The 288,358-nt window shown below is 37.2% G+C and overlaps 6 protein-coding genes and 1 pseudogene across 14 annotated transcripts; 5 read left to right on the top strand and 2 right to left on the bottom strand.

The window, feature by feature from the left end:
• Positions 1–415: 415 nt before the first annotated feature.
• Positions 416–8,815, top strand: chmp4c (charged multivesicular body protein 4C). The gene is made up of 5 exons (XM_084103358.1): positions 416–855; positions 3,559–3,736; positions 4,237–4,345; positions 8,009–8,135; positions 8,253–8,815. Exons 1-5 carry the CDS (start codon positions 612–614, stop codon positions 8,312–8,314), a joined length of 720 nt encoding a protein of 239 aa, XP_083959484.1. The 5' UTR covers positions 416–611; the 3' UTR covers positions 8,315–8,815.
• Positions 8,816–9,808: 993 nt separating this feature from the next.
• Positions 9,809–16,069, top strand: gimap4 (GTPase IMAP family member 4). The gene is made up of 3 exons (XM_084102755.1): positions 9,809–9,961; positions 13,468–14,241; positions 14,502–16,069. Exons 1-3 carry the CDS (start codon positions 9,934–9,936, stop codon positions 14,525–14,527), a joined length of 828 nt encoding a protein of 275 aa, XP_083958881.1. The 5' UTR covers positions 9,809–9,933; the 3' UTR covers positions 14,528–16,069.
• Positions 16,070–24,038: 7,969 nt separating this feature from the next.
• Positions 24,039–114,933, top strand: asap1b (ArfGAP with SH3 domain, ankyrin repeat and PH domain 1b). Of its 6 annotated transcripts, none has more exons than XM_084103391.1 (30): positions 24,039–24,178; positions 24,512–24,582; positions 26,083–26,209; positions 66,554–66,626; positions 67,600–67,745; positions 76,923–76,997; positions 77,620–77,669; positions 79,339–79,468; positions 81,284–81,369; positions 82,993–83,068; positions 83,530–83,616; positions 84,558–84,661; positions 84,746–84,815; positions 86,288–86,375; positions 86,612–86,660; positions 88,769–88,932; positions 93,001–93,134; positions 93,970–94,061; positions 94,265–94,451; positions 95,924–96,009; positions 98,022–98,137; positions 99,598–99,665; positions 99,831–99,938; positions 100,029–100,254; positions 103,435–103,503; positions 107,563–107,641; positions 107,951–108,009; positions 108,721–109,229; positions 109,320–109,442; positions 113,521–114,933. In XM_084103391.1, the coding sequence occupies exons 2-30, from the start codon at positions 24,527–24,529 to the stop codon at positions 113,593–113,595; spliced, it is 3,312 nt and encodes a 1,103-aa protein (XP_083959517.1). In that variant the 5' UTR covers positions 24,039–24,178; positions 24,512–24,526; the 3' UTR covers positions 113,596–114,933. The 6 variants fall into 6 exon arrangements, with proteins under 6 accessions (XP_083959517.1, XP_083959515.1, XP_083959518.1 ...); XM_084103389.1 differs by lacking the exon at positions 103,435–103,503 and adding an exon at positions 105,818–105,985; XM_084103392.1 differs by having other exon boundaries at positions 84,561–84,661.
• LOC311075791 (uncharacterized protein) lies at positions 50,463–55,011 on the bottom strand. Its single transcript, XM_084103395.1, has 2 exons — positions 54,045–55,011; positions 50,463–50,587 (listed from the first exon to the last, which is right to left on the bottom strand). Exon 1 carries the CDS (start codon positions 54,978–54,980, stop codon positions 54,048–54,050), a length of 933 nt encoding a protein of 310 aa, XP_083959521.1. The 5' UTR covers positions 54,981–55,011; the 3' UTR covers positions 50,463–50,587; positions 54,045–54,047.
• A 98-nt stretch (positions 114,934–115,031) lies between the features above and the next one.
• Positions 115,032–117,418, bottom strand: eef1a1l3 (eukaryotic translation elongation factor 1 alpha 1, like 3). The gene is made up of 7 exons (XM_084103010.1): positions 117,206–117,418; positions 116,954–117,133; positions 116,547–116,843; positions 116,126–116,276; positions 115,789–116,045; positions 115,480–115,714; positions 115,032–115,404 (listed from the first exon to the last, which is right to left on the bottom strand). The coding sequence occupies exons 1-7, from the start codon at positions 117,347–117,349 to the stop codon at positions 115,292–115,294; spliced, it is 1,377 nt and encodes a 458-aa protein (XP_083959136.1). The 5' UTR covers positions 117,350–117,418; the 3' UTR covers positions 115,032–115,291.
• Positions 117,419–118,095: 677 nt separating this feature from the next.
• fam49bb (family with sequence similarity 49 member Bb) lies at positions 118,096–171,501 on the top strand. 3 transcript variants are annotated; one of them, XM_084102758.1, is made up of 12 exons: positions 118,096–118,424; positions 138,293–138,375; positions 154,184–154,266; positions 158,702–158,823; positions 159,502–159,607; positions 164,641–164,780; positions 167,308–167,385; positions 169,027–169,143; positions 169,233–169,312; positions 169,435–169,561; positions 169,758–169,828; positions 170,663–171,501. In XM_084102758.1, the coding sequence occupies exons 3-12, from the start codon at positions 154,194–154,196 to the stop codon at positions 170,724–170,726; spliced, it is 978 nt and encodes a 325-aa protein (XP_083958884.1). In that variant the 5' UTR covers positions 118,096–118,424; positions 138,293–138,375; positions 154,184–154,193; the 3' UTR covers positions 170,727–171,501. The 3 variants fall into 3 exon arrangements, with proteins under 3 accessions (XP_083958884.1, XP_083958885.1, XP_083958886.1); XM_084102759.1 differs by lacking the exon at positions 118,096–118,424 and adding an exon at positions 119,440–119,605; XM_084102760.1 differs by lacking the exons at positions 118,096–118,424; positions 138,293–138,375 and adding an exon at positions 139,265–139,344.
• Positions 171,502–187,636: 16,135 nt separating this feature from the next.
• LOC311074998 lies at positions 187,637–189,616 on the top strand (annotated as a pseudogene). The gene has a single exon. The product of its transcript is annotated as an uncharacterized misc_RNA (transcript).
• Positions 189,617–288,358: the final 98,742 nt, after the last annotated feature.

A 288,358-nucleotide genomic window follows, 5' to 3' on the forward strand; every position in this document is an offset into this window, starting at 1 on the left:
ATGTGTTGGAAAATAACATTTCTGAAATAGCCTACTTTAATGTTCCTGTCCATTTAATGGTTAATGACTTAACAATGGAAGTTAAATATGAACATAATTAAAATGTTCCATAGAAATTGTTTTTTGTCTAAATAAATGTGACAACCTGAAACTGTTGTTTTCATTAAATGTTCATTCAATGGCTATGAATATCAGAAAACTGACTCCATCTGGTTTATTTTGACTAGAAAAGTCTACTGTGTCATTCGACTTGATTACACCAATTTTGAGTGCCGAATCGTCCAGTGAGGAAATCCTCAAAATAAAGGAATTATTATTTATACCTGACCAATGAAAGGCAATATTCGGGCTACCTTGCCCCGCCCATTGTGTGACTTCATTCTGTCAGCTAATTCTATTCAATGGGCGTGTCTTCAGAGACTATTGTGGAGCAATTTACGTGTGCACAGGTGTTGAATTTCAGGAAGGGTTACGTTGGTGTTTTGAATTGAATCTGAAAAGCAGACTGTCAAGAATTGTCACTTTCTCTCGCGATCCTTTTAAGAATTTTGATTTTAAGCTCGTTGGATCTTTAACTAGAATTACAAGCAATAGCCTACCTTCGGGAAAAAATGAGTAAAATTTCAAAGATTTTTAAAGTGAGCTCATCAAGCTCATCTAGCTCCAGGCCCAGTTCTAGTTCTGGATCCAGTTCTAGATCTAAGCACCGGTCCCGGTCGGGTGCATCACCACAGGAGGCCATCAACAAACTGAGAGAGACAGAGGCAATGTTAACGAAAAAACAGCAATACCTGGAGAGCAGAATCGAGCAGGAGCTCGCCATTGCCAAAAAGAATGGAACAAAAAACAAGAGAGGTAACGTTATGTAGAATGGGACTTTCTACTTCTGTAATCACTTTTTGCCATGTGGTCTTTACATCATAAGATATGTTTATTCTGTAATTGTTATATTTTTGTACCCTTGAAAGTTCATGGCAGCGATGGAAATTACATTTGGAACAAATTAGCCGCCTCGTTTGTCGTGATAACTGATATTTTGCGTAGCCTATCTTGATAAAATTAGGCATTGAACGATGAAAAATAAAATTATTGTAGTCACAAGTAATATTTTCCTTTGATCATGTGAAAGTCTATAAAAAATATTTTCACAAAAGTGTTGGTTTATTTTAAACATGTAATTCATATTATGAATAGTTTATTTTAAAAAGATTTATATACAGTAGGCCTACAGCACTTGAAAATTGCAATAGGCTAATAATAACAATTCTCCAAGACATTTTGTTTAGCTCTTTTTGTATTAAACTAAATGATTAAGAGAAAACGGTTGGTTACATAATTTGCCTTTGAAAGTGTAACACCCCACTGAAACATGTATATAAAACATGGCTTTTGTTTATGTGGAGTGACGCCCAGCTGTTGCTCCTAGAACAGGCATCTGGACACGCCTCATTTACAGTTGTCAACTTGTGCATTACCACGAGCATGGCGTTTACACCCAGGCATCACAGGTGGAGTCAGGTGTAAAGAGTACCTGAAAAGTAACTATACTTGAGTAAAAGTACAGATACCTTACAGCTAAAATGACTCCATTACAAGTTACATGTGACCAGTTTCAATACGACTTGAGTAAAAATCTTAGGCCTGGTTTCACAGACAGGGCTTAGATTAAGCCAGGATTAGGCATTAGTTCAATAAGGAAACTTAAGTAGCTTTTATAAACATGCCTTAAAAACATTACTGGTGTGCATCTTAAGTCAAAACAATGCCACTGACATATTTTAAGATATCAGTGCAAGTTGCTTTCAGGTAAAACAGCTCAAGCATGCATTTTAATCTGGGACTAGTTTAAGCTTTGTCTGTGAAACCGGGGGGTTAGAGTATCTGATTTTAATAGCAGTACTTAAGTATTTTACTTGTACTGAATGTATGCTCAAAGATGCACTAGTCCCAAAGACACATTATTCCAGTGAAAAACAAGAAACAGCTGATTTGTTAGGAGAGCAATCATGTGTTTATTTTCTTAAAAATAATACCGAACACCTCAAAACTGCAATAAATCAAGGTTGACAAAAAGCCTCTTAAACACTACAAACTATAACAAACACTCAAGTCTCAGTTGAGCTCAAGTGCTCAAAATAGGCATAGTAAACCAATATCCTTCAAAAAGGTTGCTTCAGTATAATGGATAAATAAAATAATGTCAAGTAAAATGAAATAGTCAAAGCCTACTTGCACTTGACGTGCTGGTTTCGGCCTCATCTTATATGAAATGCCTGTGATTCAGCAACTACCTGCTAATGCACTCACATTCATGTAAAGTAGCCTTGATGACAAGTTTTGGTAAGTAAGGGAAAAGCGCACAAGTTATAGTACCTTCAGTGCCTTATAGATGGTGATATTGCTACTTTATAGCAGAAATAAACTGCAAAATGTAATGAGTAATACAAATATACTGTAGTAAAGAGTACATATACTTATTCAAACCTGTAGTAAAAGTTGAGAATATCTTTGATACTCCGTAAAACTACAAAGTAGCCAAAAAGATACTTAAGTACAGTAACTAATTACATTTACTCAAATACTTTGAGCAATCATTTTAAAGATTAAAAAATGTCTATAATTCAAGTTCCTAGTCATGTGAAGTCAAACAATAATTTAATTTCTTCACTTGTCTTAGATCACCTTATATGAGCTCATCTGATCTTTAATTTACAAAATTTATAAAAGTAAACCTACAAGTATTTTGTGTGTAAAATATTATCCATTCTTTCTAAAAAAAATCCTTAAACAAATATGTCTTCCAATTTTTCTTCATGCAGGTATACAGCTTAAACAGAGGCACAATGTATTCAAAATGCTAGTATGCTACATAAAATGCAGTTGATCACGTTCAGTATGATTAAAGGGATACTTCACCGATTAGCATTAAGCTTTGTATCAGTAGAAACCCGGTAGAATTTTCGAATGACCGTGCCTCCCTCCCTCATGTCCCCCTGAGACGAGAGATTTCTGTATTGTGTGTCTGGAAAAAACCCTCCAATGACGCAAAAATCATCATTTAGCGTCATCAGAGGCTTTTTTGGCCAGAGGCGAGAGACTACAGCCAGTAGTGGGAGCTAGTTCCGAGTGTTTTCAACCCGCCCATAGGGGGTGGGATCTCATGATAAAAGGGTGTCTATTCAGTTTCGAGTCAGCTAGTAGCCTAGTTGTATCATTTCTTCCGATACTGCCCTCTGTAACCGGTAGGCGTGGCTTGGGAGTGGCCTTGTAGGGCAGCGAAACAAGTGCATTCTGGGAGTTGTTGTCTTTCATCCACATGAGCGAAAAATCTATTTTCTGGCTTTTCTCAGTCTAGAAGGCACCAACTTCTAAAATAATTTCACATTTCTACTACATAAATTACCCAATTTAAATACACATTCATCTTTCCAGCGGTGAAATATCCTTTAACAGCATTAATCCCTAAAAATGAGGGAAAATATCATTTGAATTAAGTATTTGACTTCTTCAGTGAAATATTTGATGATTTTGACCACCAAAAAAAATCTTTTTCCTCAGCTGCACTTCAGGCTCTTAAGAGGAAGAAACGTTTCGAGCAACAGCTGACTCAGATCGACGGGACCCTGTCCACTATTGAGTTCCAGCGAGAGGCCCTTGAGAATGCCACCACAAACACAGAGGTTCTGAAGAACATGGGTTACGCAGCTAAAGCCATCAAAGGGGTTCACCAGAACATGTGCGTTTCATCATTTGCATTCACACTATGTCATAATTTCAATGCCAACACGTGACGTTCTACTCAGAGATGTTCACTTCCTTGGACTGGGAATTATGCATTTCTATGGCAACACTATCAATGCCTAAATTAATCTGCTGTGGTCAGGTGGTACAGCAATCACGTGGTACAAGTAGGAGCAATCTGAAAATTTGTAATTACGAGCTCTTCAATGCTTTTTACAAGTTGAAATTTCATAATTATGGTAATTACGACAGTGTGAAGGCACCTATTGCTGTACTTTACACTCAGTTATTCACAAAAAACAAACAAATCATTGCTTATTATATGGTTCTCAGGAATACTTGATTTTGATTGATCAATACTACAAAACTACAGATATCGGTAGTAATATATTTTGTATAATGTTGATAAATGGCTGTTGCATACATCTTCATATGTACCAGTTGATTGAACAGTTGTTAGCAAATAATCAATCATTCTGTTTCTCTCTCTTTCAGAGATCTGGATAACATTGACTCCCTCATGCAGGACATTACAGAACAACAGGAAGTAGCTCAGGAGATCAGTGATGCCATTTCAAAACCTTTTGGTGATCAGTTTGATGAGGTACATATTACAAATAGGGATGTTTGACTCAAACTCCCAACCCGAACCATAGAAGTCGACAGAATCGATTCCTCTCCTCCATTTACTTCACATCAAATCAGGGTCAGGAATAATACAAGATTGCAATCCTTTTTTACACACTAAATCATAATTTTTTTCCCCAACACAAAGCCTTAAATTACCCTTATTAAAACAACACACTTTTAGCGTGACGATCCAAACTAATCCAATTTAGCGATGCCATTACCTTGAAATGATGAATAGCCTGTCAATATCATTACCCAGTTGTTGCCAATGCCTAATTTTACAGAGGTAAAAGGCACAAGAAACAGCCATGGTCAAATACTATGTCAGAATCATATGAATGAGTAAGGTATATTGTATTCTTTAATGAATTAATCTCATTATAATGGTGAAGTGATGGTGCTAAGCACCCATGATCATCTATTGTCTTAAAGGGGTCATTGGATGCCCATTTTCCACAAGTTGGTATGATTCTTTAGGGTGTTCATTTAAAGTTTGTAATATACTTTGGTTAAAATTCCTCAATGGTTGTGTAAAACAACACCCTTTTTACCTCCTCAAAAACAAAAACTGCTCACCCCACCCCTCTCTTCCATGGGGGGTGTCGAATGACTGAGGGCAAAAATATGCTAATACGGGACAGTCCGTCAGTGGTCGTGGGCGGAGCATGAGCATTATGACATCATAGTGCTCAGAAAATCCAAATGGCCTGATTGAGTGTTTAGACTTTTTGAGGATTAAAAAAAAAGGAGTGAATGGATTTTTTTCATTGTTTGGTTGTTGTGTCCACACACTGCAAAGACACATTTATATGCAAACACCATTTAAAAGTGAATAATGCATCCGCTGACCCCTTAAAAAAACTGGACATTTTCAGAGATAGAAGTATGGAAGCTTGTTTCCGCCACAAAATAAAAAAAATTAAATGATAATTGCGACTTTTTATCTCAAAATTGCGACTTTATATCACGCAATTCTGACTTTATAACACGCAATTGCGAGTTTATATCTCACAATTCTGACATATTTTCTCAGAATTGTGAGATATAAACTCACAATTGTGAGATATAAAGTCCAATTCTGAATTCTGAAAGTCAGAATTCTGACTTTATAAGACGCAATTGTGACTTTATTTCACGCAATTCTGACTTTATATCTCGCAATTCTGACTTTATAACACGCAATTGCGACTTTATTTCACGCAATTCTGACTTTATATCTCGCAATTCTGATGCTAAAAATGATTACTGTGTAATAGAGCCCGACCGATAAAGGATTTTTAAGGCCGATACCGATACAAATATTTGGTGATTTAAAAATCCGATATTCCGATATATTGGCCTATATATATATATATATATATATATATATATATATTTATTTTTTTTTTAAATCCAGAAACGTGTAACAAAACATGAACAGATTTTCCCTAACATTAGTTATTTGTAGTTATTTAAGAGTCCTCAGCCTTACTAAAATAATATAATGCAGTTTAAAAATAAATGTTTTTTTTTTTTAAATTAACTTTATTGTCACAACAGAATATATTAAAGTTCTGATAAATATAATGTATATTAAAAATACAAACTTAAGATACGAAACTTAAAGTCCTATTATTCAACTATTATTGAAAAACTATTATTATTAATATTGACAGTAATAATTTTAAAAAACTCAATGATGATGATATTATTATTATCATCATCATTTGTATTATTATTAAACAAGACAAAGGTCACTCCTAATTCTATCCATCTATTCCATCAAGCTACAACAAACCATTTTCAATCATCATTTGCTGCCTGCCTTCTAAAATCTACTACTTAGTGATGCACTAAATACATTATGTGAGGTAATTAACACATGGTTACCGAGTCGATCGTTCCCTGGGATGCGTTTTCATGAAAATCGAATGTAAAGAGTTTTGTCTCTAAAAACAGATTAACGTTAGCTTATAACGCTAGTATATAAGAGTAAGTAAAAGTAAATCGCTAGTTAATACCACTAACAAGGCTCAAAATAGCCTCACACTAACACGGTAGCATAATGAGGGTCCCTACATGCAAACCGAAGCTTTACTTTATAAAGACAGTACATTACGCGTCGCGTTTACAGGCATCATCTAGGAAAACAGTCTCGACTAGTCGAGTCACGAACGCCGTGCTACGTTAGATTTCACAAACGTAATTCCTATTGACCAGCTCACTTAGCACGGGGTTCGTGACTCGATTAGTCCAGTCTGTTTTCCTAGATGATGCCTATAAACGCGTAATGTACTGTCTTTATAAAGTATCTTCTTATTAAACTGTCTGTACACTTACAAAGTTCTCAATGCTTCGGTTTGCATGTAGGGACCCTCATTATGCTACCATGTTAGTGTGAGGCTATTTTGAGCCTTGTTAGTGGTATTAACTAGCGATTTACTTTTACTTACTCTGTGCCCCATATACTAGTGTTATAAGATCATCTGTTTTTAGAGATATAACTCTTTACATTTGATTTTCATGAAAACGCATCCCAGGGAACGATCGACTCGGTAACCATGTGTTAATTACCCCTACAGTAACGCACACTTGGATTTCACACACGTGTAAAAGAAAAGCTAACTTTTATGCACGGGCTAGCTGCTATGTTTGATACTTTTTCTCTCTGTCTAAATATTCACTCCTTGCGTGCCTAACTTACGTTTTACAATACAGGGACTGGAACTACAGATATGCTAGTTATAAATACAGTAATCATTACTTTATTTAGGCAGAATAAGTTCGTTGCGATTTCCAAGCTCATTGATGTTAGCAGTCTTCCTTGTAGAGTGCGCTCTGGTGGACAAACTATGCAGCGCCAACACTCATAACATGGTTGCAGGGTGTTTCGTCCGCTTTTATTTTATTTTTTAAATATTCATTTATCGGCCATTATAAATGCCGATACCGATAGTTTGGAAAATGCCTAATATCGGCCGATAATATCGGCCCGCCGATATATCGGTCGGGCTCTACTGTGTAAAGAATTTTCCTTACTCAACAGAACATGAAGTTTTAGTCCAACCCAAGCCAATCTGAGAAAGCAGAAGTTAAATATACGCGATTATTTCACCACAGGGTGTCAGTGCTCATTTAAACTAGTGGCCACGATGTTAAAGTGCCTGTGAGACCCGAGGAATAAGATCAGTATGGACATTTATGTATTTGAATTAAATATTTGAATCACTATTCTAATTTACATGTTTATGCCCAAAATGCTTAATATTCAAGGTAGTTGACTGTCATCCTCTATATTAGTTAAATATTTATCATTACATTTATTTAAGGCACATTCATTCTTTGAAATATTTAAAAAGGCTGAAATAAGAGCACCAGCGCACATAAGCTTTTTTTTTTTTTTTTATCAGTCAAATTCATTAAATATAACTCAACAAATATGATCAGTAAGATAAAAACACTGTTATGAGAAGACGAGCTTTAGACTGCTGGGGAAATATATTTATTTATAATTCAGAATGCACAGTTGGAAAGAAAATATATTTATAGGAACATTTCAGCAGTTTCAAGATAATTTGTTAAAACAGAACATGATTTATTGTTTTAATCAATCCTTCAGTTTATGATGTGTTCTGTACTCATTTTTATGTTTTTACAGGATGAATTGTTGGCAGAGCTGGCAGAGTTGGAACAGGAAGAACATGAAGAAAGTATGAAGAATATGGGCAGATTACCAAGTGCACCAACCACCAAACTGCCTAGCACAAGACCAAGCCGCCATGCAAGTGAGTATGCAGTGACACCCTCACATTCAGTATCTACACTTTTAAAATTTGGCAAAAGACCAGTCAGGCCCATACAGTCTGTGCTTCATTGAAATGTCTGTTATTTCACTCTTTCAGCCTCCAAGAAGAGAGTGGAGGATGATCATGATATGAAGAGGTTGGCTGCCTGGGCTTCATAAGCAGCAGTGCATAACAAATGCTCTTTCTTTCTACTTTACATTCACTTTCACTTTTAGCTCTACATCCTGCAAAGAATTGCAAGAGCTTTTTGTAAGGAAAAAAAACGAAAAAAGTAAAGAAATCAGGCTTAACATTTGTATATTGTATTAAAACGAATTATTCTGTTATGTGTTCATGTTTAAGATGAAGGATTACTTTGCTGGCAACCTGGTGTGTAAATAGTAGCAATTTATGATTAAAGGCTATTAAACTGTTAATTTTTAATTAAATATAAATGTAAAATACTGAGGGTTGGATGAAAATAAACTTTAAATATGACATGTATTGCTTATCAAATACATAATTTAAGAGTGATTTTATAATGTTTTATTCAATATTATCAAGTCTTGGTTTTGACACACATTTGCAATTACAGTTACTACAAGTAGGCCTACCTATATTCCAAAACAGTAGTTATGTCAAAAAATATCTGCTTGGCAGTTCAATTAAATATCTTGACGAAAGACGAAAATGTTTCTAGTAATTATAGTAACCATAGTAGTACGGTGTTTCTGAAAAAGAACAGCACTTGTTTGAACCATAGATCCCTCAGCGGCTGTTTATATGGGTGTATCTAAGCCATCCGCCATATTGGAACGGTCAAACCCGGTCCGTGAACAGCCGGTCCATTGGCTGAGCATCTGTAAATGTAGTTAGACACATGAATAGAATAGTTCAGCTGATGATTTTGCTAAACTAACACAATAAAGTAAGACGAAGGCGTCGTGTAAAAGTACCATAGTAAAAGTAGTTACCACAGTAGTTAAAAACGTCAAAAACTAAAATCTGTATTGAGTCAATACATATAAAATCACAAACCAACAAATTCCCACCTGTGAAAGGTTACCCAATTTCTTTGGCAATTTATAATCGTCGGTTTTACAACCAGAAGCTGAGCAATGTTGTGGCATGATTCTTGTGAGTGACGACACGTAGACCGTTCCAAGATGGCGGGCGCGCCGACGTGTCTGGAGCGGTCAAATATGTATCCTACGTATTACATTTCTATGGTCTGAACCTCTCTATGGCTCTGGTCTGAACCCTTGCGCTCTCTAAATGCTAGACGCCTCCCACTAGTGATGGGAAGTCTGGCTCGTTCTGAATCGGTTCTTTTGAATCATCTTTTAATTACGCGATTAAATTAACAGTAAAACCATTTTAGCCACATTGTTTATTACGTTTGAATTAACAAGAGTGTTTATTGTAATACCATGTGTGCCAGTTCAGTTCGGCCATGATTAAGCTCATACAACTAAAGTAATTTTATTTTAAACAAATTGAAAGAAATATTGCCATTTCCATCTCTGTGTTGAAAAGATGTGTGTTGATAACAGTTACACATTCAAGGCACACGTATATTTACATATTTTGTTCGCAACATCTCGAGAAAACAACTGATGAACGGGTTGACCAAGAACCGCGAACTATGGTTCAACCGATTCATTGAAAAGATCCGAATCAAAAGACTTGTTCACGAATATTAGATATCTCCCTCCCGCGCCCTTCAAGAAGCAAGCAGGAAATCGCTCTTTTTCTCCCGGATTACTGACACGAGTAAAGTTACAAACACGACATCGTCATGAGCTCAAACAGACCAAATTCAACTGGTAAGTTGTTTTAAAATATAGGGCCTACTGTTGAACAATGCTTATAACGCAACACTCATACTTTAATTTGGCTTTGTGCGCACTAATGTAGCCGGTGTGTGTGTTTCGGGTGAATGTGACACGTCTCACTGTTTCCGCTGCCCAGTCAGACAGGTATGACGCTCACAGGTGAACTAAAGTCACAACAGACCCCCTCACATGACGAAAAACATGTGAAAAGTAGTTACATGTGAAAGGAGTTATTCTTTATCAACGAATATGCTATATTAAAGAGTAATTTATAGTGACTTATACACATAACGTTAAACACCATTTAGTCCGTTTAGTTCTTTCGGTGAAATACTGTATACAAGTTACATACAGTATCTAATTAGCGAGTTATTATAGGAATAAGTGTTTTGCTTTAATATTAATTATGTTTAAGTGAATATTAAGGTCTTGGTCATCTATTTCCTCCTTGCTCACGCCTGAAGGAGAAACTAGATGTCATATCACATTTCAGATAAAAACACCCAGTTTACATCACTGGGAAAATCCGTTCTGCGCAATGCTTTTTTGACGTATGTGTTATTGTGTTTTCCCAGTTATCACCAAATCCAAAAGTTTTTCAATATATTATACATAATGACTAAAATATTAAGCAAACCTACATTGGCGTTCAGAAGATGGGGTCAGTAAAAAATAAATAAATAATATATATATATATATATATATATATATATATATATATATATATATATATATATACAGTGAGGAAAATAAGTATTTGAACACCCTGCTATTTTGCAAGTTCTCCCACTTAGAAATCATGGAGGGGTCTGAAATTGTCATCGTAGGTGCATGTCCACTGTGAGAGACGTAATCTAAAAAAAAAAAAATCCAGAAATCACAATGTATGATTTTTTAACTATTTATTTGTATGATACAGCTGTATTTGAACACCTGAGAAAATCAATGTTAATATTTGGTACAGTAGCCTTTGTTTGCAATTACAGAGGTCAAACGTTTCCTGTAGTTTTTCACCAGGTTTGCACACACTGCAGGAGGGATTTTGGCCCACTCCTCCACACAGATCTTCTCTAGATCAGTCAGGTTTCTGGGCTGTCGCTGAGAAACACGGAGTTTGAGCTCCCTCCAAAGATTCTCTATTGGGTTTAGGTCTGGAGACTGGCTAGGCCACGCCAGAACCTTGATATGCTTCTTACAGAGCCACTCCTTGGTTATCCTGGCTGTGTGCTTCGGGTCATTGTCATGTTGGAAGACCCAGCCTCGACCCATCTTCAATGCTCTAACTGAGGGAAGGAGGTTGTTCCCCAAAATCTCGCAATACATGGCCCCGGTCATCCTCTCCTTAATACAGTGCAGTCGCCCTGTCCCATGTGCAGAAAAACACCTCCAAAGCATGATGCTACCACCCCCATGCTTCACAGTAGGGATGGTGTTCTTGGGATGGTACTCATCATTCTTCTTCCTCCAAACACGTTTAGTGGAATTATGACCAAAAAGTTCTATTTTGGTCTCATCTGACCACATGACTTTCTCCCATGACTCCTCTGGATCATCCAAATGGTCATTGGCAAACTTAAGACGGGCCTTGACATGTGCTGGTTTAAGCAGGGGAACCTTCCGTGCCATGCATGATTTCAAACCATGACGTCTTAGTGTATTACCAACAGTAACCTTGGAAACGGTGGTCCCAGCTCTTTTCAGGTCATTGACCAGCTCCTCCCGTGTAGTTCTGGGCTGATTTCTCACCTTTCTTAGGATCATTGAGACCCCACGAGGTGAGATCTTGCATGGAGCCCCAGTCCGAGGGAGATTGACAGTCATGTTTAGCTTCTTCCATTTTCTAATGATTGCTCCAACAGTGGACCTTTTTTCACCAAGCTGCTTGGCAATTTCCCCGTAGCCCTTTCCAGCCTTGTGGAGGTGTACAATTTTGTCTCTAGTGTCTTTGGACAGCTCTTTGGTCTTGGCCATGTTAGTAGTTGGATTCTTACTGATTGTATGGGGTGGACAGGTGTCTTTATGCAGCTAACGACCTCAAACAGGTGCATCTAATTTAGGATAATAAATGGAGTGGAGGTGGACATTTTAAAGGCAGACTAACAGGTCTTTGAGGGTCAGAATTCTAGCTGATAGACAGGTGTTCAAATACTTATTTGCAGCTGTATCATACAAATAAATAGTTAAAAAATCATACATTGTGATTTCTGGATTTTTTTTTATTTTTATTACGTCTCTCACAGTGGACATGCACCTACGATGACAATTTCAGACCCTCCATGATTTCTAAGTGGGAGAACTTGCAAAATAGCAGGGTGTTCAAATACTTATTTTCCTCACTGTATATACATATATAGGCTATATATTTATTATTAGTTCATTAAAGAATCCTGAAAAATATTATTAAGCAACTTTTATAATGGAAATAAATGATTATTGAGCACCAAATCATCATTAGATTAGAAGGATTTTTGAAGGATCATGTCACACTGAAGACTGGAGTAATTGCTGCTGACAAATTCAGCTTTGTCATCACAGTTATTTTAAATTGCAATAATATTTCACAATATAGCCTAATTGTCTTTACTGTATTTTTGAAGTAAATGCAGCCTTGGTGAGTTTGAGACTTCTTACAAAAACATTAAAACATCTTACCCACTACAAACTCATAAAATTATGAAAGCTTGTCTCCGCCACTGAATAAAAAATAAAAATGTAATTTCTTTTTATCACCCAATTATGACTTTTTTTCTCAAAATTATGACATTTCTCGCAATTGCGAGTTTAGTAAATACCTTTTAATTGATAGTTCATCTGAATTTAAAAAAAGTTCATACAGGTAAAAAAAATTCATCATTTTACTCACCCTCATGCCTTTGTTAACCTGTATGACATTTTTTCTTCTTCTGTAGAACACGAAAGGAGAAATTCTGAAGAATGTACAGGCAGCTATTCATGGAAACTTGTTTCCTCCACAGAATAAAACATTTTAAAAGATAATTGCAACTTCATCTCGCAATTATGACTTTTTCTCAGAATTGCAAGATATAATCTCGCAATTGCGAGTTATAAAGTCAGAAATGCAAGTTTATATCTCATAATTCTGACTTTATAACTTGGAATTGGGAGTTTATATCTCGCAATTCTGAGAAAAAGTTATAATTGCGAGATGTAAACTCGCAAATGCGAGAAAAAAAGTCAGAATTGTGAGATAAAAAGTCGCAATTACCTTTTTCATTTTTCATTCTGTGGCAGAAACAAGCTTCCATATAAAATAAAGAAATTTGTAAAAAAATCAATATGCATAAAACCACTTTAAATATGCTGGATGCTGATTTGTCAAAACAGTGTTTAAGCCATGGTAAAATGCACAATATAGCAATAGCAGCTAAACATTTTTATTGTTTATGTCTTGTCTTAAAATAGTCTTACCGAGCCCTAATTTTCCAGGGTGCCATTTTTGACCCTCGTAATGATAATAATGTATTGGTACCCTACAGCTGATGACCAACTGGACCCTGAGAAAGAGAAGCGGTTGGTGGCAGCCGCCCGTGAGGCTAACCGTCTCCCTGAGCTCCGTCTGGTCCTGCTGGGCTGGAGATGGCCGGGGAAAAGCCTAACCGGCAACACCATCCTGGGGCGTGAAGAGTTTCGTCTGGAGCGTGCCGCCGAATTCAGCGTGAAACGCGAAACCGAGGTGGATCGGCGCAAAGTAACAGTAATAGACACTCCTGGCTGGTTTTCATCCCAGACCACACCGGCAGACTATCAGCAGGAGATGGTCCGAAGTGTAAGTATGTGCACACCTGGACCCCACGCATTCCTGCTGGTCATACCGGTGGGCATGTTCACCGAAACGGACCGGGCTCGTATAGAGGAGAATTTGGCGCTGTTCGGAGAGGACGTGTGGAAGCACACCTTGGTGGTCTTCACCTGGGCAGAGATTTTGAAGGACAAGTCCATAGAAAGGCATATACGAAGGGAAGGTCGTGACCTTCAGTGGGTGGTGGACAAGTGTAAGAAGAGGTACCACGTCATCAATAACTATATTTTTGGCGAGCACCCGCAGCTGCCTCAGCTGATGGAGAAGGTTGAGAAGATTGTAGCTGAAGAAGGTGGTTACTTCATCCTGAAGGCAGATGCAACTAAAACACAAAGTCAAACTCAGAGTCTGAACACCAGTCCAGTGAAAGAGAACAGGGAGCTTGGCGCTAGACCCAAACAGAACGGCTCCTGCAACTCGCTGCGGGCCATGGACGTGGATCCTCCACAGAGTGAGTGCATGTCATAGCATATAATACACAATAGCATTCACAGTGCTGTTCTGTCTATTATTGCATACACTGTTTACTTCTCCTGAACCTTTGTTCTAATTAAAGCTTGAATTTATCAAGCTTACATCATGTCATAGTGTCACGCTGTTGTTTGTTACAATGTCGAAAATTGGTAGCATGGTGTCATAATGAAAACTTTGTTTGCATGATACAGCATAGCATTTGAATGATGTAATTTCTTTGTTTTTCTATCTCTGCAGGTTTGGTTGAAGGAGTGAGTGACTGATGCTGTGTGAACAGTTCCAGTACTTCTGTATTCATTACCTCAATTCCACTGCACTTAATAGTGCCTAACTTATTAGTCAAATACCCACACATCAGTCCACCAGTCCAAGCAGCTTCAGGTAGTAGGGTTTATAGTAAGCAGTTGTCCCTGTAGCTTGTTCTTCTCAACCTAGATATATAACGGATAAGACGCAGCGCAAATAACTATCATTAAAAGACAAATTTATGTTAGTAAATCAGTAGTACAGTACTGATTAAAAGTATATCACTACTATAGTTACACACTGACTCAATCACCCATGTCCTTTTAAACTATTATATGTGATGCAGAGAAAACTGAGGTACAGTAATGGTGTCTAGTAGAACAGAAACACTCCACACATAAATTATTTGCACTTAATTGCTTGTAAAGTGCCTCAACGAATGCACTAATATAGTTATCAGAGATTGGAGTCTAGTCATTATAATATAGCATGGGTTAGTTACGTTGGTGACAGTTATTATGGATTTATTAATGGTCAAAAACCAATGTTACGTTTTCCATTTTATTTCTCATAGCTGCTGTTTTAGGTGTTTTAGATACAGTATGTCCCCAATCCTTATCAAAAGTATATTTATGGATGTTTTATAATGATATTATTTTCTAATAATATCATTATTGCTGTTTTATTATTTGAGTGTATATGAAATATTTATCACCCTGAAGTTACTGATTGTTTTAGGATTGCTGTGATACTTTCTAAAAAAAAAATTCTTTCTAAATTCTTTTTTTTTTTCTATTACATTCTGTCGATTAAATGTCTTTACAAATGGTTTCCTCCTGAAACTGTTGCTGCTTAACTGTTTTATTATAAGCACTATGAATGAATTTCATCACTGTTTTTATTTTGGAATATGATTTCTTATGGTAATTGATTTACATGAATGCATTCCTTTTTTTTTAGATCTGTTGTCATTTCTGACAACCATAAAAATTTCCTTCCCAGACGTCTGTGCGACCTTTTCTTATCATGAGGATTTAATGCTTCCCTGCAATCAAATACTTTATGGTTCACTTTTGACTTCAACAGATGTTACCAAATTATTCCTTTTTTATATATTTTGAATTCATATTGTTATTACTATTGTGGTGGTTGTTTTAATGATAATAAAAATATATCCTCCTATTTCAATTGGGTCCATTTTGACCCGGAAGAGGTACATACAAATCTTTTAAAAATCCATAGTTTTTAGTATGAATATTAAACGTTGTAAGTTTGTTAAGACCGTCAAAATACACATTTATGTTTGCAGATTTTATTTTAGTTTCTTCAGGTTTAACAATTCAAACTAAATTTTGGGTCCGAAAATGAACTATGGCTTTACACATGAAAGTTTGCTGCTGCTGCTTTTTTTTTTTTGTATATTAGTTAGATTTGTCTCAAATTACTTACATATAATACATTTACCCTCTTTCCTTCACTCGCGCACACACACACATTTTTCCCCACTGGGGCTGCATTTTGTTTATAAACATGCTCATCCATGCACATGCAATAATTCTAAAAAAAAAGAAAAGAAAAAAAAGACACAAATTAATGTCTTAATGTGTCTGTAGAACAAAAGTCCACATTTTACTTTGCTACCACCTATTAATAACCCATTGGTAAAAAGGAGATTCAAGTTGGTTTAACCATTTTTCTTTTGTATGTTATTTATTTATTTATTTTAAGTAAAATTAATATATTTTCTTTGAAATCATTTTGAAAATATAGATGTTTTGTTAGAAAATAATATGTAGGTTTCATAAATTTAGGCTGTTTTGAGCATTTATGAGTTATAAATAAGTTCTAAAAGAATTTAATTACATTCATACTGGTAATTCTAATTTTATATGTTCTTATAAATTTCATCTAATGATATATTCACATACAATTTCGATAGCCTAACACTTTAGTTAACATGAACTAATAATGAACTGCACTTCTACAGCATTTATTCATTTTTGTTAATGTTAATTTCAAGATTTACTTATACATTATTAAAATCAAAAGTTGTATTTGTTAACATTAGTTAATGCACTGAGAACTAACATGAACAAACAGTGAACAGCTGTATATTTTATTAAAGCTGCAGTCGGCAAGTCTGGCAGATTGGATCGACTTTGCCAAAATGTTGAATGTTTACAACTCTAAATGCCCCTCCCCCACTACCAGCGAGCACCCTCCCATCGAGGTCGTGCTCGTCAGTGCGTCATGCGTGTGCACCAGATTTTTTTTTTTTTTTGTATAGCGCTTTTCACAATACAGATTGTATCAAAGCAGCTTCACAGTATTAAATTAAAATAAAATAATACAACAAGGTTTGTTTCTAGTGGAATTTTTTGATTGATAAAATAAAATTAAATATCCCCATTATTTTCTGTGAACACGTCCGTCTCTTCAGCATCGATCAACACCATGGACTCGGAGGTAGCCTGCCCTGAGGGTTGTTCCATAAAACAAGATTAGAATACAAGCCAGGCTTATTTTGGTTAGTCAGACTTATTGTTGATGGATTTTGTTTCATAAAGCAAACTTAAAATAGTTCAAACTCAGTTACCCTGGCAACTTATGCTGGGAAACTAGCCTGGTCCAGAGGGTTGTTCCATAAAAGCCACTTAGAAAAGCGGGGATTAAACTCCAAAACCGGACTTGAATGAGCCTAACAAATAAGTTGGGGCTAAAGTGGTTCCATAAAAGGTAATTGAAGTTCACGCAATCTCACTAATTTGATCCAGGTTTATCTAGTCTAGATAATTGCGTGTGCACGTGTTTCTGAAGCAGCCCTAGAGGTTGATCGTGAATCAAATCGATCCACCATCAAACAGCGTATATTTTGTGCTGTTTTGTGCGTTTGTGACATGTTTTTTTTCCCCTCAGTGCAAAACTTACATTTTACAGTTATATTCTCCATCTGTAAATATTAGAAAGTCATGCAAATGTATCTATTTTGCTGCTAATCTTCATATTGAACGAGCGCTGCTGCGCGCATGCGCGCCAAATAGGAGCGCAATAATTCTGACTAAAATATACATTTTGCTTGGAAAATTAATATGCGATATTTTATAACACTAGAAATATCTTCTAATTATAATAATTTATCTTTAGGATGTTGGATAAGTTGCCGTAAACTTCTAGCGAACAGAAGTACTTCAGTGCACAGAAGTAGCCTAATTCAGGGAAGATTTTTTTAAAGAAACTAAATATTTAAAGATACAAAATATAGTTTTGGGTATATGACCTATGCTACTTAATAAAGATGATGTAAACTTATTTAGAATTCTGAGAATTACAGCTTTTAATGCAATATTTTTTTGGAGAAAGCCAGAATCCCCAGTTTTAAATGGGTAGATTTAGTTTCTAAAGTACATTATGGAGAGGATAACATGAAATTAAGAGCAAATGTATACATTTTGAAAAGATATGTGCAACTCTAAAATCAAAGAGTATTCCATAAAATAAAGGAATATATATTAGCCTACATTAACTACATTTTTATATAACCCTCCCTCCCTTTTATTTCTAGTTATTTGTTACTTTTTTATTTACTTATTTAATGTTGAATATTTGATATTCAAATAATAATACTTGAATAACTATTAGGAATTATGTGTCATTATAAGAGTTTGACATAAATATGTGAATGTTAAATTTTTATTAATATTTTTTTTTTTTTTTTTTTTTTGTCTTTTCCCCCTTAAATCATATGTAAAAGTGTCTAACTATAACGTTGTTGGTTATTGTTCTAATCATGTGTTTTTTAGGTGGGTATTATCACAAAAGAAAAAAAGTAGAAGGAAAAATAAGGAATATTTATTGGGGGGAAATGTCTTTAAAGGAACTGTCAATTTGTATAATTGTGTTAAATGTGTTTGAATTGAAAGACACAATAAAGTACATTATATATATATATATATATATATATATATATATATATATATATATGCTAAAATATTTGTTATTTGGACATTAGATGTGCCTTATTTAGAATTTTAAACCTACAAGTGTATTTTTATGATAGCAATAACTGTAAAGGGACTATTGTAATGGGGTAAATCAAATGTAGACTAATATACTGTCAATTACTAAGCTCAGATTCATCTTACCAGTTAAAATTTATACTGTGCTTTTGTAATTATTTATTTAAAATTTTGTGATTTTAACTTCTGCTTTACAAAGCTTTTTTTTAGATTGTGTTCTAATGTTCTTCTAATCATAAACATGTACTACAGCTGCCAAACAAAACCAGAGAGAAATGTATTCATAAATCTTTAAAACAATCTAATTAAATCTTGGACACAAAACATTTAGCCAGTAAAAAAAGAAAACCTGTATATATATATATATATATATATATATATATATATATATATATATATATATATTGTATTTAGGCCTATCTATCTATATATCTATATATATATATACAGTATATTTATATACTGTATTATTTATATATATATATATATATATATATATATATATATATATTTATATATATATATATATATATATATATATATATATATATATATATATATATATATAGGTCTATATTGTCTAATTTATCATTGTAGCCTTATTTAAGTTGATTTTCTGTATACTGTGTATTTATTTTTGGAGTAATAGTGGTTAATAAAGTCCAATAATGGTATGAGAGAGTATCAGTGGTAATATCATTGTGTTCTTGTCGGTCAGTGTTAGAGGATCTGTGTAACAACTGAGGCTTAGCCTGACAGTTAGCCTGCCCAGAGGGTTGTTCCATAAAACAAGATTAGAATACAAGCCAGGCTTATTTTGGTTAGTCAGACTTATTGTCGGTGGATTCTGTTTCATAAAGCAAACTTAAAATAGTTCAAACTCAGTTACTCTGGCAACTTATGCTGGGAAACTAGCCTGGTCCAGGGCAGGCTAACTGTCAGGCTAAGCCTCAGCTGTTACACAGATCCTCTAACACTGACCAACCACTGACACTCTCTCACACCATTATTGGACTGTATTAACCACTATTAGTCCAAAAATAAATACACAGTATACAAGAAAATCAACTTAAATAAGGCTACAATGATAAATTAGACAATATACAGTGAGGAAAATAAGTATTTGAACATGACTGATTATTGGCCATGTTAGTAGTTGGATTCTTACTGATTGTATGGGGTGGACAGGTGTCTTTATGCAGCTAACGACCTCAAACAGGTGCATCTAATTTAGGATAATAAATGGAGTGGAGGTGGACATTTTAAAGGCAGACTAACAGGTCTTTGAGGGTCAGAATTCTAGCTGATAGACAGGTGTTCAAATACTTATTTGCAGCTGTATCATACAAATAAATAGTTAAAAAAATCATATAATGTGATTTCTGGATTTTTTTTTTTAGATTATGTCTCTCACAGTGGACATACACCTACGATGACAATTTCAGACCCCTCCATGATTTCCAAGTGGGAGATATATATATAGATATATAGATAGATATATAGATATAGATATAGATAGATATAGATATAGATATACAGATATATAGATAGATATATAGATAGATAGATATAGATATAGATATAGATATATAGATAGATAAATACAATATATACTACAGGTTTTCTTTTTTTACTGGCTGAATGTTTTGTGTCCAAGATTTAATTAGATTGTTTTAAAGATTTATGAATACATTTCTCTCTGGTTTTGTTTGGCAGCTGTAGTACATGTTTATGATTAGAAGAACATTAGAACACAATCTAAAAAAAAGCTTTGTAAAGCAGAAGTTAAAATCACAAAATTAAAAATAAATAATTACATTTAACACAATTATACAAATTGACAGTTCCTTTAAAGACATCATATTTTCCCCCAATAAATATTCCTTATTTTTCCTTCTACTTTTTTTCTTTTGTGATAATACCCACCAACACATAGCCTAAGAAACACATGATTAGAACAATAACCAAAAAGTACATAGTTAGACACTTTTACATATGATTTAAGGGGGAAAAGACAAAAAACAATAAATAAATATTGATAAAAATGTAACATACACATATTTATATCAAACTCTTATAATGACACATAATTCCTATTAGTTATTCAAGTAATATTATTTGAATATCAAATATTCAGTATTAAATAAGTAAATAAATAAAATAACAAATAACTAGAAATAAAAGGGAGGGAGGGTTATATAAAAATGTAGTTAATGTAGGCTAATATATATTCCTTTATTTTATGGAATATTCTTTGATTTTAGAGTTCAAAATGTATACATTTGCTCTAAATTTCATGTTATCCTCTCCATAGTGTACTTTAGAAACTAACCACTCATTTAAAACTGGGGATTCTTGCTTTCTCCAAAAAATTATTGCATTAAAAGCTGTAATTCTCAGCATTCTAAATAAGTATACATCATCTTTATTAAGTAGCATAGGTCCTATACCCAAAACTATATTTTGTATCTTTATATGTTTAGTTTCTTAAAAAATTAGGCTAGCCTACTTCTGTTCACTGAAGTACTTCTGTTCACTTGAAGTTTACGGCAACTTATCCAACATCCTAAAGATAAATTATTATAATTAGAAGATATTTCTAGTGTTATAAAATATCGCATATTAATTTTCCAAGCAAAATGTATATTTTAGTCAGAATTATTGCGGTCCTATTTGGCGCGCATGCGCGCAGCAGCGCTCGTTCAATATGAAGATTAGCAGCAAAATGGATACATTTGCATGACTTTCTAACATTTACAGATGGAGAATATAACTGTAAAATGTAAGTTCTGCACTGAGGGAAAAAAAAAAACATGTCACAAACGCATAAAACAGCACAAAATATACGCTGTTTGATGGTGGATCGATTTGATCCACGATCGACCTCTAGGGCTGCTTAAGAAACGCGTGCACACGCAATTATCTAGACTAGATAAACCTGGCTAAAATTAGTGAGATTGCGTGAACTTCAATTACCTTTTATGGAACCACTTTAGCCCCAACTTTTTTGTTAGGCTCATTCAAGTCCGGTTTTGGAGTTTAATCCCCGCTTTTCTAAGCGTCTTTTATGGAACAACCCTCCGGTGGAGTTAGAAGCTCGGTTTTTTTTTCTAAAATCACCTTATTTATGTTGTTCTGTCGGATTATAGTGTCGATTTCACTGAATATAATAAAAAAAAAATGTTGGCGACGGCAGCTTTAACTAACGTTAACAAAGATTAAAAATACTGTTACAAATGTATTAGTTCATGTTAGTAAATTCATTAACTAATGTTAACAGATGAAACCTTATTGTAAAGTGTTACCAAAATTTCTCATAAATATTGATAATATGTCTTTTCTTGCATCACACTGTTTATGCTATATTTCTTGCAAAAAAAAAAATACATTTCAAAGAATTTAAAAAAAAGAATTAATTAATAAAAATTTGGTAAATTAAGTAATTAGCAGGTAAGACATGGTAACATTCAAAACGTTAAAACTTTAGTGCATTCACTCATTAATGAGAAGTTACTGATTAAAATACAATTAAAAAAAAAAAATGTTATGACTGTTTGAACAGCTTTTAAACTGTTTTACAGGTTGAATGGGCTCTTTTATTATTTTCAAAATGACTTATTTTGTATAACTGTTTCCATCATCTTACATCACAGAAATTGAGTCAGTTAAGAACGTAAATGTGTTTTTTATCTTTACCGCTTATAACCACAAGGTGGTGATATTAATTATCAAAATGTTGTCAGGGATTTTTACTGTCATAATCTATAATCTCAGACAGGACTTCTGAATATCAATAGTATTTTATTCTACATTTATCTGAATATAATTTGCAACATTAAAATCGTTAAGAGCAAAGTTAATAAATACAGAACATAAAATAATATGTCAGTAAAAACAAAGAGGACAAAATACTCAGTCTTCCCTTCAGATTTTGTGTGTATTGTGACAGTTGCCATATGCTGTAAACAAAGATCAATAAACTAGACCTGTAGAACAGCAAGACAAATCTATAGTCCATTAGGACCTCTAAAATTACAGAAACATTTTCCAGTCCACGATCGAAATCAATGCATAAGCACTCTACCCATAACTCTCTGCAGTGTATTGATTAGCCACAATCTCAGCATTGTTTGATGGGGATAACAGTGTTTTGTAATTATTGTGGACATCATGGATAAGTGGATAGGAAGATGAAAACAACGGAAGTTGTTTAGCTATGGACTTGGGCTACCTAAAAGTTAAAAGGAAGTGAAAGCAAATGCAAACAGAACTGTGCCATGTTTTTCTACTATGTTTTTCTCAGGAGTGTATTTTCTGTATTGTACATGTTATATTTGTTTAAAATCCTTATTTCCAAAGTCTAAGAGCAAGTGAATGCCCTGTTGCATGTTAAATGTCAATTAGCAGTCTGTTGTCTTTCCATAAGATCAAATAAATGTGCTTCTCTAGCATAAGGATTCCACAAGACCTTCAACATTCCAGCATTTTTTTTTTTTTTTTTTTGTAGCCCAGAGATTTGAGGAGACATTCTATATCTGGAAAACATGAGGGAAGCCGTTTAGTAGTTGGCAAGAGGAATTCAAGTATTCCCATTAGACTGGGATTGTCGGAAGGGCCATGCACAACTGTGTTTGATTAGAAGATTTTGATTTTTAACTACTATAGAGGTCAAATTATTATTATTTTTTATTTAGACTCAAATCAATATTTTAATGACCAAGTATTTACTTATTTGATGAATAGTAGTCTTGTTACATAACTGCCAAGCTCAGAGAAAATATCCAGAGACAACCTCCTCTGACCCCCAGTTCCCCACCTCGTCCCCTATCCCGTTTGAGTCAGCACAGACAAAACATTTACTTTTAACTATAGTACTTCCCAATAAAACTGTCGGAAAATTACAGGTTCCAGGAACCCCTTAGCCTCAGCATTTCCTCTTTAGATGACCATGTGTTATCATCTTGGCTTTATAAATAATTCTTTCTGACTGGAATCACAATTTCCCTTTTAAAGAAATAGTAACCCTCTGGAAAAAAACAAACAAACAGGAAAATGACACAGACAGAATGGAAAATAGACAAAATACCAGTGTAGCTGTGTGACTTCTTTTGAGAAAAGAATAAATTAGGTAATAAATGTGATGTGCAATGAATCACAATGGGATTTTCTTCATGATTTTAATGAAAGAACCAGATCCTCAAGGCCTATGCAACTGTTCATAGTATATTTTAAAACTATTGGTACAAACGCACGAGTCAGTTCAGTTTTAAGTGCATAATCTAACCTGAAATACTTAAAAAAATACTGAATCTAATATTATTATTCTACATAGAGTCAAGCGTGACCCTGTGCTCCCCATCCAACACAGCCATGTGTGGTATATCACTCTGTGTGAGCGTGAGGGTACCTCACTTGAGAAGGCACATGTTTACACAGATCTCACATTTCCTGTCCCAGGTCTCCTGGATTTCCGTAGTTCCTGAGTCATTAGGTTCTGGATCCTGTAGCCATTGTAACAGGCTATTTTTCAGCACACATGGTCGCTTCTCCCTTCCTCTCCGAGCAGGGAAGGGACCCATGGGCAGATAATATCCCAACACCCACTAAACTCACCAAAGAGAGGATGGCAGCACAACTCAGGGATTAATCTTGGTGAGTAGGCTACTATAGCATATTTAATATTTCTGTTAAGGTTACTGTACTTTACATGTAGGCTACTTTACATGCAAATCTCTTCGAGCTATCGCTTGAATGAAAGGGTCTCATATATGAAGTTTATTGATATATTAAGAATATATTAAGTGCAAAAATCTAGAGCATAATGCAAATTATGAAAAATATAACTAATGTTCTTGAGTGGATTAAGTCGGATTTATTTGTTTTAGAATTAAATTAATATAGGCCTATAAGGTTAGGAATGTAAGTAAAGATAGATCTGTAAAGAAAGAGCTCATCCATTATGATCTGTATTTTTCCTCATTAAAGCTACAAGCTGAAGTCATGAGATCATCATCCTCTCGTCTCAGTTTTTCCTCGAAGGAACCAATATGGAACCGGTAAGGAGTTCTGCTTTTAGATATATTAGCAATCAAATGTCTTAAAACTAAATTGATATATAGCTCTAAATGTGTGATAACTGTCCATTTTTTTCACAGGAATGTGCCAAAAATACAATGCATCGAGTAAACTTTACATGCATTTCACTATTTGACCTGTAGAAGTCGCACTTGTTACATTAACAATACTGGATATATGTAAACATACATAAACTAAAGCTCAAACTGATGATTTATTTTAAAACTACGAGTAAGTAAGACACTGTAGGCCTAAATCAAAGTCATTTTCTGTCATAAAACAAAGAATAACACATTGCATGGCGGTTTAGTGTAAATGTGAATGTGTGTGCGTGTGTGTGTGGGGGGGGGGGGGGGGCTCTTTTTAAGAATGTTACTTTTGACGGTATAAAATATAAACGTATACAAATGTCTTAAAGGGATAGTTCACCCCAAAATAAATATTCTGTCATAATTTTACTCACCCTTAAGTTGTTCCAAACCTGTATACATTTCTTTCTTCTGCTGAACACAAAAGAAGATATTTTGAAGAATGTTGGTAACCAAGCAGTTGACATATAGCAATTGACTTCCATAGGTTTTTTTTTCCTACTAGAAAGTAAATGGCTACTGTCAACTGTTTGGTTACCAACATTCTTCAAAATATCTTCTTTTGTTGTTCAGCAGAAGAAAGAAACTCATACAGGTTTGGAACAACCAGAGAGTCAGTAAATGTTTTTTAAAGCATCCCTTTAACTTCTAGTGACGTTGATCAAGAGTTTTCCCGCAAAAGTCTAGCTATGTCAGAAACATACACTTTTATAACATTTTACAGATAGTCTACACGATGCCAAACACCGAACTGCTGCCCACGGAGCCTGGCTGTGTGAGTGGGTTTAGTGAGAGTCGAAGCATGCGCAGAGGGGTGGGTGGGCGAATGTAGAGCAGAGCGCGCGAGTGTGAGTGTGTGTGTGCGCGCGCGGATGTCATACACTCCGCATTTCACACGATCTGAGTGCAGTGAGCGATCAGGCAGGCGTTTGACAAACAGCGGAGTATGAATGCATTCACTGACACCTATGCACTGCAACATAATTCGACGCTATAACAGCAGTGTTTGTCGTAAACATCACACGGGGGAACGTTATGTGGGCATCATTTTACGGCGCGTGCTGTTGGAATCGCAACTAACGTTAAACAACTCAGTACAACTCCGAGCTTCATGTTCGAGGGGTAAGGGGTGAGACAGCGTGCTATCCCAGTCCCAGGGGGAGCGACTGAACCCAAATATAACAGGTCGTTGTGTTTTCCGGAGGGAGAACCGCTTAGCGCGTGCTAGTAACGTTAGTTTGTTTTGTGCGCGTGCTGCTGCAGTAGACATCTCGCGCACCGTTAGCTCAACATCTCTACGGCCTCGGAAGTTCGTTTGTTTTTCTCCTTTTAATGCTTTCGGGCGTCTGAACACTCATTTCTATCTATTCTCTGGACGAACCCACGCTTTAGGATGCCGGATCAAATATCGGTGTCGGAGTTTCTGTCGGAAACAACAGAGGATTACAACTCTCCCACTACATCAAGCTTCACCACCCGCTTGCAGAGCTGCAGAAATACAGTCGGCGTGTTGGAGGAGGTACGAAACTGCTTTTCTCGTGCTGCAATGCATTAGTGGATTGCATCTGTTTACACTGGTACTTTGCACTTGTAATTGCGTCTGTTTACCTCTTTACGTTTATACATTGCAGTATTTTTGGTGCATCTGATTATGTTCGTGCTTTGCATTTATTTACTTTGTACTGCTCCTCTTTACAGTGGTGCATAAGTACATAATATCTGTTTTTATTAGTGCACTACTGTTTACATGTCTTTTACATCTGTTCATTGCATCTAGCATTTGTCAGCTGCATCTTTTTACAGTGACGGCGCATTACTGTATTGGATCTGTCTTTAGTAGCATTTGTTTACATTAGTTCATTGCATTTAATAACTTTGCTCTTTTGAATTGGTCCATTGCGTGTGTTTACTGTGTTTCTTTGAGTTTGCATCAATGTATTGTAGCTCTTTACTTTGGCGCTTTGCATTAGTATTGCATCTGTTTATGTTAGTTTATTACATCTGTTTACATTGTACATTGTATCAGTAGTAGCCTATATTGCGTACATTTCGTTTTTTGTACTTTGAGTTAGTGCATTTATATATTATTGCATTGCCATTACTGCATCTTTTTATTTTAGTACTTTTTGCATCTGTTTATATTGGAGCATTGTGTCAGTTAATATTAGTATTTTTTTTAAATGTTTGCAATGGTGCTTTGCATTTGTACACACATGCATCACTTTACATTGGTACATCATATTTGTTTTCATTGCTATTTTGCTTTAGTACATTTAATCTCTTTTTTACAGTTCATTAATATGTTGCATATTTTCAGTGCATATGAAATCTGAGAGGCAGTGAGCAACAGTCTGCAGTGTGGGCTGCAGTTTTGTTCAGCCAGCTGGTCTGGCTTCTGATTCCACTGATGATTCATTGGGTGTACAACAGTTAAAAGTCTATGCCAGCTTTGAGTGTCATATCTTGGAAGTGATATGGATGTTTTTGTGATTCATAACAAGCAACTGATGTATAGAATGGTTGAGTTTAATTTATGGTAAAAGGCCCCTGAGAGCATGTATTTGTGCATGAATCACTTTAAAATGCATATTAAGGTTTTGTTGGGATTCAGGAGCTACTCTCTTTTCATAGGATGATCTCATTTTGTGACATTCTTTCATTTAAAAGCAGGAAAAGTTTACTTGGGTGGATTCTCACGTATCTTTAGTTTACTTTAACTTGTTTCTCTGTAGTTGTGTGTTTGTTTGGCATAGTCCCTTGTTATTTAAAATAATTCTTAAAATAGCCTATTGAGTGAGTCAGACATAGCTGTGCTAAGATTACTTTGAACACCTGCTCCGATCGCAAAAGGCATTCTGCCTGTTTAACTAGATATTCTAGACACGAATTGGGCGATGCAAACCATCTAAAATATTGACCATATACGTGGGTGGATAATGTATATCACACATGTCACACTAGAAGTATTATGGCATCTTTATAACATTTAGCAGCATGCAGTTGTACCACTTCTGCATGTACGTTGAAGACAGGAAGCTGTTCTTGAACATAGAGTGATGAAATGCCACTTTAATCACCACTTCCCTTTTAAAGTAAGTAGAGATGACCATCTTCAACAACACAAAGCCAGTACAGGTTTTTTTTTCTGCATTGAAAATATTTTTGCGGCTGCCAAAATGAATCTTTTTCCCAACAGGTTTATTTGATTTATTTGTTTATTTGAACCTGTGGTTCTGCAGTGCCAGTACCCGCTGATGGCCGGCTGCTTTAAAACGCAGCCCTTGTTTGTGTGAAAGATGAAGAGCGTCAAAGGTTTAAATTTACAACCTGTTTTTGTAGCATTGAGCTTTGAAGTCAATCACAGACATAGCTGTTGAACATGTAAACGCAATCAAATGTGTTTAAGTTATCACATTAAAAATAACATTTATATATAATAATATTTGAGTTTTGAAGTGCTGGGAAAAGATGTGTGACATACTTGAAAGCATTTTACTATTCCTACCAAACTTCCATGGTTACAGTTAGTGTTACTCCTGCTGATTTGTGGACTTAAAGCCTATAGTAGCCTGGCAAGCCAGACCCACATCAAGATGTTTGGTCTGGAAACACACCATTGGCAGGGCTCAATCCGAGGGGCGGGATAGACAGTTGTCTTTCAAATTTCCTCTGCACGCAATAGGATAGCGCTACAACCAACCAGAGCATTTTTCCACCTGCGGAGCTAGTTGATGGATTCAAATTTTGCCGTATCTGGTCGGCAAAACTACAAACACATGACGTCACGTCAGTGCCGTTCTTTGTTCTTTTCTCAAATAATAGCTTAACTCCAAGTCCTCCAGAGTCTGCCGCTGTTCACCAGCAGCAGCAGCCATTCTTTGTTTTCAAGTAGCAGGGAACCGTCGCAACTCTGTCGTCATTATGTTAAGCCCGCCCGCCGACTCTATACACGATGTGATTGGCCTGACTAGAGTTTGGTTTTTCCAGATCGAAAGCCAACGGACAGTTGCTAGACCACCCTGGCTGCAAAATAAAATTTGCTGCCGCTAGGGTGCGTCTAGATTTCTAGGCAATATACTAGGGCTGGGTAAAAAATATCGATTTCTCGATTTTAATCGATTCTCATTTTTACGAAACGATATCGATTCTTAAATCCCAAGAATCGATTAGTCATCCATCCTGTTTTCAGTTGATGAATGAATGGAACATTGTTGCGCGCATCCCATCCAATAAATCACAATAATCTTTGTGCTTTGTTATTATTGATATGAAACGAAGTCTCAGATTTCAAATTACGTCCATTTTCTTACGAAATTCAAAAACATAATTACCGTTTTGGCGCTGTGGCGTGAGATCGCTCTGGCGCAGCTCAGTTCAAGAGAAGCACATTCCTTCTCTTCCGCCTTAATAACACCAGTTACAGCGCGAAATAAACATGAATGAGCATCTGAAAGTGTGTTAAAAGATAGAGTTCAACTTATCGAAGTCCGTATCATGTCACATCAGTGTTTCAACTGTGGAAAGACGTTAGTAAACAATGTCATGTAACGTCACATTTACCTCAGAAAAAAATATCCAGTGACCATAAACTCGTTAGTCAGCTAGAAAAATTAACTCTAGAGAGGAGCATTTTGTTAAATATATGCACCATATTACATATTCATTATAATTTTTTATGTTCTTCCATATTTAATGCATGTTTGAATAAATCTGGAAAAAATTTTATGACAGCCACCATTTAAATTTTTATATAATTTCATATAACTTTATTATTATAAAAATAAATAAAAGTGTATTTTAAGTGTTTGTATACAAATCAGTTAATTTTTACCTTCAATATTATAGTAGGCTAATGAAGCCTATAGGCTACAACTGACTCCCATAGTTTACAATAATAGTTAAGAGATTTGTTTTCCTTGAGAAAATTTGCAATGTATTGTACCTGATATCCAAAATAATCGATATTGAATCGAATCGTAATCGAAATCGAAATCGAATCGAATTGTAAGCTTGTGAATCGAAATCGAATCGAATTGTGAAATTTGTGTCAATACCCAGCCCTACAATATACCTAGTTCATTCATAGCACAATGTTTCTCCTGGTTTCCACGTCAACGCTGTTTGATCTAATAGAGATCTACGGTTAATAACAGAGAAATTTGAATGCTTCTCACTAGATCTCGCAGCGATGTTATTACTTCAGTGGTGAATTCAAATGCTTTCTTTACTGGATCTCTTAGCGCTGTGTAGTAACAGTGAGCTTGCGCTGCACTGACATTGGTCCAAACTCATGAACGGTCCGTGAAGCACAAAATAATGAGGAGTGTGGTTTCGTTCTGCTTTAGTTACTATTACAAACTGTTTCTTTGCATTTATTTTGGATTTATTGTCAGTAGGTTTCTAAGTTTACATGTGCTGGGTACTTTTGCACTATATGACTGTGTTTGTCCGCCACCACCGAAGACCATTTATGACCCAGACCCTGCAGTAGTCTCAAAATGCAACGCTTTCTTTAAAATCATACCTGTGGTGTCAAAAGCAGAAGGATCAAATTAAGTGAGGAACATGATTAGGTTCCAATGGATAAGATATTTTGATAGGATTCAGACGCTTTGCAGACACATCTGTCTTATCTTACATTTAAAATGCAATGCCTAGTTACCGGTATATTCATTGGATCAGTGTGTATCCCAAGCCCTTAATGTGGAGATTGGAGATGATGAAATTCCAGATGGATCCAAGCTGCAAGTTAGAGTTAGTCATGTTATTGAATAGCTTAATTTTGGAAGTTTTTTGTCAAATATCCCATGTGGTTTACAATTTGTATGTCTAATCAATCAATCTAATCAATGACATTGTGTGAACGTCAAACATTGTTTATCTTGCATACATTGTCATCTTATCATTAATTGAGGCAATTGTGTGTCAAGTGCTATGATGCATTTGGAATCTGCTGTTGTGCATATCGCATCTCTGGCAGTGTATTTATGTGCTGTGTGTCCATGAAGTGTGCTGATGTTACAGACGCAAGGAGGGGGGATGTGTGCTGAAAGCTTCCAGCTTGGCTGATGCTTTGCTCTATTACGCAACACACAGTCCTCACAGCAATGATCTATTCAGTGCCATCAAACTCAAAGCCTGAGCCAGAGCAAGAGAGAGAAAACAACAGAAACAGAAAAACAAATGCAGGACAGATTCAGAAGGACTGATAGATATTGGTGGACACAACTGAGTTAGCAGAATGTTATTAATGCACACTAGGAATGCACCAATGTATTGGCCGATAAAAGCAAATATCTGCAGTGCACTATTGGACAGACACTTGCCAATTGATTAAAAACAGCCGATGGTAAGGGCCGAATGTTATTAGAGATGCACAGATCGACCGGCCAGGTACTGAAATCGGATTTTCCACATGACTGGCCCTGACCGGTAACCGGCCGGTCAGTCTCACGTCTTTCTGATTCCGAGCTTGTCCATTTTGTTGCCAGCGGCACAGGCAATAACGTCAGCTGTGCATTCTTTCATTCTTCTCTTCAACTGTGAAGTGACACACACACTTGCCTCATTCAGTCCGGTTCAGTAGTGCTTGTGTTGCTCATAATTTTACTAATTCCCACAGGTTTGGCTCTCACAGCAAAAGTGCGTGCACTACTGATCTGTATAAGTGCAGAGCGCACAAAAGTACCAAATGAGTGGCTTACTGCGCTTAAACGGTCAAATACACACAAAATTATGTCAAAATGCCCGTCTTGGCAAGTATTCAGTTAAACACAGTCAGTTTTGGAACCTAATTATTTGAGAAAGATAACACAAATCGTGTAACAGTATTTTGGATATATACTCTTAAACGTGACAGCAGCCTAGTATTCCTGCTGATGTCTGTCATGCTAATAAAAGAACAAAAGACAAAGAAAATCACTCTCTGCTCTTACAATGAAGACTAACCAGTGTTATTTTACATTTGATTACTTTCCTTTCTATAGTATATCTTATCTGAATGAGTATACCCACCTGAAAAACTTGAAGCCATGTTCATATCTCTCTTTATCCTATTGGATTAATTTGTGCTCTTGTTTGAATCTTATTTTATTACTGTCTTTTAACTTGTTTTTTTAATGAAAATAAAATTTTGGTTTGAAGAAAAGTAGATGTTTGTTTGTATGCTGTCAATTAGCCTATAGTTATTAGAAAAAATCGGTATCTGCAAAAATCAGTGACGGCAGGTCACACTTAAAAAAAAAAACAGAAATCAGAACTGGCCAAGTAAATTGCAATCGGTGCATCTCTAATTGTTATGCCTGCCACAATAATTAATATATCGACTCGACTTATCGCGCAGTATATGGACAAATCGATCATTTTTGATGAGACGATACATTGCCCATTGTGTTTACATAAATTAATGAACGAACGTAAAACATAAAAACTAATATTTTGCCGATCATGCTGTCCCTTTCATCTTATATGCTCTCCGTGTCAGAGGCAAAAGCGGGGCTCAGGCAGCTCCTTCATAAACAGTGGTAGAGCTGCTCAATATTGATGAAAAATGCGATAAATAATGCAATATTTAATATGCAATACGATTATGTGTAAAATTATTTTAAATTATATTTAAAAACTGAAAATGATATAACTGCTACACAGTGCCCTTCATAAGTTTTGGGACAGTTAAGACAAAATTGCTCTCTTTGCTATGGAGTCAAGAAAGATGAAAGATTAATGAAAAGAAAGAATATGAGACACAAGAACAGAATGTCAAATTTTTTTATTGGCTGTTTCAACACATATGTTTTACCAACTAAGAAGAACAGCGCTTTTAGAGTTTCATCCTTCTATCTAATGTGAGCATAAACATTGGGACAATTTAACCTAAAGCAAATGTACAAGCTTAAAAGCAATAGTATTTAGTTGCAAATCCCCTGCATGCAATCACAGCAGTAGACTCTTGGTTTCAAAAATGCTTTTCCAAGCCTTTAATACAGCCATTTTCAACTGTTGCTTGTTTTTGGGAGTTTCTGCCTTTAGTCGTCACTTCATCTGTTGAAATACACGTTCAATAGGATTTAAATCTGGAAATTGATTTGGCCATTCTATGACCTTCCATTTCTTTCCCCCGATAAACTCTTTATTGAGTTATCACTAGCAGTGTGTTTTAGGTCACTGTCCTGTTGCAATATGCATCGCTTCCCAATGAGTCTGGCGGCATTTTCTTGAATATTAGTAGCCAATATGGTTTTGTAAACTTCTGAATTAATTCTGCTGCTGCCATCATTCATTAAGTCATCAATAAAGTTTAGTGAGCCTGTTCCAGAAGCAGCCATACATGCCCAATGCCATGAAACTACCTCCACCATGCTTTACAGATGAGGTTGTATGCTTAGTTAGGATCATTTGCAGTTCCTTTTTTTTCTCCACATTTTTGCTTTCCCATCACTTGATGGCACACGGCTCAAATGTACTCTGCAACCGGTTACAAAGCATTTAACGCTGTTGTTGGTTATTAAAAATATCTAATGGATGAACTCACGCCTCGATTGGGCAAATTTATTTAATTATGCGCTGTCAATCGTTCACAGGTTTATGGACACCGCCATGTTTGATGCTGTCGCTATGGTTACCCCTATGGTTAGTTAGAATGCGGTTGTGACTTCAGGTTTTTGATTACATCGATTACGTAAATTAGTCGCTTTGCACGGAATGCAACGATTTGTTGCGCTATTTATGTTCCCCAATGACGGTGCCTCCTGGGCATGCATCTGAAGTGTGGAAATTTTGGAAAACAGAGAGTCAGAGTGCTCTGCAAGCTCTGTATAACCGAAATGGCAAACCACATCAGCACAACTTCTGTGCAGGAGCATTTGAAAAGAAAGAAAACATCCCAGGGCTCTCCTACCTCAAAACATTGAGACGGCAGTGTAAGTATTTGGACCATTACAGTGAAATTTTACACAGCACTATACGGTTGTCATTATTGGTTATTATTTATTGGTAAATTAACCAAAGAATGAATCAACTATTCTGAAAAAAATCTGGAGGAAAAACCAGGAGGAAAAAACTTATTAGAGGTTGACCGATTCATCGGTTTTGCCGATATATCGGTACCGATAGTTGATTGGTGGAACTATCGTTATCAACAAAAATCCATACCGATAGTTTTTCTGGGTTGCGTCCATTGCTGGAGCTGCTGCGAAGACTGCGCAGTCATTACACAGTATAAGAGCACTGAAAAGAGACTGCTGGCATTATACAGAGCGAGAGCGGCCACTAGAGGCCAAATAACAAACGCTCAGCACGGAGATCACAAGCTGCACTGGGAGCGCTGACACTTCAGATGCGCATTTAAAACACAGACAGTGAAACGGTATGAATATGGAAAACTACAGTCCATGTTGCCAATGCCATATCATTATAAAGTAATTAATTTGTTGATTAGATGCTGCATTAGCAGAGAAAGAACAGAAGTATGTTTGCCGTCAAAGCTGTGAGCATAGCCTACTCTAACATTAGTACCTCAAGCGGTTAAAACAATGTGACAAAAAAACACACGCAAACCTGACCCAAATGCTTAATGTCGCAATTGTTACAATCTATTTGCATTAGTTTATATCCAGCTGGACACTTGTATGCATTCATTAGCCGGCGAAGTTGCATATTTAAAGCTAGTGACGTGATTGCTTTATCAACATTGATATGTTCATGCAGCCTTTTGAAACTTTAAAATGCTTTTCTTCTTTGTTAGTAAAACATGTATGTGTTGAAACAGCCAATAATAGAATGTGGAATTCTGGACTTTTATCTCATATTCATCTTTTAATTATATTTATAGATTTCTTGACTCCACAGCAGAGAAAGCACTTTTGTCTTTACTGTCCCAATACTTATGGAGGGCACTGTATATATTTCACATTCTTTCTTGGAAAAGCATAAAATAGATACATAAAAAGCAATGTCACAAAATAATTGCAAACAATAGGACACATACAATAAAACAAACATACAAATGAAATAAACAGTGCATCATGTTTTTCAGGTAAGGCCTAAATTAGATCTGTAGCATTCAAGTAAGAAAAAAATACAGAAACTGAATAAACAAATGTAAAAATAAAACACTGTAGCCTTCACATAAATTAAATATACATTGATTCATATTAAAGCTACAAAAGTTATTCAATCAAGAGCAGTGAGTGATTTTCTATTTATCTTTTGTTGTTTGATAGACAGCAGCAGGTAAACTGTATTAGGCTGCTGTCACTTTAAGACTTAAAGGGATAGTTCACCCAAAAATAAAAATTCTGTCAGTAATTACTCACCCTCATGTTGTTCCAACTCCGTAAGACTTTCGTTCATCTTCGGAACACAAATTAAGATATTTTTGATGAAATTGTCTCACTCCTTCATAGGCTTGATTGTAATTTCATTCTGCCGGCCCAGAAAAGTTAGTAAAGACATTGTTAAAATAGTCCAAGTGACTACAGTTGCTCAACCTGTGTTCCGAAGATGAACAAAAGTCTTACGGGGTTGGAACAACATGAGGGTGAGTAATTACTAGGTCTGTAATCTCCCAGTCGATTAGTTGATTATTTGGTCGATACGTTCTTGCTCGACCAAAATTCTGATTGGTCGATTTTTTGCCGCGTTCATTTCATTCGTTTTGCTGCGTTCATTTCATCAGTTTTTACCTATTTTTTTTTACAGTCTATGGTTTTGCCGCGTTCATTTCATCAGGTGGAAAGCACTAATTACTAATGGGGGTGTTTTCAGAGCACCCCTGTTTCAAAGGTAACAGTCTGTCTTCAGAACACCCTCCTTGTTTTCACTTCTTTTGGATTAGCCCAACCCACTGGAGAAGAGAGACAGATTGAAGAAAGTAGGCTAATAGAAGGTTTGCTGAATATTATTACTTGATCTGGTTTGTTTAATTAACATTCTTTTTTTATTATAGTGGACGTGCCTTTTGTGTTTAAGAGTAAAAGCTTTAAGTTAGTAGTCTATTCGTGTCTCATCCGCAAAGCTGAGCTCCTATGTTCAGTCTCGCTCTGTGCGAGCTGCAATGAAATGATAGTGTCTGTTAGTTATTATAATACATATGACAAAAACAATTGTCTAAATTATGTTGCATATTCCTCAAATGTTCTTGTGATGATATCACTAGTTGACAACATAGTACTATTTTCGGAAATCATAGGCTATGATATTGAGCGCAGATGCACGTGATGCAACGCTGCAGAGCCGACAGCCGACAGACTCGTGTGTCAGACTCATTTCAGTGCAAAATAATTAGGTCAAAAACGATTTAATATACTGCAAATAGCCTACTAGTTTTTTATGTTTATTTATAATTCATTTAGGCGGACAACAAGGCTACCAAGTACTGCGCACAGTGCGCAGCTAATTCATTTAAAGTTTTTTTTCCCTAACGTCATTTTTAGTCGATTTTTAGTCGAAAATTTCAGGACTTCAGTCGACCGAGATTTTCTTTGGTTGATTACAGCCCTAGTAATTACTGACAGAATTTTCATTTCTGGGTGAACTAACCCTTCAATGCAACCTATTGATACGCATCCAATTTCTTTCCCAACCGTTTATGTTCACTTAAGACATAACTGACTGTGTTAGCATGAATACTCGACATGACAGGCGTTTTGAGATAACTGTGTGTATTTGACCGTTTGAGTGCCATAAGCAGCAAAAGAGAAATTAATTCGGAAATTAATTCACCTTTCTGTGCGTGCACTTTGGGTGTGTGTCAGTGCGTAAGTTGTTTTCCACAGCTTATTGCGTTTAACTCTTTTGAACATCAAGCAAGTCACACGTAAGTAACAGTTGCGTGCCCATTCTATTCTCTGCTATATGCATTGACCTAAAACTTTGACTTTTTGAAGTAGCCTATTAAAATCATTCAGATATTGCAAGCCATTGCGATCTGCATATTTCGGTAATTTCAATATATTGTGTAGCCCTAATAGAACCCATTATAATCACTGATGCTATCTACACTGGATGTGGCGCGTCACAAAAAATTCCCGACAGTAAACTGATGCCCTGTTCTATCAAGCATTTGCGCACAAAGGACAAATAGAGTTGCTACGGTCGCTTTGTCATGTCCAGTGTGGGCAGCTTCTAGTTGTTGCACCGCAATGCGATGCAATACGACACAACAGTGGTTGCATCTGGTGTAAACAAGGTGTAAGGTCTATAGCATTCAAAAGAGGAGTGACATCTGGTTTTAGCTGCAGTGTGAATGTGGCAAACAGAATGTGGAATTTGAGAGAAAATGAGTGAGAGGAAGAGGAGAGAGTGGGAGTGTGGAGGAGTATATAGGCGATATCTGGCAGCCAAAGGTCTTCTCCTCATCCAGATTAAGCCTGCATGTCCTGCGACGCACTAGCCTAACCGCATCTTGGTGTAACGTTATACACAGTGTCCTAATGGTTTCAGTCAGAGCAGACAGACTTAGTCGAATGGCTCACGGCCTCTCTTTATGGGATATAAACACATACACACTCAGTCAGGTCACATGACATCCAGCTCACAATGTGGGGGTGCAAAGTGGCTGGACACTAATCAACACAGGCATTCATGCACTACGGGGAGGCCTCTCGGACTCACGCCATCTTTGTCCCTTCTCATCATGTGTCAAAAGGTTACAGCAAAAGACAACAGTTGGATTAGAGAGTTGTACAAGCTGCATTTCCTGTCTCCACTGCTAGTGAACATAAGACTCCTCAGTGAGAGTCTCTCATTGCGTGTCACTGAAGTTCACGCTGCTCTGTCTTTACTTTCTCACTCACTGGGATGTTTTGTCTCTGTTTCCTGAAATGTAAACATAGCCTGATTTCTTTGGTCAGTGCGAGTGGAAAAATATTCACGTGGGTTAATTTCGGTCCAAACTAATGGTTATCCCACTGACATCTGCTGCACACTCTGTACTGGCAGACATCAGCACAACACATCTGTAACTAATGTGAAATGTAGGTTTTTCAGAAAAGTATTGTAACTAATAGAGCATTTGTAAAACCCTTGGACACATTATAAACGTATTAGCCGGAATACAATACGATGATATTTACGTGATTCTTCATGTTGAGTTTATAGTTTGTAGTTAGTATTGTTGTAGTGTAGTTTTAGTTTATAGTTAGTATTTGAGTTGCCCTAAGACCAGGAACATACTTTACGCAAGTATGTACAGGGCCCAATGCTAAGGATTTTTTCTACTGGCAGATGTTACAATTTTTACTTGCCCTGATAAAATTTTCACTTCTCTTTTTTCTTAAATTGGTAATTTAAAAACTAAAATACTATCATCTCACTTCTCAGTTGGGCTTCACGATATATCGTTTTAGCATCGATATTGTGATATGCGCATCCGCGGTAGTCACATCGCAGGATGTGCGATTTCAAGGATAGGGATTGTAGTTGATCCGTGATCCGTGTGGGTCAGAGGGTTCAGAAAGCCTGTGATTCATGGATTCATTGCAAAGTTTAACCATAATAGAGTGAAAGTGTATTATTTGTATGTGTTTTAAGTCCTGTTAGTTTAACTATCAAGCACAAGAATACTGGAACTTGTCCGCGAACACAGAGCCGTGCAGACAGCACATGAACACCAAATTCAGTTCTCTTTTGCTTTTTTTTTTTTTTTTAGCTAGAACGTGCATGCAAAATGAAGTCAAAATTCCCATCTCGGTAAGTATCCTCGTCAGCACAGTCGGTTATGTGTTGTAATGAATTGAGAAAGAAAACGGATGCGTATCAATTATATTGGATCCGTGCATAAAGTTATCCTAATACACCCGCAGCTAATATACCTGCAGCTTCTCATTTATACAGTGAAGACTATACAGTGTGTGACGATGAGATGCAGTTATTATATCGTCAGTTGATCCGTGTGATAGAAGTACATGAGCGCAAGGCACAGTTTTCTTTTATGGTTATTATTTCTACACCCAGACGATAAAGCAGTGTATATTTCAGAAGGTTTAATTGTTTTTGTCATTTGTTATGTTGTTTTGGTAAGAGTGCATCAACGGGGAATGAAGACGTTGATGTGTATGTTCGGTGATAGGTGCACATATCAACGAATATCACAACACACTTCATTTGCCAATTAGTTTTTTTGGTTTCATGATATAACGACATTTCACATTTGTTTGTTTTTTACTGTTTTTTTACCGTTTATTGGAAAGTTTGATGAATGGAGACGATCTCCTTTGTCGGCTGCCATGGCTTTGAGTTAGATCGGGGATTTCTCAAAGGGGTGGGTGGGTGCTTCCAGGGTGCGTCTTTAAATATATGGAAAGTACCAAATGTTTTTTTTTTTTTTTTTTAGGTGTTATTTTCCTTTTACAAATGTATTGTTTAAGAAAATATTTCTAATGATTGCATATTCAGTATTTGTCATTTTCTGTTACCACAGATGTCCAGTTCTTCTGTAATCAAGAGATTTTTATTTTTTTCACACTATCTGGATACAGAGTTGGTTTAGTCCTGTTACTATTCTGGTGGGAATTTAAAATATTTAAGCCAGACCTTTTCAGCCTTTGGGGAGGAAGGGGGTCAGTGAGTTAAGCTGAGGTTGCGTTTGTGCTATTTAAAGCAAATTTACTTTGTTCTTTGTTAGAAATGGTGTGTGCTGAGTAAATCGTTTGTAAATATTATTTTTTTCCCTTCAATTTATTGTTTTTTTTCTTTATTCGTATTCACAGACTTGTAATTTGTACCCCAATTTTTGATATTTGATTAATACAATTAAAAAAATTAATAAAATCTTTGGATTATCCTACCCTACAAAATCACCCCAATCATTCTAGAATGATTAATTATTTATAAATAGAGCTATTCAAATCAAATAAAAAAATCACAGTGTCAGTTTTTTCAAATCAAATCAAGTCAAGTCACCTTCATTTATATAGCGCTTTTAACAATATTTATTGTTTCAAAGCAGGTTAACAGTGATAATGGGAAATTACAGTAACAGAGATTGTTTTGGCTTTACAGCAGTTTTAGAATAAAGTTATTGTCCAGCTAAAGTTAGTTTTGATTGATTCACTTCCGTCGTAACGATCATTAGCTGCTTACACGACACTGTTCTAACAGAAAACCCTTAACGCGCTCCGGCCTGCTCATTTGCCAAACAACAGTGCCCGGAGGCCCGAGAACGCAAACATTGAAATACATTCCAAGGTGCAAGCCTTGAACAATTTTGGAAAAAAAAAGTTATCTCTGCGCAAACTTCATATATCGTGCAGCCATACTTCTCAGTCAAATTCTACTCTACAGTTTAGCATTACTTTCCCAAAGTGTGGACTTAAAGAGGAGACCGCTAAGTGCCGAGGGTGTCTTTTGAGGGCTTGAATTGCAATACAGCACGACTGGCTGTATTGTTACCGTTTAGGCAAACTTTTTCAATGTGGTTCATGCCTGCTTTTAATGCTAGAGGTTTTAACATTCCTCATACCCAAGTGCCCCGTTTCATTTTGCTCTTACTGCCGACACCAAGTTCTCTCTTACAAGATGTGCTCTGCTTTTACAGTGATGTCATGCTCTCGTGTAACGGATCACATCTTCACATCAACACAGTTGCCCTATTGTCTCACAGCTCTGTGTGTGCATAAAACATTGACATTCTCAATTGGATTAAATGCCTAATTTTCCTCTACAGTATGTTGTTGCCCTCGTTTTTTATCGTAATGAGGAAAAGTCCACTTGATGAATCACCTCTCTGGCTGGTTGCCTGCTAGCTCTGCAGGCCACAGCCTAAACGAAAACCATCTGTTAGATTCAGGGGGCCGCCATGTGCACGGGGCGTTGGTGACTATAGCTGCCCCAGAATTTGAGCGTGGAAGGCCAAGAGATCACATGACATGCTCTTTTTGCTGTCTGTAAGAAAAGCTCCGGCAAGGCATAACATGTTTCTGTCTCAAACAATAAGCCAGTCCTCCGGGATTGAGCTCATTTGAAGAATTCATTCTCGACACAAAGTGAAATGAAACAAGTTCTTTTGGGGCCATTGTAGCTTTGTGTAGTGTAATGTTAGCTTTAGAGCAGATGTTAGTTCATTGTGGCTCTAATTTATAGCCTCTGACCCTGTAAAGACCATGCGGAATTCCAGCTTTCATCCGGTATTGTGGACTTGAACCTGTAAAAGCGATGATGAAAAATGTTGAGATTTAGAAGGCATTTACAGAAGGAACTCATCACTGAGGTTTGTGTTTTCCCGTAGGCATCTTTATACGTTAAAAAAGGCAGTGTGAGGCTGATGCTTGCTCTTTCTACTCGTACATAGACCTTTTTTGACAGTTAATAAAGAGTTTTTAACTTTTTAAAATGATGGTCCTTTAATCCTTGGTCATGATCAAAGTTCTGTTCTAAGGTTAGGTTTTTACAGATTTAACTTAACAATAAAAAAACACATTTCATTAACTGATAATGTTAATATACCAACCTACTGAAGTAGCCTACTAAAATCTGTTTAGTACCTTTATAATACATTGACAACAACCAAAAAACACAGATGAGATATGATAAATAAAAGCTTATCTCAAGCAGCTTTTCCACAAGTTATATATTGTGTGTTAGCCTATACACACAAACCCAAAACACCATCATGGTAACACACATTATGTTAAGGGTGTGTTCACACTTGGCAGATTGGTTTAATTAAAACAAACTCAGGTGCGATTGCTCTGTTAGTGCGGTTTATTTGAATAAGTGTGAACGCTGCCATACAAAGCCTGGTGCGCACCAAACAAGCTGGCCGAGACCTTAATAATTTAATAGCCTTTAATAATTACAAGCTTTTTATTGACGTCTTTCCACGGTTGAAACATTGATTGTGCGATCACAAGACAGGATTCATTTCGGTGAGTTGTACATTTCGTAAGTTGTAATGTATCTTTCATGCCTTCTGGTGTTCACCCATGTTTATTTCGTACTGTATCTAGTAGTAAAGAGGAGATGAGATGATCTGTTCACGAGCGCATGATCCATGCTGCCACTTGAAGTGAGGCGGCTATTTGCTGTCACACTGTATTAAAAAGCATCAAAGCGTAATTTATTGTTTGAATTTCGTAATAAAATTGACAGATTTTAAAGTTGAGACTTTGCTTCATATTAAAAGTAACAAAGGACAAAGCTTTTTGCAATTATTGGGTGGTGTTATATTTATTAAAGTTTTATAAATAAATACATATTTAAAAGTAAATAAAAAGGGACCTCACTGCAAGAATGCACATGGTTTCTTCTGCCAACCACATTTGTGTTTTCAGTGGCAAATAGGTTGTCAAAAGCATGAAACCATTGTTTTTGATTCTTTTGTGCTCTAAACATTCTTCACTTGGATGTCCAATGTGAAAATGGACCCTGAAGCAAAAGCAGTTGACAACCACTGGTCTAGAAAATGTAATTTATGTGGAAAATAAAATTTATGTGGGAGTATTTCTACCATTTCAGAACTTCACTTCAGCACTTTTACGATGGCATTTCCTCCTGACAGTATTCATAAATGCAGTTGCTCTCTCTCTTTTCCTAGGGACAGCTGTCTCTTTTTCAGCAGAGTCATTCTCTTGTGTGTTGACAGGGTAAATTATGCAGAGGTACAGAGTGAATATTTAATGGTGTAACCTGAGGTCTGGAACAGGCCCACATGGGAACCATTAGCACATCCACTACTTCAGCCAGGTCTCTTCCGTACTGTACTATATGATGACTTGGTAATAGGATCTTAGAGTAGATAACATCCTAGAACTTGGAGCCTATAAATTGGCAGTATTACACAAAAATGAATTTCCATGAGCTTGGAAGAGCCTGTGAATTCAGATGACAGATTAATTACAGGACACCCAATCCCTCACTCTAATGGAAGATGGATCATTTTTCTAATTCACTTTAAAGTGTCCATTTCCTAGAAGAGCTAAGCAATTACAAACTATTATAAAATATAATGTAATAAAGGTCTTCTGATGAGCTTGTAATGTCATATTAGGAGATCAGTTGAAATAGTTTAAAGGGATAGTTCACTGAAACATTTAAATCTGCTTTCCACATCTGACCTCTGAAGCGAAGGTGGGATCTTAGGATTTCAAAGCTAGCTTGCTATTGCTAGCCTTTCTGAAATTGCCTACCCTACCTTTAATGCACTGTCAGGTATTATTAGGTGACATCAGGTAGGCCTAAATATTTTTCATTGAATTTTTATCGGTAAATGAGCCATGACGAGATCTGATCGGATCACAATTACATGGCTTGTTAAACCTCTCTCTATTTCATTAAATCACATTTGCTGTCATATTGTTAGGGCTCGACACAGCCTGTTTATAACCGTCTATATCTCCGATCAGTCTGCTCTGCTGCCTGCTATTATTGTAGTTTTTCCAACAAATAGAGGGACTATACAAGATGTTGAGATAAAACACGCTTTAAATAATCCACTGGCAAACCTGCCTCTTTTCTTGGCAGGACATGATGTCATGAGTGTAAAAAGAGTCTGATTACTTGGCACACCCACTCTGAGTGTGTGTTTCCCCTCTTTGAGTTTCTCTATCTACTGCAGTACATAATGCACAATACACTTCCTGGATTAGCCTATATATGGTTTTTATGTTCATTATGGGGCATTGGACAGTAATACTGCTACTTTAGCCCTATTAGGTGGTAGTTGCATAATGATGTTTTGATTAGAATTATGCCATTATTTTAGCATGGAATCTGTGATTTTAATGTCCCAATATCATTGCCTTTTCCCTTCCTCCCACCATTCCTGTATTTAGGATTCTGCTGTTTTGTGTTAATGTTATATATAACCTTATTAATGTTGTCAAATCAGCATTACAGGGATTATTAAAGTATAACTTCGCAGATTTTCCACTTTCCAGTTTGCAGAAATTTTTTAGACAGACAGCATAGACCAGTGATCATGAACGTGCTGTAAAAAAGTTATGTAACATCATAATCAGTTCATTTTTATTTATTTTTAGTCAATCTTTTGTGCATGTAATCTAAATGATCAAATTAATCACATGAAAATGAAAACCCAGGCCTTTATACACACAATAATTTTCTTGTCCTTCAGTTTAATTGGAATTAATCTATTCAGTCATTTAGGCATGCTTTCATACCCTTTGACCTTTGCCTTGTGCTCAAATCATGGTTGTGTCCTGACAGGCCACGAGTAAATCAGACTGAATGAAATCCCCCAGCAGTGAATTATTGGTTTTGACCTCTGAGTTCACATTATAAAACCACAGAACTCAACGGGTCACGGAAATGTTGCCTATGTAGGCACTCGCTCATCCCACAATCTTGTAAAAGCCTGTGTGTCATCCAGGCCAGAACAGAAACATTGTTATGAGGGTGAAAAATAGCCGCCATATCCCAGCATGTGAAAGCTACAAATGTTCATGTGAACCGTAGCCTTCGGAAAACATCAGCAGGAAGGCAGTGCACCACGAAAAACCTGTGGATTCCTCGCACACCCCCTACAGATGCATAGGTCTGAAGGCCCGTCGGGGTGGCAGGCGGTCCGCCGGTGATGAGTGGTTCATGGCGGCTTTCCAGATTTCACTGCTGTGCTCTGGTCTGTCCGTGGCCTTTGCCAATACTACATGCTGGAGAGAAACAGACCCCTGTGTGTGTGACGGAGAGAGGGGATTTCACACACCCGGAGACGAGAGCAACTGATGTGGTTTAATGTGCATGGTGTATTTGTTTGAGCTTTATTACTTTTATTTGACCTCTGACAAATGATTTCATCTATTTATTTTGGCATAGAAGCTACAGCAACTAGATTTTACGCTTCCAGAAGAAAATGTGAGTGATGACAGCCTGTGCTGAACTTGACATTTTTGTGCAGTGCTACTGTGTTTTAAATGGTTGTCAGAGCGGTTGCTGGGGCGTTGCTAGCTCATATCAAAAGACATACCTGGTCCTACCTTAAAATACAGTTTTTGAGGTATCATCCATCCATCCATCCATCCATCCATCCATCCATCCATCCATCCATCCATCCATCCATCCATCCATCCATCCATCCATCCATCCATCCATCCATCCATCCATCCATCCATCCATCCATCCATCCATCCATCCATCCATCCATCCATCCATCCATCCTCTTTGAATTATGAATATGCATGTCTTTGAATTGCTGTATTCTGCATTCTGTTTGCTACCTTAATTAAATTCAAAAGGAGTTGTCACCCCAAGACGGCTCATGAGCTCCTTGAATCCATTGCGCTGAAATCATCCAATCATAATAGAGGTAATTTACCTTTACTTAAGGTATAGTAACAAAAACAACCTGTGGTCAGAGAGAGGGATGTAAATGGTCATGACAACTAAATTATGGTAAAAGAAACCCTGACTAACATTGGACAAAATAAGGTGTAGTGTATGTCAGCTTTTTTGCACTTTAAAAAAAGGGATAGTTCATCCAAAATGTGAACTGTTCCTTTTGATGTAATATTCATTTGGAATGCGACACCATTCTACACTAGTAATACTGTCTGAAGGATCTTGCTAACACCAGACTTCCCTAATGTTTAGAGCTGAAGTGTGTGTGTGTGTGTGTGTGTGTGCCCATGGTTTGGAAGTGACGCAGTATGTCTGTGTCAGCCGCCTCACAGATGGTCTTCTCTATCGCCCAGGCAACCGCGCAACTCAACAACTCCCTCAAGTCTGTGTCATCCCACACCACATGCTCGTCATAGCATTCCAGAACGGGACTGAATCCTCCAGTCATGCCGGAGCCGCATTGTCGTGAAAGCCAACAGCCTCTATCATGTGTGTGACTGATGAAAGAAAGAAGCCCACTCCCTTGATTAAAACACAGTGAGGCATTGTTGTCTAAAAGGAAACCATTTTCTGTGCTTTACTTTTCCTCATGGATGCAAGTTAAGTTAAGCTAGAAAGTTTTTTTACTCAGTTACGTAGTTTTTTGTTCAAGCCTTAACATGAAATCAAAAATGACCTACATTGTGGTTCAAAAATTTGGGGTCAGTAAGATTGTAAGAATATAAATGTTTATTAAAAAAAAAATCTCTTATGTTCAGGAAGGCTGTAAAATAATATTACACTTCAAAATAACTTCTTTTTTTATATATATGAAATTTTTTATTTATTATTGTGAATTTTCAGCAGCCATTGAGCTAGTCTCCAGTGTCACATGATCCTTCAGAAATCATTGAAATATGTTGATTTGGTTCTCAAAAAACATCCCTTAATATACATTATAACATTATTATAAAAACATTATATATCAATGTTGAAAAAAAATTGTGCTGCTTTGTATTTTTGTGGAAACTGGGATACTTTTTTTTTTTTGTATTCTTTGATGAGTAGAAATGTTGAACTGTTACGTTTGATACATTTAATGCATCCTTGATGAATAAAAGTATTAATTTTGTTAAAAAAATATTACTGACTCCAGTCCAGACTTTTGAATGGTAATATTTTAACCTTTTAAATAAATATTTCTGGTCTTATTATGCACAATTCATTTGGTGCAGACCTGTGTTCTAACTGTATTAAAACTAAATAAATGAATCAAGAATGGTATCATGGTATTCTAGTTTGTAATGCCCACTTTTTATAATCTAATCAATTACCAATGAATTAAAAAAAACTGCCCTATTTTTTCTTTTCTTTTTAAATATCCAATTTCACTCACAAATACATATCACATTATGAACATAAAAGGGTTTGCAGATGCCATTTAATGTTGCTATAAGTGAAAACACTCTTGGTGAGAGTGAGAGAATGCATGAACCCAAATAAAAGGTGATAAAGTGTTTCTTAGTTGATCTTAGTTTTTCATAGCAAGTGGACATATTGTAGACTATTTAGGTACGTAGCAAAATACGAGAAAGTCCTCTAGCTATAAGAAACCCAGAAAGCATGTCAAAGCAGACATGGTTACATATGGCAGTTGTTATCTCATTTGGCTATGTAAACACATTTAGACAAGTCTCTTCTCCTTAATCTGATATGGAAAAGTAAACGTCAAACCTAAACGCCTACACATACCGTTTTTATTTCTACTTTAACCGTTGAAGTATTCTGGTAGGTCTGGTTTTATCAATATTTCTAAAGATTGCCATGTCACCTTAAGTACCTTCTTTACACTTTGTTCCCATGTGGACTGGAAAAAAAAACAAAAACGTGGCCTTATTCCAGGAAGTTGCATAAAGTCAGCCAGTGTTGAATTGATCTTCATGAGATTTCTTACTTCAAATATTTTTGATTAAATGTTGTTATTTCTGCATTCTGAGCTCTTTTGATATCTGCAATACTAAACTGACAAAGACCTACATTTTTCATCTCGGCATGTCTCCTTAATGTTGTTCAATGTTTGATTGTGTCTGTTTCCTGGCAAATCCCCAGACTGAATGTTTAACGCGCTGCTATTTTAGTGTCTTGTAAGTGCTCATTATTTTTCAGCTTGGCTAGAATAAAGTGGGTACGGTTTACATGTGCCTGACGCACTGTCAATGAAGTGAATTATTTTAAGAACAGCCATTTCTTCCCTATCATTTTCTCTCTCTTTCCCTCCACTTCATTGCGTACCTCAGGATTTGTTTTTGAGGCACGCACTCGTTTTGGTGACGAGACGGTAGCGTGCTATTTTCAGCCTCTTACCTAACATGACTGCAGTTCTGACCACAGGGACAGATGTGAAGGGCTGAATTATTGATGACTTGAGTGTACTGCATTCATTAAAGTGCTTTATTTTAGTGCATGCAGTCTCAGTCATCCCCACATGCCATGAGAGAGCTGATGATATAGAGTTTTCTCATTTCCTGTTTTAAATTTGTCACTATTGTAGGAATTAGTGATGTGAACACCCAGCACAAACAAGGATGTAAATGCTTCCAAATTTAGTAATTTATCATCGGTAAGTGCTTGAAAGAAACCCAGATTAAACCATTGATTTATTTACTAATTACAGTATGTCACTTTAAAGATGGGCAAAATGAAGATGACATCATTCATAGAAGTTGTCTTTACCAGACTACACATTTTCAAAATTGATTCTGTTGGTTTTCTAAACCTTAAATGTTCTGGTTTAATAATTTGGTTGGTTGTCTAAACCCTGTTTTTTGTTGTTGTTCATCATAAATTCATTCAAGTAGCAGTGATAAAAAATAATAAAAATAACTTTTTTTTTGTTCAAAATTATAAACAAATTGAATATATCATCAATCCTTCCAAAATGTGTTTTTGTCTAACCCTGATTCACTATGGTTGGGCTATTATAAGTGTTTGTGTTTTAGACCTGATAGGATGGTTTTCAGAGGAAATTTATTGCATACATTCGTCACTCGCCCGTGCGTGTGTGTTCATATCCATTAGTAAAGATAAGTTGTTTTGTCTACTTTGATGTTTGTATGGTGTGAGAGTAGCACAGGTTAGTTGTCACAAAAAGAAAGGTTGACAAGGAGCACGCTAAATTTTGAAACTCCATGGAATCACCCGTTTAAAAAAAAAAAAAAAAAACACAGAACAGAGGGGAGTCTGCTGGCAAAAAGAGAACGCAACTGAGCTTTTAATAAAACAAGGATCAACATTTGCTTGGCTTTTCGGTGATGGAGAGAACGAAAGGATTTGAAATGTTGTAAACGCCACCCCTCAATAGGTGGGTAAGGTATATTATTGAACGAACAAATTGCCATATGTAGCTCTCTAACAGAGTTTATTATAAGCATTATGTATTGTGAAGGGTCATTTCAGGGTATAGCTACAGTAACATCTTAAGCTAGTCATTGAATGGCTCCTCCCCCTTTTCAGATAGCCAATAGCGTTTAGTTTACCTCACAGACTGCAAGTGGTACTTGTCAGCACCATGGAAGCGAATCCGAGCGCTGATGATACGTTAGATCCTAGAGAGTATTTGATTGGACAGAAGATGTGATGAGAAGCTGAAGTCCACAGTGATTTCATAAAAATGTGTGTTCCATTTTAGCGGAAATGAGAGACTGTAAGTTTTGAATGCTTATTATATCTCCTAAATGCGAATTTTGTCATTGTTTTGGAACACACCAGCTTATTCTTAACCTTAAGGCTAACATATTAATACTAAAAGCTAAAAAACTTACATTTTGATTTAAGGTTCTTTAAGCCTAGTAGTGAATGTTTTATGAGCAGTAGGATAACCATATTCATCCGCACAGTCACACATAGCCAAAGCACAACTAAAACGATGTTCTTCCCCAAAATTAATGCAGTTTTGTTTTTTGTCTGCTAGAGGGCCTAAAATCTCACTAAACTAGGTAATTTAATAGTCAACTGTTGGATTAGATGACCATTTGACCATCCTCCTGACCCATACTGACATATTTAATGTCCAATGGCAGTTTAATGAATTCATACTTTTTGTAGTTTATTGTCATGTTGCGAAAAATACACTGGTTATAAAGAGAAACGTGGTGTATTTCCTTTCGGTCTTGCTGAACTGATGTTTGTCAGCGGTGTTGGTTGGAGATGATGATACCTTGAGTCCTGCTGGTGATAAGACATCAGCACAAATACACGTCAGATGGTGATTCAACAGCCCGTTCAGAAATAGCTACGCCACATATTGCTCCTCCTAAAGGTCTCCTCTTCCTCAGTACCCATTTTCTGTCATTCTGTCAGCACTCAAATTAGATCCACCATCCCATAAAGCTATCATCTGCGGAAATGCCAGATGTCATGCTAGGTCATGTAAGCTTTTGATGCCTTGCCAGTGTTTTTAAGAGAGAGAGATAGATGGACCGACATAAAAGTCAGACATGTTTATCTCTTTCTACTTAATGCGTGTAATGCTCAGTCGGGATTTGACATGTTGCATGCTTGGATTTGAATGCTTTGCATCACACATATGCGCATACTTATTTGTGCTTTGCATCACACATATGCGCATACATAATTTCACCCCAAAATGAACATTTTGTCATTGTATAAGCAAGTGTCAACATGTAAGCTGTTATTTTTGTGCAGAGATGGCATACGGCTGTTGCTAATGCTGAGACATTGGGGTTGGCGTGTGGGGCGGCATAATCCATCCTCTCCGTTGAAATACTTGTGTGACATACATCCTTGCAGTGGTGTTAGCCGAACAGCTGTGTTTGTCTGTGTGCATCTGATTATCACTGCCACCCTATGAGCCAGACAGATCTGCAGATGGGAACTCTATCCATGAGGAACATAATCCGGATTCAGGCATTCATAGCGAGGAAAGAAGGTCAGAAGTTTTGGCCTTGAGGATCAGCCTGAGCGTCGTTCGTGACCGATCCTGGACTGCGCCAGCCAGTTGCAACTCACGGCTGGATGAATTAAAGGAATAGTTCGCTTCAAAATGAGAATTCTGTCATCATTTACTCGCCCTCTAGTTGTTTTAAACCTGTATGAATTTCTTTCTTCTGCTGAATATTTTGAAGAATGTCGGTAACCAGACAGTTGATGGACCCCATTGACTTCCATAGTAGGAAAATAAATACTATGGAAGTCAATGGGGTTCATCAACTGTTTGGTTACCGACATTCTTCAGAACATCTTCTTTTGTGTTCAGCAGAAGAAAGAAATTCATACAGGTTTGAAACAACTTGAGGGTGAGTAAATGATGCCACAATTTTCATTTTGAAGTGAACTTTTCCTTTAAAGCCATACAATTCAATTCAATTCAAATTTATTTGTATAGCGCTTTTCACAATACATATTGTTTCAAAGCAGCTTTACAGAAAGTGCATTTCAGAAATGTACATAGAAAAATACAGTTAGTTAATTAATCATGCATTAATTTAGGGCATAAACATATCGCCAGCGTCGAGTCGTCTCTTCACAGGCGTCGAGTCGTCTCTGCACGGGTGTTGGGGCATCTGTAGTTTCCATGGGAGGCTGGATACAAACTGGAGCAGACAATCTGTATTTACCTAGGGACTAGCGTCCCGAGATAACAACAGAAAAGCAGATGGGAAATAATTAGCGTAGCTGCTGTTCATAACAATAATGCATTCAATCTGATTCAACTGTAGTATAAAAGGTAAGTATTATGTGAATGCTTGGCTAAAGAAATGCGTCTTTAATCTAGTTTTAAACTGGGACAGCGAGTCTGAGCCTCGAACAATATCAGGAAGGCCATTCCACAGTTTAGGAGCTAAATATGAAAATGCCCTCCCTCCTTTAGTGGACTTAGATATCCTAGGAATGACCAGAAGCCTCAAATTTAGTGATCTTAAAGAGCGCGATGGATTGTAGGGCGATAGAAGTTCCGTTAAATACCCAGGAGCTAAACCATTTAGTGCTTTATAGGTCATTAGTAATACTTTGTAATTGCTACGGAACTTTATAGGTAACCAATGTAGAAATGATAGAATTGGTGTTATATGATCATATTTCCTTGACCTAGTAAGAACTCTAGCAGCTGCATTTTGGACTAACTGTAGCTTGTTTATTGAGGATGCAGGACAACCAGCTAATAAAGCATTACAGTAATCTAGTCTTGAGGTCATGAATGCATGAACTATCTTTTCTGCATCAGAAACTGATAGCATATTACGTAGCTTAGCAATGTTTCTAAGGTGGAAAAAGGCTGTTCTTGTAACATATGAAATATGATTTTCAAAAGACAAGTTGCGGTCTAATATAACACCCAGGTCTTTTACTATAGTGGATAAAGTAACAGGACATCCTTCTAAAGTAAAGTTGTATTGTAAGAGGTTTTGTGGGCAGTTTTTTTTTACCAATAAGTAATACCTCCGTTTTATCTGAATTTAATAGCAGAAAATTACACGTCATCCAGTATTTTATATCTTTAACACACTCTGTCAATTTAGATAATTTATTGTTTTCATCTGGTCGTGATGAAATATATAATTGAGTGTCATCAGCATAACAGTGGAAATGAATTCCATGTTTTCTTATAATATTACCAAGTGGCAGCATATATATTGAGAATAGCAGAGGGCCTAACACAGATCCTTGCGGCACTCCATAGTTTACTGACGTTATCTTCGATTTTTCCCCATTTAAACAGACAAAATGGTAGCGATCTGATAAGTACGATCTAAACCAGCTTAATGCCTGTCTATGAACACCAGTGTAGTTTTGTAGTCTATCTAAGAGTATTGTGTGATCTATAGTGTCAAACGCAGCACTAAGATCGAGTAAAACTAGTATTGAGATACAGCCTTGGTCAGAAGCTAGAAGTAAATCATTTGTAATTTTAACGAGCGCAGTTTCTGTGCTATGATGCGGTCTGAATCCTGACTGAAATTTTTCATAGATATCATTTTCTTGCAAGAAAGAGCACAATTGAGCGGACACAACTTTTTCTAGTATTTTAGACATAAATGGTAGATTTGAAATGGGTCTGTAATTTGCTAGATTATTATGATCTAATTGTGGTTTCTTAATAAGAGGTTTTATAACTGCCAACTTGAATATTCTTGGAACATGACCTAAAGATAAAGACGAGTTAATAATATTGAGAAGAGGCTCTTCCACTACAGGTAACACTTCTTTCAGTAGTTTAGTTGGTATTGCTTCTAATAAACATGTTGTTGGTTTAGATGCAATGATAAGTTTATTTAGCTCTTCCTGTCCTATAGTTGTAAAGCGCTGTAGTTTTTCTTGAGGGGCGACAATTGAGGCTGAATTATAAGGCGCGATTGAAGATTGTACATTTACAATTGTGTTTCTGATGCTTTCTATTTTCTCAGTGAAGAAATTCATAAAATCATTACTGCTAAACTGTAAAGGAATATTTTGCTCAGGTGACGTCTGTTTATTTGTTAGTCTAGCCGCGGAGTTAAATGAAAACCTTGGATTATTTTGGTTATTTTCTATTAGTTTGCGGAGGTGCTCAGCCCTGGCTGCTTTTAGGGCCTTTTTATAACGTGACATACTGTCTTTCCACGCGATTCTAAAGACCTCTAAATTAGTTTGTTTCCATTTACGCTCTAAATTACGAGTTTCTCTCTTGATAACATGCGTAGTATTGTTATACCATGGTGCTTTAGTTTTCTCTCTAACCTTTTTTAATCTAATTGGTGCAACAATGTTTAATGTACTAGAGAAAATGGTGCTCATAGTGCTAGTCATTTCCTCTAGTTCATCTGTTTGTTTGGGTTCACTAATCAGCTGAGTTAGATCAGGTAAGCTATTTGAGAATCTATCTATAGTGGTTGGAAGGATTGTTCTGCCTGGTCGATAACGTGGCGCAACGTGACAAATTTCAGCAGTACGTAGTATGCAAGTGACCATGTAATGATCAGTGACTTCATCACTTTGCGGTATAATATCTATATCGGTTGGATTGGTTCCATGTGATATAATTAAATCTAGCGTATGATTAAGACGATGAGTGGGACCAGTGACGTTTTGCTTGACCCCAAAGGAGTTTAATAAATCTGTAAACGCAGCCCCTAACGCATCATTTGTGTTATCGACGTGTATGTTAAAATCTCCAACAATTAATGCTTTATCGACATTGACCAATAGATCTGAGAGGAAAGTCTGCAAACTCTTTTAGGAAATCAGCGTAAGGCCCAGGCGGTCTATATACGGTAGCCAAGGCTAGAGATAATAGGGATTTCTTTCTTACATCTAAGAGAGTAACATTTAGCACAATTACTTCAAACAAATTAAACCGGTGACCTGTTTTCTGAGTAACATTAAGAATATCTCTATAGATTGTTGCAACACCGCCGCCACGACCAATCAGACGGGGCTCATGCTTATAGCAGTATCCTGGAGGAGTAGACTCATTAAGACCGAAATAATCATTAGGTTTAAGCCAGGTTTCAGTAAGGCAAAGTACATCGAAACTATTATCTGTGACCATTTCATTTACAATAACCGCATTAGGTGTGAGCGATCTAATGTTAAGAAGACCTAGCTTTATAAATTGTTTTTGTTCACTAATATTGGGGGCGACAGTGGCTCAGTGGTTCATGTAGTTTGTCTACAAACCGAAAGATTGGTGGTTCAATCCCCGGTTCCACTTGACCAAGTGTCGAGGTGTCCATGAGCAAGACACCTAACCCCAGCTGCTCCCGACGAGCTGGATGGCGCCTTGCATGGCTGACACCGCCGTCGGTGTATGAATGAGTGAGTGAATGGGTGAATGTGAGGCAATGTAAAGCGCTTTGGTGGCCATAGGTCTGTGAAAGCGCTATATAAATGCAGTCCATTTACTATTTACCAATATTGAGATTTACTGGTTTAATCACAATTAGATTTTTCCTGGATCCTACAGTAGATTTAATGTTTGACCTCACTAAACGAGGAATAGACACAGTTTCAATATAATGTTCTACATTGGTACTTATATCAATTAAGTTTGGACAGCAAAGAGTGTGATTTGGACTTTGACTTACTAGTCATATGGTGTGTAACGTCTTGGAGATGTTGTCCGACAGAAGAGCCGCTCCGATTCTGCTGGGGTGAAGACCATCAGCACGGAAGAGCCTAGGTCGCTCCCAGAACAGATTCCAATTATTTACAAAGAGCAGTCTCTGTTCATTACACCATGACATTAACCATTCATTTAGAGCAAGTAATCTACTGAACCTTTCTTGTCCTAGTCGGTACGTGGGAAGCGGTCCAGACACGATGATCGTTGTTTCAGGCGATGTGCTGCGTACCGTCTCGATCAGGCTCCTGTAGTCCTTCTTCAGAACCTCCGTCTGCCGCAGCCTGATGTCGTTCGTTCCCGCGTGCAACACGACAGCTCCGACGCGCTTGTCACTGTTCAGGATCTCGGGGACCTGCGCAGCGACATCAAGAACACGAGCACCAGGAAAGCAGTGAGTGCGCACCTTACCTTTACCTGAGGTAGCGTGGACATGCCGGACAATGGAACTGCCGATGATCACAGCGTCGCGTTCCGTCTCGCGTAGAGGGGAGAAGCGGTTCCGGGTGGAGATCTCGAAGGCCGGGAGGGGCGGAGAGGTCCTTGCTCTGGTCCGGGCTCGCGTCTTCCGCTGTGGAATCACCCAGGGTCCATGGTGTTGTGTCGGTGCCGGAATGAACGAAACCAGGGATGATCGCGTCCTGGCTGCTCGGGTCCTGTGCAGAGAAACACACGGAGTAGACGAGGTCGGAGTCAAAAGGTTACTAACCACTGACTTGTGAGCATCGGCGCGTGATGTTTCAAGCGCGGATCGCCGATCTCGCAGCTCGGCCTGCCTCTCTAGTAGGTCGCGGATCTGCTTCTCCACCGACTCAAGCTCTAACTGCACAGCATGTAGCTCGAAGGTGTCCTCACCTGCACTCAAAGGTAACGTTAGACACACATCTGTTATATTCGCCATTATAGCAGATGTGCTATAATGGCGAATTATAGCTTTCAGTGATACGGGTGTAAATAAGGCGATCGATAGGCGCGACCACGCGTGCAATGCTAGCGGGCTAAGGCTAGTAGCGGAAGTTCAGAAGGTTGGATATAAGTAGTGATATCAAAGCGATCCGATTGTTTTTTAAAGAGAATAGTATTCCAGATATGTTCACACGCTATAAAAATGAAAATGTTCGTTTGTAAAAGAGTGTAAAGAAGAAAATCAAGGTTTCTGAATTAATTCGACGGAGCTCCAAACACAGCAACAACGCACTCAGTCCTTTGCCTAATAGAAACAAGCAAACATTTGTTCATTTGATTATATCCAAGCAGACTCGTTTGAGGTGTTGCTTTCATCTTGAAGCATTGGTGAACTGAGTTTTTACAACTCGCACATCTTTCAGAAAGTCAGTAAAAATCTACTAATTAACTGAAAGTATCATGTCTTGCACTTGAAGTGTTTTGGGGCTAATGGAGACCTGAGAGTGTGAAGTCAAAAGCATCTTCATCATCCCCAATTCAAAAGAGGAACATGTAAACACTTCTGATGAAGACAGCAGGGAAATCAAGAAGACTGACATTTCATTTTGACACCTGCTGAGTGCAGCTCATCTGCTGTTCCTTGTTGCCAGTTTTGTTTTACATTTTATCACTGAACAAATTACTGCCACTGAACTTAACATGGTGTTTCACAGTAAGGTTGATAAGAAGGGGTTTAACTAAAATGATCAAGCTGGCAAATTGTAGCTGTCAATTAGCCAACAATTTAAATGGAAAACAAGATGTATTACCTGCAGCAGGGACTTCCCATTTGTATGAAATTATTATTTTAATAATAATAACAATAATAACGTCCATTCTACATGTTGCTAATCTTCATTTTGGACTATAACTCTGCATATAAGAATATAACACTGCCTATATACTGTACGTAAAAACCAGTAAGGTATTGATTAATAATACTAATAATGTTTTTTCAAAAAAGTTGCCAGCCACTGCCAGCATTTTTGATAATTTTCACAAAAATTTCATGGCCCCCAGAATATTTAGGTTTTATGAATATCTGAACATCCAATATTCATTTTTAAAGCAGAGACTCATTCTTTTGATATAAGTAAATCAAATTTTATTCTAGCTTCATGTATTCTTTTTTTATCAACACTTAAATGTAGGTATGTTTCATTAAAAAAGCTACATTTCTAATAGAAGGCTAAGAACAGTGAAAACACTGAAAGCCAGACAATTCAGTCAGTGGCGGTGAAAGTAAATGATTTTAATAGTATTGATTTGTCCCTCTCAGTCTTTTCAGTGTTGTTAGATAGCTTGTTAGCATTATGTTTGGTTGGGCGATGCAGTTAAATCGTCTGCAGGCTTGCTAATGCTTGGGGCGTAAACAGTGTCCGCTAGCATTAGCGTGGCTTTCGGTATGAAGGAGGAGGAGGTTTAGCCCGAGGTCCTTCTGTGTCAGCCTCGTGCTGGATTTAGCATCTGGGTGGAGACGCTAGTGGTGACTGTTGTCACTTGCCTTGAGGCTTCACCACAGAATCCAGAAGCGCCAACTTCCTCTTTAAGCAAGCACAGCCTAGTTTAGCAAGCTCCCATGGAGGATCATTCATGTGGCCCCTAGAGACTTGCTGTTGTAGCTTTCTAAGCAAAAAAGTAAATGAAGCCAATTGATCTTATATGTGTTTCACCATGAATATTTTATATCTCTAATGTGCCAGAGAATTTGGTTGATTTCTCAATGGTTAAATCCTATTATGTTAATTTGTTTGTGTATGTGTAGGGATACACAATCAAATCACAATCATGTTTTTTGAGGAAATGCTGGTCAAAAGAGTACATTTGTATTTTGCACTCTACATTTAGTGGTTTCACAATGTAAGCAAAACCGCAGGCTTTGAGAAACGGTTTATAATGGCGTTATTCTGAAGTTGCAGGTTGCTAGTCACATGTTTGTTTCTCATGAAGCAGTGAGTTTTTTTATTTTTTGTTTTTTATGTTTTATTATTATTTACAGTAATCTTCAAAGTGAAAGGAATGTAATACATTTATTGGTAACTTTTTATTTGTATTTATGTACGTTTTAATGTATTTGTATATTAAATCTTATATTATTGTATATTAAAATGTATGAGTGTATTTTAATTTTTTTTAATGAATAATTAAATATTCATTTAAAAAAATTATTATATTAATTTTTATTTTATTTATCATTATATTGCTATTTTAATTGTATTTAAACATTTATTTTATTTTATTTTTGGGGGCATCTTTTGACAGAACAGATCTTGAGGAGTAAGCCACAAGTCATGTTTTAAAAATCATGTCCCTTTAAGAGCAAATGTGTGTTCATGGATAAAAATTAGTTAAACATTTTATACAACCTTTGCTTATGAAATATGTAAACACATTTCTGCTGTAAAATATTAATGTATCCATTTCTTCTGCATTTCGCAAACGTTTCTAAACTAATAGAGCGTGTAGAATGAAGCTTTCTGTGTGATTTGGTGTTTAATCAGACTCGTTCCTCCCTTGGCTTTTCACTCGGATGTTCTCTGATATATATAGCTTTTGCAGTTTCAGTCATGGAAGCCAAGTAAACAGATATTCCAGCTAGAGATGTAAGCCACAACATGGTTGTTGTTCATCTGTTTTTGTGGTGTTGCAGAATTTTAATATTTTCAATTCTTCCTCTTTGTCATTCCATTATTGCCAGGGGGTTGTTGCTAACATGCAAATAGTGTCTATGGCCAACTCAAAGGAGTATTGTTAAATAGTATATTCATTTTTGCTGTAGTATTAAAATTTGTATCAATTATCATGAAATTCCAATGGTAAAGGGAATTTTGTCATTTATTTTGACAACTGTAGTTGCAAGTACAATTTCTCCAGTAGTTTCTATGTAGCGTTCTTCAGGCATAAATTGGAATCAAATTTAGAAATATCTGAAATACAAACCAGTTTAACCAGTGAAAAATCTGCTGGTCACCTCCTATCCATCTGACACCATCAAAGCTCACACACTCAATAATTTCACCTCTATCTTCAGAGAGGATGTGGTCAGTGGTCTTGTAGTACCAGCATGCCAATCTCCCTGGATACAAATTCTCACTCTTGTCTTATCTTTTCCTAATGCATCCAAAAATACTATTATAAAATGGATAGAATGGATTTGTGGTCCTGGATACTGATTGTTCAACACATTCATGCTATACTAACAGCCGTGATGAGATGTGTACTTCTCTGATCTATGACAGTAAAGGCAATAGATGAAAAAGAGTTTAAAGGGATACTTCAACGATTAGCATTAAGCTTTTTATCAGTAGAAATCCGGTAGTTTTTTCGAATGACCGTGCTTCCCTCCCTCATGTCCCCCTGAGACGAGAGATTTCTGTATTGTGTGTCTGGAAAAAAACCTCAGATGACGCAAAAACCGTCAATTTTGCGTCATCTGAGGCTTTTTTGGCCAGAGGCGAGAGACTACAGCCAGTAGTAGGAGCTAGTTTCACATGTTTTCAACCAGCCCATAGGGGGTGGGATCTCACTCACAGAATGTACAAATAGTGTCAGCCATCTTTTTTTGAAGCTAAGCTAAAAGGCTCTTGCTCTGTGGAGAAAGCGGAGTATTAGGCTAACCACTATGGCGGAAGGTAGTTTTGAAGATGATATGGCAGAAGGGGATTTTGAAGATCTGGAGCGCGAATCCGATGCTCGTGGCTACCTGTACGAGCCGCAATGCAGCGAAGAACAGTTGCGGATGATGGAGGAGACTCACGATAAACCAGTGTATTTTCAGTTTCGAGTCAGCTAGTAGCCTAGTTGTATCTTTTCTTCCAATACTGCCCTCTGTAACCGGTAGGCGTGGCTTGGGTGTGGCCTCGTAGGGCAGCGAAGCAAGTGCATTCTGGGAGTAATTGTCTTTCATCCACATGAGCCAAAAATACATTTTCTGGCTTTTCTCAGTCTCGAAGGCACCAACTTCTAAAATAATTTCACATTTCTACTACATAAATGACCCAATTTAAATACACATTCATCTTTCCAGCGGTGAAATATCCCTTTAACTATTTAAAGAGTGATGCATGGATGAATGCTCATTGTGTGTTGCATTAGACACAAAGTGTTTTTTCTGAAAGATCAAATATTTCCATAATGCATGGAAAATTCTAGCGCTGTTGTGTCCGTGGCACAAAGAGGGTGTTAGCGTCATGCCTGCTGCCTTTTAAAGGAGCTCTTTTGCTTCTGCCTCCTGTGTTTTGCGCTTGCACATGCACACAGATGCATCAGGCCTGAAACTCTTAGGCTGGAATGCAAGTGATTCTTCATAAAATCTATGTCGTATACGCCCATAACGCACGCAGCTCAGAGGATTTGGCAGTAACTTGGATGTTTTTCGTGTGTTCTTTTGAAATGGATGTTCGTTTGCCAAAGTAGTGGAAACATAAACGATAATTCATAGTGTCGTAGATCTTGGATGCTAAATACATTGTTTGCTTTCTTTGTCACATTCCTACATTTTTCTGTCAGGGGAGGTTTGCTTCCATTGTTGGATGAGATGTTAAATATGTATGGGACATTTTCTCTGGGTGGAGTGGTACATGCTTTGGAGAAAACTTGGTGGACTTCCAGAGTAGGGACCTAGGATTTCCACGATTTGGAATACATGGAAAGAGAATCCAGTCATAAAAATAGAATTTTCTGTACAATGCGGACTAGTGTCCATATTTATGTCCAATATTAAACCAAAAAATAAAAATACTAACTTTGAAATCTGAAGTCTGCGTGTCCCTGTGTGAATGAGCAGCGCAGTTTCATCTACTACTCATACTAAAGCACGCAAGACGTGACGCTTGTGGAGTTTTTAGCATCTGCTGTTTCATTATTTGATGAAATGAACATATGAACTTCATTTTTAGAGCTGCTCTAAGAGTCACTTCACAATCATTTCATAAATTTCATTTGATAAAACTATTATCAAAATCACACAGAAACCAAAAGCTTCACTACAACCCGCCAAAGTTCAGTTTAACTTGAAGAAATTAACAAATATATTACTATTGTACAGTAGAATTTACTTCTCAACTTAATAATAAAGCAGTTTATTAAAACATTTTATAAGGAATATCACAATATTGCACAAATATGATTTCAAAGGGCCCTACCATGGTCTCTATTCATGAAAGTCTGTACAGGGCAAAAGTCCTTAGTAGATTTTATTACAATTTTAAACCCATTTTTATGCAGCAAAATTGAGTATTTTAGACTTTTAATTCTTTGAGTTAAATTTGAATTAGGAATGCTGATATTAAACCAGTATTAAACTTTACAAATATAGAGTAAAATGAAAATTAAAAAGATGAAAACAATGTAATAATGTAAAAAAAAAACCACGTAAAAAAAAATAAAAATAAAAAAAAACGTTTAAAAAACAATATTAAAATGCTTGCTGTTATTGAGAAATATCAAAGTTTACATACCCTTACATTTTTATATTTTTTCGTTTACCTGGATGATCAATGACTTTTCATGTTCATATCTTATCTGCTTAGGACAAACAAGGGACTCGTGAACAACTATCACAAGACATAAAAACAATTGTTGATCATCCAGGCAACAACGCACAGTATTAAGATTCAAGGGAGTAAACTTTTGAACTGGTTAATTTGTGTAAAATTGTGGACTATATGGAAACATCTATCATATGAAAGTTTATTCAGGACAGTGCTAAATAAAAATAACATGCAGTTATTATGATCCCTTTTATTTTGTTAGAATTATTAACATCTAGCTCATTCTGCAAGAGGTATGTGAACTTACGGGCAGAACTGCAGGTCGGGTTGGTGTGTGTGTGACAGTATGCTGTCAGACTTGGGTTGGATTTGTGCACTTATTTCTAGTTTGGGAAGGAAATGCCTGCTCTGTGTTGACGGGATAAGAGTGTAAGCAGGAAACGTGGCAGCTTTCACCAGTGAACTTTGACATCAGTGAATTTGACCTCTTTACAGTTTAAACTTTGTGGTCAACTAAACATTCAGCGGTCAAGAAATGTCATCTGCCTTTGTTTTGTCGTTGTTTTATTGTTATCTCTAGAAACCATACATTGAAATGTCACTAAATAATTTTTCAGAAGTAGCAAGACTATATATAATACCATTATGCAATTAGAAGAGTAGCCTTACAGTATAGTTTGGATATTACTACTTGGTCATTGAACACTGAACAACAATATTTTTTTACCATTACAATTTAAATAATAAAAAATATCAAGTTACTTTCAGTGATGCAATAATTTCATAGATTTACATGCATCCAAGGTCAAAAAACACTTTAATTCTTTCATAATATACACTGCAGCAGTGTCTGAATTGGTTCGAATCCTCTAAACCCCTCCTTTTTGAGAGATTACTCTGCTCTGATTGGTCAGATGGCCCAGTCTGCTGTGTCTGGTCTATAGCTTAAAGCACGTGTTGGAAGCGAAACGGCGATTAGGCGTGTAAGAAAATATTGACACACTTGAATATCACAATATTATGTTTGCCAATACTGTACTGATTCTCAAAAACACTGTATTGATATTTAATTAATTATTTTGTTTACATCCAAGATTCACAAAGCAGTGGCTTTGTGATAGAGTGGCTTCTAGATAGAAGTGTTGTTATTTCTGAACGTAAACTGTGACAGAAAGAAGTAGCGCAAGTGTGCACTGCTAACGTTAGCATTAGCAAACCCAGCTCACTAGTTTCCACCAATTCCACTATAAAGAATGCACTAAGATACATGATAATACCCTGCCCTATACCAAATCTGATTTTCAACTCCGGAGGAGGCTTCCTCAGCGCTTGTATACACAGTGATATGAACAGTAACAATTGCATCGCTTCTATTCTATCAATTCAAGCACAAGGTCTCTTTCTTTGGAAGTGGATGAAATAGAAGAAATAGACAAGAAATATGTATAAATGCAGCCCTGTTTTTTAGGTTTATGCTATCTTTAGCTGCTAATGCCATTTCAATGAGATTAAAAGCACAGAGTTTGTTGGAGGTATGTGCTGTTTAAAATCGCCCCCATACCCTTTTTCACTATTCCCTATTACTCCACTAATATAGTACACTTGAAGGAGTGAATAAAAAAACGAGTGAGCGAATTCGGACACTGAGTGCACCGGAAGGGCTGGTTGTGCTTGCACTTTGATAATCATTTGAAAATTAGCAAACTGGCAGCTCCAATAGTCAAGTCGAGTCACCTTTATTTATATAGCGGTTTTTACAATACAGATTGTTTCAAAGCAGCTTTACAGAGATAACAGGAAAATAATGCAACAAAGTTTGTTTCCAGAAGAAAATAGCATCATAGTCCATCTTAAGTAAGTTTAGTGATGTTTAATTTTTGTTGTAAAAAGGTTATTAATTTTAGGGATGCACGATATATCGGCCACCATATCGGTATCGGCCGATACATGGTAAATTTGTATGTAATCGTTATCGGCCTATATATTAAAGCCGGTAAATAATGGATTATTTCCTTTAGCTGAGACTCTTAAAATTCGCACTGTTCGCCATGATGGTTTTGAATTGCTTGAAATATGATAGGAATTACTTCAAAAAAGCTAAAAACAGTTCAGTGCAACATGTGCAGCGCAAATCTGTCATATAGGATACATAAAATGACAATGAGAACATTATAACTGTGTGCTTAACATGGCTTTAAATGGTGAGACTTTTGTTTTTGTAATCAGGCTTTTGTAAATTTGGATTTAGATTTATCGGCTTTCAAACATATAGATTTATCGGTTATCGGTATCGGCTAAAATGTTCATATCGGTGCATCTCTAATTAATTTAGTTAATTTTTATATATAGCAGCTCTAGAGAAAAACATGATGTCATCGTCCAGCTCAGTTCAGTTCTCATATAATGGTGTCAATAATATTGTTGAATATTAAATTAAATGTCCCCAACTAAGCAAGCTAAAAGCCAATGGCGACTAAGGCGACAGTGGCAAGGAACCAAAACTACATCAGTTGACAGAATGGAGAAAAAAACCTTGGGAGAAACCAGGCACAGTTGGGGGTCCAGTTCTCATATGGCCAAAATAGTAATGAAAAGATTTATCTTAAACTCTGTCATGGACACCAGCCTGTATAAACCTTAATTAAACATTTTAATAATCAATTAAAAAAGGTATAAATACCTGTATGATATTATGCTGTACCCATATTGAACCAGCGGTTTGGAAAATGGATGGATGATTTCTGGCGAGAAGCGGGAATTCATTCGGCGTGACCCTCACAGTGCATTATGGGTATTCTCTAGGTATTCTAGGTAAGGTATTCAGAGAAGGTATTCTCTGTTGTGCGGACATTGGTTGTACATGCATTATTGTGTTGAATTGTGGAATTGAATGAGCGCACTCAAAAACATCCACTATGGTTTCGGGCACCACTATAAATGGCTGTCCCCTCAAATTTTTCCCTATTTAAGGGTATAGGGGGGCGATTACGGACGTAGCCATTGTTTCCCCAGTATAGACAAACACTTATTTTCTAATTGGAAAGTTCCATGTAAAAATGTTCAATGTTAACACCTGCTTGTTTGCACAGGGATGATTAATTTGACTTTTCTAAACACTTGATTTTTTTGGTGTTCGATGATTAAAGCTGCCGTCGGCAACATTTTTTTGATCATATTCAGTGAAATCGACACTATAATCCGACAGAACAACATAAATAAGGTGGTTTTAGAAAAAAACCCGAGCTTCTAACTCCACCTGGAGCGTGTTATTTGTTTTGCAAAAATCCACCGCTCCCGGATCATCAGGTCCAATCAGCGCAGGGGGGGTGTGAGATCTGACTGTCAATCACAGGTCGTGCACACGCCACAGTCAGATCCCCCCTCACTCGCGCACGTTACAATATCACATGCACAAGACACGCCTGCGGCCTGAAGTTCGCCTGAGATTGTACGAAGCGTGATGGCGGAGAGAAAATCTACTAACAAGCTTCCAATTCCTCGGTTATTGCTATCTATGGATAGATTAGCCAGGGCAGCCTACCTCCGAGTCCATGGTGTTGATCGATGCTGAAGAGACGGACGTGTTCACAGAAAATCTGGTGCACACGCGTGACGCACTGACGAGCACGACCTCGATGGGAGGGTGCTCGCTGGTAGTGGGGGAGGGGCATGAGAGTTGTAAACATTCAAAATTTTGGCTAAGTCGATCCAATCTGCCAGACTTGCCGACTGCAGCTTTAAGGGATTTAGAAGTTGAAGGCATGGCAGTGTAATTTCTTTAGATGTGCAAACAAATGAAAGTTAACTTCTGATTGAATGTGATTATGTAGATTTTGTGGTCCTATCTACAGTGAAATGGCATTGGTCCAAAACCCTGGTCCTCAGTGGAGTTTCGGTGGATGAATTTGTCAGAAAGTATTCATATCAATAACCTCATTCACAAAAGTGCACACACACCAAGGCATCTCTTCCTGTCATCTACTACTGTGTTGCTAGGGAAACTCTTCTGCACTCCTTCTGCAAAACAATAAAACTAGCAGGTCAGGTTTCAGAATTCATTGAGAGGTGAAGATCTAAACAGGCTTTGTGTAGTCATGTGTTGTGTGCTTTTTGTCTCTCAGCCAAAACAGAGGCATGACATCAGGATATTTTTAATTTCAGCCTCTGTGAGATGGGAATACTATACTGTACGCTCTGAAAACCAACATCTGTCACTTATTTAATTGCCCAATTTCCAGTCGGGATCATAATCGGATAAATGTTAGCTTCAATCAAGCTGTTGTTGAGTAAATTACATGTCCTTGCTCAGTTCAAACCAGATTATCATTATCAATGGGTTTAAATATAGAGTTTTTTCGATTAATCTTCATTTTGAGTGATCCTGATATCAATTCTTAAAAAATAAATTCTGATGGATCATTTACTAAATCTGTCAGAGCAGTTATTGAATCGACAAGTTACTTTCAGTGATGGAATATTTTGATAAAATACATTTAAAAGACAAATGTTTTGATTTTTACAAAACTTCTATTCAGAAGTTTGGGGTCGGCAAGATTTGTTTTAATGTTTTTGAAAAAAGTCAGATATGCATTGCTCACCAAGGCTGCATTTATTTTATCACAAATATAGTAAAAACAGTAATATGTGAAATATGTTTTGCAATTTAAAATAATCTTTAATTTTAATATATTTAAAAAGTAATTTATTTACATTATGGTGATTTGGTACCCAAGAAACAATTCTTATTATTATCAATGTTGAAAACAGTTGTGCTACTTAATATTTTTGTGGAAACTGATACACGATAATAGAATATAATTTCTTTAAAAAATTTTTTTTTAAATCTTACTGACCCTGAAATCTTGGACAGTTGTGTGAATGGCTATTACACTGCATAGTCTTTTTTCATATGTTTATATTCTTACCAAGTTAGAAAGCTCCCTGTATAATTTAAAGCATTGGCTGAGAGAATATTTATTCATTTGCAAGCAAAATAAACATTATAATTGAAGTATGACATATCCAAATTAAATCGAATTCAGAGCTTGTGAGTCAGAATCCAATCGAATCAGGAATCCAGTTGCAGTAGCAGGCAATATGGGCAAATTGTGGCTTATTGTTAGAGGAAGAAGAACAGACTTTGAGCTTTCAGAGTAGAGTGAGGGGTTAAATGTTCTTGTCATTGCAGGAATAACACAACACAGGAGATCCTCCCATGGCACACTGCTCACTGACTGATATCAGCTTTTAATATCATGCATAATCTGTGCTGGAACCTCACAGTGTAGTCTTGTGAAGTGTGTAAGTGTGTGTGTGTGTGTGTGTTGGGTAAAACCAAAATTCTAATTAGGGACTGTTGATGCATCATGACCAATTAGTGCAGCACTACTTTTCTCTTGATTAGTTAGTTATTTTGAATAATTTCTGGTTGACTTGTTCATTATCTTTTGAGTGAAAAAATAGTGAAAAAGTTTGGCCAAAAAACATACTTACTCTGACACAAAGGGTTCTATTGTTACTTGCGAATGTTGGTGCTATTAAACAGGATGCATTGTTTTTGATCTAGCTAGCTATAAACATGTTGCAAGCATGATTAACTTACAAACTATAGCTGTGCAGTTTAATGTTTGATATAGAGTCCCTTGAGTCAGTGTTGAGAATGCTGTAGCTTAGCAATATGAAATATACATGAAACTGAGCTTTGCATCTAGTAGCATGCGTTTCACATACTTGTGTAAAGAACATCTTGTGCCTCAAACTGTTTTTCTACATCTGCTGCAAGGAAATTGCCCTGAATAAATCAATAATTTTGTTTGCTTGATGTATTGTTCCGCAGTTAAGTGGTTGAAAGCAATGCTAGGGGGTCAGTATGGCACAATTCTGGGAAGAATTCTTATTACAGCACAAACAGAGTTTAAGCATTTATAAGTGGATTATTTATTACATTTTATTTATAGTTTCTAGTATAACGTTCCTGTTAGGTCACATCACAGGTGTACAGCTTCAGTGATTCCATCTCTTATCTGTTTGTCCATAGGCTTTGGATCAGGACAGAAACTCATTGCAGAAGGTTAAGAAGTCAGTCAAAGCCATTTATAACTCCGGCCAAGGTATGTACACAACCACGCACACACATAGATTCAGATTTTTGTTAATGATTTAATACAAATAAACACACTTATTGAAATCATAGTGACTTATGTTTTACAGGCAGTATCATGGATATGGTGGCGTTGCAGTATTTTTAGTGATTGTAGATAAATCTGCCTGTAAGACTGTTAAAACAAATGGCTAGATCACAGTTAGCATGATCAACATGTTCCTGGCGGACATCACGCCAGCTAGTTTTATCCACCCCCACATACACCCACACACTTCTCTCGCACACACATACTGAACTGATACTTGCTGCTTTCAGGTGTGTATATATACACGTATACATATCACATATTTATATATATCGGGTATGTATTTTTTCTCTCTCTCTCTCTCTCTCTCTCTCTCTCTCTCTCTCTCTCTCTCTCTCTCTCTCAATAATTTCAGATGTAACAATGAATCTGTAAATATTAAAATGCATTTTAACTCTGGTTACAATTTATGAAAAGATATAATGCATTTAAAATACATTATGAATACCTTTTATAATGCAAAGGCTTAAAAAAAAAAAAAAATCTTACTGAGCCAAACTTTTGAACGGTAGTATATATTACAATGTATTAATTTAGATTGTTATAGCACAATGCGATTTTATTTGTCTGATTAATCTTGAAATACTTATGACAATGGAAAAGGCATATTTCATAGAATGACCCTTATTATGAAGAAACTTGATCTTGGTTACATAAGCAGATAAGTTGTTTCAGAGGTGCAGAAAGTTATTGCAGTTTAATGAAACCAAACATTCCTTGCATAAAAATGCACTGATAAATGATATCCATTAGCACCAGGGAATTGTACCTAGGAATTGTACCTAGGTCTTTAAGGAACATGCTACCCACACCTGAGCGAGGATGTGTACTCTTCAGATGCATGACATTCATAAACAATACAACATGATTGTGTTCATTTGTGCTCTTTTGTCAGATCACATTCAAAATGAGGAGATGTACGCCCAAGCGTTGGATAAGTTTGGCAGTAACTTCATCAGTCGGGATAATCCAGATCTGGGCACAGCCTTTGTTAAGTTCTCTACTCTGACTAAAGAGCTTTCCACCCTCCTCAAGAACCTGGTGAGTCTTCTACGTGAACAGATCTTTAAACCACAATGAATGGACATCCAAGACTTCATGCACTTAAAAGCGGGTTTCTTTTCTATGATACTAGATCATAGAAATAAAAAGAAAAGATTGTTTTGGTTTATGTTGAAGCCCAATGTAGGGACAGATTTAAGGCTTTACAGCATACTAGATCCTTTTAAAGTGAATCAGCCTCTGGGAAAGTGTTAAAGAGCTTAAAGTGTGTGTCCTTCTACACAGGTTGTAGAGTTCTCTGCGTTGGTGTCAGAGGCGGATGCGTTCAGAGATGTGTGAAATATGTGAAAATTGTGTGTCTAGTGGATGTGTGTGAGTTAGAGGGGCTTTTGTAATCTATCCTGATCTCTCCTCCTGGCAGAAACGTGGAGATAGAGCCATAAATTTCGAGTGTAGGAGTTGCAGTAGCTACAGTGCGTCTCCTTTTCACCCCTCACACGCACACAAACACACACATTCCTAAATCACTGTGTGAATGCTGGCGAGCTCTGCGGAAGGGAAGTCGTATCTGTGTGAGCGGAGGCTTAGCGTTCCAGCACTGCACAGCTGCTGGAAAAAGGAGAAAATTCGTTATTTTCATTTTCATTTAACTTTTTATCGACGCTACTTCTTAACATACATTATCATTTTCAAAATACTTTACTTGTAGGGCTGCACAAAGGCTGTGATTTAATTAAATATATGCGCTGCGTGTTTCAGAGTGAAGCGCGGCACTGTTCTTTTACATGCGTACAGCTCATGATTCAGTGTTTTCAGTGTTAGAAAATTAAGAAATTAAGATAACCATAAAAATGAGTACTGTCATTCTACAGTTGTTATTGTTATTGTTGTTATTATTATTATTAAATACTCCAGATTAATTTTACAGTAAAATACTACAATATTCATATTTATTTTGTTTTATATTTTTATTTTGTATTAATAATAACTATTATTATTGTTATTATGATATTATTTCATAGTCATATTGATTTATAATCCCTTTTTTTTGTGGCCCTGAAAAACAAACAAAAAAACACTGCAAACATGAATGACATTTTAAATGTTTATTCAAAAAATCATGCAGCCCTGTTTATTTACTTGATTGCAATAAAATAATATTGTACAATATACTATAAATTCCTATTCCTAATAAAAACATTTCATGTTGCATAACCCTAATGCAAAGTATATTAAACAAGCTGGTTTTCAGCTGGTCTTCAGCTGGTCTAGCTAAAGAGATGAAACTAACCAGCTGACAAGTGCTCAAAACCACACTTACATCCAGTAAACCAGAGCAGTCTAACCAGATTGAGAAACAAACTAAGACCAACAAACCATCTTAAGCTGGATTACTTTAATTATTTTGACAGCGCCAGATGTACAGTAAAATACAAAATGTTTTTTTTAAATGTAATTTCTTTTTTTACTCACTCTCTGTGTTAAATTACAGTTTGAAAGAAAGATTTCAAATTATAATTATTTCCCACATTATACGCATAAAGCTTTTTGTAAAAATTATGCACAATACTCATAATACTGAGTCAAAATTCAGGCCTCGAAAAGATAGATCATTGGCGTCTATGTATCTATACAATCTCCCCACACAAAAATTCTGAAATCGAATACTTGAGGTCAGGAATCAGATACTTGTTATAAAATATAATTTTTGCTTCTCTTATCGATTCCTTTGTGAGCATATCAATATGACTTTAAACCATTCAACTGTGCGCGCTGTTTTCAGTGATGCAGGCGTGTGTAACTATATTGGGCAACTCTTAAAATGACAGCAGCTGCGGTCTCTATAACAACACTTATCAAACAACAAAAGACAAAGAGAAAATTCACTTGTTCTTGACTTGAATAACTTTCGTAACTATATTTGCAATGTATATTTTATCTAAAAGTGCAGCAGTATTTTACATTTGATTACAGTTTCTATACCTGAATAACTGAAAATAGAGCAGTACTGTTTATTTCAATCGTATCTTTGTTCAGTTGTATCTATTTGTTGCGATTGCTATTTTTTTATTTGTTAATTTTTAACTACCGAGTGTTTAGTTGTCTTTAATAATGCTTGAAATTTATATATTAGTTAGGCTAGTTGTTTTTCTATGGTGTTTTTAAACCACAGGCAAACGTTCCTTGTGTATGTTATTTGTTGATTTTTGTTCATGATATTCAGCTACAAATTAAATGTTTCGCAAAAAACTACATGTGAATATCTTAAGTTTTTTTTTTTTACCTTATTCAAATCGAAATAAGAAATCAATAAGAATCGGAATCGATAAGCAGAATCAAGAATCATCGTTAAGATTCAAACGATACCCAACCCTATGCCCTATCGCCCACCTTGCTTTATAAGAAATCTTCATCAGCATCTGCCGTCAAAATAACCCATATCTGTCGACCATTAAACAACCAATGAAATCATAATACATTAAGATATAATACTGCAAAATGTCCTGTATTAAAAACATTTTTTCAAACCTAAAAGTTTTAAAAGAGGCATCTTATACCAAGCTACCACAGTTTTATCTTAATAATTTGGTTAACTTTTGTGTTCATGATTTTCCACCAGTCCAGTGTACTAACGTACGGTTTCCTGTGTGTGTATTTTCGGTGTTGCTGTCATCCTCTCCTGACAACAGCATTAACATTTCCCTGATTCATTTCCTTTGGTTCCTGTGTCATCAGTATATCCTCTCTGTTTCCACAACACCCTCCTGAGGACCATAGCCTCACTGGAACGCTGATGGACCAATACACACACAGCAGGCGATCAGCATTCACATTGTGCTGTGTGGCAAATTGTTTTTTTCCTGCAACTGAGGCTTGAAATACACGTTCAAACTTAAAATAGTTCAGCTGTCAATAACTTATCTGTATGAAACAGAGTTAAACTGCAGAATTCATTCTTTTGGTTTTCTGCTATCTCTTCTCTCTCTCAAAAGAGACACTTTGTTGTCTGGCTGTGGTGCTTTTAGACTGCTTTGGCACTAAGCTGAGGTATTTATCACTCTGAAACAAGAACATCCATTAAGAGAGAATGAAGAATAGTGAGGCCGAGAGGAAGTGAACAGAAGTACTACGTTGTGGTTTATCTCCCGATCACAACAAACCTCATTTATGAAAGTTTCACATTTGCATGAAATGATGAAGACATTCAATGAGGACTGCTCTTTGTTGGTTTGTTAACCAGCCTTTCTGTGGGGCAGTATATCTTTTATATTGGTGTTCGTTTGCCACTAGCATTATCAGCCAGACGAGCTATTCATCACATCAGATACTACACACACACTAAAGAAAAAGACTGTTTAAACACATTAATCTCACTATCTGCACTCTGACCTTAAACACACACATCTCAGGTGACTTTAGAAATGTACTTTTTTACTTTGCACACTACGGTCTTTTTATTTTCCATTTTATGACTTTTTTTCTCCCAACTGTGTCAAAATATTCCAAATGGCATTTTATGTTTTATTTAATAGAAATGAAATAAATAAAATAATAAATCGTCACCCAAGCATATGTCAAAAAGTGTCAATAACTGGAGCAGTTGCTTTTTTCATATTTGACATCTGATTTTGCCAATATTGAAAACAAAAGAACATTTTCCATTTCGAACAGTATGTTATTTTCTATGCAATGTTTCAAAAGTGCTTCACAGTTCTTTTATACTTTATATCAGGGTTATTTCAATGAAGTTCCAAGAAGTCCGGTCTCTACATTTCCTTACGAGCGGAGGTCCGGACAATTTTTTGGAATAGTTATACATTTAATATAATAGTTTAATTATATATATATATATATATATATATATATATATATATATATATATATATATATTTTTTTTTTATATATATATATAAAAATCTGGGCAGCAGTTGTACTTTGTAAAAATAAAAACCACTAAACAGTCAAAAGAGTCATCAAAGATGTGTATATTGGGCCTTCAGAGCCAAAGCAGTGGTGTCTAAGAATAAAAAATACAAAAAATTGGTACAATTCATAATTTTAGCTCAATTGGATATGAATATTAAAGGATAAGATCAGATGTTTTATCAGGCTATTATTATTTTTACATTTAGATACCTATGTAAGGCCATGTGACAGAAAGATACTATATACACAATTATTTTCCCTTTTATAACATTGTTTATTATGAAGCTGCTCACTTTAAACAATAGAAAAGGTAAAATAGTGCTACCGTTGTCATGATGTCTCGCGGCCTGGTTGGAACCAAGCCAGGGTCTGGAACCGGACCGCGGTCTGCTTTTTGAGGATCCCTGCTCTATATTTAGGGGCCAAGCACCGAAGGTGCGGAGGCACCTATTGTATCTGTTCCCGTTCTTATTATTATTAGGGGCCAAGCACCGAAGGTGCGGAGGCACCTATTGTATCTGTTCCCGTTCTTATTATTCTTCTTCTTCTTCTTCTTCTTCTTCTTCCGCCATGGGAGTCTATGGCAGCCCATAGAACCGATTGCGGGAAAGTTGTTTTGGTTTGACATTCTGATAGAGGACCGTCTCAACATTAAATACACCAATTTTGGTGTTTCTAAGTCATTCCCTCTAGCGCCACCACCTGTCCAAAGTTTCACTTTTATTTTGCTAATAACTTTTGAACCGTAAGGCCAATCAGCGAAATTCTTTTTTCCTCTTATTCCTGAGCTCATGGCGATTCGATTGCACCCTATGACGTCATTTGCCGTCATAAAAATATGGCCGCCATCTTGAATTTTCAAAAAAAGCTACTTTTTCGAACTCGTCCTAGACGGTTTGTCCGATTTGCACGAAAATTGAACCAGATCATCTTCAGGTAGTGCTGACAAAAAGTTATGGAATTCAAATGGATTCGTCAAACCGTTTTCGATAAACGCACGAATACATTTTACGTAGCGCTAGCAAAAACAGTCGTAAGGCCGTATCTCCGCAACGGTTTATCGTATTCAGACCAAACTTGGTACTTGTACTCACAAGCATGACCTGAGGCTACATGCTGTGTTTCGGCGCAGCGCCACCTACTGGTCCGGAGATATGAAAAATGGCTATTTTTGCTTATAACTTCTGAACAGTTTGTCCAAAAATCATACAATTGGTCTCGTTAGATTCAGGGCAACATGCCGAGTCGACTGATATCCAATTTTGCCATATCGGTCATTTTGGCTGTCGGCCATTTTGAATTTTGTGCTAAAATTCTGTATTTTATGAACGCATGAACGGATTGTTACGAAACGTGGTATGGGTCATCAGCACGATGCCCTGAATGAGCCTGAGAAGTTTCGAAACAGCGCCACCTAGTGGTGAATTTTTTTTTTCAAATGCTTATAACTTTGGGTGTGGTCGACTTATTTTCACGAAACTCATCTTTTTAGACTCCTGAATCGTTGCCGAGTCCTACGATACCAAACATGCTAGGTTTTGCCTTACGGTTTGTGTAGCGTTGTGATTTAGCGCTTAAAAAACATTTGGCTATATCTTTGAAACCGCTAGTCCGATCGAGACGAAACCACCGTCAGAAGTTTGGAAACATAGGTCGATAGCTATACGCCAATGCCCAAATGCGAAAATATTGATGTTTAGGGGTACTAATTTCCAATCAAAGTCATGTGTCAGTCATTTTTTTCGTGTTTTTTCATATAAATGTCTATAACTCCGAAGCGAATTGAGATATTTTCACCAAAATTGACACACATATGTATGGGCTCACTCTGAGGACACGTAAAAAAAATTGTGGGACTGAGCCTCTTGGTGGCGCTATAATTGAACAAAATATGAAATTCCCATTGACTTCAATACAGTTTTGTGAAATAAAATGCTATACTAAACAAATGCATTGGTGTAATATTACGAAACTCAGATTGTGTCATCAGCACCATCCCCTGAAGGCAACCAAAATATTTCAAGACAGCGCCACCTAGTGGTCAAAAGTTATAACAAAATTTCCAAAAAGGCTAATAACTTTTGAATAAATCTGGCTATTGAAATGGCACGGGTCTTAATAGATTCCTTGGGTCAAGCCGAGAACATAGATACCAAGTTTTCCTTATTTGGCCAAACTTCCTGTCCGCCATCTTGATTTTCATTCAAAACCTACTTTTTCGAACTCCTCCTAGACCGTTTGTCCGATTTTCACCAAAATCGAATCGTATCATCTCCAGACTGTGCCGACAAAAAGTTATGGATTTCGTGTCGATTGATGAAACCGTTTTCGTATAGCACAGCAGCAAAGTTGAGGCATGATGCCAAAATGACTATTCAGGCTTTATATCTGCAATGCCTCGACATATTGACACAAAACTTTGTATGTGTCACTGTCTCCTTACTCTGACCACACCACATCAATTTCGTAACAGCGCCACCTTTTGGTCAAAAGTGACAATCCATTAAATCATATTTTGAATCACTTTTTACATGATTTTTCAGCCATTTCGCCTAAAATCCTCTTTAAATGTCTTTAATTGCTCATTGTTGCAGTTGGTCTGACACTTTCAGACATGTTGGCATGTCTTGTCGTCTTATTCTGCTTGGCCCCGGTAATTGCTGCTTGCAGCTATATTTCTTCTTCTTCTTCTTCTTCCGCCATGGGAGTCTATGGCAGCCCATAGAACCGATTGCGGGAAAGTTGTTTTGGTTTGACATTCTGATAGAGGACAGTCCCAACATTAAATACACCAATTTTGGTGTTTCTAAGTCATTCCCTCTAGCGCCACCACCTGTCCAAAGTTTCACTTTTACTTTGCTAATAACTTTTGAACCGTAAGGCCAATCAACAAAATTATTTTTTCCTCTGATTCCTGAGCTCATGGCGATTCGATTGCACCCTATGACGTCATTTTCCGTCATAAAAATATGGCCGCCATCTTGAATTTTCAAAAAAAGCTACTTTTTCGAACTCGTCCTAGACGGTTTGTCCGATTTGCACGAAAATTGAACCAGATCATCTTCAGGTAGTGCTGACAAAAAGTTATGGAATTCAAATGGATTCGTCAAACCGTTTTCGATAAACGCACAAATACATTTTACGTAGCGCTAGCAAAAACAGTCGTAAGGCCGTATCTCCGCAACGGTTTATCGTATTCAGACCAAACTTGGTACTTGTACTCACAAGCATGACCTGAGGCTACATGCTGTGTTTCGGCGCAGCGCCACCTACTGGTCCGGAGATATGAAAAATGGCTATTTTTGCTTATAACTTCTGAACAGTTTGTCCAAAAATCATAAAATTGGTCTCGTTAGATTCAGGGCAACATGCCGAGTCGACTGATATCCAATTTGACCATATCGGTCGTTTTGGCTGTCGGCCATTTTGAATTTTGTGCTAAAATTCTGTATTTTATGAACGCATGAACGGATTGTTACGAAACGTGGTATGGGTCATCAGCACAATGCCCTGAATGAGCCTGAGAAGTTTCGAAACAGCGCCACCTAGTGGTGAATTTTTTTTTTCAAATGCTTATAACTTTGGGTGTGGTCGACTTATTTTCACGAAACTCATCTTTTTAGACTCCTGAATCGTTGCCGAGTCCTACGATACCAAACATGCTAGGTTTCGCCTTACGGTTTGTGTAGCGTTGTGATTTAGTGCTTAAAAAACATTTGGCTATATCTTTGAAACCGCTAGTCCGATCGAGACGAAACCACCGTCAGAAGTTTGGAAACATAGGTCGATAGCTATACACCAATGCCCAAATGCGAAAATATTGATGTTTAGGGGTACTAATTTCCAATCAAAGTCATGTGTCAGTCATTTTTTTCGTGTTTTTTCATATAAATGTCTATAACTCCGAAGCGAATTGAGATATTTTCACCAAAATTGACACACATATGTATGGGCTCACTCTGAGGACACGTAAAAAAAATTGTGGGACTGAGCCTCTTGGTGGCGCTATAATTGAACAAAATATGAAATTCCCATTGACTTCAATACAGTTTTGTGAAATAAAATGCTATACTAAACAAATGCATTGGTGTAATATTACGAAACTCAGATTGTGTCATCAGCACCATCCCCTGAAGGCAACCAAAATATTTCAAGACAGCGCCACCTAGTGGTCAAAAGTTATAACAAAATTTCCAAAAAGGCTAATAACTTTTGAATAAATCTGGCTATTGAAATGGCACGGGTCTTAATAGATTCCTTGGGTCAAGCCGAGAACATAGATACCAAGTTTTCCTTATTTGGCCAAACTTCCTGTCCGCCATCTTGATTTTCATTCAAAACCTACTTTTTCGAACTCCTCCTAGACCGTTTGTCCGATTTTCACCAAAATCGAATCGTATCATCTCCAGACTGTGCCGACAAAAAGTTATGGATTTCGTGTCGATTGATGAAACCGTTTTCGTATAGCACAGCAGCAAAGCTGAGGCATGATGCCAAAATGACTATTCAGGCTTTATCTCTGCAATGCCTTGACATATTAACACCAAACTTTGTATGTGTCATTGTCACTTCACTCTGACCACATCACATCAGTTTTGTAACTGCGCCACCTATTGGTCGAAAGTGATAGTCCATTAAATCATATTTTTCTTCACTGTTTCTATGATTTTTCAGGCATTTTGCCTAAAATCCTCTTTAATGTCTTTAATTGCTCATTGGTCTGACACTTTCAGCAATGTTGGCATGTCTTGTCATCTGATTGTGCTTGGCCCCGGTAATTGCTGCTTGCAGCTATATTATAATGTTTTACCGTTTGTTGAATGCTGTTTGTTTAAAAACAGACACAATTATGTAGATTTATAATAGTGATTGTCATTTAAGTTGTCGGCCATAATATATTTTATTTGGGATGCACAATATATCAGTTATCCGCCTTTGATCATCTTTCTTTCTTGGTCCTCAATCTATCATTATCACTATCTTAAGCTCTTATAAGACAGTGTAGTACGTCAGTGGGTCACATCTTGTTACTTGATTCCAAACTATCGGGCCTCTTGGGTCTGAAACATTAATGTTGATTAATTTAAAAGATCTGTCCCGGAGTATTGGATGACAATGCTGGTCTGCTCATCCTGATACGGTTCCGTCTCTCTCTCAACAGGCTCTTTGTGTGGATGGCTGTATTTGATATGTTTTCTCTTATTTCTTCTGTGCTGTGCTTATGCTGTGCCAAGTGTCATGTATCGTATTAACACAGTCTCTGCTCTGTTTCACCGTCTCTTCCTGCAGCTCCAGAATCTGAGTCATAATGTGATCTTCACTCTGGACTCTCTGTTGAAAGGCGACCTGAAAGGCGTGAAGGGGGTGAGAAATATTTTTTTTCAGACCATGTCTCATAGAACGTCAGACCTGCAGAGGCTAAATACAAATGCAGATGCAGAAAAAACTCTTATCATCATCCAATTGCACTTGGATACAAACCCAGAAACAAATAATATCTTGAAAGAAGATGTTGTAGACCTGTAGAAGTACCTGAGCTCTGTTCTAGTAAATAGCTTCATTACATCACAAACTAGACTAGCCCACTGCAGTTCTAATCTAGTGAACTGAATCTGAGAGTGGTTTAAGTGTAGCTATTTTTGATGTCTTGTCTATCAGAAGATCAGACATCTGACTGCTGCACCAGTAGCCAATCAGAACCCACTAAGGGATCTGTCAGTTACCAGAAGTAACTGTAATAGTCATATCTACAATTGGTGCTTTAGATATTTATCAAAACAATGATGTAATGAGGCTGTTGTGGTCCTAATGTGCCGTTTACCTTACTGCTGGAAAGATATCATCCTTCAACGCTGATGCAGATGGATTTGTGCACTACCTAGTCTTTGACATCTACTTTGTTGTGAAAATGAGGCACTCTAACTACTGCACTTGCCTCATTAGTTTTTTTTTTTTGTTCTAAATACTTTCCTTTTTTTGTTTTCAGGACCTGAAAAAACCCTTTGACAAGGCTTGGAAGGACTATGAAACGAAGTTGTAAGTTTGCTCAATGAATGTTAGCTAAGTCAGTGGTTTTCAATCCTGGTCCTGGGGACCCACCACTGTGTATTTATCTGAAACACTAGCTGTGTCTCATTTCGAAGGTTGCATCCTAGGTAGGACACATCCTCTGTAGAATGACATATGCGAAGTGTCCTCAACCTACCGTACAGTAGAATTAAACGAGATGGCCTTTGTATGGCATACATGCGGAAAGGGAAACTGAAGCTATAACGTTGCTATGCCAGCATGTTTACAGCATCATTGCACGCACTCGCAGCTCTTGCAAGCTCTGAATGAGAATCATTTCTGAGGTGAATTTTAGTAGAGTTGTAAACGGAGTGAAAAGAAAATGTATTTTGTGACTGTAATTGTTTTACTTTATTTACTGTTTGAGGAGTTTTGCCGTACTTCCAACAACAGATAGGAGAAAGGAGGAAGAATTTAAGAAAGGGCAAAATGTATCAGCTTTGATGTAAATCGTAAGCTAATATTTTAGGCTATAATTATGAATCTATTTAGCTATATATAATATCTATTATTATATTACTGTTGTGTTGCCAATTACGTGCTTTTTTCCCCCATGTCAACCGTGAGGTAAAGTATTAGTGTTTGTGATGACAATACCAATATTAATAACAACCATAAACTTTTTTTGACAATAAAAATAAAATAAAATAAAAAATGCATCACTAACAATAAAGTTGTACCCATTAACATTAGTAAACACAATAGTTAACATGAAATAACAAATTACAATAGAATATTGCTCAAAATTAAATGCTGTAATATATACCACATAAGGTGAGGAAACACTTGTTATCCTGTTTACTACGCAACTTAAAACACAAAGCTTTACACGACTTCGGGCACTGGTAAGTACAGTAAGGAGTCTAAGGACCCTGGCTCACTACACATTGGCACACTGATTGCTGGCAACATGACAAGGTCCTCAGTGTACAACATCACTACTGGTATTTATGAACAAAAGCAGAACTGAAATCTTTCTGACATAATTTTTTAATGCTATTTAAATTATGATAAATACTTTGCTTGTTATATATACATGCCACATTTCTGCCGTAAATAAATTATAATTATTTGCTAGATTGTTCATTACTAGTGATGTATGTTTAAGCTGAAATATAATTAAATAATGGTTTGTATTTTAAAGAACATCTATCGTGTGTCATTGTGTAGAGAGTTGGCTCATGTGATTTATGTTTCGATCTTCAGAACTTCCGTTAAGGGAACATAGTGAGAGCATCGATGATCACTGGTTTTCACGGTGCATTGTGGGACGTTTTAGGGAGCAACATTTTCAGTGCACTGGAATGATTTTGCGATTGAGACAGCCCTTTAAATGCCTGACTCCCTGATTAGTGCCCTGATTAGATAACTAGGGAACTGATTGAGACGCACCCAGGATCAGGATTGAAAACCACTGTGCTATTGTGTCTTTATACACTTTTGTCCATTCAGACCGATTACTTTGTCTGTGGGCTGTTGCAATTATCAGTAATTTAACTGCATCATCAAAAAGCATGAGCGAGATAATTTTCTCCCCCGCAGATGTGAGATTGATGTGAAATAAACACAGTACTCTTATTGCCAACCAACTCAGATGAATTTGTGCTAAATATACAAATTTCTTTCAATCTTTCAGTACAAAAATCGAGAAGGAAAAACGTGAGCACGCCAAGCAGCACGGGATGATCCGAACAGAGATCACTGGTGCTGAGATCGCAGAGGAGATGGAGAAAGAACGGAGGCTCTTCCAACTACAGATGTGTGAGGTCTGTAGTGCACTCAACTTGTCCTTTTTTTACCAGAAACATGCCATATCATATTCGGAATATAAACTTGTAACTTTGTTTACTAATATATAAATGAATATTCAGTTCATTTTGAATGGTAATAGATACAGACAGTTATGAAAAGTCAAGCTATTCAAGAAACACAATTTTGGACACTTAACATACTGTATAATTTTGGTCTGGATCAATGTTACTAAAATGCAGCATATTAAATGGCAAGTGAGCATCTTTAATATTTCCAGAAGTGAATAGCAGAAAAATAATCTTCCTGTTTCTTGTTTTTAGATTATGCTGAATACATGTAGCCTATATTGGAATATTTCAATAGTTGTGGTGCTTTTAAATATTTTTTCCAGATTAAAGGCTTACACATTAAATACATGTACAAGCCATGGTCAGTGATATTTTCTACTAGTGCTCCCACAACCCAAAACACTTTGTACTGATAATGTAGCTTACAGATCTGTCTATATAGCAATTTTCACCAGCATAAGACCACAGGTTTTGTTAATGATATTAACATTCATAAAACCACAGATGCAGCCAATCAGAGGCCTTAAATGGATCTTTGACTGTTACAGGTTGCTGTATTAGTAGTCACATCACTAGCTGTTGTGATTGGTTTTCCTAATATAAATCAGGAGTTTGTAATGCTTCAATTTGAGTGAAAATGGCCTGTTTATCTTAGTTTAATGATTCCCTCAGCATTTGAGCAGATGTTTTATGGATTCATTATCATCAGTGTTGTTTTTGTTCATTAGGGAGGATAGCTGTGGGTTATTTAACATGCTAATGAATTGGGTTTGTCATTTAGAATTGCATCTTGAATTCATTTAATTGTGCATCAAGGGTTTGTTAGGTTGCTTTTCAAATGCTCCAGGACCAAATCACATGATACAATCTAATACTTTAATTCAATTACCCATTTTACCTTATAATTAAGCACTAATGTAGAAGAGGCATTTGCATATTACTGAAAAAATCAATGACATTATTTATGATTGTCTTGACTTTTTCATAATTTAGCAGTCTTCTGTTTTTGGTTGTTTCCTGTTGTCCTTTCTTGGTGGTTACACATGAAAATCCAAATATGAGGCCAATGAATAATTCATTATACAGTGAGATGACTCATTCAAGATACAGGAAGCATCAAAGGAAATGGCAAACCCATGACAACTTCAGCAAACACATACGCTACTACGTGCATTATACTGAATATAACAAAGATAAGCTCACACTCTAACTAAATTAGGAAACTGTTCATACTGTTATATGACTCACATTGTTTATGAAACAACTGTGACTCAAAGGTTGTGTACAAATAAAATCACTTACTCTAAGATGAGCAGAATGTGTGCCATTTCATCTCAAGATATATTCAGACATGCAAGGGGCCAAACAGGACGGATTAAGTTTCTGAGCATAGCCAAAAAATTGTTAGCTGGCAAGTCTTTGCATTGTTCTGGAATATACCCCTCTGGGATAAACCGGGATTACGATGATGTTTAATTCATTTTTTTTGTGGGATTGGTTTGTCACTGTATGTTCGTGTCAGATTTAGAAGATAAGATTTTTGTCCCTTTTCAGTTGCTACTGAAATAAGAACAGTTATGCATAATCGTTCAATCAAATATTTACATTTAAATATGTGCCCCCAGAATGGCGCTTGTAGATTTGTCATGTATTACAAATAAAATTTCAAATCACTTAAGCATTCAAAATCCTTAAATATCTGTTGGTTCTACTTTTGGGATACTGAACTGTGTTGTTATCAAATTATGTCTGTTTCTGCAGTACCTGATCAAAGTGAATGAAATAAAGACCAAAAAAGGGGTTGACCTTCTTCAGAACTTGATCAAGTATTACCACGCGCAGTGCAAGTAAGTGACATTTTTGCGTTCAGATGTGTTTTTCCTTGACAGATATTTGCAATATCAGTATACTAAATAAGTAGTCCAAAAGTCCATACATCATACATTTAGTTTGTAGAACTGTCACAATAAATGTGTATGGGACATGTGAGGAAATTGTTAACTGAAAGTGTTATTGATCCATGTAGCCTTGCAAGTGTCATTGGCCTGAAGGTCTGAAATAAAGTGATGATCTGAAAGAAAGAACTGAAAATGTTGCACTTTTTTCCCTCTCACTCTAAAGGTTAAGGTTATTCTGAGCTAGTGTTATCATTGACCTATAGATGCATCAGCAGAAACCTGCAAGCTTTATCTTGCACTTCAAGACTTTCATGGGTCATTATTAAGACGAAGTTAATGTTTGCGATTAAGTAAATATTTTTCTTGCTATAATTTTTTAATGCTGTTTTAACAGTTCCACTGTGTTCTATGTGGTTTCTAAGAAAACTTATCAGAAGCACTAGCGTATCTAGTAGAGCACCCGTTTATCAGTAAATCAAGGGAAATTACCTGTTAATAGATAATTAACTTTAAAAAAGTTTTCAGATTTATTTTCTTTTAAAAGTAACCGTAATGGTCCACTTAAGACATTGTACTTACTATAAGTAACTTTGCTACTACATGTCAACTAACTCTCATTAGTTAGTATTAGTATTAGTAGACTGTTAGTAGACTGTTGGGTTAGGTATAAGGGTTAGTAGAAAAAGTTGACATGACATGCAAAGTTAACTAGTCAGTAAATTTTCTGTTGGGGGAATCAAAATAAAATGTTATCAGATATTAGTCAGACAGTTTACTAATACTCTAATGACTGGTAGTTGAGTAGTTGCAAAGTTACTTTTAGTTAGTAGAATGTCTAAAGTGGACTGTTGAGTGTTACCTTTGTTTTTTTAACTTAATCGCAATTAAAAAAAATTTATGAAGTTATAGCGAAGGCATTATGCATGCTTTGCTTAGTTCTCTACACTTCTTTATTAATTTGATAAAATACCCCAAGGTCACTTAAATGCAGAATCATGCTCAAATCTCATACATAAACATCAGATGGGTCTTGATAGCAGAACGTGTGGCCGGCTGGCCGCAGTGTCTGAACCACTGACTCATCTAATTTGACGCACACTCTTGGCAGTTTGTTAGTGTTGGCACTATATTAGTCACCTGCCAGTATTTAAAACTGGACATTTCCACCACAGCTACTCAAAAACGGCATGTTGTTGTTTATTTCAAAACTTTGAATGTTTCAAAGTTACTTTCACTAACTCCATCTCCTCTTGATGTTTGCAAGTTTCTGTGTTGTATAGACTGTGAAATTGTCTATAATTTCCCCTGACTCTATTGACAGAATATGTATGGTCTTTAATGGCTTTAATGTATGGTGCTTAAAATTAAAAGCTGCTTTTGTCTTCTGTTTGTAAAACATGATCTCGAAGAAACGTGTAGAAATACAAACAAACAATAACCTAATAAAAGGAAATAAAATGCAAATAAGAGATTTTGAAAGGAAACAAAGCCTGTTTTGGTTGAGGGTGGTGTCTGGTTGCAATATAAAAAAAGTGCTAATTCTGTTTTTTTGTTTTTTTGTTTTTTTATCAGCTTTTTCCAAGATGGCTTGAAGACAGCAGATAAGCTGAAGCAGTACATTGAGAAATTAGCAGCTGATCTTTACAACGTATGTACCTCACCTTACTTTATCCTAAAACTATTTGATTGGGTAAAAAACATTTCAGCTTGATTTGTTATGGATGGGATCTGGCAATACAATATCTGGGTCACATTGTGATATTTTTAAATGTGTAGTAATATAAAACTATATTGCAATCTTATACTCACTTGTTTCTCTTATAGCTGCATTACACTTCTGTGCTTTGCACAGTTATATTTATTTTTCCCTAAGATTGTTGGTCAAATAAAAATAACTGTGCATTGACTAATATTTGCCATGTTTTACCTTGCTGGACTTGGTCCAAATAAAAATTGATTCTTGGCATGAGAATATTAAAACTGTATTATGAGGTAAAATAATTCAGTACTTTACAATATCATTGTTTTTCCTTTTTTTCCTATCATTGCACCCCTAATGGTGTGTGGGTACGTGTGTAACAAGTTCTTTTTTGCTTTTGTGTGATTTAGATAAAACAAACACAAGATGAAGAGAAAAAGCAGCTCACTGCACTAAGGGATCTCATTAAATCCTCTCTACAGCTGGAACAAAAGGAGGTAGGTGTATGGTGTGGTGTGCCTCAGGGCTCTATCTTAGGACCAAGGCAAATTCTCAATTAATTGCCCAAATTAGTTTGTGAAAGCCAACCAAGTGACTTGTTTGTGATTAAACAGTTTCAATAGTGATGATTACATTTACATATGGTTTGCCAGAGTATAAATACTTCATATTTAGAATAATGTACACATATAGAGTTATAGTTAATTGTTCAGTGGCATGACACCATACAGAATGAAATATGATGGGTTGAATTTTGCAGTACATCTGTGGGTCTAATATATAACCCTCCCTAATGCTCGACCTGTACAGGGGAGAGTGTGAGAGGGAGTGCCCAGTGCTGTACCATGCTGGTAGCCAGTATGAAATAGGGCTTGCTGGTAACCAGTGTTGTGCCCCACTGGTTGCTCAGAGAAAAGGTGCTGACTGTATCATGTTTAATAAATGACATTTAAAATAAATGACAATTAATAGGTAGTTAGCTAATGAATAATTGTTGTTAACACATTGTCATGACAGCAAATTTGCATGTAATCACTGTAACTTGGTAGGAGTTTATATAAAGTCATAGGAGCAGCTAATTTGTAAGTTAGCATTACTGTAGTGTATTTATACGATTCAGTGGAACCGACACATGCTTTTCACACCCTCTGCTATTTCTCTCTCACCCGCTTCCTGTGTGGATTGAAGTCTAGAAGAGTAAGTGTTCAGCATGTACAGCATGACCTGTGTTTGTGATGGAGATCAGTGTGTGTGTGCAAATTAAATAAGTGGTTGTCAGATAAAGCTGTTGTTTTTAAAAGGTTGCAAATCTGGTGAAAAATATTTAAGATCTGTTCATATCTTTTACAAAAATGATGTGTATACAGAATCTGTTTGGATTGGTGTCTGCATGTAGCTATTTAAAGCACGTGTGTGTGTGTGTGTGTTTGTACTCGAGCAGGACTCTCAGAGCAAGCAGGGTGGCTACAGTATGCACCAGCTGCAGGGAAACAAAGAGTTTGGCTGTGAGAAGAAAGGCTATCTAATGAAGAAGAGTGATGGGTACACACACACACACCCTCAATTATCGATATGAGCTCCTGCTGTCTGCTATAAGTAGTGTTAAGAAGTACAATTGTGTTGTAGGTTGAGGAAGGTGTGGCAGAGGAGGAAGTGCTCAGTTAAAGGAGGAATTCTCACCATCTCTCATGCCACTGTGAGTATCTCAGACACATGTGATTTACTCTGTTCACTATAAACCATGTCATCCTATAATCAGCCTATTAAACAGAGGTCTAACATTTACAGTGAAAACACTTCATCAGCTTTCTGAACTTTTGCTGAATGTTTCTATAACAACCCAGACATCCCGCTGTCCCTCTTTAACAGCCCACTGGGAAAATGAGTGTTGACCACTTTATCAAATTTACTATCTTGCCTCCTCCATATCATCCTTTTCATTCACTTCCTGTCAAATGTGGTGTGCTAAGGCTTTTACTGCATTCTAAACATCAATGTCTTGGACACAGTACCAGTTACATTATCGAAATTTTGGCAACATTTCTCAGACAATAAAAGTGCATTGTCAATAGTGTAGTAATACATGAAGCACAGCTCACACAGAAGTTACTTTCAATTCAAACCAAGAAGCTTTCTTTTGTTCAACTAGCAAATTTGCATTACCAAAACTGTGTGGGGAACTTTTTCGCCCTTACGTGAAACTCCCTTTCGCAGAGATTCCTATTGAAATGAGTGGATTTTGCCAGCAAAATTTCACAGAGCAACGATAAATATGACCACAATTTAACAGAACAAGCAGCATTGTTAGCATCTCTTTCTCAGTCTAAGGTCATGCTCTCACCCTCCACATCATATGTCATCAATTTTCTTCTTTTCCCACATGTTTTATTCACTCATGATGCCCTGTGTCTCACATTTCATTATCATATCAAATCAAATCAAGACATATGCATAACAGTCTGTCTGTCTGCACTGGACTGGTCTGCGTTTTTTCGACACTTTTGTTCAGTCAATAGCCAGTATGCACAACTCTGTGCGATTGAGCCTGTATTAGGTTTCCTATAGTTTAATGACAAACCTTGCAAGTTACTTCCAAGGGTTTTGTAAAGATTTGTGTTTCTTTTTTATCTTTTTTTTATCTATGCACTTAGTGTCGTGTGTCGTGTGTTAGCGGCCCCTAAGTTAATAACTAATGATCGTTGTGACAGAAGTGAATCAATCAAAACTAACTTTAGCTGGACAATAACTTTATTCTAGAGCTGCTGTAAAGCCAAAACAATCTCTGTTACTTTAATTTCCCATTATCTCTGTAAAGCTGCTTTGAAACCATCTACATTGTTAAAAGCGCTATATAAATGAAGGTGACTTGACTTGACTTGAAATAGTATATGTGGTACGACTGCCTAAGATATCCATCTAGCACATGTGTACATAGACCAGTAATGTAAATAAATAAATAAATAAATAAAATAGTGCAGATGGTGTGCAGAAACACTTTCTGTTCTGAATGTACCCCGGACAGACTGACAAACTTGATTGTAAAACTTCTTTGGGCTGCAGACCCCAAGTAGCTTGTGAGTTAAAACCTTTTTGATGCTGTTTGGAAGTTATAGCAGGAATATAAAGTAGTCAAACATGTATTTCTCCTATTGTCACTTTTTGTTTCAGTCAAACAGGCAGCCGGTCAAACTCAACCTGCTCACATGTCAGGTCAAGCCCAGCGGTGAGGACAGGAAGTGCTTCGATCTCATTTCCCGTGAGTCAAGAAGAGATTCTTGTGGGAAACCACATGAGTGATTTGGTAGCTTACGATAATGTGTTTGTTTACTTACCATACCGAATCTTGGAAGAAAATCATCAAACTCATTTTTAAATAGTTGTGTAATTATACCATTATTGTGAATTATGACTCAAAGTCTGTCTTCTGGTGTTTAATTAGTGGAAGTCACTTCATGTGGAAACGGCTTATATTTTACTTGTCATATGTTTCAGATAACCGCACATATCACTTCCAGGCTGAAGATGAGCAGGAATTTCTGATGTAAGATTTTTTTTTTTTTTTGGTGGGATTTTCTTTGTGAATGCAGTGATGTCTATGAAATGGTTTATATGCCGATTATGGTATTTCCTCCTCTGCAATTTAACAGTTATAGCAATCTCCCTGGAACTGCCATAATTTTATGGCAAATTAGTTAATAACAAGTAATTGTAGTAAGTTTATTAAGATTTTAACTCTCACCTAAATATTTTACTTGATGTGTATTGTGCGGCGAGAAGTCTGTGCAGTGGCGTTTACTTGTCTGAAGTTGCTACTTACTCATTGGGGTCACTGACACCACAATGACATTTCCCAGACTCCTTTAGATGCAAACATTCTCACAAAAAGCAAAGCATGCACCATCTCATAACGTCTCTGAGTATTTTTAACTGCTGGCTTTGCTTCGTACCCCGTAACTCCCTGGTGTCTGTCAGAAAACTCACTCACGGAGCCATTTAACAACCATTATATAGGACTCTTAAAAGGCATTGATCAAAATGAGGCCCTTTAACCCCTTTATATGTCAGTTCTGCAGTCATTTCATTCTGGATACAACTTTTATGGAGTCAAATTGACCCACATTGGATTCAATACAATTTCCCCAAAATCACACTATGAAAAACAAGCATAACTTGCAAACATACTTTTCACACAATTCAAAAAATAAATATCAGAACTTATGATTTATAATAACAAAAAATGTTAACCACTATTTTTAAAACTGTCACCTGACTAATAGTATTATTTCTCTCATTACTGAAAAATTGTGGGAAAAGCAATTTTTTTTACCTTCACAGTGTAATAAGAAACCAACATAAATTTGATTCCATGTTGTATGTCGGAGCTCTTCAACTCCAGTCCTGGTGGGGCCAGTGTTCTGCAGACTTTAGTACCAACCTCAATTTATCACACCCTTCTTCAATTTGTACGTAATTCTGCACACCGTAAATAGCTTATTCAAGTGTTGTTTGGATAAGGTTAGAGCTAAACTCAGCAAGACACTGGCCTTCAGGACTGGAGTTGAAGAGCCCTGACATACACCATGGAATTAAATTTATGTTGGTTTCTTATTATACTGTGATGGTAAAAAAAATTGCTTTTCCCACAATTTTTCAGTAATGATACAAATAATAGTATTAGTCAGGTGACAGTTTTAAAAATAGTGGTTACAATTTTATGTGGAAAAAATCAAAGGTTAAATATTCTTTCAGATAGATTAAAATAAAAGATTACATTTTTTCCTAAGTCTTTTTCAGTACTAAAAAGTGTGGAAAAGCTCATTTTTGCTATCACGGGGTAGTACAAAAAAAAACACCATACCAACATAAAACCAGGAAATGTTTTTATTTTGGGTCTGTACAGTTGCCTTGGCACATAGAAATTGACCCGCAAACATCAAAATCATAATAGAAATTATGTGTACACTTTAAAACACATAAGTGTATCCTCACTTTGCATGCATGTTCTTGACACTTAATGAGAAAAAGGTACAATATGTCAAGAAAAAAAAAATTATATTGTATTTCAGACAACTTAAAAATCTAAATGGGTCAAATTGACCTGCAACATAATACAAAAGTTAAAAGCCAAAAGCCGGTCTTTTCATTTAGCTAATAAGGGGTCATGGCATGCATTTGTGCACAGTAATATCGCCCCATCTTTTGTAAAACAGCTTATTTAGGAATGAATGGAAACCGGACAAACATAGGAAAGGGTCTGAAAGAAGGGCTTAAATGTTGGTTTAGGATTTAGCTGTTGTTTTCTGAGGCGAAACGCTGTCTGGTTTGCACACTGGTATTTCAGCATCATGTGGCAGAGCATTTTAAGACCCTGCTTGTCAAGTTAAAAATAGTCCATCTTTTTGTTATGCAGCAAATCAGTGTCAGTTTTGAAATAATGGACCAATTAGAGATGGAGAGGGTGGGACAAGTAACTTTGAGGGTTTACAGTAGCAACTATGTACAATCACCTAATACTAATACGTTTCTGGTTGCATGTTATTCAAAGAAAAATGTTTTTGTGCTCTTCAGTTTATTTGGTTGTTATACAACTAAACAAACAAAATAGAATGCTTGTTCTAGTATTTTGTTAATGTGTTTCTGCCTCTACAGATGGATCTCAGTGTTAACTAACAGTAAGGAGGAGGCGTTAAACATGGCCTTCAGAGGAGAGCAGGGTGGAGGAGATGATGGGTTGGAAGATCTCACTAAAGCCATAATAGACGACGTGCTACGCATGCCCGGAAATGAAGTGTGCTGTGATTGTGGAGCTCCAGGTACAGATGTTGTGATGCCCTCAACTCATAAAGTGTCATGCAAAATGCTTAAATTCTCTCTCTCTCTCTCTCTCTCTCTCTCTCTCTCTCTCTCTCTCTCTCTCTCTCTCTCTCTCTCTCTCTCTCTCTCTCTCTCTCTCTCAATATATATATATATATATATATATATATATATATTTATATTGAGAGAGAGAGAGAGAGAGAGAGACGCCCTTCCGTCTGGCCATCCATCCATCCATTTATCTATCCATCCATTTACAGTATCTATCTATCTATCTATCTATCTATCTATCTATCTATCTATCTATCTATCTATCTATCTATCTATCTATCTATCTATCTATCTATCTATCTATCTATCTATCTATCTATCTATCTATCTATCTATCTATCTGTCTGTGTCTGTCTGTCTGTCTGTTTGGGTTTCTCTGCCTCCTTTCACTTTCTCCTCTCAGTCTCTTCTCCACTTGTGTTCTGCCAGCAATCTGTCTCTATTTTTTTTTTAAATCCCTACTTCTGTTTCTATTACTCCATTACCAGTGAAATGAGTCTGTCTCTCTCATGATGAAGCAGCAGCAGTGTGAGGATCAGGCAGTCAGAATAGACGAGCGTTGTTACATCACGCTCTTATGTAATTGGCTCATGCAAGCTGTGCTGAATGTTCTGATAGGGCGACTGCTGCTCCAGGGATTGTCTGATCAGCCCTTTTCTCGTTCTTTGTTTTCTCTCTCTACAAGAAGATGTAAAGAGGCCCAGTAAAGGGTCATGAGCCTTTTATACTTGTTTTAAGTTGTTGTAATAGATAAATCAATGAATAATCCATAAATCTAAGAAATATGTGCTTATAAATATAAATGTGTTTTAATACATTTTCAGGGTTATTAATGAAAATATATTTGATGCTATCGTTTTAGATGACCATCGCTACTAAATAGTGCCAGTATAAAGGGCTGTTCATACCAAGGACGATAATTATAATGCTATCTATAACTAACGAAAACTAAAAAACAAAAAACAGAGGAGAGTGTGTGAGAGCAGAGTGTGAAAGTTGAATAAGCAGAGCAATAGCACAGCCGTACATAAAATATTCAATCCACACAACATAATAGGAGGCATATCAGAGTTCAAAAGAGGACAAATTGTTGTGCGCGTCTTGCTGGCTCATCTGTGACTGAATAATCACTGAAGCTGTCAATTATGGCAAGCCGTTTTAGCTTAAATTGTACCCAGCGTTACTCGTCGTAATTGCATTTTTACTAGTAAGAATTAAATTAGAGAGCTCTACAATTCAATTCTTACTAGTAGCAATTACAATTAGAGAGCTCTCTTATTCAATTATTACTAGTAAGAATTACAATTACAAAGCTCTCTAATTCAATTCTTACTAGTAACAATTCCAATTCCAATTAGAGAGCTCTACAAATGAATTTTTACTAGTCATATGTCTCCATTGACATCCATTAATTTTTAATTACGGAGCTCTACAACTGAATTGTTACTAGTAAGAATTCCAATTAGAGAGCTCTCTATTTCAATTGTTACTACTAAGAATACAATTGCAGAGCTCTTTAATTCAATTACATTTTTACTAGTAAAAATTCAATTAGAGAGCTCTGTAATTGCATTCTTACTAGTAAGAATTTAATTAGAGAGCTCTCTAATTGTAATTGTTATGAGTAATAATTGAATTGTAGAGCTCTCTAATTGTAATTGTTACTAGTAACAATTCAATTGTAGAGCTCCATAATTAAAAATGAATGGAAGTCAATGGAGACATGACTAGTAAAAATTCATTTGTAGAGCTCTCTAATTGGAATTGGAATTGTTACTAGTAAGAATTGAATTAGAGAGCTCTGTAAATGTAAATCTTACTAGTAATAATTGAATTAGAGAGCTCTCTAATTGTAATTGCTACTAGTAAGAATTGAATTGTAGAGCTCTCAAATTTAATTCTTACTAGTAAAAATGCAATTACGACGAGTAACGCTGGGTACAATTTAAGCTAAAACGGCTTGCCATAGTCAGTTGCTTCAGTTAAATACGAGCTACACAAATCTGCACTCTTGCGAAAAAAAGCCTGTTATAATCAGTGAAGCTGTCTATCTACGCTGTGCAATGAATATTTTATTGACAATGTGTTTATACTTTGAGCGGATTCTGCACAACTAAAACACATCTGATTTGCCATTTGCGTTCACGCGCTCAACAGATATGTCTGTGATTGGCTACCAAGCTCAACGCTACAAAAACACGTTTTAAATAGAAACCTTTAACGCTCTTCACAAAGCACTTACACAAACACTCACAGGAGCGTTTTAAAGAAGCCGGCTATCAGAGAGAATCGGGACTGCAGAAAGGCAGGTATTGTCACATTAAACAATGAAACCTTGGGCAGGACAAAGATTCATTTTGACGGCCGCCAAAAATATTTTCAATGCAGGAAAAACCCAGCAAACTTTTTAAAAGGTCAGGACTCATTTTCCCAGGGCCCTATCAACTGTATAAACTTCTAACCCTCATTCTAACCTAAGGAAATATGACCTTTTGTGATTCCTTTACTCAAACATTTGTTTAGTTTCCTTAAATCTAGGCCTATTATATTGATAACCTGTGCATTATGTGCTAAATAAACACAGGAAACATATGATATTAGAGCGTTGCTGTGTTCCTATGGTGGTTTTTAGCATGTTTTAACAAATGTGTTCTGGGTGGTTGTTAAATTATCTTCCTGTTCCATTTCTCAGGTTTTCTGGGTGGTTATCACATTGCTATATTGCTATGCAGTAACCAATGTGTTACCAAGGTTGTTAGCAGGTCTATTTATTGCTCAGTTGTTAAGGTGTTATGGGTGGTTATTTTATGCACTTGCGTATAAAATTAGTCTTACTGTTCCATTTCTTAGGTTTAAGGTTAGGTCTGGGTGGTTATCATATTGCTATATTGCTATGCAGTAACCAAGGTGTTACCAAGGTTGTTAGCAGGTCTATTTATTGCTCAGTTGTTTAGGTGTTATGGGTGGTTATTTTATGCACTTGTGTATAAAATTAGTCAGATAATTTTATGTATCATTCATGTAAACAATGTGGGATGAGTTGCACGACAAAAAAAACAACACCAGCCTACCACTCAAGTATAAGCAATAATAATAGTGATACCTGTGGGGAATTTTGACTGATGACTCAAACTAATCAATGTTTGAACTCCTTGAAATGAATCATTCTAGCAAACTGATTCAGTGATTCAAACACTTAAATGCAGGACAGGAGGCTGTCCCGCATTCAAGTGACGCCATGACTGTAATAGTCTTATATATCTGTGTTGAGCTGTTGTTTAGCCCCTCAGCTGAGAGTTAAACAGTCTAATCTGTGTCAAGTAACATGACTTATAACACAGTGATTCATCTGTTTGAGCACAGGTTTGATTAATGAATCACTTCTAAAACATGAATGAATGCATTTGATGCTGCCTGATTGTGAGTGTTTCAGAGAAGAAATGAATGAGAGAAATAAAGAGTGAGTACATCTGGGATTTACTGAGCATGCAGAGAGTGCTGCTGAAGAAAACCTGTATCTATATTTAGCTGATGTGTCAGTCCTCTTATCTTTGTCGCCCTGTCACTGGTTCTACACTGGAGACATCACTGGCGCTCATGGAGCCACATACACACCTGTCGTCAACACTGACACGCGAATAAATAATTTCTCAAATGCTGATAACATGCCATTCTGAGTTAAACTCCTACAATATTTAGAACTCCATGTTCTAGAACAGCGTTTCTCAGCTCTAGTCCCCGGGACCACCTCCCAGAATTCTTTAAATGTCTCCCTATTCAACACATTAAGAAGCTGATGAGCTGAATCAGCTGTTTAAATTAGTGACTCATTTAAAACATTCTAGTTGGGTGCCAGGGTTTCCAGGTCTGTTCTAGAACATTAAATCATGAGTCCAACGAGGACCCCTTGTGGTAAAGAATAAAAAAATACAAATAATTTTGCACAAAAAAAAAAAAAAGTTTGGTTGCTTTTGCATGCCTCCTAATTTCCCATGTTCTTTTTTTTATGTTCTCAGATCCCAAATGGTTGTCGACTAACCTCGGAATCCTGACGTGCATCGAATGTTCAGGCATTCACCGGGAGATGGGCGTTCACATCTCACGCATCCAGTCCATGGAGCTAGACAAACTGGGAACCTCTGAACTCTTGGTGTGTTTGTTGGTGGAAACGTTTTCTTTTCAAACACAGTATAGATCAAACAGGGGATCCCAAGGGAGGTACTGCAGAGGGTCTGACAATTATTGTTTTTGTACAGTTTTTTTGAGACAAAATTCAAATATACATAAAAAAAAAAATACTTTAACCAAAGTTAAAGAAGCTAAAGTTCAGCTAAATGTTTCAATGTCCCTCCTACATTAAAATGTATCAAGTAAAATTTAAATTCTATGTGCAAAATATATTACTCTACCAGGTTATCATTAACTAAAACATTCAAAAACATTTGTAAATTGAAATATATCTGAAATAAAATATAAATATTAGATGGAAATTTTTTCTGAAAATTTCTACCTGGATATAAATGAAAACTAAAACAAATAAACCTAAATAGTTTATAGTATAAAACAAAATGTTTATAGTCGAATTAAAAATATCAATAAAAACTATCATAGTATATAAATAATACTAAAATAACACTTCTGTATAAATCAATAATTATTATTTAATTAAAAGTTTTTCTATTTATTTATTTATTTATTTGCTATGTAAGCATATATATATAGACACACACTTTATTATAAGCCAGACTGAAAATGCAACTCTGTTTTATATAATATCTAACAAAAATTATGTTTGGCCTGAAAAAGACTCCTTTAGTATAGTTTAATTAAAGCCTGTTTCATATAAAAGATTTGGAGTCAGTGCAGTGGACACATGACAATGTACTTATTCCATATTGAATAGTTACGTGAATCATATGTTTATGAATTAGATATGTTGTAGTTTATTCATCTTTCATTTTGTTTTCTTCTTTTTTTGCTTTCAGCTGGCCAAGAATGTGGGGAACAGTAGTTTTAATGAAATAATGGAGGGAAGTCTTCCTTTCCCCTCTCCTAAACCCACTCCTGCTAGTGACATGTAAGTATGGCTGGCAAACGTGCTGAACAATGACACGTAGGGAAATGCATGGGAAAAAAATAATATATAATATATTTGATGTAAATTAAATTAATTTTCAACTATTTGTTTCATGTGGTTGCAGTTTCTCAAACATTTTTGAACGATATGGATATTAATGTTAAATACTGTTTTCATTTCTCCCTCTCTTATGTCGAGCTTAGGACTGTTCGTAAGGAGTTCATCAATGCTAAGTATGTAGATCATAAGTTTGCAAGAAAAACCTGCAGCTCAGCAGCAGCCAAGATGAGTGAGTTGTTTGAAGCTGTCAGGTCACATGACCTGCTAGGCCTGATCCAGGTGTATGCTGAGGGGGTGGAACTTATGGAACCACTACCTGAAGGAGGACAGGTGAGTGACAGCATCTGAGATCAAATCTATCATTAACACATATACACTTTTCCCATTTACTGGCTGAAAAATCAATTAAGTGGCCTCTGAAAGGATTTATTAAAGCTTGAATATGAAACATACCAAGGATTCTGGGAGGAGATAGTAGGTCCACAGGAATAGAGTGTGACCAGAACTATGACTTGACATGATGGATGACCCATTCACATCAGAGCCTTTGATGAGCACAGATTTTGAGGTCTGGTGGATATCAGAAAGCAGACACTCTGGACGTGACTCGAATCCTCTGCCTTGATCTTCTCCCAGTTTTCAGCACTGAGAGACCATTGGTTTCTTCAGATGATTACTGATAGTGCTGCTGCCTGACGCTGAGATGAACAGCTGCTCCTGAGTGGGTGCAGTCGCAAAAACATCATCACTCTAAAATCATCTTGGTTTCGCTTTTTATTATGTAGCTTCTGGCTAGGGCATCAGCTGATTTTTGGTTTATCTTTTGATGAATCATCAAACATAAGGCAGTGTCCATCCATATCCATGTCAGAGACACTATCAGCCATATATTTTTAGTGGATCATCGTCATCAATACATGTGGTACGACCTATTGCAGTCTAAATAGTCTGAATATAAACACTTATAGGTGTACCGTAGTGATTCAGGATAAGACAAAAACACTGTTTGGAAAATGGATTCATGATGTACTCGCTTAATATATATATTTTGTACATTTTGAACAAAAAAAAGTTACAGACTGCAGCTTTAATAAAAAATACAGTAAAACAGTAATATTGTAAAATATTATTACAATTTTTTTTTCTATTTGAATATATATTAAATAAAATTTATTCCTGTGACTAAGCAGAATTTTCAGCAGCCATTTATCCAGTCTTCAGTGTCACATGATCCTTCAGAAATTATTTTAATATCCTGATTTGGTGTTCAACAAACATTTCTGTATTATTATCGATGTTGAAAACAGTTTTGCTGCTTAATATTTTTTTTTTGTGGAAACCATTATACAATTTTTTGTGATACATTCTTTGATGAATAGAAAGTTTAAAAGAAATAGAAATATTTTGTAACAGTATAACGGTTTTACTAGTTACTTTTGACCAGTTTAATGCATCTTATATATTAGTATATGAATAAAAGTATTAATTATCAGCTACCAATTTTTGTCTTTAATATAACATGCACAGACAAATTGTGCTATATATATATACATACATGCTATATACATACAATTTAAATGAAATTTAAAAGTTGAATAAAAATGGATCATACATTTTTTTAAATGTAGATTGAATGAGTAGTTTTAAATAATACATTGATAGATTTCTTTATTTAAATTTTTTACTGGTTATGCTAAAAATCCCTCATATTTTACACCATAAGACGACAATTATTAAGAAAGTAAAATGGGTTAACACATGCTGAATGAGTATTTGTGTGTGTGTGTTCTTGTATGTTATAGGAAGGAGGAGAGACTGCACTGCACTATGCCGTGAGGACAGCTGACCACACCTCTCTGCACCTGGTCGACTTCCTCGTCCAAAACAGGTATTAAATACCTGCTTATTACCACAAAATAACTGGGAGGATTATCAGTTTTCTGTATTTTGCAGTGAATGATCTTCAGCATTCGTTTTCTCCTTACCTTGTGTCCTCAGCTGTCAGGCAGTCACCTCTTGTTTTGTTCCATCACTGTTATCATGCAGAGCTTGATGGTTATCCAGGATGAGTTTTTAATGTGTTTTTTTCTTAGGGTGACAGGTGTTCATGTACAAGCTCTAGATCTTTTGAAGGGATTATTATGCAGATAATAGAGTAATTTAAGTTCAGCTTTGGCTCAATTTGCTCTCTGCTGTGTGGATTAAAGTTGCATAACAACATTGGAAGATCACGTCATGCCTGAGCCAGAACTATACTTGGCTCACATCCTAGTAAATAATCATAATTCAGTTTCCCTGAGAACTGGAACACTGAAACGATTCCAGGTTTGCACTGAAGGTTGGTTTAAGAGAAATATTACAGCAGAAGGGAAATAAATCCAACTCAGACAACTGGGACTGTATTATTTCTTTGGACGCATTGGCTCACTCTGCTCCAACTCCACTTCAGGTTTTCCTTTCCCCACTCCTCACTCGGACCCTGATCACATTTGAAAGATACCCCGTCCGAGTTACTTCCAAATTAGCTCAATTTTCAGGGGGTTATTTTAAAATAAAGTGAAATCATGCTTGTGCGATTTCCGTACAGTTGTAAGGGTGATTAGTTTGATGATATAATATTAAAGGCATAGTTCACCCCAAAATAAAATAAAATTCTGTCATCATTTACTCACCTTTAAGTTGTTCTAAACCTGTTTGAGGTTCTTTGTTCTGTTGAACTCAAAAGAAGAATGTTGGTAATATTTTGAACAATGTTGGTAACCAAAAACTGTTGCCCATTGTTTTCCATAGTATGAAAACAAATACTAGTTTGTTTATAGCTAGCCATGGATTATGTCGCTTATACCATGGTCATTTGCCAGCATTGACAATTTAAAGTTGTCATTGATGTTTGCAGCACTTAATTTGACTGGAATTGACGGTTATTTTCGTCAACTACGACTTGTTAGATCTAGCATTCTGCCCGCTTTAAATCAGACACCGAGAAAAAGTAGCATATTAAGGTTACATTTATTTGATTGAATTATGACATTTATTTTAGGGGTGTAACAATATATCGTGTCACAATATATCGCAAAACAAAAATGCAACAATATGTATCGTGGAGGGGGGTGGAGATGGAGGGGTATTTGTGGGTCCCTGATAATGCCAAATTTCTTATGTTACCAGTAAAAAGTGGCCTACATTATTTTAAATATATCTAGTCGGTGACAGAGTGCAAGCATATTCGTCAAAAATAATTCTGTATTTTCAGCTTCAGAATCATCAATATTTATATTCTGGTGTCACTATTGTCCTGTGCTTTGGTTTATCAGCGCCAAGTCCAAGCTTATTCGTTTACACCCGCAATGTAAAATCAAATGTAGCCTTTTAGTCAACAGTAAAACATTTTGTTAACCTTTTAACATATGTCTTGGAGTATCGCAATAATATCGTATTGTGAGTTCAGTATCGTGATATGTATCGAATCGTGACATGAGGGTATCGTTACACCCCTAATTTATTTGAATGAAGTAGCCTATCGGGATATACTGGTGTAGATGTGTAGCCTCTCTCTGTTTTTTACTTTCTCTGTAGTCTCACTAGGTAAACAGAACTAGGTCATTGACTTGCTCTCTCCCCATGTGTGCAGTTTAGTCACTGCTGACCCAAATTCATGTAGATTATAAAGGTATGAAGCAGCTCATTAAGAGTGAAAATGTTGTTCATGTCACAGCCTCAAGGAAAGATTTGAATTTGAAAACCACCACCAAAATTGTTGCAGATTGGTTTAATACATGTTTATTTTGCTTTATGTTGGAAGTTTTCAGTTCTAACATGTACAGTGTGTTTTTTATAGTGCAATACACTCTCATATGTCATAAGATCAAGGAAAATTTGATCCCTCATGTCTCTGTCCAGTGGGAATCTGGATAAACAGACGGAGAGAGGAAACACGGCCCTGCACTACTGCTGCATGTATGAGAAACATGAATGCCTCAAACTACTGCTGAGAGGCAAACCAGCTACTGATATCAGTGAGTTACACATGCTGTTTTTATTTTGTTCATGTTTTATTATACTTATGTACTTATGCTTAGGCAAATAGTTAATCTTTAGCAAATCTCAAAAGGAATATCCATTTTTCATACTGTACATTATAGTGATGTGATGCCTGAATTTACTTGTAGCATTTCAAATGATTGATTTTAGTGTTTTATTTTTGGTTTATTTATTATAGAACTTTAATATCTTTGCGTCACTACTTGCATATATATATTTACTTAGACACCAAATACATACAAGCTTGAGTAAAAGTACAGTAAAGGATAATTATGTAGATGGGGCAACACACAGCAGAATACAATCAGACACAACGAAATGTAATACAACTTAAGAATGGTAACATTCAGAAAATAAGTGAGTTTTGAGCATAGTTTTAAATTCAGAAATAGTATTAACACAACAGAGTGATCGGGGGAGAGAGTTCCATAGTTTGGGTGCAACAACAACACTGAATGATCTGCCCCCCATTGAAGCTAGGCGATGCCGAGGGACAACGAGAAGGCTAGAGTCAGAGGATTGTAGAGAGCAAGTTGGGGTGTAGGGGTGGAGCACGTTACAAAGATAGGGGGGAGCCAAGCTGTGCAGAGATTTAAAAGTGAGCAGGAGGATTTTGAATTTAATACGATAAGCCACTGAAAGCCAGTGAAGATCGTACAAAATTGTGGTGATATGAGCAGAACGCTTGGTGTGGGTAAGTATTCTAGCAGCAGAGTTGTGAATGTATTGCAATCTGGAAATGGAGCTAGCAGATAGACCAATGAAAAGGGCATTACAGTAATCAAGACGTGATGTGACAATTGCATGGATGACACTTTCTGCGTCTTTGATACTGATGAAGGGACAGAGCTGGGCGATGCGATGTAGATGAAAGAATGCTGATTTGGCGATAGAATTAATATGAGCCTGGAAAGAGAGAGAGGAGTCAAAGATTACACCTACATTTTTAACAGTACTAGATGGTTTGATGTGAGAGCCAGCAATCTCACAGGTGAAATTGGTAGGAATTTTGCTAGTGAGTGACGGAGGTCCTGTAAAAATAATCTCAGTTTTGTCCATGTTAAGTTTTAGAAAATTTGAATGAAGCCAATCTTTTATTTCATGCACACAAGCAGAGATTTTGTCAGCTGTGACAGATAGAGCAGGTGTACAGATGGTATATAATTGGATGTCATAAGCGTAAAAATTATAATTAAAACCATGACGGTGGAAGATCTGACCAAGAGGTAATATGTAAATTATGAGTAATAATGGCCGAGAACGGATCCCTGGGGCACACCTTGCTTCAGGGGGACAGTAGGTGAGCGAAAATCTTGTACTGAAATGTAGAGTTGTCTGTCAGAGAGATAGGAAGAGAACCAAGAAAGAGCAGCACCAGAAATACCCACATCCGATATGTATATGGTCTGGTTAAAAATGTGACTTCCTGTTTCAGCCAATCAGAATGGAGAAACCGCTCTGGATGTGGCCAGACGGATGAAGATCATCCAGTGTGAGGAAGCGGTGAGTAACTTCTGGGTCAGAAGATACAATCTTTCCTATGAAAACTGTTAATCGAGGTTCTTCAAGATCAATAGGGGGTATTAGAGATGTGCTAAAGGCCCCAAGGTGTAAAGATGTGGTTGTTTTTGTAGATCTAACTTGTGTTTGTGTGTGTGTGTGCTTCAGCTGGTACAAGCCGCTGCGGGGAAATTTAATACTAAAGTCCATGTGGAATATGATTGGAATCTCAGACTGGAAGAGCTTGACGAGAGTGACGATGATCTGGACGACAAAGTAGCGCATTACCCTTTGAACCTATCTTTAAATATTCAAACTTCTCTGTCTCAGAGACTAAAAGATTTTCTCATTGTCTTTCATTCCCAGCCCAGTCCCATTAAGAAAGATCGTTCTCCCCGTCCGCAGAGTTTCTGTCACTCGTACAGTCTCTCTCCTCATGACAAGCTCTCTCTGCCTGGTTTCATTGGCCAGCGTGATAAGCAGCGCCTCTCATACACTGCACTCACAAATCAGATGTACAGCGTTTCCACTGACTGCCCGTCCTCTCCCGTCGCAGATGCCCCACCTCTGCCACCCAGGAACGCAGGCAAAGGTAACCCAGAAACACAACAGCCAATCAGATGCCACAGAACATAAAACTTGTTCTAACCAATCACATGTTCTTGTGAATCCATAATTGTGTTAATTTCAATAATTATATTTGTATAGAGTATTAATCAAACTCCCAGCTTCTGTCATTTTAGTTCAGTTTGTAGTCCTAAAACTTGGATGTGTTCCTTATGGAGTTTCAAATGGGTTTTTGATTAAAGAGTAAGGACTTTAGTCAGCACCTTTGAAGAGACTTTCACGTTTTTTTTACAACATAAATTACTTTGAATCATACCTTAAATATGAATTTTGAATCCTCTGGGGTTTTTTAAATGTTACAAGCAAGTTGTTAAACAAGAAATACAACAATTCTAAAAACATCCTTTTGGTAGTTGTAGTCCTTATATAGCAACTTGCAGTGTTATTTTTAGTATTATTATATACTGTGTTATTATTTTTGGAATTCCGTTTATGGGCCATTCTACAGAATTGGTTTAAAGTCAGACTTGGAAACATCACAAATTTTGTATGTATGCAAATTGTATAATATCTACGGTACACATATTTCAAGTGTAATTCATGAGATTTGTTGTATTTTGAATCCAATCTTTTTTTGTAAAAGGTATAAAGTTTGTCATACTAATTTCAAAGTTAAGGATTCATTAATTTGAATATACATTGAACCAAACACTATTATAACACCTTAGTTGATAATTCAGTATACTTTATTTTTGATAAAACATCCCATGTTTCGATCATGACTGCACATTTTCGGTAGTGACAGTAATGTTTTGGTAGTGACCACAACACATTACAGAATTTTAACTTGCATACTATAACACTACTAAAACATACTAAAATACTAGTGATTTGCATAATTGTACTAAAATTTTGTTTATTTCCGCCAAATAAACAATTGTGTGTTCCTTTTGTCACTACCAAAACAATGATGTCACAACTGAAACTTCACTGATGCTAATCTTAACAGTTGTACACACACACACAACTGGATTTTATCGAATAACCCCAAAACGATGTCACAACCGAAACTTCACCACGTTTCGGTCGTGACTGTTTCGGTAGTGACAATTTTAGATACTTTTGAGCCTAGCTCATTAGTACATGAGTACATTCTGAACAGTTGTACGCACATAAAAACTAACACCCAAAAAAGTGTGCTTAATTGCAGAAAAAAGGTGTTTAGTAGTGACTTTCAGACTTTTGAATACATTTACCTCAACATGATGAGACGTTTCGGTAGTGGCATGAAAATGCGGGACACATTTTTTAACTTAGTTTCATGATTTACAAAGTAAATATAAAATATATATGTATATTTTTTTTAATCAAAAATATATTTTTAAAAACAACAATGGAAATAATTGCTAAAATTATTTCAATATATAATTTTCATAAGTTGAAATTTAGAGGTTAGGTTTCGGGACAGCCCCCTCCCAATTGAAAATAGCCAATAAATTATGATTATATATATATATATATATATATATATATATATATATATATATATATATATTTATACTACAGGGCCGTTGAATGCTTGAATCTGATTGGTTGACGAACGTTCTGAGGTGTGCATTATTTCAGGGAAACGCACAGCTAAAGTAGTTCCAGGCAGGTCTTGACCGCATTACAGTTCCATATCACTTCGCATAGTCAACTGTAATAATGGAAAATAGGATACAATTCATAACAAGAAAAAACATTTAGCCCCATGCGCTTGATCTGCAATTTTCAATGTCTAGCTTCACAATCAATGGAAACATGCAGTTTAATTTTAATAAATAAAGTATATAGTGCTATATAATCAATAGAAAATTAAACTGAATATAGGCTAAATAAATGGATAGTCCTGCAGCACGGATTTTTATTGCAGATAATTTAACAAATAAATAATTATTGATAGGCCTACTTGTTAAAAGGGCTTTGTGTTTCATTTATTTGGCTAGTCTACTGTCATCTGTCAATAATATAAAAAAAAAAAGAATGAACGAATTAATTAAAACGAATTGAATTAATAAATAAAAAAATAATAATGACGCACATGCTTTTCTGTCTCATTATTGCAACATCTCTCTCTAATAACTGCATTAATAACTGCATAAAGCCGGGGACACACTTTAAGGCCGGTTATGAATGTAATTTGATACTTATGACTGATCATGCCCAAACGCGTGTTCAGCGCGTTCAGTCTGTGTTCAAAGTCGGTGTTTAAAATCTGCTGCAGTCGATGAAAACAGTCAGAGATTGTGTCAGCTAGTCGTGTGTCCCAGCATTAGTCTGCTATCAGTGGCTCAAACCTCCGTTACTAACTCTAAAACAACGTTTTGGAATTAGCAACGGAGGCATGGGATTAGATGCGTAAGAAATTAGTCCTACATACAAGAGCGTTTTAATGACAAAAACTTCACAAACGTCTTGAAATACATAATCTGAACAATGTTTCGAGGTGTGGTAACTGTAGTATAAGCGGAATAATTGACTTCAGGCCGTTGAATTATTAGAAAAATAATGCACACACCTCGGGTGTGCATTATTTTTCTAATAATTCAACGGCCTGTCGTCAATTATTCCTTACATATATATTAAGCTTACTGATATTTTAAATATTATTGTGGAATTCAAAAGATAATAGAATGATTTTAGTAAAAATCTAAGATTTAAATACTTAAATGCTTTTTAAATGTGTTTTTTGGTTGTGGGATAGCAGTTTGCACCAATTCTGTAGAATGGCAATGCTTGACCAATAACAATCAAGTTATCCAGAGGGCTATTTAAATGTTTTTTATGTTAATTACTTATAGTCTACTGAAAAGACAACAAAACTGTAACAACTGTATGCCTGTAACTGTAATATTTGTGTATATGTGTTGGGATTTTAACCTTTTTTCTGATGCTTTGCCACAGACTCCAGCTTTGTTTACTTTTCCATTTGATACTTTTGTTTATGGTTTGACTTTCTGATATGGCATGCCAGGCACGGTATTAACAATTAACAGGCAAAACTATGTAAAATGCTATCTTGTCTTTTTCCATCTTTTCTTCTCTCTCTCTCTCTCTCTCTCTCTCTCTCTCTCTCTCTCTCTCTCTCTCTCTCTCTCTCTCTGTTTTTTTTTTTATTTATTTTTTTTTATTCTCTTCTCTCTTTGTCTCGTCTCTCTTACAGCTCCTTCTCTGGCTTTCCTTGGCTCTCATTCCCACTATGCTACTCTGGCTAGCACTCGACCATACATCAGTGACTATCTAATTTTTTTGTTTGCATACACCCTTTCTGCTTTTTGAATCTATTTAATGACCTCATTATTTGATCTTATGACATTTTATAACTGTGTCTGAAACTGAAGGCTGCTGCAATGTGAAATGAATGTTTTTAAATGAAAGCACATGACCATTCAAAAGTTTGGGGACAGTAATAGTTTTTTAAAGAAATTAATAGTTATATTTCAGCAAGGATGCATTAAATTGATCAAAAGTGACAGTAAAAACACTTATAATGTCAAATAGATTTCGGTTTCAAATAAATGCTCTTCAGCAAAGAATCCTGAAAAAGTGTATCACAATTTGTAGAAAAATGTTAACAGCACAACTGTTTGCAACATTTTAGGAAATGTTTCTTGTGCAGCAGATCAGTATATTAGAATGATTTCTGAAGGATCATGTGACACTGAAGACTGGAGTAATAATGCTGAAAACTCTGCTTTGCATCACAGGAATATATTACATTTTAAAATATATTAAAAATTGAAAACTGTTATTTTCAATTGTAATAATATTTAGCAACATTACTGTTTTTTTTTTTTTTACTGTATTTTTTATTTTAAAAATGCAGTCATGTTGAGCATAAGAGACTTTTAAAAACTTCTTTAAAAAAATCTTACTAACCCCAAATTATCGAATGGTATTGTACCTCCTAAAGAAACTAATTTCATATTATTTGAATGATCTAGAACGGGTGCAAAACTCAGTTCCTGGATGGCCACAGCCCTGCAGAGTTTAGCTTTAACCCTAATTAAACACACCTGATCCAGCTCATCAAGTCTGTCAGGCTCATTTGAAAACTAAAGGGCTGTGTCTGAAATCACCCCCATACCCTAAATAGGGCACTATTAGAGGGGACAGCCATTTGTAGTGGTGTCCGAAACCATTGTGGACATTATTGAGTGCACTCATTCAATCCCATAATGCACCGCAATAACGAGTGTACAACCAATGTACACTCAACGGCTAGAGAATACCCATAATGCACTGTGAGGGTAACGCCGAATGAATTCCCGGGTCTCGCCAGAAGATGGCACCCGCTGCTGAATCATCCATCCATTCATTTTCCAAAACGCTGGTCCAACGTGAGTACAGGGTAATTTCATATGATACATTCCTTTTGAATTGATTATTAAATTGTTTAATTAAGGTTTATAGTTTCCATGACAGAGTAATACTGGAGGTGCAAGTTTGCTAAGTCTCAAATGTTTTAATGTTTTAAACAAGCACAAATGTTTTAAACAAGCACAAACCACGGAGTGTCCAAATTTGCTCACTCATGTTCATTTACTCCTAGTAAACTATATTGTGGACTAATGTAGGGAATAGTGAATGAGGGGGCGATTTCGAACACAGCCCAGGAATGTGTGTTGGAGCAGACTATACTCTGCTGGATTGTGGCCATCCAGGAACTGAGTTCTGCAACCCTTATCTAGTGCAAATTAGCTAGACAGATTGTCAAAATTAAACATATATATTTGTAATATTAATAACAATATTTATAAATAACTGTACTTGTTTCAAGACAAAAATTCTTGTGTTTTAAACCAACTTATCCACATATACAGAATTGTAATCATAGCTGGTGGTGAATGCATATGTTGCATTCAAAACCAACTAGATATAAGCATCTTAGTAGATAGCATGTTTCACATATATTTAATTTGTACATGCCTTGATGCCTTTATACTTTCAAATGCAACATATTTCTGGTTTTGGACACTATAATCACTGAATCCACCATCAGGTCAATCCAATCATTCAGTTCATCTGATTCCCTTTTTGCTTGATATACTTTCATTTGGAGCCTTCAGATTCTGCTACAGTTTGGTTATTATATGTAAATGGGTAATTTGACTTTCCATAGTAACAACTAAAGCCCAGCATTTGCTTATTTCTCATACAAAGCATCTCTGACTGAGCTTTTCACTGGCTGTTGACTGTCTTTTTAAAATCTATAATGTAGAAAAGAGCTCACTCGACTTTTTTGTGGTGTCTTGATGTCCTCCTCTAACCCCTTTGATGCCCTTCTCCAACTGAAGTCACTCCTCTAGTCTCTCCACTTCCACTTTAAAGCGCCTCACTTATCTGGCCTGCTTCGTTTTCAGTGACACTTGTCGTCCTGTCCTACTGGTTACCCACACCATCATTCTTTCTCTTTATTTTCTTCCCTTTCTATTCTGTCTTCCTTCCTCCCGCACCCTCCAAAGAACCCATGTTAAATGACAGTGTCCATTCTTCACCTTGACATCAGTGCATGTTGTTGTTTTATGTTGTTGTTTTCCCTCCAGCCCCTCCCCTGTCAAACCTGCCCCCCTCCACCCTCGCCCCTGCCACACAGACCCCCACTATTGGCAACTCCATTCTGTCAAAGAAGAGGCCCCCGCCCCCTCCCCCGGGACACAAACGCACGCTTTCAGACCCCCCTACCTCGCTGTCATACACCCCTCTCTGTAAAGGTGGGATACACTTAAGCAACAACCCTAGTTGTTGGATTACTAGGGTTTCTGTTTTTATTTATTTATTATTATTATTTATTTTTGTCCAGGTTTTCATTCACTCAGATCCACATGAAATGGTTTCGATTCAGTTTATTTCTATAGTCCACTTAAGCTATTATAACTTTGCTAGTACATGTCAACTAATTATCTTTAGATTTTTTGTAGACTGTTTGGTTAGGGTTCCTGTTAGTGGAATACTTATAGTCATGTCTTTTGGGGGACCATCAAATTAAGTCTACTTATACTGTACTTTAATGACTTATACTTGACATGTAATTGCAACGTTACTTACATTTAGTAGAATGTCTAAAGTGGATTATCAAATTGAAGTGTTACCGATTTTTTGGTTTTTATAAGATGTTTTTTAGTTGAAACATCAATTTAGTGTCTTTTAGATTAAATTCTTCCAATAAATGGTCTTTTGATCCAGTACCTTTTAACATTCCCAAGATGAATGTGTTTATTTTTGGTTTGATCTCTGCAGTATATTACCAGATCATTTGCATCCCATTCATTCTGTGGGGGCGTTACATGTTAAACTCTAGAACATTTTAGATATGAAAAAACAATATTGAGAGGACAGTGTTGCCAATGAAAGGCTCAGCCTAATGACCCCATGCATAATCTTTTGACCTCTGTATTGAACCCTGCCCTAGTGATTTGCATGATGCTTAACATTTTGGGTAAAGACAAAGAGCAAGGCATGGTAAAATAATGGTCTGGAAGATATTAATGTGTGAAAGACATGTTAAAATGCATTGCATCTTGTATATCGATATAACCCATATTAATTAACTGCCAGTTGATTCACATAATTACATAATTTGAGATGTAGTGAGATGCAAGACACTTTAAGACCATTATTGAGCATGGCCTGGTGCTGTTACCTGTGCTAGAAGTTTGCTTTAATAAGTAAATACAAAGTTGTGACATTTGCTGAAAAAAAATCCTGGAGACTTTCATGTGTACACAAACTTTTATGTGGATAAAGCTTTGTGTATAAAGGATGCATTTAATTGATCAAATTGATCAAAACAGCATAAATGCTGTTCTTTTGAACTTTCTATTCATTAAAGAATCCTGAAAAAAATGTATTGCAGTTTCCACAAAAATGTTAAGCAGCACAACTGTTTTTAACATTGATAATAAGGAATGTTTCTTGAGCAGCAAATCAGCATATTAAAAGGATCTCTGAAGGATCATGTGACACTGAAGACTGGAGTAATGATGCTGAAAATCCATCTTTGCCATCAAATTGTAATATTATTTTACAATATACTTTTTTTTACTGGATTTTTGATCAAATTAATGCAGCCTTGGTGACCACGAGAGTCTCTTTTCAGAAACATTAATAAATAAATAAATAAAAAATCTTACTGACCACAAAATTTTGAACAGCAGTGTATATCTAGTTTTACTGTCAGAAATTCCCACAAATTTTTTTTTTTTTTTTTTTTTTCTGCTAATGTCACCTTAGGAAGTCTCTATAGGCTTCTGCCACTAAAATATATTTAAACTCAAACTCATCATTGCAGGAAGTGATTCAACGCCACCTCCTGTCAACAAGATGTCCCCTTTGACTAACAGATTTGAAGGCATTCCGCAACATCAAAGGTAACCCATCTTCTAACAACTTTTCTAACGTAGCAAATAAAACAATCCAAACATAACTGATTAAGAATTCAGTTTTGTAGAACAAGCTTGAAGTTTAGAACTATATTTGCATTAAAAATGTCAGCAAACTTTAGACTGCATATTTATACATGGCCTTTTGTGATTCATTTGAATATGCCCATGTAAATTTGTCATCGTGTATTTGGGAATGCAAAACAGTTCTCTTTAATACATTATGGCTGATTTTACAGAGCGTGCAACCTGTTATCGAACATATCTTTGAGCTTTACATATGTTCCATATTTCTAGTCTCAACACCACAAAGCCTACACTTGGTCCACGGGTCCTTCCCAAACTACCTCAGAAGGGTAGGTGACATGCTTTCTGCCTGTGAAAATTGCAATGGTATAACATCTGAATGTTGAAATAATTCATTTAGTCAGTAACTTTAATCATAATCATCATAATTGTATAGTTATTTGCATTCAAGTATGTATTTTAATTTAATTTTGTTTGTATTAAGCTAAGAGTGTATTCTGTTCTTTATCTTTTTCAAATAAATGTTCTATATATTTTATATAGTATGTATTAGTAAATTAAGTTATAACATTTTTCACAATAAATATTGTTTCACATCAGCACAAAATATTCCCTTACAACTACCACTGAACACTGATGGTGATGCTGAGAAACTTCTTTAAAAGCAAAAGTGTTTTCTTGAAAGTTTTACAGATGAACACTTAGAAATGAATGACATTTTTATTCACAGAATAAATGCACTTTTAAAACTAACAAAAGTAAAAAATAAATAAAATAAAAACCTAGAAAACAAAATGAATAAAATATGAAGTAATATTACAAATGTCAAATTTGAACAATTTAAACATCACCATTCAAACATTATTTTTTAATTTTTTGATACCCCTTTTCTAGTGTGCTCTGCTCAACATCTTGTGAGGGAAATATTTCCTCATTTGTCTTCCAAAATAGTCTTAAACTATATTAAAAAAATATATAAAAAAAAATATTAGACAGAAAACACATAACTAATCTGCTGACATTATCTTGTTTTTCAATAGTTGCCCTGCGTAAGATAGACACCATCCATCACCCATCTATGGACAAAACTAACCAGCCTCCTGAACCTGTGCTGTTCCAGAAGGTTCTGCAGAGTTCAGACACCCCACCGAAAGTTCCGTTAGCTGATAGATCTCAACCTGGAGACATACCTCCTAAACCACAGCATTCAGAATTACCCCCTAAACCAGGAGAACTACCTCCAAAGCCCCAGCTGTCCGACCTTCCCCCTAAACCCCAGCTGGGTGACCTACCGCCTAAACCTCAGCTGAAAGATCTCCCGCCCAAACCCCAACTGACAGATGTCTCCCCACCCAAACCTGTAACCACTGAGATCCTCCATAAACCTCCTCCTGGAGAAGTGGCTCCCAAGCCCCAACCCCCAGATACTCCAACAATCATCCAACAAGGTGAACTGTCACCTCAGCCGGTCCAGTCTAGTGAAGACACCAATGGAAGTCCAACATCAGCACAGGAGACACCTGTACCGTTGCCCCGGAAAATAAATCCGGTGAGGATTCAGTCTCAGAAGCTTCAGATAAGTACATGGGAGTCATTAACACGGTGCTTTTAACAAGCGAGTCTTGAATTTTTTTTGCAGATTAAGAGTAAAATGCGAAGGGTGAAGACCATCTATGATTGTCAGGCGGATAACGATGATGAGCTCACTTTCGTTGAGGGTGAGGTCATCATAGTAACCGGGGAAGAGGATCAGGAGTGGTGGGTAAGTGTAACCGCTCCAAATTTTCAAGTATATGCAACAAAGCATGTGACTTGAGAAGCAACAGATTCTTCATTCGAAACGTTTGACAAACGTTCCAATGTTTTGATTTAATGATTTATGAAATAGTTCCCATAGTTCATGGCTATTAAATAGTGTAAGGTTTGTTGACCACATTACCATATCACATCACCGCATTTCTTCTGATCTTATTTTGGTTAAGTAAGTGAGGCACTTGATTGTAGACATTAAAAGTAGTTCTACTAAGGCTGTGGGGTTTTTTTGTGTTAGTTTGTTTTTTGCATTAATAGAGAATCAATTCAATTCAGTTCACAATTTTTTGTGAATTCTGAATAATTCAGTTCTAATAATAGGGGCTTACGCACTGAAGGAACCTTTTCATAGTTCCTAGAACTATTGGCGGAAGTACCCGGATTTTGGCGTGTTCGTACCACAGGAATTAGGAATGATTTTTAGTTCTAGGAGCTCCTTTTGGAGGAACTAATTTAGCTCCTACTTCAGAGTAGGGTCTAAACCAGCACTATAGGAACTACCAGTGATGTACACTGATTGGCAAAAACGCACGTGAAACACCAGTCATAAAAAAAATAAAATAAAAAAAAAGCCATTTAAACACAGATTATAGCCTATATATTTACTCCACAAACTAACTCTACAAACATGGAAAACAGTGATAGATGGGCCTCTTAAGCCCGGGACACACCAAACTGACTAGCGCTAGCGCAAAGAACTAGCACTGATGAAAGCGCTGTTGTCGCCTCGCGTCGCCTGCGTCGGGGGAAAAAAGCTGCACTTGAACACACCGAGAGAACTACAGCCGACTGTCAGCTAGAATGCGTGTTCTGCGCCTGCATGTAAATGAGACAACTGTCTATTTCTGAAGATATATTCATCTATATTTGTCATTCAAAAGGGGGAACCGACGCTGCAGATACACAAACCATAAACAAAGCAGTGCGTGCTTACCGTTTTGAATATCAGTCCTGCTAAACACTTACTTTATTCCACTCAGCTCATGTTAATATTGTAATATTCGCCAAGGAACACTCAGGTAAGATGACGTAACATTAGAACAGCCTTCTATCTGTACCGTTTTGACTTTTTTGCTATTATTCTCGTGCACTGACTCGTTCACTAAGCTGAACAGCCAATCAGAGTTCTCTCTCTCATCGACGGCCCGACGCCGATTCAACATGTCGAATCGGCCGAAAAAAAGCAGACGAGGACTAATTTCAGCCGACTGCGCGGAACCGTGCGGAACACACTGAGAAAACTTAGTCGGCCGACGCACAAAAACTGCCCGACGGCCGACCGTCGGCTTAGTGTCTCCCGGGCTTTAACTTTTACACTGAGGAGAAAATCCAACGCAACTTTGAGGGGACCAAGAGAAACACTGGACATCAACCACACGGCATACACTATGCCTTTTCATATAGACCTTATGCGCCAGAGAAACAAGGGTGCCGCCATCTTTAGAATATTGTCTTTGAACTTCCGTTTTTGCGGTCGCTCTGTATATTCCTATGGCATTGCTGTCCAGGAGTAATTAGCTTTTGAAGTGGATTTACTTAATATAAAGTTAACAAAAGTTAACGAAAGTTATCATGAGGATTGTAATGTTTAAACCAGATGTCTTAACAAATGTCAGTAGACCGGGAAGATTTTAAAACGAGCCGTTCATTCATAAATACGCAAGATCGCTGTGAAAATAAAACCGGTCAAAAGACAACAAGTGCAGCGCTGAAAAGGGGTGGGGCTACATAAGGTCTATACTGTCTCTGTTTCTATTTATAAAACGGTTAGTTCCAATCCTTGATTCTGATTGGTCAATAGCTGTGTTTTATTCACGATAAAACATGACCGCTTCACCCAACGGTTCTATGTATTACTACACAACACCCCTAGCAACCACTCTTAGTAACTTAAACACATGTTTGATCTCATTGACATTGTTCATTGAAGCTAGAGTAGAGTATTGTAAGATATCGAGTAAGCGAGTGTATCTGCATTTACAGTAGACATGGCATTTTCCTTCAGGTCAGTCCTATATTCATAATCAAAAAATCTGTTTGAATGTCCGCTGCAATATCTTTTAACAGTTAAGGGGTTTTCCCGTGCCCTAGTCATTTGTGTCTTCCTTCTCCGTGATCACAAGTTTGAGTCCTTTCAATGTAAAAGTCTTCTCTACTGACTGACTCACTCATTAAGACAGTCTTTGGCGAAATAATGTACGTGTTGCTGTTTACGGTCAGGGACTATTTTTTCCAGCGGAAGGAAGGCTTTTAGTGATTTTACTTCATGAAAGTTGCATTGATTCATATTTTTCGGCTTTAATAGTTGTATTGTGTGGTAACCGTTTTATAAAAGCAATAAGGTACTCGAGGCTAGTGCTGTATCATGAATAAACACTTCAGCCGTGACTTATTCACGATACAGCACAGCCTCGATAAACGTTACCTTATTGCTTACGTATAACAGCTCTATCTAATAACGTATAAAGGCTCAATACACGATCGCTTCCGCGTTTTGTCTCAGCCCGCCCAGTTACATCCGGTGCAGCGTTGGAAGCCGTTTTTGCATTCGGTGGAGATAATTCTAAATTACACTCGCTGTTTACAAGAACTTCCAGCGGTTAATGTGAATGATGTTAACAATATTGTGAGGCAGTTAGCTGTCACAACTAAAAGTAAGTAAGAAAAGGGCTTTAAATTATATATTTCGAGCTACATGGACAACTTTGAGGGTGAATATTCTCTCATATCATGCGAAATCCGACTAGCGAATCGGTTTCTAAAATCGTTGTCTCCGTTTCGCTAGTGACCGCTAGTACACTTTGCTATAGAACGGAAGTGGAAGTTTACTTTACTATGTGGAAGGAAAGACGCTGGCTGAGATTCTACCGGAAATACGTCAGCAGTGTTCATGCATAGAGCGTATTGGAGTGAAGACTGTCAATAGAGCTCACGTCACCGTCTCGAGTCTCGACTGCAGGCAAGACAGAACAGAGTTCCGGAGTGATTTGATTCACTGTTTTATATGATTAGACTGTAACCACATACATGGATATAATAAAATTATGCATGGAAAACAATCTGTCGACAGTCTTAGTGAGTTTGATTCATGCATTGATAGTCTGTGTGTTGTAATTGTATGATTCAAGTTTAGCACTACTGCAGTTCATTTTACAGTTTCCACTGCGTTGTTGATTATTAGGGACAAGAAAATTTATTATTTGTTGAATTCGAATGACGTTTTAGTAGGCCTAACTGTTGACAGTATGAGTGAGTTTCATTTGTTGATTGATCGATCATTAATCTAATACTTTCCCTAATGTATCTTAAACAAGAAACAGACAAAAACAAAAAACTACTTGAGGCTGTTTATTGCACCAAAAGGAAACGCATTTCATACAGAATATGAACATACAGACTACCTGGAATACAACCAAAAGTGCAAACAGTGTCTTTAAAGGTGCTGTATGCAACTTTTTCACTCTACTAAAGCATAAAAATGATATATTTTTAATATGGTTGCATATATTGAGGAAATATGCTAAGTTCACATACTCGTTTCTCTGAAAAACTCTTCTACAGCCAGTTATTTTACTTTGAAATGTGTGTTTCCAGGCTGGAATGTTTGTTTTTGTTTTGGTCTGTGATACTGCATGTTGCCAATTGTCATTGTCCATTGCGCTAGTTCCTGTTGCGTGTGCTCAAACTGGCAACCCGTGTGAGCGCCGTCCAGTCTGAGGAGCAGGGGGCGGGAGAAACGACGATCTCCGATATTTTGAATTTGGACTGTAGTACCTATTTTGACCACTAGTTGTCATTCTTCCAAGACTGCACCTTTAAAGGATGAAAACCTGAAAAATTGCTTGTCATAAACTCTTTAAATGGACATGTACATGTGCTAACCATGCTACAAGCAGAATTGTTCTGGCCATTGAATTATTGAAAATTAATTGGTAATCCTCTGGTGTGCGTTCATTTTCAGATATTCATCTATTTTTCCTTACTTGATTTAGAGCCACATGATTGTAACCTTTCTTTTTTGTCCTCAGATTGGGCACATCGAGGGGCAGCCAGAGAGGAAAGGTGTATTTCCCATGTCTTTTGTTCATATCTTGTCTGATTGACACACAAACGTCGGTTCTCCACCTCCCAACCAGCGCAATACCTCTGGCTATGGGACGCACTTGACTTAGCTGCTGAATCAACAATGCAAGTTTTAAGATGGAACCACAATGAAAAACACATCACCTTACCATCGTCAGAGACAGTGTAAATAAAATGTCTAACTGTACCGCTGTTATCCGTACCGTTTTATAAAGCCTACCGCACAACGGCTAGACTGCACCCACTTAAAAGACCAGCACTTTCCCTCCACTATTACTGATACTGTATCTCTGTATATAAGATTGTACATAAATGTGTGCGTGTGTGTTTCACACAAGGATGAGTGTGTGATTATTTTTTTCTGTAAATGTAGAAACCTGTGTTGGTCTGAAAAGTAAATTTGTGAACTTGTACTCTACCTGCCAGTAAGTTACGGCTGGGGCCAGTTTTGTTCAAATAAGTTTTATTAATGTGTCCATCGTTGCTATCATCTATAGCAGGGACAGATAGAAGTCGACTTCTCTTCCTGATGGAACAACTGGACTTTACATTGGTTTTCGTTTACATGTTTTTACCTTCACATTTCCTAACACCACTAAAGCATGTCAGAGTGAAATGTTATTTTGTGTTTGCGGTTTCTTTGTTCTTGCTACCTAGTGTAAAATAATTAACCTCTGCAATGCATACATTACCACCTGTGTGAACAGGATGTTCCTCTATGATCCCATATCAGTGTTTTATCCAAGTACATTTACTACCGTCTTACTGAAGGACAGCGCTTTGTAATCCAGTGGTGTTCCACAAAGGTCATCCTTTGTCATTAATATTGTTTTGAGAGATCTTGGTTACTTGAAATACTTTTGAAAATAGGTAAGTCGTTTACTCAGTTTATAGATGTTATAATTTAAGTGATAGACATGGATGTACTGTATTTTAATTGGAATCTATGCCATTTTCATCCATGCTGCCAGTAACCCTTATAGCTCAAGAACAGTTTCATTAGCTGCTCAATTGTTTGTTTTTAAATGGACTGACAACCAGTTTCTAATGGGAGATTTGGTCAATCCAATCCTTTGAGGAAACAATGAAGGTTCTAGCATGTCAGGTTTATCTATCAACTTAAGTGAGCATTGTATGAAGTTCAAGTCAAAGTTAGCACAGTTACAACTTGAGTTACTTAACTCTGAAATAAAGATTAACCCCTTTTGCTGCACCTACCTAGGATATAATGTGGATGAGTTGGGAGAAGTGTGATGTTCTACAGGTGTCTTTTAAACTGCAGATTTTGAGGACGGTGTCCACTGTCTAAACATGTTCCTCATTCCATTATCAATAAAATGGCTTCATGTTAAACAAGACTCCAAGTCTCAAGTGCCCTGTTTAACAATTATAGTCAAGTTGACCAATTCAGATTACAGCAACTCCAAGTGGACTCAGACCACACAAGCATGACAAACTGAAGTGAAAACTTAAATTTATTTGCAGTCCAGCAACAAAAGTAATGCTTTTAATCTACAGCCATACCAAACCTCATATTGGGCCTCACGTTCAGTTCAAACAATTGAATACATCAGCAACACATTTAAAAGACTTCACTTTAAGGCAACATAAAGTGCGTTTCCATAAAACTATACAAAATACTCAACTTAAAGAGAACCTTTTGGCTCACATACCAGACTGCTGGTAAAGAAATTATAAAAGGACAAAATGATTAACTCATTTTGATACAGGAGCTTTTTGTGACGTCTTTTTGGCTTGGTCCACCTTCTCCACAGATTTGATGACCCCAACAGCAACAGTCTGTTTTAAATCCCTTACAGCAAATCGACCTGATAGAAAAAAGAGTGATTTTAAAACATGGCTTTTTTAGCAGTATTTTGAGCACTTAAAATCCAGCGCCTTACCCAGAGGTGGATAATGAAAGAAGCTCTCCACACATAGGGGTTTGTTAGGGACGAGTTTGACTGTGGCACCATCTCCTGACATCAGGTACTGGGGCCAATTCTCCAGTTTCTTCCCCGTACGCCGATCTAGCTTCTCCCTCAGCTCAGCAAAACGACAGGAAACATGGGTCGTGTGGCAGTCCAGTACAGGGGAGTAACCAACCTTGATTTTGCCTGGGTGGTTCAGCATTATGATCTGTTGAAATGCACAAGAGAATCAATAACTAGTTTGTTAGCCAGAGTTCATAACGATGTCAAAAGCATAGCTACCTGAGCAATAAAACTGTTGACATCCGACGGAGGGTCCTGCTGTGCATTCCCTGCTACATCACCTCTCCGAAGATTTTTTACAGAGACATTTTTAATGTTGAATCCCACATTGTGGCCAGGGAGGGCAGTCTGAAGCCCCTGGTGATGCATCTCAATGGACTTGACCTCTGCAGTCAACTTCGCTGGTGAGAAGGTCAGAACCATTCCAGGCTTCAGGATCCCCGTCTCAATCTTACCCACAGGGACGGTGCCAACACCTGGGGGCAGAGCATATGTCAAGGGTACCATCCAAAACGGATTTAAATTGAGACCTTGCCCACTTGGCAGTTTAACCCACCACCAATCTTGTAGACATCTTGTAGGGGAAGGCGCAGTGGCTTGCCCGCATTACGCACTGGAGGAAGTAGGGATTCGAGCACCTCCAACAAGGTTCGACCATTTGAATGGCCTTCTTTCCTCTTGAGCTTCCACCCTTTGAACCATGGCATCTGAAACAAAACATACAAGCAATCAAGATCAGCAGCTCTATCAGGGGTGCCCAGTCCTGTTCCTGGAGATCTACCAGTCTCCAAAGTTGAGCTCCAACCCTGATCAATCACACCTGAACCAGTTAATGAAGATCTTCAGGAGCATGTGATAATTACAGACAGGTGTGTTGAAGCAGGGTTTGAGCTAAACTCTGCAGGTGGGTAGTAGTCCAGGAACAGGATTTAGGCACTCTTGTCTAGATGTTCATGGGGTGTGTAGAGTGGCCTCACCTTCTGAGATGGGGCAATCATGTTCTCACCAATCCAGCCAGAAACAGGTATGAAAGGTACAGCACCAATCTCAAAGCCAATCTTCTTTATAAACACAGAAACATTCTTCACCACCTCATCGTAGCGTTTCTGGCTGAACGGTGGCTCGGTCAGGTCCATTTTGTTGACGCAAACCATGAGCTGTTTGACCCCAAGGGTGTACGCCAGCAAAGCATGCTCTCTTGTCTGACCATTGCGAGAAATCCCAGCCTCAAATTCACCCTTTGCAGCAGAGACAATCAGTAGAGCAGCATCAGCCTAATTAGTAAAGAAATTGCCATTTTATTCAACTAGATTGTATAGGTAATACCAGAAAAAAGAAATCCAGATAACCACTCAAGAGGTAAACCTCTGAATAGCATCAATACCTGAGAGGTCCCTGTGATCATGTTCTTGATAAAGTCACGATGGCCAGGTGCATCAATTATGGTAAAAGTGTATTTTTGAGTGTTGAATTTCAGCAGGGAAATGTCAATTGTAATGCCACGTTCCCTTTCTGCTTTCAATTTGTCCAACACCCAGGCATACTTGAAGGAACTCTTTCCCATCTTCAAAAGAAAAAGAAAAGTTAAAGTCTACCACCTAAACAATGATAATACACAATTTAAGTTAATACTAACCTGGGTTGCAGCCTTCTCATACTTCTCAATAGTTCTATGGTCAATTCCTCCACATTTGTAAACCAGTTGACCAGTGGTTGTGGATTTACCACTGTCCACATGGCCAATGATGACCAAGTTAATGTGGATCCTTTCTTTAGCCATATTATAGTTAAAGTAATTAAAGTTTTAGACCGCAATTACAGAACTTCAAATGTATGCCTTGTTCCTAGCATGATTTAAACCCACAGTGGAGCTTATATAGTAACTAATTGGGAAGGATTAGTTACGGATGATGGTGATTGAGTCCTGGTGTGATCAATAACCGCTGAAATAAGACCACGCCCACAATTAACTAGAATATAAAGCTACAATTTACTATATTATAAAAATATCATATCCATAATTCTCTCTCAACACAAAACACATAGGCCTACTAAAATTCTTCTTCTTCATAAATCAAAGTAAAGAGTTTGTTATTTCCTTATAACTGTAACATTCACAATCTTTCTATCATTTTTCATCTAGCCTATTTATTTTTATTTCTTGACGGCAGTGGCGGCTATAATACCAGCTCCATTTTTATTCCATTATAGCTATTAATAAATAATGTATTTCTCATGCTTTTATTTCAGGTTCGGATTAAGCGTCGTAATAAAAAATAAAATAAATAAAAAAGTGTGATCATTGCTGCTGTTTTACTGTAACTGATTGACTATTTAATAGGTTGTTTGAATTTTTTTTCAATATAGATGGGAATTATATCAAAGTTTCAAGTAGCCTATGGCTCGTCACGTGAATATGACATTATGTGTGATTGGGTGACAGAAAACTTGTTGCATTTGCACAGGTTTACATAACAGGAATGAGTTCATCCGTCAGGTGTGTCGCATAAGTGTTGGCCGGCAGGGGGCGTGTTGAAACAACTACATAAACTTTAGTTATATTAAAACAAATCGTCGCGTGTCTAATGCACACGAGAGTATATAGAATTTAAAGTCATGTCCTTGGTTTTCATATTTTATGATGATGTGTGGTGCTTTATTTAAGCGTTTGGTTTAACATGCAAGAACACAATGACGTTTTATTAACCCGGAAATAACAGTCGGTAAGACAGCTGAGAGCGAGAGAGGCTCAGATACAGAGAAGGAGAGAGAGAGATCTAAAGCCTTCTCCCTGGAGCTTATAGCGTGCTACCTGGACTACATACGTTTTCCCCCTCATTGCTTCGAATTCAAAGGTGCGTTTTCGTTCCACTCTTATATCTTTATGCTGCACGTACTGCGCTTTATTGTGTATATTCATAACTCAATGCATGGTTGCTGTAGTACAAGCATGTGACTGAGCGGTACGTGTGCTTTCAGCACGATGGCACCCGTGGCTATCCGTTGTTTGAAAGCGTATAGACAGGAACAAATTAAATATTATTGTATGACGATGTTTAAATGCATTTATGGGTGGAATAAAGTAAAACAGATTTGTGTCATACAATGCAATGCTGTGGAACTTCTGCCATGCATTGTGCAACACAGGGTTTACACTTTTCATAAGCAGAAATAGATACTATTGCTGTTCTGTTTCCATTGTCATGGAAAACCCTGAAATATCAGGATATTTAAAAAATGTGATAGGTAAGGAAACGTCATGGAATTTTATTTTGTATCTTAAAAAACACATGTAAATGTCTAATTACACATTTTCTGGTCATGCTCAGGTCTACAACATTTCTTTGGCTAGAAATGTCTAATATAAAATTATTTGTAAAAGTATTGACCGATCGTGAAAATTCATTAGTCAAAGGTCCATCTTGGAATCTGCTTTTGAACAGATTCCAAGTGGTTACTGTACATTGTAATCTAGTGTTCAAGTGTAGTGCACTAAATGTCCAATGTAGGGGTCATTTATCCACGTGCAGTTTAATGAAAGTACTTGCAAAACATGTTGTTTCCAAACTGATTAAGATGTCAGAATTGTTTGATTGGCTTATTAAAATCATTAGTTTGATGTAGGTATTTATTGGTAGGCTATGTAAATCAAAATGATGAATATAGTCTTATCACTTTATAAACCTCCTCATATATTACGCTGGCATTTCCAAATATATACCATTGGATAAATATCTGTCATCATAGTTATTCATGTGGAGCTACTGCGTTCATATCATTCGATTAACATCTTATCACCTCTCTTTCCTTTTATGGTATGTAGGTGAGGCTTGAAGTCAAGCATACAGGAAGACTCTGATGTGGTTTTTTTTGACACTTTTTGCGCACTTAGCCGATATTTTAAGTCATAGCTATATTGTGATTTTTATTTTTTTATATGTGTAACCTGTTTGCTTGTGTTGGAGGATGTTGCCTGCTGGGATTGCATTTTATATCATTGTTGTGCATGGAGTAAATTGGATGGATCATCATTTATGTAAGTTTGATAAAAATATAATGGGCTTGGTGATTATGGATATAATCTTGCACAATATAGACGCATATAAAATAAAAAAAAAATCAGCAAGAATGCATTAAATTGATCAGAAGTAAGATTTAAAAGTAGTCTTCAAATAAATGCTTTTCTTTGTTACTCAAAGAATCATAAAAAGAAAATGTATCACAGTTTCCAAAACGTATTTATCACTATCAGCGCAACTTTTAACTTTGATGATGATGAGAATTTTTTTTTTTTTTGAGCCGCAAATCAGCTTATTAGACTGATTTCTGAAGGATCATGTGACACTGAAGCAACTGGGCTGCTGAAAATGTAGTTTTGCTATCACAGGAATAAATGAGTAATACATATTTTAAAATGTATTCAAATAGAAAACTGTTTTTACTTTATTTTTGATCAAGTCACTTGATCAAGGCTTCTTTCCAAAACTTGGACCAGGTTTCAGGCATAGCATGCTTTGCTTTGCCTGCATGTCAGACCATGAGGAGTAAACATTGTGGGTCTGCTTGTTTAACGGACAGACGTCGTGAATAAAGGTACTCGTAATCTGCTTCTGTATCTGATGTGGAAGTGATAGGTGTGTCCATTAGTGTTTGTTTGCTTGTTTGAGAGAGGACTGCCTTAGTAAGAATTTAGATTAATGGTATACAATTGTATTTAACAGTCCACAATTGAAGAAGCTTTGAATGAATTTTGACCTTAACTGTATTAAAGGGACTATATATAAGAATTTTCATGTATTAATTGCTTTTTTTATTGTCCATGTGTGAACAGCTTGTAATTAATACGAGACCTACCCCGACTCCCTAGGTCATTTAAAGTTTGTAGTTGTCTGATTTTTATGTATTACTCGGGACGTTTTTACTGGGTTTGTACAGTGTTCAGGGTAATGCCGAAAGAGCCATTCTGTACTGTAATGTCAATGTGTCCTGTAAAGAAAAGGGATTAATTCAAACTATTGTCTGACATAGCCAGTCCATAGTATCAAATATACTTTATAATAAAACCTATCATAACAGTGCAATTTTAATTACCTGGGGCCTCATTTATAAAACTGTGCGTAGGATCCTTACTAAAAGTGTACGTGCGCCCGAAAGCCAAAAATGGCGTACGCAAAAAAATATTCAGACTTATAAAACCGTTCGTACGCCAGAACCTGCGCAGAATTCACTTTATAAATCCCAGTCAGCGGAAGATTGTGCGCACATGCGTCTCCTCCCCGAAATAACCATATATGGAGCTTACAACGCCTAGTTTTACTATGCATATCCTCATCTGCATATAATTTGCATATAATTATTCATCCACGTGATAACGTTTAACGGTACAAGACACATTACATTAATAAAAATCAAGTAGTTGCCTATCCTTGCCTTGTTTTTGAATACATAAATCAAATAGTGTAAAATACATTTCAGAGAAAGTTTTTTTCTCAATCTTTTCCACTGGCCGAATTGTATTTTTAATTGATTTCTATTTTTAATGGAAACGGATAGACCTTGTGCATTATTTGCAGCTAAACTATTTTCTCAGACAATCTGGTATTATCATGATAAGCAATCATCTCTGTGGTTAAAACATTAAAACACAGCACGCCACAGGAAAAGTGTTCAAAAGCATCGCATCCACAACAAATATTTCTATTGATTGAATATAAAAAATGTTGTAACTTCTCAGTATGATTTCATGTTTAAGTGTTTAAATATTTGAATGGCATATTTAATCTAAATGTTTATATCAGAAGTAAAACATAGTTTAAATCATTATTTTATTTATTTAAACTGCGTCAGTTTCACTAAACGGCCCAACGCGCTCGCTGACGCGGACATTTAAGAAGGGATGGATATTTGCTTCAAGTGACAGGCTTGGTGAGTGAAATTATATTTGTATTATCTTTCTGCAGATGTTTCATTTTCTTTAGATTTTCTGTCTAAAAGTGACCAAAAAGACACTAATCTCCAGCTCACCATCGGTGTCGCCAAACTGCTCCATCTCCAAAACGTTCGTACGCATGGGTCAGAGTTTGCGTGCAGGTGCGCAAATTTTCCCGTCAAGTTTGTTTTCCCGTCAAGTGGCGTACGCCTCTTTCAGGGCGTGTTTTGTGCGTACGCAACGGTTATAAATGAGGCCCCTGATCTGTCGACATGGTGCCATTGAATTGCAGAGCTTGTGCAAACATATCCACATCGCTATGATCAGATGCTTCTTAACTGCTGTTTTCTCACCGCTGTCATTTTTGTTGGTCATTTTGTGAGCGGCGTTGGGATGTTCATTAACAGTATATCGCTGCAAAGGTACTTCTTTTTACCTCTAGGCGAAGAACGAAAAAGAACTTTGCCGCGAGTATATGGGGACTTTAAATCACGTTTAGTTTCTTGCAGTTTCTGAAGTCTACATATAGCCCCTTTAAAGTGGTTGGGTTTTTAAACTATACTTCTCTCTGTGCTCTTGATTCATGGATAAAATATCAGCTGTAATATTTGCGCAGTGCATATTTCATTGTTAGCTGCAAAAGTGGAAATTCCTTAGATTTTTTTTGTTGAGGAAACTAAGTGAATTCAAACCTGTTTTTTTGGAAAGCTCATGAATATTTTTTTATTGTTAGAGACCCCATGAAATGGTATGATGATGAGCTCTGTTTTCTTTCTGGTGTTGATGCATTTCCACTTGAAACAGGAAATTGCATTGGGACAGCTGATCCCTTTTTTAAATATACAGTAGTTTGTCACTGCCCAAACAAAAATATATTGAGACACTTCCTTCGCAATCAGTGAGAAAGAAAATAAAGTAAATACTTAAAATACTTCAATAATTAAATTAATAATTAAAGTGTTCGCATATCCAAAGACACTCCATGATTTGATTGCAATCCAGTCAGTCTGTTGAGATAAAAATAATTTTTACCCCTGTGATATATATGAGTATAAGATGAGTATCTTTGGTATGTTTTCCTGGATTTAAAATATAAAATAGATTTTTTTTATAAAAATTTTTTTTATAAATTTTTTGAACGGTAGCCTAGTGTAATTTCAGGTGTGCACTATAGTTGTCCTCAAAGCTAACAGATGCACCCACAGTCACTTTACTCCAATTTTTATCTTACGAGCCCCAGTGTGCATACATTATTGTAATTAGCACTTATTGCTAATCTTTTCATTCCAGTAAGAATGTTAGTTCTAAGAAAAGTGTTTTGTGTGTTTGGAGGTTAGTGAAGGATTGGTGCTGTAAAACTCTCACAAGAATGCAGTGTGCAAATCAGTGATGGCCGATGTACATTTTGTAATTGAAGCAGTGCACTCTTTCCTCATTTTCTTTAACATTAATTTAAGCAATTTTATGAGAAGAATTATGTGTTGGGCGTTTAGTTAGTTAAATCATAGCAAATGTTATAGTGGGATAAGTGTGATCTCAATAGGCCTGTTGTTTTAATAGTGCTAATCTGTAGAATTTGCCTATGAAAGACATAAGGAAGCTTATTGTTAGTGCTAATCTTTCTTCTGAACTGGCTCGCGAAACTTCCTGTTTTACCTCATTGGCCTTTACCACTGGAAATGAACATCATAGTTCTTATGCGTGTGCTTGTCTTGTGATGCTTTTTACGTTTTGTAGATATTTTTTAAAGAATGTTGAAGGTTGAATGATGTTTTAGTGTTACGTCATTAACTGATATGTGTTGTTAAGCCTCAAAAGCACATATAAATGCCCCTGTGGACTTGAATAGATTTTTTTTTTTAACCTCAGGTGATCTCTGTACTCTGTCTTGCAGAAGCATGTAATGTCTGTCTTAATGTCATGTCTCCACATGTCAACCAGTAACTGTTGAGCTGAGTAGTGCGATTTCCCTTGATTGCCATATCAGGATTCTAAAATTTAAATTGTGAAGTAAATAGAAATGAAAACATTTGACACACACATCTGGCACTTGTACCCATGTGGTTGAAAGGAAATGAAAAAGAAAATAAGATTTTTTCCAACTACTATTGATTTAAGGAGGTGTGAACTTTGCAATCTCTCTTCCACTCAGGGTTATTATAGTTAACCAAAACTAAAAGCATACAAAAAAAATTCCATCACTACTAATAAAATAATGGTTAACTGAAATAAAATAAAATATCAAAAATGTGTTTTATTTAAGCTAGTTGCCCCCCCCCCCCCCACACACACACCCCCACACACACACACACACAAACACAAACTATTACTTTACCTTTAGCTAAGATTAAAATAAAAATGGAAAATATAAAAACAAAAACTAATTCAAAATATGAATAAATTCACTGCCTTGCAAAACAAAATTTGGATTTGGATTGTTTGGATTTAAATGGGCAAATGCTTAAGAGTCTATGATTGGATCATTATTGCTGTGATTAGGCTATGTTTCTAGGATGTTATATGTTTGGCAACAGTTCTTCTAACCCTAATTGATGAAGTGTTCAGCTTTTTGTTTCTTAAACGACTATGTTGGAACACCATGGCCATATTCCAGGATGACAATGTCAAGATTCATCAGGCTCAAGTTGTGAAAGAATGGTTTGGGAGGGATCATGAAGAATCTTTTTCACACATGAAATGGCACCTCTGAGTCGAGACCTTAAATTCATTTAAAGTCTTTAGGATGTGCTGGAGTAGACTTTACAGAGTGCTTGACTCGCCACAAGATCTTGACCAAAAATTGATGCACCTCTTTATGGAAATACCACCTCAATATTAAGAGGTGCATACATTTTTTTTATTATCATTTTCTTTTTGCGATCTCGCTAGTTTCCAGTGATTTCTTTCTGATTAGTTTTCTGATAAAACTTCCATTTCTGGGTGAAATTATGAGTTTGCGTGATGTTGTTCCAGAGAGGTGTGTTACGGGCTGGTTTTAGTGAAGTGCTGCGGAGCTTCTGGCCCGACAGTGGAAATGCAGCTTGTTTTTGGGCTCGGTGCTAAAGCCCGGCCCGGCCCGTTGAAAGCCATATCTCGCACTGGCCCGACAGTGGAAAAGTGGCTATTGATGACCTCAAACTTTCAGGCGGCAGGTACATCGGCAGATTCCGCCATAGTCGTTCACTGTGTGTGTTGCATGCATAGCGTGTACGTGAATGTTGGGGCGGATGCATCAAAATCGGGGTGTGATCCTTTTAGGTTGTGTTTCGTGTTTGTTTTGGAGATTTTGTTTTGGTAGGCAATTTCAGAGAGGCTAGCAATAGCAAGCTTTGAAAGCATGAGATCCCACCCTCCCTTCAGAACGCTCTCCAAAGCCACTCCTCCTCCAGAAGACATGAACAGCAGAGTCTGCTAAGACGAGAGACGGCTTTCAATCCCTCATGTCTCAAAGCACATAACATTACAATAATATTGAATGTAAACAACTTACCGAGCTCTTACTTGTACCACCTGACTGCTGCAGATTCATTTCATCATTGATATATTGACCTAGAAATGCATAAACGGCTCCGGGTTGAAAGTCACAGTTTGCCATCTCGTAATTATGGTTACGGCAATTTCCAGCAACTTCTTTCTGCTGGTCTATCCAAAGCTGCACGGGTGGAGATTAGAGAAAGCTTAACCAATTTTATTATAGACTTTTTTTCACAACCCAACCAAATCCTAATGAACACATGTAAGCCCTGCCTTATATTGTATTCCTTAAAAAAGAAAACATTTTGTAAGTTAAATGTTGCAGATGCCAATTATGTCTTTAAAGATACAAATACAGACACACAATGAAATGTCATGTAGATTTAGTTAAATGTTTTTGGTAAAAGTCAGACCTGTAGAAAATTGTTAAATGGGAAATTAGAATTTAATTGCCCAATTAAATTGCAGTTCTGTAATTTCTTTTGTTTGGCAACAATGAGCCTGTTTTCAGATTTCACTTCGGCTGTGTCACTTTGACACTCTACATATATTGTGTGCCCACTGCGTCTCCTCCCACTCGTTTCCATGGTGAGGATGGCTGAACAACCGGCACAGATGACTTGCCAACAGTTGGGAAGGAAACCCAACAATATCCATCTGTTGCATTTTACATGCCAATATTCAGTAAAGCAGAATACTAGATTTTCTGCTTTCAGTCAGAAAACATGAGTGACGTGATCATGATTTAAATACAGCTGAATAAAAGCAACATAGTGAGTGCTGTCTGAGGTGATGTCTGAGGTGTCCCAGGGCCTAAAGAGGATATGAGTCAAGCTTGTTTTTGCCTTATTAGTCAGCTCATGACTCTTCATGCTTGAGGCTTTGGCTGGTTTTAGATGGTCCACCACGGGGCTTCACATTTACCCTTTTGCCCAAAAGAAAAGGTTTATTAATCTGCGTTAAGACATTTATGTGTGAATTTACTGGGGGTGGGAGAAAAATACCGATGCAACGTGAATCTCTCTCCAACGATTCTGGATTGATACTGAGAATTTCAGAATCGATTCTGAGCTTAGTTTTTAACCGCGTGTGTGCTTTAGAAACATATTCTGCTTGCTTCCAATTCCTCACACACACACCAGTCGAACTTGGCATAAAATAATCTTTCATAAAGTTTAGAAAGGTTGAAGAGAATTACAAAGACATTTGCTGGCTTCATTTGCTTCAATTACTTGACATGTTACGCTTGCAGTGTGCGGTCTCACCCACTGGTGTTTTCCTCAAATGCTCTACGGAGGCATCATTCATTTATGTAGTTTGTAATGCAGCAGGCTTATATATTAAAAATATGAAACTTACTGACAGAAGACTGCTTTCAATTTCAAATGCTCACTTCGCTTTGTGAATAGTGCTTGTGTATGTGTCTGTGTGTGCGACTCTGTAAATGTGGTTAAATGTACTATAGTTGCATCTCAAAATGCTTTAATGATGCGGAATTAACATTAACACAGTCAGTTATGTTTTAAGAGATTAAACAGACAGGACAAAAACATCTTAGATTTCAAAAGAGATCTGTGCATTAGTGTGAATGCAGCTTATTAGATTTCCTGCTGTCTATGATGTCATTAGTAATAATCAAACAACAGTAAAGATGTGAGGGAGAAAAATCACTCGCTGCTCTTGACTAGAAAATGTTCAGATTCTGAAAGCACTTTTTGTTTATTGCTTGTAATGTGTCTTTGTTCCTCTTTTTTATTTACTAGCTTTTGTTTTAAAGCTATATATTAGTTTGTTTTAAATTCTTAAAACATTTGTTTTAATACTTTTTTTGTATTTTATACATTTGCAATTATTTTAAAAAGTACTTATAATTACATACGTAATTAAATAAAGAAAAGATTTTAAGATTTTCAAGTTGGTAAACTAATAAGAAAAAAGTAGATCAAAAATGGTTTTGGAATTGGATCGTGACTCGGATCGTGAGGTCCCTAAAGACTTACACTTGCTAGAATGTTTCATCAAATAATTTTAGTTGGTAATGTTTATATATTCACAAATTAATTTAAGTAAAGTATTTAACCTAAAACCATAAAATGTAAGGGGGAAAAAAATGCAGTTTTAACTGTCCGGGTATTAGGGCTGGGCAATATGGCCCACAAAATGATCACGATAAAAAATTTAATATCAGTCGATATTGATAATAATTATTACGATAAATGCCAAATCTTTATTTCTTTCGAGTTTAAAGGCAAATTTTTGCTCCCAAGTAAAAGTTGGAAAAACCAGAGTGTTAATTGTGGTTTTAAACAGCTCTTTATTGTAAGAACATAAACTCTTGACACTTTTCCAGTCATTTTTTTCAGTAACAAAATAAATATCTTCATAGAAAAAAATAATTTCTTAGTTTCTAAATGTGCTAACGGGAGACATTGTTTCATGAAACAGGTTTGTGTTGCCTGACTTTGTATCTTCAGCACAGTTTTCAGTGCAGGCTGCAACATTAATAATATTACATGTTTTGTCTCTTAAAAATGCACATTTGACAGTAGCTTGAGTTGACAGTAATAGTAGTAGTAGCTTGTGTTAGGATGCAGATGTAAATTTCTGTTCATTAACAAAAACAGTGACGTGTAAAAATTGTAACAGCTCATTTTTAAATGGTAAAATTTTAATATTCTGACTGTTTGAGTATTATTAAAATTTACCATTGGTCTTCCATAGTAGCATACATTTAGTTCATGATAACCACAGTTAAAACCACACATATTGCAAATCAGAGAGCATATCGTCGCTGCCCGATGAAACTCACGTATGTCCAAAACGGTTACTTTTCAGGAAGTGAAAAAAAAACACTGTAATTTCAAAAGCAGTTGAACGTAGCGTTGTCATACTTGGTACGGCATCTTTAAATGTAACCATATTCTTGCCAGTGTAATGATATAATCCACATTTGACCAAAATCGAGTTTAAATGGACATACGTGCATATTTTACAGTAACGGTGGTCGATACGCTTTCTTCCGATCATTAATTAGAATGGCCAAGTCGCGTTTCATATTGACAGATGAATAGGCTACGCTCAGTTTATTAAATAGCCTACGTCTCAGTTTATTAAATACGCTCAGTTTATTAAATGTCTTTTGCAAACTATGAAGGGACAGTGAATCAATACACTAACATGGCAATGCTAGACAGATACTTTGTTTGCACAGTCCTACCGTAATTTTGTCACTCCTCTCCACTCCTAGACGTACGTCTGGCGTCAGGGGGGAAAAGTTTACCTCGATAAAGTTAGGCCTACTGTAAAGGAAAGTCATTGTCTCACCAGGCTATGTTTAATTGGCACTGTATTGCAGAAAAGAAAAGTGAAACTTAAGATGAAACTTCACAAGACCGGCGAGATGCCTCCACAGGGTGGGACTGGGAGATACGTGGCGTGATTGACAGCTTTGACACCAAATGGATATACGTGAAAATCAGATGACATGATTTCACAACTTTTCATTGGTCATTTAGATACGTGAAGCATACTGTATACGGAAATTAAACTGGACATTCGATCCATCGAAAAATATCAAAATCGGCAAAATGGACATACGCGGTTTTCATCGGACAGCGACGATATGTTCTGTAATAATACAAAAAACAATGTTGAGGGAACAACGGTTGCTAACTTTCAGATTGCCCTACAAAGTTGTTTGTTTGTTTATTTATTTTAAACTTCAATGTACTTGAGGGTGAACGTGAAACCATTTTAAAGAAGAAATATTATTTTGGAGTGAAATCCAACACCCATTGATTCTGTGTTGGTCATATTGCAAAGAAAGTGCCTCACTAGATGTTTAAGTGCTTATTGATCTGTTATCATCAGGAGATTTGATAACACACACCTTGTTGATTGGTTTTTCATTCTGTATCATCAGGATACAGTCACAGTCCGCCTAAGAGAACATGAGTTTCAACCTTGGTCGAATGATTCTTGGTCATATCATTTCCACTCAACTAAATATTAGTACAACACTGACTGTTCAATGGAACCAGTTGCTTTGCTTCAGTTGTTTGGAAGATGATCTTCATAGTTAAGCGTTTGTCAGACTCAGTTTCATTCTATGGTCCGTTTTAGGAGTCACACTAATCCAGGTTGAGGTTTTAGACGTACACATGCTTTCTCTGGTCCTCAAATGCTTTGTGTAAGAAACGTAGATGATAATTTTTCAAAAGGTTTTCTTATGTTGTGTATAATATACTGAGGACAGTTACGGATGACGTGCATGTGAGCGTGTCTCTACTTACTGTTGCTTTTGTCAGCTGTTAGTTGTGCTTATATTTGCTATGTCAGCTTCCTTCTAACCCATGCTGCTGTCTCACCGACCTCTTCGATTTCACCTTCAGGGACAGTAACCACACTGTTTTAGTGTGGGTCAAAGCAAATAGACAGCACTAGGGGTGTGGGGGTAAAGACAGTAATTGTGAAGGCAGTAAATAATGTTGTTAGATGACTCAACCTCCCACTGCAAGCAGTTTCTCTGCATTTGTTATCTTCTAGACAAGGTCTGTCTTGGGTAAATAAAAGCCTACAGTTAGCGTAGGCTTAAGCCTGTGCAGTTGTGTGTACTTTCTGCACTTTAAAGGGATAGTTCTCCCAAATTTTGTGTCATCATTTACTCACCCTCATGTTCTTCCAAACCCATATGACCTCATTTCATCTGTGGGATACAAAAGGAAAACATTTGTATAATGTACTGGGTGTTTTTTTCCATGCAACTAAACAATGAACAGGACTGGAAAAAGACACCAAGCATTTTACCAAAATAGTAGACCATGTGACTTCTGAGCTGTATGTCTTTATGTAAAGAAACAGACTAAAAGTCATTATTCACTTGATATCTGCTCTTTTCTTGTGTTCGATTTGTGAAAAAAATAATTAATTTGAACCAGATCATTTCAATGAATCAGTTGATCCAGTTCACAGAACCAGAGTGAATGACTACATAATGTAGAATGTAAACATTCACCTTCATAATGCAAAATGGGATTTTGAGGATATTGCAATTTAAACTTTATCTCATGTAAACACAATACATAAATCAACCTAATGCTATTTAAGCTCATAATCATAGTTTTACACGATTATAGTTATACTATGTGTAACCATACGTATGCCAATAAACAGGCATATAAATATAATCACATTATTACTGCTCTGACCAAAGTGCACATGTACTCGGACGTACACGGATGATGCGTGTTGTTCACACAGCTTCATAAATGAACTCTGTGATTTTTCCCTCCGCTCCGAATCGCTGAACTCTGTCAACACAATTCAATGTGCACCTTACCTTCATCCAGCGAAGAACACGACGGCAGCGTAGGCAACCGCAGTTACAGCATTGCTATGTTCATCACCGCACCGAATATCCAATATATCCATAGAAATTTGTTTAGCATTTTACGCAAGTTGAGTAAAACGGTGGCCAGTAACACACCTACTGTATGTGAGTTCATCAAATGTGATATGCATTGGGGTAGCCTATTTGAAGAATGGTGGTAAAAAATAACCAAAATTCTTAGCGAATAATCAGAATAATAATCGTTTTTTTATGCTATAGATAATGTATTTCTATAATAAAAAAACATAGTACTTTATTTTACAGTCCTGTTCCACATGTACATATACTATGTACTTATAGTAACACTCTACATATGTATAGTATGTACTTGTATGTTATAGTAATTACAATAACTGGGTAATATCTAGGTACTAACTCTGAACCTACCCCTCAACCCCTTTTTCTTAGTGTCTGTAGCAATCTGTTGATAATGTCTTGTGCGTTAACTGTTAACATACTCAACCATGGGTTGGCTGAACTAAGTCCCAGACGCGGTTTTGGAACCAGCATACCTTGAGAAAGCAAGTTTTGGATTAATCAATCGAGAGGTTACCGTTTGACGGTAAAATAACCTTGCTTTCTGGAATACCATCCTGATTTGCTTTTAGAGTTAAACTCTGTGATGGAGTGAAAGTTTCATTCAATAATGACTTGAATTTCTGTGTTTTGCTGAAGTAAATCATATGGCATGAGTGTGAATAAATGAAAGGATTAAACTTTTTGGGTGAGCTATTCCTGTGCCGTAACAGTTTTTAGATAACTCTTTAATATTGGCTAGATTTTAGGTCAATTTTAGATGGATCACAGTGAATAAAATCCTTCTGTCCTTCAGCAATCTGTGTGTAATTCTTACAAGATGAGCTGTGGCGCTGACAAAATTGACAAAATGTGAATTGCTTTTATTCTATTTAAATAATGTTGAATGAATTATTTTTTAAATCTGTTTGAGTGAATGATTCAATGACTCGCTCATAAAACCTTTCTTTTTTTTTTTTACAAATCTCTTGAAAAATGTATACAATCTTTATGTGAGGCATCAATTTACTTTGAAAAGGTGATTTTTAGTGTATTTTGATCGCTACCATAGACATCAGTGTTTATATCCGAACTATAAACTTTTATCCCGGTACTTCTGTGATGATTTATATTATTGTAACACAGAAATAATTATACTGTTTGTGACACTGTTTCATACCCATAAGCCTACATGACAACTGCTCTCTGGATCAGCGGCAGCGCGAACACAGATTTGAATGTTTGCTGTGATCGTACTTGACAAAGGTTAAATAGACAGCTGAATCTGCATTTAGGAATAAGATCACTTGGGTGTTTGAATTGAGATTGTTGAGGAAAAACTTGTGTTGGGCAAACCTGATAGTGGACTCTCTCTGTGCAATTCTAATGTCAAAATAGTGAATTCTCAGCTATGAAGTAGCATAAATTTTATTTGCATTTGCCAGTTTTTTGCTTCAGTTGATTTGATGACAAAACACAGTACTTATTACTTTGGAATTTCCATTCAAATTTACTTATGTATTTGAGCACTAATAATTACAATGAAACAAATTAAACTTGACATTTTGAAGTACAAATACTGAAATAGTGTTTTCTTATAAAACATAATCCAAAAATATTGTCAAATTTTTTAAAACATTACAATTGTTTAATGTTTCTGAAAGAAGTGTCTGATGCTCACCAAGGCTACATTTATTTAATAAAAAATACAGTAAAAACAGGAATACTGTGAAATGTTATTTTAATTTAAAATAATTGTTTCTATTTTAATATTTCTATTCAAAAATTGAATTTATTCCTGTGATGATAAAGCTGAATTTTCAGTGAGCTTAAGAGACTTCTTGCAAAAAACATAAATAAATGTAATGTTTCCAGACTTTTAACAGGTACTGTATACAACTTAAGAAAATATTTTTTACTGTGTAAATGTGACCAGATATATGATATAACATATAGTGATTTTATAAGCAAACATCACCACTAATTATATTATTTCATGGGATTTGCCAACTCTGTATTATGCTAATAAATTGCCTTCTGCTGCACTCACTCACTCAGTAACGTTTACACTGTGATTCTTATGTAAACTAAACTAGTCAATTTCCAGAGTGATTAGCTTCACATCGTCGAATAAAAGGCATAATGATTCCCGTCCTCTCCCAGAGCTCCAGCCCCTCACAGCAAGGGGTTCCAAGCTGTTGCCTTGGTGACGTTCCAAGCATGATGTTCCCTGTTTTTGAGTTCTGAATTCTCATTAGACCTTTAGGGTGTCAGAATCTCAGCAGCTGCCATAGTAACGCAGCATTCCCAGTCTCGATCAAGTGACGATGATTATAAAGTCATCCACAGGAATGAGCTTATGTAATAATGGAGATGATTCATTTAGTATGCTGGCATAAAACTGAGACTCAGGATGGGGGGAAAAAAACGTTTGATATGGTGTGTGTTTAGACTTGAACACCGTTTGTAATGCACTTTTGTAATGTGACATTTCAGGGTGAAAATGAATATTCAGAGAGAAGGAAATGTTGGGAGAGACTATAAACCCTGCTGTCTGTTTTTCATAAACATTAATGTGTGTGTGTGTGTGTGTGTGTGTGTGTATGGATGACATGAATCAAACATGTATTATTGATTAATGAATTGGTAAAAACAAAATGTATTTATAAATCAACATTAACAGTAAAAATTGTTGCTCATTGTTAGTTTGATTCCAATGCATAATAATAATTGTTGTTGTTGTTATTATACAGTAAGTATTTCAAGAGAATTGTGCACTAAGAAACTAGAGGTGTTTTGTGTTGTCTTTTAGAGAGCAAATAAAGCAAGACTGGTGTGCTTTGCAAAGCAAATTTTGTTATATTTTTGATCTATCTACCATTACAAAAGATTTTTCTCATTTTTCCTTTTAGAAGATAAATATCATGCTGCATGCATAGACCATAACACTTAGTATGTGTATTTGGCTTCATAATGTTTACATGTATGTAATGCTGTAGACATGCAAGAGAAAATGTGATCCATGCAAAGCTCACAAAGCATGATCTGCATTATGCCCCTGGCAGTCCATTGAATGATTTTCACTCTAATGTGAGATCTGGTTGTCCTGCAGAGTAGAGCATGCTCTCAAAGCATCGACACAATGGGCAGCTGATGGTCCAGTTGCACTCCAGCATTTCCCACTGCTCTGCTAATTGCAGTGACTGGATTTCGCTGCTGTTCTCCATCAACATTGTTAGGAATGAACAGATGTTGGATAATATTTGGATTGTGCTGGATGCCTGGTTTATCTGTTACAGTTTAGGCTAATGGAAATCAACAGGCTTGTTAACTCAATTGGGTGTAATTTTTGTATAGGCCAACTTATGTCACAGCATATATTATATACAGTGCTGGTCAGAATTATTTGCCCCCTTGGTAAATATGATCAAAGATGGCTGTAAAAAATAAATCTGCATTGTTAATCCTTTTGATATTTTATAAATAAATAAAAAAAGCAAAAATCTAACCTTTCATTTCTCAAATCTTCAAATCACATCTGACCATAGAACCTGTCCCGTTTGAAGTTCCAGTAGTGTCAGTTACTTTTCTATCGTTCTATGGCCAGATGAAACAAAAAAAGAGCTTTTTGGCAGCAAACACTTCACATGGGTTTGCTTCATACAGGGATAAAAAGTAGCCCATGTGTAAAATGAAATACTCTGCTGTATCTTTAATGATGTGGGCCTAATTTTCTGCCAGAGGTCCTGGACATCTTGTTCAGATACATGGCATCATGGATTCGATCAAATACCAACAGATAAAAAATCAAAACCTGACAACCTCTGCTAGAAATCTTATAACGGGCCATGTTTGGATCTTCCAACAGGACAGTGATCCAAAAACAAACATCAAAATCAAAACAAAAATGTGTCACTGAGCACAAAACCAAGCATCTGCAATGGCCATCCCAGTCCCTGACCTGAACCCTATAGAAAATGAGTGGGCTAAACTGAAGAGAAGAAGCGCCAACATGGATCTGGGAATCTGAAGGATCTGGAGAGATTCTGTATGGAGGAATGCTCTCTGATCTCTCGTCAGGTGTTCTCCAAACTCATCAGGCATTATAGGAGAAGACTCAGAGCTGTTATCTTGGAAAAAGGAGGTTGCAAAAAGTATTTAATAAAAGGGGGCAAATAATTATTCCCAACACATTTTGGAGAAAAACATTTATTTCATAATGTGATTTTCCCCCCACTTTCAGTTCTTTTACTTCAATGAAAGGTTAGATTTTTGCTTTTTTTTAAAAAAATATCAAAAGTATAATGCAGATTTATATTTTACAGCCATCTTTGATCATATTTACCAAGGGGGCAATTCTGACCAGCACTGTAGACCATTTTCTCAACTCTCAGTATGGAAGCAAGAAGGCAAGGTTAACGTTTAACATCATTAATGTGTTTTTTTTAGGCTAGACTGTGTCTCCTAAAGCACAGGCCCATTAAACCCATTAACCAACACACCCAATGTGCCAACTTAGTTTTTTTTGTTAAAAAGATCAAATCTATTATATAAGCCTTGGAGACTTTCCCATGTAGTGATCCATGCATGCAAATTATCTACATCTACATTCTCTTAGATTTTGTAAAGATCTAGTAGAGACCATATCTGGAGCTGTTAGTTAAAAAACTTCCTCTACCACTCAGCAGCCGCCTTTGCTCAGAAATCCATATTTGTCTACGCATGATAGGATCGTGTTATATCCTGTATGGTTTGTTAGCTAAATATAAAGCATCACAACAATGCCAGTGAATCCATCTTATCTGTCTTATCTGTCTTATCTGAACTGGGTTCCATTTTATTAAAGCAAGATGACCATGTCCTTGCAACCCTTTGTTTGACCACCAAACCAATGTGTAGTCGTGACATACAGCATGGTTGGTTAGGCATGCTCTTTTTCATGGTTTGATCTGCTCTGTTGAGTTACATTTTCTCAGTGCTGGATCTAAACTGAGCAATTTTCAGCATTTTTATCATGTTGGGGATTATTGTTAGACTGACTGAAGATTGTGAAACGAGCAAATGGACATTTTTGCAGTTTCAATGGCAAAGAAACTGCCAGTTTGAACCTACTGACCTCAGATGTGTTTTAGGAGGGATGAAATGATGACACCTCTCAAGGAAACATGACTCTTGTGCAAGCAGAGTTTTAACTGCCTTTATCTGACCTTCTGACAAATCTGTCAAGCTAAGAGTATTTTACAAAGAGTAACATTACACATGGTCAGGAATTCACAGTTGCTAGTTTGTCAAGCATTTTTAGAGAGTCCTGGATGTTTTTCTGGTGATGTTTGCTTTTCACACTGCTCAGAATAGGTTGAATGTTTTATTCAGATTTAAAGGGATAGTTCACCCAACAATGAAAATTCTGTCAATTACTCACTTTCATGTCGTTCCAATCCTGTATGAATTTCATCATGTTCATCTTCGAAACACAAATGAAAGTATTTTAAATGAAAGCTGAGAGATTTCTGTCCCTCCATTCAAAGTCCATACAACTAAAACTTTGAGGAAGAAGTTCATCAAGGCTCTGTAAACATAGCTCATATGAATGAAGCCGTTTAATTGTTCATGAACGTGTTCGTTTTTCACTTCCACTTTTGAATACGCGATTATGCATACTCTGTGTATAGGCCTAATTTGCAGGCATCAAGGAGCCGCAATCAATATATGCAGGGTATTGATTTGAAATCGCCTTTGAACGCGCACTTGCGTTGCGAAAAGTACGCTGTACTTTGTCACTGCTACGTTTACATGCAACCAAATAATCCGTTAGTAATCGGATTGACGGCTCAATCGGACTGAAAAGCCTTCATGTAAACACCTCAATCGATCCGAACAAAATTTCGATCGGATTGAAAGGGGTGCTCATCTGTTGCTCCCCAAATTCTCTGCCATTGTCTTGTCAGTCATCTGTCCAGAGTTGTCAGGTCTACACAATAAAACCTGCCCAATTGCTAATCAAAACTAGCCCAATCACGGCCAAAACTAGCCCAATGGCGTTCCAGGGAGTGGGGTCTCCTGGTAAAAATCTCGTTCCGAGACTTTACCTACAAAAACTACCTGCGGCAACAGTGTGAAAGTAACCCAATTTCACAGGAGAACCGTGGACTTGGCAACACTGCATCCCTCTTGTCATTTGATAAGTGAAATCTGACTCCTGCTGCACTGTGCTGCGACTCTGAATGTAATCGGTGTACTGTTGCACCGGTAACACAGACTAGAGCAGTAAGCCTGGAGAAGCCAAGATGAATAAAATACTTATTTGAAATGACATGGGTGAAATACATGATGACAAAATGTTTTGTGTAATCTAACTCTTTAAAAGCCCATGTGAATATATATGGGATGGTGTGTATTGTTTTGATTAATTTAGCATTGATTGAATTTAGTGTCCTAATGAACTAAAACTAATTTGACATTTTATATTACATTTACATTTTTAATTTCATAGTGAATAAAAGCTTGCAAAAGGATTGTAAGGAATTTCATGATGTTGGTTTAATTTTAAGTTACTAAATTATATTTATTTTTAATTCGTTCTTTTAGTGCTTCTGAGAAAGAATTCAAGAAATCTGCTTTAGAATGCAGACATTCAAGAACCACTAAAGAAACTGAATGGTATAATTTATATAAAAAATACAGGATATGAATATAAACCAGATTTATGCTGTTGTATTGTTATTCAGTTGTTAGGGCATTTTGGATGGTAGGGTGTTGCTAGGTCTAGGTGATTGCCAAGGTGTTCTGGATGATTATTGGGCTTTTGGTTAGTAGGCTGTCAATAATTGGTTGATGAGGTGTTCTGAATGGGTTTTTTGGTGGTTGCTAGGGTGTTCTGGATGGTTGTTAGGGGGTTGCTAAAGTGTTTTGGATGGTTGCTGCTAAGGTATTTCTAAGTAGCAGTTGGGTGTTCTCGAAAGTTGCTAGGTGGTTGCTAGTGTGTTCTGGATAGTAGCTCAGTAGTCTTTATGATATTCCGGTCTTGGCATGGCTCTGGTCCCTTCTTAAATTGTGTGTGTGTGTGTGTGTTTATTTTCTTATCAACCATGCAAAAATCATTAATTTGATTGTTTAGAAAAATAATAAAACACTCTTCTCAACAAACTTCATGATTTGAGCATACTTAGCACAAACGATGCAGGATGTGTTACACACTGATGTCTAGTAGGGTTAGGGTTTGTAAAATAACAGCACTATATGGTCTACACTGACACAAGGTAAGGGTGAAGCTAGCAAGCACAATGGAAAGCTGAACTCTGTCGTGAATGGGAGGAAGTGTTGCACAAGAGGAAGTGGCCAGAACACCTCCCAGCGCTTTACCACTAGGGCAGTTTTTCAGCCTACAGGCATTACATGAAGAGGGGACAAAGTCAGCTTGATTGTTAAGAACATAATTATTACAAATCTAGCACATCCCCTGCCCTCATCAAACCACACATCTTCAGGCTTGAGTCTTGTGGTATGATGAGGGCTTGATTCACTGCAGCCGTTAGACCAAAGCTGCGCACAGTAGTTGTTTTGATAACTTTGACAAGACAACACTGTGTTTGTTTCTGTGGTTATGGGCTAATTATTCATGCGTGGTATAACAAACTGATTGAAGGACGTCTGAAGCCAGTTTAAATTCAGGAACTTAATGTACACTGAGTGATTAGGTTGTGAGAATACATTAGCCTGGCTTTAGTATGTTAAGGATTATTCTAGGCTTTGAATTGTGAAATAATGGGGAGAAAGACTCATTTTTAGAGGAATTGAAAAGGAGAAATGCTGCTTAAAAGCACATTCAGTGATTGATATCACAGCTCTGTTGCTTTTTATTTTTCTTATGTTTAGTGGTGATAATGAAAAAATATTTTTCTCTTCTCTTTTTGCAGATTGTTAGTACTTCTGTAGGATTGCGACCTTGGCGAGTGCCTGGCTAGGCCTCCCTTCTGTCACCTCCTCTGCTTTTCTGCTGGTAAGCATCTCAACACACAATCACAGCTCTATTACAACTCCTGTACAGTTATTTTACTATTTGAACTGTAGCAACTGTTTTGTTCAAATTTGTGTATTAACTGTAATATTTTTTGTCTAGGATAATTAGCCTATTAAGAAGACACTAATGTATTCTAAATAGCAATGTTTTGTAACATTGTAAAAGTCTTTAGTGTCACTTTTGATCAATTTAATGCAAAGAAAATTTTGAACGGTAGTGTAAATAAATACACTTCCTTAAATACAATGAACTTTTTGATATCTAAATTTCAGAACCAACATGAAGAATTTGTTGAAACTAAACCACAAAAATCAGCTCATTCTGAAAATGCACTTACATTAACATGGTACGGTAAAATATGACCCCTTTAAAATCACTGCCATATTACAGTTACTGTGCTGTAATTGCTTTTCATATTACACATCTCCCTAGCTAGGCACAAAGCATCAAGTTTGTTGCACCAAATGTTGCTTGCACTAAGCAACAAAATCACAGCCAGTTAAAACATATTTGACATTTAAAATACAAACATGCAGAGCAGGAGTTTGAACCAATGAGATTTTACTGTGGATGGAGCTACTAAATGTAAAAATGTGACCGTCAAAATGACTTGATGCATAAAGTTGGTTAGGAAAAACACTTGACTGTTTTATCGCATTACATTTGTTTTGAACAGTGTTCATGTGCTGTATCTTGAACATGTAAAGGTGTTCGGTTTTCATTGTAAATTGTTTTTATTAAGTGTATTGCAAGACCTTAACATCTGAATGACACCACAGTTCAGTTGTCCAGAAACCACTTCCTCTCTCCTGCATTCCCCTGATATTTTAGCAGTGAGTCTCTTTTGTCAGTTCAGCATTCTGGGTGTCCTGGTGCTCTAGCTCTCATATGATTCTGCTCTGGGCTGCTGGATTGGGGTGTGGGACATTCTTGTTTCAGTGTTTTCTGGTATGTGGAGTTTTCCTGTTCTCACGGCTGTTGATGTGTTGCAGGTGCAAAGCAGTCTTTGAGTTTATCATCTGTCTTAGTATTTGTAATTGGTTTGAGCGCTGAGATAAGCTTTGGGTTCTTTTGTTTAAGCTTTGGACACAGACATCAAATATTTTTGTGTGTTTATTGTTTTATGATTTACTTGATTCAGTATTTTTGTTTTATACACTTATACTTGATCATCTGAGAAAGCAGTGCAGTTTTCCCAGCAGTTGATGGCATGTAGTTCTGTCACAATTGTTTTTCAAGCTTTAATAAAAGAGAGAGAACGTCTTGCTTTGCACTTTTTTCCAACAGAGATGTGAGCCCAGATTGTGTAACAAGGCCACTGCGGAAGTGAATGGCATTGTGGGACATAAAGAAGGCTTGAGTAATGCAGCTTCCTGTTCCTCTAGGATGGCGGCTTATGTAATCATAGTGTCAGAGTTTAGAGAAGGTGGCCCCATTTATATGCATGATGGAGGAGAGTCTAAAGCCAAGCGAATAGCTGTTTGTGGTTTCTCTGAGAGCATGGAGAGGGTACTGAATGCGTGCCAGTTTTCAGTCGGGTGGGTTGTTTAGATGTTTAGATGTAATACATTAGAAATGCATTGTCGTGTGATGAAAGAGGGGATTATTAGGGCTAGGTTCTGTCCCGATTATGAAATTTGGCTGACGATTAATTGTCAAAGAAATAATTGTGATTATGGTGATCAATTGTCTGGTTTAGGGCTTTATCTTACATTTTTCGGTGTGCTTCGTTCATTAAATAATTGTCACAAATTGTTGTGATTAATTGAATCCTTTGTACTTTGCAGTGTAAGATTAATATAGTTAACACCTTTAAATAAAAAAGTAATTTTCTGTAAATAACTGAAACAATCGCAACAAACTGGCCAATTACAATAAATGCAATCTTAAGGCCTCATTATACTTCTATATAGGCCGGAGCCTATACGCCGTAGGCAACGTGTTGGTTTTAATTTATACTTCTGCGTTGTTGTCCGCGTTGACGCGCACCTAGGGAGCATGTGAAACCCCGAGGGAGGGGTTCTGGCACATCAATCACAGCGCTTGCGTCCGCGTAGAATTGACGTGTTGTTAAATTTTTGGAGAGGTGCACGTCAGGGTACGCCGAAGGGTACGCGCGCTACACACAGCCTACGACGTAGCTACGGCGGCAGTTCGACGCAGAAGTATAAATAGGCCTTTAGTGCAATGCTTTAACTTTGTGCCAGATTTAAACGTACAGTATGGAATTTTTCGCACTAGGGGTCGCTAACCTATTTATAATAACAAAGGCGTAGATTGATGACGCAAAATTTGCTAAGAATTATGGATCTTGTCGTCAACGTCAAGCCGACCGATCTAATAATGTTTATGGATGACTGAATACATCAACGTTTTTATCATGACTGTGATATGAAGCAGTTCGGGATTGCTAAGAGACAGCTATCAGCTCCACACGCGGATATAAAAGGAATATGGACATTTCATTCTACCGAACTACACGCAGAATTACTGCTCACAGGTCAGTTTATTAGACAAATTAAACTTCTGAGGTAACGCAGCGCTGTTTCACTTGGTCTAACATTACACTATCACACTAAACTGCATTTGAATGTGTTTAAATGTATGTGTTAGTTTGTCTGTATGAGACTAGCAGTAAGCTAGATCAACATTAGAATAACATACAGATCATATTCTGACATTTTATCATTGTTGAACTATATAACATTGATTAGTTTTATGTAAATGTGCTCACCTGTTTAATAAAGTACATGTAGGAGCGGTCAAAGTCTCGGACGTGGAGCTCTCGTTTATATACTGTCTATGGGAGCTCTCGGCATCTCGAAAACACCGCGCTGATATTGATTCTCGTTTTAGTTCTCCTTTTTTATCCAAAGTCTGCTTGCCATGGTCCATAATGTTTGAACGAAACAACAACAGCGTGCAAATAGACATTGTGAACTACAAAGTTGTCCGCGTCAGTCGCTTTGGTTACTATCAGAGGGCTCTGGTTCATAGCTCTGGTTGCTATGGCAGTAGGAGCGGAAACCAGGGACAATGCGGATATGACGCCATTGACGGCGACAAAACGGAAATAAAGAAACGGGACGTTTCTCGAATTAAATTACAAATTTCTCCTGGTTTGAAAGTTGTTGGAAACAGTCAGGATAATGTAAGTACACAACTATAAAAAAATATATAACATAGATATAGTGATTTTTGCTATTTTTAAAGCAAAAAAGTTACATATTGTGCCTTTAAAGGGATAGTACACCCAAAAATAAAAATTCAGTAATAATTTACTCATGCTCAAGTTGTACGAAACCTGTATGAGTTTCTTTATTCTGTTGAAAACAAAAGCTATTTGGAAGAATATTGGCTACCAAACAGTTGCTGGTCCCCAGTGACTTCCATAGTACAAATGGAAGGAAGTCAATGATGACAGAATTTTTAGTTTTGGTTGAATTATCTCTTTAAAGTGTGCAGAAAGCTGGATAATGACCCATAAACAAATAACTAATGAATATCACCCATTATTCTTAACCATTCAGTCAGCTTTAACTTGCCAATGCTGGAAAAAATCTATCGATCTATCTGTCTGTTTGTCCGTCTGGTCACTCACGTGAGATCTCAGCAATAGCAAATGATCAACGATTCAGATGGGCCGATGGGCAAGTGTGGCGCACATTTTTTTTTATTCCTTGTTCGTGAATCTGTATCACCTGGATGTACATCACAATAGGGAAGAAAAAACTACCACAACTTTTATTTTAGATGACAACATGCCTCCGCCCTTATGACTTTTTTAGCTTGCGTCTTTTTCCTCCACCAAATTATTTTATATTTATTATTTCCTTCCCCTAACCACCCATGTTTGTTTTTGCCTTTGTTTCCATGGATACATTGACAAGCTGGTGCACACATAATTGCTGACTTTGAGGTAGAGAACACACCCTTTTCATCTTGACATCTATCTGTAAGCAGACACCTAGTTCATAAAATGCACTCACAAAATGTCATTTTAGCATTTGGATTATTCCAAATTTTGTGGCTGGGAGCCAATGAAAACGCCTTGTAGTTTTGCAAGGCGAGGATGGATTATATATGCCAAACAGTGGAGCCTGAGGTCATCTTTAACAGTGTCAGCCCCTCCCCCTGCATATCAGCCAATGCTGCCACTGTCTGGTAATCTTGAAAACTGCCTCTACAAGAGGATTCACCACTTTAATAGGATTTACACGATTGCTCTGAGCTGTTTGTTGTTGGAATAACTGTATGATTCATGCCTGATTATTTTCAGATGTCTGGCAGTATCAGTTAGACAGTTACAGTCTGTCCATCTGCATTTTGATTAGAAATGAGATTGGATTGCTGGTTATTTAGATAATAATCGAAACAGAAAAACAAGTCTCTTCCACATCATGTGTATACTAACTCTGGTTATAATTAAACTGGTGTCTTGAACTGCCTTCCTACAGTCCAGGGAATTTCAAAGGTCTGAAATGATAATTAAAATAAATAAAATCTTAAAAGATTGTTATTTTGAAAGAAATTAATACTTTTATTCAGCAAGGATGCATTATATTGAACAAAAGTGATGACATTTATAATGTTAAAAAAGATTTCTGTTGTTCTGAAAAATGTATCATGGTTTCCACAAAAATAATAAGCAGCCCAACTGTTTTCAACACTGTTAATAATCAGAAATGTTTCCTGAGCAAACAAAAAGCATATTATAATGATTTCTGAAGTATGTCACACTAAAGTAGAAAACAGTATTTTAAATTGTAGTAATATTTCACAATATTACTGTTTTTATACTGTATTTTTATGCTTGATGAGCCTAAGACTTATTTCAAAAACGTAAAAAAATCGTATTGACCACAAACATTTGAACAGTCGTGTAATTGATTCTGCTTCATTGTCAAATATCTCTTCAACTAAAAATCAACGCTATACTTGTATCTTATATCTCTATGAAATGATTAAAAAAATCACTTAGCTTGATTGACTGGAAGAGCCATGAATGACTAGAAATCATGAAAATTCATTGGTGTTGGAAAGTGTTGGAACCCTAAATGACAGAGTAGAATATGCAGATAGTAAAACTATCTAAACTATTTAGGGTTCCAACACTTTCCAACACCAATGAATTTTCATATTTTCAATGTGAATGCCCTGACACAAATCTAGGGTGTTCTGGGTGGTTTCCAGGTTCCATTTCTGTGGTTTAGAAGATGTTTTTAATGATTTTAAGTACCTTGCTATTTGTCTGGGTAAAAAAAAAAAACCCCAGCTCTCTGGACATGGTTCATGGTTTTGCCTCTTTTATTGTCCTACAGGGAAAGTCTACTATTGAATCTAGTGTGTAGTAAATAAACTCTGTTGTTTTCCATATTTATCTATGTCTGTTTGATTCAGTTGATTTTTGATTTTAAGCTTTCTGCCATGGTATTTCTAATTTAAATTTACGGTAATGCTTGGTGTAATGCGCATTTGGTGGTGTTGGAGTGTAATTGTTTATTTTGTACAGCAGGTGGCGCCATTTGCAAACTTATAAGTTATTGTCCTACACATGCGTGTTGTTTCTGGATTTTAGACACTTTCATCACTTTTTGAAAGTGGCAACTTGTGTATTATTTTGGTAACTATCTTCATTCCTAAAAATGATACTGTAGATTGACTTGAATTAGATGATTGAATCCGATTTGAACTTAATAAATGAATGGGTGGTATTTCTGAATGTCATTGTACTGGGCAGTGAAGAGGGGACATTAGTGACCAACCCTAGAAAGGCCCTAGAATGTCTTTACTATCACAACAATCCATCTTTCCCAAGATCTACAAGACATTAGTTCTCTGTCAGACAAGCTCCAAATGACTCCATACTGGGATAGGTAACTAAACTAATGATGAGAATAAATAAGTGAAATTGACAATAAAAGTAATTTTTTGGGGGGCAAAATTTCAAACGATGCCTATAGTTGACTACATTTTACCAAAGCTGTAGGACTTAAAGGGTTCGCTCACCCAAAAATAAAAATTCTGTCATTAATCACCCTCACCCCTTTAAACTTTCGTTCATCTTCGTAACACATCTTTTTGATGAAATCTGAGAGCTTTCTGTCCCTCCATTGGCGGCTAGGCAACAACCATTTTGAAGCTTCAAAAACTTCTAAAGAGATCGTAAAACTAATCCATATTAATCGAGCGGTTTAGTCCAAAGTTTTCTGAAGAGACACGATCACTTTATGTAATGAACAGATTGGATTTAGGCTTTTATTCACATTAACATTGAACATAAACATAAACAGAAGCTCAACCGTACTTGCTTGATGCGTAAGAACAAACCTCATTGGTTTTTACAGAAGTTCAAACGTGTTGTGTAACACACGAGAATGAACCTCATTGATTCTCGCATGTCATGTGAATATGCTTGAGCTTCCGTTTACCATAACTGATACGTGCGTTAATGAATGTTTATCCTTGAATACATAAATAAAATTTGTTCATCACAATAGTGTCTCTTCAGAAGATTTGGACTAAACCGCTCAATTCATATGAATTAGTTTTACTATCTCTTTTTGAAGCAACAAAGTAGTAGTTATGTGGGTGGTAATGGAGACACAGAAATCTCTCAGATTTCATTTATCTGATTTTTCATTTCAAATATCTTTATATGTGTTTTGAAGATGAACAAAGATCTTACGGGTTTGGAACGACATGAGGGTGAGTAAATGATGACAGAATTTTAGTTTTTGGGTGAGCTAACCTTTTAATTCTACAACAAAGTAGAAAGTAACTTAAGTAAATGAAGAGAAGTTTCCATTCAACAAAGCTAAATATACATTTTTCAGTTTGCATATGGATACACTCGTGTTTTTAAGTGCACTTTTGCTTTTCCATTGACCTTTGGCAATAATTGCCCTTTTAAGACATGATATGAGGTGAAGTGGTGCTGAGCGAGCAGACGCAGCCACTGAGATCTGAGACATCTTTTAGGTATGAGAAGGATGGCGGTGTGTTTTGTGAGTCAGTCAGTGCCTGCTCTCAGAGACATGTTGATGCAGCTGAAGGGAGAGGAAGGATTAGTTAAATATTCATTGGTTTAGCTCCCCTTTCATTTATCGTGTGTCATATACACACTGCACTTACCGCCCACCCATGCATACCACATACGTTTTACAGACGCTGTCATTCCCCTGCTGTGTTAATGTCAAGATCATTCTCCATTGACCATTTTTGCTAAAGTTTTATGAAGCCATCATTAAGTCTGTTATGAAAATAGTGCAGGCTTCTTATATTTTTTCTTAATACATGCTCTTGGTCTTGGTGCCCAATTCATCAGTCCAATCCCCAATGGTTGATATTAAAAAAAATACCCTGAATACCCTTTTCTTACCTTATTATGAAATTTACACCAGTCCTAGATTAAGAATTGTGGGTATTAGTATTTTCTTGATGCAATACACTTTTATTTTATTTTCCAGAGAATAGGGAGTGGTCGACTGCACACACCTTTCAGCAGAGGGTGCTCTGTGCCTAAAAATCCATCTCAAGCCTCTTAGCGTAAATCCAACTCATGCTGCACACAACCCCAAAAATCCCATCACAGTTTGACAGTGCCCCACCCTTCACACTCCGCACGAACAACTCTCCTGACCGCCACACACTTACTCTGAATTAAGCAAACCGAAAGAAACTGAAACAACCATTTGACATTTTTCTTTTTGTCAAATAATGTCTCTTTTTTTTCTTTTTTTTTTTGATAGCCAAGAGACATCAGTGCTTCAAAAAGGGGGTCAGACATTGTATTTCTTACACATGCAAACTTCCTAGCCAAGATCTCCATCTTGAGGCTGCGAAAGTGCCACAGCCAGTGTTAATCTGTATGCAGAGGCTAAACGTCCTGCGCTTGTCTTGCGCCAAATGACTTTCTCAGATCTTAAAGACCTTCACAGTAAAAGAAGGACACCAATACATGAATTCTCTCCAGTTCTGCTGTTTTCTGAAGTTACACTACCTGTGACATTTAGGAGGCAGGATGCATTAAGTTCTGTCTCTCAGTTTTCGTTTTTTTAGGTGTAACTCATTGTTCCTTTACAAAACATAAGGAACTTTGAAAGATTACATTAATCTCAAGAGCTTCAGAAATGGAAGTGATGCTTGTTTGTCGATTAAACAGACTTTGAACGTTTGGAATGGGGAGGCTTAAAATTCCTTCTCCCAACATTTCAGATGAGGTGCCCTGTTTTGGCTTATGATATTCGGTTGCCATGGTTTCTGGCTTTGATCGTGAAAGGTACATCGCCGCCTAAGAGGTCCTATTGTAGGAGAGATTAACCAAAAATCCTACTCTCAACCTCTTCGGTTATCACCATACACCACCACCTACTTGAGAATTATGCAAATTCTTTAAATGATAACAATTGTAAGTGAGCAGCAGTAACTTCACGCTGTTTGTGTGTCACTATTTGTCATGGTGCAGGTTACATCAAAGCTACAAATGTTACGGTTGTCATTTTGACAGTGTTGTTGCAGTAAAATTCAAACCAGAGGCACCAATAGCTTACATCCCCCAAGAGCGCCGCAACCTCATTGGCTTATCCAGCAGTTTGTTTTGATTTTGTGCTTAAAGAGGGCATTAAAGCGGCTGTTTACTCCAGTGTGGCCAGTGTGGGCGGAGCTACAAGTCAAAAACAAATGCACGCTTCCCCTCATCCATCATCCTTTTGATTCCTTCATTTTATTTAACTCATCAACTCAGCCGGGTGGGGTCAGGCAGGTCAGGCAGGTCATGCAAGATTTTTAGGCTGAATGAAGGGTATCTGCACCCCCATTTTCTGTTTGACTGGGTGGGTTTCAAGGGTTCGGGGTGAAATCAGAGCACAGCTTTTCGGCTAATACGATGTGGCGGCACGCCCCGGGAAATTTAGGTCAAGTTAAAACTGCAGACAAGGATGTAAGTGATGCTGCTGTAGAGTGACACTGCATGATGCATCACAGGCATGCACACATTACTCATACTTGAGCATACTTTAACAGATATCACAGACACACACTTGACGTGAGTCAATAAATGTGTATTTTAATCCTGAATTGCATACATCTCTGGCTAAGCCTCTATAAATTAGATTTTAGACAAGGCTGCTACGTTAAGTGTCGCTCTTCTGGCAATATTCTCCCATTAGGATCAATTCTGCACATACTTCACCACATACATAACTGGATTATTACATCCACTCACTCAAATAAGCAAGCACATGAAAACACACTAATTCACTCGCTCCCCTCCCCCTCGATGCCCCAGGCAGCCGGTTAGCCACTCCACGGCCGTGCCCACGTGACGGAGGGGGAGATTGTTTTTTTTTTTTTTTTCTATGCCGCCACAACTATAGCGTAGTATGGCGGAGCACGTGGATTCCCATGCTGCAGTGCTCCTGCAGAATTCCAGCATGCCATATGTTATCGGTTGCATTGCATACATGCATTTAGATTATTGTAAAATATTGGAGTGGGTATAAATGCAGCTCATTCTATTTTACATTTTTACCAGGATAACTGATGATGTATTTCTGCATCTCTGACTGGAATGTCAGTTATTGGTTGAATTCCGTGATTAATCAGCATGTCGCTGTTGCGCTAGTTGTGCATTTTTGGCGCATTACCTCATCGCTATTCATATATTCATACGCAAGCTCTTAAGTCGGGACTACTGTTCCAGTGCCCTCATCCTCCCCTCCACCTCGCCATTCGCTTTCTGATTGGCTGTCGGCGTGTTTTTGGTAGCACCAGCTTTTTTTCAGCTCCATGGATACAGTGGAGTGCAGGAGAAGGAGAACTTTGCGTGCAGCCAATCAAAATGCAGTAGTGAATGGTAAGTGCCCAGCAGGCTTAAATGAACCCCCCTTTTCCCCCCTCCTTCTTCAGATCCCATCGTAGCTCCTCTCCTCCAGCACGCAATCTCCCAGTAGGAGGCTTCCAAAAGAAAACAACCAGGTCAGAGCCTCTCTCTGTCGGAAAGCGCTCGTATGGGGAGCTCGCCTTCACCCTTTGGGACCACTGTGAATGAAGCTGAGAGGCAAATGCACTGAGCCTCATATAATCTTCACTCTTGCCTCAGTGTGGCCCACATACCCTGTTGTTGTCATGAGGAGTAATTATGACCTTTAAGCCAATGATATCATTACCACAAATGAAAACTTTTGACTTTATGTATTTTGTCTATGAAATATTAAGAGGTAAAATAAAATATTTTACGTTTTTTGTTTGCTTTTTTGTTTTAATACGAACTATGATTGTCAGTGAAAATTTGGTGCAATATTGGATTTTTGAGATGGGCGTCCTTGGAATGACCCCCTAATGGTTAGAGGGAGCGCTGGCTGGGATTTGGGGTTGGCGCACTTGGCAGCGGTACATCTTTGGCATGGCTTGGATTCAATCACATTTATTTTTAGTAACTTTCCATCAGTATGAACACAGTAAAGCGGGCACAAAAGCATTATATATAGTTTAAATTATATTATATTATGTTACGACATATATTATATTATATTATATTATATTATATTATATTATATTATATTATATTATATTATATTATATTATATTATATTTAGTGCTGGCCAACGATTAATGGCATCCAAAATAAAAGTTTGTGTTTACATAATATATCTGTTTGTATATATAAATACACATGCATGTAGGCCTATATATTTAAGAATTTGTATTTATTTATATATAAATAAATAAATATAAATATAAATATGTGTATAAATATAATACTTCTTAAATATTTACATGCATATGTGTGTGTTTTATATACACATTAATAATTATACACAGTACACACACATATATTATTTTGGATGCAATTAATCGTTGTCCAGCACTAATTATATTATGTTATGTTATATTAATAAGGTGATTTTGGATTTCATTGTTCTTCAGATTTCTCTAGTTTTGGGTTTTTCCGTTGTTTTTGGTTGTCCATAAAATGAACGCTCTTTGTAACATACTTTTGCACACCTAAAAACTTAACCTTTGCAAGCAAGCCAAGGGAAGATACTATTATTTTGCACTGCTTCAGCGGTTGTTTCGTGAGATTGACTCACACCTCTGATCTTGAACTCTAATCCTAAACTTTGCTAAGCCTTGACCTCCACATGATCCTCTGTGTAGCTTTAACCTGTCACTGTCCCTCACCATGTGTCCATGTGTCTCTTTGTAAAGTGTGAATGTCTGAATCAGTTTGAGTATGCTGGCTCAGGTGAGTTTTTCTTCTGTCAGTATGGGTTAGAGTGCTTTTGATCATTGGTTTACTGTCAGTATCTTCCAGTCCCTGTAACTGTTTGAGACCCTCACACACAGATGATCCCAGCTCAGCTTCACCTGACTTCAACCCCTGCGTCACTTCTCGTCAAATCTCATGCCCACTGTATCTTTGCCTGTTTACCTGTCTACCTCTTCATGTCTCAACTTACCACCTGTCAGCAGCCTGTCTCCTGTCACTCTACATATCTCTCTGCCGTGTTCCCAGCCCAGACATGCACGAGACTAGTTGACTGAAATTTCAAGCAATTCCAGCAGTGTCATGTGGTGTGTTATATCTACAATTAATTTCAATGAAATTAAATTACATTTTTTAATTAATTATTAGAAGGGATATCCATTGATTAAATTAACAGATTGATTAAATTAATATTTTAATATTGCATGATGTCAATTAATTAAGCCAATAAATATATAATGTTATTTATTTAATATAAATAATATTATATTATATTTTATTATTATTATTATTATTATTTTATTTTTTTTATTATTATTTTTTTTATTATTATTATTATTATATAGAAATTATTGCAGCAGACAAAATCATTGATGACATAAAACTTTAGAAGTATATAAGATGATTTACTTTTTAAATGTTATTGTTTTTATATACTGTATATAATTGTTGGTTCTTTATTTTAATTATTAGTCACACTAAATTGAAATGTTAAATTGACATATTTACTTTTAAGTAAGGCTGTCAATTTAGTTCATTATAATTTATAATTTCAGCCTTACTTGATAATTCTACATTAACTGAGAGAATACATGGAATATCTGTTCTTTAAATTAATGATTAAAAATAGATAGTGAAAATTTAAAAATAAATGGTGATGAATTAAAGGACGAAGTTTTACACCTTCCCTTATACTCAACTCTTGTATGTTAAGAAAATATACGGTATATGACTCTCCACATACTAACCAGTTACATAAACCAACTGCCAATATAATTCACTCATTCACTCCAAGACATTCAGTGATCTGCTATTTATACTTCGCCCCTATGACAAACGTTAATTGTAATGACAAGCGTGTAGGAGTCACTGTTTTTCCCATGCTGTCCAGATTTGCATCTCTTTTAGAAGTGTCCTGTCTCACCATCAGCTAGATTATATAACACTCATATACACACATAAACACTCATGTCTGTGACCTACATCTAGCTGTCTACATGCTTATGTGTGTGTGTTTTTATACTCCTCTCCCTTCCCGCCAGAGGCGCAGGAATCATGGGTAATGCGCTGCTGTTGTCATGGCCTAGATTGACCCTTTCCCTCTCGTTTGCTTGCTTCTCCTCTTTCATCTTTTGTACTAGGTGAAAGAAAACACAACCCAGTCTTTTTTGTTGTTCAGCCTATATGTATGATGCAGCTACCTTTACAACAAGCTTTCAAAACAATACGGATTAGGTAGTCATGACATTGTGTACATCTGTGTCAATACTTTGTGTGTGTGTGTGTGTGTGTGTGTGTGTACTTGTACAACTATCTTTGTATTGTAAGGATATTATATTATATTATATTATATTATATTATATTATATTATATTATATTATATTATATTATATTATATTATATTATATTATATTATATTATATTATAAGGTGCAAAAGAGAACTCAGTTCGGTACTCTCATGATATGCGAGAAGTTTTCTTTGTGCATGCATTCAAAGCACACACCCAGATAGCCCTGACATTAGCCTGTATATCAATGGCTCAAGAGTCAAGCCTCCGTTACTAGCTCAAAAATGATGTTTTGGAATTTTCAATGGAGCCTTGGGATGAGATGTATAAGAAATTAATCCCACAAAAAATGTGTCTGCTTTGCATCGTGGCCACATTACCACCCCGGGGTGTGCATTATTTTTCTAATAATTCAACGGCCCATCATTAATTATTACTTGTTTTAATAGGTCATCTGCAGCTGAAATGCGCATTTGGTAAATGTATAAACAAACAAACAAAAAATGACATTACAGGATTCAAACCAGATACTCCTGCCACTTAAAGCAAGAGGCTTACCTACAGGTCCACTGGAGTTCTTGGTAAAAACAACTTTTATACTGAGAAATATCATTGTAAGCCGATGGGAAAATGCCTCCACCACAATTCTCAGTGTTTTATCTGGTTATATGTCAGGTGACTGTTTTAGAGGACACTGGTATATACTTGGAAGGAAGGATTTTTTCCTTCTGTGTGATTTCTCAGAATCGTCCTTGTACAGTTTACTTTCTAACAGGCTAAAACACAGTGCTTTTATAACTGTGTTGGAGCGATTTTGTAAAGATCTGTAACATTAGAAGTCCACTTTCAATTTTAGCCAAGGTTTTCCAAAATAGTCATAATAACATGTTTTTTTATCTTGCTTCTTTCTGACTCTTAGACTTTAAAAGTGTCACTAGCATCACCAAGCTAAATTGAAAATCTATTCCATTGTTCCAAACAGTTCCCCCTGAAACTTTGAGACAAAAAAAGTTTGGGTTGGGCCACTCAGCTCTTGAAATTGTCATCATAAAGCCCAAAGTATGTTGCTTTAACGCAAACACTTTACATACGTACAGCTGAATGCATACTCTTTTAAAGTATACTCCATTTCAGGGGTTTTCCTGGGTCAAAAATGGTCTTCCGTGGTGGCGGACGAACATGGTCATACAATACAAAGTACCAAACACAGAACTGCGAGCCCAGTACTGACAATAAATCTAAAACAAATGCAAAGAAACAGTTTGTATTAACAACTCATCTCATTCTGTTTAACTAATGTGTTTAAAACTTACAAATCTGTACATTTAAATGTAAAAAAAATATCACTGAGTGACTGATTTGTAAAACAAACAAGTGAAATGAAAAACAAAGTAAAACATTATACAGTACATAGAAAAAGTGGCAGCTCTATTGTTTTGCATTTACACTGACATTTGCATTGACACTGCATTTGCATTGACATCGTGTTTATACTTTTTTTATAATGAAAGGATTCGTGAGCGTGCAGAACTCACGCTGGCCAAAACCTCCGCCATTTTAAATGGATTCTGACTAACTTAAACATCTGATTGGCAATTGCACGCTCAACAGATATGTCTGTGATTGGCTACAAAGCTCAACGCTGCAAAAACACGTTGTAAATAGAAACCTTTGACGCTCTTCACAGAGCACTTACACAAACAGTCACTGGAGAATTTTAAAGAAGCTGACTATAAATGGGTACCGGTACTGAAGAACAGCAGGTTTGGCAGGACAAAGATTAATTTTGGCAGCCGCCAAAATATTTACAAAATAGGAAAAACCCTGCATTTAATGTACATTTTTATAGCGTGCATGAACACTGGTGCTTTACAAGAAACGCACTAGAAAATGTCATTCTTGTCCAATGTCTGCACTATTTCTCTCCAGAAGTTCTGACTGTGTGCATCAACACGGGTGTCTATTGTTGTTGCATCTCCAGAAGTTTGAAGATGTTGTTGTTCCGTCTTCTTTTTTGTTTGTAAAACAACGGGCCAAAACAGTGTTATCTCGTTGTGGACAAACAAGGCAAACACTGGCTTGCACACATAAACTGATGATAAAATTTACTTTATGCGCATTGAATGCATACTGTACTCTACCTGACCTATAAAAAGTGAAGTATATTGGGCTTCAATATGTGTTTGTGCTTTAAACTGGGATCGAAGATAGTACTAATTATACTTTTTATTAGTTCATAAAGTCAGAAACTCAGTAAATAAAGTCCTGTCTTCTATTAAAATTACCCTTTTTTTTTAATGGTCTTCAGTGGTGGCGGACGAACACGGTCATACAATACAAAGTACCCAACACAGAACTGTGAGCCCAGTACTGACAATAAATCTAAATGGAATTGAATGGAAATTAAATGGAATGTGACTTTTCCCTCCTCGATTTAGCTGTGTGGAAGGATTGTTTGGCCTTGCTTCTGTACTGCACCCCTGTCTACTGTCAGTGTCTACTGTTATTCACGTTTTGCAAAAGCAAAATGGTAAACCCAATGGCCTCAGTTATCCCAAGAGAATGAATGGTTTTTAGAGGGCTGTTTTTACATCTAAAAACACTAGTCTACTTCCTAAATCTTGACTTTGAACGCCTGGGGCCCCTCAATAGGGAACTGAACGTGAGCAGTAGGCATGACATGCACAGTTGGCACTGGCCACCTAAGCGCAGGGATTCCCGTAACTCTGTGTGTGAGCTGAAGGAGGGGGGTTACAGTAGTGACATCTGGTCGACCCAAGGCCCTACACAGGAAAACCACTGCGTCTGGAGAGTGGAAGCTGTGGGGTAAAGGGAAGGAGCGTCGACTGGTGGTTGGAGGGGCGATGGTTTCTTGACCGATAACAGGGGAGATAAGCTCCATTATGGAATCAAAGTCTTAAAAGTGCTCCCACCTTAAACTGACTGCCAGAATCATGCTTTCTGTTCAAAATGTGTCCCTTAACTCTGTCTCTTTCTCTTTCCCTTTAGGTACGTTGTCATGGGGAACCTCCTCAAAGTTTTGACATGCACAGACCTTGAACAAGAGCCCAACTTCTTCCTCGATTTTGAAAGTGAGATATTTCTCCCCTTTCTATAAACTCTCTTTCATTTATTACTTGTAAACAGTCTTCCATTCTTAAAGCTTCCTTCACAATATGCACTACTTTAGTATCTCATGTGTCCTTGTTGGTATGTTCGGGCACTTTGTCATCAACTTTGCCATTAAGATGTGTAGGTCATCACCCGGTCACCATATAAATAATGCCAGTTCCCCTTTGGAACTTGATACTATCTAAAACTCCTTTCCCCTGGAGACTGGTTCATGAACCACAAACAATCTGCTACCATCTCATTTGTCTGAACCTAAAAACTCCCTTCAAAGCAAAGGAAGGTGAATGAACCAAAGAAAAGAAGACAGTGGAAAACAAGAGTTTCCTGGCTTTTATTGCCCTTGCCACAGAACATTTCCACCCTACAATGTTTGTCTCAATTTTTAATCACAGTAGCTGTTTCTTTGAAGAAAGACAGGGGGCGATATGGAGTCACTTCGAAATCATTGGCTCATTCATGGGTCATCAGGCAGACACCTATAAGAACGAGGGTTATGTAACACTAATAAAGAGGATGGTAGTGCGAGAGACTCCAAGACACAGAGCACTGGAACAGGACCTACTGTACCAAAATGTGAACATAAAATCGGAAAGACTATTGCAATCTTAATGTGTGGCATCTGAATGCTTGGTGAGAAAGGAGGTGGCCCTTCATTTCTTAAATTGCACTTGAAGCCAGCTGTAGTTAACAGCTGCCAATGTCTAATTGAGTTTTCTCTTTAGATGTGGGCCTGAAGTTTCCACCATTTAAAATTCCACAGTTTGCCTTTTGAACATATGAAACTGGCTCAGCTGTGGAGGTTTGACTCATTTACTCTTTAAGGCCCCAGCTAGGCTCTATTAAATGAGTAATTCACCCCAAAATTTGAATACTGTAATTTTTATATTATAGAACAGTCTGTATGGCCTAACAAACACTTTAACAAGCTGATTTGGACTATGTATATGCAATGTTCATGTTCCAAGTTTAAACTTATTGAGTGTAGTTATGGGCAAATTTCAGATGCTGTTTTTGCAACTTTGAAGATCACTACAGGAAGGAACATTCCAAACAAATGTGAGCAAGCAAATCACTTAACAAATGGTTTGTTAGGGTGTACTTACCATAGACTGTAAAAAAAGATGGACGACGCCCCTTCGCTCTCTTCCATTGGTGAGAACTGAAGCCGCCAGTGTCCCGATATGGCGTGGACATCTTGGAACTTGAGTCTGCGCAGTAGCGATCTCGGGACCAGACCTGCGCAGTAGTGAGCAGGAAGTAAAGCCGCGAAATCAACGCTCCGCCCTCACTCTCGCAGAATGCACTCTCCCTGAGTGCACTTTTTAAAAAAATGATTGCAGTATGACAAGAAGCTTGTTAAAATAAAGTAAATACAATCCCCTCAGTCCTCCGAAGATCCTGAAAAAAATGTCCGTTGGTGCTTCAGTGACTACTTCGCTCAGAGAACCTGTCAATCACAGCTGTCAATCATGACGTTACACCACCGTTTTTATAGCATCACGTAACTAACTAAAAACCAACTTATTTTTGAAACAGACACTTGAACTTACATCAGCGTGATAAAAAACCACAGCAAATGAAAGAAACCACCTTTGGAAAAAAGATATTTGAAGTGTAATTTAATTGTTTAGTTGGTCTCACGTCCCGTTGAATAACACGGGGAGGCGGGGCTTATGACCTATACTAGGACCAGTCACCGGGGGGGCGATCGAGACGTTTTGGCTTCACTTTTCAGGGCTTGTGCGGCACGCTTGGTACTTACACTAGGCGATCGGAGCCATGCTCGAGCACGTTTGGCACCCTAAGTCTAGTTCACTTAACTAGTGTGATCACTTTGTACTGTGCCCTTGCCCGCTTGAAGACGTGGGCTTGAGTACGAGATCAGTTGAACTTGCGGTACCATGTAGTGTGAATGGTAACTACGCCAGAACGGAACGGCTGCTACTAGTGTGTGTGCGTTACTGTCACCATTACAACAACAAGCATCTTCTGTTACTACTTGGATAGTACACCTTTCAAATAATTTTTATAATGGGTCTGGTTCTCACCTTCTTGATGAACAGGAATTGTAATTTGAAAGTAAAGCTGCAAAATCTTCCCTTAATGCCAGCTGCCTCTGTAATAATCTTCTATTACGTGCAACATAATTTAAGTGAAAATCGCTGCACTACATAAATGACAAATCAATGATTTTAATACATTTTAAAATGGCTAATGTAGCAAGGTTAGATGTTGTGGGAAGAAGGAGGCGGGAAACGGCAAACATTCAAAAACTTTAATAAACGTAAAATAAACAAATACAAAATTAAAGACAACAGCCCCTCACGGACGACTGCTGTCACAATATAACAAAACACAACATAAATCCAGGCCTATCCTCTCTCGATCTTCACTGTCGTCGCTCCTCCTTTATGCTTCTTGTATCTTTATGCAGATACAAGACCGGTGCGCTGCGCAGGTGTCGCTCGTTATCAGTCACGCCACTGGCCTCGCGCCGTTCTCTCACGGCTCTCGGCCTCGTCCTGGTCGCCACAGCAATTTATTCAAAATATTAAGAGAAAGTTAAAGATTTTTAGGGCCCGAGCACAGATGGTGTGAGGACCCTATTGTTTTTGCTCCGTTTATTCTTCTTCTTCTTCTCCAAAGTGAATCGCTTTTTAGAGGGAAAACTCATGAAACTTTGCACACGCTTCAGAAGTGGTGAAAATTTACGTGTGATATGGTTTTCAAAATTGGGTGGGGCAAATTCGGTAAATTATTGCCCCCACATTTTGCCCCGGCTCTACGTTTCACGCACAGGTATGAAATTTGGTACATACATGTAATGACCCAATACCTACAAAAAAGTCTCTTGGAGCATAGCCCTAAACACAACAGGAAGTGAGCTATTTTGAACTTCCTCCTGGATTTTGGGCATTTTTAAAAATTTCCTGATGTTGTACTTTAACGAACTCCTCCTACAGATTTGATCTGATCCTCTTCAAATTTGGTGAGTGTAATCTGAAGGCCTTTGCGACGTTAAATTGCGAAGATCTTGAGTTTTCGTCAAAGGGTGTGCCCTCGGGGGCCTGACAAATGTTCACCCAATTTCGGCCTTTTGGTGATATATGCATGATCAGATAAGTTCAATATTAATGTTGCTTGCAGTTCCGATGTTGCTAGGCAACCACAGACAGCCTGCAGTAACTCAGGCATACAATTTCCAATCTGCCCCAAACTTCACATGTTTGATAAGAGTCCTGTACTGAACACATGACCATGCTCATATTTGGTTATAGCAATAGCGCCACCTGCTGGTAGCAGGAAGTGTGGCAAATACAAAACGTGTTCGAAAAATCCTGAAACTTTGCACACGCTTCAGAAGTGGTGAAAATTTACATGTGATGTGGTTTTCAAAATTGGGTGGGGCAAATTCGGTAAATTATTGCCCCCACATTTTGCCCCGGCTCGACGTTTCACGTACAGGTATGAAATTTGGTACATACATGTAATGACCCAATACCTACAAAAAAGTCTCTTGGAGCATAGCCCTAAACACAAAGGAAGTCAGCTATTTTGAACTTCCTGTCAGATTTTGGGCAGTTTTTGCCATTTCTTGATGTTGTACTTTAACGAACTCCTCCTACAGTTTTGATCTGATCCTCTTCAAATTTGGTAAGTGTAATCTTAAGGCCTTTACTAAAGGTGCCGGGTGGCGGTGGCAGGGGTGCGAGGGCCCTTTTCATCGCTGCTTGCAGCTTTAATTTTATTTATTTTTTTAATAGAAATATTTTTTAAACGATAAATGTTTTGTTTTTTTTGTCAGTTTTGGTCAATTTAATGAGTCACAAAAAGTATTAATATCTTTAAAAAAAAAATAAATAAATCTTGCAGTCTCCTAGACTTTTAAATGGTAGTGAATGTGTATGATGTACCAAATGTTACAGTAATACCCTTCTTCCTTCAGAGTACTCACTATTTGGAGTTGGTAGGGCACAGTGATAGTGGAATTTGCCCATAGTTTCAGCAACTATGGGCAAATCTAGTGTACAAAGTGTCACTAAGTAATCCGTTTTCTTTGTTCTATCCTTCATTTTATCCTTGCCTCAATCTCTAAGGTATAAAGCTCTGATTCCTGTTCATGAGTTGCATACCTACAGTATGTTCACTCTTAATGTGTCAGACATTGACGAAATGTGACATTGAAAGACCTTTTAATTAAAGACCTTGAAGTCTACTTAATTTATTCCCTTTTCTCTCTCTCTCTCTCTCTCTCTCTCTCTCTCTCTCTCTCTCTCTCTCTCTCTCTCTCTCTCTCTCTCTCTCTCTCTCTCTCTCTCTCTCTCTCTCTCTCTCTTCTCTCTCTCTCTCTCTCTCTCTCTCTCTCTCTCTCTCTCTCTCTACCTCTACCTCCAGATGCCCAGCCAACAGAAGCAGAGCGGGAAACGTGGGAAGAAGTGGATGTGGTCCTGAAGGATGCTCTGGGAATACTTGACGAACTACAGGCGTATAAAGGCGCGGGCCAAGAGATACGAGAGGTACACGCAAGATCTGTTATGTTTGACTCATATTATGTATGCACATACATACAGTTGTTCAAATAAAATGTGTCTACTTGAGTAAATAAATTCACTCAAAATGAGTTGAGGGAACAATATTGGTGGCTTTAAAACAGCTCATCTTGTGTGTGCGTTATTTGAAATTCTCTGCTCCGCTCAATCACGCCTCTGTACTAGTGAGTGTCAGTGTGATTGATACTCTGGTTGCCATGGATACTGCTGCTATATAGATACAGTTGCTAAGGACTGGTGTCTTCTGCAGAATGAAAGTGAACGTTTTCTTTTATTTCTTTTTTCTAATTTGCTCAATGGAACACGGTGCATTCCTTTTATGTCAGCACACTCAGTAATTATTTTAATGAGCCACATGTATTTGGAAATTGAAAAGTACACTGAGGTAGAGAGAGAAAGCATTAACTAGATGTTCTTCATGTAAAAAAAGAAAGAAAAAACCTTTAAACATCTTATGTATTTGGTTTTGGATTTGATCATCATTTACATCCTCAAATTGCCCCCCTCAAGAGCACATCATTTAAAAGCTTCATCCCACGTACACAATTCTCATGATGTCATAAAATAATATGTTCCGTTTAGACTTGTGGAAACATTATTTATAAGTCGCCAGATGTTGTGTTATTGTGATGTTTGTTTTTTCAGGCAATCCAGAACCCTAATGACGAGGCATTACAAGACCAGGCGTGGGCTGCTGTGGTGCCACTCGTAGGCAAACTAAAGAAGTTCTACCAATTTTCACAGAGATTAGGTATATTAGCCTATTTTTCTAAGTAGTTATTAGGGGTTTAACAATACACTCATGTCACGATTTGATACAACTCCCCATACTGAACTCACGATACGATACTATCGCGATATTTTCAGCCAAGTTTTTTTTACTATTATTTCTTATGCACTATAGATAAGAATAAACCATCTAAACCGCTTTGAATAATCACACTGCTAAACCTAAATGTGATATGGTGATTTAAGTTATGTTTGAGCTTTCACTTTGAGGAGTGCCTTTCAGATGGTCAATGCAATCAATAGCAGTCGCAAGAAAGCATGTCAAAATGACTATTCCCAAACTGTAAATGGTTAGTTCGTCCAAAAACTTAAATTCTGCATTTACTCACTCTCATGTTGTTTTCACACAACATGCAAGCATTTGAGTGTCTGTTTTTACTACAGTATGCACACCGTTGTAAATCTGTTCATCATATAAAGCTATTGTGTCTCTTCAGAAGACTTGGATTTGGATTAGATCACTCAATTAATTATTTTTACGATGCCTTTGTGACATTTTTTGGATCTTTTAAAGGTATAGCAGAGGATTTTCCAGAATTTTAGAAAAGAACCGCCCTCTCCACTTTTTGAAAAAATGCACATGCGCAACACTCTACCTGCTCCCGAGAGGGAACGCCTATTAAACGTGTGCACAAGAGAGCATGCACGAGCCTAGTTCTCCTCGTGCACGCTCTGTTTACAAGTTGCTGTTGGCATGGCTCATACAAGCCTACTTTCCTTTACCTGTCGAGTAGAAACTTCGCGACTGAGGCATCAGTGGGAAGCCCAGCCTGTGCTTTTAGCGCACGCCAGCGTGTGAAATATTCTCCAAAAAACACTCTGGTCTTGTTTCTTTCTTCAGAGGCCTTTCTCTTCTTGTCATACAATTCGTAGACACTTTTTCTCTTGCGACCCTCAGACATTTTGAAAAAACCCGGTGAGAACGGGCGAGCTTCAATGAATGGCTGAAACCGTAGCTCACCACACACATACACCCGAAAGTGCGCATGCGCAGAAAGCGAAAACTACTTAGGGACGAGCAAGTAAGACGGCCTTACGTAAACATATCACCAGAATGATTGACAACTAGGAGGACCAATAGTCTTGATGATCCACCCGGAAAAAGAAAATCCTCCGCAATACCTTTAAGTTTTAGGGAAATGGACTTTAAATGGAGGGACAGAAATAGGTTTCATAAAAAATATCTTCACTTGTGTTTGTAAGTTGAATGAAAATCTTATAGGTTTGAAATGACATGAGGGTGAGTAGGCCTACATGATGACAGAATTAAACATTTTGGGTAAATTAGCTTATACTTTATTAATACAGTAAGCTGAGCCTTGGATAAAACTAACTCTATATCGTAAATCATATCGTTTACATCAACAATACATATCGTTGCATTTTTATATCTCGATATAACCATGTATCGTTACACCCCTAGTAGTTATGCAACATTTTAAGTGAACATTCTGCCGTCATTTACTTACCCTCATCATTCAAGTTGATGATTTTTCAATTTAACTCAAAAGGATATGTTTAACAGAATGTCCAGGCTGCTCTTTTCCATATAATGAAAGGAAATGGGCACACAGTCGCAAAAAATGTCAAGAAAGCACCATAAGTACTGTTGAAATTAATTAATTGTCTTAATTTGCCCGTCTACTAGAAATCAGTATAAACATTTTGCTTAACATCTTTTCTTATGTTGTGTAGAAGAAAGCAATTTATGCAGATGGCATGATTTAGGGGAAAAAATGGCCTTATGGTGTTTTTACTGATGAAAAAATATAGAATGTGATTTAAAAATAATAATAAAAAGTTTGATGTGCTTGTTTGTAGGGCTACACAATGTGGCCAAAAGTTTTGTGGTTATATGTATCAATATGACTATAAAGTAATAATAACAATAATAATCACAGTCTTTGTGATTTGATAATTTAACTATGCCATTTCATGAGTTTTGTTTTTTGATTAATCATGCAGCCCTACATACAGTTTTGTCATTTTTAGGTGAACTGTCTCTTTCAATGTGCTTAAAAGCCATTGGCAGAATCTGTTTCAGCAAGTTTTTAAAGCTGTAAACATCTTACAAATTAAATACACACTAACACTTTGTGTGCAAACACACTAACACCTGAGCTGCCCCTGGGAAGTACCACAGCTGGTCTTTTTTCATAATCTCACGCAAAACACTGGGTAACAATGGTTGGGGAGCACACTAGCTGACGGGCGGGCTTAAATGCTATAAACGTTACAAACCTCTCACTGAAATGCATAGACAAAAATGATCATGATATCTAATGGCTTCCTTAGCTGTTTTGCCCATCAAAACACAGGAATGTTAGCGACTTAATAAGACAAAGTGGGTTGAAGGTGATCTTGCCCTGAAGCCCTGAAGACCTTGGAGCCCTGTCCTTTAAGTCCATGAAATGGCTTTTGAACCAGTAGTCAATGAGCGCAGCCCCTCGCCAAGTGTCTGCCATACATTACATAACTCGCCGAACTGGGTCATCTTGCTTTCCCGCTCTTTCTGCTCCAGAACACTGAACACTAATTTTGGCGCAATCTCTCATGCCTGACATGCTTTGCTAATCTACACTGATCACTTGGCATGTAGTTATTTCATATGACGATGAATCTGTATGTAAAGAAATAATAATTTAATATATGTAAAAAAACTCTAAAAAGTGACTAAATATAATCTACTAAAGTTTTGTTTTTGAATAATTTATGTACTGGAAAAATTAAATGTATTTACAACCTATGCTTTATTTAGTTAATGCAATTTCTTGGCATTTTTTTCTGTTTTAACTTTTTTTCTGTTTTTATTTTTTTTTCAGTTTAAAGTCAACTGGTTCATCTTAAACTACTGTCATTCCTCAGTATATCTATCATTTTAACATTGCCTGCGTATCTCGTGTCATCTCTCTCGCTTTCTCGTGATGTGATGAGATGTGACGTGTTCTCCCTCACCCCACCCTTTCATTCCTCTCATCTGCCGGCCTCGTCCTCACGCTCCATTCTCAGCATGCACTCTTAAAAGCCACTCGTCTCTAGCTCTGTTTTGACTGGGATGAGAGTAGTGTGCTTCCTTGGCCATTTTTAATCAGCTCCTCTGCCCTGCCAAGCTGACTAAAGCAGATGGAGGTCATTACCGTACGGCAAATCTGCTCAATTTACTCTACATACTGCTGCCGCTTGAGTCACCAGCCTGAACGCCCCGACTCTCTCCCTCTCTCTCTCTCTCTCTCTCTCTCTCTCGCTCCGCTGTGGAGAGGAGCCTGTATGACTGTACAGGCTTGACTGTGTAAAACGTTACATCTAGAAATCTCTTGGTTTCTCAGAGCCATATGGGAAAAATAGGTTTATTGACAAAGCTAGCCTCTGTCATACCCCCTTCAGATGGGAATGATTGCTGCGATTTCCTAGCCTGGTAATACCAGACTCTGCTACTTCACTTTGCTTCGTAGACAGAGTCTGGAATGGCATAATAGAGAAGTGTTTTCTCTCTTGCTAGGGGGCGCTTGTCTGAAGTTTAAAATCATTGGTTACCCGTAAGCCAATCACATAACGTTTGGTTATGGCGTGTGTTATGTGCATGCTCAGCCGCATCTAACTTCCACTGTAAACACATGTATGATGCGAAAACAAAACCATCGAGCGAAATACCGGAGTGAACATGGCTGTGAACGACTTTTGCAGATAATGTGAAGTAAATCTACGCATCCACGGTACAATCAGCGTCTACGTCACGGCTCTCAGCCCGCCCTCTGTTCGTTGATTGGCCGGCTGTTTTCAGACCGGTGGAAAACAGAAAGCTCTGACGCTGTCTCAGACTGAGTACAGAAGCGAAATGTAATTGAGCGGAAGTACGAAGTCTGACGTAGTCAGGCTAGCGATTTCCAAACAAGCCAAAAAAAATAAAGCTGAAAACTCCCAATATTGTTTTAACTTTTAGAGCAGACTTGATCTGAATGCTCACTTGTTCATCAACTGTTGTTGATGCATGTATTTAAAGCCACATCACCCAACCATTGCTTTCTTCTTTCCATTGCTTTCTTTAAAGATGCAGCATGACTTACTTGAGAGCAATTTCGCAATACTAGCAACAGCAAAACATGAATCATTGTAAAGACACCTCTGTTTGGTTTTGTTTATATGTATATTTTAAGACTTGTAAATGAGATCAGAATTAAAAAGTAGTTGGACCTTGGGTCGATGTGGCCAGACTGAGATCATACTGTACCTCAACCATAAACTCTTTATGGCTGCTGGACTGACTCTTATGTAATGTAATTGCTCTAACATGCTGCTGTGTACTGTATTGCCTCAATAAAGTAATGGAGAGAACGAGAATGGGAATTGTGGGTTAAGAACAGCCTCTTAAGTCATTGAGGCATCTACTGGGGCTCAGAACATCACCTTGTGTTAGTGGAGAACATCTTAGAAACTTCAGATTAGGCCCTTATGGAGGAGACCTTATGTGTGTGCATCTAAGCAAATAGTTTGATCTTATGTATTAAAGAACCTTTATTAGTTTATTAATTTAGGTTATGTATGATACCAGATGTTTGTTGTTTGTTGCCAAAGTTGATTCTTGTTGTTGGTCTGCAGGCAGTATGAATCAATATGCCAGCATATCACATACATTCTTAGCATGTGTTTTGTAAACCTGAAAATTTTATAGAATCTGACATACAGCCAAATGTATTTTATTCAGGGGTTGTGTTATGCAAAATTTTGTTTTAAAACTGAAATATATTAGTATATTGTTCAGATTTCAGAATGAGTCAGATTATTTGCCAATCATAAACAGCCACCCTTGAATGGGTTCTAATTACTTGCCGGAATATATATTTAACAATATTTTTACATGTAATTTTAAACCATTTATTTATAAGTAATTTATTAAATCAATAAGCTGCTCAAATGAATCCTTATACTGTATGGAACCATTAGTTTTACTCAGTGAGGACCAAATGAACCTGAACTGACCTCTGTGTGACTCTACAGAAGCAGCACTGCACAGTCTATTGAGAGCACTCACTAGTGAGACATACGATGACCCCACACAGCATCTGGAGAGAGAGCAGGCCCTCGCCAAACAGTTCGCTGAGATCCTACACTTCACACTGCGCTTTGATGAGCTCAAGGTGAGGACCATATCTCAATAAATATTCCTTTGTTTACCTAATGGCAAAATATATACAGTGGGGAGAACAAGTATTTGATACACTGCTGATTTTGCAGGTATTCCCACTTACAAAGCATGTAGAAGTCTGTAATTTTTATCATAAGTACTCTTCAACTATGAGTGACGGAATCTAAAACAAAAATCCAGAAAATCACATTGTATGATTTTTAAGTAATTAATTAGCATTTTTCAATATGAAAAAAATCTTAATGGATTTAAAAACATTCTTCAGTTCTTTATGTAAAATATATTTCCTTTATTTCTTTTATTTTTGCAGTTAATTGTGACCTAAACCTGTTTTCATGTGATTCACCCATTTTGATGTCAATGAGTAGAAATTATTCATTAGTTAAATTTTCTCTAGTCAAATGAAATGCATGATTAAAATATGAGCTCATCATGTAAGTCAGCAGAATTTTAACATGCAGCCTGCTATTACACATTACCATGCGATAAATGAGACTGACCTGGATGTGATGCTTTAACTAGCTTCCCCTTCTCACTAATGACATGCTAATTGTGATTAGAAACCAGCTAATGAGAAAATAATTACTTTCCAATAGCACCAGCCAGTTTTTGCTCCCTCAGGTGCTTGCCAAACCTTTATTGACATTTAAGATCATAGAAGCTTTTGAGCTTTGGCTCACTTTCATTCTCTTATCCTCTGCTTAAACACCTGCTATTTCTTTTACACCAAATTTATAATGCAGAACGGACAGTTAAAAGTGCTTATGTCAAGACGACATCACTCTGAGCTAAATTGTGCTCGGATTTTCACTCCTCTGACCACGTCAGAACCTCAGACACAACCCTAAATGACTGAACAGTAAACCACCTAATTTGTCCAGGTTATGTGTCCAAAAAAATCAAATCATGTTTCGTCTAGCCGTTTTCTTATTCGTCTCAGCACCAACACTAGCGCCTTTCTTGCTCTTTCTAATGCAAGCATTCACATACACCCCGACGCCCTGCGGCACGGAGCTGGGATGTCCCAATTAAAATGCCCCCCCCCCCCCCCCCCCCCCCCCAGATGGGGTTGCTAAATGTGAGAAAGTAGGGGGTGTAAGGTGGCATGCCAACCTCCATCCAACCATGCCCTCCTCTCAGCTTGGCGCAGTGACCTACTTCAGTCCGCCAATGCCGTAGTGCCGTACGCTGCAGGGATGGGATAGGAAGGGTCTATCTGTCTGGTCTGACAGTTCATGGACTGAATACCAGCTCTGCATTAGTTTTGTGGACAAGGATGTCAATTGAGAACATTGTATTCATTTCATCTGAGAGTTATCTTTGTAATTAAACTTTGGAAAAACCTGTTGTACACAATCTGCCACATCCCCTCTGATTGATAGTTTATACAAATAGCAAGTAAACGCATGTACATGTGTCTTTTTGCTGTGATATTTTTTATCAATCGTTCAAGATGAACAAATACTGGACTGAAGCAACTTAGGTCTACTTGATCATCCATACATCCTTTTTAGAAGAAAAATGTATTAAATATTATACATCAGACTTTCAGATCTCTCAGTTATTATTGTATTGCATTGCATTATGTTTTGCCCCCACAATAAAAACTACAGAGCTTTGATCTTAAAGCTAAGCATTTAAATATAATCTTAAGACTTTATTGGGAGATATAGAGTGACAACTCATATTTATCTGAGTTGTACTGTTATAAAAGATCTTATTGTTTTAGATTAAACAAGCCATCATAATTTCATCCTAAGTTATGGCCATATATATAACAGCAACTGTACAATATTGCATATTTTTGTTTGGGCCTCTAAATAAAATTGAGGTGTGAGCTGTGGTCTGTCGTCTTGATTATCACCCCCTCCTTTGTCACAAAAATTTGTCACCCAACACTAAACTGAACATGACTCTTCATTAAAGCATATTTATCCATCTGTCACAAGCTGCGAGTCTGCTGCGTTACTCTTCAGGTTTAAACAATACTTCAATAGGGGATCCATGGGTCCCAGACAGTCTAGGTCCTGACAGATAAAGATTGCTCTGATTACCTAAAGGAACTGTTAGTCATTTAAGTAAAGCTTTAGCTAATCCTGTAAGTGTTCTTTGCCTTCTAGGCTACCAGCCTGTATTTGTCTACCTCAGTCCTGTTACACCAGCAATTGCATGGAGATTTGCCTCCCTTTGAAGCACCCTTACATACACATTTTTTTTTATTAATTGATTAATTTTATTAATGGTTCTTGTTAAAGCAAGCATCATTGTTAATATTGTTCATACTTGGAATTATGGGTTGTTTATAAACCCATAACTTTGAGTATTAAACTTCATTGTGTTACTCTGAGAGATGAGCTATTACTTTTCTAAAGGGTCAGACTTGTGATTACCACCTAGCAGACAAAAAAAATCAACAGTTTGGCTGCTTAATATTTTGTGGTACATTTTTTTTTATAACATTTTTTTTTTTCAAGATTCTTTAATGGATAGAAATTCAAAATGTGTTCATTCTTTTTCAGATGACAAATCCTGCTATTCAGAATGACTTCAGTTATTACAGGAGGACTCTAAGTCGCATGAGGATCAATAACGTTCCTGTGAGTTTTCTCGAAAATTTTAACTGTCACCTCTATTGCTATGACTTTCTTGTAGTCTTTTCTCTCATCCTCTTCCCTCTTTCTCTTTTTCTAATCATCATTCTGTGCTACATTTCTCTCCCCATTTAACTTTTTAACTTTTTATCCACACACACACTCACACACTCAAATATATTCAAATATATATATAAATAGATATATATAAATAAATATATATATATATATATAAATAAATAAATAAATAAATATATATATATATATATATATATATATATAAATAAATAAATAAATAAATAAATATATATATATATATATATATATATATATATATATATATATATATATATATATATATATATATATATAATCTTTAAATTAAAAGTGCATCTTTGAAGCAACTCTTGGTTTTATTTAAACTCCTTCCATATAACTAACACACTTCCTTTTTACTTTCTCACACAAAACTCAAGCACTCAGCCGCTTGCACACACCAGCCCTCAGGGGACTGTTGAGGACCCAAACAGAAAATGGTCTCCCACTGGGAGAGCGAGTGAGTTCTGAGATGCTCACTGAAGTGCATTGAGGTGCACCAATATAGTGTGACACCTGATCTGTGGTCAGCTTTTGTGCCTGTCCTCCCCAGAGACGCCCTGCCCTCCTAGGACTAAATATCTGATCTGAGATCGGGCCACATACATAGCCCTGGGGGACACCATGCAGTCTTCATACCTTGTTTAGTGAAATGACGCTGGTTTTCCCCTCATATTCTCCCAGACTGAATTCAGAAGCCCCACTGTGGCTCCCCAGGGCCCTACTACTGAAAGAAAGCTAAATACATCACTCTGGAAACCCATCTTCACATCTGCCACTTGCCCCAATTTAGACTATAGTTTAATATTTTTAGATTTGACACACCCGAATGTGCAGGTAAATGCAGTTTAAGATTAAACTGCTTTCTTAATAAATAAAAAATACATTTGTTGTCTGGCTGTTCCCATTGTGAAACTGATATTTTTGCTTTTATGAAATGCGTTTTCAAGACATTTAGACAGATTTAATAGCACTGAAAAGATTTTCAATTATGTATTACATATTTTGAGAAGTAACTAAAACTTAACTTACTGTTTAAATCTCTTTTTCTTTTTTTTTCTTTTTTTTACTTTTCCCACCTTTCTCCCAAAATCATTGTTTCTCGACAGAACCTATCTATCCCATTAACCAAAATGACTTATGGTATTGAAGGATATTCAGTTGTTATAATGCCAGCTTTGTGAACTTGCAAAACTTTGGCTGATATACACTCCCTCCCCATTTAACAAAAGGGTTGAGAAACATCCATCAATTTTTTTTGAAAGACAATTTTTTTAATATGCAGTACATTAATAATGTATTAGCATTTTTGACACATTTTTTCACCTGAGAAATTGGGGCACAGGAGAAAAAGCCTCTTGATGCCTATCCATCTTCACATTGTTCCCTTTATGGTCTACTATTAATCATTTTCATGAGGCATTGACTGTGACAATTTCTGAGAAAGGGGTCAGAAAGAAAAATCTGTTCTAAACTGTTCTTCCTAAAATAAAATTAGTGTTCCTTTTTGCTTAACTCCATTAACAATGTTTTTGGTATCTGTCTATATAGGCAGAGGGAGAAAATGAAGTGAATAATGAGCTGGCCAATCGGATATCTCTTTTTTATGCTGATGCCACGCCCATGCTGAAGACATTAAGTGATGGCACAACAAAATTTGTTTCTGAGGTAACAAAAATGTTTAAAATCAATTCTCAGTGATATTTTCAAAATATAACTTGTAAAGAATAACTAATTCTTTGGCTTTTGCCCAACAGAATAAAAACTTGCCCATTGAAAACACCACCGATGTATTGAGCACCATGGCAAGCGTGTGCAAAGTTATGTTGGAAACCGCGTAAGTTTGCCATTTTCTCATCTGTCTGATGACACCATAAAGTTAAAAACTAAAGTAGAATCAATCCACTAGAAATTGGGAGGTAAATAATTTGCTTATTCTCTGATTTTGTTTGGATATAGAGAGTATCGCAGCCGTTTCAGCAGTGATGAAACCGTTTCCTTCTGTCTGCGTGTCATGGTCGGGGTCATCATACTTTACGACTACGTCCATCCTGTCGGCGCATTCGCAAAGTCCTCCAAAATAGACGTGAGTGAAACCATCATCTCCCGTTACTTGCAAACCCATCTCCTAACTGTTTTCCCCTCCCTCTAGGCACTAGGACTGACTCATAATCATAGTGCTTAGAAAACATGGTGATGGCTCTCTCGCAGCGTCATGACTCATGAGGTTCAGTGCTGTCATTACTGTGCCACTCTAACCATGGCTTTTCCCCCCCAAACAGATGAAAGGCTGCATTAAAGTGCTCAGAGATCAGCCACCAAACAGTGTGGAAGGTCTTCTAAATGCTCTCAGGTACTGTGTTCAACAAGCTAACATTCAGTGGTTCATTCAGTTAATCTCACCATTTAAGTTTTTCATTCCTGTTTACAATGGGTTATTTTGTCTTATTTCTTTTTTTTATTATTATTATTATTTTGCTTTATAAATTATTTTTAAGTCATTTTTATGATTTTTTTTTTAATTAAATCAATTTAAAATACAAAAAAAATTATTATAATTTAAATGTTTTTATACTAATAATGAATGTTATTAAAACAAGTCTTATTCATCACAATTTAAATAGTTATTTTTAACTAATAAATTAAATTATATAAATTTAAGTTCAAATAAATAATTATTATAATTTAAATAGTTATTTGTGAATTCAAATTAATTTAAATTAAACGGGCAAAGAAGCATCTGATCATAGAGATGTGGATATGTTTGCACAAGATCTCCGATTAATACATAAAAAAGCGATTTATCCATTAAAATTCTTACATATAGCCCCTTTAAAATAAAGTAATAATTTATTTCGATTTTCTTTTACATATTATGATAAATAGTACTTGTCATTGTGTCACTCTCAGCATCATTTGTAGGAAGAGTCCGTGTCCATCACACAACTGCACTTTTAGATTTATTAAATTTATTTTCATATTTTCTTTGGTGGCTTAATGTGAGGAATATTCCACATAGAGTGTCATGAGATATGCACTTTATGCAAGATATGTACTTTCATGCATCCTGGATCATGATTATGCTCTGCTGAACAATAATGCTTGTTTGGCAACAGTGCTGAAGATGGCTTGACTTGTGGCAAAATACTGCAGCAAATATAATTAATACTTAATGTCTTCTGTGCAGGTACACAACAAAACATCTTAATGACGAGTCAACCAATAAGACCATTAAAAGCATGCTGCAGTAGCAACAAACTCTGGGACATACACCACTGGCCTCAAGCAAATGCTCAGGAGATGCACATACACTCTCTCTCCTGGACTAAAGCGATGCACAGAATGTTTTTCCTTTTTTTTATTTTTATGAAACAGAAAAAAATCAGCTTCTCTAATCTTTCCTTGTCTTTTTACAAAGCAGATGCTACTGGCGTTATGTGTGGTTTTCTGTGCCAAAATGGTTTTGCTGAAATCCCTTGTTTTTAATGTTCCTAAAAGACAGCCATGCTACTGATGGCAGCTATGAAAGCATTGTTAGATTATATTTGTGGTCAATATTTTAATTTAGCTTGTTTCCCTACAAAGGGAGGGTGTGTTTTGACTTGAATATAAATATCTATATATTATCTATATGATCTAAATACACACAATTATATAAAAAGAGAGAAATATATTATTTTTGTTTGAATTAATATTTAATGTTACATCCACTGCATGGCAAAATGATTACATTTCTTCTATTTAAAAGAAAACTAATGTTTCAAATTCATTTGTGTGTTTAAATTATGTTTTGAAAGGTACTTGGAGATGAAAAATGGAGATTAATTGATAGATCTTTTCAAGTTTTATATTTTTTTATAGTTCTTGATTTAAGTCTTTTTTTCATAGGTGTTATCATTTTGTTTTTGTTCTTTTTTTGATCTGAAAACTAGCTTTCAAAAACTGTGATAGATGGTAATCTGTGTCAGATGTGATGACAACATGATCTTAAGAGGAAATAAAATGCTTTCATTTTTTATTATGAAATGTTTACTTTTTTCAAATGCAGTGTTGCTAAGGTGTATGCTAATGATTAGCACACATCTGGTGATATGCAATTAAGCTGTGGCATTATGCATAACATAGTCATGTTTGAATTTGGCACAAAGTCTGGTCAACAGTGCAGCTTATTCACAAGATCGTCTGCAGCTTTTTTTTCTTGTCTTTTTTTTTATATCCTGAAATATTAATAAATCTATAGTTTAGGGGTAGGTGTATCTGAAATGGATTATGTCACAGTAATCGACTACCACGAAAAAATATTAATTGTGCAAACAGTTAGAAAACAATGGAAATGGCGAATAATGTGTCTAGACTTTGTGATCAAAATTGGTCAAAAGGATTACTGCATCACTTCACCCTATCAGATTGGAACTGTTTTTTTTTTTGCAATGTGTATATCTAAAAGGTCTGTTAATGTGTTAACATTGAAGATCTACTCTGATCTACCTTTTCTGTTCTTATTGACTTGTTGGAATCATGAAATCAGACGGTTTAACATGCTTGCACTCAAGGATTTACAGGCTGTGAGAAGGGTGTGGTCATAGTCTTTTTGCAGTAAGGGCATGTATGGAGGTCAGAAAGGATGGAGAAACACTGCAGGGCTCTCTGCATTCTGTCAGTAAAACTCTTGGGGTTGTGGGGAGAGAGAGAGAGAGAGAGTTTTAGGGTGTGTCCTGTATCCATGCAGCAGTTCTGGATTGAGGGACAAAGAGTGCAGATGTTGAAAAAGAGTTTAGGAAAGCAGGTCATGTAATGGGTGGGGCAGTAGCACCACTGAAATGCTGTCGAGAAAAGATGATGCACATATCATTTTGGTTTGGTTGATGTGTGAAATTTTGGGTTGCAATGAAATGTATCAGCAAAAAATATTTAAATGTGTGTGAATGGATGGATAGATAGACAGACAGACAGACAGACAGACAGACACACAGACACACACACACACACACACACATTCACCAGCCACTTTATTACACCTGTTCAGCTGCTTGTTAACACAAATATCTAATCATCCAATTACATGCCAATACATTTAGGCATTTAGAGATGGTTGAGACGATCTGCTGAGGTTCAAACTGAGCATCAGAATGGGGAAGAAGGGTGATTTAAGTGACTTTGCATGGTTGTATTTCTGAGTATTTCAGAAATTGCTGATCTGCTGGGATTGTCATGCACGACCATATCTAGGGTTCACAGAGAATGGTCCAAAAAAGAGAAAATATAGTGAGCGGCATTTCTGTAGGCAAAAATGCCTTGGTGATGATCAAGGGCATAGTTTTGGTTTGAACATTCGGGCGGTTGAAGTGTGAACCGTTTAGCGGGTTCCCTCATGATATTTATTTATTTGTTTGTTTGTTTGTTTATTGATTTATTTTGCAAAATGGTCTTTTGTGGTATCATCTGCACATGCATTGATAACATAACTGCAATAAAGTAATAGCCTAGTTAACAATTGTTTACATAGGATAATGTATTTTATTTAAGCACCTAAAAATTTTCTAAATCAAAGTGCCATGGTAGGTCAAACTAACTTTACTTAACATTTTATTATATTGAAAATGTTCATTTCCTGTCCTCTATTGAACTATCTAAAAGCCAGGTTTTTCCTAATATCTGTCATTATTAGCAGAAAACATTTTACACATGGGGAAAACCAATTGTTTAGTCAATAATTCAAGGTCATCTTGATTCTAACTTGTAATTGGCCCAAAAAGTAACATAGTACTTGCAATTGTTTAACTATAGCATTTGTTACTATAAGGATTTAATTACATGTAAGATCATTGATGGCTCCTCATTACCATGCTAAGGCCGATGTTAACTTTGTTCTTTCTTTTTTTTTTATCTAGCATTTGTAATGAAAAATAGCAACCTACACATTCACGAACTATACAACATGCCACAGTTGTAAAATTAATCTTTAGTGAAAAATCTATTCCCTTAACAGATAATCTATTACAAATTCTGCAAGTTTGTCAAAATGTACCACAATAAATACAGTAGAGCGTGATAAATTCTGGTAAAGGTAGTCATGAGTAGTTTAAAAAGCTTTCTAATTTATGTTGGTGCAGAATGATGTTTTCTTCCTTGGGGGGTTACCTCCCCCAAACTGTGCCCCTGGTGATGCTAGAGGTCAGAGGAGAATGGCCTACGAGAATAGGAAGGATGAGAAAAAATGAACTACAATACACGAGGTAAGTGTGATTAGCACTAAGCAATTGAAATTAATAGATAAAAACTTAAATTACAAAGTTCCTGTTAAACATTATTCATTTGAATAGCTTTGCTAAAGTGTTTGGAGGAATATACTGCAGTTCTTCTGGTGGCTGTTAATTCTGTAAATGGCTTCAAAATCGTTGTTATCAGTGAACTTCAGAACAGTTTTTGAATGAGTGAACTGTCTTCAAACAGGCCTATCTTCTCATAGCAGATATATGGACCTTTTCCTTCAGGTTTCACCTTACCCTAAGCCTTAAGGTATGAACTTTTTACTATTTCTATTGTTTATTTTTTAAATGAGCGGGCGACTGTTACATTTGTATGCAAGGTTCAAAAACATGTTTTTAAAAGAATAGTTTATGTAAAGTAAATGATGACAGAATTTAGATTTTTTTTTATTATTATTAAAATGATAAACCTACTTTCCTCTCCCTATTTATTTATTTATTTATTTATTTATTTATTTATTTTTAAATGTCATGGATTGGTGTGATCTCGTGTGGTAAGGGAATATGAAACTGTTACTATACGGTTTCTGAGAATTCACAAGCCAAGAAGAAGGACATGCTATCTCATGACACAAGAAATTGGTAAACCACAAAACTGTTACTTGCCAACTCTCACAACTTTTGGTATTTATTAAAAGACTTTGCGAAGAGGAAGGTCTTGTTCTTCTACAAGTCACATTCACATGGGTAGATATAGGAAAATAAAACGTGTTCCCATTCATAATTTTCAGATCTGTCTGATGTGGAGAGGGTCCAACTGATTGATTTTCAATCCGGTACGAACATATTTGCTCAGTTCCAAAACCTAATGAGCTTCTAAATCACTTATATTTAATGATTGATGATTAAAAATTCAAATTAATTCAATTTAAATAAAGATTAATTCATTTTTGTCAATTAGTTTTGACAGTTGAATTTGTTAAAAAAAAATAATAGTAATACATTTTTGAGTTCTATGTATATCTATGCAAATTAACGATGTTAGCTTATAAGCTACGTTAGCTTATAAGATACCGGTATAGCAACATGTTAATGGAAAACTATTGAAATCAAGTCTCGCTTATGAGATTTAATTTAGGAGGCCGCATTAAGGGATGATAGTGATTATCAGCAACAGACTAGAAATCATTCATTTTCAATTAAAATAGCATATTTGTGTCTTAAAAAAAAAAACATTAGCAATGCAGCAAAGTTGAGACAAGTAGAAATGTGTAGTTAATTGCCTTCCGTGTAAATGCACCTTTAGAGGAAATGTGCCCATGCAGGGACCAGAGGTTCTGTCTATGTGTCATGTTGGTATGATATTCATAATTATGTGATGTGACTGAGACTTGGCAAGGTCTCTGTTGTTTGAGTGGACAATGAATGCCACAGAGGATGTGGTTTGACATGGGGCCCCTCACAAAGTGCCGGTGCTGTCAGCATATAGACAGAGGTGCAATTTACACTTCAACAAGACTCTCCTTTAACACCCACTCACTTATGGGATTCCACAACTGGGACTGTAACTAAGTCGTAGTCTGTTTTTCACAGTTTTGTGAATATCTAGCTATCTAAAGAGTCTTATCATGTGAATAGTCCAAGTGCTAGTAGCACAGACGTTTCAAATAGGACTGTGATAAAACCACCTTGGCTAACGGCCCTTCCGCCGCTTTTGGCCTCCACATGACAAGTGCTGCAGATAACATTACAGATGGGTGTTTTTACTATTTTGCTACTGTATTTAGTTTTAATTTGCATAGAATGTCTATTGCATATAACTATTGCATATACTTAAAATACACTTTGTGTTGGATTTTAAGCCATGAACCAAACCAACCAGCTACAAGGTGAAATATAGCTGCAAGCTGCAATAATTGGGGCCAAGCCCAAAAAGGACCAATGAGACATGCAAGCATGGCTGTGAGCTTCAGTAACAATGAGTAATTAAAGACATTTTAGTCAAAATGGCAGAGATATCACAAAAACAATCACTTGTAATATGATTAACTTCCTTATCACTTTTGAACAATCAGAGGCACTGTTATCAAATTATTATAGAGTGGTCAGTGTGAGATGACAATGACACATACAAAGTTTGGTAGCAATGTGCCAAAGTGTAATATGATACACTTCCTTATCCCTTTTGAACAATCGGAGGCGCTGTTATCAAATTATTATAGAGTGGTCAGTGTGAGATGACAATGACACTGCAACATTTTGGCATATTGTTAAAATGTTAGCAATAATTTTTTTCACAATTATTTTTTGTATGAGTTTCTGCCTCAGAATCAGCTTGGCATCATTTCTACAATTTCATTGACGTGTTATTCGAGAATGGCTTGGTCATTTGAAAAGCTTTTGATATTTTATTTTATTTATTTTTTAATTTTTTTGCATGGTCTGAAGAGGATCTGGGATAACTGCTGTGAAAATAAGTCAACCTCATCCAAAGTTACAAGCATGTACATGTTTATTTTACATCACAGGCTCCTTCAGGGCATGACGCTGATGACCCATACCAAGTTTCGTAACGATATGCTGATGCATTCATAAAATACAGCATTTTAATAAAAAAATCAAAATGCCCGACGTTTAAAATGGCCGATATGGGAAAAGTGGGTATCATTCGACCGGACACGTAGTACCAATTCTAACGAGACCAATTTTATGGGCAAACCACTCAGAAGTTATAAGCAAAAATAGCATTTTTCATATCTCCAGACCAGTAGGTGGTGCTGTGTTGAAGCGCTGCAAGTGGCCTCAGGTTATGCTTGTGATGATATGTACCAAGTTTGGTCTAAATATGCTACAGCAGAGATATAGCCTGGGGTCCACTTTAGTGTGCTCTTCGTCAAATGTGTTCACGCGTTATTCGAGAATGGTTGGGTTTATCAAAAAGCTTTTGATACATTTTTGCCAGCATGGTCTGAAAATGATCTGGATTGATTTTCGTGAAAGTCGGACAAACTGTCTAGGAGGAGTTAGAAAAAGTAGGTTTTTCTGAAATTTTTAAAATGGCGGGACATTTTTCGGAAAATGGCTTCATAGGGTGCAATCAAATCAGCTTGAGCCAAGGAATCAGAGGAAAAAATTGTTTCATTTTTAAAAATAATTTTGTTTCTAGCCCTTACGGTTCAAAAATTTACTTAAATGTAAGTGAAAATTTGGGAAAATTTAGAGGGATTGAGTTAGAGACTCCAAATTTGCTTTGGTGAATGTTTGTCCTCTATTTGTGTGCCAAATTTCACAACATTTTACCATACGGTTATATAAGTTGCTATAGACTTCAAGAGTGGAGGAAGAAGAAGAAGAAGCGGAATAATAATAATAAGAAAACTAATGGATACAATAGGTGCCATCGCACCTTCGGTGCTTGGCCCCTAATTACAACATTACAAACTTTGATTTGATGCAAAAAAGTACTTGAAATCTGAACAAAAAGATGAAGGTTCAAGGCTGTACTCAACGGCTTTAAAGAGATAATTACATTGATTACGTAATTTGCGGTGCTTCATGAGATTGGGCGCGTGCTAAAGAGTTCTTTTTGTGCAATTTGCTTGTTGCAATTCTCTTATTGGTATAGATTTCTTTGCAGAATCAAAGGTGATGTAGTTTTTCAGAGAGCATTCCACAGTCAAACACAATCATTTTAAAAATAAGTAAAAATAATGCAGGATAAAGGCTTCAACAAAACCATATACCAACCAATCATTAACAACCCCATAACTCCCAGTAGGTCTGTCTTTAAATGTTTGTAAGTTGTCATTAAAAAGCAATTCCTCTATGTAAAAATATTTATGGAACCCGACTGTTGCACTCTTTTGGCTGAGAGAAATTGTTTATAGTCTATAAGTGTCTGATTAGAAATGATAGAAAATTGCTAGGGTGTGCACAGCATTTATTATTAATTATGAAAATATGACCCGGTTTCACAGACAAGGCTTAGATTAAACCAGTCTTAGGCCGTAGTTTAATTGGGACATTTAAGTAGCTTTTATAAATGTTCCTTAGAAAAAAAAAAAACATTACTGGTGTGAATTTTGAGACAAAACAATGACATACGTAAGATATGTCAGAGATAGTTTCTTACAGTTAAGACCGCTCAAACATGCATTTTAGTTTGGGGCTAAGCTTAAGCCTTGTCTGTCAAACCAGCCATTAGTCTTTTAAATTACATATCAAATTATGTTACTGAAGTCAAATAGTAATGGTCAAATATTTCCCTTTCTTTATGTTTTTTGTTAGCTTTTGGTTAACAAGCTAACAGCTCAGTCCACTAGCTTAGCATAGTGCTAATTATCTTGGAAGGGGGTTAGGGGTTCTGCGGGGGATCTTGTACTTCTCCAGCAATTATTATCTGTTTCGAAAGGTCAGCATGTAATGGGGTCAAAGCTGAAATTGTTGTAGCTTGATGCTTTGCTCTATAAAGTACAATGCACTGGGGAATGTTAAGTCATCTGAGTAAATTTTCAATCTTCAGCACCTCTACACAAAACTTCTTATTTCAACAGTTTTGAATCCCACCAGAAAGACACAATGAAATAATAGCAAACAGCAGATGACATCTTTTCACAGTTTTTGGTGAAGAGCCCACATAACCAATAAAGAGGTTAAACGGCCTCTGGTTTCACTGAAATTCATTTTGGGGGAATTCTGCTGAAGAGCAGAGAGAGAGACTGTGGGAGCCAACCTTGACAGCCAAACCACAATGCCCTTACACATTGCAACCCCACCTCTCCTGGGTGTACTCTTCTAAGAATGACAACGGCTATCTGCTGATATCCCCTCAACGCTCTGACACTTGCAGACCCACTTCCTGTAATTCGTTGTATTAATCAGTGAAGCTTTCATGCAACAGTTAATCAATGATGTCAAAACTTCAACGGCTTTGCTCTGTACCAGTAAGGAATGCCACAACTGTGGTTTGCTTTGAGGAGAGGGTGATATAATGTTATAAAATGGTATAAAGAAAATGTACAATTGAGGTTCATCTTGCTTTTGGTTCACATAATCTGGAATGTTAGATCAGATGGTCCTCTAGCCATAAAGATGATGATCATGACTGGCTAATTCAAACTCTGTTCCTTTTACGGTATAGGACCTCAATCAGCAAAAAAATAAATAAAGGTGAAGTGTGTAATTTTTGTGTTAAAATAATACATTTTAGGTTAACTCTTTCCCCGCCATTGACGGAATTTTCAATAATTTGGGAGACAACGCATACAATGCTGTTTTCACTGTTATAAGCTAGGGGGCGCTATTAGGCATCTTCTGAAAGAGTACAGAATCCCTGGATCAAAACACAGGCGAAAAAGAAGCAGAAGCATTCAATAGTATATAAGCAGATGCATAGGGGAGAGAGGGGTGAGTTGTGCCAGTTTTTACTCAAAGTGACTTTAAAGTGAGGCCATGGCAGTAATGCCTTCAACTTAAGGATGTACATATATTTCAGGATGTGGTGCATCCCTGAGAACAATAACTTTGGATCTGAAATAAATTGTTTCAGAAATATAGCTCTTGGAAAAAAAGTGGTCTCATGGCACAACTTGCCCCTGGTGTGGGGGAAGTTGTGCCTTTGGGGGAATACAATGGGGGTAAATTGTGCCAGTGATTTCTGAAGTAAAACAGAACATTTTAATGTTATGAACCATAATGCTATATGAAAGCAAGATAAATTCAATACAAAATTACTCATTTAAGGTTTATTTAGATATTGTCACCCTGGAATACCATAGCATGCGTTTTTCCTACTATGGTCAATTGCATAGGGATTTTGTATTGAACATAACTCTGGATCACAGTGTCATAGAGACAAGGGGGCGGGCTCATTTTACTCAGACGACCAATAAGTCTCTCAGGATCATTGTGAAGCTATCAAGCTACGCCCTAGCAACCATTTAGAGCACCATAGCAACACAATATATGATATTTGTGAATCATTTCAGGCAAAAAGGCTTTGGCAATAGATGCCTGTTGGCATAGCGCTGTTTGTCAGTTATGTAACATATAAGAATAAAGTGACTAGGCTCATTTCTAAACATCCTATTGTGACATAGGCCACTTAAAAACGGAATAAAACTTCTCTTTAATAACATAGTGCAAACTCAAAACTGAAATCAGTGTTAGCTAAATTAAACAAATAACAGGCAGGCCCAAGTAAAACAATGATGAGGCATGCCCATCTCCTCACTTCTCAAGATTATCCCCTGTGAGAATGTAGGTCTAGGTGGTCTGGATCTGGCACAACTTAACCCAGGCCCTTTGGCACAAATCACCCCGGACCCACAAGTTTGAAAAACTAGCATGATCCAGCAGTTAAGAGCTAACATCATGCTAACTGTATAGACTCATTGTGTAGCCTACTAAAGCACTAAAACGTGTGAAATGTTTTCAAACTTGTCTATAATTGTTCAGACACTACAATCAAAAAACCTTAATCATAGAAATTTTACTTTGAAAGGGAAAAAACAGTTTTTTGCACTAAAATATGCTTAACTCTCATGCCATGTGTCTCTCTTCTTTGGAGGACGAGTAAAAGTGATTGCTTTTCAAAATGATGTGGTCACATTACCAATTTCTTCTATGGTTTTCCAGAAACAAGGGTGGAACTACTTCCCCCCCCTTGCACAAATCACCCCACTCTCCCCTATGTAAAATAACGCGATCATCAACATTAAATGGCATATAAATCAAAACTGCCTAACATTACCGAATGAAATGTTGACCCAGGACGAAGTATACGACTGTGCAAGCTTCGGGGGTGTTGATAGACCATCTATGTTTTGATCATCATTCTGAATCCGATCTCAGCTTTTTGCTCAATATTGCTTTTTTTTAATGAAACTTACCTACATTTAAGTGTTTTTAAAAAAAGACTGCATTAAGCTAGAATAATACAGATTGTTTTTGTTGTTGTTTAAAAGCAGAGGGTCTGTTCTTTCTTTTGATATATTGCATGTTCAGATATTCCTACAAAAAAAATATCCTGGGGCCATGGCATTTTTATGAAAATGACTAAAAAAGCTGGTGCTGGCTGGAAACTTTTTTTTTTTTTTTTTTTTTTAAGATGACAGGCAAAGATTTTATTTTCTAGTAAAGTATAAACACTCTGGTTTGTGGCATTATCAAAATACTATTAAACCAATAGCAGCAGTCTTGGCCCAAGCAGATGGGGTGAGTGTTCTGTTTAAAATCGCACTTCACCTTCAATTTGATGCAAGTAAAAAAAGGTGTGAGGGACAGATATTACATCTGTTCAGTAGGTCTAAAACATTTAATTTTACAAAACGTTTTTTTTATAAAAAAAATAAAATTAAATAAAAATAAAAGCATTGCAACCAATGGTGTGAGTTTGTGGCGGGGCCAACTGTTTATCTGACCAATAGCAGACAGGGACAGTTTTCATTTCATTTTAAGATTTTAGTCACCAGAGAAATGGTTGGAAAAACATTTTAGGTGCATTGACAACATACTTCTGTCCTTTTCAGCCTTTTTTTTTCTTTGTGTCAAATTAAATATAACGTCTAGCCAGATTTAGATTCATAGAGTGGGTTTTTTTGGCCAATGATTGATTGTGTATACTTGTGTTAGTCAGTGTGTTTGCTGCTGTGCCTCTCTTTAGCGTAATTTTTTGTCAGTTAACGATGTGCCCAGACTAATTACAGCTCAGGTAAACAGTAGTACATCATTATCTCTGTCTAGGGAAGCAGGAAAAGTTTCCAAAATGACAGTGCGTGTGGGCTTTCGACAGACAGCCAATATACCTCACAGCTTCCTTAAGGCCTCTAATCTCACTGCTTTTGTCCTCCAGAAGGTCACAAAAGTGTTAAATACTTCCACGCTTTATTATTTTTCATTCTGCTAAAGGTCGGTAACTGCGTATGAATAATTTAATTGAGGCATTTATAAACCAAGCGATAAGTTAAATGGCAATGGACTGTAAATCACAGACTTGACTTGGTCTAATATAGTTTTTAAAGAAGATCTGTTCCCTGCGAGTCCAATAACAAGTTTTCTTCCTCCTTTAGGAAACAGAGGGTGAACTTCAGATCTTTCCCACCATCCATCTTGCAAGAGTATGAGTTTTCTTCAAAGACTTTAAAGACCAGCCTAGAACGTCCTCAGATGAGTGATCTTTCTAAACCTGGCCAGGCTCAGCTAGTCTTGGCTCAACCCTGCCTGACCTCACATGCCTTTTTCACACCAGTTGTCAGCACACATGCAAACGCCCTGCCAGCTTGCTAACAGCGGTGTGTGTGTGTGTGCATGTGTGCCATATTGATTTAGATGCGACAAGAGCTAAATCCTCTCCATCCCTTTCATGGGTCAGGGATGCCTCTCATCCATGACCCTGAGAATTTGTCATCTATGCTGCTGCTTCTACTCCCAACCAGTTTGTCATTTAGTTAAGGAAATATAAGTGGTCACGCTCAGTTTGTGCCCTGTAATCTTATCTCAAGGAGGCCTGTCTTTAAAGGAAAACTTTAGGAGCTGTGACAGACCCACCCAGACACCTCCTGTCTCAGATGTTCTAGTTACAGTAAAGGTGTAATCATGAAGCAAGTTCATTAAACATTCAAGAAATTGCTATTAACAATTCAGGTCACCTATTCATTTGAAACTGCTACTGTATTTATTTGTTTAATGCAGGACTCGTTTTATTTTAATTTATGCACTCCATGTTTAATCAATATGCCAAAAAATGTCTCCGTTAATGTTTCTTATTTTTTGTATCTCAATAAATAACATAATAGTATATGTTGATAGTATAGTATAAATGAAGAATGTACTGGTTGCTCTTTTGCAATAAATTAAAATTAGGCTAACATTACTGAAGTGTTAAAGAAGGAGTTCACTTCAGAATTAAAATGTTCTGATAATTTACTCACCCCCATGTCATCCAAGATGTTCATGTCTTTCTTTCGTCAGTTGAAAATACATTAAGGTTTTTCAGGAAAACATTCAAGGATATTTTTTCCATTTAGTGGACTTCAAAAGGAACCAACGGGTTGAAGGTCCAAATTGCAGTTTCAATGCAGCTTCAAAGGGCTCTACACGATTCCAGCTGAGGAATAATGGTCTTATCTAGCGAAACGATCTGTAATAATAAATAAATAAAAATAATAAAAAAAAAAAAAAAAAAAAAAAAAAAAATATATATATATATATATATATATACTTTTTAACCAGAAAAATCATATATAATTTGATTATTCATCCTTTTATAGACTATAACTGAAGCCGGATATTTCTGGTTTCTTGTTACAGGTACCTGCCTGATCCACATGGAGAAAATTGCAGTTCTCAAGGAATACAATCTTGAGGCATCATTCATGAAATCGGATGTGACTGAGATCCAAAATGGCTGCCCAAGTGCCGCAAGACACGGTTCGCACAGTCATCAAGGCCTCTCCCAAAGATTTATATGCTTTTGACAGACGAGTAACTGTCGCTGCCTTCTTCCTAACCACATTGTGAATGCAACGAATGAAGAAGAGATGAGCCACTCAACTCTAAAGGTTTGTCCTTCCATCAATAACTGCACCAATAACTATGAATTTGAATTTGTAGTGTCCAGGCATTTTGTGTTTGAGACCTCTCATTTAATGCAAGCTGTTCCTTCAATATTAGCTTTTTCTTTAATGCTTGGATGTCATAGTAGTGGCTTGAATCGTGAGTAAAGGTCAGAGTATTTCTTCACACTGTGGTTAGGAAGAAGGCAGCGACAGTTACTCGTCTGTCAAAAGCATATAAATCTTTGGTAGAGGCCTTGATGACTCTGCAAACCGTGTCTTGCGGCACTTGGGTAGCCATTTTGGATCTCGGTCACATCCGATTTCATGAATGGGCCACTGTAGGTAATGAAGGATGTGTGAAATCAGAAAGAAGCCAGCTCCCTAAAGCCGGAGAGGGTCTGGCTTGTGGATGGGCCTTCCTGTTTGGTGGTTGTCTCACTACTGGCTCTGTGTCCTGTAAGTTAACAGTTTCTATCAGAAAAGAGGATGTTAGACCACAGGGGGGAAGTGTGAAAAGGAACTGTATCATTTGAAAAAAGTGAGGGAGGGGATTCAAAAACTGAAGCGCAAGCAGAGTTGAATCTTATGTACAATTATTAAAAGACAGTGAATTGTGAAATTCATGCCTAAATGATAACATACTTCCACCTTATGGTTCCGTTGTGTGTATTATGAAATATTGCTGAGCCCATTCATGTACTGTATCATGCAATCGGGCTCTGAGGTTTCTGCAACACTTCCCAAACCTGTGGTCCAACAAACCGATGAAGCAACTATTAATTGATAAACTCTTTAATTCTCTCATATTTTGAAAGCAACACTGCAGCTTTTTCGTGTAACCCCGACGTGATCTCGCAACCAGATGAGCAACGTCTTTCCAGCGCGACATTCAACTTGATCCCTGCCCGGGACATGAGGTTTGATCTCCTTCTCATCTATCTCCAGCTGCTGTGGTAAGTCAATATGTTTTGCCTTTTAGGAGTGTTGAGGGAAAAATTTGTTTGCACTTCACATATAGACAAATTTTTAGTATGGGTTGGAATATCCTCTGTTTAGACCAGAACTGAAAAATCCAATGGGCATAAGAATTAGATGGGAAACACGTCTTTCCAGGGAAAGCAATAATGGAGATTCTAGGCGTGCAATTACAAAACCTCCTTGTTCAGTTAAGCGACAAGGGATTACATTTAAAGTGGAGCAACAACAAAATAATATCGTGGTATTCTGCTGAGGGTCCAAAACTAAAATCAAAATACAAGAAAATTCCCACTGCAATTGCTTATTTGCTTCGTCGTAACGACCTCGAGACCATAACCAAGAACGAACGAACAATAGCAAATATCAAAGAAATTGAAAGATTGCGATCTGACGAATTACAAAAGTTAAGAACACAAGTCGAAACGTTCACGTACGAGCAACAGGGGTGGGCTAGACAGCGTGAAGAAATGGCAACAAAAATGTATTAAATTCAAAGAAAACTTCAAACCGGCAGTAATTACATATCTTCTCTCGAAGATTGCTGCGATAAATCAGGGTTTCCAGTAGCTGCAGTTAAACAAGCAGTACTGGTTGAAACCTTTGAGCTAGAGACTCAAAATGATAGCGATAATGATGATGCCGCGTAAGGATACAGGCCAAAGAGAGAAACTGAAGAACCAAACCTGCGAAGCCCAGTAAAGACTCGAACAAAATCGAATGACTTACCAAAGAAATCAGTTAAAATCGCTGTGCTTAAAACCATGACGAATGTGGATGATGAAATCACAACAATCAGCCGCCCGTTAACATGCTAAGAATGCTACGAAGAAAATAGAAATGTATAGCAAATAGCTCTCCTCACTATCCCTGAGGAGCTCAGACCGAAACTAACCGCAGAGATGAAATTATCTACAAGCGTCTAAAACAGGCATTATTAGACATGAGGGGACCGACACATACAGATTGGAGCAAAATATTAGAAATCAAACAAGCGAGTAATGAGTCATTTGAAACGTACGCTGAACGGTTATGGGTAACATACAGAGAACACTCAGGCCTAGAAAATGCAAACCGCGACCATGACGCATTACTACAACTTGTTAAGAACAATGCTGGCATCCCAGTTCAAAAGGCTTTATCAAATGGCGTCGACCCGGCTGAAAACACGTTCAGAGCAATAGTAGACTGTGGTTCAAGAATAGAAAACAGATGGAGATCAAAACCCCATAGCGTTGCGTCCGCACAATGGTTAACAGAAGGGAACATCCCAGATACATTTAACCAAAGATCTCCAAGCAAGATGCAATGCCACTATTTCAAAAAGTTTAACCATCTCATGAGAGATTGCCAAAAAAGAGAAAGAGATTTAAGAGTACGCTCAACACATTGTCAAAAAACTCCCTCTAGCGACGACTCTGAACTGTTGAAACAATTCATCACTGAGAAAAAACAAAACAGCCAAAATGGAGCGGCCTACAACGTGAGCGGAACGTCTGAAAAATACCATCACCATTAGGGATACGTGGCCTCCATCACCGTAGGGAGTAGGTTAGCTGACACACTTATTGATTCTGGCGCATCTTGCTCCTGTACAGACATTCCATTACCTTTAACCAACGAAACTATTCAGATCAAAGGCATCGGCGACACGTTAATGATTGCGACAAAAACACAGCCAATTCAACTTGATTTAGGCGTGACAGTATTGAAAGAATCCCTCTGGTATTTACCTAATAACAGTGAAGGGACTGTGCTGGGAATGGACATTATGCTAAAGTATAGCTTTGTGATTCACTGCTTTGAAAAGCAAATTGAGTTTTGCCTACCAAAAAACAGAACGAGCATTATGTCCATATCCACCCCAGATCCCATTCAACAGATGGTAAACAAACACGATTACACTTGGGCTACACATGATCATGACTGCGGCCTCATTGACTTTGACTGTTGTGTGCATTGAAGGGGAGCCCCCTCCCCCACAAAAACAATACCGCATCAAACTAGAGGCCGAGTCAGCTGTTCATGAAATTGAACAACAACTTGAAATCAGAGGAATAGTCCGGCGATGTAGTTCGACCACAAACTCTCCGTGTTTACCAGTACCAAAATCTAACGGTAAATGGCGTCTTTGTATTGATTATCAGCGTCTCAACAAAGTTTTGCCCAAGGCTACACCTATAGTGGCAAATTCATCGATGTTATTATCACAGATTTCAACACAAGCTTCTTGGTTTACCGTGCTCGATGTAAAGAACGGTTTCTGGTCCATCCCAATCAAACGCGCTGATCAGGGCTCAATCCACTGACAGGGACCGGAAACGTGATTCATTACGTTGACGATATACTTATCACGACCGAGGGATCATTTGATGATCATTTGCTACTCGTTGACGAAGTACAGCAATCAGACTTATTAAATGATGTACAATTCAACCCAAACTCTGAAGTGAAATTCTCAGAAGGAGACATGGTAACGGTACGCGTTCGCGTTAACAAGGTGCATTCACACCCCGATGGCATGACCCATATGAAATTAAAGCTATATGCAACAGCTGTGTGGCCACAACCATAAAAGGGAAACTGCGATGGTACCACATGTCTCAGTGCAAATCATTTTAAAGTACACAGAATAAATAAATAACTGTCACTGTCTTCTCTTCCTGCCTTCCAGGTCGACTGCAGCGATCCCATGGAGGCCGGATGAAAGAAAAGTGTCCGGGCCCACGTGCGTCAGACTGGGCCAAAGAATTTCACTCGCACACAACCTGAAATGTGGTAGGTGGGTGTGGAAATACTCCAAGGGGCCATCCACACCAAAAATCATAGTCGTACCCAAAGAGACAGCTACATGTCCTCCCGGTATAGTACCGGATCCAAATTGCACACCACAAATTTGCTGTAGTTCAGGTAGCACCCACCCACCTACAGGAAACATTTCAGGATACACTCGAGCACCAAAATTCATGCACAACCTCACTGCCTGGTATCAACTTAAAATAGATCCAGGTGACACAATAGGCAGCATGTACACTCTACACGAAAACAACAACAATGGCATAGACCCAAAATTGTGCTATCATTTAAAACATTTGGATCCTGCAACATATAGGTGCACACATACAGAAACACATAATGACACACATATGAGATTCACAGAGTTAATGTACGATCTCACATCGTACACAACTAACGAGCCAAAACCAAAAACCGAAAGGAAGGAACGTATTGTGTCGGAGAATGTTCACATAGCATAGACAATTTCACCAATCCAAACAACTGTTCATGGACTGTTACGTATTGTTTTAATTTGACCACCTGTGGATACACTAAACCCAAAAAGTGTCCAGAATTGCACTCAATTCCTCTTGGTGGACTGATTAGAGGAAACATCAACAAGATTTTATTACATGATGTAAATTTGGTAATGACACATGTGACAACATTTCCAACCTACTCTCTGCCTATACAAAACATTGTAATGTTAATGATGAGTCATATGCATGGCTACAGTCACGAATCGATGACTTAATTTCTGATTACAAAGACAGACTTGATGTCCAAATTCCACCTGCTCGCTCAAACGAGACCTGCTCAGTAGTATGGCAGGCTTATTCAGATTAATTAATTCAGAAGCCAACACCTACAAAATAGCCAAACAATCCCAATTCTCCACGTGGTTGACAGACCAGATGGCCACTGGTTTCCAACACATTACCAATAGCAATGATAACATTATCAAAGTGGTTCGATCCGAAGCACAGGCGCTTCTAACGATCAGCCACACATTGTTCAATCAGACCCGTACCATCCAACGTGACTTAGACTGCAGATCATATGCACAAGATTTGTTCACTGCAACAAGACAGGAAATTTTAGACCTTCGTCTTCACAAGACCCCGACACATGTTTTGAATGATTTAATTGAGGTTTTAGACTTGCATAGATGGTTCTCTTCAGAAAAAATGAAAAATGTTAAATATTCAGAACTGTTATCCACAATTATGATGTATACTGGAAACTAATGTATTGGTTGCATTGGGATTTTTGCCACATTTCCTTTAATCCACCCAGATCTAGTTTATCCAAATTCCACTACTATTCGCTCCATTGGCGTGGTAGTTAAAGATCAGGTAATTAAATGGGATCACCTCACTGGATATATGACTTTGAAGGTACCAGTCGCACTTGTTGTCATGAAACTCACAATTATGTTGTCTGTACATGTAACACATTGCAGCCTTTCTCTCCCAATGATAGCAAACTCATAAATGTTGAATCGTTGCATGGCCATTCAAATGCTGTTCAAGTGTCTCATACACAGTGGTGCGTCATCAGTGAGATGAATTCGTTCACATATGGAGGACTGACCTGCCCTGCTAATCACTCCTTTTGCTTGGAAGTGACAGAGGACTTTTCTATGGGCCAGATCGACATCCTCGGAAGGATTCCAAAGGATGCAGAGGTCTCCCCATGGTGGGACAACACCTTTTATGAACACGGAACACAAGCTTTGGTCGACACGATGGACTTGGTACAGAACGTCATCCTCCAAACAGAATACCACCTCTCTCAAGCGCAAGTGGAGACAAACTTGGCACGAAAGACTGCACAGATTCTGTCTAGGTCATCTACCCGATCGACACAGACTGCATACACCTGGTGGAACTGGGTACTCCAAGGTTGTGCGGTTGGAAGCGCACTCATCTTCTCCTTCACGCTATTCCAATGTTGCTACTTCAGACACTTCATCAGATCAGTAAAAGCATCCACCAACACTATCTTAACTCTCAGCCCCTTAAAGCTGCCCATCTTACAAAGACTGAAGTGACCCACGGTGAGTGGCCCACATCGCCAAAATGGTGCCAGCAAGTCTGGGCTATCCCTTGAGAAAACAAAAGGCTCTCATGAGAATTAACATTTGAACTCTCTCTTGTTATAAAAATGTGTTATAATATAAAAAAAGTTATAAAATATGAGAAATGTGGTGTGCTCCTTAAAGGTGTGCCCTCCCCCAGATCCTCCATTCAATCCTGTATGTAAATAAGTATTCTTCTACAGGTATCAAGAACCCATTCAATTACAAATTCTGATCCCACAGTTGTGAACCCCTCAATAGGGGGACCAAAATCTAATTATAAAGACAAACACCACCATTTGGTAAGCATATTGAGTTATCTGGGTTTATAAGGAAAATTGGCAAAAGGTTTGAGGAGTCTGTAGGTAGACTTCCCACATGATCGCTGTGTGTAGTTTTTGTTGGCAGGTAAATATTTCTATAATTCCTCGATTTACGAATTGTTGTTGTTATATTTGATTGACCGATGATTTTATTCTATGAATTGGATTTTGAATTATTGTTCTATTACCTGGTTAATAAATTGTAAACATTTGATTTTATTCTGACTGACTCTGAAATTGTTTTCCCAAGTACATTAAATGGATTTGTATGTTGCCGCAAGTTTTGCGTCAGATTAGTGACAACTAATATTTGGCACCAATCCAAGTGTACATGGATGCAAAGACAAGAAGTGATTTTCTGTTTAGAACAGCAGATGCTGCTTTTGTCTTACCTCTGTTTTTAATTTAATGTTACTTTAGATAAGTGTACGTAGGAAACCACGGCATGGCCAATCCAAAGCTATTATAATTGAAGTAATGTTGGCCAGCTTATATCTGTAATAGTGGCCATACCTCTACTGAAGTAAACGTTAAGTTAAATTCAAGTGTATGCAGTTCCATGGGGGCTATACCAAAGTATCTTTGGTTGTGTAAACGTGAATGTGACCAATCTCAGGTATATAGCAATAACCTCTGTTTGGTGACCAAAACTGATGAGCTTGTGAACATGAGACCCGCGTTAAACAGAAGACTTGAGGACCTCTGAGCGACATAGTTTCCTAATCTGAACGGGTCAAATATACTAAAAAGAATAATCAAACATTCGCTCACTTTTAATGATGCTCCGATATCATTAAAACCTTTGTCGTTTATGGAGTCAGATGAAATAACGAGGTAATACATATGAGAAAATCTTGTTGTGTTGCTTAAAAGGAAAGACAGTAATGCGCAGAAACCTTCACCCGTATTATTGGAGACCGCCATTGGACCTTTAAACAGGCTTACAACCGTGTTTGCTGTGAGTTTACAATTGGATGCGTCATATTACTATAAAGATACACTTTTTTTCTAATCTGACTATAGAATATGTGACTAAAAGTATGACCAGTATTCAGGTTATTTTCTAGATTTCTCGACCACCGCAGACAATTGAGCCCACCCTACTCTGGAAGGTTTTTATTTGTAGCACTACACTTGAAATCTACATTCACATGGCAGCAACTCAATGTAATTAGGCATGAAGACATGGCCAAGACAATCTGCTGAAGTACAAACTGAGAAAGGTGGTTTAAGTGAACGTGGCATGATTGTTGGTGCCAGATGAGCTGGTTTGAGTATTTCAGAAACTGCTGATCTACTTGGACTTTCTCACACAACCATCTCTCTTACAGATAATTGTTTAAAAAAGAGAAAATATCAAGTTCTGCGGGCGAAAATGCCTTGTTGATGCCAAAGGTCAGAGCAAAATGGCCAGACTGTTTGAGCTGATAGAAATGCAACAGTAACTCAACCAAGGTCTGCAGAAGAGCATCTCTGAACACACTACACCTCGAACCTTGAAACAGATGGGCTACAGCGGAAGAAGACACACCGGTGCCACTCATGTCAGCTAAGAACAGGAAACTTAGGCTACAATTCGCATGGGCTCACCAAAATTCAATAATAGATGATTGGAAAAATGTTGCCTAGTATGATGAGACTCGATTTCTGCTGCGACATTCAGATGGTAGGGTCAGAATTTGGATGACATGAAGGCATGGATCCATCCTGCCTTGTATCAACGGTTCAGGCTGGTGGTGTAATGGTGTGGATCCCCCACCATTTTCTTGGCACCTTGAGTATTGTTGCTGACCATGTCCATTTTGACCACAGTGTACTCATCTTCTGATGCGTACTTCCAGCAGGATAACGCACCATCTCACAAAGCTCAAATCATCTCAAACTGGTTTCAAATATGACAATGATTTATCTATACTCAAATAGCCTCCAGTGTTACCACCAGGTCTCAATCCAACAGAGCACATTTGGTGGAATGGGAAATTCGCATCATGGATTGCAGCCAACAAACTTGTAGCAACTGCATGATGCTATCATGTGGACCAATATCTCTGAGGATTGTTTCCAGCACCTTGTTGAATCTATGCTATTAAGAATTAAGGCAGTTTTTAAGGCAAAATAGCGTCCATTAGGTATTAGCAAACAATACCTAATAAAGTGGCTGGTGAGTGTATAAGAGACAATTAACAGTCAGCTGGCCATTATTGTTGCAATGCAAAGCAGTTCTTGTTTCTCCTGAATGAGTTTATTTTTCAGTTTAAAACTGGCTGAATGTAAGAAGCTGAAGATTTGTTTATGCTTTTGAAGAAGAGTCTTATGTTCCCCAAGGCTGCATTTATTAAAATGTAACAGTAATATAAATGTAACAGTAACAGTAATATAATATTACAGTAAAATTAATTTTGTCAAATATTATTACTATTTAAAAACGTTTTTCTACTTTAATATGGTATAGTCTATTTTAATATGTAATTTATTCCTGTGATGGCAAAGCTGGGGGTTAGGATTCTTTGATGAATAGAATACTCATAGGAACAGCATTTTGAAATATCTTTTGTAACATTATAAATGTCTTTGTCACAAATGATCAGTTCAGTGTGTCCTTGCCTTTAAAAAAAATGGGGGGGGGGGCCTTAGGTTGACTCCTACACTGCCAATATAAATGGCCAGTGTTGCATGTAAGACCTGCTTCGCTGTCATGCTGTTGGTACAGTGGGAGGGTATCATTTTTTTCTTCTTTTTTTTGTGTTACAACTTAATAATACGAGGAATTTCCTCACAAATATACATTTACCTAAATATACATTTTGGGCCTGCAGGTGGAGTAGTCACACCAACTTTGTTCATTTGTTTCCTCCTTACTCTTTCTACTCCAAATCTTTTTTATTGGTTTTCAACGACAGTACAGAATAAAACATCATAAACAGTATAAAGTAAGATATTGTCCATTATTAACCCATTACATGATCTCCCCCCCACCATCCAATAGCTCAGAAAAAATAAAATAAATAATAATAAAAAAATAAAAATAAAAAAAATAATACAAAAATAAAAAAAATTAAAAAAAGGTAACAAAAAATAAATAAGTAAATAAATCCCCTACAAAGATCCTCCTAATAAGCGAAAATTATGTACCATTGCCAGTTGCAGATGCACAAGGTAAACCCTTAATGTAATTTAAAAAGGGATTCCAAGTCTTGTAAAAGGATGTAAGTGAACCAGAGAGTGAATATCTTAACTTTTCAAGTCCAATACAGTGAAAAATGTCCTGTATCCACCTGTCATGCGTCGGAGGGGAAGCATGCCTCCACTTAAGAAGGATGGCCCGTCTGGCCAAAATTGTAGTAAAAGCAATGACTTTACGATCTCGGGCAACCAAATCAGGCATAGGGGAAACCCCAAATAGGGCTATAATTGGATCAGGGCCAATATTAGTGTTGATAGCTTTTTTAAGCGTCTGAAATACATTAGACCAAAAGGACACCAGCTGCGGACAAGTCCAAAACATGTGTAGATGGTCGGCAGGAGAAAGTTTACAACGGTTGCAGGCAGCACTCTTGTCTCGAAAGATTTTTGCCAATTTGGCATTGGTTAAGCGCGCTCGGAATAGTATTCTACATTGAATTAAGCCATGCCTCGCACATATGGAAAAGGTATGTACCTGGTTCAAGATGCTATTCCATAGGTCCTCTGTAATAGTAACACCGAGGTCTTGCTCCCAGGTATCTTTAAGAGTGGCATTAGTGTCAGAATTAATAGAATTTATTAAATTATAAATGACTGAGATTAAATGCCTGTGGTTGGCATTTAAAGCAAGAAAGTGATCAATTTTTGTTTCAGGGGGACGATTGGGAAAGTAGGGGAACTGCTTCTGAACAAAGTGTCGGATTTGAAAGAACCGGAATAAGTGATGACTGGGTAGGTTATACTTTTTAGATAAAGAAGAGAAAGAGACAAATACTCCCTCATCATAGAGGTCACTAATCTTGAGAAGGCCATTAGATGACCAGAGACGAAATGCAGGGTCTGAACTAGACGGGGGGAAAAAGTAGTTATTGAGGATGGGCATATAAGTGGAGCCTCTATGTAAACCGTAATGTTTCCTAAATTGGACCCAAATTTTAAGAGAGCTAGTGACTACTGGATTATCTGAAACTTTGTTTACAACTAAGGGAAGCTGAGAACAGACAACCGAATAGAGAGTGCTTTTCATTGATGATGTTTCTGTATGCACCCAAGGAGGGCTGCCAGAGTAGATATCTTTGTTCCAAAAAAGAAGCTTGTTGATGTTACAGGCCCAGTAATACTGCTGAAAGTTGGGAAGTGCAAGTCCTCCTTTAGCTTTAGGAAGTTGGAGAATTGATTTCTTAAGGCGAGCAGGTTTATTCCCCCATAGAAATGACCGCAAAATACTGTCAAAGCCAGTAAAGAAAGATTTCCTAATACAAATAGGTAAGTGTTGAAAGAGGTACATAAATTTGGGTAGAATAACCATTTTGACCAAGTTAATTCGACCTACAAGGGATAGAGGTAGAGAGGCCCACCTACACATATCAATTTTTGATTTGTCCACAAGCGGTTGAATTTTTTTTGCAAATAGATTATTATATGAATTCGTAAAGAGGACCCCCAGGTATTTGAAACCATCAGGCGCAATCTTGAAGGGTAAGAGTGATTGTGGAAGTTTTTTAGCTTCAGAGTTAACCAAAAAAACTTTTTTGTACATTTATCTTGTAGCCAGATAGTTGACCAAATTTGTCTAGGATATCCAAAACTGGGGGTAGGGAGGCAGCAGGGTTTGAGACATATAATAAAAGGTCGTCAGCATAAAGAGAGAGCTTGTGAACTAAACCATGACGAGAAATTCCCTCAAAGCCATTGTGGTTACGGAGCCAGATAGCTAAAGGTTCTATGGCTAGATTAAAAATTAAGGGAGAAAGGGGGCATCCCTGTCGCGTCCCACGCTGAAGCGAGAAATAGGGTGATCGTATGCCATTAGTATGAACAGATGCCATAGGGGAGGAGTAAAGAAGTCGGATCCAGGAGATAAAATTAGAATCAAACCCAAACTTTTCCAAAATAAAAAACAAATAACCCCATTCCACCCTGTCGAAGGCCTTCTCAGCATCCAGAGACACAATAATTTCGGGTAAGTCAGATGGGCGGGAAAAGAGAATGTTGAGAAGTCTTCTAGTGTTAAAAAAAGAGTGTCTTCCTGGGGTGAAGCCTGTCTGGTCATGAAAAATTAAACATGGTAATACACGTTCAAGGCGAGAAAATCTACGTTCAGAAGTGATATTGGTCTATAACTACCGCAAGAAATAGGATCTTTATCCTTTTTAAGGAGCAAAGAAATAGAGGCCTCGGATAAAGTAGGAGGAAAGCAGCCCACCTTAAAAGAGTCATTGAAAAGCAATGCTAAAGTAGGAACTAAAAGGGGAGCAAAAGCTTTATAGAACTCAACTGTAAAGCCATCAGGGCCAGGAGATTTTCCCGGTTTCATGGAATTAATTGCTACCTGTATCTCTAATTCTGTAATTGGGTTGCCTAGATTCTTAGCAGTGTTTTCATCAATTGTGGGATATTCAAGCGAGTTGAGAAGATCTAAATTTGTAGTATTATTGGGAGGGCTTTCTGAAGTGTACAGTCTAGCATAATAGTCTGAGAAAACCAGGTTAATTTCAGCTGGTTCCGTAACTAATTCACCTGTTGGGGATCTGATACCAGAAATCCATCTTGAAGTGCTAGCTGATCGAGCCTGATAGGCCAAGAGCTTGCCAGCCTTGTCTCCATGCTCAAAAAAATGCTGTCTACATTGCCTAAGCTGTCTCTCTATTAAATCGGTCAACTGAAGGTTGAATTCTGAATGTAATTGAACTCTTTTAGCATAAAGGACAGGTGAAGGGGAAGCGGCATAAGAGACATCTAACTTAGACAGTTCGTCAGCTATTGCGGATAGTCTAAGTTTTTTGGATTTCCTTACTTGTGAGGAATATGAAATTACCTGGCCGCGAATTAATGCTTTGAAAGCCTCCCACAAGGTGTGACTGCTAACATCTGGAGTCTGACTGAGTTCGAAGTAAAACTTAATCTGCGAGGAAAGGAAATCTTTGAATGCGCTATCTGATAGCCCGGAGGAGGTGAATCTCCAGGGTGGGGGCGACAGTCTGTTAGTTGGCAAAGTTACGTCAATAGATACTGGGGCATGATCAGAGACCACTAATGCGTGATAAGTGCACGTGGAAATACAGTGTAACAATTTATTATCTACCAAAAAGAAATCAATTCTAGAAAATGTATGGTGAACATGAGAAAAGAATGAAAAAGCCTTGCCTTGAGGGTTTTTAAACCTCCAAGGGTCAGAGAGTCCCAGTTGAGAGGCGTTGTTTAGCACCACGTTAGCTGTCTGTCCATGGATACGTCTTGAACCAAGTTAAAATCCCCTCCAATAATTATATGATGTTCATCTACTTTGGGTAAGCTTGAAAAAAACTTAACGAAAAACTCATCATTGTCCCAGTTGGGGGCATAAATGGAAGCTAAAATTACTGGTATGTTTTGGAGTTTGCCCGAGACCATAACAAAACGGCCATTTGGATCTATAATAGTATCAGTGTGTTCAAACATAGCTCTTTTATGGATAATGATAGCAGCCCCGCGAGCTCTCTGAGAGAATTTGGAATGAAACAGGTGACCCATCCATGATCTCTTGATACGCAGTATATCTACCGTTCGTAGGTGAGTTTCTTGAAGAAATATAATATCTGCCTTGAGATCCCGTAAATGCGCTAAAATCTTACTAGCTTTGACGGCACTGTTCATCCCCTTGGTGTTCCATGACACTAAGTGCAGGTTTCAATCACTTAACATTATGGTATTAACCATTCTGTGAGTTTAACGAAACAGGATCGCATTGAACTGGCCGAAAGCATTCTGGATCCACATATAGGAGAGAGAAAAAAAAAGAAAAAAAAAAAAAGAAGAGAAAAAAAAGGTAAAGGAGACCAATATAGCCAACACCCCCCCCACCCCACAACTAACCACCCCCCACCCACCTTTAACAATTAACTTGCCTGAGCACTTAGTCTCAACTTCCGCTACTGCTTCTATCCTTCTGGATCTCATTCCCGTTCCAGTAGTAAGCCCTATAAAACTTGAACTTGAAGTTTAAAACATAACTTTTTATAGCATAAAAGTACAAAAGGGAAGAGCCTCAACAAACAAGAATAAATAAATAAATAAAAATAAGTTGAGTAAAAATAATTGTATACATAAACAAAATAAATAAAAATATTATACATATATACACATACAATGCCAAAATAAAATTGAAGTTTATCTTGTACACAACTTTATCTTGTAATTTCGCATTACACTCAGCCATTGTGCCGCAAGTCGTTTCCAACGCCCGCACCCGTTCGTCTAGACCATTGGTACTCGATTCGAGCGAGGCAATTTTATGTGTGTGGTCCGACAGTGTGATCTGAATGCGATCAATCTTCTCTTCGAGCGTCAAGATGGTTGTTTTGAATTCGGTCGATAAGGCCTGGCGATGTTGTTCCAGGAGCTTGACCATCGCCGCCATTTTAAGCTCGCTAGCAGCGTCATCTACAGAGTCCGTTTTCGTTTCTTTTTTGCTCTGCTTAGCCGATTTAGAAGTCATGTTTAGACAGAGTTACAGCGTGCGTAGTATATTTAGTTCAGTTTTGAAACTAAATAAACGATAAAATTGGCTTAAAATGTTGGGTTAAACTAAAAGATACGGGAGCAAGAGACAACACGTCTACTCCATTAGCCCTTAAACCGGAAGTCCAATCTCCTCCTCCTTACTCTTTCTATATGTTTTTCTATTTCCATTAGCTGTCAGTCTCTCTGGTCTGGTCTATAGGGAGTCGGGAGCCTGGAAAACACTGATTCAGCGCTTACACATCCATTCAGTCACTCAGCAGAGTAACGCACACAAATGAAACTGATGCTTTACACACATCAGTGTGAAATCTCCATAAGTCATATAGGGACTCGTAACACCGCACTGATATTCTGTCATTTACATTACAGTGCCAGCTGCCATGAGATCTGTCCTCACTTGGCCTCATGTGATATTATATCTTAAACAGTTTTATCAACGCTGCCAAGGCAACCATGTGATGTGTGAAATATAGGATGGATAAATAAAGTAGCGATGCTGTCAGTTATGTTTCACAACAGTCAGTTTGTTGATGTATTGATATAGGTGTACATGTTAGTGGTTGAATATTTCAAATTGTAAATCTCAAAATTCTGATTGTAGTTATCATGACCAGTGTAGCTTGATTACTGAAACTAATGACTTTTTTGATCGGTTTCTTTTAATAAATAATACTGATTTGACATTATCAAATGATATTTACATACCCTAAAATGCAGATGTTTTCAAACTTTTTTTTTTTTTTCAGTCGTGCCCTTCTGACATAAAATACGTGCCAAAAAACATTTAAAGTAAATATTTCAATAATTTAACAACACATTTGCATGTTTACAATTCTCTAATGTCTGTTATGGTTGCATGACCATGCAGTCAAACTAATCAAATATTTCAGCTTTTTTAGTAACGGTAAGTGTTTTATTTTTGATTGTTTTTATTTATATTTATTTTTACCCCAGCAGTTCCCTCACAAACACAGTTTGGGAAACCCTGCCCTAATGAAATGGAATTGAATCAAATCAAAATAAACTGGAATTGAATTGAACTAGGTTCGTATGGAATTGAATAAAGAGCTTTTGAATTGGAAATGAATTGAATCATGATGTCTGTGTGATGCGTCTGTATGTTTGATAAAACCTAAATTTGTGTAAAACTGTACTGAAAAAATATTTGAAAACAACATGTATGTAGCCTATGTATGGCTTTTGTGCTGCTAAAAATCTCAATATTGGATTTTTAAAAAAAAAAAATTTATTGCGACTTTTTATCTCACACATGATATCATGAAATTTCTGAATTTGTTTTTTAGCATTTTGAGCATCACAGTCTGAGGCTTGTTGTTGTGAGCATATCATACTGATTTATCTCTGATGAATCACATGTTTTGGAACAGTGTGAGACAAAGTGTGATATAGGAAAGCTAAACGCACATAACTAGTGAGACAGACTATGATGTGAAAAAGGAGAGCAAGAGACACTTTTAAAAGAAAGACAACTAAGGCACCTTTTATAGTGGTAGTTTCAACTAATGCTGCATCTCAGCCACACCTCATCCCTGCATCTCTCTCTCTCTCTCTCTCTCACACACACACACACACACACACACAGAGAAATGCACACACAGCAGCAGCAGTGAGCATGAATAATGCAGTCAATGCTGTGTCGACACGCTCATCGCATGTTTTATTCATCACTCCCGGTGATGTCGTAGGCCACAGCTCCGTCGTAACGTTGATTCCATCTGAGACGACTGAGCCGTATCGCCGTATGCCGTTCCAGAGACTGTTAGTTTGACCTCAGAGTCCCTTTGTATCCCTCTCCAGGGAGATTTGGTGTGACTTTAGTGTCCCTTTCAGCGTGAAGGATCAGAGGCTTCTGAGGGCAGAGGAGTCACGCATGTATTCATACAGCAAAGCTCAAAGTCAATATCTGCTGTCACTCCTCCCAAAGTCAAAGGTGTGATGGAGAATTTTTTTTTTTAACTCAAGGGTCAAATCCCAAGGGAATATTCTGGAATGCGGAAGACACAGAAGCTGACTCACTAGTTGAACAATCTGCCTCAAATCCACCATCATCGACAAACTTAAAATACGTTGTCTTAAGTAAATAAGGTTTATTTATTAAATTGGCCTAAATAAATTGATAATCATACTTCGTTACAGATGTTATCGCAACTCAGTTTAAAGGGGTCATATAATGGTACATGCACTTTTATAAGCTGATTGGATTGAAATGTGTGTTGGCAGTGCCTGTAAACAACCATCATAAAATGATAAAAATCTTCTCCTCTTATATGTTTTCCCCTCTCTCAAATCAAGCCGTTCGATTTTGTGGCGCCCCTCCCACGATTGTTGATTGACAGCAGCGTTTCAACACAGACCCACCCTCGCTCGTGAGCGAGCTGTCAATCATAGTCCGCGCGGACTGACGCGGTCATTGTTGATACGCTGGAGCACTGTCTATGAGCAGAATGGCGTCTAAGCGATTGTGGTGTTCTGTTCTTGGGTGTAATAAGGAACACAGCAGTTATTTTGATGTTCCTAAATCCGAACCGCTGAAGACGCAGTGGCTGAGTTTGTTTTTGAAGGGAATATTCCCCACGATCAACGTCAATGCTTTCATGTTTGCGCGAATCATTTCACACACCAGACTGCTTTACAAACGAGGGTCAGTATAAAGCTGGATTTGCTAAGAAGCTGCTCTTGAAAAAAGGATCGGTACCAACTATTCGTGTTCCTGCTGCACCTCCAGAAGAAGAAGTGAGTGTAATGTTTTATTAACCTTTATATTAATCTTTGCAAATCGCTTGCTGCATGCTTCACGATGAATGCGGCTGTTTACACTCAGGGTACATTACGGCATGTTTTCTATATACGACGTTCTCAATATAATTAATAATCCCACGTTTATAATGAACAACACGTTATGGTTATTGTGTTATTGTGTTACGGTGTACGCACAGAACAGAGGGGCGGGGTGAGCAAAGCTCATTATCATTTAAAGACACATGCACTTAAACGGCGTGCTGAAAACAGAGCAGTTTTTGACCAGGTAAAATGAGTGTTTTCTTACAATACTAATGAGAATTTTTAATTAAAGTATATTACAAACTTTTAATTTAGACCCTAAAGAATCATATTAGCTTGTACAAAAATGGCATTATATGACCCCTTTAACATACCCCTTTATTCTGCAGATTTCCCCCCACAAAACGGTGCAGAAAACCTAAGGAAAATGTGTAGATCCTTTATGGACCTATATCATTTGTCTAGCAGTGCTAAATTGTGAATAATTAGATTTTTTAAGGAAATGTGAATGACTCTTGTTCATGTAAAAATAGCTGTAATAATATTAATTTTAATAATAATATATTTGAAATATAATAATATTTGATGTTTGTTCAAATCCCAAATGAACAATATTAAAAGGGATGCCTGGCTTAGCAATTACCACATAAAATTGGACAAGATTTAGAAAAACTGAAAAAAGTATTTAAAAAAAGTAACTATTTCCTGTGATCTTTTTAGATTTTTTTTTTTTTTTAATTGTGACTTTTTATCTCACAAAATGATTTCAAACTTTATCCAGCAAATTACCTTTTTATTTATTTAATGTTATACCTGTATTATTAAGCATAAACAGATTGAAAGCTAAAGAAGTCATAACATGTCTGCATTTATTTCAACTGACCACTAGTACACTAACAACCAGCTGCCGCTAAATATTTTGTACACTCGGCATCTGCATGACTGGTTTCAAAACAAACACTTTTTCCTTGTTTAAAAACAGAACGCAGCTTCCAGTGGCACTGCTTTGGCTTTGAAGGTTGACAAAGCAAATTTATCACATGACAGTTTGTCTGTCCCATCATGCACTGTTCTCTGCTGTGATTAATGATCACATGGATGAGTTCACATCAATGGGGCAGCAACAGGTGTCTAGACTTTGATGTGTGTGTGAGCATGTGCAGATGCACGCAGAGATGCTCCCTTACACGCAATCACTCAGAGTGTTCTGGCTGATCTCGTGCTGACAGCCGTGTTGTTATTTTGCATTATGTAACATGCAAGTAGTTTGTTTATACACAACAAATGCTGCCAACGATCCTTGACCTCCATTCTTAACCGCCACACTGGAAATACAAACAAACAAAAAAATCAGGGACATTTCAACACGTACAAAACGCCAAAGTGTACTTAGTGTTTCGAATGATCAAGTGTGTTCAAAAAAGGTCAAAGGTTAAAAACCAGACCCCGAATGTTTTGTCAGCAGAACCCTTTTGACATAAAATATTTACTCCCTGAGATTTCAATCATTTATAATTGAACACATTTACATGTTCATGGTCTCATGGTGTGCAGGTAAACAAATCAAAAAATAAAAATAAAATATATATATATATATATATATATATTTTTTTTTTTTTTTGTATGTTTTATTTTGATTTTATTTAAAAATGTATTTTTGCAGTTCTCTCACAGTTTGGGAAACCCTGAACTAACAGAGTGTGATCTTTTCACGTTGTTTTCAGACAGGAAGACGAATATAGGTGATGGCAAACACAACTAAACGTAACGGTGATCGGACTGTTTTATTTAGTCATTATTATAATATAACTTTCTTTAAAAATATGTAAAATGCCAGTTTTAGGGGAAAAATTAAATATGGAAAATAAGGTGAAAACATAATGCATGTTTAAATTGTTTGAATTTAAAATATAATTTTATCTATAGAAATTAAAATTACATCTGGGTCTTGATCTAGATCAATGGGGTGGGGTTGTATTATAATTGGTCTGGATCTTAAATGATCTGTTTTTTTCTGGATCTGGATCTTATAGAAGTTTGGTACTCCACAGTGTGACCTTTTAGTTCAATTAAAAGAACGCTAACTTAAAATCTGCATGATGGAATTGTTGCAGTAAAGTGGAGTAGACTGCATATTATATGTTAAATCAAGTTTTAAAAAAAGATGCCGCAGAGTGTTGACGTCATTTTGCGTGCTAGTCTGGGTCACGGGGTGTCTGATACTGGTCTTGGTCTGGGTCTGTGTTTTATGGGCTCTAGTATTGATTCAGATCCGAGTCTTGGAGGGTCTGGTGAACAATTTTGTTAGAGACTGACAGGGTTGCCAACTCTCACGCATCTCGCGTGACAGTCACGCATTCAGCCTCAATCTCACGCTCTCACGCTCAACAACGAAATCTCACGCAAAAATAGACATTCTTCTGTGCTGTATTTTTTTTTTCACTCATGTGCACTAAATTTAAGAATTACTATAAACAATTCAGGCTCTTAACTACTGGATGGACCACTAGTTATGGCGCAAATTAGTTAAAAATCTCCCAGAACCTAGAGCGAGCACGCATGCGAGACAGAGACTGTCGTCCAAACCAACCGATAGCGCCCGCACGCACGGCAGAGAGGGAAAGTCTTACAACTGCGCATTTTATCAGTTGCGGCGCCTTCATCTATAGGCTACACTGCAGCACGACGTATATTCACTTCAAATGTTGACGCAGAGGAACGGGACACTGCAGTTAACAAAAGTTCATTATTTGCATGTGCTTTAAAGCCTTGCCGGTTAAACATGTCATTCGCTGCTGATGCGCTGTTCAAATATGCGCTTTACTGAGCGCGTACACTCGACGCACACATGCACTAAAAGCCTGTTACTGGACTAAAAGTTATCTTTTGAGTCTTATATTGCGCTAATACGGTCAACTACAGACAATGTTTACATAAACAAAAGTTGGTTATGTCTAAAGTGAAAGCAAACAGAGAAAATTAATTAAAATCTGCTTGTCATATATGCGTGTATATTAGACGCGTCGCGTGCAGTTCTTAAAGAGACAGTAGCCCTAATAATAAACATGCTGCCGCTTGTTCTTAAAGAGATAGTTCACCCAAAACCAAACAGTTGCTGGTCCCCATTGACATACATAGTAGGAAAAAAATATACTATGGAAGTCACAGGGGTACATCAACTGTTTGGTTACTCACATTCTTTCAAATAACGTTTATTTTCAACAGAAGAAAGAAACTTATTCAGGTTTAAAACAACTTAAGAGAGTAAATTATGACTTTTGGGGGGGAGAACTATGCCGTTAATGTTAATAAAACAACAAAACACAGAGGAAATCATTCACTGCTCTTAACTGAGAACTTTAAGTCTGTTGTGTTTTATTTTCATATTTGTCCATTTAATTACTTTCTTCAATTCTACTGTTAAATACACCTAAAGCTGAAAAAATAAAGCACTGTTTATTTCATTTGTATATTAAGTTGTGTATGTGTAATATGTATCTCTGTTCTTAATTTTTAATGACAAAGAAAATCGTGACAAAGATTTTATCTTCGCCACTTTGACCTAAATGTCTGCCATTCTTTTTTATTTTATATTTTGTTACCTATATTTTGTTATAAGGCTTTGTTTTTAAAATAGGGACATTAGTTTGGCTGTAATGCTCAGTCACATGCAAAATAGTAAAACCAACATGAAAAAGAATCATGCTAAAATCGTGATTTTTTCTGAAAAAAATAAAAACAATTGTGATATTATTGCCATATCACCCACCCCAGATGTAAAAAAGTGCCTAGATGCGCTTAGATGCTAAAAATGTGTTATTATTGATCATTATATCACACTACAATTAAACATAATGAAACATTCATTTGAATTGAAATTATCCCCCCCCCTCCCCTCCCCCCCTCGGAAAAGTCTCACTCCGAGCTAAACTGAAAAGTTGGCAACCCTGGACTGAATCTTGAACTGGCACCTGAAAGAGAGTGCTCAGTTTGTTTGTACATGAGTCATTATTCACCTCAGATCATAACACAGCTTCAATGAAAGTGTGAAAGCTTTCTTACCAGAGCACAAGTCTCTACACTCAATCCTCAACTCTCACCTACATGTCTTAAATGGGCACGGCATGTTTGTGTAGAGTTTAGATTACTGGTAGTGTTGATATAATGTTGATATGAAGCCGGAAACTGGAACAAAGTGATAGTGAATATGGGTCACAAACAAGGTGTGTTTGTATTGACAACAAATGATGGCTAATGGAACCACAAAGCAGAAAGCCTGTGTTTACAATACAACCATAATCGCTGAATATGACGGAAGATATTTTCTGATTTATTTCAGTAATGAGTCATTTATGAGTTTATTTGACAACAGTAGTGATAGACCGTGTTTTTACCCATGCATGAGTGGACAGCCAAATGAGGGAGATGAGCAGTGAAAAGAAGGAAAGGTGAAAGGGTCAGCAGATAAAAAGGTAAATACAGATAAACAAACCACCTGCTGAAAAAAAAAAAAAGATTTTCTGTTTGTTTTTGAGTCATATTTTTAGATTACACACTCTGTTTGAAAGGAATAATCAATTTACCAAGCTTCCTTTCAGGGTCAGTCAGTAACACAACCATGTGTCATTTCGCTCACAGGATCAGATATGAAACATTAATTCGCAGCGTTGTACCGTTTCTAACTTGTGGCTGTGATTATATTAAATATTTTTTTCTGTGACATTTTTTACCCTGTTTTTATTGTTTATACGTATGGTAGGTATTTATATGTAACATTTAAACAGAAACAAGCTTGTTGGTACTTTTGGATACAAGCTGAAACGTACAATAGGGACATATTGACAGCATTTAACTATCAATCAACTACAGTGCACTTTTATGGTGCGTTTGTGTTCATGGTGTCTTTTTTGTTGTTGTTTATGAGTCACAGTATATTAAAAAAAAACTGCTGTGTCCCTTAGCAAATTATGTATTATGAGTACGTTTAAACAATTACAACATTTTTATTCATTGTAAAATTTTAAAGTGTAGTCTTGTTTAAAATTATATAATCCTTTCAAACGGACCAACTCCATTAAATAAATGTGACTGATCATAAAGATAATAATAGCAGAGAGCTTAGTCTTCCCCTGGCCATAGACTGGAGAGCATGGAATTTTCTCACTCAAACCACTGCCTGCTGCCATAACCGCTGGTCTAGGATCAGTTTTCTCTGTAATAATAGCATATTGGCGAAACAGATTTGGCAAACGCTCCAGTGCTTATCCAACCCGATCTCATGGCAATTTGTACGTATTTTACGAGGTGGCTAATTCGTATGAATTCATACAACCTCACTTAAATCATACTTATTTTACGAGTTTACCATTTTGTGCGAATTCGTACGAATTACCTACCCCTGACCCCGCCCCTAAACCTACCTATCACTGGGGTTTAGACAAATCGTACGAGTGAGGTCATACAAATTCGCATGAATTAGTCGTGAGATAGCATTGGCTTATCAGTGTTTGCATCAGATGTTTCTATTTACAATGTGTTTTTGCAGCATTGAGCAATGTAGCCATTTCTTGAACGCTTATCAGAGGTGTTTAACGTATAATGTTTTATGCAAACATAATTAAATGTATACAGCCTAGGTGTGTAATTTTATGTAAAAATCCATAAGAATGGTAATCATTGAAAATACTGAGGTGTTGCATCACTAGATTTTGTCATTTAGTGCTTTTCTTTCTGTTTGTGTACATGATAGCTCTGTTTTGTCTCTTACTTACAGACAGTATTTGTCTTTGTCTGGCCATTGTACAAAACCCCATAATTCTCTTTCTGCCTTTGTGGCGTATGAAGAGGCCTCCATCAGTGTCTCTCATTGCATATGAGCCTCAAGTGCTCCCCATGAGAAAGCCTGAACATTCAAGTATGTCACGGTCTCTTTGAAATCGGGCAATGAAGGATCTCCTCAGGCTTTTAACGTTCTTCAGGCAGGTCGGGCAGAAACAACACCAGGCTGTTTCCTTTGAAGGTGAATTCTTTACCTGAGTCAGTGGTTTCCAAGGCAGCCGAGATATCATCCGTAGCATGAATAGATGGAGGACAGATACTTAATCGGAATAGTACAGCATGTTTCATTTCAGCTTGTTATCTGGCATTATGAATGAGTGTGCATTAGTCTGGAGGGTTGTGTCCTGAACAGAGCTGCTAAGATGAATCATGAATCTCAACAGAGTTGTTTAAAAAGCCGTTGTGACTGCTTTGTCTATTTGCATAACATGCATAATTCATTAGAATAAATTTGCTCCCAAAAGAGCAAAAATTAATTAATCATTGAATGAATGAAAGAATAAACAGAACAATACATTCAGTAACTGACTATATATGTATATTTTATTCCAGTGAATATTCTTCTGTGTGTGTCATTTTTCTTTGTAGACACAAGCTATTGAACAGTATCACTACTACAGCCCAGGAAAAAAAAAGACAGTTCACTGAACACATGTTGACGTTTTGTGGGGTAAGTTGTCACAGTGGAACTTGATATTAAGCATCCATTTATTTATTTATTTATTTTTATTATTTTTTTCAGCAAATTTATGTATAGTAGTAAAACAAGTAAAAATGTAAGTTCATATACAGAAAAATTGCATAATAAATGGATTATACATACAAAATTGTGTGTGTGTGTGTATATATATATATATATATATATATATATATATATATATATACTTTATATGTATATATTCTATTTACATTTTCTATACTTGTTCCATCCATTCAAAAAAATTAAACAGAATTATTATTATAGTAGTATTTATGTACATCAAAATTATAGTTTAAATGTTAATCTTGTTATGAAATTAATAGACAAGTTTATATTCTCCTACAAAATAACAATAAGACAATGAAAAATGTTAACGTAATGTAAAGGTATTTATGAATGAACAAGAGCCTTCTGATTAGGACTTGATGATTAATTGCATTAAACTTCTTGAACAGCTGTCTCCCCCATTAAGAATCTATATCCTGAGCCATTGAGCCTCATCTAGTGCCTGTGGGTGTGCGAAGCAATCATGTTTCACTGCGTTATGTCCTTTATGAGCCAGGAGCACCTGTTACTTTCTGTCTCAGAGAGAACAGGAAGTTCACAACCTCAAAGAAGTCCTTAATGTACTGCCAGACATTGTGTTTAATAGTTGACAATCATTCTGTGAGTTCTCTCTTCCCGTACCCCTGTATATATGATCAGATCATACTTTTTTTTGTTTCTTTTTATATATAGATATGTCAAATTATCTTAATAAAGATGTGTTTGTAGTATTTAGTTCAGTGTTTAGTTTACTGTATCTTTCCCTCCTGCATTGCGTTTTATATTAATGCGGGCCAAACACTCTTTTTTATAGTTAGTGCATACAGGTAGCCAGTGTTGGGGGTAACTCATTACAAGTAACTTGAGTTACGTAATCAGATTGCCTTTTCAAGTAACTAGCAAAGTAACGCATTACTTTTTCAATTTACAACAAAATATCCAAGTTACTTTTTCAAATAAGTAACTCTACTTACTTTTTCACATTTATTGCCTGACAGCTCTCCTGTCCCAGAGAGAAATAAAGTGAGAAGGAGTTGTGTGCGCTGTGTAAACATGATCTCACTTGCACGAAAACATTCAGTATTCCTCAAAATGAATAAAAACAGTAAAATGCAATCTCAGAATTTTACGCAGGAACTTTTATAATTAACTATATTAAATTACACAAATATACTTTATGTATTTAATCTCACTTTATTAACCAATGTATTTGCTGCTGACCTTCAATGATCTAATTCAACCATATTAATAGGCAAAACTTCTCCTATATCCTATTGTTCTTTGATCCAGAAAGGCTAAACAGCCATTTCCTTCAACCTGAGGCTTATTAATTTCACTTTTGGTGTGAAAGAGCCTTAACATTTGCCAAAAATATAACTTGTTTTGTTGTTATTAAAAAACAAACAAGCAAGCCCAGCCCAGGTGTGAAAAAGTAACGCAAAAGTAAAGTAACGCAATTAGTTACTTTTTTTGGGAGTAACGCAATATTGTAATGCATTACTTTTAAAAGTAACTTTCCCCAACACTGCAGGTAGCTCAGTAGCGCATCATGGATATATTTACTGTGACAGTGCACATTTACTCCCTATATCCCTCAGGATTTCTTCCACTCACCCTATAAAGCTCTTTTTAAAGCAGGCGGTAGCCCTGAGAAAGACACAGAGAGTGACAAGGAAACGGTTCTCCCACTTAATTGGTGTGAAAGCTTTATGACGGTGCAGATAAGATCATGCCTCCGCTCACCCATTTCCCCCGTCGGCACTGGAGCATTTCAGGCACGTTTGAAAGACATTCTAGGAAGAGTCAGGAAACAGGGCCTCTCTCACCACTGCAGATTTAAGAGCGTCCTGTAGCCTCACAACCCTCTCGTTCCTGGAATAACAGCCGGCCATCAAAGCGTGAGGCCTAAACATGTGCAATGGATAGATGGTGGAGTGAAGGGGGGGAAGCTGTCACTTTAAAACGCTGTAACCTTTATGTTCATACTGAGGTGGAGGCCGTGAAGAGAGTGAGCGAAAGAGAGAGAGAGGAACACATTAAAAGATTAATATCCGAGCTGAAAACCAAGGAGCTCCACAAAGGGTTTTAACAGCCCAAAGAACAAGGGCAGGAGCCCAACAATGAAAAATGTATAAGAAGATGCAAACCAATGATCTGAATTTAAGATGAGCTGGTAGAACTCAAATTGCATTCATCACACTTGGTGACCCAAATAGTATAATCATAAAGGATCTTATTTTTTATACAACAAATTAATATCTAAGATATTTGATGTCATACTGTTGGTTCTGTTTGGTCTGCAATAAAATGTTTTGGAATAATGACAGATAAACTACAGTATATAATTGAGCATTGTATGTGGCAACTTCGTACATGTGCTAGTGTCTGTTGTTACAGTTTCACAAAATAAAAATGCTTCTGGATACAAGACCCCTGTCTAGTTAATTGTGTAGGCATTTATAACCAGCTGACTGTAACTTGATGGACTGTTGCTATATGTAAGGATGTTGCAGTAGCAGTTCACTTATCAAACTTTGTGTTTGATTGACGACTACATGCACTATCTACAGTGAATATAAAAGTAATGTTATAGTCTTGGAATATGACATAAGAGTGCTTCTAAGCACTGCCAATGAAAATCTAATTGAAACATGTTAGGGCGTGAAAAAAGCTAAAGCTAAGAATGCAACGCATATCAGTCCATTATCAAAAACATTTATCTTAAAATCTTCATCGCAGAAGGTACTCTACAATCACTTTTAAATCACATTATTATTCATTTTGAGATCATAAAAACTCTCAAAAACTGTCAGAGACTTAATCCAACCGGTTAAAAAACAAATCGCACGCACGGTCACAAGCATGAATCAAAACAAAAACAATGTTGTTGCGTGAACACAGCGGTATCATAAGCCGATATGGGCAGGATTATAGTTCAATCTGAGAAACACACAGTGACACACTAACCCAATGAACTGCTCTAAAACACATACACACAACTACACTATCTGTCCCCTTCATCCTCCTGTTATTTTAAATAAACTCCCCTGCGGCCTCTGTAACTTTTCGGGCTTTCCACTTTCGGTCTTCCTTTCACTCTCTTTACTGTTTCACTTTCAGCTTCTAACCTATAAACCCCCCCCCCCCCCCCCCCTCCCTCCCTCCCTCCCAAGCCCACATCTCGCTCTGTCTCTTTCACGTCACTAGACATGGCCTAATTTTTGCCCTCAGCACCCAAACACTTGTCAGCAGAGAAACCAGTAAACACAATCTGACTGGCCAGTCACTGCGCTCCTGTTGGCACTGTTGCTAGGAGACTATCGACCTTCAGATGGCATCTACACACACATGAGAAAGTGAGTTTCAAAGTCTATCTATCTATCTATCTATCTATCTATCTATCTATCTATCTATCTATCTATCTATCTATCTATCTATCTATCTATCTATCTATCTATCTATCTATCTATCTATCTATCTATCTATCTATCTATCTATCTATCTATCTATCTCAGTCACAGTGTTTACAATCCAGCAAAGACAGTCCTTTATTTATATCCTCAATCCTTTTTTCACAACCCATTGTCTTCTTATGAGTGCAAAAAAAGCACAACTGTGTAGGAAAGTGAGAAAAAGCACTTGACGTCCCAATTTTATGCTTATTTGTTTTCATTTTAACTTATTTTTTAATTTTATTACAAAATGAAAATTCAATTCTGCTCACATTTACGTTTATGTACTTGCCAAAATAATTTTATAAATTGTTTTAATTATTGTTTTGGTCCCTAAAATGGAGGGAAATTGGAGAATAATTTAACCTTTTTTTATACTGTTTAAACAGTAAATGATGACAGAATTTACATTCTTGGATGAATTGTGAATATTTATTACATGAACACAATGTATAAGAACAGTCAACCGGATCTCCTGGCTCTGCATATCGATGGCATGAGGGCATACTTTACACACCGTTCTGTGTGGTAGAACTTTATTCTGTGGCATATCTAGTTGGAATGCACCCGCTGTGACTATTTCAATTGGTCAGATGGCTTTATTTATAGCACATAACTTCTAAGGCCATAGGTGTAGCATAGCACTGTGCCCTGCAAGGAAGTGGAAATGCACTTGAGAGATGCAGTGTAATTATGCATTGTCTTTCAGAGGGCTGTGTGTGCATGTACATGTGTGCACATTCATGTGATTGATGATCCTATCATGGAATCCCTTTTGCCATTGTCCTGTTTTGCTACTGACTCCAAACCAACCCATTTATCTACCTTTTCTCTTTCCTTTTCACAAGGTTAGCACATATGTCTTTGTCCCAATACACATGTGCATGTCATACTGTATTATAATCCCATATCACAATCACAAAATGATTTACATACAAAAGATCAGTAGGGTCACACCTTAACATTTTCAGTGCTAGTGAATCAGTTGTATTTGCTCTTCAAATGCCTGTTTATTAATTCTAAAAATATATATATATTGTGATGATTTATGTTATTAGCTGTAGGCATGCTGTCAGATATTCCGCAAGGACCATCATTCACGTCTTTATCCGCCTTCTGATCTAACTGTGAGAAAATTCAAACACACCTCTCGAGCCACAGAATGAAACGAAGAGGCCTCTCATTCCTCACATCAGTGCTGCTTTTGACAAAGTGAGTGGTTTTGAAATAATTTCAACCCCTAATTTACAGTGGCACCACATATGTTTTATGTTGTAATTGATTTATGGAGCACCTGGACAACAGAAAAATACTTTTAGACATTAATTACAACTTTCCCTTCAGGCAGTTGTTTAAAGGATGTCACGAGTCACATGGGCTGCAGATGAAAGTTGTCATAATCATAAGGGATAAAGACAAGTTTTAAAGTTATGCAAAGGAATTGCTCAAGGTAAAACAGTTTGCCTTAAGACAATTTTTCCCTTGTTAAACTATTTGTGGAATTTACAGACATTATATACACCGCAGGACATATTTTTGGTATTTCAGGTATACTGTCTGTCTTTCTCACTGAAATACATTGTGCATGAATGCATATAACTTGTTCAAGAAAAAAATTAAGATTGAATGTTTGCTGAATATTTAGTGTGCACATTCAACTTTAAGCACATTGTGACTGGAGAGGCAATGAGATAAACAGCAAAAGTTTTATACATTTATATGTTTTCTATTAAAATTATGAAGTTTTGTTGTTTGCTTGATTTGTTCACTTAAATTGAATGAGGTTTGTGCATAAAACTGCCATAGAACATAGATGAACACATTAAAGTAAACATGAAATTTAAATTCACCTTTCTATTTTCTAAATTAATGTTATTGTGTACAATTAATGTGTGTATATCATTCTTTATTTTATTTGATTTGTTTTGACATTATAATTTTTAATCAAAATGTCATAACTCAGTCTTCTGGTAAAAAAACAACAGACTTCTCTCTGGTGATGTAAGCCAGACTTATCCAATCATTTAGGCTGCTTAAACCCAGCATACTCTGATGATCATCATGATATGAAAGAAAACATCCGTCGCTACTTACATTAAATCTAACTTTAATAAATTCATTCAATTTTACTACTCTAGTAAATGTATCTTTTTCTAAGACTGTTTAGAAATACTTATTGGAAAATAAGACAAGTTACCGGAAATATTAAATTTGTACGTTTGATGAGCTAATAAAATATTAAAACTCAAATCAATATTTTGTTATTTAATCATGTCATCCAGTATCGTGCACTCGCTCTCTCTTGTTTCATACAAATGCAGGTGCTGCCATTTTGAGACTTTTGTCTTGTACAGTCAAGTCAAGTCACCTTCATTTATATAGCGCTTTTAACAATATAGATTGTTTCAAAGCAGCTTTACAGAGATAATAGGAAATTAAAGTAACAGAGATTGTTTTGGCTTTACAGCAGCTCTAGAATAAAGTTATTGTCCAGCTAAAGTTAGTTTTGATCGATTTACTTCTGTTGCAAAGATCATTAGTTATTAACTTAGGGGCCGCTAACACGACACCGTTCTAACAGAAAACCCTTAACGCGCTCTGGTCCGCTCATTTGCAGAATTATTTATCGCTTCCGAGTAGCCATGTGAACCGGAACTATTTTGACAACATTTTATCTGTACAGAGGTAAAGGGAAGGAGAAGGGGGCCTTCACAGGGGAGAGACCAGTTGACACTTCAGGATAGCATTGTCGTCGTGTCCAGGCGCAGGTCCTTCATCAGATCTGGATACGGCCTGGATCTGGCGGACTGCGGTAAACCTCGGGATAAACAGAGAGACTAATATTAGCGTAGACGCCATTCTTCTTATGATGTAACGAGTACATCAGGATTTATGGAGAGTGTTCCCGGTTCCGGCTGACCTAATCTATGCAGCCTAACATTGAATTATAGAAGTTTATAATGTGTTATGTGTATGCTAGGTCAGAGAGATGTGTTTTTAGTCTAGATTTCCGAGACTTCCCGGACAATGTTAGGAAGAAGTTTTGGTGCTAAATAGGAAAACGATCTACCGCCAGCAGTTGATTTTGATATTCTAGGTATTATTAACTGGCCAGAATTTTGAGATCGCAATAGACCTGAAGGACTATAATGCGTTAAGAGCTCGGTCAAGTACTGCGGAGCTTAACCATTTAGTGCTTTGTAAGTAATCAGCAATACTTAAAAATGTATATGATGTTTAATATGGAGCCAATGCAGTGTTGACAGAACCTGGCTAATATGGTCATACTTCCTGGTTCAGGTAAGAACTCTATCTGCTGCATTTTGGACCAGCTGTAGTTTGTTTATTAAACATGCAGGGCAACCACCCATAAGAGCATTAAAAATAATCTAGCTTCTATGTCATGAACGACATGATTGGTATCAAAGAGCACACCCAGGTTCCTAACCGACGACAAAGGTTTGACAGAGCAGTCATCAAGTTCTAGGTTATTACGTGAGGAAGTTTTTTGTCCAATAATTAGAATCTCTGTTTTTTCAGAGTTAAGTAGTAGGAAATTACTAGTCATCCAGTTTTTTATATCAGTTATGCATTCCGTTCATTTTGTGAATTGGTAAGTTTCGTCAGGGCGTGAAGAAATATAGAGCTGCGTATCATCAGCATAACAGTGAAAACTAAAGCCATGCTTCCTAATGATATCTCCCAAGATAGATGCACAAGGTAGCATGTACAGAGTGAACAGCAATGGTTCTAGTACTGAGCCTTTTGGTACACCTTACTGAACTTGTGATCGATAAGACATCTCTACATTTACTGATACAAACTGATAAAGGTCAGATAAGTATGATTTAAACCATGCTAATGCAATTCCACTAATGCCTACATCATTTTCGAGTCTATTTAAAATAATGTTGTGGTCAATAGTATCAAATGCAGCACTAACATCGAGTAACACTAATAGAGAGATACAACCACGATTGAATGATAAGAGCAAATCATTTGTACTGTAACTCTAATGAGAGCAGTCTCAGTACTATGGTTCAGTCTAAATCCTGACTGGAAATCCTCGCAGATATCATTTCTTTCTAAAAAGGAACATAGTTGTGAGAATACTGCCTTTTCTAGTATCTTTGACAGAAAAGGTAGATTCGAGATCGGTCTGTAATTTACTAATTCTGTGGGATCAAGTTGCGTTTTTTTAACAAGCGGATTAATAATAGCCAGCTTAAAAGTTTTAGGTATGTATCCTAATGACAAAGATGAATGTAAAATTAATGATATTAAGAAGAGGATCTATGACCTCTGGAAGCATCTCTTTCAATAGCTTAGTCGGTATAGGGTCTAACATACATGTTGTCGATTTAGATGATTTAATGAGTTTAGAAAATTCTTCCTCTCCTATAGCAATGAATGAATCGAATTTTTCCTCAGGGAGACTATAATGCATCGCCTGGTGCGATACTGTAGTAGACGGTTGCATAGTTATAATTTTCTCCCTGATATTATCAATCTTGTAAGTAAAGAAGTGCATAAAGTCATTACTGCTGTGCTGCTTGGAAACGTCTGGGGTTGAAGCTGTATTTTTCATTAATTTAGCCACTGTTTCAAATAAATACCTAGGGTTTTGTTTATTTTCTTCTAATAGGGTTGAAAAATAAGCAGATCTAGCTGTTTTTAAGGCCTCTCTGTACGCAATCGTGCTTTCTTTCCATGAAATGCTGAAAAAAACTCCAGTTGCACTCCGTTTTTCTGGCTGCTCTTATAAGGGCCTGAGTGTGCTCGTCGTACCACGGCGTTGGACTATTTTCTTTAATCTTCTTTAAGTGCAAAGGAGCAGCTGTGTCTAAGGTGCTAGAAAAGAGAGAGTCAAAAGTTTCTGTCGCAATATCGAGTTATTCTAAGCTATCTGGGATGCTGAGATGATGAAACTGATCAGGAATGTTATTAATAAAGCAATCTTTAGCAGCAGACGTGATAGTTCTACATATTTGTAACACGGAGTCGGCTTTGAAGCCTTGGCTAAGTGAAGTATACACAAGACTAGATAATGATCTGAGATGTCATCGCTCCGCTAGAGAATTTCAATGGCATTCTTGAACTTTGGCATTGTACACTGTTGGATTATAAAATAACAAACAGGAACGATTTTAAAACAGTTTAATCTCAAATCAATATCTCTTATCACCATAATTATTTGTGGTGAAATGCTGTGTAATAAGTGGTATGACTGTACTGTCTAGTTTGAACTTGCTGCTCTGGCAACTGCTCTCTGCACGTAAGCTTTGTGATTAAAGACCAAATATTTCATCTCGGATCAATATTTCGTGTCTAATTATTTACTTATGTGGTGTTTATGAAGCATACCAAGTTGCCATATATATATATATATATATATATATATTCTTTTTTTGCTTTCTAGCTTTAAATAATATAATAGTTAATTTAGCTTACACTTGACATGTAGTTGCAAAATTACTTATAGTTAGTATGTCTGTTGGGTGACCATCATAGTATTACCCAACATTCTCATTGATTTAAATTTGACTTACCCAATTTAACAGAGCAGAATATTCATTCAGTATATTTGCCCTGTGAGCAATTTATGTGCCGGCGATATCAAAGACAGATTAACTGATTTCTTTAGCTGCCAAACCCACTTGCATTTATTTTATTGCCTCTTTAGAATGTCACCATTACCACTGTTTTATAGATAATAAAACACACCACATGCTTTCCCGTAATAGACCTTTGGATGGTAGGATGGCATTACAAGAAGTGTACAGGAAATTCATGTAAGACTTTCCGCTGGTCATGTTAGTACTGTAATACCATAAACTTATATACTTCACTTTGATTTTAAAAGAGTCAGTTGATGTGATACGTAGATGAAAGGTACTGTATCACTGCAAAATAATGATAAAAGCCAGCAGTTTCATTATTAATGAGGACAACAGATAACATGTTTTGACATGTCAGAAGCAATACTTTTTTAAATTATGGAGCTTATTGTTTAAGAAAATCGTGATCTTATTTACAGAAATGGTTTAAGTTTTTGACCGTTTTAGCAGAAGCTTTTTCATCTGGACTAGTTTTTCCCTGACTGAAAGCTTACTCAATATATTATACAACTGTTCACATAAACTCATAACTTGAATTGTGTTCCTCAGCTGTCTGGAGCTTTCAAAGTTGTGCTGACAAAAATATGAAACGGCATATCCTTTCATTCCTTGAATGAAAAAGTCTGTTCTTGGAATACTGCACTTGGCATGGTGCGGAGGGAAATAGGTTTTACTTGACTAGCCCATATACATGGACAGAGTAGAGCACTATTATTTAGCAGGAAGTAGCAGACCTATTGAACACGCAGAGCTGGGCTTACAGGCTTATCACACACCATCTCTGCCTTGTCAGCAGCCAGAACAAAGTGTTTCATTCAACAATTGTGCAGCTTCTCTAGCAACCCTGCTGAATCTGATCGACGAAGGGTCCTTTATCGCATGCGACATGACTAACCGTTGCAATCGTTCCTCATGTCTAAGGGCTCTATAAATACTTGGGCATTGTGCCCAATTAGGGATTGGCACTTGGCTGGGTTCTCGATGCCCAACCGAAAACCAGTGAGGGGATCCTAGGATTGTAAACCAATCCTTTTTTACATTGCCATCTTCACAAATTCCTAAGGGCCACTGTTCGCATCCAGTGATATTGCAGCTCTTGCTAGATAATTGACCTCTCAGCTTCTAGACTAGACTGTTTCTGTGGGACTGGAAATCTGTGATATAGATTTCAAACTGGATAAAGAAAGTCCCGATCTTCTCAAATGTTTCCTGATTCTCAAATGTGATAAATACTGGAATTACATTTGCATGTACATTTAATCATTTAGCAGACGCTTTTGCCCAAAGCGACCTACAAATGAGGGGAGCAATGGAAGCAGTTAAACTAACAATAACCCAATTAAATACCCAGTTAAGAAGATTATCTCACAAACATGCAAAAGTTAATAGCAAAAATTAAAAGAATTCCGATCTCATGACCCATTGGTTGCACTGTTCCCAGATTTCGCAGGTACCCTCCCTCAAATCACCCTCAAATCATGGTGTTTATGAAGCATAAGTTTCGATTCGATAGATAAAGGTTTTGCTGACATATTAGCATCTAATCTAATTTTGGGTCAACAGTATTAAATTCACACCGTCATAACTTTTGAACGAAAAGGAATTTTAAATTGTATTGTAATTGTATTATAAATTGTAATTTTTAAAAAACTATTTTAGAGATTTTACTGTATTTTTGATCAAATAAATGCAGCATTGCATTCTTTTAAAAACAATCTTACCAACTCCAAACTTTTGAACAGTAGTGTATATATAATAAAATATAACATGACCCTCTCAGCTGTGGCTATATATACAATACTGCATGGTCTCAAGTGGCTTTTAGCTTTAATAAAATGTTGCTATGTAAATATAAATATAGTAATAATAATGATTATTATTATAATGTTATTAAATATTAATATATGTTAAATGTACATTAAAACATTATTTTATCAAAGCTCTTACTATATCATGTATTTCAGGTTGAAACTTGGTACTGTCCAATCATCATCCTGGACTGGAAATGTTCTGTTTTATAATTAAGGATGAAATCTTTGGTAAACAGTTTAGGTTTCTAATATGGTCTCCAACTATTGCAACAGGCATTTCCAGCACTGACGTTCAAGCCCTATGTGTACAATAGGCAGTCTCTTTAATATAATGATACAAATGTTAATGATCAAAAAGGGCTGTGTCATCAAGACCAAAACAGACGCAGAAGCTTGGCTTGTGTTGCCATGTCAACGCTGCTAAAAGTCAATCAGAGGTATGGCTTGCTAATTGGCCCTGGTGAAGAGGCTGATTATTTCTCTTGTTGGGTGTAATGTGGCGTGGCGTTTGTTACAAGCTGCCAGTGACCTTTGGCTTCGCCACCCGTCCCACAAAGCAACCTGCATGTCCTAATGCAATTAGCAAGATTTTGTAGCGCACTTCTCACAGTCAGTCTGTGCCGCTTTGTACAAATTAACATCCTATTTGGCATTTGAATGGCATTATCTTTTCTGCTTGATTAAATCTGAGTCTAGTATTTTATCTGAGATGAAAAGCTGAGAGACGCTTTTGCAGAGAGATTTTTGATATTTTGCTCTGTGTATCTTCACAAAACCAAAAGACAAATCTTTTGTTCTGGGATAATTTTATCTAAAAGTAACCATTTAATCTGTTGAGTTCTGCCAAACAATTATCATTCTATCAATATTTGTCAATTATTTAACATCTTATTTAAAACATTTTTAAAGCAAGATTTATTAGATGAAGTGTGTTATTTTTATCCTATTTCAGCTTAATATGCAGGAACAACTGTAAGACATTTGTAAGTTCATTTATCCATGAATTTTTTTTTTTTTTTTTTTTTTTACCTCATAATTATTATTCAAAATGTCATAACTTGATTTTCTGGTAAAAGCAAGTTCTCTCTGGTGATACATGCCAGACTTCTCCAATCATTTAGTCCACTTAAACCCCAACCTTCCACAATCGATTTCAGGCTAGCAATTTTTTTTCAGTGCCCACATTTCAAAATCAAATCAACAACTGATTCATATATAACCAAGTCCCCACTTGGTTTCCTTGATTTTTTTCTTTTCCAATAACCTGTCTTACTCGAATGTACGCCACATTTCAGAAACTATCGCTACCGTGTCATTGCAATCTAAAAAAAACAGTTGCTCTGTGAAAATTTCAAAAAGTTGCTCTGTTTGTTTGAATATCCTGACTGGCTTTATTTCTTAAACTTTTTAATAGTAATTTAATAAAATGCACAAAAAGGAAATGAAATCAAATGCAATTTCATATGTGAAGTGTTTTTTTAAAAGCCTAACATCCTCATTCCATCCAAATGAGATGACCCCATTACCTAAGCCCTCCCTTTACCTATCTACAGATAAAGCATTGTCGGGATAATTCCGGTTCGCGTGGCTACGTGGAAGCGATAAAAATTCTGTATTATTAATTTTAAGGCCAGACAAGTTGTATGTTGAGGGTTGATTTGTAGGGAAGGACTACATGCCTGCACACATATATTCAAATGCTCACACCTATAGACTGAACTCGTAATACGCATGTGCACGCCATCGACGTTCTCACTGGTTCTTTACTTCTAACTTTAGCTGGACAATAACTTTATTCTAGAGCTGCTATAAAGCCAAAACACTTTACTTTAATTTCCTATTATCAATGTAAAGCTGCTTTGGAACAATCTACATTGTTAAAAGCGCTATACAAATGAAGATGACTTGACTTGACTTGACCATTACAGAGAAACCTTTTAGACAGGAAACACAATTTTGTTTTAAGCTTGAAAGAGAGAGGAATGATAAATAAACGTGTAAAGAGGCAAGGTCTGCATTTCTCATGAGGACTGCTCTCTGTTCTCTTTGAAAACTTCAGAATCAGCTGGTCTCCATACCTCCAGAACCTTGTAGTGGTTGAAATGATTGTTATTCTGGAAGAACATCACAGCTGGTTTATCACCAGCACATCCAAAATCAATAAGCCATGACATTGACGGTTGAGCAGATGGACATACTTGGAGATAAGCCCAAGCAATTTCTGAACCATATGGCAAATTTTTAAATATACGTTATAGCAACCATGCAGCATGGAAGAACCCAACAGGGATTTTAAGTGGCGACACAAAGGGCAGTTATGGCCTAATGGTTAGTGAGTCCGACTGGTAACCCAAAGGTTGCTGGTTAGATTCCAGCACTAACTTGGATGAGTTAAGAACAAAATCCGAGTATGGGTTACCATACTTGGCCTTCACATGTCACTTTCACTTTCAAATGCTGGTCGGCTGATGTGCTTAGCATATGTTTATTCACTCCATTTGAAAATGTTAAAATCTGAGAACATATTGCTACCATCAGGGCCATAGCTATAAATTCTGGGCCCCCTGGCTGTAAATTGATCTGGGCCCTTCACATTTTTGTTTGTTAAAGTTCAGACAGGGACACAGTTCAGACTGTGTACTTTTTGTGGTGAAGCTAATGTGTGGGCAAAATGTTTGAATCTTGTTTAAGTCATTCTCACAATATTTCTATGTTTTTTTACTCGTTATCATTTCTTTGAACTCTGTTTTAGCTGGATTATATACAATGATGTATTCATATAACTGTAGTCATTTAATTATAAGGTTTGTCAATGTTCCCTTTCGAATGAGAACTTGCACTGGGTCTGAACAAGGCGCTATGGGGAACACCTTCAGCATGATTGGTGTCTCTTGTCCAAACGCGACAATTGCCTGCGACAGCCTATGACGTCACCACCGGTGCGACCGTGAATATAAAATGGTGCCTGAGGAACACGTCATCCTTTTGTTGTGACGTGTCGGTAATAAATTATTATGGCTACCCAGACAGCAACATAGTGTCGGCCCTGATCTGGCCCACATCTGCGCTGTGTGCAATCCATGTGTACCAGATATGGGCCGGATCTGGGCCGATACTATGTTGTTGTCTGGGTAGTGAATGCAAAAGTTTCAGCAGGTGTGGATCCGTGTCCAAGTTATCAGACTCCAGATGACACACACAACCTGTGCGTAGTTTGTTTGGGTGAGAAGCTCTTGGTCACAGGACCAGAGACAAGTTCAGAAGGCTAGCCAGTCCGGGACCACCGGGTCTCTTAAGCCGGGGACACACTTAACTACTGTAAGGCCGATTATGAATGTAATTTGATACTTACGAATGATCATGCCCAAACACGCTGAGTCAGAGACAGTTGCGTTCAGTCGTTGTTCACAGTTGGTGTTTAAAATCTGCTGCAGTCGTTGGAAACAGTCTGTAAGTGTGTTCAGTTCAGTCTTAGAATGTTTCAGCTAGTTTCAAGTGTGTCCCAGGCATTAGTCACAGGACCAGAGACGGCCAGAAAGCTAGAGTTCCATTTTTTGAGTCAAGTTTAATGGCTTTCTGTGAGCCTCCTTGACAAGCTTAGTTATGGTTGAGTGTTGTTAGTACCCCCCTCCCCCCCTTTTAAGGGTTGTATTGCTTAGTAATCCGTTCCATATGAGCTCTGTTTTGTGTTAAAGTCAAGCTTATTGTTTTTTTTTTTAAATCATTTTTGGTAAAAGGAATTTCCTAGGCCTCTTCTCGTTTTAGAGATTCATCCTTCTGAGGCCTCTGCTCTCCAGAACTCTGAAGGTTTTAGCACAGAGTAGGCCTCCTATCTTTTTGAGAGTCATCCTGCTGAGGCCTCCACTCTTAGAGCTCCTCCTTTTAGATAGTGGCGATAGAGCCTTGTGTAGAGTGCTGCTAGGCTTCTCAATAATCATTCTGCTGATGCCTCCGTTCCCTTGAGCTCCACATTGGATAGCGGTGTGAAGTGGTATGGCTCTCTATGAGCCTCTTCGATAGAGCCGCCCTTAGTATGTGGTGTAGTTAGGCCTTCTCTCATTTTAGAGTCATCTTGCTGAGGCCTCTACTCTTTAGAGCTCCTCCTTCTGAGACAGTGACACTTAGCAGTAGGGCTCTTTTTGAGCCTTTTTGGCTACTGTCTTTAGAGTAGAGTGTTGCTAGGCTTCTCGAGAATCATTTTGGTGAGGCCTCCTTGAGCTCCCCATTGGATAGTAGTGTCAAGTGGTATGGCACAGTTAGGCCTTCTCTCATCTTCGAGAGTCATTCTGCTGAGCCCCTCGCTCCTCTAAGCTCAGCCTGGATAGCAGTTTCGAGCTGCATAATTTGTGTGAGCCTTCCCGATAGAGCTGTCCTTAGTATGAGGTGTAGTTAGGCCTCCTCTCACTTCAGAGAGTTGTCTTGCTGAGTTTTTTCACTCCGTAAAGCTCCCTTTTTATATACAGTTGCACAAATTGTCTATGTGAGCCTCCTTTGCTGCTGTCTTTGGAGTAGAGTATTGCTAGGCCTCCTCTTCTTGAGAGTCATTCTGTTGAGGCGTCCGCTCCCCAGACTGGATAGCGATATCAAGTTGCATGGCTCTCTGTGAGCCTCCTTGATGCAGCTGTCTCTAACATAGGATGTAGATAGGCTTGTTAGAGCTTCTTAGTGATGAGCTCTTTTTTGGGTTGAGCGTGATTAGTATTCCCCTCGCTCAAGAGGGTCGTTTTGCTGAGTACTCTACTCCTTAGAGTTATGTGTATACTTGGCTGCAGATAAAATCCTAATTGTTGGTGATTTTAATATACATGTAGATAATGAAAAAGACGCATTGGGATTTGCATTTAGAGACATTCTAAACTCTCTTGGAGTTAGACAACATGTGTCAGGACCCACTCATTGTCATAATCATACTTTAGATCTAAAATTATCACATGGAATCAATGTTGATGGCGTTGAAATTCTGTAGCAGAGCGATGACATCTCAGATCATTATCTAGACTTGTGTATAGTCCATTTAGCCAAGGTTGCAAAGCCGACTCCGTGTTACAAATATGTTAGAACTATCACTTCTACCACTAAAGATTGCTTTATTAATAATATTCCTGATCAGTTTCATCTCCTCAGCATCCCAGATACCTTAGAAGAACTCAATATTGCGAAAGAAACTTTTGACTCTCTCTTTTCCAGCACTTTAGACACAGTTGCTCCTTTGCACTTAAAGAAGATTAAAGAAAATAGTCCAATGCCGTGGTACAATGAGCACATCAGGCCCTTAAGAGAGCAGCCAAAAAAATAGAGCAAAACTGGAAGAAAACAAAACTAGAGGTTTTTTTAGCATTTCATGGAGAGAGAGCACGATAGCATACAGAGAGGCCTTAAGCTGCCAGAGCTGCTTATTTTTCAACCCTCTTAGAAGAAAACAAACAAAACCCTAGGTATTTATTTGAAACAGTGGCTAAATTAACAAGAAATTAAGCTTCAACCCCAGACGTTTCCAAACAGCACAGCAGTAATGACTTTATGAACTTCTTTACTTACAAGATTAATAATATTGAAGAGAAAATGATATCGATGCAACCGTCTACTACAGTATCGCACCAAACAGTTCATTGTAGTCTCCCTGAGGAAAAATTTTATTCATTCATTGCTATAGGAGAGGAAGAATTGTCTAAACTTGTTGAATCATCTAAATCAACAACATGTATGTTAGATCCTATACCGACTAAGCTATTGAAAGAGATGCTTCCAGAGGTCATAGATCCTCATCTTAATATCATTAATTAATCTTTGTCAGTAGTATACACCAAAAACTTTTAAGCTGGCTATTATTAAACCACTTGTTAAAAAATGCAACTTGATCCTACAGAATTAGTCAATTACAGGCCGATCTCGAATCTACCTTTTCTGTCAAAGATACTAGAAAATGCAGTATTCTCACAACTATGTTCCTTTTTAGAAAGAAATGGTATCTGCAAGGATTTCCAGCCAGGATTTAGACTGTACCATGGTACTGAGACAGCTCTCATTAGAGTCACAAATGACTTGCTCTTATCATCTGATCGTGGTTGTATCTCTCTATTACCTCTTAGTGTTACTCAATCTTAGTGCTGCATTTGATACCATTGACCACAACATTCTTTTAAATAGACTCGAAAATTATGTTGGCATTAGTGGAATTGCATTAGCATGGTTTAAATCATACTTATCTGACCGTTATCAGTTTGTAGTAGTAAACGAAGAGATGTCATATCGATCACAAGTTCAGTATGGCGTACCACAAGGCTCAGTACTAGGACCATTGCTGTTCACTCTGTACATGCTACCTTGTGCATCTATCTTGGGAGATATCATTAGGAAGCATGGCTTTAGTTTTCACTGTTATGCTGATGATACGCAGCTCTATATTTCTTCACGCCCTGACGAAACTTACCAATTCACAAAATTAATGGAATGCATAGCTGATATAAAAAACTGGATGACTAGTAATTTCCTAGTGCTTAACTCTGAAAAAACAGAGATTCTAATTATTGGACAAAAAACTTCCTCACGTAATAACCTAGAATACTGTCTAACACTTCATGGCTGCTCTGTCAAACCTTCGTCGTCGGTTAGGAACCTGGGTGTGCTCTTTGATACCAATCTTTCATTTGAAAGTCACGTTTCTAGTATCTGTAAAACTGCATTCTTCCATCTTAAAAATATATCTAAATTACGTCAAATGCTCTAAATGACAAATGCGGAACAATTAGTTAATGCGTTCATGACATCAAGGCTAGATTATTGTAATGCTCTTATGGCTGGTTGCCCTGCACGCTTAAACAAACTACAGTTGGTCCAAAACGCAGCAGTTGGAGTTCTTAGTAGAACCAGGAAGTATTATTAGCCCGGTTCTATAAACACTGCATTGGCTTCCTATTAAACATTGTATACATTTTTAAATATTGGTGATTACTTACAAAGCACTAAATGGTTTAGCTCCCCAGTACTTGAGTGAGCTCTTAACGCATTATAGTCCTTCACATCTATTGCGATCTCAAAATTCCGGCCAGTTGATAATACCTAGAATATCAAAATTGACTGCTGGCGGTAGATCCTTTTCCTATTTAGCGCCTAAACTTTGGAACAGTCTTCCTAACATTGTCCGGGAAGCAGACACACTCTGTCAGTTTAAAGTTGAAGTTTACACAGAGATGATAATGTTTTTAAAAAAATTTCAATGCTTGCACCTTGGAACCTATTTCAAGGTTTGCGTTCTCGAGCCACCAGGCACTGTTGTTGTGCAAATGAGCAGGCCGGAGCGCATTAACGGTTTTCTGTTAGATCTGTTTTCTGTCGTGTAAGCGTGTAAGATCATTAATAACTAATGATCTTTGCAAAGAAAGTGAATCAATCAAAACTAACTTTAGCTGGACAATAACTTTATTCTAGAGCAGCTGTAAAGCCAAAACAATCTCTGTTACTTTAATTTCCTATTATCACTGTAAAGCTGCTTTGAAACAATCTATATTGTTAAAAGCGCTATATAAATGAAGGTGACTTGACTTGACTTGTATGAAATGGTAGGGCTATTTTGTGAGCATCCTTGATAAGGTAAATCTGGTTTAGGTAAATGTGAGTTTGGCTAGTACTTGCCTCACTTTAGAGGGTTGTCTTACAGAGTACTCCGCTCTCTAAGCTCTGCTAAGTTTCAATATCAAGTAGTTAAACAGTATGCCTTTAATTTGAGTTTGGTACTACCCTTGTTCTAGATGGTTATGCAGAGTGCCCTGCTCACTAGAGCCCTTACAGCAATTTTGTCAAGTTGAATCAGTCTCTGTGAGCCTTCTGGACAAGCTGTCTTCATGGTTGAACTTGTGTAGTACTCTTCATTTGAGCGGGTCGATATGCAGAGTGCTTCACTCCCTGGGGCTATGTACAGCATTGCCGTCAAGTTGGTAGGCTTTCTTGAGCCTCCTTGATGAAGCCGCTCAACTAGAGCTCTGTGAATAGCTGCTGAGTTGGATGGCCTCCTGTGGGCCTCCTCGACAAGCTGATTTCAAGTCGAGCCTGGTTGGTATTCCCCTTTGATATAAAGGGTTGTTATACTAAGTAATCCGCTCCCATGAGATCTGTAGATGAATTTTGAGTTGAATGACTCTCTGTGAGCCTCCTTGACAAACTTACTTCAGGTTAAGTTTGGTTAGTACTTCCCTTATTTTAGAGGGTCATTATGTAGAGTATTCCACTCCCTCAGAGCTATGTTTATGTGCTGTATAGGTCCCGTAGAACTTTTATTCGGGCTAAGTAGAGTTAAGTAGAGTTAGTAGAGTTTCCCCTTGCTGGAGGGTCAGTATGCTGAGTCTTTTCTTTCTAGGACTTTCATCTCTAGAATCTGGTGTGGAGTGGTTATTGCCTCTTTGAAATGCCTTCTCATTGGAGGCCTCTGTGTTGCATCTAGAGATTCTGCTTGACAGACAGGTTATAGGCTTTTTCCTTAAGTGACAGGCCAGGGTTTATTTTTGTGCCTGGTCATATTCCCTTAAAGGAATTTTTCAGTAGGTATGATTCCAAGCCTTTGAGATCTGCCCTTGGGCCAAGCCCTACCACTTGGCCCTGCGAGGAAAGGAGGGAAGGCGTAAGGCCAGGACTTTCCCCATTTAGGGTATTGGGCAGTGACCGTAGGGAATATTGTCACTGACAGCTCGCTGGTGCATACCTTTGGGGAATCTGACTCTATCAGCTAGGTCGGTAGAGTAAGTTTTTAAATGCTTATTCACAGCTGATAGGGCATGCATTCTCCTCAGCATGGCAGAGTGGGTATTCGTTCCCCAGACGCAGTGCGAGTTCCCATTTGAGAGACACTGAGTCTCATTGCCATGCTTCTGGAATGCCTGCTACATCCCTTTCAGTGATAGAAGTGGATTACAGGCGCCCTTTTATACCTATGGTGACGTCATAGGCTGTTGCTGGCCAATGCAATTGGCGCATTTAGACACGTGCTACAGACACTGGTCACGCTCTAGGCATAATAGATGCTTGTTCAGATGCAGTGTCTCATTCCCCTTCTCAGGGATTTGGAGTCTATTCCACATTTTCAACAACTGGATCCTACATCAATCCTACTTTAATAGTTGTGGACATTCCCTGGATGAGACACATATATTCATTCCCACCTTTCCCATTAGTGGCGGTCCTGGCTAACATTGTGAACAGCTTTGGGTTTTGTGCAATTTCATGGCTGGTTTGCATACACACTTTTCTGGCAGTTATTTCCTCTGGCAGTAGTTTTTTTTTTATCAGTAAGAACATGTCACACTCCTGGATGTGAATACTGCAAGGATTCCTCACTGAGTTTAATTTACTGCACTAACTCTTTCCAAACACCATATGATGTGCTCCAGAGGGCTGTGACTGGTTCTGGGAGTCAGACTGTTGGACGTCCGCCCTCTCTCATCCTCTTCCATTTTTAGACAGATCAGTGTAATAAAGCTTCTTAAAAACGGAATGAACATGCAACATTTCCGTCCATGTATGTCATGTTCTTCCCCTAAATACCTGAGTTAGTTTCCATTCCCTTTTCCTCTTGCAGTTAACATAATGCTGGATATTTAAACCAACCCAAAGCCAACTGAACAACTTTTTCCAATTTTGTGCCCTCTGTAATCTCTGTAATCGAAATTGAAAATCCTAAATCAACTCCCACATGCTAAAAGTGACAGTGAGTTGCAGTATGTACAATATGTCTATTTTGTCTTAAGGTGATGATACACAGCGCAACTTTTTGAGCAATGTTGCTTGGCAATCTCGCAGAGCGATTGTTGCTTGGGCACTTTCCCATTGAAAATGGGCAGTAAATTTCTATCTGGAAAATTTAGATCGGTTATGGGCCCTGTGTCTCATCTGGTTGCACGTTGACGGCAACATTGCCCAGCAACACTGCTCAAAAAGTTGTCATCACCTTTAGTATACATTTTTTCGTGTTTCTTAAAATTAAAATTATTTAAAAATGAAAAATTACTTAAAAAATATACGATTTAAAATTGAAATTTAGCGAGGTTTATCATAAAAATTAGAAAAAATATTTTGATATTTTAACAGAAAGCAAGACAAAATTCCACACACAAAGAAAGAAAATTATTCTTTGCAGTGTATATCGGCAAAAGTGTGTTTGGCTGTGGAACTGTGTGTGTCTGTGTGGGTTAATATTTATGGCTCTAATTACCCCTTGCTCCACTCATGTTGAGTCTACTTCCTCTCCTCCTCTGTTGTTTGACCAGTCCTCCTCTTTAAAGGTCTCGTCCCGGTGATAATCCAGCCGTGTCAAGACTGCACTCCTATTTGCCCTCCCAAACAGAGTGTTAGAGTCGCAGTGACACGGTCATCTAAACCACTGAAGGCCGACAAGTGGTTTGACTTTACACAGACTGTTATAAAGCATGTAATGAGAAGGTGCACAGGAGGGAAATGAGGGTTAGTCTAGGCAAACACATGTCTTTTATAGTTTCAGATGGAAAACTTGAGAGCAAGATTATGGGATGGTGAACAGTAGTTCACTTTTTCACTTTTAAGTTTAAGTACTGTACGTCTTGATTAGTATTTCTGTATTTAAGTATTTATTTCAGATAACGCATCTTCTATCGCACTGACATTGCTGTAAGCATAAACGTTAGTAAAAACTTGTTGCACACATGCACAAAAAACTGTTTGCAGATGGGATTCAATATATATATATTTTGACATCTTAGGCACTTAGTTTTAGTGTAAAACAATAGTGTATATTTTCTATCAATTGGATGTAATCATGTAGGAAAACAGAATAAAAAGGACAAGTTCAACAGTTGGTTCAAGTATGAATAATTGTATCATCTGTTATAGCATTGTTTTTAGCATTCATCCTATGCAAATGCATCCCACACAGGTTCACAGTCTAAAATTAATTATGTTTTTTGCTATGATCTGAAAACTATTTTTAAATGACTGCTGTGCAAATTATCGATTACTTATTTATTAAAAGATTGTATATTTGATGAGATGCATGCTGGGAAAAGCTAGGGAGGTTTTCTGTGGGAGCGTAATGCATGAATATCAAACTGTTACCAGGAATTTTTATGATTATTATTATGCTGACAAAATGGTCATAAAAGTATCATTACACAGAAGAAATGTTGCGCTTTTTCCCCATAATTTCTTTTAAAACAGTGCTCATTATTACTTTACTTGAAGACTCAAGGGTATTTATTTAATCTTTAACCCCTTGTATGTCGTTGTTAGTCTTTCATAAAAGTTCTATACTTGTATGGAAAATCTCTTATTGTAAGATATACACAGAAATTGAAACAGGCCAACTAGATAAGAAGGATGTTTGTATCACTTTGGAAATCCTTGATTTCAGTAGCGTAGAAGCACAAAGTATTCTCACTTTCAGCAAAATCCCCTTCAAAGCTCTTGGCTGCAAAAGTATCACCATATAAGTACGTTTACCTATTCCTGAAACCTATCCAGCACAATGAGAGCAAATAACCATGACAGCAGAGGAGGAAAAGATCCTTTAAGAGGGACAAAGGGCTTTGATATTGAACAGCAGCGAGGGGAAACAGAACACTCTCCTTCCTTGGGCCTGTGAAAGCAGAATGCTTCATTTCCCATCTTGCCCACATATGGCCAAGTCATATTAACTCTCTCATCATTCCAGCTGCTTTCTGGAATTTTTACTATCAGCATTCCTCCAGTGGTATTGGGTAATTTACAGTAGGGCTGAGGGCCTCAGTGACTCATTCTGTGCCAGAGTTTCCTCCGGAGTATCTGTCGGCCAGGTCTCTGATTAAGACTGATTGAAAACTGAAAATGGTTCAATTTCATTTAATTTAATTTATTACTATACCTGAAAATATTTTCTGTATTTCAGGCATTGCATCTTTCAATGAACTGCTCAGCTCACAGCTCTTAACGATGATCATCTGGTGACTGTAAATGACATCACTTGGTTATAAAACCTTTTGAAAGGTTCCCCTTAAGGAGCAATAGAAGATGTTTTATAGGTGTAGCTTAATGTAAAACAATGAGTACTGTGTGCCAGTGGCAAGGCCCATCTGAATTGAGACATAATTTTAAAACAATATGAGCAATACTGTCTAAAATGTGTTTTTAACACTATATATATTCCGTTGAATACAGTTATGGTCTCCACAATCTCCCTTTTCAACTTAAATCAATATTTAATGTACATTTATTTATGTATTTGGTTGGTAGCCATGCAATAAGCTGGATGATCTATCCAGCTCATCATTATCACTAAATTAACCGAATGAATGAATGAGTGGAGGCATTTATAGTGCTTCACAATCATACCAGGGGTCTCTCCTCAACCACTACCATCAGCATCCACTTGGACTTTGACAGCAGCCACAGTGTATCGGCACCAATGCGCTCACCACACACCAGCTACAGTATAGGTGGAGAGAGAGTGATAGAGCCAATTCAGTTGATGGGGATTATCAGGAGGCCATGATTGATAAGGGCCAATTAAGGGAATTTGACCAAGACACCAGGGCTACATCCCTACTGTTTTACGAGAAGTGCCATGGGATTTTTAGACCCTGTTTACACCTGGTATCAAGAAATGTTTTCGTCAATCCAATCACAAGTGGGTGATGCTAAATACAGATGTAAATGGGGTCTAAAACATTTTGAGCTTATCCACTTTTGACCACTTCCAGAAGTAGTCGTAAACGCATTCGACCGGATTGCTTTCGTGGTGTTAGACACTAATGTGGTCGAATGTGTTTGAACAACTACAAAAGACCTCCTGCTCTTCGCTTACTGAACTAATGCGTTAACATTATGGGAAGCGCACTAGCAAGACGAGATCTAAACTGTCGGCTGAAGACCTAACTTTGGTTTGAAGAAAACATACCAAGCACAATGTTCTCTTAGCATTTCTGATTTCTAACACAGACTCACGGCGTTTGGCATAGTCTTGCAGAGCAGAAACTGCTGCTCGAAGAAAGCAGGACAGAAGTGGTCGAAAGTGGACAAAATAGACACTGAAGTATACGTAATCCCTCTTCTCTTGAAGCTGAGGTTGATTTCCATTCTAGTAGTAGAGTGCAGCAGCTATTAAAGATTCTGTGTCTTCAGCGCCATGTGTGTGTCGAGTTCCAGCCTGTGAAAAAGAAGTACAACTTTCAAAGCATACTTTCAAAAAGAGTAGCCCTACTTATTACGGAAATAATACACTTTTAAAGAATATAGGCTACTAAAGTGTGAACTGATTGTGTAATGTTTTCGGGACACTTAATGTTAATCACAAATAAATTAAAATATATTATTTTATATTTTATAAATTTATATTAAATGCACTATGTAGCATCAAAAAGCACTCTAAAGTTCAGCTAATTACATTTAAAATAAATGAAAACTATAATTATATGTAATTATATGTAATTTCATAATTATATTGTCTTTAAAATATGATTAAACTATACAGCCAAATGTACTGACAAATAAACATTAATGTCATTTCTACTGAAACTGAAATGTAATTTAATATATTTGTAATTACACATTTGTAAAGATGATATTGCAAAGTAAAAACTTTTAAATGGACATTAATTGTCATGAAAGTATACTACACTTAAGTGGCCTTTTATTTCATTAATATCATATTATCTGCAAGTACATTTAAAAAAAAGAATATAGCATATACTTCTAAGATTTGAAGTGCACTACAAGTACACATTTAATACAATTAAGTGCATTTTTTCCCACAAGGGTATGAATAAAGATTTGTAATAATTATGAAATTAATTTGTCCTGTGTGTTTGGTTCAAAACAGGTATGTCAAATAAATAAATGCATTAACAACGCAAAAAAAAAAGAAAAAAAAAAAGAGGATAATTAAGAACACGCATTAACATGTTAACTTCGCAATACTAATATTTACACAACATGAATGTAACATTGTTTATGATAACACAGCAAATTCAGAGCAGTGATCCACAAAATTGAAGTTTACAGTTATTCTGCCTCAAGCTTCGGCTAAACAATGTGACTTCTGATGCTGAAAATGAAAGCCTGAGTCTTTGTATAGTTGCCTACTGTGTGTGTGTGTGTGTGTGTGTGTGTGTTTTCACTCAACCCATAACCCATCTATTAAAACAAGCACTAATGAAACCAGATAATGGCTTTAGCAAACTAAGGACCAAACGCTCCAAAGTTAATAGGCCATCAGTCAACTTGTACAACTTTATTACACTTGAATTTTCAGTAGTTGTGTGTGGTATTTGTGCATGTATGTCAGACATTAGCTCTGTTGGATGTTTGCATGCCCTGCTGAGTCTGTACCCAACACTTTGTGAAGATATACAACAGCACCTGGGTATTTTTGTGCCTTTTATCAACCAACAATTGGTTTCTCTCAGCTAACCTGACACCATGGCATCATTACTCCTACTTCCACAGTGTTTCTGTTCCCTGTTAGCATGTAACAGTAGCTCTCGACCCTGCTTGATCAAAAAGAGACCTCAACATTAAAAGGCAAAAAAACAGTAAACCCAAACCACATGTGAGCCTCTCCCTTGGGTTTCACCCCAATCCTCTCCTCTTCTCTTTGGCTTTGTCTCTCACATGCCCCTTTAGAAAAATGCTGAGGGCTGCAGGGTCAGCAAATTCATTGCAGTGGAGGTGCTGCTAGCGACCACGACCTGTTTGATCTCAGCACCCGGCTTGTCTCTAATAAATTAACCAGCAATCAAGGCTATTTACTTTGGTTGGAGGCTATTTGAGCAGAGATTGTTAAACGGCCCAGTTGTGTCGTTTACGGGGGAAGTGAGAGCTTTTCCCTTCATTTAGGAGAATTCCACCGCTTTATGAAATGAAGGGAGCTTTGCAGGGGGGCTTCGCTCAAGGTTCCCAATTCCGCGCTCCTGCCTGACAAAAGTCAGAGAAGAAAAGCATATTGTGTTTTATATGTATATTGTGGAAGGAAAGGGTTGTAATACTTCAAAGGAGTTGCTATAAAGGTAAATGGGAAAGTGCTTATTGCAAACAGAAGCCATCATGTAGCGGTCAGCCAAGAGTTATATGCCAGAGTGCAAATAAATACCTGAAGTCTCGTATGAACAGAACTAATGTTTGTACAATGTTGACATTTACTTTCGACTTATTAACATACTAATACATTTATATATTCTAATTATATTATACTTTATTCATCTTTGCATTTGTGTAATAAGCAAATAAATATGGATGAAAAAGATCGAACATAGGATATAAAAAGATGATCGACAGTACACTTAAGTGGAGTATGTATTTATATATGTATGAATTTATGCATTTCTTATTACATAAATATTCTAATATTTTTATTGAATTTTGGAGCATGTCGATAAGTATGTCATGTAAGTACACATTCGTTCATTCATTTGTAACCATAGTAAAAATACATTATAATTAAATCCATGCATACAAGTCTATTTTTCCAATTTATTTTAATTTTATTTTAAAACATTTGTATTTATTTTATGTACGCAATGCATTGTTAAATCTTTAAATTATTTAAAAAATGTAATGTTTCGCTTTACTTCAAAACAGAAATAACTAAATGTTCCCCAAATAATGAGTTTTAGTATTGCAATAGAAAATAATGGTAAATATTCCAAGGTTGGAGCCTCTGGAGCCTCACCACTTTAATCAGACATGCTGAATTGAATGCTTCATAAATAAAATAAAATAAAAACACAATGACATATAAAGAGGATGGTCATATAGAATTATGACAAAGGGTCAAAGGTGATAATCTATGGTGGTATGGATTTAACACCACACTCTTGAAAAGTCACATCAATGACAGCATGTCAGCATCAGTCAGAAGGCATCACTTTATACTGCCTGCTGGGAAAATTTGTTTGTGACTTCCTACTTCCTTCGCCTGGAGCCCTTGACTGTAATTTGTATTACGGCACTGGTTACTAGGACACCAGGAACTGCTGTCCATGGTGCTGTGGCGCATTTGCTAATTAGTGATAAAGACATTTCCTCCCTAAAGACCTGCATACAGGCGGCTTAGCTAAGTGATGTAGTTCCCCTTTCATTCACTGCCAAATCAGCATTTTTTTGTGGTCAGGCCTTTGTGGTAAACTCATAATAATTCCTTGAAGTCCTTAGTCGACACCTCGTTAGCATTATGCTAAGTGTCTGTGGTTCAGGCTCACACAGAAATGGTGGTTAGAGATCAACATTAAAGGAGGAGGGCTTTTTTTTCTTTGTTTTATTTAGCTCATTCACCATGCAACACATAACTCGGCCCAAACGAAGCAAAGAAATGTTATAATCACAGTCTACATGTGTTATGAATAATACTGCTCATGCATAAGGCCTATTGTTAGCATGTAGGCTACTATACCTTGTGAAAAAAAGTGCACTTAAGTGTACTTTTATAAAGTGTACTTATTACATGAATAATATACTTTAAATATATACACTTAAGTGTGAATTAATGCCATCTTTTCGGCGCACTTAATGCACATTAAGTGTAATTAATTTCAAATATATCATATATTAAGTTGAAATAAAATGTAATAAGTTGCCATTAAGCGTGATTTTTTGGAACAACTTAATTGGTACTTTATTACAACTTTATATATACTTTCATAATTGCTTCTAGTGTTTTTAAAATATACTTAAAGTGCACTACAAAATGTAATGACATGCAATTGATGTGATTTAAAATATACTTTAATGTCAGTTAACAATACACTTAAGTGTGAATTAAATGCAATGTTTTCGACACACTGAATGCACATTAAGTGCAAATATATAACATATTAAAGGGGACATATTATGCCAAATGCACTTTTTTAGCCCTTGAATGCATTTTGTTGTATATTTGGAGTGTTTAGAAGTACAGAAAATATGAAATTATTCTCTTCAGGTACTTCGTTGATATCTTTATATTCTGTTTTGGTCATATTTTTCAACCTGTTCCGATTTTTCTGTTATCTATGACGTTTTTTGAACTATTACGTCACAGTATTTGCAGCGGAACTGCCAAATAAGGACATTGACTTCTGGCCCAACACTTCAAGCAATCCGCCATTTTTATTTCTCGCTGCAATTTTGTAGTCCAAGCTAAAGAATGCAGAAATTACGAGAGGGTAAGTTAAAATGTTCGGTTGTTGGATGTAGTAACCCACACGCTTCATTACACCGTCTAATGTAGATGAACTGCTGCGCTTGTGACACGGCGCATGTTTAACTGAAAGAACGAGCAGAGAGAGAGACCCCGGTCGCGCGCGCGCTCACTCTCTCTCTTCAGAGCCAGGCGAAAGTGTAAACAAGACATCACCGTCTCCAAACTAGACGCTGTCTTGCTCTTTCTCCCTCGCACATATTAATCAAAATAAATCGACACGGTGGTAAAAGGTCGGAAGACCAAAGTTTCATGTGTAAATACAATACACACCATTGCGATACATCCATATGAAGACGTTGTTCTGCAGGTTCGTCGTCTTCATTTTCATCTCGCTCCGGCTCCGACTCTGGCTCGAACATGTAAGGCTGGCTGGACAAGTCTTCCGTTGTTGACATTTTGTTAATAACGTGTGAATAAAAAGTTTCTGTGCCGCTAGATAATCTTATCTCTGCTATCAAACTACAAAAATGGCCGAACGGGGTGGAGTTGAACCTCTGCAACCTGGAGAGGGGGCGGGGTATGAAGTGTCTCAATTGTATTTAAAGAGACCGCACCAAAACGAGTTGCTCTCAGACTCACATCAGAAAAGGGGTAGAAAGGGGGCCTGTGGAGCTATAATAATGAGGAATTCAGACCCAAGCATTGCAGTTCCACTTTATATAGACTACAAATGTATGATTTATATGTAAAAAGGAACAATTTAAAAGCATGATATGTCTCCTTTAAGTTGAACTAAAATGTAATAAGTTGCCATTAAGAGTGATTTTTTGGATCAACTTAATTGGTACTTTATTACAACTTTATATCTACTTTCATAATTGCTTCTAGTGTTTTTAAAATATACTTAAAGTGCACTACACAATATAATGACACGCAATTAATGTGATTTAAAATATACTTTAATGTCAGTTAACAATACACATCACCGTCTCCAAACATCCAAACATTGGAGACATCACCGTCTCCAAACTAGACGCTGTCTTGCTCTTTCTCCCTCGCACATATTAATCAAAATAAATCGACACGGTGGTAAAAGGTCGGAAGACCAAAGTTTCATGTGTAAATACAGTACACACCATTGCGATACATCCATATGAAGACGTTGTTCTGCAGGTTCGTCGTCTTCATTTTCATCTCGCTCCGGCTCCGACTCTGGCTCGAACATGTAAGGCTGGCTGGACAAGTCTTCCGTTGTTGACATTTTGTTAATAACGTGTGAATAAAAAGTTTCTGTGCCGCTAGATAATCTTATCTCTGCTATCAAACTACAAAAATGGCCGAACGGGGTGGAGTTGAACCTCTGCAACCTGGAGAGGGGGCGGGGTATGAAGTGTCTCAATTGTATTTAAAGAGACCGCACCAAAACGAGTTGCTCTCAGACTCACATCAGAAAAGGGGTAGAAAGGGGGCCTGTGGAGCTATAATAATGAGGAATTCAGACCCAAGCATTGCAGTTCCACTTTATATAGACTACAAATGTATGATTTATATGTAAAAAGGAACAATTTAAAAGCATGATATGTCTCCTTTAAGTTGAACTAAAATGTAATAAGTTGCCATTAAGAGTGATTTTTTGGATCAACTTAATTGGTACTTTATTACAACTTTATATCTACTTTCATAATTGCTTCTAGTGTTTTTAAAATATACTTAAAGTGCACTACACAATATAATGACACGCAATTAATGTGATTTAAAATATACTTTAATGTCAGTTAACAATACACTTAAGTGTGAATTAAATGCAATGTTTTCGACACACTGAATGCACATTAAGTGCAATTCATTTAAAATATATCACATATTAAGTTGAAATAAAATGCAATAAGTTGCCATTAAGAGTGATTTTTTGGAACAATTTAATTGGTACTTTAATACAACTTTATATCTACTTTCATAATTGCTTCTAATATCTTCAAAATATAGTTAAAGTGCACTACACAATATAATGACACGCAATTAATGTGATTTAAAATATACTTTAATGTCAGTTAACAATACACTTTAGTGTGAATTAAATGCATGTTACAATCAACAAAAACAAAAATGTAAAACCCTATAAATTTACTGACAAAATAATCTCTAAAATAAATACATAAAAACCTTTCTGTTGATGCACAAGAAATTTATGATAAAAGTGTACTTTCTTTAAGTAAAACTTAATTAGACATTATTACAAAGTGCATTTTTAAAAATACACTTAAGTGTGTTTATAAATATTGTGATGAAAGTGTACTTACTTTAAGTTAAACTTAATTAGATATTATTACAAAGTGCATTTGTAAAAAGTGCACTTAAGTGTGTTAATAAATATTGTCATTAAAGTGTATTCCCTTTAAGTACACAAGTACACATAAGTGGTCTTTAATTTTAATTTTATTATATTATCTGCAAGTGCACTTTTCAAAAAGTATACTTTTATTATTTTAAGCACACAAAAAGTGCGCTTTCAATACGATTAAGCACACTTCTTTTTCACAAGGCATGAAGTCACACTGCATACCATTATCAGTTCTAGTTAAGTGTGGCTTCAGACAACTGCTACACAGATAAGTCTGAGGGGATTTTTGTCAGTTGGATAAGGAGTTTCCCAATTAGAAACCCGTGTGTGTGTGTGTGTGTGTGTGTGTGTGTGTGTGTGTGTATATGTGTGTGTGTGCAAGTGCGCGTGTGTGTGGGTGTGCCTGTGTGGTTTAGGTAAACCATTATAGGGACGAAATGTCCACACAAAGATGGCAATATCCAAAATCCTTGACCTTGTGGGGAAATTTTTTGGTTCCCAATGAGGAATACAGAATACATTTTTTTTTATGTAAAAATGCAGAAGGTTTTCTATTATGGGTAGGGTTAGGGGCTACAATTTACAGTTTGTACAGTATAAAAATCCTTATGCCTATGGATAGTCCCCATAAAAAGTAATGTGTGTGTGCGTGTATGTCTGTGTGTTTTAAGCCAACCATCACTATTACTATTGCCTATATTTGGGTTAGCGTTTTGAACAAAGTTGTAACCGTAGAATGCATAAAAGGGGGTCGAATTGTTACAAAAGTATGTTTTATTCCATAAAATAATTTCATTCCATGATGTTCCGTGTTTTCCTCAGAATTTTATTTATTTTTTTAATATGTGAGCCTGAGCAATGTCATTTACATTTACTGTTGTTCATAGGTTCAGAAAATAAAATAAAAATGTGCATCGCTACACCAAATCTTGACATAAAAGCACTCATACGCCTTTCCTACAGAATTTTTACAATTTTTTGTCAGTAATTTGTCAGTAGTATTTAATTATTTGACACCCCATGGCTTACTCAAAATTTTGGACGTCAATTTAATATTTTGTACTGAGAAAACCTTTATAAAACCTTTGTAAAAGGGTCAATGTATTTACTGCAAGATTTTGTTCTAAATTGTTTGCTTAATCATTGTTTTATAATCATTAATTGTTTTAATCATTTTTCTAAGTGATCAGACTAAAGGTGGGGTCACATTTATCATTGTTTTGCAAATTTTTGTAAGCAAAATCCAGCCATTTTAAAAGAAATCCATGCAATTGGGAATTTCGCCTGAGTATGATATCCCCATGCAGATTTTGCAAAGGGTTTAAGTTTGGTCATGCAAATTTGAACTGTTGACCAAAACAGAAAGCTGTTTGGTTTTGGACTTCTTTGTGATGTTTGCTTCATCATTGCTTGTTACACTATCAACAATGCTACACTATCAACAATAGACAATGCCAAATGTTGGTTAAAGTCACCATGAAATCAAAATGGAATATACATTTTTTTTTTTACAGAATTTTACAGTGCTTACTGTGTATTGTATCTGTGCACATCATTATTTTTTATTTTATTCAAATGCCCTCATAATAATGTCTGCTCTCTTCATGACGTGTGTATCCTAAAATATCCTAAACAAACTACTGCAAACTGAGATCTGAGTCAAAATCTGCAATGGGGTAATTAATGTAGCAAATCATGTGAAAATGTATCGTCTTTAATTTTCCAGTGAAACATTTTATCAAACTTTGATAATTGCCAACTCAGAAAGCTAGTGATCAAACTACATTTTTTAGAAATCACCTGTCAAGTTTATAATATTTATTACATTAGCATATCAAATCGGACGACCAGGGACTCATCTCAAGATCACTCACTTAACCGTTTATCTATTGCCAAAATTATATATATATATAAAAAAAAAAGGTCAGTCAAGAATATAAAATTATTGAAAATCTCTGATAGACAGCATGCTGAAGCTGCTCAGGCCACCATTTTTTCCCTCTTCTTCGAAAGCAATGATGAAGTCAAAACATCCGGGAGTGTGGGTTTTCCTGGAAATGTGTGTCACTGGACCATTGCTTCTTGTAAATACTATACCGTGTATTGTGGATGTTATTTTTTGACAGACAAGCCCAAGTCCTAGATTTTTCTAATTCCAGGGGCCATTTCACTCAGATATATGTCACAACTGGTACGAAAAGACTATCCTAATTTCTGTTTCATGCCAACTTTAATGATTTACACCGGGCAGATGAGCAAATACTAATAATACAGCTTCACTTTATTTTGATGGTACCTTTAACACATTTGGTTGTCTATAAGTAAAACTGCACCTGCTACTAACTCTCATTAGAGTATTAGTAGAGTATTAGTAGACTGTTAGGGTTAGAATAAGTTGACATGTAGTTGCAAAGTTACTTATTGTCAGTAGAATGTCTGCTGGAGGAGCATCACAATAAAGAGTTTGTAGATACAGACAGTCTAACAATATTCTAATGAGAGTTAGTTGACATGTAGTTACAAAGTTACTTATAGTCAACAGAATGTTCAAAAGCGACCAACAAAATAAAGTGTTAACAATAATCCTATAGACATAATCTGATATAGGCTACCTTTTCAAAAGAGTAGGAGAAAGGTTCTGGTGCCTTCTTGGAAACAGAGGAAGCAGTGCAGCTTGCTAAGTTAGGACACATCTGTCGAACTTGACACACAGGCTGATTAATGGGAGAGTGAGAAATGTTGCGCTCACCAGCCAGAACTTCACATGCAGGCCTGATCACATTGCACTCAGACACACGTGAACGCACACATATATACCTACACCTATGTTTAAACTTCATTAGAGTATATAATCCGAGCTAGGCTTTACTGTCTACGTATAACATAATGAGTTAAAAAAAAATGTATGGACCTGTCTGGCGCATCAACGAGGTCAAGTCTATTTTAGTTTTGCCAATTCAGGTCATGCATTTCATGTTTAGAGCTAATTTGTTAATGTAAAACTCCAGAGACAGGACAAATGTGACTTTTCAATTATAAATCAGTGTGTTCACTGGATTAGCTTTGCCATTCATTACGATTGCCCTCTAAATGTGTGACAAGCCTGATGTGTTGCTCACTGCTGACCAGGGAATGTGTGCCAATGCCAATAGTCATCATTCCAACACAAACTATATATGTCATACGGATATAAACTATATACTAAATATATGTGGAAGAATTTGTGACTGAATGGCATACAGTAAATGGATGTTTCGTGGGCTATGAATGTCGGCTAAGCACTAAAAAATATGTTTTCTTAAAACAGACTTTTCACACTCTCACTATAGTTTACTTAATTTGTTCAACAGTGAATGTAAAATACAGGCATCCCAGAATTGTGTCATTTTTAAAAATGTTGTAATATTATTTTTGGAACTAAATAGCAGTCTTGATAAATGCATAGCTAGTATTTCATATACCCTAAATACACACAATTAAATAATATTTTATATATATTAAAATATGAATACATTTAAAATTTACCTTGATTTGTATGTTTTCTTCACATCTCATATTTCATCTTAAGCATGCTCTTACTGACACTTTTGTCTTCTCTGTAAAAATGTAGACTAACTTTTAAAAATAGCTAATTTCAGCAAATATTGTCAGTTTGAACATCATTTCCAACGCACACAAAAGTCATAATTTGTGTAAAAACTGATTGGCCTATAACAAATTTTCACACAGTACATACTGAAATGATTATTAATTATTTAACTCTTTGTGTAGAATAGTGTAATTTTAAAAATGTAATATTATTATTTTTGATTGAAGTCACCATGAAATCAAAATTGACTAATCTTATTTTTTATGAAATATTACAGTGTTTATTATAAATGATTTATCCATGCACATCTTTTTAAAATTCATATACCTTTGTAATCTTTTAATCAAAAACATTAATTTCCCCTCCCCCTTGCAACGACATCACTTCTCTGATGATGTGTGCAACGGCACGAGGGCCCTATGGACAAAATCAAGTCCTGACCTACATTTATTTCTCATTCGAGAAGCGGTTTCTTTCGGATGTACATTACAACAGAGAAGAAAAGATAGGCACATTTTCTGTTTCATGCCGACTTTCATGCCCTATTTTAAAGATCTAAGCGCATGGTCTAAAGCGCAGGGTGCAAGTGCACTTAGGGCGTGTCCGAATCCACTTTTGCTAGTTTAACGGTGGGATAAATGGTCGGCGCGCCCAGCGTATTGTCTAAAAGGGTTGTCCCTATCTTAATGAGTAATGGTTGTGTTTTGGGCGTAATGTGCAATAAACCAATCAGAGACTCATCTCCCATTCCCTTTAAAAGCCAGTTGCGCTTGCGCATTTGCTATTTACATGGAGGAATTTGCAGGCGGAAAAACTGAATGCTTCTATAGCGAGAAAACGGATCTGCTTGTGCGCGAGGTTAAAGCGAGTGAGCATACCATCTACGAGACAAAGTGTACGCATGTTGTGGACCCGCCTATAGGCACATATTACTAACGCGCTCTTTAAATAACCAAAAAAATATTGCGCCATTGACCTTAGATCAGGTTTTTGTTGGTCAATGGCGCAGTCTATTTCAGTTGCCTCAAAATAGCAACGAGCCAACAATGCGCCTAAACACACCTCGTTTTCAGACCAGCACGCCCATGGGCACACAAATGGGCACAAATGCATTTGCTATTTAAACATCGTGGTGCAGGACGTGAAAATGATAACTACGTCGGGCTGAAACTAGCAAAAAACACTTGCGTCTGCCGCCGGGTGTATGATAGAGTGAAAGTTCAGATGTGGCCTTCATATAACATTTTATATATATATATATATATATATAAGTCACCCCCTGGGACAAAAACTGTGGCTTTAGTCGAAGAAACACCCATTTAAAACCTTTGCGATCTAGAGCTGGCTGGTGTCCAGGCATTGGCAGCATCTCTTGTGCTGGCTCTATATGTGGAATGTGTTGACAGGGTACAAGCCAGGCTTGAGGGATCTTGTTCTAAAGCCAATTAAGGATGGAAGTCTTACATTAGAGTCTGCTTGATAAAGTTACATCATTCTCACTATGCACTGCCCACAAAACCACTAAGCAGGGCTTTGATTGTTAATAAAACAGCCAATAAACATTCCCTGGAATTGAATATTGCTGACATGACTATTAGGTTTTTTGAATCATTATTCGGTTTTCCTCGAGCAAGCTAATTTTGTTGTGAAGTGAACTGAAATAACACTTCAACCATTAGCACATCCATAATTGGCTGTCAGGCTTCCATGAGACTAAAGCCCAGTTTTTGGTCACGGGAATAATGACACATGGCTCCTGTAATGCTGCTCGCTCGGATTCCGGGAATCCCTGCAACAACCAACTGTGTGGAAATCCAATACACAATATGCTGTTATATCTGAGAGCTCAAGCCACGCACTGTATCATTCCCTTCATAGGAACAGCTGTCCTTTCAAGGCAAGTAATCTGATAGCAAGCGAAAAAGATTGTGTATTTCTTTTGACACAGGGCATAAACTTGTTAAAGGTTGTTCAAATCACCCGGGATGTTTCTTTGCTATATTGTCGATTTCAATTTGTACGTATTGAAAGGTTGTTTAATCTCCTTTGGCTGTTTGGACAAGGGTGTCTCTTCAAACTAAAACAACTGACAGAAATAGGTTATTGGAAAGGAAAAAAGGTTATTCTGCTCAAACAAACTGGTTTTGACAGAGTCAGAGCAACATTTTTTCCTTTTGAAGGGAAAATAAGAAGGTAACTTTCATTAACTTTAACACGTCCATCATTGGAGTCTCTGGGACCCCCCCAAAACTGAATAAATAGATGATTTCCTGATGGTGAACCAGCAACTCCACCATCATGGGCACAGATTTAGCTCATTTAAATGGACAATAAGAGGGGGCAGGGGAGGAAGAATCATTGTGTGATTCTGCTCTCTCTCTTACCCTCCCTTACAGGTGGAATTTACACACAAAGGCAGACAGGCTTCTATCTGCTCATCTGAGTGGACGCAGCAGTTTTGAAAAGCTCTAACAGGATTAAAGTGAGGACTGTCAAACCACAGAGCTGCTGTGGTGAAAAACCCTTCCCACATCTCCATGATCACTCTTCTGTTCACTCTCACAAGAACAGTCAGAAAAACGTCAGTTTGGCTTTTACCAAACTTTTTATTTATTTTTTACTCTGATGCGTAAATGTTTTTTTTTTTTTTTTTAAAGCAGAATGGTTGCAAACCGGTTGTTTTGTATGGTTTGTTTCAAAATTGATTCAGCGTTCCTTTACTCAATCACGTAATGGCGTCACTCACTCGTATTTATATTTCTGACATCTAAGTGTCATGGTATGATCATGCTGAGACATTCAAATTAAGTCATGTGCAACGCATCTCGCTGATTATTTCCTTTCATTCACTTAATTGTCACAGCTTCATTTTGTGATCCTGCATGTCGAATAGACTGACACATATTGAGTAACTTTATGTACTGTAAGTTCCTACATAATGCAGACATTGATGCACAAACGTGTTTTGAAGAACTATATAAAGAATAAACTAATATTGTAAACTCCATGATTTAATTTTTTGCCTCAGACTCGCATGTGCATAGTTTCGGCAACTCACTCGTCCAACTCCTCGGTAGTCCTCGGCAAACTCGACAGTTAGTTGAACAGGCTGTGCGTCTTGTATCAGCAACCTGGAAGTAAACCAACTTAAAAGAGCGATTATTTCAAGAAACGGACAGCACTATTGAATAGAGGCAGACCTGAATGTTAGCATGCAGCCGAAGGGCTGAGATTTAAGCAGTCTAATTGATTGGAGAAGTCCTGCATATGTCACCAGAGAGAAGTCTGTCATTTCAATATAAAATCCATTTATGACATTTTGATTTAACATTATTTATAAAAATCTAAAGTAAAAATTAACCATATGTATGGATGAATCGTTCACAATAAGATAAAACATGCATTTAGAAAAAAGTTAAGGTGAATTTTCATTTAATCCTGACTTTAAATCCTCAGTGTCATCTGCAAACAAATCATATTATAACTATTTTCAGAACAAAGTTGACTTTTCTGAGCAAATTTTGTAATTAAACAACTGGATGGAAAATACATGGATGACCTACTGCAAGGCAAGATTCTGATGGAGTATCCAAATACTTTATCTTAATTTTAAACAGTATGTCTGTGTCAGCAGTTTATAACTGAAAGCATAGACTCCTTCTTGTAAATGTTTATCTTGAAAAGTGTGCTTGTGATAACTTAAATGAATTGATACCTTAATAAATGCCACTTGGTTTGATATTTTGTTATACAATAATGACATACATACTTAAAGTGTGACATAAGTGTCCAACTACATTTACTTTTTGGCCCCTTGTGCATGCATGTTAAACAACAAAACTAAATATTATATTGCAAACACAGCAGGCACATGTATTGTATGTGTTTGCATATGTGTCTGTGATTTTATCTTTGTCTGTGTATATTACACAGGTTTATCTCCCCTCTCATCTTTGAGCCTGTGTTGTATCAGTGATGTTTGGCCTATTTCTTCTCTTCTACACACACTCCGAGAGAGGGAAACTTTGCTGACACAACAGGATGTGTTAGTAAAAACAGCTGCAGGATCATCTTTCCACACAGCCATGAATAAGGTAACCATGCAGATCTAGGATTTGCTTCACTAAAAGATTGGGCAAAAGCAAACTAAATGTATAATAGCATGATTTCTAAATACTTTTTACTTGATCTTTGATACAAAAAGTTATAAATTGATGCCTTGTTGATCCCATAAGTATGAGTTTCGCCATGTGGTACACAAAGGATTGAATTGCTTTAAGACTAGACAAATTGCACAACAACTTAGAAAGCAAGTCAGGTCAAGATAAAAAATAAAATAAAATAAAAGCTCCTTACAGAGCTGAAATTCAGCATTTTATGCAAGCACACGTGTTGTAAAATATGACGTTTAATAAAAAAATTACTCTAAAGGTTTTGCAGCCAGCTGGAGCTGTATTGCTGTGCAGTGATGATTGAGCAATATATTTAATACAGTGGCACACTTGCATGTGATTGCGTTTATAGTTCATAGTTCAACAAGAAGTTCATGCTGGCTAATTTTCATTTCAGACATAATAATGCTTGTTCTACACCATAGTGGTGTTTAGTTCCTAAACGATTCTTTACGATTCCTAAACGATGATTGGGGATATTTTGGGGATATTTAATTTTATTCTATCAATCAATAAATTCCACTAGAAACAAACTTTGTTGTATTATTTTATTTTAATACTGTGAAGCTGCTTTGATACAATCTGTATTGTGAAAAGCGCTATACAAATATACTTGATTTGATTTGATTTGATTCAGTTTTTTGAACGAATTGGGTTAATTATTCAATGACTCACTAAGCAGTAACTTGTTTTGTTCCTGGTTGAATTAAAATTTTGACAAATCACTTGAAGGAATGATTCAAGGAATCAATTATTAGGACCAAAATTGGTTGTTGTATGTTGTATACAACAAATTATTATGCTATAGCAGCATTCAGAGTTGCTTTATTTTACTCTGGTAGTCTATCCATCCTTTGCATTCCAGAATTAATTTTTTAGGGCTCTTAGTCACATTATTTTCCTTCTCTTTATTTCTCTCTTCACCATGACCCGCACTTCCCACTAGAAGTAAGAACAGAAGTCGTAAATGGGTTCACGTGTGATATGACATGATTGTGTAACAAAACTCTTGCAACATTATAAAGAGCACCTAGCAGATGGAGGGAACAAGCGGAGAGAGAGATTTGGGAATGTCGCCTGAGGAGCCGGCACATTAGGTCCCTGTCTTATCTAATGACTGTATATCTTCAAACCCTCCCCAGTGGCCTTATGCAACAACATTCATAATTGCTTTAGTGCAACATTGTCAGCATACACTTGAGAAAAGTCATAACTCATAGGGCTCATCGTAGAGGTTGACTGTCATTGTTTTTTTTAACCTGAAGTGTTGGGTTGGAAAACAGATAAATTAGTGTAGATTCATCTTTGTGTCATAATCATTTGGGATCCTTCTGGAAGAAATTGTAATTTTAGAGATCTTGCAAAACTGACAATTGATTTGATGGATGTCTGTGAAATACAGTATAGAGAAAAACAGTAGAACGTGCACCATGAAAATGCTGCAACTATGAATTTCTCTTTGGGAGTTTATTGATGAAAACAGTTCCAGCTAAGCATAATAATTACTACCTTGTAAGACTAGTCGTAGAGTAGAGTTTATGCAACTGGTCACAGATTACTGTACATGTAAAAATTACATGCAGGTATTTTTAAATGTAAGTACAATATATGTACATACAGTAATAAGTGCATTGTATTAAATAATTGTTTCAACCATACGTCTCGCTTCCATCTGACTGGGTTCATGTGCCGTGACCATGAACTTCTGCCGCCTCAGTGGACTCACATACATGTATGTGCATATGTATTTCCATTGCCCCACATAAAATATAATTACATTTCTGAACTGTCAACATATGTACAGTGCGATTCAAATTTTTCTGACAGACATCTAAAGTAAAGCACTTGCTTAAGATCAAATTTATTTACTGGAAGTAATTCAGCATGTGAATGAAGTTACTTAATGCATTGCCATATATTTACCACTAATAGCTATCACCACTCTTTTGGACTGTACTTTGATGCAAGAAGCATACATTTAACAAAATAATCTGATTTGAAATTGAAAACTATTTTAAAAATCTTTTCAAAAATGCATAAAAAACTAATTAGATTTTCTTGTTGAAGTGGAAGATAAAGCCAAGCGGCTAATTTAATTATGACCTTTGACCCTGAAGAAGCCAGGGGAAGCCCTTAAGTTATGTCTTTAATGAGGCGCAGTAGTCAGTAGACTAGTAAATAGGTCATAGATTTGAATGAAGCCTTCTTGTAAAATTTCTTTAGTTAGTTTACAACGGTTTTCATCAGAGGCTTGATTGATTTATGTTCATTTGATAGAGAACTGCATCAGCCTGCAGTTTTCAGAGAAGCTCAATTTGTTTGACATTTAAAAATATAGCCTAATTAAACGGTTAGTAGAATTGTCTATCCAGCATGAATGGTTTCTGCTTATACAGTAATTTATTTTATAGCAATGACTAAGGACACCTCATGACTTAATGTTGAAATTTAATACATTAAAGGTGCATTTTAAATACATTTTAAAAACTATGTCTGATAAACATGCTTAAGTTTTGCAATCTTGACAGCTTAATATGTTTGTCTGTCTTAAAACAGCCGTCTAAAGAGCATTTTTATGATCATTCCAAACAAACTACATCAATAAAATAGATGAATGTTCATTGATTGATTTGACATCAAGGCGATAGAAGTAAAGACGCTTGAAAATGTTCACCACTTGTCCAAGTAATTGTTGTTAATTAGATGACCTTTCACCTTTGCTAATCACCCACCATCAAAGCTTATTGTCAGATAGTAAAAAAGCCTATTATCAACACACATTACAACCTGTAAATGTTGCGACCATTAAAAGTTTCTAAACACATGCTAATAAACCTAAATACGCTATTAAATCAAAGACTGCTTGCTATGTGGCAAAAGCCAAGAGATTTTGAGAATTTGTGGTTATGTAGACATGGTATCTGCAAAGTATGTTGATCTTAAACTGGGGTTTCTCTTACACAACTCTCTTATGCTTCAACTATTTGTCCCTGTGACCCCATCAGTGAAAGGTCTCCTTCAGCTCTGAGAAGATCATGGATTGTTTGGGAATAAGACTACTGTAATTGTTCCTCCGTCCACCTCAATTATAGCACATCTTGAGCTTGCCAAATTTTCTCAGAGAGGGCTGTGACATGGTCATTTGTTGGAGTGGTACCAGGGGAAATTCAATTAGTTATGCTGTTACTCTCCTATAACAAAAGACTTTGTTTTCATTAGCGGACACCAGGGTGTCTATTCAGTAGGTTAAAGTCATCTCTAATTACTACAGAAGCGGTGGATGGAAATAATCATGTGTCAAGGCCGATCTGAACTGCAGTGTTTATGCTACTTTGTTTGTCCAATAAAAGCATTTAAACCCATAAGTTATGTCTCAGTAGCCTTAATTACTTCAAGTCTGTACGTCAGTATTATTATGCTCTAGTAATGAGCTTTGTTCCTCTTTCCAAAGCTTTTTGGAGGCATTTGGTTAATCATCCCCTTCCACTGCTAATTCTTTCCTTTACTGCCTTAAAGGGTTAGTTCACCCAAAAATGAAAATTATGTCAGTAATTACTCCCCCTCATGTTGTTCCAACCCCGTAAGACTTTCGTTCATCTTCGGAACACAAATTAAGATATTTTTGATGAAATATGAGAGCTGGCTCACTCCTTCATAGGCTTCTATGTAATTTCATTCTGCCGGCCCAGAAAAAGTAAAGACATTGTTAAAATAGTCAAAGTGACTACAGTGGCTCAACCTTAAGTTTATCAAGCGACAAGATTACTTTTTGTGCGCAAAAAACAAACAAAAATAATGACTTTATGCAACTATTCATTTTCTTTTGTGTGGGCCTCTGACGTGAGTTCACGTAGTGTAACAGCGCAGCGCTTCTGGATTGTACGCCAGAACGTAGGCTCACTATTGGCTGACGCTGGCCGTGTGATGCTGGCCAATAGTGAGCCTACGTTCTGATGTACAACCCAGAAGCGCTGCGCTGTTACAATAAGATGAACGAAAGTCTTCCATGGTTGGAACAACATGAGGGTGAGTAATTACTGACAGAATTTTCATTTTTGGGTGAACTAACCCTTTAATGGTAATGCATAGCTCAACTCTACACTATTGAAATGTTCATTGTTGATTTGGATTAAATTGCTGGGAGCTGTAATGATTGAATGTGACAATGGTGAATCTTGCTCCAGTTTGTTCACTTCATTGATGCCATTTTGATCCTTGAGCTTTAAGGCAGAGGTTGGTTAGCATGCTGACAACAGCTCCGTGGGCTTTAGGAAGCTAGTGAAGTTCCAACTGAACTTTCACTAACTCTTAATGCTCTATAACCTGGAGTAGATCTGTGGGAGTCAGTGAACAAAAGTAGTTTTGAGAAAGTCTAAGTCATTTATTGAGCTGTTTCCACTAAGTTTTGAGTCGGATATAATATATATATTTATTTTTTATTTGCAAGTTGAGTCATGGTTTACTATAGGCTACGTCATAGCCCAAAGTTCTCTTTCCTGTCTACATTGGTTAACTACATCATGTGTCTGGTTTTAATGAGCCCAAACAATCTGTTTCCTAATTATTAACAGGCTAATTGTTAAAACTTGCCTTTTTAAAAGCTCATTTCGCGTGCAAGCGAAGGGAACACCACTGCCGCAGTACAGTAGGGATTTAGATATTGATTCATTAACCATGTTCATTTAACAATCTCAAGTGCAAGTAAATATAGGGCACTAATGTACAAATAAATTGAACATTTCATTTGTAAAGAACTGTTACAGAAACATTTTGTTTTTAATAATCTATGAGACCTACTCTTTTGAGAGCGATCTTTTGCTAGTAGCTCATATTAATCTAACGACATTAAAGTTCTTTTATTTTATTCGATTATTTTGCAAATAGCGCATCTATCTGACACAAAAAAAACAAGTACCTCCAGTTAAGTTGTCAGTATTAAACACCATTTGAACAGATCAGTTTAAACAAAATACCACCAATATGGCCACGTTGGTTGCAGCAGAGATGAAACAGGATGCGTGTGCAAGTGCAGCAGTTTTTATTTAGAAATAAACTCAAATCTTCACAAAACAGAATCTCAGGAACAAGAACAACCAACTAAACATGAACTGAAAGAAACCAAGGGCTTAAATAGACAGAAAACAAGAGAGGGCTAATTAACTAGACACAGCTGAACATAACTAACTCAATCAGTAACCATAGAAACAAACAGGGAGAGAACACAACTGAACCAATCAACAGATTAGAAGATTAACAAGAAAACTCAGACATGAACAGAAAAACAGGTCAAAAATAAACTCTATACACAAACACACATACTCAACACGTGACACAACACTCTAAAACATTTTTTTATTTGACATATTTCTCCGAACACTTTGTAATTGTCCTAAACAGGTTGTACATTTTTCTTCATTTCATGCAAATTACAAATCACATGCATAATTTTTTTTCAAAACACTGCATACAATTCTCAAATGTTTTCACATTAGTTCATACAGCCAACCAAAACTTTAATATATCAGGAAAAAACAATTGCAGCTCTTTTTATTGGTTTTACAAAAAGCACAATAATTTGTGCACAATTTTTCCAAACAAAATAAACAAAACTATGTTATTTGCTAAATCCTCAATTGCACTTGGAATGTTCTCAATTAGCCCCAAATAAATATCTGCTGAGTTAGTAATATACACAACACAGGAAATGCAAATACACAGCTATCTCAAGCAAAAACTATAAAAGGGGAAAAGAAAAATGACAAAAAAGAAGAATGGGAAAAGGAAGAAATGTAAGATTGGGAGATTTTGGAGAGGATAGAGGAAGGGCAATATTGAGAGGGAGAGGAACAGTGGAAGAGGTTGTAAGAGATGAGGGGAAAGGAATGGATGGTATAGGAAGAGAAGATGGAGCAAAAAGAGTTGAGGATTTAGGCGAAGCAAGAAGAGCTGAGGGTGTAGAAAGAGGAGTAGAGGGAGAAGAGATGGTAGAGTGGAAGGCAATGGTATTAGTGGAAAGAGCTAGAGAAGAAAATATGGTAACCCTTCCTTTTACAGTCCCCTAATTACTATGTATTTACCTGGTAAATATATGGTAAGTTATAGTTGGTTATTGGTAATTACCACAGGTAACAAGTATGTAAATGCAGAGAAACTACAAACTAATTACTAAGTATTTACCTGGTAAGCATATAGTAAATTATAGTATTTTAGTGTGTAATTACTTAAGGTGATTAGTATGCAATTACAGAGAAACTACCAGGGAAAAAACACCACTGTTAAATATCAACTCAATAAAGTACTGTGTACTTGTTACCTGTTTAGGTTGGTAATAACTCAGATTTAATTGTGTACTTCCTCAGAATGTAGGCAGCCAATTTTTAGAAACACCTCCAGTATTACCCATCAATTCAAGTTAGGTTTGTAGTTATCCTAGGGTTATGTTGGTAACAGTCCATGTTAATTTATTACTATCTTGAAATTAAGATGGTAGTTTCCAATAAATTACCTTGTCTTACATAGTTTTTGTTCATTGTTACACCTATTTATAGAGGGTTTATCAAATAATTTACCTTACACTTACCTGGTAACTACCCCGCAGGAACAGTTTTCCCTAATGTCATGGCACATCTTAAATACTGGGTATGTTCTTGCAGATGTTTTTACAATTTACTCAGTAAGTAAAGTGCAGCTGTACTGTAAAATGAAGCCTTGTTTATTTCTATGGTATTAACGGAATTGTACCATATAACTTGATCATTCCCTTTTCCATATAGTCACTTTTTTTTACCTCGTATGTCCTGCAACGTTACCAAGGAAAACATGACAATTTACTCAGTAAGTAAAGTGCAACTGTACTGTAAAATGAAGCCTTGTTTATTCCCATGGTATTACCGGAATTGTACCATAACTTGATCATTCCCTTTTCCATATAGTCACTTTTTTTTACCTCGTATGTCCTGCAACGTTACCAAGGAAAACATGACAATTTACTCAGTAAGTAAAGTGAAACTGTACTGTAAAAGGAAGCCTTGTTTATTTCCATTGTATTACCAGACTCTTACCACATCCTTTGCTACTGCTTAAACATTTTTGAAAATCACAAACTTTTACCATGTGTGTTCTGCAACTTAACTAAAACATTCCAGCCTGGTCTCATTAATACGTAGTATTAATACGTAATTTTCAAAGATAGAAAACTACATAGGCTACAATTATGAAGAAAAACAATATACGTGTAACGTTAATCACAATAATTTATTTATTGCGAAAATGTCAAAACCAGTACCAAAACTGGTCGTTCACATGACGATGTGTTGCAGTCACAGTCCTCTCTTTCAGTATATAATAGTTTTGAATGAGGTACAGAGCAGAATTTAAGTTATTAATCCATGAAAATGTTAATCCGGCTTCGCTCTGTGTGAAGGCGCGCGCGCTTCTCCATTTCAAATGTAGTTTACCGACTGAAATACGCCATGTCGCAATCTGTGACGAACATGGACGAACAGGCGAGAGCCAATGAGCGTTTGATATCACTGCCGTAAAACATGTCGTAACGCTTCTTGAGGGCGCAATTTTTGAATTTGAATTCATCACGAGCGCGGGATTTGACAGTTACGGACTGCGCTGCTGTGATAGCCTGTGAAATGGAGATGAAGATCACTCACTGGATAAAGGGCTGAATTTGGATCTCTTTCTTGCAAACGTATGGATTCTAAAGATTTGGATTATATCAAGTATAATAAAATTGATGTCTTTTGTGAATTTATGTTGGGTTTTGGTGTATTGTTGTATTGGAGAAAACGCATTTTGTGTCTCACTGTAAATAAACTAAATATTAAAATGGTTAAACGATTAAATAAGGTATTTTTAAGGTTTTAAAGTGTATTCTTGTTTAACTGCATGTAGGCTAATCGTTTTTGTGCTGTTAATACATAAACATTTTAGTGCTGTAAATACGTCAGTATTATACGTTTCTGTGTGTATAAAACGTAAGTAAATGTACGTATGGTAGAATTACACTTTACATAAAAATACACACGTATTCTCATGAGATCACGTTGAACATTCTCAGTAAGTAAAGTGAAACTGTAGCTACTGTAAAAGGAAGCCTTTTTATTTCCATGGAATTACTGGGATCTTACCCAATAATCTGTAATAGCTAACGTTACAGTAAGTTAGCTATTACAGATTATTGGGTAAGATCCCAGTAATACCATGGAAATAAACAAGGCTTCATTTTACAGTACAGTTTCACTTTACTTACTGAGTAAATTGTCGTGTTTTCCTTGGTAACGTTGCAGGACATACGAGGTAAAAAAAAAAAAAGTGACTATATGGAAAAGGGAATGATCAAGTTATATGGTACAATTCCGGTAATACCATGGAAATAAACAAGGCTTCATTTTACAGTACAGCTGCACTTTACTTACTGAGTAAATTGTAAAAACATCTGCAAGAACATACCCAGTATTTAAGATGTGCCATGACATTAGGGAAAACTGTTCCTGCGGGGTAGTTACCAGGTAAGTGTAAGGTAAATTATTTGATAAACCCTCTATAAATGGGTGTAGCAATGAACAAAAACTATGTAAGACAAGGTAATTTATTGGAAACTACCGTCTTAATTTCAAGATAGTAATAAATTAACATGGACTGTTACCAACATAACCCTAGGATAACTACAAACCTAACTTGAATTGATGGGTAATACTGGAGGTGTTTCTAAAAATTGGCTGCCTACATTCTGAGGAAGTACACAATTAAATCTGAGTTATTACCAACCTAAACAGGTAACAAGTACACAGTACTTTATTGAGTTGATATTTAACAGTGGTGTTTTTTTTCCCTGGTAGTTTCTCTGTAATTGCATACTAATCACCTTAAGTAATTACACACTAAAATACTATAATTTACCATATGCTTGCCAGGTAAAAACTTAGCAATTAGTTTGTAGTTTCTCTGCATTTACATACTTGTTACCTGTGGTAATTACCAATAACCAACTATAACTTACCATATATTTACCCGGTAAATACCTAGTAATTAGTTTGTAGTTTCTCTGCATTTACATACTTGTTACCTGTGGTAATTACCAATAACCAACTATGACTTACCATATATTTACCAGGTAAATACCTAGTAATTAGGGGACTGTAAAAGGAAGGGTTACCGAAAATATAAGAAGACATGGACAGAGGGGAAGAGAAGGTGTAAGAGGAGGGAGGAGAGATAGAAGGATAGGGTACAGACAGGTTTCAAATTAAATGTAAAATGTCCCTGGATGTCCCATGAAATCCACTTTCCGCATTGGTGATCAGGAGTAAATTGAGCGTTGTTGTTTGGGACAATTTAGAATTTCACCATTCAGTACTGGTGCAAGAGTGGTTTGAGCATCATCCACATTTCAGAATGGTGCTCCTTCCAGGACATTCTCCTCTTGGAGATGGAAAGTATAGAGATCTCAACCCTTCCCATGACTCGTGAAATATATATGCTGTGATATTGATGGAATTCTTTGACCAGATGTAAATGAGAGGCAAGATATACTGTGTAAAGTTCATTGATTCAATGATTGCAGTACAATTATTTATCTACTTATTCATTTATTTTTTGGTGAAAATTCATCGTTATACAACTTAACTCGACAGTAAAAAACTTTGAAGAACATGATTAAAGAGCATGAAAATGTGTGTTTTCATTCATGTATACGTATCTACAGCTGAATTTGTTATCAAATCAACAGAAAACACACACATAGTTTTGATGTTACTATTTATTTTTGATAAATGCATTATAAATAGAATAAATTGCAGTAAAATTTAACTGTTTGGTCAACATACGAGTGCGTTTAGTTTGCTGTGTTAATTGTTTTGAGAGTACATTCATTTGGAGGAGAAAAACTACTATATCAAAAAAGCTCTAAAATGCAGAATCTGCACATTAACCTGTGATTTTTTGAATCACTTAATTTAAATGAACCATCTGAATGAACTGATTAATAGTAAAAAAAAGAAAGAAATTGGCGTAGAATTTACTTTGAAATAATTTTCACCAAAAAAAAGGTAAATTTCACATATTACAAAGAAATGGCAACAATTACAATTTTAAAGCAAAATTTCTTTCTTGAAAAAATTGTAAAGACTTTGTTTTGATTCTTGTAAAGAATATTTGTTTTATTTACAACTTTGTAAAATCATTTTTTTACAGTGCAGAAAAATGACGTCCTAAATTATCTAAATGATAATTTAGAACATGTTGAATTGCATCATTGTTTGACTGTAAAGCTCTGTGTACAATAAATTCTGTTTTGAAAATAGCTAAGGTTCTGTCATGCTACTTTTAGTTGTTAGTAGCATCACTACTAGTGTCAGTTATTCTTGAAACAGATTGACAATAAGATTTAAAAAAATCCAAGACAAGCTGTTTATATTCCATTCTTGGATGGATGCTAAAGACAGACTATGGAGATGTCTACTATATATACTTCTATGCTACTATCTAAAGTCCATAAAATAGGGCCCAATGTACTCTGTTTAGTGCTTGAAGTAGGCCGGTACGCACCAAGTCTGAATTTTAATCTTTAGCGTACCCTTACTTTTTCTTGAGAACCGGCCTTTCTTACATGTTGCCAGTACCACCAACTGATATGGCTCTTCATTGATGCATAATAAGTGGGCCAAGAGGATGTTTCAGCTTGGTTTAGGCCCTTTATTATCGTTCACTTCTACATCTCTAGAGATGAGCCAGAGCTGTCCCAGCCTTTCTTTCTCCAGATTTTGACCACATGTAAACAACACACCACCCAGCAGGCCTATCCTGGCCAGAGAAAAAAAATGCTTCTGGTTGGCTCTAATGTTGTCTTGCCGAAGTGAATAACACTCCCATCACAAATATGGGAAGCCAAGATTTCTGAGCTCAGCAACATATGGCCACCTCCTTGAGAGAGCTATAAAACAGGCTATTTAAATCTAACCTAATTACAGTCTAGACAAGTTTCTTCAGTATACCCGGAGAGCTGTGGATCTGCATTCACACACTTGGTCACTAGCATTCTTTAGGTTAGTTTAATCCAGACCGCCAAGCAGTGAAAAGAAGCTTACTCACTGGGAAACTCATCAAGCCAATAAGAATCAGCTGCTTATAGATTAAAGAGAACATGATGTTAGTTTAACTTTATAGTGAAGGGCTGAAGAATTTAAAAAAGACTTCAAAGGTGCCAAGTACCAACCAAACCTGCCTGGTCTGTCACAGAACACAATAATAATGTAAGTAGATTAGGACTAATCCCATTATTATTTTTTTGCAACATCAATATGATACTGTAAGTATAAGAGGGCAAAGACATTAAATAAGGGCCTGTTTACACCTGGTACACCTGGTCACTTTATGCGTTAGCCATCCCATTTTGATAAAACTGTTCCATTTACACAAGCCCTATTCGGACGGGATTAGTTTAACATGGAGAGGTGAGGTAAAGTAATAATTACCAGAGCTTCTCATTGATTTTATTCCCGTCCAAATGTGTCATCTCAGTAATCATTACGGACAATGTAAGTTAAGATTACAGCGACTTTTACCTTCTGTAAAAAGGTCTGAAAAATTACCTCAGGTAATACTAATCCCGTGCGAAATAGACCCACTGTAAATATGAACGTAAATATTCTGTCATTTCCTGTGTAAAAGTGGTTTTCTGCGGTTTTTCAATAATGGAGGCGCTAGAAAAAGCATTCAGTTGCGTTCTAGGCGGTGGGACAAGTCTGTGGACTATGACGCTATTTTCTTCTAGATCTGCTGTACAGCAGAAATAAACTTTGTTGCATTATTTTCCTGTTATCACTGTAAAGCTGCTTAGAAACAATCTGTATTGTAAAAAGCGCTAAATAAATAAAGGTGACTTGACTTGTGGCAAAACTCAAGTGTTTTCCACATTCCATTCAGATCAAAAAGAAGGTCGAAAGCACTTGTTAGAGGCACGGAACTTCTTTTAGCGTTAGGTAATTGACTATTACCAACATAATCCAATCTGAATTGAATTAATACATTGTTCAACCGGACCTAACCTTTTTTATAAATAATACGCACATGACGACAGAGAGGTGACGGAAGAGTTACTCCTCCCACTTCTGCTAGTTTTACTAAGGTATTAGTAAATATTATCGCAGTAAGATATTATCCCGTGCGAATTGGCCATTAATATTATAAACATCCTGTGGTAAAATTGCATTACTCCATCTACCCTTGTAAAACTAATCCTGTCCGAATAGGGCTTTACCGGCATAAATGTTACTCTGCAAAACAAATGTAAATACTCCTGAGACGGGCAGCTTGGAGTTAGGGCTCAGTTCTTTCAGGAGCTGGTAGCAGGACCACTCCTTCCCCCGGTGGAGAATCTCGTTCAAAAAGAACTGATGCTCTTTCTCTGAGCCCCAAGAGGCTGTGGATGACAGCACGCGCCGCCCACGGGCCACGCTCCTCTCATCCCCCTCTGTCGCCAGATCCCTGCCAGAGCACGCCCCCGCGGGACGCTGGTCCTCCCCTGGCCTCCTCTGGCAGGACGCGGCTAATGACCGTGCCCCCGCACAGGGCCGCTATGCCACCCTCCCCTGGGCCGGTCATTCCGCCTCGCTGCACCACCGACGGTACGTCTGTGGTTCGAATGACCCCGCTGGCGCAGTTTCTGGGAGCCTGGCTAGAGCTCAGGCTCGGCTACGCGATTCAGTTCGCGTGGTCTCCTCCCCGCTTCAGGGGAGTCTGCTTCACTATGGTCGGTGGCAATGCCCCTGTCATGAGAGCGGAGGTCGCCACCCTACTGGCGAAGGGTGCGATCGAGACTGTCCCTTCAGCCGAAATGAAGTCCGGCTTCTACAGCCCTTACTTCATTGTACCAAAGAAATCAGGTGGGTTACGGCCAATCCTCGACCTGCGCGTCTTGAACCGCTCCCTTCACAGGCTGCTGTTCAAGATGCTCACGGCCAAACGCATCCTCCAGTGCGTGCGGCCGCAGGATTGGTTTGCAGCGATCGACCTGAAGGACGCCTACTTCCATGTCTCCATCTTACCTCGACACAGACCCTTCCTACAGTTTGCTTTTGAGGGGCGGGCATACCAGTACGCGGTTCTCCCATTCGGGCTAGACCTGTCTCCTCGCGTCTTCACGAAAGTCGTCGAGGCAGCCCTTGTTCCCCTCCGGGAACACGGGGTTCGCATCCTGAACTATCTTGATGACTGGCTGATCCTAGCTCACTCTTGAGATCAGGTTTGCGAAAACAGGGACCTAGTGCTCCGGCACCTAGCTCGTCTGGGCCTTCGGGTCAACTGGGAGAAGAGCAAACTCTGCCCCGTGCAGAGGGTCTCTTTTCTCGGTATGGAGCCATGTGCGCGCAGCTTACGAGTGAGCGCGCGCAGTCACTGCTGACATGTCTTCGCCAATTCGAGGACAAGAGTGCGGTTCCACTGAAATTATTTCAGAGGTTCCTGGGGCATATGGCATCCGCAGCCGCAGTAACGCCGCTCGGATTGCTTCATATGAGACCGCTTCAGCTTTGGCTTCGTGATCGAGTCCCGAGGTGGGCATGGCAACACGGCACGCTCCGAGTCCCAGTGACTCCAGCCTGCCGTCAGACCTTCACCCCGTGGTCGAACCTCAGTTTTCTACGGGCAGAGTGCCCTTAGAACGAGTTTCCCGGCATGTTGTTGCATCAACAGATGCCTCCACCACGGGCTGGGGCGCCATGTGCAATGGACATGCTGCCGCGGGCTCCTGGACAGGACCCCAGCACCTTTGGCATGTCAATTGCCTTGAGTTGCTGGCTGTACGTCTCGCCCTGCACCGCTTCCGTGCGCTGCTCAAGGGTCAGCACGTACTAGTCCGATCAGACAATACCGCGACAGTAGCGTACATCAACCATCAAGGTGGTCTACGCTCCCGCCGTATGTCGCAACTCGCTCACCACCTCCTCATATGGAGTCAGAAGCATCTGAGGTCGCTTCGAGCCATTTATATCCCGGGAGACCTGAACCAGGCGGCCGACGAGCTGTCTCGGCTTCGGCCTCTCGCTGGAGAATGGAGACTCCATCCCCAGTCGGTCCAGCTGATTTGGGATCAGTTCGGGGACGCACAGGTAGACCTGTTTGCCTCCCACTGCGACCTGTATTATTCCCTGACCGAGGGCACGCTCGGCACGGATGCACTGGCGCACAACTGGCCGCGGGGCCTACGCAAGTATGCGTTTCCCCCAGTGAGCCTCCTTGCGCAGACTTTGCGCAAGATCAGGGAGGACGAGGAGCAGGTCATTTTGGTTGCCCCGTATTGGCACAACCGGACCTGGTTCTCAGAACTAGTACGACAGCACCTCCCTGACCAATTCCCCTGAGGAAGGACCTGATTTCTCAGGGACGGGGCACCCTTTGGCACCCTCGTCCCGATCTTTGGAACCTCCACGTGTGGCTCCTGGACGGGACGAGGCAGGTTTGACTATCACTTCCGATAGAGCATCGTCCACGAGACATGCCTATGCGTTGAAGTGGAACCTCTTCGTCAGCTGGTGTTCTTCTAAACATCAAGAACCCACGAAATGCCCGATCAGTGTTGTGCTTTCCTTCCTGCAAGAAGGGTTGGAGCGAAGGCTGTCTCCCTCCACCCTGAAAGTGTATGTTGCCGCTATTGCCGCACATCACGACGCAGTTGATGGTAAGTCTCTGGGAAAGCACGACCTGATCATCAGGTTCCTGAGGGGAGCGAGGAGACTGAATCCTCCTCGTCCTCTCCTCGTACCCTCTTGGGACGTCTCAGTGGTTCTAACTGCCCTGCAGAGTGCTCCCTTTGAGCCTCTGCAATCAGTGGAGCTTAAGTTCCTGTCAATTAAGACAGCGCTCCTGGTTGCATTGGCCTCCATCAAGAGGGTAGGGGACCTGCAGGCATTTTCGGGTTGACAAAGCGTGCCTGGAATTCGGGCCGGCTAACTCTCACGTCATCCTGAGACCTCGGCCTGGATATGTGCCCAAGGTTCCCACCACACCCTTTCGAGACCAGGTGGTGAACTTGCAAGCGCTGCCCTTGGAGGAGGCAGACCCAGCCTTGGCACTGCTCTGTCCAGTACGCGCCGCTTACGTAGACAGAACGAGGTGTTTCAGGACCTCAGACCAGCTCTTTGTCTGTTATGGTGGGGAGCTGAAGGGAAAGGCTCTCTCCAAGCAAAGGTTGTCCCACTGGATAGTGGACGCCATTGCTTTGGCATACCAGCAGCAAGGTCGACCCCTTGGTGTGACGGCCCACTCCACTCGGAGTGTGGCATCCTCTTGGGCTCTAGTGCATGGTGCCTCGCTAACAGACATTTGTAGAGCTGCAGGCTGGGCGACATCTAACACATTCGCGAGATTCTATAATCTCCGAGTGGAGCCAGTTTCTGCTCATGTACTCGCTTCAACGAGCCAGTACTAGATTCTGCTCAGGTGTTTTCGCTTGCTCGACCATTCCTCTCCACGGACGGGATACGTGCGATATTTTCCTCAGGTGAGCCTAATAAACCCTGAGTCTCCTCCAGCACTGTCGACGTCAACGCCAGAGTTATGCCACCGGCAGCTTTCGCGCTTGGCTAAGTGCCTCCATGTGCATGGTTCCCCCTCTGGGCGACCCCCACATGTGTATTTCCACTGTAAGCCTCTTTGAGCATGTGTCTTTCCCTCGGCAAGCCACCTTGCCACCCCTGGGGTTGAAATATTCCACCTGCGCCTGGACACCCCAGTGATACTCCATATGCTGCCCTCTGGGTCATATGTGTATTCCAAGTCCCCCCCTTCGGGCTGGGCATAATTGCATATTTCCTCTGAGATATGCTTCCCAGTGTACCTTGGTATTCCTATGTTAAGTAGGACTCCTTCGTCCGTGCTAGTCTCACGACAGGGAGCTCAGACTTACGCAGGGCACTGGAAGACAGCCGAGGTGGCGTGATTAGACTGGGGACCCCATTCGTCGTCATCCGACGTAACTCGGAGTGACCACGAAAGGGAACGTCTCGGTTACGTATGTAACCCTCGTTCCCTGAGTAGGGAACGGAGACGTTACGTCTCCCTGCCACTTCCGCTGTACCGCTGGAACGCCGGAGTTCAGTCTCGGCTCCTCAGCGAAGAAACATACCTGCATGTTGCCAGCGTACTTCCTTATATACCCCCGACGTGGGGCGGACTTACGCTATGCAAATTCCGCAGACCCATGGCATTTCATTGCCATTGGCTCGTTTTGTATACTCGAAGGTGAGAGGCTTTCTAAGCGAAACCCCATTCGTCGTCATCCGCCGTAGTGTCTCCGTTCCCTACTCAGGGAACGAGGGTTACATACGTAACCGAGACGTTTCATTTGTGGCAGTTTGCACGTCACTTGCTAAAGAGATACACAGGCAGCTTCTCATCTGCGGTGGGCCATATCTGTGGCAGTGATGCATGTTGCAGTAGCTGTTATATCTGCCTATAACACGCTCTCACACTTTTTTTTTTCACCATTTGAGGATTATTGTTCAGCTGAAGTCAGTTCAGTGTTGATTCAGTCCTGTTGTAAAGATCATCCATTTCATATAGTGCAACATATTAGCAAAGGTCAGGTTTTATTGTTTGCCATTATCTCTTCTACATATTTAATGTATATTGACCTGTAGGCTTTTATGTGTCAGTGGCCCTCATTTGACCTTTGACTTTAAAGGTAAACAGGTACAGTTTGACCAGTATCTATTTGTGCAGTATGTATTTGTAGCATAGTTACTATAGTTTTAACCTTAGTTTTGCTTTACATTAGTGCAAAGAAAAGCAGAAAACATAAAACGAAAGACCAAACTGAAGTGTAAATCATTAAATCCTGTACTGGCTAATTACAAATTTCACCTATTTACTAATCTGGCTTTCAGCAAATCAGGACTAGGCCTTCTTTGCGAACATCATGTCACATAATTAATATTAAGGAGCTATAATGTTATAAAGGTTTATAATGTCCCAGCCCACTTTTCAAGTTGTTTCTACACCCCTGCAACCCACTGCTGTACTTTATGGGTCTCTACTTAAATACATAAAAGGAAATTTAAAGCATAGTGAGGCTTCAGTATAGGCTACACTCAAGAAAAAAACAAATCTGCCATCAATCTCCTTCATCCTACAAAGTTGAAAGCATTCAAGATCAAACATTTTCCTAGACCATGCTTTTCAGACATGTTACATACTCATAAAGTAAATCTCCTCATAAAACACGAATATACCATCCCGCTTCAAATGACTATGATATTTTGAAGAGACCATACACTGCCTTTGCATTCCTTTAGACAGAAACAAGCCATAGGGTGGGGGCTTATGTTAACATATGTTGTTTCTTTTTGAGTAAACCTGAGGTAACCCCACTGGAATGTTTCATTTTAGGTCAATCTGAAGCAAGCCCTGCTTCTATAATCTTCACAAGGTATGTCAGTCTCATTATAAAGGGTCTTCAGATCAGTGCAAATAAACAATACACATGAACTTCATTTTTATTTTATGCTTATGATTCCGCATGAAAGACTCAGAAATAGTGATGGGAATTGTAATTAAAACTGTTCTAGGTCATTAATGGTTCCTTTAACAATTTAATAATTGAAAGGAAAATCTTGAATAAAGAAATGCAATTTGATTGCCAAATGATGAGATAATGTCAATGATCAAACCATTTAAAACGTTTATTGTGAATTTGTTTTAATTCACTGAAAATAATCGGTTTATAAGAGTGATTCGTCATAGGGACAGAAACTACACTGGTTGTGAACAATGTTTTTGATTGGCTAAAAATGAGATGGCTAATTTAACGTTTAAATAACGATAACGTTTAAAAAAAATAAAATCAAAACTGGCACCTTGGAACCTATTTCAAAGTTTGCGTTTTCGAGCCACCAAGCATTATTCTTGTTACATGTAAGTACTTTATAGGTAGATTATAATCAACAAAGTTACACTTTAAAATCGATTTAATTACTCATAATAATTTACTCCAGGATAATTTTTTTATTCATGCTTTTCACTCCTTTTGGAAAGCTTGGAAAGAGGAAAGAGACAGTTTTTCATCCTTAAGTCGTTGGTGGGATATAGGCAAAGTACAGATAAAACTTTTTTGTCAACAGTATACTGCTCACAGGCAGCACCAGAGCCCTTAAGGAGGAAATGAAGATACTGAAACAAAATATACTTAAGTCTAACTTACAAGCCAATAATGATGATTCATCTTTTACATATATTGAAATAAATAAATTTCTCTTAAAGAATCTTTTGGAAGAAATAGGAAAAGGAGCTTTGATTAGAGCAAGATATACTCATTTAAATGAAATGCTTTTTGTTTTGGACTAGAAAAAAAGTCCAGAGATAAAAAGTATTTTCATCAGTTAAAACTTCCTAATGGACAAGAAATAACTGATCAACAAGAAATCAATGCTGTTGCTTTGTCTTTTTATAAAAAATAAAAAAAATGATCAGGCAGAAGCATGTGAAGAATCAGTTGTAAATGAGTTTCTATGTGATCTTCCTCATGTTTTAGAGCAAGATAAAAAATAAAAAAAAGATTTAGAGAGTTCTCTTAATTTTTCTGAGATTTCAAAAGCTGTTTTAGAGCTGAATCCTGGAAAGTCTCCTGGGATAGATGGCCTGACAGCAGATTTTTATAAATGTTTTTGGAATTTGACAGGATTTTTATAAAGTTTTATTAGAATGTTTTGATCAGGGGATTCTTCCTCTGTGCTGCCGAAGAGCTGTCTTGACACTAATCCCTAAAAATTGAAAAAAAAATGTGAAAAATTGGCGCCCTGTATCACTTTTAACTGTTGATTTGAAGATATTGTCAAAGTCTATAACAAACAGATTAAAGCAATTTATATCAAGTGTTATTCATGAAGATCAAACCTATTGTATTCCCAAACGAACAATTTTTGATAATCTTTTTTTGATAAGAGGTATGATCTCTATTGGGAAAAGAAATGCATTGGACATAGGTTTTCTTTCTCTTGATCAAGAAAAAGCCTTTGATCGGGTAGATCATGTATATCTTTTTAAAACTTTAGAAACTTTTGGTTTTGGGTTCAAGTTCAATTTTGTGTCTCTTATTAAGCTTCTGTATAATAATTAATGGTTCCTTGACCAGCCCCTTTCCTGTAACTCGAGGTATAAGACAGGGGTGTCCACTTTCTGGATTACTATATGCCCTTTCAATCAAACCATTGTTGGTTTCTTTAAGGAATAGACTACATGGTGTGAGCATTTCTGGTTATCCAGATTTAACCCCTGTAAAACTTACAGCATAGTCTGATGATGTCACTGTTGATGTATGCAATGTTGATGATATAGACAACTTAACAACTTGTTTAAATTTCTTTAAAAAAGCATCATGTGCACGTATAAACTGGGAGAAATGTACAACATTATTGATGGGAGAATGGAGAGAAATTGGACATCCTCAATTACCTCAACAGTCTCAGTGGACTCAAGGTGGTTTTAAAATCCTTGGGATTTACTTTGGGACTGATGAGTATATGGAGAAAAATTGGGAAGGACTTTCTGACCAAGTGATAGGGAGAATCCAGAGGTGGAGATGTATTCTTCCTCAGCTCTCATACAGAGGAAGAGTTTTGATCATTAACAATCTGGGAGCTTCAATGCTGTGGCATAAACTCACAGTTTTGAACCCTCCTAAAGATTTCTTCATAAAAATACAGAAGGCATTTGTTGACTTTTTCTGGAACGGTCATCACTGGCTTCCACCTGGAGTTCTTTATCTGCCGGTAGCAGAAGGGGGACAAGGCCTCATTCATGTGGAGTCAAAGTACTTTCTGGGCTGTAATCTAAAGCGTTACCGAACCGTTAATGGAAACGAACATCATTTGGTTGCAGTATTGTTTTTTATCCTTATGAAAGCGGCTCTGAATTACCCTACTTAACTATACACAGAAAAACACTATTACAAATAGGCTTTTAATAATTGTTTCCAAAAACACCCACCGCCCATTTCGTCCTGCTCCTTTCGGTCAGTTATTAGGTAGTTCCACCCCAAAATCACATCATTGGTTGAACCAAAAGTTGACATGTTGGACTTCTCAAAAAAACAGCAATGTTTTAAAAGAGCCACTGATCCACAGTGTTTACAGACAACATGTGAATGGTTTACTATAGTTGTCTCAGCACATTAAGATAGGATAAGAGAAAATATTTTAAAATTGAAAACATTGCTCACTTCAACTTTAAAGGGTCATTTCCAATCCCAGACTACATTTACATTACATTGACTTTTTAAAGAATGAAACACATTAAGAAGGTACACAGAGTAAATGATATATGAGTCTAAGGCATTTCTCCCCAGTGTTTCCTACGCATATGTTAGTGATATAATCTTAAAGAACACACCAGAATAAATCTGCTTAAAGCCTTTGCTCATTTCTCCAGATGGCTCAGCAACCTCGACTATGCTTAAAGCGCTGACATATTAGATCAGCCAAAAGCTTTGCGAGGTTCAAATCCATTTAGTCATATATCTTATTCCCTCTGCAAATTAACACCGTCTCTTACGATAGCAAAGATTTATGATGATGTCTCCTTGCTAAATAATTTAGCATGCTTTGAGAACAAAGAATGACTGCACTGTGGCAGGATGAGAAATGTATCTGTTATTATTATTATTTAAACATAGAAAATATAGAAACATAGAAAATACATTTTAGTTCCAGTGTCATTTTAGTATTATTTATTAATATTTTGAATTAGATTTTGTTTTTACATTTTCAAATTAAATAATTTAGTTTTTTTTTTTTTTTTTTTTTATATATTTTTTATTTTATTTAGTTTTTTATATATATATTTCTGTTTAGATTTAATCATTTTTTTATTTCAGTTTTAAAATTTTAGGTTTAGTAATTTTAATACTTCAGCTTAAACTATTTATTTCAACTAGTTGCTAATACATCATATCAAATTTTTGTATAGGTTTTTTTTCCCCCATCTAATATTTATATTTTATTTTCGCTTTATTTTAAATATTTTTTAAATGTGTGAAAATTAAACAACAAACTAGTAAACAATAAATCTTGACAATATGCATTCTAAGAAAAGACATTTACATTTTAATAAATATTTATTTTGGTATTTAAAGTTATTTAAATATTTACATTACATAAAGTCAAAATATTTTATAAATATAATATAATATTTTGTATGTATAACAGTATATAGTTAATATACTTTTTTTTTTTTTTTTTTTTAGATATTGTTAACTCTGAATATAATGCAATCCAGGATTTGAATATAGATGTTTAGCTAACTTGACTCCGCTAACCTTGTTGTCATAACCACAATGTCTTACAAATGTTGGTCACTTGAAAAGAATCTCCCAGTTGACAGAACTGTACAATCCAGAAGACTGATTCATACTAATCCTTTCTACGTTAAACAAACACATCCATTTGTCTCTGAAGGCTTCGAAAGTGTACGTGTGTGTCTAACACTATAAAAAAGGACAAAAGTGTCTCTTGGAAGATGCAATGGAAGTTTTCGCCAGTTTTTGTGCCTCAACACCAATTAGATGAGTAGCTCTTATATTCTCTGAAAGACATCAACAACAAAAGAAAGAGAGAACACTCATCTCCTAAGAGGTTAATGAAAGGATCCTGATGGATGTTCTGTCATGACAAAGAACATCCATCAGTCATTGGGATCCCGAAGAGAGAGCGCGGAACTCACCACATTACGCAAACTGCTGTTTGATTCACCTCCTCCTCCAGGAGACCAATGGCATCCCTAGGGTTCATTGATCACCCCAGGGGAACGCTGATGATTACATTGGAGGTTTCTGATAGCACGTCTTTGAAGAGCTGCTTGCCTTCTTGAAGGATGAGTTCCTCATGGGAATAAATGGACTGTCACACTGCTCTACCCCCTGCTGCCCCCACAATGCTTGCTAACAAGGCGTACATCACACCTTGAAAGCACTCATTCAGACTCTGTCACCATTCATGGCCATCACTTCCTTAAAGACAAATGCCTTCAGAAGGTCCCTTTCATCCTATTGTCAGAACTTCACTGTCTCCTTCCCAGTCGGGACCCTGAAGTGGAGGAATAGCCTGTTAGCGCTAGCTCAGGCCTTGACCCGAGGACCTCTCGACAAGGAGACCCCCTCCCTTTAGACCACTTTTGTTCCTGAGATTGGTGCCCCAAACTGAGGCAAATCAGACCCTGGTCGGCTCTTGGAAGGCGGGAGCCACCAGGAGTGCCATTATGCTCTCATTCATGAGTTAGACAAACGGAGCAGAGTGGACTGGACATTAGCAGCTCTTGTATGGGACAATGTCCACACAGAGTGACAGCTCCAACTGAGAGTGGAATGCGGGCGTATTAGGGTTGATTTTAGGGATTGTACGGAGGTATTTTATGTTGCAGTGATCATTATAGTGGATATGCTGTCCATGGCTACAGCACAGAGACTTTTACATCAAATTTTCGATTCACCAATATGCCATCCGATTTGGTTGTGCTCAAACTGCCAGAGCAAATAGCAGGTTCAGAGATCAATATTGTAACCCAACCGAAGTGTTTATCCTGCCTTTTAACTGTATCTGTTGGAGAGTCATGATGCCAGATAATAATAACAGCTATTCCAGCACCACTCTTATTGATCAGTGCAAGCAAAAATCAATGCAACTGACTCAGATGTTTAGAGTGTGTATAGAGTGCTTTACTTAAGGGGTAGATAGAGATTTTCAGGATTGAAAAATATGATTTATACCAGTTACGGAAGTCTGCTGAAATACAACACTGGTTCTAACACTTGAAATCCTAATAAAAGAAAGAACATGGAATTTCAGACACCTATATCACACTTAAAAATGTCTGAATGTGATTTCAAACCAAATGGCATCTGCAAATAACTATCTAGTGAATTGACTTCACTTTTCTGAGCCATTTTTGCATTCACTTGTAACCAGCTAATTGCAAAATTACTTTTAGATGTTATATGAAGTCAGTTCTCTTCACAAAACAGGTGTAGTTCATCATAATAACTAATGTCTGACAACCAGAAAGCGCTAAAATACATATTTTGTCTTAATTTTAAATAACAGGCCATGTGTATTTGTTTAAATATGAATCATAAGCACCAAAAGCATCTTCTTGTGAAATAAAGTGGTTGTGTTTGTGTTATTTTTCTCTAAGGCAAATGTTGTTTAGTTTGATATTTGGTGATATGAAGACATTCATGCATTTATAAGTGTGACTTAAAGTAAGTGTTCACATACTCTTTGGAGCCTAAATTGCGTCTTTATTCTTCTGTTTTCTTTTCATGGTGGATCTATTAGGAGTACAGAAGGAAATTATGTTTTATATATATATATATCTCCAGTACTCACATGGAACTTTTTATTGGATCCAGCCCTAACAAAATACTTTGATAATACTTATACTAATAAAGAAACATGCTGGTCCCTTTTCACACTCTAAAAAAAAAAGAAAAAAAAAAGAGAAGAACCCTTAAACTTCTCAAGCTAAATCCAGCTCCAAGTGTCTTCCTCAATGACACCACCTCCCTTTCCCCTCATGATGACCGTCTACGGAGGAAGAGATCCATCAGGTCTGATTGGTCTCAGGCTACTGTTTGTGTCCAAGGCAACAAGGCCTCTTTCTCTCATCTTATTCACTGAGCTCTTTAGGGGGCGTCAGAGTGCCTTGTTAGGACTGCTCAGACCTCACAGGATGAACCCTGGAGGTTACTGAGGGGTCCCTAGTAACAAGGGCGAGAAGGGGGGGTTATGCCCTCCGGATGATAACCCCTCTTCAACTATTCCCGCCGAGACCTCAGGAGACACGAGGATTACTGAGGTGATGCGTGTGATTGGCGTCCTCGGCCCTCACTTCAGTGTTTAATCTGTTTCCCAGTCTCGCAGGGAGGGACCGTGGAGTTTCATATAATTACAGCATGTTTGTGGATTAGAGTCGTGTTAATATATCACATTGTGAGGCCACTATTTTATTGCTTCAAGCACATATGTATCTCTTTATCACTTGTTCGCTCATCCGCAGTTTGTTTTTGGCACAGCTTCCAATCTACACAATAAATTATTTGACTTTTCCTGCTCTGTGGATAGGAACAGGAAAATGTGTTTTGATCAAAAGTGACAAGAGTGTTTCCAAGCAAAATATTATAATTCATCTGAGTGCACTATGGGAACTCTACTAAATGTGAGCATTTGTGGATTCAAATGACATCACCATTTACTTTGTTTTTAGAATAACGCAGGATAAGGAAACCTCTAAACAAATTAGCAGCAAATTTATGTAATACATTTTTTTTTTTTTTTTTTTTTTACTTGAAAGAAAAATCTGAGTCTGACAGGTTTTAGGTGACATTTAGCCTGTGACATATATAGTGTTTACCAAGCTCGGATGGCTGATCTGAAAAGAAAGTAACAACAACAACAACAAAATACACAAAATAAAATAAATAAATAACATCTTGATTTAGTATAATATAATATAAAATATAATATAATATAAATAATATTAATTAGTTCATATTTTAAAAATGAGTTGATAGTATAAGAAATGCTATCCTCAATTAATTAATTAAATTCATTAATTCAATTATGAATGATTATTCAATTATTCATTTATTCATTTATTCATTCATTCATTCGTTCATTCATTCATTCATTCATTCATTCATTCATTCATTCATTCATTCATTCATCCATTTAACCAGTGCAATGGGTCAACAGTAAGTGAAACTGGAACATGAGTTTTATATTGGTTTAAAAAACAGTGAGGAAATTCTCTTTTTGGTGGTTTAAGTGCATTGCTATGGTAGGGTATTGTGGGTGGTTGCCATGGCATATGTGGTTGCTAAGGTGTTCTGAGGTTTTTTTGTGCATTGCTAGTGTGTAGTGGACGGATGATTGCCATTACTTACTGGCATTATCATGAGTCATAAGAACCCACTATTAGGCTATGTTCAGACTGCATGCAAATCAGATCTTTTCAGGTGGACTGTCAACACTGTTAAATTGCATGTGATCAGATAAGATTTGTGTGTCCAGACATAATCAATGCATCTGCATGGGTTGATTTGGTAACAACATAGGCTTACATGTTTCTGACAAGGCTTTTAAAACGGCTACAGGAAAAATAGAGGTGCATCATATCTCACTCTCCAAATAAGCGCCCTGTCGAGTCACGGTGCAGAACTCCTCCTTCGCACAAGAAAAACTCAGCGATGGAGAAGACTGGTATATTGTGATGTTCCGTACTGTAGTCACGGCCAGCTTCACTGCGCAGCGAGGGGTGAAGTGTTTCTGTCACCGGTTTTGACGTTATCGTTGTGTCATGTTAAGAGTGATGCAAAAGACAATTTGAAATCCAATTTGAGCAGCCAGAGAGTCCTGTTTGGCAAAAATCTGATTTGAATCGCATTTCAAACCACCTCCAATGTGGTTTGAATCAGATTTCATGTGTTTTTTTTTGCTGTCCAGACATTTTCAAAAACCCATCTCGATAAAATCTGGATATGCAAAAAATCTGATTTTAGCTGGCAGTCTGAACGTGGTCTTATTTTTGTTTACATATAACATTTTTGTTCACATTCGTCAAGAAAAAAGAAAAAAAGAAAACGCTTCTTCAGATGTCTGCATTGGGCAACAATCTGAAACCTCAACAACAAGTTGCTAAGCTAATAACCCATTACATCAGTTTCAACAGTGCTCCGTGATTTACTGCCTCTTCTTCATGTCAGACAATTAATGTATTTTCACACTGATGTGTGGATATGGCATCACCTGGTGAAGTCCTGTATTTTTAGATGCACTTTAATGCACAAGTGCCTCTGTTATAAGATTCTCAATGGAGAACCTCTTAGCATGGTTAGAAATCCATCTTTTGTAAAGATCTTTGAGAATGGCATCCTGCTGGCTAAGCTAGACAGATCCAGTATTTCTTAGTGTATGAGTCTATATTTTTCTCTTTGAGTCTTTGTAAAGACCTTAATAGTGTCGCAGCATCAGTTTAAATCTGATACTGTTTGTCCTGATCCTCCCTGCGCTTATCAGAATTAGCTTTGCCACACTGGACCTGACGCTTAATCAGGCCTCCCTTACCAGGAAACAATAAATCTTGGCATAAGTGCTGGCTAAGTGGGAATTAGTCTCTTTTGAGTCTGTCTCCCTCCCTTCGGCCCCTATCTGCAGCGAAAACAGCTGGGCTGCATTACGCGGAGGGAAGGGGGTCTGAGTTTCCTTCCTTAGGAAGACGCTGTCTACTAAAAAGCCCCAGGGCAGGCTATTTTGGCTCTGCAACAGACCACTTAAATGTGGCATGTACATGTGGCTGCCGTGGTTCATTAATAATGGACAGCTTTACCGCCAGCTGCTGTTATAGGATGCTGGGGCAGGCAGCGCTGGAGAAAGTCAAGAAGGATGTGGCATTTTGATGATGAAATCAACAAGAGGAAACCCTATGCCCCTCTAGAAGAACTAAATGTATCTAAAATTGATCAAAACAAGAACACAGTCTGGGGTGCGTTTCCCAAAAGCATCGTTAGCCAACTATGTTTGCAAGTTCCGTCGTTATCAGTATAGTTCAACGAGTCGGTGTTTCCCGAAACCATCGTTCCAACGAACATTCGCAAACAGTATCGCAAAGTTGTGTGGTTGGAATGACAGCTCTCGACCTGTGGTCAGAAGCATAGTTTCTAGTTTGCAAGATATGTGGACTTAATAAATTATTTTCTTGAGCAAAAAAAGCAAGCTGACATTCAGTACAATCTGTGTATTTTATTTAGAATATGTCACGGTTGGTAGATCCACTGTCTCAGGCTACGTTTACACGGAAACGATCTGAAGAGAAAACGCAAAAGTGATCACTTTTTATTCTGCGTTTAGACGAGCGTTATCGGGGGGAAATCTGCGTGCATATGGTGACGCAAAAGTGTGTGAAATTCAATGTAGTATGCACTCCAGGCGGCTAGGTGGCAATGTGAAGCACTGATCGGTGCCTTCACTGTCTAGCAAACTTTTGCGTTTTTACCATTTAGACGGAAACGCGACGGTGGAGCGTTTTTAAGATGTCCACTCTGGAGTGTGGTTTCACTTTTTTGCGGTTTTAAGCTCCGAAAACGCCGTCGCCGTCTAAACGAAAGGCACATCTGATAAAATATTTTTACGTTTTCACCCGCGAGCGTTCTCGTGTAAACAGGGCCTCATTCTAGTCTTGTGTGTTTGTTAATTGTCTCGTTACGCTGATTGTTTTATGTGGGCGTTACCGCTGATTATCAGTGATCAGTGGCAGCTGTATGTCATCTCACCAGCCTATTTAATACCCTGTCTTTCGTCTCATGTTTGTCAGATCGTTGTTGAAGCTTCCCGTGTTCGTGCATGTTCCCGTCTTCCTCGTGTTTCCTGTTCACTGGATACGGATTGCTTCACTCCCGTCTTCACCATTGGTTCACCTTCATCACCTCACTCACTTCAGGATCGTCCGTCTCAGTCCCTTCGTCATGCTCTCCTGCTGTCTGTGTTCCGGATCTGACCCGTGGCTTGGATGATCTTCTACTGCTCTGTATTCTTCTTGATTCTTCTACATATTCTGAGGTGTTTTGAGTGAACTTCTGTTCAATAAACTTTATTGCACTTGCTATTGCTTCTGTCCTATTTATCATTACAGAACGATCTGACCAACTATGGAAGCAGCAAGCTCAACCTCGCTGACAGATTTCATCAACCACAGCATTTCCCGGATGGATCAGCAGCAGGAGAGCATTACCAACACCGGACGTGCAATTCAAGCGCTCGTGACGCAGGTGTCCGAGCTCACCCAGCAGATCCAACAACTAAGCATTCCCGCTGCGCCGCCCACACCGCCTGTTCCCCTCGCCGTACCAGAGACGAGTAATTGACCGGAACCACGCCTATCTGTTCCAGAGAGTTATGCCGGTGAGCCGAACTTCTGTAGAGCATTCCTTACCAGATGTTCGATGCATTTCTCGCTGCAGCCCAGAACGTTCGAGACGGAGGAGCGGTGGCCTTCGTTCTCACGCTACTTACGGGACGTGCAGCCTTGCGGGGAACGGCGGTGTGGGAGAACAAGGACCAATGCTGCGCCTCGTTCCACGCACTAGCCGACGAAATGATCGGGCTGTAGCCGGCAAGGAGGCTGCCAGAAGACTCACGGATCTCAAACAGGGTGAATGTTCGGCTGCTGACTACTCGATTGAGTTCCGCACGCTGGCGGCAGAGTGGGATATGTATGCAGTGGGATATGTTCCTGCATGGGCTGGCCGACCGTGTTCAAAAGGAAATATACATGCTGGATCTACCTCCTAGACTCAACGGACTTGGCTCTACGGGTTGATGCCCGCATCAGTCGGCTGGAGCAACACGCTCGACCCACTCACACTCCCGGAGGCGCTGGGGTTCGAGGCAGCAGTGAGGAGAACACGGTCGGTCCCGTCATCGATCATGAGCCCATGCAGGTGCGGAGAGCTCGGCTTTCCCGGGAGGAGAGAGAAAGGCGGAGGTCCCATGGACTCTGCCTCTACTGCGGTAACTCTGGACATTTTCTACGCTCTTGCCTGGTAAAAGAGCAAGCCCGATAGTAAAGTTGAGGCTACTATCGGGTGGGATCTCCGCCGGGAAGTCCTCACCATCCACTCTCCTTCCGGTAAGACTGAGATGGGCCACCGGTCAAGGCCTCCCGTATACGTCGTGGAAGAACATTCCGCTCCGTTCTGTTTCCAACAAGTTAGCTCCCAAATTTATTCGCCCGTTCCCTGTCACCAAGATTATTAGTCCGGTGACAGTCCGACTCAAACTTCCTCCGGCGTACAGGATAATTCATCCCGCCTTTCATGTGTCAAAGATCAAACCCGTGTTTTACTCTCGCATTAATCTGCCGACCCCGGTTCCCCCTCCGCCACGACTCGTAGATGGGGAACCTACATATTCGGTACATCATATTCTGGACTCAAGACGGAGGGGATGCGGATTCCAGTATTTGGCAGAGATGGGAAGTAACTTCCCATCTCAAGTAGATTTTTCAGATATTTTTACTTTACTTTACTATTTACTTACTCCAGTAGATTTTTCAGATATTTTTACTTTACTATTTATTTTTGTGCCGACTTTTTACTTTTACTCCTTACATTTTAACATGAATATCGGTACTTTCTACTCCTTACATTTAAAAAAATTGGCTCGTTACTTTAGTTTCAAATAATTTCAGTGGAGTCGTTATTATTTTTGCGTCATCAACCCTTCGCAGGGAGTTTGATTGACAGGCGATCTTACCAATCATAATCCGCCATTTTGTCCGACAAAGCAGTCAGGAGAGTTAGTAGATTAACATTGGAGGATTTAAACTTGAAAAACGAAGTGTACCGACATCTTTTCGCGTAAAAACATCTTTCCCTCTTATGTTCATTCATGTTTATTTGATGCTATAAATTAACTAGAAGGAAGAGATGATCGGTTCACGAGCAGCTTTAACTGAGGCTCTACAGCGATCTGTCACGACACATTAAAGAGCCACAAAATGGTATTTATTGTTTAAATGTCTTTAAAAAATGACCAAAATGAATTTGAAAGGTGAGAATTTGTTTCATATAAAAAATATCCTGGTCTGTCCTGTCTGTCAGCACCTTGTCAGTGTCCTCTCTGCTCTGCGATGTATTTTTCACTGCGTGAGAACACGGTGTGGCGTGAGAGCGGCGTCGCTTGTCGGACATAGCAACAGTAACTAAAGGGAATGGTTTGAGACAATTGACCGTTCGCAAAGACCGGTTTGCGAACGGTCAATTGAATGGGAATAATACGTTGCACTTGACCCATCACTACAAGACGACTCGACAGATTCGGCGGCATTCATTCGCAGAAAAATCATTACATAGCCTACATGTAGATTCCTTTAAATGTTAAGGGGAAGTTTAAAAAAGAGAAACTGGGTCTGTAAATTCTCACAGAATCACAATTGAATTCATATCTTGCTACTCAGTCAGAATCTCATTAACCTGGATGAGTCTCTGTCACACTAATCATATAGGCTATGTGATGTTTTAGGCCTATTGGCAGACATCCATTTAAAATGTAGGCAATGGCATATAAAGAACCTTTTTTCCAAATCCACTTAGGTTTCTCAGCTTGCACTCTAGTAACATTTGTGTGGTCCAGGTAGCTTTGCATAAAAAAAATGGTTATCATTCGCAAGGCTACTTTTACTTTTATACTTTAAGTAAATTTCCAAGCCTGTACTTTGTTACTTTTACTTGAGTAAAGAAGTTAAATCAGTACTTCTACTTTTACCAGAGTATTTTTTAACACAAGTATCTGTACTTCTACTTGAGTACGAGAAGTGAGTACTTTTGCCATCTCTGGTATTTGGTGGACTGGGAAGGTTACGGTCCGAAGGAGAGAAGTTGGGTGCCTGCTAGAGACATCCTGGATCACTCCCTTATCGATGATTACAATCGACAGGTAGGTTCGTCGGGGAACACCAGGAGGCGTTCCTAGGGGGGAGGGTACTGTCACGGTTGGTAGATCCACTGTCTCATTCTAGTCTTGTGTGTGTGTGTGTGTGTTAATTGTCTTGTTACGCTGATTGTTTTATGTGGGCGTTACCGCTGATTATCAGTGATCAGTGGCAGCTGTATGTCATCTCACCAGCCTATTTAATACCCTGTCTTTCGTCTCATGTTTGTCAGATCGTTGTTGAAGCTTCCCGTGTTTGTGCCTGTTCCCGTCTTCCTCGTGTTTCCTGTTCACTGGATACGGATCGCTTCACTCCCGTCTTCACCATTGGTTCACCTTCATCACCTCACTCACTTCAGGATCGTCCGTCTCAGTCCCTTCGTCATGCTCTCCTGCTGTCTGTGTTCCGGATCTGACCCGTGGCTTGGATGATCTTCTACTGCTCTGTATTCTTTGTGATTATTCTACATATTCTGAGGTGTTTTGAGTGAACTTCTGTTCAATAAACTTTTGCACTTGCTATTGCTTCCGTCCTATTTATCATTACAGAATACATACAAATGTAATTTACGCCTTTTAGTTTGTCAAGAGATTTAAAGCACCGTTTTTGAAGAGTGCGCATGTGCGAACGTGCTCTACTAGGCCTACATAAGAACAAGCCTATGATTGAATCTGGAAATGATGCAAAATAACTGAGAAAAATGAGAACTAGTCATCAGATGCCATGTCTCTAATTTTTAGCAAAACATCTAGCGTTAATTCAATCTCAAACAGATTCATTAAAATAAGTTATTACTCCACCACGAGCGTGACGTCATAAACCAAAGTGGTTTGACGACCACTTTGCGACAATATGGTTTCGGGGAAACAGTCATGACTGGCAAGTTTTCTTCAACGATGCATCGTACTATGGTAGTTAAGCAGCGAGTCACGCCGTTGTATGGAAAACGCACCCTTGTGTGATTGCCCCTAAATCTGTGTCAGACTGCTTGCTAAACTCAGTAAATGAAAACGAAATTGTAATACCTTGGGCCCTATTTTAACGATCTAAGCGCATGGTCTAAAGCTCATGGCGCAAGTGCACTTAGGACGTGTCTGAATCCACCTTTGCTAGTTTAATGACGGGAAAAATGGTTGCGCCCAGCGCATGGTCCAAAAGGGTTGTCCCTATTCTCTTAATGAGTAATGGTGTTTTTTGGGCATAACGTGCAATCATTTTTAAAAGCTAAGCTAAGTGAAGCTATTTACATGGCAGAATTTGCAAGCGGAAAGACTGAACGCTTCTCCAGAGAGCAAATGCATCAGTTCGTGTGAAAGGTTAAAGAGCGCAAGCAGACCATGTATGGGACAAGCCGGATTCCACCATATCTTCATGTACACAATATTAATATTTTACAATGTAATCCTTTTTATTAAATATTTTAATAAGCAGAGTGTATGCGCGTTGTGGACCCGCCTGCAGGCGCACATTACTAACGCGCTCTTTAAATAACAAAAATATATATATTTTGCAGTCTAGTATTTCAGTTGCCTCAAAATAACAATTCGCCTGAACACACCTCGTTTTCAGACCAGCCACAATGGCCGCACAAATAGGTGCAAATGCAAATGCATGTTAAACAACGTAGCTCAGGATGTGCAAATTACTGATTGAATTCAGCTGCGTCAAGCTGAAACTAGCAAAAACACTTGCATTGCAACTGACACTGCATTGCGCCGGGTGTATGATAGGGCCCATAGAGTGTTATACAATACAGACTGTTTCAAAGCAGCTTCACATTAATAAACACGAAAATAAGCATGTTGCTCCCGGTTTCATAGACAAGGCTAAAGCTTAGTCCTAAAATGCATGTTTGAGCTGTTTTAACTGAAAGCAACTTGCATAGGCATATCTTAAAATATGTCAGAGCCGTTGTTTTGTCTCAAGAGGCACACCAGTAATATATATTTTTTTTTCTAAGGCAGGTTTATAAAAGCTACGTAAATGTCCTAATTAAACTAAGGCCTAATCCTGGCTTAATCCCTGTCTGTGAAACCAAGCCTTAATGTTGTAAAATTCATCAATTATGCAACAAACTCAATTTCAACTGTAAAGTATCTCTCCATAGAACAATAGTGTCAATATTCAGCTCAATTTAGTTCACTGTTGTTTCAATTCAGTTCAATAACTGTGTCAGTGTTGCAAAGTCCATCAGTTATGAAACAAGTTTAATAAGCAGCTCTACAGAGGGCAATAGTGCCAAAGTAAGGCAACTTTGGTGTCATTTTCAGCATCAGTACTTCAGTCTTCAGTGTCACATGATCCTTCGGAAATCATTGGAATATGCTGATTTGGTGCTCAAGAAACATTTATTATTATTATCATCAATGTTGAAAACAGTTGTGCTGCTTACATTTTTTTTGTAGAAACGGTGTTACATTTTTCAGGATTCTTTGATGCATAGAAAGTTCAATGAAAAGCATTTGCATTTTAATAAATGTATTAAAGCATTTATTAAATATAAATGTTTTGTAACATTATAAACGTCTTGAGCATAAGAGACTTCTTTCAAAATCATTACTTCCAAACTTTTGACAGGTACTGTATGTGATTCAGTTGATTAATAATTTAGCATATTGTTTATAACAATATTGTTATAAAATTGTTTCATAATATCCATATATTCATATGGATTGTTATATTGCTGAATGGATCTGATAAAAATATAAAAATGTTTTAATAAAATGTAAAATATATTTATACGTATTTAATTTTTTTATCACTACAGAGACTAAAAGCTAAAAAGAAAGAGTGTGGCAATTGAAGTTGCACAAATCAACTGTATGTGACCTTTAAATAATCTATTGACCCATGACTGACAGAAAGTAAAGTTTTGTCAGATTGCCATTGACCTTTCATGCTTATCTGACTCGCGTGGCTTGGGTCGCCTTTTGAAATTCTGCATGCTCCGTTTATCGGTGCTGATAAACTGCTGCTTCACGAAGACATAATTTACCTGAGACATCAGTAGGAGAGTGAGCAGCTTTGCCAAAATATATGGTAAAGATATGAATGGTTGTATATGTTGGCAAACGTTTGACTTGAGTAGTACGTTTTCAATGTTCTTTTTGAAGAACTAACAAGATAGTATTAGTTCTTTAAATCATTGCAAAGCTACGCTTGCAGGATTGTTCCAGACAGACACCTACATCAAAGGCAACAAAAACATCATCAAGAACATCAAAAACTGAGATTCATGAGGAACGAAATCCCTTTGTGCAAGCTCTGAGACAACCCCCACCCCCCAAAAAATAAGTCTTTTGAAAACAGAATTCTATTCCCAAGTCTTTTCTGTCACTTGTTTGTGAAACATAAAAAAATTATTCATCCTGCCTCGCTGATCTAACCCTCCCAAAGCCATCTTCCAATTTTAGCATCTACAAGTTAATGCCTCAGTCTCACACAGAATATTCCAGAAGCTTTGATCACTGCTACTACAATTAAGCAGCTTCTGCAGGCAGGACATTAAAGCCTCAATGCCAAAAATGAAAATCATTGACTTTATTTCTCTCATGAAATACAGTAGCAAAAACTTAGTGGATTGTTCCGGCTGGACGTTTACATACATAAGGATATGATGCTGCTGAGCTCCAAAAATAACATAAATTACCATGAAACTTTATGACTTGTTCACAATATCATGCATGAGCTTCCGAAGCCATGTGATAGCTTTATGTAAGGAACAGGCTGAAATTTAGGTTCACTGAAAATGTTTCCCTCAAATATTAGACCATGACTGAAATTTGTGCTCTTTTGTTACATCCATTTATATAGTTCTAGTCTATCTTCTGAAGCGTTAATGAAAACCATCTTTATGTGCCAACAAAATATTCAGCTTTACCCACATTCATCAGTTGTTAAATGCCAAAGTGAATTTCTCCGCTTGCCCGTGATGTTAAGCTCTGCGTGTCATGGAAATTATTATGTCATTTACCAAACACCCTGAGTGCAAGCAATCACCTGGTTTCTAAATTCTATGGCAACCGAACCACATTAGCAACTTCCTTCCTGTCACACTAATTCTTATAAAGCTGAACCTTTGCGTTCATGAAGTCACTCATCTGCTGTCAGCTGCCTAGCTAGAACAATCTGTGGGTTTCAACTGATCGTTTTATTTTTTGGGGAGAAAAATATAACTGTTGCTTTCCAAGGAGATCAGATTTATACACAGATTTATTATTGGAAAATTCAGCCATCAGTCTGCAGAAAAGATGATATTTTGAGGAATGTTGGTAATCAAACAGTTTGGGTTACAATAGTATTCCATTCCACAGTATAGACAAAAGAAAAGAAAAAAAAAGTTAAAGTTAAAGAGAGTTCACTTTCATGGGTTACACTTTTTAAGTTTTATACAATTGTAATCTGTCCTTGTAAAATTATTATGATGTTGACTACCATACTAAAGCACATGTAAAGTACTTGCTTAACACTTTATTTTGGTGTCCTTGTTACACGTTACATATAGTAATTACTACTGTATAAATTGTGCATAAGTACATGCAACTAACCTTAAACCACACCCTAATCCTGACCCTACCAATACAGTACATTGTTAATTATTAGTACTTAATGTATAGTTACACTGTAACACAGACACCTAAAATAAAGTGTAACCAGTACTTGATTTTGAATTTAACGGTAGTGTGTTTCAAAATTACATTTATATAAGTTAAGTTAATATAATATTTTAAAGCCCCCCTGTGGTGAAAATCAAGCGTTTAATGTTGTTTATATGTCTATATGGTGTTTTTAATATGCTTTAAGATGTGCAAATTCACAAGCCAACACCACTGCTGAGTATTTTCTCCTTAAATCCGTGGTGAACCAAAATCGCTGGTGTTTCTGACGTCACAAACTACCTTCCAACCAATCAGGTCAACGTGTGATCAGAGTGGATCTCTGAGCTAGTGTGAGTGAGTGGAGGTGGGGCTAATTTGCATGTTCATAGAACCATGTATACTAAATGAGGCAAGGGTGTAGTTATATTAAAGCTATTTTTAGGCATGACAAATTGTAATTTTTTTTAAATATGTCATATTAGTGATCAAAGATGAGTTTTAAGCATAGGCGTAATTTGCGGGTGGGAAGGCTGGGACATGCCCCCACCCATTTTTCTCAAGGTCGATATCGTCCCCACCACTTTTTGAAACATTTCGAGGCACAGATGTACCTAATACAAATAAATAAAACATCTCCAGTTATCTAGCAGAGCATTAATCTAGGTCATTATTAAATAAGAGACGATCTGTTGTTTTTGAAATCATGCAGAGTGCTCGTTGCCGCTGCTATCGGTGGTGCGGGTACAGTTGTGGCTCGCGCACATGGACGCACGCTTCAATCTATCACTTAACGCCATTGCGGAGACTCTCTATTCGTTCTGGTGAAATCACAAAACAAAATGCACACAAACGTATGCTTGCTTGATATGTACTGTAACCACTGATGAACATATTCGGTTTTGATGAAAAAATAAAAATATCAGCGCACATTAGCACGCTTGGCAAAAATAACCACCAGACCATTACGGTACATAAGCAAAGCCTGCGGATCTATGGATTTATTCACGTGAAAAATATCGGCACCTAACAATATTAGTTGATCTTATTAAAAGACTAATTATGAATACATAAAAATGTATTCATATACTTAAGTGGAGAAAAAACACGTTCAACAAAAAGTTAAACTAATTACATTTAATAAAACTAAATCTATAATACATTTGAATACATTTCATGTCATATTTGCATACACTTAATTGTATGTTATTACAATTACGTGTCCAAAAGCATTACATTCAGAATATACTTAAGTATTTTCTTTTAATGTATATTATTTCCATAATGAGGACTAGGAAGTCTGTCTACCAGAGTCTACCTCCTAGAAGTCTACTAGATTTGACAGTAGAAAAACGACTGACGACTACGTCAGAAAAATACATTCTAGTAACTGATTGATAAAACTCCTTGCCCTTCATACACAAACACAATGTGCACTGTGTGACCACTTGTAATTGTTGGCCCAGATTTGAACAGCTGGTTAGTGGCAGTTAATGGACGTCCAGCTTGGCTATAATGGCTCAGGTCATCTCTCTATTAAACTGCCAGCTAATGAGAACTGACCACATGGCTGAGCTAGTCTCTCTCTAACAGTCTTTCTCTCTCTAATTGCATGCATACACACATAAACAGTTGCACATTACTACATACACATCATATACAGGGACAAAAGCACACCAGCCCACGTGAACGCGTTCGCTCTCATAACAACACCTGCCCAGAGCACAGCTGACATACAACACACATTATACACAACTGACACTCACACAGACCCATCCGTACACCTGTGCTTGACTGCACGCCTCCTTAATAAACGTGCAGAAGGAGTGACACTCTCGCTGACTGCCTTGGCATCGTGCCAGTCCTTGATCCTGCATGATCAGGCTTGAGTGAGTATTGCCATGGCAACAGCGACGCCATTGTTGCCAAGGGAGCAGCTGGCGCATGGTGGCAGATTAGCCCTCAAACAGATTTACTGGCAGAGAGAAAGAGAGAGAACTCTTAAACTAAGGGCAAGAGGCAAGCATTTGTATATTTACAAATGACAACTTTTGTTAGTCCGTCTGTAGTTAAGAGGAGCTATTGCACCAAAGTGAAGGGTTTTAATAAAATTGACATGTAGAACAAAAGTTGTACTGTTTACATGATAGAGCTAAAGGTTAGCCTTTGCATCTAGAGCTAAACAGACTTTGACAGAATTTGTGACTTTTACTGTATGGGTATTCATGTTTTGCTTGATTATCTTAGAAATGCCTCATTTACTTAAATCTACCGTGATATTGGACATGGTGTCTGGTAATTGCATGGATGCTCAAAGTTCCTTGGAGTATCATGTAAATGCTGTGGTGTATGAGTTATGAAATAAATACTATCTGTGTCCACAACAATTACTGAAGTTCACTAAATGCAAAACTTTTCAAACAGTTTTGAATGTCTTCTAAATGAATTATAAACATTTTATACATTTTTTAATGAGATCTGTCATTTTACAATAATTTTTTATAAATTGTAAATGAGTATATTCAGTTTTACAAAAGAGTATGTGCAGTTTTACATATACCCATTCATAGTTAGATTTAAAATATATATAAAAAAAATTGTCTTAACAATAAAACTTTGCAATGATCTAATGTGATCATTCATATAAAACATTAAAATTAACTGACGACAGGTTTAAATTATTTTAGATTATTTTTTATTATTTTAGAATTAAATTATTAGAATACAATGCACACCCAAGTAATGCGGTAATGGTAATGCGGCCAAGATGCGAAGGGTGTGTGCATTATTTTCTAATAATTCAACAGACCGTCAACTATTCCGCTTATACTACGATTACCACACCTCAAGACATTGTTCAGATGTGGTATTTCAAGACATTTGTCAGGTTTTTGTCCGTAAGAAATTCTTCCTACACACAAGAGTGTTTAAAGGACAAAAACTTGACAAATGTCTTGAACAATGGTGTGTAGGACGCATAATTTCTACGCATCTCCTACCATGCCCCCGTTGCTGATTCCAAAACATTGTTTTAAAACTAGTAATGGAGGCTTGAGCCATTGATAGTAGACTAATGCAGTGAGAGAGAGAGAGAGAGAGAGAGAGAGAGAGAGAGAGAGAGAGAGAGAGAGAGAGAGAGAGAGTAAGCGTATGTGAATTACCTGAACCTGTGCATCTCTCAACATTGTCTGATAGAATGATTAAAAGGCACCATGGTAATACTGCTTGATACCATCATTAGTGTTACACCACCACAATACTTTTTTGTAAGGTCTGCGCTTGATTTCCCATGTCCATTTCATCTTTTAGTGATGTGGTTGACACTCATGACATAGATTGCAAGCGCTGGTGGTCTAGCTGGCTTTCCTAATTCCGTAGTTATATACTACTAATATGGCCATAGTTGATCTCATAATTAAAGCAGACAAGCTCCAGTATTTTATATGCACCGTCTGAGAAATGCATCTATTAATAGTCGTGGATGGGTCTTCCATATTAAACAGCTGACATGAATTATTCTAATGCTTGTTGATTTACATCTGCAGTGTCGTCACTGCCAGACAGTCCACCAGGCTGCTGCCATAACAAAAAAATTACCGGCTGTGGATACATGTCTAGATGAGATGTTTTGACCACCTTTTGTGTTCAGGTATGCTTGAGACAACACCTGTTTTGCAGATTTGTGCTGTTGTGAGGGATTCTATTCAGGGGGTTGTATAATTTTGAGACTGCAGAAGTCATTACAAGTTGCATTTTCAGTTGAATTTGGGGAAACCACTTGAAACATTTGTTGTGTTGAGCTATTTCAATTACTTTTGTTTGATTTGTTCATTGCAAACAGCTGAAAGTCTATAAATTTTGCCAATAAACCTAATTTGCAATGGGGGTTGAATAATTTAGAATAGAACTGTATATGCATCCTTCTGACGCATGAACTCCTTTATTAATGTAAATAAGCAAACTAGTTATGCTTACAAAGACACATGACAAAAATATTAGAGCTGTTTTTTTTTTTTTTTTTTTTTTTCAGATAGCTGTGGCATCTTAGACTCAGCCTCCATTAAAGATTTGTTTTTTTATGTGGACCATTTCTGAGATTTACCGAGTTTTATAGCTCTTTCACAAAAAGCATAGGGGACATATACTACTCTCCTAATGGACAAGCTTGCAATTCCGCAAGTTAATGCAACCACACTATATGTAATGGATGGGATGGCTTTTGCTCTAAGGAGCAGCCTGGCATTTTGTAATGGAAATATAACCACTCAATCTTTCAAAGAAGGTGTTAGCGTAGTGAAAATCATAATATAATCATAAGAATTAGTGTTTCATTGAAAATTGTATCATACTGAAGCTAGAACATGTTTAAAATTTATGCAAATACTGATTTATTTACTGTATATTATGGTTGTTAGTGTTAGTGCTATATGTTCACAGATCAAAACATCTATCAACACATTTGCAAAACATTATCATAACTTCCATTTTTAATTTGAGATACTCATTGAAAATTACCATCATGATCCAGGAATGTTTTCAACGCATATAGCTGCGGGCAGGGAATACAAATCCTGCTGTGATTGAGTTCAGTTATAGGTTACATGTACATCCCACTGGAATTTTATTACATAATCTGTTGATTTGTGCGATTTATACTTACTCTAAAAACAAAAATAAATCTTGGCATGAAACATTATTTATTATTGTAAGAATTATTGTTGTTTCAATAACAAACATTCTTTATATAGTCTGGCTATAATTGTTGTTAAAATAGAAAAACAGAGAGAATAACATAGGCTATTCTCTAATATAAAGATATAAATATTAAATATGTTTTTTTATATTTCTGCTGTAATTATGATAAAGCTGTTTGCTTTCACACTTTTTTATTAAGAGAGACTGAGAGTATATATAATTAATTAGTATATATAATATACTAATACTCTGTCTCTTTTAATAAAAAAGTTTGAAAGCAAACAGCTTTATCATAATTACAAGTTTGCAAGTTTGAAAGCTTTATCATAATTACTGCAGAAATACCAAAAAACATATTTTAGATAGATACTTTACAATACAGTAAAGTTGTTTTACTAATATAAATTTACCAATATACATTTTTAGTTTAGTAAAAAAAAATAAAAAATGCTACTACAATTTAAAATATATAATTGGGCCAATAACATGGTTTGGTAAACCTTTTTTTCAATTGGTTCAACGTATTATTTCTCATTGAGCCAATGTTAACAGACTATTGCAACAATTGATCAAATTAAATTTACAGAATTTCACTTGGGCTAATTGAAAAATTTAGATGTGACCAGTCACTAGAACATTTTGAGTTGGGGAGGTTAGAATTTTTTACAGTGTAGATAGAACAGTCAAATGAACTGATTTGACAGCAACTGATAACGGGAGAGTATAGGCAGTTCAGAAATATTTTGGAAGCAGTGAATTCTTGGTGATATGAGTATCCTTATCTTACAGGTCCAGGAGATCGTGGATGAGAAGACAGAGCTGATGGAACACCCACAACTTGTCTGGATGGGTAAGTATGCTGGTATGGATTACTTGCAGGTGAAAACAGGAAACACAAGGGAGAGGAAGACGCTGGAAAATATTCACAGGAGGGAATCACTCAAGGAGTAAACGATGTTGAAATCACTAGAGATCAGGTATGAGTCCACTTCGTAGAAACAAAACCGGACAATTAGCTGGGACGAGGTGTGTGCATTTATGGCAGGCTGATGAGAGGTACAGTGCAGGTGCATGTGGTTATTCAGGTGAGGTAGTGCGCTGTGATTGGCTGCTGAGAGGTCCGTGACAATAATAATAAAATCTAACATTAATACATTTTATTAAATCTACAACAGTATTGTGAAAATACCTTAAAATGGTAAATACATTGAAATTTTCTGCACAGTAGACCGAAAAATCAAGCATTTCAGTTCAGGATTCTGATAAGATACACAAAGCTGATGAATTGCACCTTATATTAAAAAATCACAATTATTTGAAAAACATCAATTATCTGCAAAAACCAAAAAAAATACCATAAAATGTAAGTAACTGGGGAGTGTACTCACCCAGTGTTTAGAGAAATTTCACTTAAATTTTAGTATTTAGGTACTTTGAGTTCATGAAACTGCAGCTTAACAGTTTTAAACATTAAACAGATACAAATATTTGCTAAAGTGCAAAAACGTCAAAAAACACCATAAAATGCAAGTAACTGGAGAGGGTTACTTCAAATGTTCAGTGTAACTTCACTTGAATTTTTGTATTCTCACTAGAGGTACTTTGAGCTCATGAAACTGCATCTTAACAATTTATAAATATTAAGCATCTAAAACATTTACAAATATTTTGTAAGACTGCAAAAGTCACACACGAAAAAAAGGAAAAACGGGAAGTACTTCAGGGTTACTTCACTCAGTGTTTAGTGTAATTTCATCTGAATTTTAGAATTCTCACAGGAGGTACTTTGAACTCATGATGTCCTCTTAAATGGTGAAGAATAGTTGATGGAGAGCAGATGTCCTTAAAATCACAGTTGTCACAAGAAAATGTGGCATTCTCCTTAATGCCAGTCTTTGGATGTACCCTCTACAAATGTGTTTTTAAAGCCCTAATTGTTTTGAAAATACAAACATATTCTGGGTGTAAAAAGGAAAGGAAGTTGCATTAACTGGCCAATGGCTAGTTCTGTAGTGCTTGAAAAGGATGTCTTGGTGATGTGATGAAAGCTTGCAGAACTTCTTATGCTTAAAGGTCCCGTATTATGCCCCTTTTCACAAGATGTAAAATAAATCTCTGATGTCCCCAGAGTGTGTATGTGAAGTTTCAGCTCAAAATACCCAACAGATCATTTTTTACAGCATGTTAAAATTGTAATTTTTTGGGGCACAGAAAAACGCGCTGTTTTAGTGTGTGCCCTTTAAATGCAAATAAGCTGCTGCTGGACGACGCTCAGTCTCTCAGGACTATTTCATCTCAGGGAATGATGATAATATCAGAAACTCTCAGTAACGGTGTTCATTTCGAGTCTGACAATAATGCCTACAGAGTTAGAGTGCTGTATAGAGATGGAACAGGTATAGTTTAGTAGTTTAATTACGGTTATTATAACGTATTTGTCATCTGCTTGTATGTATCCATTATTTATTAATAGCCTACAAGTCTGCTGTTTCGGACCAGGTCCGAATGATGATCAAACATATACTGATGAGTTTAATAAAGTTTATTGTACATCACACAAAAGATGAAGCGTCAGTTTTACTTCAGAAAATCACCGTAAGAGCTGAGTAAACACAGTAAGTTATAAGAAGTGCGCAAGTACATAAACGAACTTCGGTAGAGTTGAGGGAGCATTCCTGTGGGCGGAGGTTAGTCAAAAAACGGTTCTAGTGACGTCATTAAAGAAGGAAGTAGAGGGATGTAGTCCAAACGGGCCGTTCGATGTAGGCGACTTCTGTTAAATAAAATATCTTGCTTGGCATTGAACTTTGAGCTTTATAATTTTACAGATATTATTTATACTCTAACAACAACATTACACACTAACTAAAGTTTGAAACATGGGATCACGAAGAACGGGACCTTTAAAACCTGCAAAATAAATAAATGACAAAGCCTTGCATTAAATAGCTGACGGAAAGTGACAGAACAGAAGTTATTACATAAAACTGTCAAATTTGATTGATTTATGTCTTATTATTAAATCACATGCAGCAATATTTTTAACCTTAAAACATCTTCATGAATTTTAGATTCATGAGGATGTCTAGTGGCGGATGTCTAGTTCATTGGCGGCAGCAAATGAATTGGAAGTCTTGCATATTCACGTAAAATAGCTTACTTCTGCATTGATAATAAGGTGGATACATTAGTGGATTACAACAAACAAATGTGGTCCTCGTTCATTAAAATCATTAAATTAGTCAATTGATGAATAATAAGTATAATCAAATAATACTTAATGCTTAAGTTTTAAAGTAGTTAAAGACTTAACTTAAGCATTAACCCAAAGACCACTTTTATTTTTATTGATATTCTTATTGTATTTGGCCTGAAATAACAACATTTATTCAATAAATTAAAAATGTTTTGAAAATGTTGTCTTATAGTTCTGTATTAATAACAATAATAGTTCAATTTGTTTTGTTTTTTTTCCTAATTTAGAGGCTCCATATCTAATCTTGTCTAGGGCACTATAAGCCAGAACCAACTGAGGATGTCAGGTTACTCTAAAATGATATCATGGCAAGGTTGTGTCCTCAACAAGCTAGTAGCCTACTAGGAGTTCCCCCCAGACTAACACATAATGGCAGACATCAACTTCATAACTTATGCAGCCTGAATTACACTGTCACGTTTTAGCGGTCTCTTGGCGGCTCTCCATAAAGCAACTTAACACAAATTAGATATCATAAGAGCTAACAGTATTTGACACAAATATGGAATGAGCAAATATGCAATATCAACTCTTGTTAAATACTCACTGTGAAAGTCGTAACTTAGTGACTCCGTCTTTTTAACTAAATGAGACCTGGAAAAAAAGTTATAACAGAAAGCTAGGCTATACCTCTCATACATTTAATATAATCATAATAAAGTTCGATAAAATTATTTAGTTCAATAAACAGCAACTGAGAGATTAGTATGGGCTAAATTAGGTTATAAATTGCTATCATGAAACCAGGAAAGGCGTGAATTCATTGTT

Source organism: Abramis brama (genome assembly GCF_963993115.1).
Source record: "Abramis brama genome assembly, chromosome: 24".
NCBI lineage: Eukaryota > Metazoa > Chordata > Actinopteri > Cypriniformes > Leuciscidae > Abramis > Abramis brama.

Bases quoted from the DNA above. Each gene is read 5' to 3' on its own strand.
- chmp4c (XM_084103358.1), top strand. From the start codon at position 612: ATGAGTAAAATTTCAAAGATTTTTAAAGTGAGCTCATCAAGCTCATCT. The intron at 4,346-8,008 runs GTACATATTACA...ATGTTTTTACAG, and splicing joins TTGGTGATCAGTTTGATGAG to GATGAATTGTTGGCAGAGCT. The intron at 8,136-8,252 runs GTGAGTATGCAG...TCACTCTTTCAG, and splicing joins AAGACCAAGCCGCCATGCAA to CCTCCAAGAAGAGAGTGGAG.
- gimap4 (XM_084102755.1), top strand. From the start codon at position 9,934: ATGAGCTCAAACAGACCAAATTCAACTG. The intron at 9,962-13,467 runs GTAAGTTGTTTT...GGTACCCTACAG, and splicing joins AAACAGACCAAATTCAACTG to CTGATGACCAACTGGACCCT. The intron at 14,242-14,501 runs GTGAGTGCATGT...CTATCTCTGCAG, and splicing joins GGACGTGGATCCTCCACAGA to GTTTGGTTGAAGGAGTGAGT.
- asap1b (XM_084103389.1), top strand. From the start codon at position 24,527: ATGAGATCATCATCCTCTCGTCTCAGTTTTTCCTCGAAGGAACCAATA. The intron at 66,627-67,599 runs GTATGTACACAA...CTCTTTTGTCAG, and splicing joins CATTTATAACTCCGGCCAAG to ATCACATTCAAAATGAGGAG. The intron at 105,986-107,562 runs GTGGGATACACT...TCATCATTGCAG, and splicing joins ATACACCCCTCTCTGTAAAG to GAAGTGATTCAACGCCACCT.
- LOC311075791 (XM_084103395.1), bottom strand. From the start codon at position 54,980: ATGGCGAATATAACAGATGTGTGTCTAACGTTACCTTTGAGTGCAGGT.
- eef1a1l3 (XM_084103010.1), bottom strand. From the start codon at position 117,349: ATGGCTAAAGAAAGGATCCACATTAACTTGGTCATCATTGGCCATGTG. The intron at 117,134-117,205 runs GTTAGTATTAAC...TTTCTTTTGAAG, and splicing joins ATGAGAAGGCTGCAACCCAG to ATGGGAAAGAGTTCCTTCAA. The intron at 116,844-116,953 runs GTATTGATGCTA...TTTACTAATTAG, and splicing joins TGATCACAGGGACCTCTCAG to GCTGATGCTGCTCTACTGAT.
- fam49bb (XM_084102758.1), top strand. From the start codon at position 154,194: ATGGGGAACCTCCTCAAAGTTTTGACATGCACAGACCTTGAACAAGAG. The intron at 167,386-169,026 runs GTGAGTTTTCTC...CTGTCTATATAG, and splicing joins TGAGGATCAATAACGTTCCT to GCAGAGGGAGAAAATGAAGT. The intron at 169,829-170,662 runs GTACTGTGTTCA...TCTTCTGTGCAG, and splicing joins GGTCTTCTAAATGCTCTCAG to GTACACAACAAAACATCTTA.